Below are 284,354 nucleotides of genomic sequence, written 5' to 3'. Positions count from 1 at the left end.
GGAATTTCTACCTCCTCCTATATCCTGTTGTTTGAATTAAAATCACAGGTTGTCAAAATATTCTATAGACCCCACAATGAGTGCACCAAATATAACCATCAAATTTCTTCTCCTACTGCTTTTCCTTGCTTCTCCTTTTACAAACAACCCAGGCAATTTTGCACTCCATATCTAATAGAAATATCTTCCATGACTATGCTATTGGGGTCTGCAGTTTTGTCCATTCTCTATGGTGTTGAATTCCCCTCAGGGATCCAATTACCATTTCTGGGCTAGCACTTGCCCATTTTTTACTTTCTGATTATTAAGCATACAGAGCTTCCACTTTTCTATTTGATGACACTATATGATTGTGTAAGCTAATGTGTCGCTGACTCTTCAGTGGGCAGATAGTGTCCTATCATAGGACATTCTCTCATGGGAATACTATTTGCTTGTTCTGCCTTGGATACTCACTAAGTCCACATTACTGGTCTTCTCAGACTCAGACCTGTATCTTTGCTGTTTGCAAACTGGGTTCCTTAGATAACCTGGCGTGTTCCAACTTAGCCATACTTTCTACACTTAGTTATGGATCTGCCCATCTCCACTGACATTTGGGGGAACTAGGTGGCTTGAGTCACGCTTTTGTGACATTTTTCCCACATCTCTGAGAGCACTTGTCAGGCTCTCTATTGCATTCAAATTAACCTGTCCCTCTACTCTACCTTCCATGGACAGATTAGAACAATAGTATCCACCAATATCCATCTCATCCTCCATTCACCCTTTTTCCATTTAAAGTGAAATTGCTGCAAGTCTCTTCTGCCATGCTCTGTCAGTGCTTGTCCCTGGTGACAGTGAGGTATGGCAGTTTTTCCCCATCCCATAGCAGTATGCCATGGATTCAGTGTTTATCTGAAATTCTTGTTGCTATTTTTTTCCTCTGTGGAGGTAATTAGTAACTACAGACTGATGCAATCTCCCTAATCTCTCTCCTCGTAAGTATTTATTTATAGAGTATCTATTCTGCTCTTGGCCTGTACTAGCTCTGAAGCTGTTCCATCTTGAGACAAGGGCACTGACATCTGTGTTCTAATATCAGTTAATGATTAGCTATGGGTTGCCCAGAGTTGGCGGTACAAGTGTAATCTCCTAGACAAGTTGCTCCTGTTTCTCCAGAAGAGAAGTTTGCAGCTGTGAGTTCTTAGCAACCCAGAAGGAGATTATGACTAGGTGAAGGTGAAGGTTCCTAAAATACTGTCTTGCTTCTATATGAGATTTGAATTAATAACTTTGGAGAGATAGTAAGCAAATAATAGGTAGTGTCAATCTCAACATGTGAAAATAAAATAGGAAATCCACATGAAAGTGTTCCTTACTGATGAATCATCTATGATAATTCTCTTTTTGAGCAGGGAATGAACATGTATAAAATTTCAAACTAACACTGATGAATATTCAAATAATTTAGTAAAGATAATATTAACTATTTAAAAAAAAGAATTTTCACAGTCTTTCTAATAAAATTCTGTTCAGGTTTACTTCTCTGTGTAGCAAAATTGTAATCTTTAATGCTTGGAGAAAAGATATTTATTTTTTCTTAGGTTCATTATTTTTTCTTATTATTACAAAGCTTTAGTTTTGATGCTTATCTCTTCAGTGGTAACAAATAGCTTATCATGAACACTTAGAATTGTTTTATCAGGTAATAAATTCGCTAGCTTAAAATCCAAAATCTGCAACATGGTAGACACTGAAAGGCAGTGCTGTGCTGAAGAAAACTCACACTTGCCCACAGCAGTCATTGCACACATCCCCAACTCACTGTTGACTGGCATTACATTGGTACATTGAAAGTGGACTGGTAAGAATATACACACCTTAGGAATTGTCAGATACCATAATTCAAGGACCTTATCTATCCCATTTAGTTGTTAAATATTTAACAAAACATCCCTGATAAAAGATATCTCCCTCCTTCAAACTTCTGTTCAACCTCCTAATTTTACTACTCACTTTCTATGAATATCATTTAGGATTATTAAGACATTCTCCTCAGACATTTTGGAAGCATATCCCAGAAATATATGAATGCAATATGTGTAAATATATATATTATATAAATATAAGTATATATAAATAAATATAAAATATATATGCATATATTTATTTCCAATTTTATAGCATGTGTAATAACATTTTATCTCATGCAATCCTGCTTCTTGAATTTTTAAATACAAAATACCTTGGAGATCATTTTGTGGTGGTGCTTAAAACATTTTTATCATTCATATTTTATGCTTTCAATGTAATCCATTCTATGGGGTACCATAATTTTTATTTAACTCAACATGAGCGTGGAGGTTGTTTTCCCACTTGGCAGGAGGTGGTGCCCAGTGACAAACCTGTACATTAGTGGCTTTAGACAAGGTTACATACATCTTCAAAACAAAATTTTAGAAGTAAAACTTATATTTAAAGGCATGTGTATTTTAATTTTGATGAAGAATGGCAAATCATCTTCTAAAAATTTTCCAGTTTGCATTCATGTCAGTGTTATATGAGGTAAAAATGTATAAATAAATGTGTGACCATCTTATCATGTAGTCAGTATACAGTTGTTCTGTATTAAAGCAAAATACTCTTTGTGATTATTTGCCAAATAATAAGCACAGGATATATACAGGATGCTTCTGTTTCAAGTGAAAATCTGTCTTCAATGCAATTTCTTGTCTGCAGCATCCTTATTCGCACTTGCAATGTTTTGTGCAAAATGGCTTCACTTAAAAACCTTAGAAAAAAAATTTATAAGATTTGACACAAGAGAAACGTATTTTGTATTCACTTCTCCAAATTCCTTTTCTATCTCATTATTGCCACTCACCAAAAAAACTATGAAATGATGTAGAGAACTTAAGTTAGACAGTGATTTATCAGATAGAGCAAGGGCATGCATTTAAAGTGCTCATCTTTAAAGAAAAGGAAGGAACAAGTTTAAAAATGGCTTCACTGTACATCTAACAAAAGAATCAATATCTGGCTTTCCTGCAGCAATCCCATAATGAAAATAAAATCACTCACCCTTATAGTTTTAAACAATGAGCTTCTAGTTCTAAGGAGAAAATGTCGTTTTTGAAAGAATTTTAAAATATAGGAAGAAGTGAAAAATATTCATGATTTATTTTTTAAAGACTTGTTTCTTGAAAATGAAAATGAAAAAAATAGTTCACCATTACTGATACCCAAAAGAATCAAACAATTTTGACAAAATTTAGTAAATAGTTAAGATTGAATTGCATTAGTCAAAAAATTAAAGGAGAAAGAAAGATGTTAATAGATTGCATTCAAAGTATTATTTAATTCAAAGACCTCAAGCAGGCAAACATGTCAATAGACTTGCTAGGATAACTTCTCAAAAGCTACAGACAGGAACCAAAGAAAAGATACACAATTTTTTTTTAAAGGAAGTAAAGTTAAATGCAAAGAGGGAAAAGTTCACATTTCACTGCCACCAGCAGTCTTTTATTTGTGTCCAATTCAACCAATTTGTGCTTTGAAAGTCCGATATCTAATAAAAAGAGAAAGAAGACAGAGTCTCAGCATCAGCATAAAGTGGCACTTCTTGGATCTGAATGTTCTTCCATATATATTATTAAAATCCTCTGTTGATTCTCGTAGTCATGCTTTTTGGCACATTAACTCTGGAAATCTATGGTTCAAACTTTATGGCAAATATCTCCTTTACACATTTATTCCCCTAACAAAATTTATTTTGCTGCAGTAAATGTTCACTTCCTGCCTCCAATTCTGAAGCAACTGAACCACCAAAAGAAGATCATAAACAGGAAGTTGATAATGCAGATGTAAGGCAGATGTAATGCAGATAAATGTGCACTTTTGGAATTCTTCAATGTAAAGTTTATAGTTTAAGTGTATGGTAAAGGAAGGAGAAAAATGAAATAAAAATTACAGAGAGTATTACCTTGAGGAAAGTGAAAACGAAGCATCTGAGGAGGTTGCTTGTTTAGCTCCCAGAAGGATCATATAAAAGTTCACTAAGACACAGTGTCCCATGGCCTGGCATAAAACTGGAACATATATTGGATACTTGAATCCACCTCAGACAACGTGAAGGGACACAAAGAAGATTCATGATTCACTGAAATAAGAAATGGGTGGAGAGAAATGCCAAAAGCTGTATTCTGGGGTTAAGAGGCTGTCATAGAAATTGTCAAGATTGGGGCCTCTCTGGTAGTGCAAGGGGTTAAGACGCAGCACTATGAAGCTATCTATTTGCAGCCACTGCAGCACAAGTTGATCCCTGGCCAGGGAGGTGACCCACATGGTGCAGCAGACCTCTCCTGTCTCACCCACTGCTCCCTTCAGCAGTGTATTTCAGCTGATCTGCCTGTTCTGTTCCCCAATCTGCATCTGGTGGATCCTCTCACTCCTGCCCCCCGTACCTCTGGCCTGTGCCCCGGTTCTTGTATGCATGAATAAATGAATCTTTAAAAAAGAAGAAGAATTTGTCAAGATTGGTTAACAATTTTTTTTTTTAAGATTTATTTATTTAGGGCCTCCGTAGTGACTCCAGGGGTTAAGCACAGCACTGTGAAGCTATCTGCAGCCTCTGCAGCACGAGTTTGATCCTGGCCAGCCAGGTTGGTGAACCCCAAGGTGCAGCAGACCTCTCCTGTGTCTCCCGCTGCTCCCCTCAGCACTGTATCTCAGTCAGTCTCCCTGTTCTGCTCCCCACTCTGTCTCTGGTGAATCCTCTCTCTCTCTCTCACACACACACACATCTGGCCTACACCCCAGATCTTGTATGCATTTATATAAGAACTGTGGTACAGGCCAGAGGCGTGGGGGGGAGGAGTGAGAGGATTCACCAGAGACAGAGTGGGGAGCAGAACAGGTGGATCTACTGAAATTCACCACTGAGGTCAACAGCGGGAGAGACAGGAGAGGTCTGCTGCGCCATGTGGGTCAGTTCCTTGGGCAGGGATGGAACTCATGCTGCAGTGTCTGTTGATAGCTTCACAGTGCTGAGACTTAATCCCTTGCGCCACAGGGAGGCTCCTGGTTAAAAATTGCTTAACAATTGTTAACCAATTTCTATTTTCTGTTCTCTATTTTAGTCTCAGTTCATTCATTTGGTTTTCTGGAATTTATTTTTATCTCTTTGATTAACTTTCTGACTTTATATATCATTTTTGTTGCTCAGTGAACAGACCAGGAAGGTGAGAGCTGAGTGATTTGGAGACACATACCACTGACTAAGAGGAAACACATGTGGAGGATCTGGGATACAAACATCAGGCTGGGTCCCCAGTTAAAAAAAAAAGGAGAGTATGTAGGATTGTGCTTCACTCCCATATCCCTCACGACTAGTGCTAACCTTGTGAAGTGCACTGGCAGCTTGCTGACTACAAACTTGGGTCTGGAACTCTAAAGAGTAGGTTGTTTATCAGTGGTGCCACAGACAATATTCAACCTGCATCTTAATATAGTCACAATAGTGACCGTTGATCTCCAGGAACCTCTCCACCCAGTGACTCAGCAGATGCAAGATAAACTGTCTGGAAAAATACAAAATCTGGCAACAACTAAAATACTAAAAATAACAAAAAACCATGGGCTCAAATGAGGAGCAGTTCAAATCTCTAAATACTGATACAGATACTATTTAAAAACAGGGAAATATAGTGCAACACACAATGACAACACATGTCACCTTGAGACCTCAAGGGAATATGACATTATAAGCTGAGAACAATTCTCTAATATCCAACCACAGAGACATGGAATAATTTATCTTCTTAGCAGATAGAGAATTTGGAAGTGCCATAACAAAGAAATTCAAATAAATGGAAGAAAATACAGAAAAGCAAGTGAAAGTGTTACATTGTCAGAAAACAAATCAGAGATTCAACAAATTCCAGAAAACCAACTGAATGAATTGAGAAATAAATTGGGGAACAGAAAATAGAAATTGAAGTTTTAAATAAGAAAATGGCAGTTAGTCAGAATGTAGAGCTTGGAAGAGGTGATTTTAAAATTCTGGAAAAGCTAAATGGAGAATGTAATCAGTGACCTTGAAGCTAATAATGCTCATGAGACCCAGTTGGTAGAAGAAATAATAAGCAAACTAAAGACATTGAACAAACACTTCAAGAACTATCTGACTCAACAAGGAAAGGCAAAATTAAGATAGTTTTCAAAAGGAAAAGAGAGAACAGAACACTTATTAAAAGATAATAGATATGTGCATCCCAAATATGGGGAAGGAATTAAATATACAAGCTCATGAAGCTTAAAGAACACCTGGCAATCTAAATGCAATGAGACCTACAACAAAACACATGGTAGTGAAAATACCAGGGTTAAAGACAAGGAAAAACATATTGAAGGTGTATAGGGGAGAAAAAGCAGGTAACATATAAAATTACTTCCACATCCTTACAAATACATCTCTAAGGAAAACCAATACGCAAGGAGAGAGTGTAATGACATATTCAAAATATTTAAAGACAAACCTGCCAATGAAAAATACATATCCTATCAGACTCCGGGTATGAAAAGAAATAAATGTCTTCTCAGACAAAGAGAAGCAGAAGTAGTTTTGCAAACACTTGCTCCTCTACATCAAAGAAATGTTGGGGGAAGAAACTCTCCTATCTAACTCTAGAAGAAGAAAATCCATAAAAAAAGTAACAAAAGAAACAAGAAAATAAATAGAACCAAAGGGTAATAACAATATGTAGAAATCTTCATTTATCAATAATCTCCCTAAATGCAGAAGGACTGTGACTTTTTGTCAATCAAAAGTCACAGATTAGCTACTTGGATCAGAAAACAAAATCTAATGTTCGGTTAATTCTAGATCATTTGAGCTCAATAAAACAAATATAAGCTCAAAGTAAATAGTTGGGAAAAATCTTAGATCAGTCAATCAGAAAATGAACAAGGAAACAATCAACTTAAACAAGGGACTAGAACACATAGGCATAATAAACATTCAAAAAGCACAGCACCGTGCACCTCCCTGGTGGTGCAGCAGGTTGAGCGCAGTGCTGTGAAGATGTCCACAGCCTCTGCAATGCAGGTTCGATTCCCAGCCAGCCAGGGAGATTCCTACATGGTGCGGCAGATCTCACCTATCTCGCCCGCTGCTCCCCTCAGGAGTGTTTTCCAGTCCTTCTGCCTGTTCTGCTCCCTGCTGTGTCTCTGGTGAATTCTCTCACACTCCCGAACCTCTGGCTTGTACCCCAGTGTTTGTATAAATAAATAAATCTTAAAAAAAAAAGGCACAGCACCCAACAAAAATTTGAAAATACATTATCAAGAATATATGGACCGTTTTCCAGCATTGACTACATGTTGGGTCACAAAACAAGTTTCCATTAATTCATGACAAATAAATAAATTCTCTGAACACAATGGTATAAAATTAGCAATCAGCCACAATTTAAAAAGCAGGAAAAATCTCTAATGTGAGGAGACTGAACAACACACAATTGAATGAATATGGATTAATGAGTAAATCAGAAAGAAATTTAAAATGTCTGAGGACACACAACAGTGAAGAAATGAGGTACTATACCCGATGGGACATAGTAAAACATCGCTAAAAGGGAAATACCTAGCAATGCAAGTCTCCATTAGGAAGAAAGAAATACCTCACTTGGTTCCTCAGGCTACTAAAAATGGAGCAACCATATAACCCAGCAATTCCATTGCTAGGAATCTACCCAAAGGACACAAAAACATTGATTCAAAAGAACACTTGCACCTCTATGCTTATTGCAGCACTATTTATAATAAGTAAAACCTGAAAACAACCCAAATGTCCAAAATTAGATGACTGAATCAAAAAGATATGGTATAGATACACAACAGAATATTACTCAGCACTCAAAAAAAATGAACTCATGCCATTCACAGCAATGTGGATGGAGCTAAAAGGAAATATGTTCAATAAAATATGTCAGAAGAAAAAAGAAAAATATTGGATGGTTTCACTTATAGGAAGAATAGAGGGAAACCAAATAAGACATCAATGTAAAAAAATAATAACAATACAAAACACAACAAAACAAATACAGACAATTATAAACTTGAGACATTCTGCAGGGGAAGAGGAGGGATAGGGATCAAAGGGAGGGAGGGAGGGGGGAGCACAGGGAACAGTGATGATGTGCACAGGTGCATAGGTGAAGGAAAGAAATTCTGTGGGTACTACAACTCGGGGTGGTGGGGGAGAAGCAAATATTGTTTAAAAATGAACAATATGTAAAAAATAATTAATTAAAAAAAGAAAAAGAAATACTTCACTTAAATAATATAACCTTTCACCTTTCACCATAATTAGAGCAAAAAAAAAATTAGAAATCAGAAAGACAGTCCAAAAGATCAATGAAACCAAAACCTGGGACTTTGAAAAAAATCAACTACATAGAAAAAAGTTCCTAGTCTAACCAAAAAAAAAAAAAAAAAAAAAGAAAATTCTAATAAATAGAATCAGAAATGAAGGAGTAGAATTTATAACCTGTATCAGAGCCATACAGATGATCATAAGAGACTACTATGGATGCTGGTATGGTCATAAATTGAATAACCTAGGGGAAAATGAACAGATTCTTAGAAGCATGTATCCTTCAGAGACTGGTCAGGCCCTGGTGGTGCAAGAGGTTAAGACACCACCTATGAAGCTTGGCACAGCCACTGCAGCACAAGTTAGATCCCTGGCCAGGGAGCTACCCACATGGCACAGCAGATCTCTCCTGACTTGCCTGCTGCTCCCCTTAGCAGTGTATTTCAGTCGATCTTCCTGTTCTGTTCCCCACTCTGTCTCTGTTGAATCCTGTCACCCCCCACAACTCTGGCCTGTGCCCCAGTTCTTGTATTATAAATAAATAAATCTTTTAAAAGTAAATAAATAAATAAAAGAACAGACCAATTACAAACAAGATAATTGAAACAGTAAACAAAATGCTTCCAAAATAACAAAAGTCCAGGACAAATAGTTTTACTAATGATTTCTACCAAACCTTCAGGGAAAAGCTAATATCTATACTTCCCAATTTGCCAAAGAATTGAGGAAGAGGGAATGATTCTAAACATATTTTATGAAACCAAAATTTATCTGATACCAAAAGCAGACTTTGTGTCTTTCCACAAAAAAATAAAAACTACAGACCAATTTCCCTGATGAACATAAATGCAAAATTCCTCAACGACATCTTAGCAAATCAAATTAAAAGGATACATTAAATTTAATGTATACATTAAAAGGGTCAAATGTAATGACCAAATTGAATTTGGAAACAAGGATCACAGGGACATAAGAATGGCTCAACACTTGCAAATCAATCAATATAATTCCCCACATCAACGAAAGAAAAATGCAGAGAAAGCATTTAGTAAAATTCAACATCCATTTATGATACAAATTCCCAAAAATATGGTAGAAGTGGCATATGTCAACAAAATAAAAGTTGCATATGATAAACTCTCCATTAACATCATAGACAATGGTGAAAACAGAAGTTTTCCTTTAGAGGAACATGACAATTACATGGCAAAGATGTTCATTTTCACTACTACTATAACATTGATGGTACGATCAAGAAAATTAAGCAAGAGAAAAATATAAAAAAATTTGAATTGTAAAGAACATGTAAAACTATCACTAATTAAAAATGACATGATAAAATTTCAAGCTACAGTATATATTTATAAAAATCAGTTACAATCCTATATGCAAATATCAAACTAGAAGTAAATAAATCAAGAAGGCAAATAAATTTGCTATCACAACAAAAAGAATTAAATAACTAGGAATAAATATAACTATTTAGGTGAAAGATCAGTTCAATTAAAAGATATATGACACTGTAAAAAGTGATAGAAGAAACAAAGAAATGGAAAGAGATTCCCTGCTTATTGATTGGAAGACTGATATTGTTAAAGTGGCCATTTTACTCAGATCAATATACAAATTCAATGCAATTCCTTTCTAAGTTTCAATGGAATTATGCAAACAAACATTACTGAAAATGATGTGGAATCCCAAAAAAACCTGGAATCGCACAAAAGAGAGAAAGAACAGAATCATCACACTCCCTAAATTTAAACACTACCTCAAAAATAGACACACAGACCAATGAGGTAAACTCAAGAGTCTCAAAATTAACCCACACTTATATGTATAGCTAATCTACAACCAGAGAAGCCAAGAGTATACATTGGAAAGAGGAAAGTGTCATCAACAAATAGTTTTGGGAAATTCATCAAAGAAAACAGGCAAAACACTACATGACATCAGCTCCACGGATATCTTTGGAGATTCAACTCCAACAGCAAGGGAAACAAAGGCAAAAAAAAACCCCAAAAAAACAAAAAAAAACAAATGGGACTGTATCAACATAAAAAGCATCTACATATAAATTATCAAAAAAAAAAAGACACCCCTACTGAATGGCAGAAAATATTTGTAAATTTTACATCTGACAAGGGACTAATAGTAATATCCAAGATCTAAAAATAAATCATACATCTCAACAACAACAAAAACAAAGAAGAAAATGTGGGATAAGAGCATATTTTTCCAAAGATGACACACAGATAGTCAACAGACATATGAAAATATTCTCATCATCACTTATATTCTTATCATCAGGAAAACACAAATTAAAACCTAAATGAGATATTATCTCACACCTGTGATAATAGGCCATATCAAAAAATATGAGAAACAAGTGTTGGTAAGAATGTTAAGAAATCAGAAATCTTGTTGATGGGAATGTAGGACTATCCAGCCCTTATGGAAAACAATATGGATATCTCTCAAAATATTAAAAATAGATATATCATGATTCAGCTATTCCATTCCTAGCTATCTACCTGAAGAATGCAAAAACACCAATTTGAAGAGGCATATGCACTCTTATACTCACTGTTGTATTGTTGACAGTAGTTGAGTTATGGGAATAACAAAAGTGCCCAACAATAGATGAGTGGATTAAGAAAATGTGGTGTGTGTGTCTATATATATAGTTATGTATATATATAGACATGTATAGTTATATATCTATAGACATACACACATATGTATAGATACATATGTGTGTATATATATGTGTGTATACACATATGTGTATATATGTATGTACGTGTACATGTATGTGCATATACATATATACGTGTGTGCATGACATACATATATACACATACACACATGAATATACACATACATACACACATGTTCATGGTGGAACACTACACTACACACATATGAAAAGATGAACTCTTGCCATTTGCAATGTCATGGATGGAGCTGGATGGGATGTACATGTACACATACATATATGTGTATATACACATGTATATATACACACATATGTGTGTATGTATGACATAGATATACATACACCCATACACACATGAATATACGCACACACATATATGTTCATGGTGGAACACTACACACCTATAAAAAGATGAACTCTTGCCATTTGCTGCAGTGTCATGGATGGAGCTGGATGGGATTATCCTAAGTGAATAGGTCAGAAAGACAAAGAAAAATACCAGATAATTTTACTCATATGTGGACAAAAGGGGTAGGCAAAACTGAACCAAAACAAGCCTTAGAAATCTGAATGTAGAATTGAAGCTACTAGAAGCAAATATGGAGATGGGAAGCAAAATGTGCAAGACCTGAGGGACTGTCCTGGAGGACTATGGATGCATTGGCATTGGTTAGGATGTAGTAACATACATCTGAAAATGTGGGAACTTATACCTCTAAATCACATGCAGTTTCTAAACTGGTATTACCTCATTAAAGAAAATACAAAATAAGGATAAAGATTTAAGTATCTATTTTTAAAAATTACAAGGTAGAAAGAGACAACGAACAAACAAGAAGATACAAGGTGAAAGGCACTAGAAGGCCACTGCCCTATTGGTAAGCATCTGGCAGAGCCGGTCTTGTAACAAGGGGTTGCCAGTGATCACAAATCCTCTCATCTCAGTTTCTCCATCTGTAATTTGAGGGGCTATTTATAGTCAATACTCTTTGGGTCTCTAATTCAAAGCTCCTGATAGTTGGTGAAATTATAAAGAGTAGCACTAAAAGGCATTATCAGTAATACTAATTTCCTACTTCCCCTCCAACATGATCTGAAATAAAAGTGGCGTTGCTCCCAAAACATTTCCCCTAAGCCCCAAATGTCTTGCCCTAAGGTGGAGGTAGGTGGTTAGATCTAGTTAATGAACTGTGAACAAGTCCTCTGTTATTTTTATGCTGCAGTATAGAAGAGCCAATAAAGGGCCCTCCAACTGTCTTCCTGACACAACAAATGCCAAAATGTAACTTTCATCACCAATGAGTGATGAATTGGAGCAGAGGCTTCCACCAACCCATTAATGTGAATGAAGAGAAAGAAGTGAGAAGAGAACAGGAAAAGGGGCAAAGTTACATGGTAAATCAGGAAATGACTGGTAAAAAGGACTGTGAAGAGGATATTCTAAAAAAATGATCAGACCCAGTAGAAACCACAGCTGTGTGTGTTATCAATGGACTTCCAGGGTATAAATCCTATGTAGAAAAACCACAATAAATAAGTGTGGGTAGAGTGAGGAAGTAGAACGTTAAATGGTTAACCATGTTGTGTTTGGTGTCTTGGTTCAGAACCAAAAAGTCTTTCAAAAACAATTTTTTTTCCAGCTAAGGCATGGTAGTTGTGCCCTTGGTATCTAGCAGAAAAAATGCACCTCAAGGAGACTTGTTCTAAACAAAAACCCAGAAATGGGGTAGCAAGAATATATCTTCACAGGCTACATCCAAAAATGCTAAATATAAGACAAGGCTAGGTTTAAAAGAATCACTTAAAAAATTGGTGTTATTTCAATAGAGGTGTTGCTTCCACACTCTAAGCAAGCTATTTTCTCTGTCTAGCAGGAAGTTTGAGAAGCAAATCTAAGACATATATCTATCACACATGTTACTATCACATATATATCTGGAACTCTTTAACTTAAAGGTCACTGCTGAACTACGGAAGAGGCAGATGCTCTGGTTTAGTTTATTCAACAGCAATTTCTGACACATATCTTGTTTGTCTTCATTTTTTTTAAAGATTTATTATATTTATACAAGAACCAGGGTACAGGCCAGATGTGCAGGAGGGTGAGAGGATTCACCAAAGACAGAGCGGGAAACAGAACAGGCAGATTGACCAAAGTACACTGCTGAGGGGGCAGCGGGCAAGACAGGAGAGGTCTGCTGGGCCATGTGGGTTGCTCTGTAGCCAGCAGGGATCGAACTCGTGCTGCAGAGGCTGCAGACAGCTTCACAGTGCTGCACTCAACCCCCTGCGTCACCAGGGAGGCCCCTTGTTTGTCTTCTTTTTATGGCATCCAGGAACCCTAAAGAAGTTGTTTCCCGAGGACTCTTCCAGGTAGAACTCCAAATATATCCTGGTCGAACAAGTCCAAGTGCATTTTTGATGTAATAGAGAACAACCAGAGGCAGCAGCCACTCAGTAGAAGAAGTAACTTTCAAACAGGTGGACATGGTGGTGATGGTCCATGGGTCTTCTGAGATAACAGCTGCTGAATTTTTAACATTTCTTCCTCAGTGTCATGGAATGTATTGATGAGCAGTGATGACTGTGGTTTCGATCAGGCTTTTCTGCTAGTTGCATTGCCTCTGGTTTTACACCTCAGCCATGTTCCCAGTAACTATAGAGCTCCTGTGAGTTTCCCAGTAACATTTTACAAAGCTCTTTATGCTTAAATTACTTGGAATAAATTCTGCATCTAGGAGTAAATAACCCAAGGAAATGGAAATAAGAGATCCAAGGTAAATATTCAAGCAATTTGGGCTTGAATATTTACCAATTTGCCCAATCTGTCTCTGCTGAATCCGCAAATTGGTAAATATTCAAGAAGAGGAGGTGAAGGGGAAAAGGGGATTCTTATTTATCCTCAGGTAGGATTCAAGTTTGCACACTACTATGTTCTAAGGGAGGGTATGAGTGTCTAGTCATATTTCGTCTCTGGCCAGATGTCTCATTCTGCTGTGTCTTCTGATCCCTTGCTTGACCCAGAAGACATTCTCCATGGTTATGTGTGAGGTCCCAGTTTGTCTTCTTTGTGTCACTTGCTGATGATAATAGTTATCACTGACAATTATGAGATCTGCACCCTCAAGCTTCCTGGTCCTAAACACTGTTATTTTATCATCCTTTTCTCTTATCAGCATTTTCTTATTTTTTTTTAAGATTTATTTTTTGTTTCTACAATAGCTGGGGTACAGGCCAGAGGCACGGGAGGGTGAGTGGATTCAGCAGAGACAGAGCAGGGAACAGAAAAGGCAGACAGACCAAAAGCACTGCTGAGGGGAGCAGTGGGTGAGGTAGGAGAGGTCTGCCGCACCATGTGGGAATCTCCCTGGCTGGCCGGGAATCGAGCAGGCACTGCAGAGGCTGTGGGCAGCTTCACAGCACTGTGCTCAACCCACTGCACAATGGGGGAGGCCCTGTCTTATCAGTATTTTCAAGCCTTGGTGGGGGCCCCAGAAACTCTCAGGTGCTTTTTTCCATGTCCTGGTGCTATGAGGAGAGCCTTCAAAGCTGCTCTCAGAACCAGAGCTCTGTAACCTCTCCAAAATTTTTCAAAGCTACTACAGCCATGTCACGTGGAATGCAAAACTTGTCAAACTGGGAACTATCTGGAGCTACTCACTCTTGCAAACATGGCTAAGCAGGTGAACACCAAGCTGGAATTTTGTTCGAGTGATAATTCCAATAATACCCCACCCCTTCCATTCCAGACTTTCAACTTAGTTGAGAGACCCCCCCCAAAAAAGTGATGTATCATGTAGAGTTTAAGAAGTCTATTTTCATTTAGCATGATCCCTTCCAACTCCATTCATGTTACTGTAAATGGTGTATGTTTATCTTTTATGATTGCTGAGTACTATTCCATTATATATACACACACCAAATCTTCTTGTTCCACTCATGCTAAGTGGATTAATTCAGAGAGAGAAAGACAAATACCAATGGCGTCACTTGTAATTGAAACATAGAAAAACCAAACAAAGTGTCAGACAAACTTTAAAAGCACTCCTTGAAAGCGTCCCATAAATCTGTGGCTTTCAGAGGAAGGAGGGAGAGGGGTAAAGATGTGGGGGGAGAAGAGAGCATAGTGGACTTTGGTAGAGGACTCTGGGTGCTTCAGTTGGGAGAATGCTACACTGACTTCCTCTGAGGGAGGAAATCCTGTACTGTCAAAACACTGGCAAGGATTTAGAACAATAATAATTAATAACAATAAATAAAAAGAGAGTTATGACATTTTTGTAACAAACCTCACAAATTCTCAAAAAACAAAGTCTAGTTTGAATGATACTCCTACATATTCAGTTGGTTTGCAAATTAGTTAGTCATATATTACTATCTCTCTGGAGGATATTTAGTAACATTTAAATACATGTGGTATTTTGACCTTTAGAAATTTATACTACAGATCTAAATGACCTCTCACAAAATGGCCTTTTAATGAAGAATTCATTGTGGGGTTGTCTATAATAATGAACAACTGGAAAAACCTAAATGTCCATCAATATGAGGCTAAGCATATAAAAATGATGGCAAATTTGGGCCTCCTTGGTGGCTCAAGGGGTTAAACACAGCACTGTGAAACTATCTGCAGCCTCTGCAGCATGAGTTTGATCCCCGGCCAGGGAGTTACCCACATGGTGCAGCAGACCTGACTCACCCGCTGCTCCCCTCAGTGGTGTATTTCAGTCTGCCTATTCTGTTCCCCACTCTGTCTCTGGTGAATCCTCTCACCCCACCACACCTCTGACCTGTACCCTAGTTCTTGTATACATAAATAAATAAATCTAAAATAAATAAAATGATGGCAAATTCATAACATGAATTATGATAGCATAAAAAAAATGAATGGCTACTGGATATGCAATATTTCTAAGAGAAATGTGGAGGGTTATACCAAAACCCACATTGATTGTGCGGAGAGGAAGTAGATGAAGAGGAAGAAATTTCAACATACATTATTTTATTCTAGAATGTTGAAACTTGGCTACTGCAAAATCTGTAAATACCTACACATTTTTCTCTTTAAAATGTTTAATTTTAAAATATATGCCTTTTTCTAAAGGTATATATACATATTACATAGTTGTTATTTTAGTAATTGCTCCAAGCTGAACAATTACTTCTCTTTCCTTTAGACCATCTACCTCTCACTGAAGCTTCAGTTGCTTCTGCTTTAATGAGAGATGAGCTTCAGGGCAAAGAGAAGCAGTTATTAGTTCTGCAGAATAAGTAAGAATTTCATATCAATTTAATGTTTTTAAAAATGCCATATCTCCACTCTACTGAATGGGAGAAAATGTTTACACAACATACATCTGACAAGGGACAATATCAAAGACCTCCAAAAAGCACAAACAACTCAAAAGAAACAAAACAAACAACCTAATCAAAAATGGGAAGAAGAAGTAATTAGGCACTTCTCCAAAGAAGAAACAGAGATGGCCAACAGGAATATGAAAAATATTCATCACCATTTATCATAAGGTAAATGCAAATGAAAACTACAATGAAATACCACCTCACATCAGTGAGAATGAACCACATCAAAAAATAACAATAATAATAAAGAAGGAAAGAGAGCAGAAAAAGTGCTGCTAAGGGTGTGGTGAAAAACACACTTGGTGGTAATAAAGCCTGGTCTAACCTCTATGGAAGAAGAATGGAGTGAGTGCAGTGCTGTGAAGCTGTCCACAGCCTCTGCAGCGCACGTTTGATTCCTGGCTGGCCAGGGAGATGCCCACATGGCGCAGCACACCTTTTCTGTCTCGCCCACTGCTGCCCTCAGCAGTGCTTTCAGTCCATCTGCCTGTTCTGCTCCCTGCTCTGTCTCTGGTGAATCCTCTCAGCCTCCCTCGCCTCTGGCCTGTACACCATCTATTGTATAAATAAAATAAATCTTTAAAAAATAATAATAAATAAATAAATTTACAAATAAAGAAAAGTGGATCTGCCATATGACCCAGCAATCCCGCTTCTAGGTATTTACCCAAGAACACAAAAACAGTAATTCTGAGGGAAACCTGCACTCCTATGTTTATAGTAGCAATATTTACAGTATCCAAAATATGGAAACAAGCTGAATGCCCTAAAACAGATGAGTGACTCAAGAAGATGTGTGTGCTTATCTGTGTTTGAATTTGTATATTTATACATATGTACATATGTATGTATATTTATACACATACTGACATACATACGTTTGTGTGTATTCCTCTTATATCCACAATGGGATACTCCTGATCAAACAAAATAAACTCAAGCTATTTGTAGCAACATGGAAGTGAAATGAGTCAGAAGGAGAAAGATAAATACAGCATGGTTTCACTTATATGCAGATTATAGTGTGACAAAAACAGAGGATCAGAAAAGGATTAATTTTAAAAATGACTCTCGAAAGCTGACCATAGATCTGAGGCATCCAGGAGAGAAAGGGGAGGGAGGTGGAGAGGAGAGGGAGAACACAGATGGCAGAGGAGGAGAGCTCAGAGACTATGGGAGGACTATATGTGCCTGCTGGCGGGGAAATTATGGTAACTACACCTGAAGTGAGAAATCCCATATTGTGAAAAAATAAACAAAGATGTAAAATAATGGCATACTAGAGGGGAAAAAAAAGTCCAACACTCAATTGTTGGGATTTGCATCATTCTCTACTCAGAAATTTTTCTGTTAAATATTTCTCCTTAGTTCATTTCAATATATACCTTAAAATTTATTCAAAACCTGTCAATCTATAGTTTTTGTAGATTCCATAAAATTATATCACTTTGATATGAAATAACAGCCACATTTCAAGCTATCGGTTGTTCTGAGACAAATAAAGGCAGCTAGCAGTTTTAGAGTACTCAATAGTTACCAAACTTGCTCTTTCATTACCCCTTTAGAGATGAGGAAACTGAGACACAGCGTAGTTTACCAAGGCCATATATTGAATAGATAAGAAGTAATGAAAAGAATATGCATAGTCTAAATCCTGTTTCAGTAATGATGATGATCTATTTAGCAGTTACTGTGTGTCAGGCATTGTCCTAAACTCTCCCATGATTTAACAAGTATTTGAAGTATTTATCAATTTAATTCTTACAATAATCCTAAAAGTAGGTACTGTTATCCTCCCATTGGATATGAGGGAGGACTAGCTATGATTACTATAATAGATACCACCATCTGAGTGGCTTAAAAGAAACATTTATTCTCATAGTTCTGGAACCCAGACAGTTCAAGACCAAGTTGCAGACAGATTTCCTGGTGAGGACCTTCTTCCTGATTTACACTTGACAATCTGCTAACTGTAATGGGCTCACTACCCAACATCCACATGACAGATACTATGATATCAGATGTTGAAAAAAGAAAAGTTTTATTGCAAATTGACTGATGATGTTGTAGGAGATAGGCTCAAATCTACCTTCCCCATTGAGAAAGAGAATGAGATAAATAGGTGTTTTGGAGCCAGGTTTGAGAAGCCAGACACTAAATCTTATTAGCTAAGGAGTGGGCTAAGGACAAAAGTGGACTTTGCTAAAGTTTATTGGCTATTTACAGTACAGTTCTGAAACTGGAATCCCACCTCAGTAGCAGCAGTGGTCAGTGGTCTGCCTCTCCAAAGCTCTGGCTGTGTCTCCTCAGAGCTCAAGAGCCTATTGGCCTGTCTTGAGATCAGGGCAGGTTGGGTCTGTACATGCACCAACTTCCCTCGAATCATAGAATGCACCTATCAGGTGTGAGCTATGAGCTATTGGTGCTAAAGTGTTGCCTCACAGGGCAGCAACATTGGGAGTGGCGCAGAACAGAGGAAAGAGAACTCAAAGTCCAAGAAGAGAGAGGGGAAGATAGAGCGAGGCCTAGAGGGGTTTACTCCTCAGGGAGTACAGCCCTGTTCCAAGGGCAGTCTCACATTTATTTGGCATCAGGTTCAGGGAAGATGGGCAAGAACCCTGAGGAATGTGTGAAGGAATGTGCTGTGGTGGGGTTGTGTATTGGGGATGCCTAATTGTCTTTTGTGGAGGAGGGGGTGCCGAATAGGGACTGTTGCCTGGGGGACGCCATTGTTCCTGATGATCAAAACATCCTATCTCTATTCCTGTTTACACTTAACTTTCTGTTAACTTTCTATCCAGGTAGTGCAGCTGGTTATGCTAATCTGGCCATGATGTCTCCCTGCTGTTTTTAGCAGACACTAGTTTTTCAGTATGTCCTCATACCAAGAGTTTTGTCCTGGTATGGCTGACTCTACATTTTAGCTTGACCAGCAGGAACTCTGGGCACAAAGACAATATCCTGAGAACAAGAAATCTAGGGAATATACACTAAAGTCCCAGTGTATCATAGGATTGAAAACGGTCCAATCAGGCTTATATCATGAATGAGGATATAAGGCAAGGCCAGAAGGAAATGAAAGAGATTCTGTTCCTGGCTTCTGAAGAAAGAAGGACCAACAGGTGACCTCCAAAGTAGAAGACACATCCAGCAGCCAATCTCCAAGGAAGGAAGAGAAACTGAAGACCTTCACAGAGATGGGGCTGCCGTACCTGCCTCCAGTACTGTCTCTGACATCACCTGAAAGGAGCATGAAAGGCCCCGGGCCTGGTGTCTCAAAGAGCTGTTTGTTGTTGGTACAGTACAACAACTCACAAAGAGCTGTTAACACTTGGTGTCTCTGGCATCTTCTGGTTTCCAGTGGTCACTACTGGCCAGTGCTATCCAGCACTGTTGACAGGTGACCAGCACTGTTTATTTCTGAACACTATGGACACTACCTGGGGTGAGATAGCCGGCCATTTGTGGCTATAGTAAGTTCTGTTCCCTTGTTTGTAAAATAAACCCCATTGTTCCTTGAGCCTGAGGTGTCTTGCAATTGTGAGCACAGTTGAGGACACAGACCTGTGCTCTATTGGGCACTGTCCTATTTTTTTTTAAAGATTTATTTATTTGTTTGTTTGTTTGTTTATTTATACAAGCACTGGGTACAGTCAGAAGCACGGGAGGGTGAGAGAATTCACCATAGCCAGAGAGGGGAACAGAACAAGCAGAGTGATGAAATACTCTGCTGAGGGGAGCAGCGGGTGCGGCAGGAGAGGTCTGTGAGGCATGTGGGACCCTCACTTTGCGGCCGGGAATCGAACCGGCACTGCAGAGGCTGCGGGCAGCTTTACAGCCCAGCGCTCAACCGCTGCGCCACCAGGGGAGGCCCTGGGCACTGTCCTTTGACCCACTACAGCCCTCTATTATATAGCTATAGCTATAGCCCTTGTTATAAGTTCTGTTCCAGTTCATACACGAAGAAGTATGAAAGTGTTACCAGAACCTAGTCACCTCAATGGTGGGAGCCAGCAGTAGCAGTGGTGGCCTCTCACCCTGCTGCTCCACCACAAGTCAGTTGTGGCAGTTGCTCCTCCAAGCCCTTTTGTCGGTTTTGGCAGTTGCTCCTTAGAGACTGTTTATGAACAATGTACTTCCTGGAATGGAAGAATCAGGTATGAGCTATGAGCTGATTGGTGCTATATGGTCCAATCAGCCACAGGATTGAAAAATGGTCCAATCAGACTTGTGGGTGGGGCACCCTGAAAGAGTATAGAAGCCAGGGTCAAAGGAGCTGATAGAAATAGTGCTAGCCCCTCAAGAGGAGAAAATGGTTCTAGCCTCTGAAGGAAGAAGAAAGAAGGGAAGTCTCCATTCTTGGCCTCTGAAGAAAGAGGAAAAGAAGTATCAAGCAGCCAACCTCCAAGGCAGGAAGAGCAGCCGAAGATCTCTGTCAGAGACTGACAGGGACATTGCCTGAAAGGAGCACCAAAGGCCCTGGGCCTGGTGTCTCAAAGAGCTGTTTGTTGTTGGTATAACCCAACAACTCACAAAGAGCTGTTAACACTGGGTGTCTCTGACACCACTTCTGAGGAATCAGTAGTGACCATCACTACTGGCCAGTGCTGTCCAGAACTTCTGGTGACCAGTGGCAACCATCACTGATGCTATCTGGGTGAACTAGCCAGCCACTTGTGGATACAGTAAGCTCTTTGTATCCCATTTGTAAAATAAATACCATGGTGGTTGTTCCTGGAGGCTGAGGTCTCTTGCAATTGTGCGTGTGCAACCTGTCCTCTTATCGAGGCACTGTCATTTGTTAGGCTATAGCCAGCCCATAGGCCCCTATTGCGTGGGTGTTGTATTGCTGTAGCCCTTGGTTTTGGTTTTTGGCCTTCTGGAGCTTTTTGGTGGCTCTCTGGTCTTGTCACTGGAACCCAGCCATCTTAGTGGTGGGAGCTGGCAGAACAGTGAAGAAGGAGATGATGACCAGGGCCCCCAAAGAAGAAGGAGAGACGACGCCAGACCCCTGAAGAGAAGAGGACGGTTCCAGCCTCTGAAGAAAGAAGAAAAGAAGAATCCAGTAGCTGCCCTCCGAGGAGGGAAGAGAAGCCGAAGGACTTAATCACGGGCTGGGCCTTGGTCCCATCTCTGATGTTGCCTGAAATGAGCACCAAAGACCCATCCTCTTATTGGGCACTGTCCTTTAGCTTTTCATTTTTGGCCTTTTTGGCCTTTTGGGGCTCTTTGGAGGCTCTCTGGTCTCAGAGACCCTGTTGCCTCTTTTGTGGCCTTTTCTGCCCCTGTTTCAGTTGGCGACCACGAAGGGACTCCAACTCTCAAAAGAGGCCGCTCTGCCCCTGTTTCAGTCTCAGAGCCTGGGCAGGTGGGTGGCCCTTCTATCCTTCCATTTGTCCTCCTGCCTTGTAGCCCTGTTTGCCCCTGTATCAAAAGGACTTTTCTTCAGAGAACTGGAGTTTTGAATTTCTGTTGTACCTCTAGGTCTTGCCTCTAGGTAGCTCCATGGCATGGGATTTCAACCAGAGGATAGTATATAAGCCTCTGAGCTCTGTTGTATCTGCAAAAGCAAGTCTCAGAAAAATGTTTAGATAAGTTGTATTTGTATGCATGTGCTCTTAAGGTCTAATATCAATTTAAGCATTTAGCCCTGGTTACACTCATGTAGTATGGGAGAGAATTCTAGCTAGCTCACCGGCCTCTTACATTCATGACATAATTATTTCTCAAAGATACAAATTCCAAGTCACCCTAGGGATTAGGGTTTAACACATAAATTTCAAGGGAAGACAAATTGTCTTCATTTGTTCAGACTGCTTTAACAGACAACAGATGGTTGACTTATAAAGAACATAAACTTAGTTCCTAGACTTCTGGAAGTTGGAAGTCCAAGATCAAATTATAGGCATATTTGGTGTTCTAAGAGGATTCATTTCCTAGTTCATATTTGGCCATCTTTTTCTCATAGGGTGTGTGTGTGTTGGGGGGGGTGATAAATAAACATTCAGTCTATGGAACAAACATTCCATACATTGCAGGTATTGAGGCACAGAACGTTTAAGAATTTTACCATGTTCTTAAATACTATAACACAGTGTTCCATCACCAAAACAAACTATTGGAGCAAGTTTATCCCTAACACTAAAGAACTGATAACAGCTTCATGAAATTCCCCAGTTCACAGAGCAGTGAATAACAGAGCTTGAATCTAAGCTGGGCTTTTTCCAGGACACTGCTCTGCCTCTCTCTAAAGAATGCCGACGAGTCTGGGCTTAGCTCTGGCACTAACCAGTTGTTTGCTTTGTCCAACTCATCAAATCTCTCTAAGGTTTAATGGGGACACTTTTGAAAGAGAAAGTTTATCTTTATGGTCTCTGAAAATATTTATAACCCTGAGAGTATGCAAACCCCAACCTTCCCACTCTATCCTCTTTCAATTTAGAAATTCCGTACAGAGAAATTTCCATTCACTCCTTATATACTGACATTGTAAGAAAAAAGAAAACAGAGAAGTTCTGAGCATTTAAGGACAAGTTCCTGAAGAGAATTAACATTGGTCTAACAGACCTGGGTTCAAATCCTGAATCTCCTCGTATCAGCTGTTCCTATTCAACATCCCTCCACCACTACCACAGTCCTATGCCTTTGCTCCTATTGACACTTCTGCCTTCAGTGTTAGCTCCTTACCCCTCTACTTTGGGAGCCCAAATCTTGATTATTTAAGCCCCACTTTATTGCTTTCTTTTCTATGAATCTCCCCTTATCCACTACTCTCCTGGAAATAGTCTTTTTTGTACCTGGTTTAATTTTTTCCCCTAAAGCCTAATGGCCTGTAAAGCATAGCTCTCACTGTCATTTTATATCTTTTGTGCTATCATTCTGCTCCCGGAACCCAGGCATCTTAGTGGCGGGTGCAGGGACAGTGATGTCCTTTTGACCTACTGCCCCCACATAAGGCAGGCATGGCCGTTGCTCCTCAGAGCCCAGTAACTGGCGTCTGTAACGGACCAATCAGGAGCAGCTGTGAGCTGACTGGTGCTAAATAGTCCCATCAGACTTGTGGGTGAAAGAAGATATAAGGCAGGGTTGGAGGGAGTTAGGGGAGGACCCAGATAAAGGAGGTAACGACCCCAGCCCTGAGAAGAGAGGACAAGGAGACAACGACCAGGGCCCCCTGGGAAGGACAGACGACGCCAGCCCCTGAAGAGAAGAGGACAGTTCCAGCTTCCGAAGAAAGAAGAAAAGCAGCGTCCAGCAGCCACCCCCCAGGGAGGAAGAGGAGCCGAAGGACTCGGTTGGTCACGGGCTGGGCCTCAGGCTGTCTCTGATGCTGCCTGGGAGGAGCCCCAAGGCCCTGGGCCTGGCGTCTCAAAGAGCTGTTCGCTGTTGGTACCTGGGAGAGCAGCCACCCCTGCAGGTACAGTGAGCGCTTTGCTCCCTTGTTTGTGAATAAGCCCCGTGGCTGTTGGTCCTGGAGCCTGAGGTTTTTTGCAGTTGTGCGGCAGGTGAGACCCACAGACCATGACTGTCCTCTTACCCCGCCCTGTTTTGCCTTTTGGGGCTTTTTGGTGGCTCTCGGGTCTCAGAGCCCCTGTGGCCTAACTTGAAGCTCTCTCCACCCCTGCTTCTGTTGGCGACCACGAAGGGTCTCCAACCCCCAAAAGAGGCCTCACTGCCCCTATTTCAATTCTAGCAACTTTTCTTATCAAGAAATTCTTCTTCTAAAATTATTTTTGTCTAGTGCATTACCAGTCCATCTTCATTTCTTCACATGCGAAGCTCATAAAAAGGTTCTCTCTCTTCAACAAGCAAAATAATCACAGTTCCTTTGACCGTTTCTGAAATGGCATTTTCCCCCTATTAAAATATATTGTTGCTTTTCTCTGCCTATTTCCAGTTTTTCTCACTCCCTTTCTAGAGTTTTCACCTTCAATCTTCCTCTTCCTCCTCCTCTTTATCTAAATAGATACATCCAATCAACCTAATCCAATACTTGTGGAAGTTCAAATATATACAGGACTCTATCACTGTAATATAGAAGTTTAAAAATTCAGGGAAAAAAAAACTGTTCTAGAGGAATCTGCATCTACTATGAAAGAAATATGCATAAGCTAATTATGGCACAATGCGATCTAAGAAATGTTTGGGGAACTGGAGATTAATTTTATTTCAGAACAAATAATGTAAAACATACAAGTCATTTAAAAACTAATTAAAGAAGCTTATATCACATTTAAAAAACATTATTAGTTTTACTTAAAAGGAACCCAAGATACAAATTAATTATAATTGGAAAGTTCTTCCAATTTTAATAAAAGAGAAAACAAAGTCCATTGTCACTATCAGTTTAAAACCTATTCAGATACATTTATATCTTTATAAAAGATAAAATTACTTTCTTCTAGTTATTTAGCAAAAATTTGCCTAACATTTGTATGTTTTTATACTTTTTTCTTATTAAGGTTTGCATTTTTAGGTTGGAAATGTATTTTGCATCACTTCAAAGGACCACAATGTTCTATGATAATATTTTTAAGGTAACATTTGTTTTATAGAAAAAAAGCTTAAAAAGAAGACAATACAGGCGCCTTCCTGGTGGTGCAGGGGTTAAAGTCTCAGCTCTATCAAGCTATCACCAGCCACTAGTGGCCTGAGTTGATCGCTGGTCAGGGAGCTAGCCCACTTGGTACAGCAGACCTCTTCAGTCTCACCCACTACTCCCCTTAGTGTATTTCAGTAGATCCAGCCCCCACACTGTTTCTGGTGAATCTTCTCACTCCCTGCACCTCTGGCCTGCACCCCAATCCTTGTATGCATAAGTAAATAAATCTTTTTTTAAAAAAAGTAAACAATACAGTGAAATGGTGAGCAATTATTTAGAATCTTTGACAGTTGAGTAGATTTGTTTTAGTCTAACTAGCCAAAGACTGCTTTTCTCTTGGCTTATGTGTCTATATTCTGTAACAGTTGGCTTTAAAATCTTTGGAATCTGGGCTATGGTGGAAACCAGTGTCCCATCTTGGCCAAAGTTGTGTTTTCATCAGTCAGTTGAAACACCACTGAAGACACAGTCTCTTTCCCCAGCAGTGCTAAAAGCCAATTTTATTAACCTATTTTCAAGTGAGCTGTTCTATGTTTTATAGCCACAACCACTATCAAAATATAAGATTTTCATATGTATTAATTTACTTTGGTATTAAAGAATTAGATGTAATTTAGATGACATTGATTAGGTGACATAATACAATTCTAGCAAATGAAATTATAACAATATTTTTGTTACCAAGATAAGAAAATGTCTCAGACTCCCAAACTTTAGACAGGATGCTTACTGAAAATATATCAAAATAATACAAAAATATGATTCAAACACATATGTAAACATTAATGATTCTGCACATGTATAAATAGAGAGAACAGATACACAGAGGTTTCATTCCACCACGCCCACCACCCCTGCTTACTTTACAAACAAAATTCTATTATCACATTGGTTTATCATTTTTTTCTTAGCATAACCAAAAGCCTACATTTTAAAGTACCTCACACATTGAAAAGCAATTTAATACAGAATTCAATGAGCAATGTCTCTACTGAAAACATTTTTAGATAATGATTGTCACTATACTGGAGTTATTCATCCATAGTATCATTCATGTTCATATTTATAATGTTCAATTCATCAGCTTAAAAAATCCAACCAGAATATATATGCAACATACCAAGTTCTCCCATTATTAACAACAGGAAACCCAGATATAACCTCCTCAATCATCCATGGTATCCTTATCAAGATTTGTAATGCACTTTACAATATTATTATAGTCTCATAAACTATGCAAAAAGAAATTTAAAGTAGAACATAGAGATATCATTTATTTCTACTCTTTTTCACTTTTTTTCTTAGTCAAAATGAAATTTTTCCAATATTTCTTAGTCAAAACAAATATTCTATTTTTAAGAAATGGATGATTAAAAATATTAAAATACTCTTATAATAGGTAAAATAATACATTGGCTAGGATTCTTTATATTTCAAAATTTCTGTCAGCAGCATAGATATATTTTAGGACTATGACATAAGAATAACTATTTGGCTTATGAGTGTATTTTTATCTATACATATTCTATTTTGAGAAGATTGATAGAACAGTTTGATTCTGCCAAAGATATTTTTGAAGGAATCAAACAGTTTAGCATTTTTTTCTCTTTACAAATGTAAACATGCTGGTTGTATAAATTTTGCATAAAATGGAAAAATATAAATAAAAATAATTATTCCTCAACCAAGTGACTATCAGTGATTAGTATTTTATATAGTTACTTTTAGGATTTTTAGTGAATAATTTTTTGGTTCAGAGTTGTTTTTCTCTCATGATTAGAATAATACAATTTGATATCCTCTTTCTTCCCCACTGGTTTTAACTGCAAGGAAAGGGATATTAGGGTAATATTCAAATTCCCAGGGTAATATTCAAATTCCCATCCCAACTCTGTTCCTGATTAATTTTTGTCACCTTAATAAATCATTTATTTCTCTAAGCCTTTAGTTCCTCACCTATAAAAGGGGGAGATATGACTGATATTTCTGCCATGACCTGACCTAAGCTATATGCGTCCCCACAATTGTCAAGTGCTTTTTGGTGAATATTGGAGGGCAATGATAACCAGGATGCTTCTGTTACCCTGCTGCCAGGGGATCTGTAGCATGAAAACAAACTTTCTTCTATCAAACATACAACATTCCATGGCAATAAGGAAAGCCAAGTCCCTGTCTTTTTAGGCAACCTCACCTTTTCTTTGTATTTTATTTTTTCTAATGAAAATGATAATGCAAGAAGCACAATAGATTAACTGACTATATATATATATATACACACTCAGACATATATACATACTGACTATATATATGCATATATACATACATACACACATATACGTCATGAAAAGAAAAAAAAACTATAAAACTACTTGACTCTTCTTATTTAAACTCAGTTATATTTAAGTTGGTCATGCTATTTATTTCTGAGTGTCAAGCAGCTCACCTCTCTGGAAATGTTTTCACATGTTTGTTTTAGTTAAATACTGCAAATTTTACTTTGTGAATGGATAATATTTGCAAAACCATGCTGTATCTAAGTCAAGTGTTTAGATACTTATAGTGAAATAAAATATTGTGAAAAACATGCAAGATTCCCTTCTGTTGTTCCCCCTCCCTCTCTTTGTCCTCTTACATATTCTTTTTTTTTTTTTTAAGTAATCTATCTTAGAGATTGCCAGAAACTCATTTATCTTTTCCCACAGATGATACCACTAAATTCAAAGAGGCTTCTGGATCTTGTAGTCCAAATCGAAAAAGTCCTTGAGCCTCAGCGTGGGTCTGCTGTAGCCGTTTTCCTATGAGACACTTCACTCTGCTCTCAGCCTTTTGTCTAACTCAGTAAATGAGGTAGAATTTTCCAAACCTATGCTGCCTCCAAAAGCTAAAGGGGCACATCAGGCATTACGGTTCTTTCTAAATGGTAATGTGTAACAATGTGCTCTTTATTTCTGAGAGGATATCCTGATATTCCCCAGAAACTGGAATCCTATGATTTACATTGATGAGAACAAGAAACTGAACCCACATAGCATATATTTCCTCTATTTCTGGACTTAATTAATTTGTCAACTCTTACTTATCAGAATCAATTACCATGAAATGGATAACCCGTGCTTTAGACGATGAGTAAATGTTCATATAATACATTCTAGAAATTTACTCTATGCATGTGACAAAAAAGGATTTCTTTTTTTAAATATAATTTTATTGAGGCAATTTGGCTTACATAGTAATTTGTATGTTAGAATCCACCACCTTAGTCCATTGTGCTCCCTCCCCACGTTGTTCACATCCCTCCCCCCAAGAGTTATATAGTCAGCTTTCAAGGTTAGATTTTTAGTTTGGCTTTAACTTTGTTTAGTTACTCTATATTACACATGTAAATGACAGTATCCAGCATTTTTCTTTCTGATTTATTTCTCTTAAATAAACCCTTCTAGCTCCATCTATGTTGCCCACATGGCAAGAGGTTGTGTGTGTGTGTGTGTGTGTGTGTGTGTGATAGCCGAGTAATTTTCCATTGTGTGTACATACCACATCTTCTTGACCCACTCATCTGTTTTTGGGCTGTTTCCTCAGCTTGGTTATTTTAGTAGTGAACTATAGAAATGATCCTGAAAATATAGTCTTAGCTTGGCTATTTTCAATAGTGCTACAATGAACATGGGAGTGCAAGTTTCCTTTCAAATGACTGTTTTTCATTCTGTATGTAGATTCCTAGTGGAATCACTAGACCATATTGCAGATCCATTTTTAATATTTTACTTCTTCTTTTCCAATTATATTAATTTTATATCACTCTCTGCCCAACTGCTGTAGCAATATGTTGAATAGTAGTGGTAAAATTGGACATTCTTGTCTTGTACCCATTCTTAAGGAAAAACTTATAGAGTCTCACCATTGAGTATGATGTTGATTGTGGGTTTGGTATATATAGCCTTTAGTATATTCCATCTATCCCCAGTTATTTGAGGACTTCTTGTCATAAGTGGACATTGAATCTTATGAAATGCTTTCTTTGCATCTATTGATACAATCATATGTTTTTGTCTTTATTTGAATTGGTGAGTTGCATTGATTGATTTCCAGATGTTGAATCTTCCCTGTGTTCTGGTTTAAATCCCACTTATTAGGATGAATGATTTTTGTATGTGTGTGTTGTAGAATTTGGTTTGATAAGATTTTGTTGAGGATTGTCATATCTATATTTGTTAGGGAAATTTTCCTGTAATTCTATTTTTTTAAAGATTTATTTATTTATGCATACAAGGACTGGGGTACATATCAGACGCATGGGAGGGTAAGAGGATTCACCTGACACAGAGTGGGGAACACAACAGGCAGATTGAAATACACTGCTGAGGGGAGCAGCAGGCGAGTCAAGGAGGCCTGCAGCTCCATGTGGATAGGTCCCTGGCCGGGGATTGAACTCATGCTGCAGTACCTGCGGATAGCTTCATAGGTTGCATCTTAACCCCTTGCACCATGAAGGAGGCCCTAATTCTATTTTTCTATGATGTCTTGTGAGGTTATGGTATCAGAGTGATGATGGTCTCATAAAATGTGTTTGAAAACTTTCCTTCCATCTCTATTTTTGGGAGCGTTTGAGAGGAGCAAATATTAGTTCATCTTTGAAGATTCTGTAGAACTCACTAGTGAAACTGCCTGGGCTTTTGTTTTTTGTTTTACATTGCCACCAACAATGTAATAGTTTTCCTTTTTCTCCACACCTTCTCCAGCACTTGTTTCTGATAATTTTGATGTTGGCCCTTTTGACTGGTAAGAGGTGGTCTCTAATTGTGCTTTTGATTTGCATTTCCCTGCCAAGTAATGACTGACATTTCATTATGTGCCAGTAGGCTATTTGTATATCTTCTTGGAAAAGTGCCTTTATAGCTCCTCTGTGCTAAACAGGGTTTGTTTGTTTGTTTGTTTGTTTGTTTTTGGGGGGTAATCAGTTTTTTGTAGATATTTGGTATTAGTCCCTTATCAGATGTATGTCATGCAAACATTTTCTCCGGTTCAGTGGGGTGTCTATTGTTTTAGCTACATTCTCTTTCATTACTTCTACCTTTTTTTTCTCATTGGATTATTTGCTTTCATTTTCTGACTTGTATGAGTTCTTTATAGATCTTAGATATTGGCCCCTTAGCAGATATATGATATGAAAATATTTTCTTCCTTTTAGTAGAGTGGCTTTTTGTATTAATGATAGATACTTTCACTGTGAAGAAGCTTTTTAGTTTGATGTAGTCCCATTTGTTTAAATTCATTTTTGTTCCTTTTGCTGCTGAAGATGAATCAACAAGCACTTTACTGAAGCTAATGTTAATTGATTGTTTTTCATTTGCTTTCATCAGTGTATTTTATGAGGTCTGTCTTACACCCATGTCTAATTCATTTTGAGTTAAATTCTGTGTAATTTGTGAGGTGGTGATCTAGTTTCATCATTTTTTATGTGGCTGTCCTGTTCTCCCAACACCTTATTAAAGAGAACTTCCTTTCTCTAATGCAAATTCTTGACTACCTTGTCATGGATTAACTGTCCCTACAAGTGTGGCTTGTAATTCTTGGCTCCTCAATTCCACTCAATTTGTCTGTGTCCATTTTTTTGATGACCACAGCTTTGCAGTATAGCTTGAAGTTAGGGATTAGGATACCTCTACTTTTCTGTTTTGAAGGACTGCTTTGGCTATTCAGGGGTAATTGTGTTTCCATATGAATTTCAGTAATGTTTGTTCTTTTTTTTTAAGAATTCAATTGAAATTTTGATTAGGATTTCATTGCATATGTATATTGTTTAGAATAAAATGGCCTTTTAACAATGCTAATTCTTCTAATCCATGAGTATGGAATATATTTCCATTTCTTGGTGTCCTCTTCTATTTCTTTAAACAATGTGTTATAATTTTCCTTGTATAGTTTCCTTACCACCTTCAGCAGATTTACTCCTAGGCATTTAATCATTTTTGATATGATTGTAAATTGGTTGTTTTCTTGATTTCTTTTGATCCTATTTTATTATTTGCATATAGAAACACAACTGATTTTTGCAAATTGCTTTGAAACTTGCTACTTTACAATGTTCATTATTTTAATTAGTATTTTGGTGGAGGCTTAAGGATTTTCTATCTACATTATCTTGTCATCTGCAAAGCATGATAGTTTCACCTCTTCTTTTGCAATTATATTCCTTTTAATCCTTCTCTACCTGATTGCTCTAGCTAGAACTTCCAAAATTATTTTGACTGGTAGTGGCAAAATTGTCCATCCTTATTTTGTACCAGATTTTAGAAGAAAAATTTACAGAGTCTTACCATTGAGTATGATGTTGACTATGGGTTTGTAATATATGGCCTTTATTATATGTTGAGGATCTGCGTTTAGTATCAATGTAATGTTGGACTCATGATGAATTTGGAAGCATACCTTTTTTTTCTAAATCTTTGAAGAGTTGGACAGGGATAGTTACTTGTCTTCAAAGTTTTCATAGAAGTCACAATGTATACCTGACTATTTCTCAGTCTCTCTTACCATTCCTGATGATTTCTTTCTTCATCCCTGCTGAAACACCAAGCCTCATGTCCCCAGTTCCATTCCAGATATGGCTACTATTTCCAGTTACCTAAGTACACATTTAAAACCTACTATTCACACAAACTGTTCCACTAGACCTTCCACAATTTCCAAACAATTTTTTGGAAATGTTATTATTCTATTTCATTTCTAGGCAATTGTTTATTACCAATCTAAAAGGTCCTAAATGATATATAATATGCTGAGTGACCAAACATTCATGTTTACATGAAATAATCCGTGTATATTCCTTTATTCTAGCATAATAATCAATAGCATTTTCTTTCTCTTTCAAAAGTATTCTAGTTTGTATAGTAAATTATATAGTTAGGCTTATAATTTTAATTGAACATAACCTAATATTTTTAACTTAATATTTTATCATGGGAGTCATTTTTCCTTTAACATTTTTTTCAGTCTCCTAGAGAAAATGCTATTTTACTAAGATAATGCTCATAATTAGTTTTATTTTATGAGAATTTATTCTTGTCATTTTCTTTATTGCACCATAAAATTCACTTCCAGGAAGTATGTATGGCAGAAGAAAATGAAGACACATTTAGAAACAGTGGGAAAATGATGCAATTTTTTGATGTTTAAGATATTGTTAAATTGTAGCTATAAAAGATCTGGTCCATCATCTTCCAGTGAATGTGGAATCATGCTTATGGCAGGTCAACTTGCAAGGTATCCTGCAAGTTAACACAGCATAGATTATGCTTCATTCTATATAGCAGCAGGATTTGCATGTGCCTTAATTCACTTCCTCCCAACACCTATTAACCTAAGTTGCTGGTATGCAAAAAAAATAAAATGTATTGCCCAGTAGGTTGCGGTGGAATTGCACATGTCGACCTTTGTAGTCACCTAGACTCAATGCAATTCCCATATTAGCCTTAGTTGGATAGGAGATTTAGTTGTTCTAATATTTTAACAACAACACAGGATGTCCCTTTGGAGACAGGAAACCATGGCCAGGGTATGCTCAAGGTAACTGTCTACATTTGCTCAGGTCAGTGCCTTTTTAGGCATAAAAGAGGAACATGGATTTCTATCCTGATTATTGTCACAGAACAAACAATCAAATTCACATATATCAAAAATCACACCAATACAATTCAAATTCTTTTAATGTTTTGTTTTTATATTTGATTTACTTTTCACAGAATATTCACCCTAAATAAATCATAATACCCTCCAAGGGAAAAAAAAAACACATTAGTTTGATATCATTGTGATCAGAAAAGAAACTTTTAATTTCAATTTTCATGAATTTATTAACATTTGCTTTGTGACCCTTGAGACTGTCCCATGTGCACTTGAGAAAAATGTGCACTCAGATTTTTTGGGGGGGGATGCAATGCCATATCAATGACTATTAAAGATTACATGGTCTAATTCCTCATTTAAGGCTATGACATTTGTGTTGATTTTCTGTCTGTTTGATCCATGCATGTAAGTGAACTGTTGAAGTCCCCTACTAACATTTTGTTGCTGTAATGTCTGTTGTTAGATATGTTAATAGTTGCTTTATATGTTTTGATGTTGCTTCATTTGGTGCATACATATAAAGAGTGTTATGTTTTTCTGGTGTGTTGATCCCTTAATAATTATATAAAGTCTATCCCTGTCTTTTGTTATATTTTTCAGCTGGAAGTCCATTTTATCAGTATAAGGATTACTATACCTGCCTTTTTTTGAGTGTCATTTTCAGAATTGTCTTTCAATATCCTTTTACTTTGAGCCTGTATTTATCTTTGTAGCTCTGTTGTGTCTCCTTAAGATATAAGAAATTTGGGCTTTGTTTTCTGATCCATCTGTGACTTTTGACTGGTGTGTTCAGTCCATTCACATTAAATATGATTATTGATATATGGGGTTTACAACTGCCTTTTTCTATAGTTTTCCAATTCTATCTAGTTGCTTTTACAATTTTCATATGTTTGATTTAGATAGAAGAGCTACTTTCAACCTTTATTGTAAGAAAGGTTTGTTGGCAAACTTTTTGCAGCTTTTGTTTATCTAGGGAGAATTTTATTTCTCCCTTAGATCTGAAAGAGAGTCAAGACAGGATAATTACTCTTGGTTGACAGTTTTATCTTTGAGTATTTTAAAATATCATTTCATTTTCTCCTTACGTATAACATGTTTGCTGAAGAATCAGATAAAATATTGATATGAGGATCCTTATAAATTACTTCTTATTTTTTCCCTACCTGCCTTCAATATTATTTTTTTTCTTGAATTTTTAGTAGTTATACTACTATTGTTTTGGTATAGGTCTCATTGCATTTAAGTAATCAGGTGTTCCTTTAGCTTCATATGTTTATACAATTTAGTTCATTTCCTGGGTTTGGAAAGTCTGGGATACTCATTATATTTATGCTGTCCTACTTAAAGGAGCGAGATAGCTCTCGAAGTTCTTCTTCATTTTTTTCAGTTAATTTTTTTCTCTCAAACTTAAAAGTGTCTACACAGCAAAATAAATTATCATTAAAATGAAAAGACATCTTACAAAATTGGAGAAAATATTTTCACATTGCACATCAAACATTTAACAAGAGGCCAATACACAAAATAGACAAAGAACTCACACAATTCAGTAATAACAAATAACCCTATCAAATAATGTGCAGAAAATCTAAGTAGACATTTCTCTAAAGAAGACATACAGATGGACAATCAGTACATGAAAATACCTTATTATTACTTCTTCACTTATCACCAGGGTTGTAGGTTCCTATCAGCTGGCCACTCACGGGCAATTGTGACCTATTTGCTATCTGCAAATCACAATAGAGCTTTCCTTGACTACCTATGGAGAATAGCCGGTATCACGAGGCAGTCCCAGGGAGCTTAGGCCACATAGACCTGATTGCGTGACTTACTCCATGGTGGTCTCAGATAACTCTGCCTGTGATAACATCAGCGCATATACTTTGCTGATGCAAATATCTCTTGATGTACTGTCACAGTGTCGCCTTCTGTGTTTCTTGTAAAAGTTTGAACCCCCATTCCATTCCCACCCTCCAAACATTGTTCCTCATATCATTGTTGTATGCTCAGCTTTTACTAGCCTGTATGCTTTCAATAAATGCCACAAGAACTGCTTGAGAAGCAGAGTCTTGCCTTGCAAAACTACTCAACAACTGCTGTGTCCCTCATCAGGTTTCCCACATGCAAAGTGGCAACATAGCTCCTGCTGCAACACAGGGTAACTGAAATCAAAACCACAATGAGATACCAACTCACACACATGAATATGGTCCATATGCACAGTGTGCCCCAGCCAACAGGGTGTGCCAACCTGGAATATTATAAGGCAAAAACATGTTGGCAAAGGTGTGGAGAAAAAGTAACCCTCATACACTCTTGGCAGGAATATTTATTGGACTACCCCATGCGTAAAACAGCATCTAGCATATAATTGAGCAATTCCACTCCCTATGTATCTCCTCAAAGAATGCACAAACACTAATCTGACGGGATATATGCACTGCTATGATCATTGCAGCACTATTTACAATAGCTAAGTTAGGGAATCACCCTATGTGCTTAACAACAGGTATAGTGAATTATGGTAGAAGATTATGGCTTATTTCATGGTGGTATGTTGTAACAACATACATCTGAACAAGTCCCAACATTACTTCAATTAAAATTAATACAATCAACAAAATAAACAATAATAGCTTTAAAAAACTTAATAGATTGAAATAGGCAAATGATTGCTGTCAGTTTGAAAATCAATTATTATATCGATTTTTTAAATAATTTTCATGCTATTAGGTTTTCTCTGAAAATATTTTCTGGAGAATATTTGGGGCCCCAAAATATCCTTCCATATCATCCTTAAATATATATGTGTGTACCAATTTTTCTCATAAAAATAGCTAGCACTGGGCCTCCCCAGTGGCACAGTGAGTAGAGCGCCATGCTGTGAGCTATCTGCAGCCTCTGCAGCATGAGTTTGATTCCCGGCCGGCCAGGGAGATTCCCACATGGTGCAGCAGACCTCTCCTGTGGCGCCCGCTGCTTCCCTCAGCAGTGCCTTCAGTCTGTCTGTCTGTTCTGCTTCCCGCTCTGGCTCTGGTAAATTCTCTCACTTTCCCATTCCTCTGATCTATACCCCAGCTCTTGTACAAAAATAAATAAATCATGCAAACTGCATGTGTTTATCTTTTTTGATTGCTGAGTAATATTCCATTGTGTGTATGCACCACGTCTTCTTGATCCAATTATCTGTTTTGGGGCATTTGGGTCGTTTCCATAGCTTAGCTATTGTAAATAGTGCTGCTATAAATATATGGGTGCAGGTGCCCTTTGGAATTAATGTCTCTGTGTCATTTGGGTAAATACCTAGGAGTGGAATTGCTGGATCATATGGAAGCTCTATCTTCAGCTCTATCTTGACCTACAAGAATCTCCACACAGCTCTCTATAGTGATTGGACCAGTTTGCACTCCCACCAGCAATGCAGGAGAGTTTTTTTTTCTCCACAATCTCGCAGCAACATGGATGGAGCTAGAAGGGATCATGCTCAGCGAAATAAGTCAGAAAGAAAAAGAAAAATACCGGAGGGCCTCACTTATAGCAGGAATTTAGAAAACCTAAAGGACCAGGAAAAAGACTAATTAATACAAAGTAAAAATCAAAATCAACAAGCAACTATAAACCAGAGACACATTACAGGGTGGGGGGAGAGATGGGGAGAGGAAGGACTAGGGTCAAAATAAGGGGGGGTGCAATTTTATGGGGAATAAAACCAAAATGAAAATGCATACATTGTGCAAAAATGAAAAATGATGTAAGAATTATATAAAATAAAATAGAAAATAAATAAATCTTAAAAAAAAAAAAAAACAGCTAGCACTACACAAAGCTTTTTGTATCCAGACATGGTTCTAAACTCTCTTCATGCATCTACTCATTTAATCCTCTTAACAATCTTCAATATATATTCATATATCAGTATCACCATTTATAGATAAGGAAATTGAAACACAGAGACATATGCTTCCCTTCCCATGATTATCTGGTTAGCCTGTCATGACCTAACTTACCAAACTGCCCTTTCCACTTCATAATATAACTTGATTGAAATTTCTGAAAAAAGTACCAAGTTTTTCAGAAAAAGTAGTTCCTTTTTCCAGCTTCTCATGCTCTTCCTTATGTACTGGAAGCCACCAAGAATGGATGTGAAAAATATTTAACCCGTGGTGGTTGTGAATAAAATCATGAGACCAGTGTTACACAAAGATGTGCCTTGGACATTAAAAACGTTTTATGAATATTTGTTGATTCTTTCTGGTAAAGTGTATGGAGGCTATGCCAATAATACATATTATTTTGCTAAAAATAATATGTATTAGTAAGTTACTTTTGATCTTCAATCTAATAATATATAATAAAAATAATGCATTTTGCTTCCCAAATAAAAGGATTTAATTCCCAGTTCAAGCACATTAATATCAAGAATATTCTGAGCAAAATACTTAAACTATCAATTTTTTTCTTTACAGTGGTTAATTCACTGTAGTGGGTTAACTGTGTATCCCTCAAATTCACGTCCGCTAAGAATTTTAGAAAGTGGATTTATTTGAAAATATACTATTTGCAGATGCAATTAGTAACATTATCATGAAGTCCTATTGGTCTACATTGTGTCTTAACACAATGACTGTTGGCTTGATAAGAAGGTCCCAGATACAGAAATATACAGTGGTGACAGAGAGATAGATATACAGTGGTGACACAGGCAGAAATTAGAGTGTAACGTCTACAAGACAAGGAATTCCAGGACTGCTGGCAGCCACCAGTAGCCAGAAGAGAGATAACAGATTCCCCTTCACAATCTCCAGAAGAAATTTACCATGAAGACACCCTGATTTTGGATTTCCAGTCCTAGAACTGTGAAAGAATAAATTTCCATTGTTTTAAGCCCCTTTGCTCATGGTAATTTGTTATGGCAGCCCTAGAAAACTAATATAGACACACCCATGTTAAATATTACTATTTGTTCATTGTTAAATAGAAATTTGTGGATGTCTCAATTGTTTATAAATTAGCAAGAAAAATTTATGAGTATCAGCCTTTTTATTTCTACAGCAAAGTACATGGTCTTAATTTATCTAAAATGATCACATTTTACAATAATATTTTTATCTTATTTAAGCTTTCAAAAGAGCTTAATTTCTGCCAGTTAATTTTAGTCATTGCTATAGGGTGAAAAGAAACTTTTATTATATTTTCTCCATTAACATTAACAATGGATTATTTCATTCCTCCTCCACAGATATTGCTTTAGGCATCTCACATTCTACAATTAATTTAATACATCCTTTAGTAAAAGCAGGTTACTACTATTGTAATTTCAAAATGATGACCTTTCCTTCTTAATTGTTCATAAAGGTATTACAATACCTTTGGATATGATGTTCTAAATTATATTTACCCAGTCATTTCCTTAAATTATTAAATAATTATTATTAAATAATTATTATTATTTCCTTAAATTATTAAATAATTATTATTAAATAATTAATAATATGTTGACAAAAACAGTAAATAATGCTAATATCAGTTCTGACTATGTAAAAATACTTGTTCTTTTGTTTTACTTTCTCACACAATTTCCTCCATTTTTACCCCACATATATTTTCATTTAAAATAAAAATAATACAGAAAAATTTTTTGTATTGAGATTTTACTTTGGTACCATTTCAGTTACAGTGAAAATATAACTCAAATAAACTAAAAAGTAGTAGTGATGTTAATTGGAACCTAGAAATGCTAATTTTTTTATTTTACTACTTTCTTAGCTTTCTAGGAAATACCAGTTTAGAGGAGATGTGCATTTCCAAGTAATGGAGAGTTGTACATGTTTTTCAATTGATAAAAAAGTAGTATTTGCAGTTGGATTTTTTTATCAAAATTTACATTTAAGGCTTAACTATGTTTGAATCACTGGGAAAAACTGACTTGCTTCTGGCACCACAAATAGATTTAAAGATATTATGGAAATATATTTCTGTGGAAATATGAGAAAAGAATGTGACATGAAGGTGCTGACTAGTTCTCTAATCTAGCCATTAAGTATTTAAATAACTATTATTATTTTTTCACTTCTACAATAAAGGGGAAGTTATAGTTCCTATGCAGTATAACAATGGAATGATTTTCCCTCAATTTGTGGAATAGAGAATATAAGGAAATGTTTTACTCCCAAATTCATTAATTATATATATATATGGGAGAAACTGCTGAATTATCTCTGACTTAAATAGTATATTTATATCAGGTTTTCAGATAGAAAAATCAATTTTGTATTATACAGTTTTCATGGGAATATTTACAAATATCTACCACCTTCTTTAATTGCTGTTGAGAATTCTATGTTTTTCTAAAGATTATTTATGCACACAAGAACTGAGATACAGAACAGAAGTGCAGGGGGTGAGAGGATTCACCAGAGGCAGAGTGGGGAACAGAACAGGCAGATTGACCGAAATACACTGCTGAGGGGAACAGCGGAGGAGTCAGGAGAGGTCTGCTGCACCATCTCCCTGCTGCAGGTATCTCCCTGGCCAGGGATCGATCTTGTGCTGCAGTGACTGTAGATAGCTTCATAGGTTGTGTCTTTACCCCTTGTGCCACCAGGAAGGCCCTGAGAGTTTTATATTAAATATGAAAATTCTCTAGATCATAGACATCATATAAAAATTTCTTAGGTGGTCCCTGGATTAAAATGGTTGGAGTTAACAATTTTTTTTTATTTTATTACTACACTGTTTTATAAAATAACTTTATCAGATGATTTTTCTAATTGTAGTACAAGTGCTATGAGCACATTTAAGGTAGGCTAGGCCGAAGGTATGGTGTTCAATAGGTTAGGTATACAAAATGCATTTTCAACTTACCATATTTTCAATTTACATGGGTTTATTGGGACATAACCCCATAGTAAGTCAAGGAAAATCTATGTGAATATCTACTCATCAACTGCTTCCTTTTAAATTATTTAAAATTAAAAAAAAAAAAGCATAACTGTAGGGTAAGGGAAAAATATCAGGCTTTTCTGCCCTCCCGCCATCAGGATAGATGAGGGAACCTGTGATTCTGAATGCATGCCTGATGGCGGGCACCTAAAGTGGGTACACCTGGGCTAAGACTGTGCTTTTAAGGGCGGCGTCATGGGGACACCAGGAGAAGCCGAAGCAGGAGTCAAAAGAGAAGCCGAGAAGCAGCAGAACGAACGCCAGAGAGCCCAGATAGAGTGAAGACTTGCTGGGGGCTGGGAGGCCTGCCAGCCTCCCAGCCCCCCAGCCAGCACCCCTGCCTACCATATGCCTGGTAAACCCCAATAAAAGACCTGCAAAAACCACTGAGGACTCTGACTCCTCCTTTACCCGGTCTGCTGGATCTTAGAAAACCTGCACTGTGTCATGTCCTGCCCTCTACAATAACATTAAGTTTCCTTCTAAAAGCCAGTTCCTGGGGATTAGTGTAAACTTTGTGTTATTTGTTACTTTTATGATATCAAAGTGATTGAGTTTTGTTTTTGAATCAGCAGGAAATCAGCTGGTCTTTCACACTGAATCTTGACTTGTAAACCTTGACTTTACCAGGCTCTAGTATAAGGACAGTTGCCGATTGAGGAAAAAGGGTCAAAGCCAAGGTAGCCTATAATAAGGATCACCTGTTAATTCAAGAGCTCATAAACACAGGCTTACAATACACACATACCCTGATGTGCTGGGTACATGTAGAGGCAGGAATGGACACAGTGCAGGTTTTCTGATCCAGCAGACCGGGTAAAGAAGGAGTCAGAGCCCTCAGTAGTTTTTGCAGGTCTTTATTGGGATTTACCCGGTACACAGCAGGCAGGGGTGCTGGGGGGTCGGGAGGCTGGCAGGCCTCCCAACCCCCAGCAAGTCCTCACTCTATCTGGGCTCTCCGGTGATCTCTGCTTCTGCTTTTTTGCTTCTCTCTCGCCTTCTCTTTTGGCTTCTGCTGCCATCCCCGTGACGCCACCCTTAAAAGCCCAGTCTCAGCCCAGGTGAATCCCATCTACCTATGCCCACACCCTATTCCAGGTGCCCGCCATCAGGCATGCATTCAGGACCGCAAGGATCCATCATCTATCCTGATGGCGGGAGGGTAGAAAAGCCTGACATTTTTCCTTACCCTACAGTACATAACCACAGGTATTTATTAAGTTGACTGTTCTCAAAATATTTATAGATATGGAACAGAAGGAGAAAAGCAGAGGAAGGGAATTGGAGTCACGCTCTTCACTCCATTGGCCTTGACTCTGCTTGTGTGCCTCCCTATAGCTCAGATGCAATGGAAGTCAAGGTGCTAAAAAGAGGGAGGATGGCAAAATCTCCCAGGGCTGTCAAAATCCACTCCATGGTAGAGATATAGAATAAAGCTTCTAAACCACTTAAGAAATGGGGTCAACAATCTATTTGGCATAGAAGTAACGATTCCCAGAGCTTGCAAAGAGTCATAATCTTTGAACTATAAAGCAAAAATTGTTATTACCTTACTGGACAGATTTTAGGCAAATCATTCTGCAGTCCTTCCTCATTCCACAGGCCCCAGATGGCCAGCATCCTCTGGGTCTTCACCCAGCAGCACCCCAAGCCCATGCCACGGGCTGGGTGATGCAGATTTTAGTTACCAGAGAGTCTACAGATAGTTAACCTACTCCATCCAAACAGGAGCCTGGGTCAGTGTTTCATCTGTGATTCAGTACTTAAGTCTTCAAGTCCTAGTGTTCAGTTAAGAAGTTTTAAATAGTAAGTTAGTTAGCAAAAACAAAACAAAAAGTGGTGTGGGGAGATGAGAAAAAAGAATAACAGAAACACCTTCTATCACTCATCAACATTACAATGAATCATTTCAATGCAAGAAAGCCACAGAATGATTTTTTTTTTTCCCTAAAAGAAAAGTAAGAGAGTGCAGAGGTAAGGCAACAGCTCGTTTGGGCCAAGAAATGTTTCCTGGGCCATTCAGATATTGATGTTCCTGACTCCGACTGTGGTATAAACAACTGGTAGTATGAAAAAATCAAAACTTTAATCTATGTGCACACATTAAATTCAAATGCATTTCTAAAGTGATAAGTCAAAATTTCATTCTGCAATCCCCTCCTTCAGGGCCTCAAATAGGTTACATTTATCATTTTCTGGTTCAATGCTGACATTTCTTCTCTTTTAAATGCAGTTTACAGCTACTTTTCCTCCCAATCCAGTTTCATTCTACTTAAACATGTGCTACTTAGACACAGTAGCAATTTTGTTGGCACTTCATGCAGCATATTTCTCCTGTTTTTCTCACAGGACTAGCTGTCTCTTCCATAACTTTTGTACTCAAAATACCAGCTGGAAGTTTTCCACCTATTGAACGACTCCAATTTAGCTTCAAACTTTACATCAGGGTCACTATGTTTTCCTTCCTATTTTGGAAAATTTTCTGGTCTGGACTAGAATACTGTTTATGAATTTAAAAAGCTACGCATACTGTGAATAAATAGCAGAAATAGTTGCCGTGAAGCAATACCCCTGCCTGCCCCTGCACAAAATATCAGAAATAAGAGCTAAATGAACTAGCCAATTTGTCTATTTATTTCTTTGTGTTCACTTGCAATTGGCACGATTAATATGTCTCTCTGTGTGTGTGTGTGTGTGTGTATATATATATATATATATGCATGTATATCATACTTTCCATATCCCTATGTTTTAAGAAGAGCCTTGTGGGTATCTGAATAAAGAGTTCAGTCTACAAGGTCACCAGTTGCCCAGGGGCACCTTAGAGATGGGGGAATGGGCAGGACTTCAAACAGGACTAACTGACTGTGGAGTTGTACCCCTCCTTGAGACTATCTACACTTTTCCCTTAGCCAGGATAATCATCTCGGTTTTTTTCACACACTATTATTTTTCCAAAAGGCAAATCCATAAAAGTGATTCCTTCATGATTATTTTAAAGTAAGGATCAGCTTGTATTATCTCAATCCACTTTGGCAAGAAAAATTGCTTAATTTATTTTTCTACCTCTGCTTAGAATTTCCCAACTTTAAAATGAAAGAATTTTTTTCTGTTTTTAAGATCTTTAAATATTTTATACATTGAAAGCTGTGATAAGGCCTTGCTACCACAAAACATCATTCAAAGGATAAAGAAAATAAATCCAAGTTTAGACTCCTGCCTCCAGGTTAAAAAACAGTTTTGAGTTTTTGTGTCTGCTTCCTGCAATGGTGGTTCATGTGCTCATCTCACAACAGAAAATCAAATACTGAGCAAATATTTGAAGCAGAGAAAGAATGTAATATCTAGAAGGTATAATCAGGATGGTGGGAGATAATCCTCAAATCTACCACCCCAATTGAGGGGTCATGGGTTTTTATAAGGAGGTATACAAAGAAAAGCAGGGAAGTGATAAAAATCATTTGGGGACGGGGTTGTTGACAGTTTGGGTTTCGGGGAGAAGGGATCATCCTTGTGGTTTATTGTGAATTTGCAGTCACACAAGAGACATGGCCAAGGACTAAGGGGCCTGGGCTTTATCATCTGTGTAAAACCTTCTTGAATTGGCATGCTAGTTTTCCTGAAGAACAAATTAGTCCTTATCTCACAGCTGTACATTCTTTGGTGTGTGAATAGGGTGGTGGGTTCAAGTATGTCCAGAGGCTGGATAGTCGGAGGATTAGTTGAGCTGTAGAGATTAACCCAGTATGTGCTGAATTAGTGTTGGGCCTGGTTTCATACCCAGTCCCTTTCTCAGTGAATCTTAAATGTTGAGGAATGGAAACGAAAATTAGGAGTTGAATACATCAAATGGGGATTCATTGATCCCAACCACAACCCGATGGCTACTGAGATTATTCCCACTTTACAAGATGAAGGCATGCACGCATCAAGAAACTTGTCTAACTTCAAAAAGCTAGAAATGGTGCAGCCAGGAGTCAGGTTCCTTTCTGTCTCCTTTTCTTATGGTCATAAAAATATAAACACCTGGTTGTAGTCTCCCAGAGTATTGTAGCTGTGATTTTCTCAACTTTAATGTTCATAACATCAATATACTGCCATGGCCACTTGTAGGGGAAATGGAAGTGATCGGGTATTTTTCTGCCCTCCGCCATTAGCATCAGCAATCGACTCTGTGGTCTTACACGTGTGCCTGATGGCGGCACCTGGAGTGTGGTGTGCGCGTGTGTGAACGGGTCCACCTGAACCCAGACAGGATCTATAAGTGGTGGTGGCAGAGGACTGTACGAGTACAGTAGAGACCAGCGGAGAGATCTTGAGAGAACCCCAGAGAACCCCAGAGGGGTTCAAGTTGCTGTCTCCCTGCTGGCTTATTTTCTCTAACCCGAGGGAATAATGCCAGGACTCCAAGTTTCTCTTTCAAGTTGACTGAACCGACAAAGAAACTAGCCTGTCTGGGATGGTTGCAGAACCAATGATTCCATGAAATAGAACAAACTAAGAAGGGCATTAATATTGTTTCTTAGTGTTTATTTTGTTTATATAATACATACACACATTGTAATGCAAATAAGTTTAAAATGAGGCTTTTCTCTGCCTCCCCACTGCTAGCATGGGCTGAGGGCTGTGGGCATGGGGCACTCACACCTTCAGTTGTGGACACCCGGGCCCAGGGAGAAGAGGGTGCGCATGTGTAAGGGCTGGCACCTGTGCCCAGAAGACAGGGCTAAAAGGGCAGCATCACTCAGAGATGGACTATGGCTACAGGAGGGCCATTTTAAGTATAGAGCACAAGAGACCTGAGAAAGCCAGACTGAGGGCAGAGAAACAGCACAAAAATTTGTAGGGGGCTGAGAGGCCCTGTTGGCTGCCTTCCTCCCAGCCCCCTGCCTAGCCCATGCCTGCCTCCTTGCATGCCAGCCTCCCTGCCTGGTGTGTCTGTGTACCTGGTTCCATGAGAGAGCATTAAAACCTGTAAGGTCTATCAAAGGCTCCAGGACTCTGTCTGCCTACATCAACAGTGAGCCTGCACTGTGCATGCTTGCACTAGACACATATTCATGCACAGTTTTGTGAAATAAAATGTATTTCTTTTATGATCCTACATAGAAATTAATTAAACCACCAAACTGCCTTCTTTTCGGGATTCCTGGTTATTGTATAAAAACACTATGTGTTTAAGAACATTGTTTTGAAGCAAAGCAATTGTGGGGTTTGTCTCTAAGAATGGAGATTAACAGAACTTTGATGCATGCAATTCCCCATTACAGTATTCCAAAATTCCACAGTGTGAAATACCACTATATCTCACAACTACAGTATTTCTAATTTTCTTTAAAATTCATCAGTGTAATGTGTTGCGCTTATACACATGGATGTATGCCTATATGTGACTAGAGGAGGTTTGTTACCATAGAAGGTCAATGTTAGTGATATCTTATTTATGAATGCATGTCTCAGAGACTGTGTGGCAGCCCTTGAAAAACTAATCCAGCTACTCCCAACCCTGGTTCTACATTACAATCATTGGGGGGCTTTTAAGAAGAAGTTAATGAAAAAAATGTTCAACATCACTTGTATCAGGGAAATGCAAATCAAAACTACAATGAGATACCATCTTACACCAGTGAGAATGGCACATATTAAAAAAAAAAAAAAACCTAGCAACAACAAATGCGGCTAGGATGTGGAGAAAAAGGAACTCTCCTGCACTGCTGGTGGGAGTGCAAAATGGTCCAACCACTATGGAGAGCTGTGTGGAGATTCCTCAACCTACTAAAGATAGAACTTCCATATGATCCAGCAATTCCACTCTTAGATATTTACCCAAAGGTCATAGAATCATTAATTCAAAAGGGCACCTGCACCCCTATGTTTATAGCAGCACAGTTTACAATAGCTAAGCAATGGAAACAACACAAATGCCCAAAAATAGATGACTGGATCAAGAAGATGTGGTGCATATACACCATGGAATGTTACTCAGCAATCAAAAAAGATAAAATCATGCAATTTGCAGCAACATGGATGGAGCTGGAAGGGATCATGCTCAGTGAAATAAGCCAGAAAGAAAAAGAAAAATATCAGGTGGTCTCACTCATAGCAGGAATTTAGAAAACCTAAATAAGGGTCCAGGAAAAAAGGCTAATTATAATAAAGAAAAAATCAAAATCAACAAGCAACTATAAACCAGGGACACACTACAGGGTTGGAGGAGAGGGGGGATTAGGGTCAAAATAAGGGGGGTGGGAATTGTATGGGGAATATAACCAAGATGAAAATGCATGCATTGTGCAAAAATGAAAAATGATGTAACAATTATATAAAAAAATTAAAATTAAAATTAAAAAAAGAATTTAATAATTTTTGGTATTTTTAAGTTTTCACACAGTAAGATTTAACTTTTTTCTTGCTCAACAATTCTGATTTCTAACATATATAAAGATTTGTATAATACCATCAGAAAATAGAAGAGTATTGGGCCTCCCCTTGTGGCACAGCGGTTGAGCGCTGGGCTGCAAAGCTGCCCGCAGCCTCTGCAGCACTGGTTCGATTCCCGGGCACCCACGAGGGTCCCACATGGTGCAACAGACCTCTCCTGCTGTGCCTGCTGCTCCCCTCAGCACTGTATTTCGTCAGTCTGCCTGTCTGTTCCCCGCTCTGGCTCTGGTGAATCCTCTCACCCTCCCACGCTTCTGACTGTACCCAGTGCTTGTATAAATAAATAAATAAATCTTTAAAAAAAAAAAAAAAGAACATAGAAGAGCGTCACCGCCCATAAACTTCCATCTGCATTCTACCCCTTTAGGGTCACAACACCCCACACACCTAACTCCTAGCAAGCATGACTCATTGAGAGGCTTTTAAAAAAACACCACCATACACACTCTGCCTATAAAATTTCTGATTTAATTCAACTGGGGTGTGGACTAGGACCTTTTTAAAAATTTCCTAGGTGACTGTAATAATGAGCATCCACGCCTAAGAAATGTGTGTTCTCATCAGAGTCCGCACTTCAAGGATTGTTATCATAAGTTCTTTTCCCTTCAGCGTAGATTAACACTACACACTTTGTTGGATAACACTATGGTATTAAAAACTTTTCCTTTCCACTGTAGATATGTTCAATATATGTTCAATATATAGTATATGTTCAATATATTGTATATTGTGTTCAATATATTGTAGGCAAGCTTGCACAGATAATTCTCCCTCTCACCAAGAGCTCTGAGGAGCAGGTAAACCAGTCCCCATTACAGGACATGGGCTTCTTAGGGAAGACAGTCAAGCACACAGTCTGACCAGAAATTTGCCTGAATTTTGTTCCTAGAATAATATAGGATTTGTTCTGAGAGCCTATATTATGTTTTTCATGCTTCACGTCTATCCAGAATACCTAAAAAGATAGGAATCTGTGATTTCCTTGAGATTTCCAGAGTTTTATGTCTTTTTGTTTGCTTATATTTGCTTTGCAAATTTGATTTGAGACCCATTTCAATGTAATTTACCATGTAGTAGAGAGATGTTGGGGAGGGAATATTACACTTTCCAACTTCTAACTTACATAGCGCACATTCTCCATCTATATAGCACATAAGCAACATGAGGTTGCAATCAAGTTGTAGTCTGAAGTCTGGAATGGGGCTCGAGAATCAGCTCCACACTCATTAATGTCACTGGCAAGATGTTTTAGGTTCTCACTGGCTATTGGCCAGAGGCCTCAATTTGTGGCCAAATGGATATAGGTCTCTATAGAAGGCTGCTTGAATATCCTTGTGACATGGTAGCTGACTTCCATGAGATAGCAGAGAACAAGATGCATTACTTTTATTTTTTTTCACATTTTATTTAAATTTTATTTTTTATATTCCCATACAATTACAATGCCCTTATTTTGACCCCAAGCCCTCCTTTCCCCACCCACCACCCCCTATAGAGTGTCTCTGGTTCATAGTTGTTTGTTGTTTTTGATATTTTCTTTCTTATAGTTATTCTTTTTCCTGGTCCCTTATTTAAGTTTTCTAGATTCCTGCCATGAGTGAGACCATCCGGTACTTTTCTTTTTCTTTCTGGATTATTTCGCTGAGCATGATCCCTTCCAGCTCCATCCATGTTGCTGCAAATTGCATGTGTTTATCTTTTTTGAATCCTGAGTAATATTCCATGGTATATATGGACCACATCTTCTTGATCCAGCCATCTATTTTTGGGCATTTGGGTTGTTTCCAAAGCTTAGCTATTGTAAACTGTGCTGCTATAAACATAGGGGTGCAGGTGCTCTTTGGAATTGATGTTTCTGTGTCCTTTGGGTAAATACCTAGGAGTGGAATTGCTGGATCATATGGAAACTCTATGTTTGTTTAGTAGGTCCAGAAATCTCCACACAGCTCTCCATAGTGGTTGGACCAGTTTGCACTCCCACCAGCAGTGCAGGAGAAAATATCAAAATCAACAAACAACTATGAACCAGAGACACTCTATAGGGGGTGGTGGGTGGGGAAAGGAGGGCTTGGGGTCAAAATAATGGCGGTGTAATTGTATGGGGAATATAAAAATAAAATTTAAATTGAAAAAAAAAGAAAAAATAATAATGATTAGGAAATTAAAAAAATCACAGATTTGATTACCATTAGAGAATTAATGAAAAACCATTGTATTGGTTCTCATACTTAAAGTATTATAGACAAAAGAAACACAGTAAACCAAAGAAATCATCTCATCTTGCTCAACTCCATGTTTTCCAATGAACCAATTTTTTTAAAAGTCCTGTCCTTTATGGGCAGTGCTATGTATGTGTTAACAGATAAACAGAAATGACATTTAATTTCAAGCTCCATTAGCAACATACAGGGAACAGTGAGAACAAGGTCAGCCAAGATGGTAAAGGACAAAAGTATTCATTTCCAATTACTTAAAATATTGTACAAATACAGCAGCTAAGATAATGTTGAGGGCTTGCTAACTTAAAATAGAAATTATTATAGGAAAAAAATCTGGAAATCCTTGATACCCAAAGATCTCAAAATGCTCAATATTTTGTGCTAAAGTTTTAGTTTTTACAGCAAGCATTTGAATCATATAGCCTACAAGGTCCATCTCTTGTTTTCTGTTTATGTAAATAAAGTTTTATTGGAACACAGCCATGCTCATTTCTGTACATATTGTCACTGGCTGCTTTCACAGCATAATGGCATGGTAGAATAATTTTAGAAGAGGCTCTGTGGCCCACAAGTACTGAAAGATTTAATACCTGGCACTTTTCAAAAATGTTTGTCAGTCCTGGATGTAAACTAAAGAATGGTGATAAGTGATTTTTCTTAATATCTTTACAATAATCTCTAAGCTTTTATCACAGAGTCCCCTGGCCTCAAATACACATTCAAGAGAAAAAAAATAACATATTCAGAGATCGCCAAAATGTCATCCTAATATTTTCTACCCCATTAAAAAAATGTTGCTGAAGAGACAGAGAAGATGACCTCAGAGGAGTTTCCTTGCTTCATTTCCAGGAGTATAATCTGGAAGCAGTCCAGACAGGCACTGCTCCCAGAGGATTCCTTGACTTGGGAAGAAACTATAGCACCTCTTGGACATCAGAGATAAGCTCTGAACACACCAACAGACACTGAGGAAATTCAACTCCATACAACAAAAGTTGAGTGGGGAGACATGCCTAGAGAGTGAGCCTAGAGCAGAAAACTACCATGCCTATAAGCCTGGGAGTTGTGTGCAAATATTAGTATTTAGTTGGTGGTACTGGGGAGGTGAGAGCTGATAAGTGTGGAGGAGAACCCTTAACTGAGTGGAGATTCATGTTATAAAGGTAGGGATTCCGAGTGGGCTGGTCCTCCTGTGAAGGGGTCAGAATTCAGACTGCTCTCTGCCTCCCCACCTTCACAGGACTGGTGCTGATACAGTGAAATAAGCTAACAGAGTGAAGACTGCAAAGGCATGGGTCAAGAATCCCAGAGAGGAGAGCTATCAGTCCCACAAACATGGCCAATACCTCTCTCCACACAAACACACATTTAACAGACACTTGACACCTTCAGCCCCATCACTCACCAACTGACTCAGCAGCTGCAGATCAGTTTTCCCCAAAATACTAGATAATGAAACACAAAACCAGGAAAAAATTAAAAAAACAGGAAAAACCCACAGTGCCATCTACTGGAAAAGTGGAAAATTTGCACTCTTAGAACATATACACACACACACACACACACACACACACAATAAATCACAAACTGAAAGCTACAAAATGAGCAGATGATAAAATACAACACATAGTACCTTGCATACTCAAGGTAATATTTCACCACAAGGAGAGAACAGAGCTCTAGAATCCAACCACAAAGACATGGAAGATATTTTATCAAATACAGATTTGAAAATTGCCATGATGTAGAAATTCAAAGAAGTGGAATAAAAAATGAAAAGCTGTTCAAAGATATACAAGAAAACCAAAAGAAAAAATTCAAAATATTTAATATCTTGAAAAATAAAATGAGCAGAGAAAAAATTAAACTTTAAAAGAAACTAAAGGAGATGCAGCATGTAAAAGGATCAATAGAGGAGATGAAAGTATTCTGGAGAAAGCAATGGAAGGAGACTAGACCAAGTGGAAGACTGAATTGATGACCTTGATGATAGCAATGCACAAAGAATCCAGGTGGAAGAAGAGAAATGCAAAAAAAATGAAATACTTTAAGAATGATCTGAGGAAATACAATTTAAGAATAATTACTATTTCAGGAGGGGAAGAGAAAAAGAAGGAAACAGAAAACTTACTAAAGTAAATAATAGAGGAAAACTTACCGACCTGGGAAGGAAATAAACATAGAAGTCTATGAAGCTAAAAGAACACCAAGTTACCTAAATGTAATGGAAACTACACCAAGACACATAATTGTGAAATCTCTAAGATTTTAAGACAAACAAAGAATACTGAAGCTGTCTAGGGGGAAGGAGCAGATAACCTATTAAGGTACCCCATTAACAAATATGAATTCTCTGAGGAAACACTATAAGTAGGATAGAATGGAATCATATACTAAAAATTATTTAAAGATGAAATTGCCAACTAAGAATACATATAATGCAAGAATATCCTTCAGATATGAAAGGGAAATAAAAGCCTTCATAGAGAAACAGAAGTTGAAGGAGTTTGCAACTATTTGACCTTCTCTAAAGACATACTGAAAGTCACTGACATATCAAAATCAAAAGTATCCACAAAAATTTAGTTAGAAACAGAAAATATAGTTGGTACTCATAGATATTCACCCTAAATGTAAATGAACTGAACTCCCTAATCAAGAGGCAAAGAATAGATGTTTGGATCAAAAACAAAAACAACTTTCTGCTGTCTGCAAGAAACATACCTGAGCTGCAAAGATAAACAGACTAAAACAAACAAACAAACAAATAAAAAAAAACAATTTGGAAACAACCCTACAAATGGGACTCAAGTAAAAAAGGGGACAGCCCCATATTTATATCAGGTAAAATAGAATTTCAACTAAAAAAGGTAAGAAGGGCCTCCCCTGGTGGCGCAGGTGGTTGAGAGCAGTGCTGTGAAGCTGTCCGCAGCCTCTGCAGCGCCGGTTTGATCCTGGCTGACAGGCGAAGGTCCCAAATGGCGCAGCAGACCTCTCCTGTCTTGCCCGCTGCTCGCCTCAGCAGTGTATTTTGTCAGTCTGCCTGTTCTGCTCCCTGCTCTGTCTCTGGTGAATCCTCTCATTCTCTCGCACATCTGGCCTGTACCCCGGTTCTTGTATAAATAAATAAATAAATCTTTAAAAAATAAAATATTTAAAATAAAATAAAAAAGGTAAGAAGAGGCAAAGATAGACATTTTCTAATGATTAGGGAAAAATACACCAGGAAGAAAACTCATTAATATATATTCACCAAATGGGGCCTCCCTGGTGGTGGAGGGGTTAAAGTCTAAGCTCTATCAAGCTATTATCAGCCACTGAAGCCTGAGTTGAATCCTCAGCCAGGGAGCTAACACACATGGTGCAGCACCTGCTACTCCCCTCAGCAGTGTATTTCAGTGCTCCCCACTCTGTCTCTGGTGAATCTTCTCGCCCCCTGCACCTCTGGCCTGCACCCCAGCTCTTGTATGCATAAATGAATAAAATAAATCTTTGAATATATATATTCACCAAATGAAGGAACATCAAAATATATAAGGCAATAACATAAAATCTGAAAACAGATATTGGCAGGAACACAATAGTGGGCAACTTTAACACTCTACTTTCGCAATGAACAGATCAACCAGACAGAAAATAAGCAAAGAAACAATAGCCTTACACAAATAACTAGACCACATGGGTTTAAAAGACATTTGTAGGTCACAGCACCACCAAAGAACTGAAAACACATTCTTTTCAAGGGCACGTGGGACATTCTCCAGTACAGACCACATATTGAGTCACAAAAGAAGTATTAATGAATTCATGATGATTAAATCATGCAACTTCTTAGATCACAATAGTATCAAACTAGAAATCACCCACAAAAGGATAGCAGGAACAACATATTAGTGCAGATTTATCAACACACTACTGAATGATTATTGGGCTAATGAGGAAAGCAAAGAAGTTAAAAAATTGCTCAAGACAAATGAAATTGAGATCAGAAAGTATGAGCTATATAAAAAAAAGGAGGAGGAGGAAAAGAAGAGAAACAACATACCTTTAGCTAGACTCTCAAAGAAACAAGGGAGAAAACGCAAACATATAGAATCAGAAACAAAAGAGGAGTTACAAAAAGCATCTCAGAAATTCAGAGATTCATAAGAGATTACAATGACATGTGCATGCCAGTAAGTTGAATAACCTAGAAGAGATGCACAAATTCTTAGAAATATACAACCATCTGAGACTAAATCAGGAAGAAATAAAAAACCAAAACAGACAATTACAAGCAAGAAAATTGAAACAGTCATCAAAAGAGCCCCCATAACCCCCCCCTCAAAAAAAAAAAAGCCCAGGACCAGATGGTTTCACTACCAAGCCTTCTCAAAACCTTCAAAATTTTCAGACACAGAGAATAGTTCTAAACACGTTTTAAGTCCAAAATTACCCTGATACTAAAACCTGGCAAAGACACCACAACAAAGAAAACATAAAAATCTTAGCAAACAGAATTCAACAATAAATTCAACCAAGTGGGATTTATTCCAGGGGCACAAATATATTTCAACATTCAACAATCAATCAGCATAAATCACCTAATCAAGAGAAGGAAAAATAAAAATCATACGATCCTATCCTTAGATGTAGAACAGCGTTTGATTAGATTCAACTTCCATATATGATAAAAACTCATCAAAAAATGGGGATAGATGGAATTTATCTCAACATAGTAATGGCTATTTATGACAAACACACAGCTCTTACACATTCTCAATGATGCAAAGCTGAAATTTTTTTGCTAAGATCTGGAAAAAGACATGACATCAACTTTCAACACCATCACACAGTATATTATTGTAAGCCCTTACTAGAGCAATTAGGTAATAAAGATATAATTGGAATTCAAGAAGGAGTAAGTTGACACTGTCTGCAGATAACATAATACACATGGAAATCACTAAGGACTTCATTTAAAAAAACTAATTGAAACAATAAATAGTATAGCAAGAGCAGTTACAAAATCAATTTACAAAATCACATGTTTCCATATGCAAGCAAGTTAGAAGGGGAAGAAGTCAAGAAAGCAATCTCTTTTATAACTGCATCAAATTGCATAAATACTTAGGAGTAAACTTAATAAAAGAGACCAAAGTCTTGTACAAGGAAAACTATGAGACAATGTTAACAGAAACAGAAGACTCAAAGAAATGAAAATATGTTCCCTGCTTGTGTACTTAATTCCCAGAAGTAAACCCACATGTATATGGATAATTATTAATCTAAGACAAAGAAACCAAGAGTATACTTTGGAGAAATGAATTTTTTTTCAATAAATGGTGTTGGGATAACTGGGCAATCACATACAAAAGATTGAAACTAGACTTCTGTCTCCTACCATTCACAAAAATTAATTCAAAATGGATAAAACTTTGATGTAAGACCTAACACCATAAGGTACATAGAAGAAAACAGAAAGGTAAATAAAATCGCTCCACAACATAGACTTCAGCAATGTCTGAGTATTCATCTCCGAAAGCAAGAGAAACAAGAGAGTGTAAATATGGACTACATTGAGATAAAAAGCTGCACAGTGAAAAATGCTACCACTAAAACAACAATACACCCCATTCGAGGGGAGGACAGATTTGTACACCATACATCTGACAAGGAGATGATATCTGTGATCCCAAAAGAATGCACACAACTCAACAAAAATAGAACAAATCACCCAATCAAAAATGGACAGATGATCCTAGTAGCCACTTCTCCAAGGAAGACATACAAATGGCCAAAAGGTTATGTAAAAAATTGATCATCATCATTTATCATCAGGAAATGCAAATCAAAACCACAGATACGACCTCACACCTATGAGCATGGCCCATAATAAAAAGACAAGAAACAGAAGTGTTGAAGGCGAGAAAAAGGAACCCACTTAGGCTGTTGGTGTGAACGTAGACTGTTACAGCCCCTACAGAATCGTATGGATATCTCTCAAAGAATTAAAAATACATCTGCCATATGATCCAACAATTCCACTACTAGGTATCTATCTGAATAATGTAAAAACACTAATTCAAAGGTATATGCACTCTTATGTTCATTGCAGCACTATTTGTAATAACCAAGTTATGGAAACAACCTAAGTGCCCAACTACAGACGAGTGAATTAGGAAGATGTGGTATATATACAAAATGGAATATAACGTAGCAATTAAAAAAAAGGTAAATTCTTGCCTTTTGCCATACATGAACAGAACTGAACAGGATTATGCTAAGCAAAATAAGTCAAAAGGAGAAAGACAAACACTATGTGGCTTCACATATCGAGAAACGAAACAATGGATTAGATAAAACCAAACCTGTAACAAACCCTACAAATGTCACTGTGAAATTGAAGTTATCACATGGGGAGGTGGAAGAGCAAAATGTATAGGGGAAACAATGGACCTATGGTAGAGGACTTTTCACGCCTGGTGGTTGGTATTGTGTAGAAACATACACCTAAATTGTGTGATGCAAACAAAAATACCCTTACCTCTTGTTTGCAGGCAAGTATATTTGTGAAGATAGTGCAGGATAAAAGCCATCACAAAATAAGTAAATGCCATGGAGATTTGACCTGCAACACAGAATACCAGGGAAGGAATTTAACTGACGTGCCTTGGGTCAAGTGCCTATCTTGGATCAAGCACTCTGCCAATAGATAAAGGGTAATAGTATTGGCTTTGCTTAAATCAGGTTTCCACACAAAAGAAAGGGGTGGAAGTTGGTGACTAAGATATTGGGAGAGATATATGCAAAGAGGAGTCCCATTTAGTATGAATTATATGAATTGTAAAGCTGAAGAGGTAATGTGGGCCAGATGATAATTATGGAGGTCCTGTTGAGTTTCAAATTTTTCCCATGTGCAATCATTTATTAATTAAGTTTATTATGTGCTAATGTTAGTGTGATCTTTACAAGATCATACTGACAGCGTTTATGCATTGTTCGGAGAGAGTAAATGAGAAGTTAAGGGACTTATAACAGTTTTCCAGGGAATGTGTAACAGGTGCCAAACCAGGATAGCAAGGATGGAAAGAAATGGGCAAATTTAAAGCTATTTTGGCATATGGATAGGACAAGAAGATAGAACCAAGGACGCACTGCTTCTGTTTTGGGAAACTTACTGAATTAAGATACAGTACCTAGGCAGAGATAAAGATTTTAGGTGAGAGAAATGGCTAACTCAGTTTTGGAAAATTATAAATCTGAAGTAGGATGAGGCAGAGAAAGTTAGGGTAGCAATACATTAAAAAATGTGTCTAAGATATGGATGGGAAGAGGGGTAAACAAGGAAAAGTTTTCCAGGACAAAAATTGAAGACATTAATATTAAAGGTGCAGCCTAAGAAAGCTTTCAAAAAGACTGAGAAAGTAGCCAGGATCCTAAGGAAAATTAGGATCAATGTGGCTTCAAAAGTCAACTGAAAATGATTTAGGAATAGAAACTGTTTTCATTTTTCAAATGACTGCGCAACATGTCCAGCCCCCCAAATTAACAAGAGAAAGAAAAACAAAACAAATAGAACTCAAAACAGTTAAACAATGCCAAATCCTCCAGGAGGACAAAATTCTTCCACTGTGGGAGAGGGAGTCCATTAATCTTAAGTAAGCACCAGAAGCAAAAAGTGGATTCTAGTCACATACTCCTTCCTGTTCATTCTTGCAAATCCCTAATCATTACATTTGTGCTAATGTACAATTTGCACAATTTCTGTGCCTATTATACTTAATAAATATGCCTTTTTCTGTGGATTGTGTCACTGGTACCAAATCCTTTATCGGTTGCACCAAGAGCCACAGAATAACTTACAAGACAAATATATGTAACATTTGTGCTCATGTCATTAATGTAGATTAGCTCAGATTGATTAGTTCTCTAAACAGTTAAAATGGCCTTATGACTTGGTGCCATACAAAGTGACATGGTTTGAGATGTTGCTTTTATAGGGGGGAATTTGGATTTTTTTGTTTATATTTAGTGTGTATACATGGCACTCTCTTACATTTTCTGTACCTATTTCTTTTTTCTTCCTCAGAACTAGCTCAAACAAAAATAAGTAGAGAAAGAGATAAGGAAATTATAGAAAGGAAAATAGGAATAAGTTGGGAAGGGCACTTTATAATTCATTCATATATACTGATAACTCCTACAATTTTTCCTTTTTTTAAAAAAACAACAGAAGAATGTTACAAGATCAGAAAGTAATAAGAAATAACATACTTGGAAAGATTTTCCATTTGCTTTTATAGCTTTATTGACTATTATCAAGTTTCAATGTGTTTCAAATAATTAAATACTGCAACTGGAACATTAAAAATACAAACTAATTCACCAAAATAATTGTAATCTGAACATTATGTACAATATTATACATTTTACATTACATAAAGGATTTTTATACATAAAAGTTAAGATTTGATTTGTGATTGAAAATCCAAAATACATTTGAACAAAACATTCATATGCATACATACACAATTATGCAACTAGGATAATTAAAACCATACACTAGTGTGGTTATTTAAAAATTAAAATTACATTCATACAACAATGATAGAAATTGAAGTTTGTTTTTCTGAATTGAGAGAATTATTATAAAACTATGGAATATGAATTATATAACCTAATTCTATATATTTAAATATCATTATGCTTGAGACTGAACTGTCTCTTTCCCAAGACAAGTTTTTAATTATAAATTCCTTTAAGGGATTTAAAAAATTTTGTGATCATCAATATCCCTTATACACAGGCATTATGCAAACCCAATCAAGTGAAAAAGAAAGTGATGGGTTTATCACACCACTAAGTATATCTGACCATGTAGTTTTCAAAAAATCATTCCAATCAATTATACAGTTTGGTAAGATTTTATATTTGTCATCAAAATATGATTACATATTGAGGCACAGAGCTAACAGAGAAAACATTACTGTGGAGAACTGAAACAAAGATATGACTCTAGAACAAGTACTCAGAATGGATACTGAATAGAAACATCATCCACACACATGGAATTATTAAACAAGGTGTCAATCCTTTAGAAAAGTTAATGCACTGATGTGTCATATCTTATTTGAATACTGAAATATCTAAGTCCAGAACACTGTCACATGAGGTTTAGTACTCTTAACTTTAAACTTTATTCCTTTCAAAAATAGCTGACTTTAAGTAAAGCCAGACCTCTCCCTACCTGACTTAAAAAGTTTGAAAATGTTTTTATTACACAAATGCCTTTTCAATCATGTTATTCTGCACACAGATCTTCCAAAGATACAGTGACTGGTGAAAATTCCATTAGAACTTTATACAAGAACCTCAGAAAGGCAGGAATTAGTAAACCAGCCATTCTCCTTAAAGTTTACACATCATTTAACGACATTCTGTTTTAAAATCCTGTACTTTTTCAAAGGCAAACAACAGAATACCTGGAAACAAGATGAAAAATAACAAGTTGAAACATATAAAAATCAATGTCCTTTTCAGTATCATATAAACTACGAAAAATGAGATTCTGAGTCTAAGGTTTCCCTTATTGTTTTCCTTCTTGTTCGTGTTAAATTGAATATAAAAGAAGCGCTAAACCTAGGTTATCAAAAAATATTCATATAAATGTATGAGAATTTCTAATAAAAAAGTTTAAAAAGTCTACATTATTAATTTTTGTAATTAAATATCCTAGAGTTCAGTAGGCAGATTGATTTTGAGCAGCTTGAAAAGAATCCATTGGCTGAGTATTGTCCAAAAGTGGTCACGGCTACATTTCAGCTCTTCGTTGTGACTTCTCAGCAACAGCAGCCCCATCTTCCTCCTCCTCCTCCTCTTCCTCATAGTGTGGCTCTCGGCCTTTAGGGTGGTTGTCATCTCGAACTTCTTGTTCTTCATCATTGTTTTTATCATCAGCCTTCAGGTTAAAAGAAAAAAAGAAAAATTAAGAGATAGGGCATAGAGTTAGTGGGACGAATAATTTCCTTAAAAAAAAAAAAAAAAAACAAAAACAGTGCAAAGTTAATCACTTTTGGAGAAAGGAAAGCAATGAAGTAAAATGATCCTTTAGACAACAGTTTATTTACTCTTTCCTAATCTTCTCTTGCCCCAGATTCTCTAACTCTCGGTGGCCCCACTAAACTCAGTTGCACCTCAGATATATATGCTCCACATGCAAATCTCCACATGCATGTGTATGAGCATGCAAGATAGAAACCTAGACCCTTCACATACATTGTCACCATAGGTCTCCTCAGCATTGTGCTCTAATTCCCTTTTTTTCTCTTCAGTCAAATCTTCCTGCACCTGTAACAAACCAGCAATAACAGGTGACACTTTAATCATTTAAACACAGCAAAGTTGATTTGCAAAAAGTTCAAAGTAGCAGAAACAAAATTAAACAAGAAATAAATTTGTAAAAAGATGAAAGTCAAAGATTTGTCTTATTATATAGGTATGAAGAAATGCACAGCAGACCAACTACAAAAATACAATGTGATTGAGGCACTGATGTTTGAATTTCAGATTCCTTTGAATAAGGGTTTATGTTAGGTGTAACATCTGAAGAAATTCAGCTTGTAACATTTAATAGAAGATCTATAGAAGTCTAAAGACTCTGAGAGAGGGCTTCCTTGGTGACGCAGGTTGTTGAGCGCAACGCTGTGAAGCTGTCCGTAGCCTCTGCAGTGCAGGTTTGATCCCGGCCGGCCAGGGAGATACCCACATGGTGCAGCAGACCTCTCCTGTCTCGCCCACTGCTCCCCTCAGCAGTGTATTTCAGTCAGTCTGCCTGTTCTGTTCCCCGCTCTGTCTCTGGTGAATCCTCTCACCCTCCCACACATATGGCCTGTACCCCGGTTCTTGTATAAAAATAAATAAATCTTAAAAAAAAAAAAAGACTGACAGAGTGTAAGTTCTACAAAGACAAGAAACATCTGTCTTCCTGAACACACTGTCTTCAGCACAGATTCCTATCTGGCACACTGCAACTGCTTAATAAATACTGCAAAATGAATGAACCCTGAATCAAAGCAAAAAACATCTGCTCTGTGAAGGCAGAGAAAAAATACTACCACGTATATACAATGTAGTAAAAAATTAAAAAGGTGTACATTTCTATAATTATGAATAAACTCTTCTGACTAAAATATAGAGAACAATGAATACAACTATCTCAATTGCTTCATAAAAGTCTATGAAAGTGCATGGAATTGCTGTATCTCTTTAGTGTTTTAAAATTACATTTTTTAAGTAGTTTTATGTATGCTGCTACTTTTATGTAGCATTGATCCCAATCATTATTTTCAAAACAAAAACCAAAGAAATTATCCAGATATTTTTAATAGTTTCTATTTAGGGATCACATTTCACAAAAAACTAGGGTGAAGTTGTTTTCTAATTTAACTATTTTGAAAACCAGGTATATGCCAAATATTTATTTATGTCACTTCATTACACTTCAAAAACTATTGAATAATTAAGCATAATGTGGTATCCTGGTTTCAAAAGAATAACTGATCTCCCCTAGGCCCATGGTAAGTTCTCTTGAATAACACATCAAATTACTTAAATTTCTTCTGGAAGGAGAAATGGGTATTAAAAATGCACGAAATGGGCAAGTAAAGGTGCTATAATTAAGGAACAGCAACATAAGGACAGCTTCAAGGTGTCCAGCTTGCGTGCAGAACAAATAACCACAAGCAACTGGACAAGCTTTGGGGAAACCTGGCCTGTTAGGGCCCTACAGAGAATACCCTTCAAAAATGCCCTGGACAGAGCCCAGCCTTCACGAAACTCTTCCAGCCAGCTCAACGCCAGCTGCACCCACAGCCTCTAACCTACACCCACATGAAGTAAATCCGTCCTGGGGCAGAAACACAGAACATCCTTTGCATTCACATTTCCTGATGCAAGGAGCTAAAAAGAAGACACCATTGTCTTACCACCCACAGGCTTTATCAGTGACCATGACATCTCTTCTGTCCTTAGTCACAGAATCTCAAAGCAACCTGAAAACTATGAAGTTCTAATTACACATGATAGTGAAGTCTAACTAAATATTATTAAATTGCTAAAGTGTCCCTATCAAGTACAATGAACAAAGATATGTCTTTTATAACCTTAATAATGACAATGTGTTGGTGAACACTAAGCATGGATTAGTTGGAAGGAAACTGCCTTGAAACTGCAGTATAATGGAAAGAACATATGTAAATTTACATAATCAGGGTCAGCAAACTTTCTGTAAAGGGCCACATCGTAAATATTTAGTCTTTCTTAGCCAATAAAGACTTTGGAGCAGCTACTCAACTTTACCATTGTAGAACAGAAGCAGCCTTAGACAATACGTACATACACAGGCATGGCTGTGTTCCAAAAAGACAGTGTACAAAATAGGCTAAGGCCATTGTTTTCAGACCACTAGCATAGACTATGGAGTCAGAGAGACTGGGATTAAAACCTTGGTTTGGCAACTCTTTTGGCTACATAAACAATAAGGTCATTTGTTTTAATTATGAAAATTTTTCAAGCACACATGAAGAAAAGTTGATGAACTCCTAACAGCCATCACCAAGGTTCAAAAGCTATCTGTATATTTTCATGGTTGCATCACCTGTTTCTTTTCTATTTATTTTTTAAAAAATTGTAGAGATCATGTCATTTCACCCTAGCATATCTCAGTATACATTTCTAAAAACAACAGACTTTTCTTATATAACCACATTACCATTATCACACCTAATAAATAATCCCAGGGTGTCATCTAATGTCTGGTCCATACTTATATTTTCCTGATTCTTTAAAATGTCCGTTAGTTGTTCTAATCATGATGCAAACAAAGGCCTCATTTAACATCTGTTCTATTCCCCAATAGCACTCATTAATGTTATTGATTTGTCCTATAAAATGACCCACATTATGGATTAACTTGCTTCTATAAAGTATCACTTAATTCATTCTTTTAACCCCACAGTTCTTATAAAAGGAAGTTACCTTGAACACTTAAATTAATTCAGTTTCAATTTGCAAAGCCAGAGTTTCTCAGAGGTGATGCTATAGATTTCCTATTTTTATCACATCAGAAGACACATTTAAGTCCCCTACTTTCAGTGAAGCTAAGTTGGTTCATAAGTGACAGTCTGATCTCTTTAATGCAAAAACTCCCTGCCCTCTACCTAGTGTTATCATGCACTAATGATTGCTCTTAAATACCTTTACTTATGGGTTGCAAAAAAAATATTGATTTTACAATTCCATCATTCTTTGTGCATTCACTAAGTTCAATGAAAAATTTGCCTTTATCAACTATTTAGTTACTATGCTTGGAAAACTTAAATATAGTGGCCTTTAAAATGAGAACAGTGTGGGTTCTAATCATGGTTTTAACAATAACAAAGTGTGTGATTTTCAAAAATTTAGCTAACCTCTCTGAAGTTCAAATTTCTTATATGAAAAAGAAAAGAGTTGACTTAGAATCAGTGATTTTTAATTTTCTATGTGCATATAGTAGGGTGAATCATGGAGACCAAAAAGTTTGTAAGAAAGTCTTTGGCAAATGGGCATAGATACACAGCATTTAGTACAGAAATTTCAGAAAGTTCAAACCTTGCTATATTCACCCACAGCCATGTATCCTAAAACAATTTCTCTAAGCAGTGTTTTCTGAACATCACAGCTGCAGGTAGTGAGAATGTTTGTGTGTGTAGAACAATAACACCAGAGATAAGATCAAAATTTCCAAATGTAAGGTCTGTCCCTAGCATTGTATTTTTCATGTATATTACAAGATGATTTCTAGCCACAAGGCCTGCGAGCCACTTTTCTGAGTGATGATGAATACCAAGTAAACAATGTCTCTAGATAGAGACCTTCGTAGGACTTTATGCTTCTCTACTCTTGTGATATGTGGATTTAAAAAAACAAACAAACAAAACAAATCAGAAAATAAAACAAAGCAGGGCCTCCCCTGGTGGCACAGGCGGTTGAGAGCAGTGCTGTGAAGCCATCCGCAGCCTCTGCAGCGCCGTTTGAACCTGGCAGGCCAGCGAGGGTCCCACATGGCCCAACAGACCTCTCCTGTTGCATGCGCTGCTCCCCTCAGCAGTGTATTTCAGTCAGTCTGCCTGTTCTGTTTCCCGCTCTGTCTCTGGTGAATCCTCTCACCCTCCCTCGCATCTGGCCTGTACCCCATTTCTTGCATAAATAAATAAACAAATCTTTAAAAAAAAAACAAACAACTTAAGTTGTTTACCAGGTGTTGATTCAGACTATGTAGAAAGACCAATTTAAATTACTCTTTAAGAGACCCACAAATGAAATTTTATAAGAATTCTATTAATTTTCTCTTCATGTTTGGGTAAAAGTAATTCAAACTCATCTTAGAGGTATTACTGAAATGGAAAAAAAAATGATATGGAGAATCTAATTTTAAAGCATGCTTACTTAGGCTTATAACTAGAAGCCAAATATTGCTCTTTTATAAATTCACCCATTAGGTTTTCCACACTCTACTAAAGCTGATGCAAACATTTTGCCAAAGATTTCTCAACATTGCTTCTCATTACTCATTTTAATTTTTTTATTGATAAAAATACAAAATTTTTTTTAAAGATTTATTTATTTATACAAGCACTGGGTACAGTCAGAAGTGCAGGAGGGTGAGAGAATTCACCAGAGTCAGAGCAGGAAACAGAATAGGTAGACTGAGGAAATACACTGCTGAGGAGAGCAGCGGGCGCAGCAGGAGAGGTCTGCGCGCCATGTGGGACCCTCGCCAGCGGCCAGGGATCAAACCGGCACTACAGAGACTGCGGGCAGCTTCGTAGCCCAGCGCTCAACTGCTGTGCCACCGGGGAGGCCCATACAAATTTTTTAAAATAAAATATTTACCATAAATAAGGAATGCTTTCTAATAACCAATTATTTTTGTGTTTTAGAAAAGTAACACTGCTGCTCTAGAGTTAAAGAAAGCAGGGGTGGGCCTCCCTGGTGGTGCAAGGGGTTAAGCACAGCACCTTGAAGCTCTCCGCAGTCTCTTCAGCACAAGTTCGATCCCACGCTAGCCAGGGAGCTACCCACATGGCACAGCAGACCTCTCCTGTTTCGCCAGCTGCTCCCCTCAGCAGTGTATTTCGTCAGTCTGCCTGTTCTATTCCCCGCACAGTCTCTGATGAATCCTCTCATACTCCCGCGCATCTGGCCTGTACCCTGGTTCTTGTATGCATAAATAAATAAATCTTAAAAAAAAATAAAGAAAGCAGGAATAATGCACATTTTCTAATCACATTGTTTAGGTCCTCTACTCTCACAATTCAAGTCTATAAAGTGCCACACACTAGCCCTGGCAAGATTCAATTTCTCCCTAAGAGCAAATGCTGATGTAAGTCAGTGTCGCTGTGGGTATCAAGGTTGCAGAACCCACAGCAGCAATGGTCTTACACCTGAGAAATCAGTGGGAAGCTGGAAACTCTGAGACCTATTAGAGGTAAGAACACTGCACCTTATAGGGCACTGCATGGCCTTCAGAAGGCCTCCATCAATGCCTTAAATATACACATCATATAAGCAACATGTATGGTTCACATACTCTATATCCCCATTTCTTTTATTGAGATAGAATTGATATACAGTACTGTGTTAACTTTAAGGTATACAATAAGTTTAACATGCATAATAAATTGGCTGTCATATATTGTACAATATCATCTTCTATTGTACAATATCATCTTCTATTCTATTTGGTATCTTCTACAGATACCAAAAAAAAGGTTTAGTTCTTGTATAGAGAACTCTAAGGTTCTTTTTTTTTAATTTCTGAATTCTTTATTAAACTATGACCATGTCAGAGTAATTAATTCAGTTCATAATCATTTCACTGTTCTCTAGAATTAGAAATTCAATTTGCTTCAACAATTATTGATGGATGAATTGTTGAGTTAAACATAGACGGAAACATAGAAATTAATACAACACAAATCCTAACTTAAAGCTCAATATTTTTCTGGTTTTCCTATAAATCAGGGAGAGCCAAGAAAGGATTAAATTGCAAGCTGGCTTTGGATGCTATCTCTAATGTACCTTAAAAATTTATTTTCTATTATCAGTAATAAATTATATACAATAGTGTCACTTAACAAATTATTTTAGAATCAAAGTATCATGGAGTTGGCTTCGCTCTTCTTCCCAGTCCCACTCAAAGTATACTCAGTCTATTTATCCCTTTCTCATTAATTTGGTAAATTATCAAAGGATGTGGTCGGTAAGTAAGAATGGACTGGAAATAACATCTACTGCTCCTGATATCACTCCATCCCAAGGGTGGTCAACCCCTTGTACAATGGTCCGGAAGGTCAGGGAGAGAAAATAGTCCCTTCTGATGCCATAATCTGCTATGATCTTCCCATGTTCTAGTCTCTTTTAACTTTATGTAAGCCATTCTGAACTAATCTTTTTGCTTGTTTGTTTGTTTGTTTTAAAGATTTATTTATTTATTTATACAAGCACTGGGTATAGTCAGAAGCGCAGGAGGGTGAGAGAATTCACCAGAGCGAGGAGCAGAACAGGCAGACTGATGAAGTACACTGCTGAGGGGAGCAGCAGGCGTCAAGAGAGGTCTGCGCACCGTGTGGGACCCTCGCCTGCCAGCCAGGGATCGATCCAACCAGCGCTGCAGAGGCTGCGGGCAGCTTCGTAGCCCAGGGCTCAACCACTGGGCCACCAGGGAGGCCCTGAACTAATCTTTTTTATATTAATATTATTGAGGCAATGATGGTTTATGACACTAGATAAGATTTACAGAGATAGGATCTCCCCCTTCAGGTATTTCTACCACACCACACCCACCACCAAGACACCCATTGTCCTCCATCATAGGCCATTATGTTCCTGCCCCATTTTCTTCTCTCTCCGTAGCCTCAGTTCTACAGTTAGATTTCTAGGGGTCGTTATTTTTGGCTTTATCTGACTGTTTTGTATCTCTATAGTCCACATATAAGTGGCACAATATGTTATTTGTCTTTCTCCTTCTGATTTACTTCACTTAGCATAATCCTCTCCAGCTCCAATCATGCCTGACAAATGGCAAGAGTTTATCTTTTTTGATAATTGAGTAGTATTCCATTGCTTATATACACTACATTTTCCTTATCTATTCATCTGTCTTTGGGAACTAAAGTTATATCCATAACATGGCTGTTGTAAATAATGCTGCAGTGAACATAAGAGTGCATACCCCTCTTCAAATTAGTATTTTTGTGTTCTTCAGGTTGATACCTAGGAGTCGAATTGCTAGGTCATATGGAATCTCCATTTTTAATATTTTGAGAAACTGCCATATTGTTTTCTCTTAGGATCTAGTCTCGTAGCAACTTCTATACATACCATTCAAAAGTGTTTTAACTCTACTCATCATGTTGTATATTATCTCCTTATAAACTACTTATTCATCTTACAACTGGAAATCTGTATATTTTTTATTTCTGCCATTTTTTAAAAAAACTGATAGCTAATGGTCAGAAGTTTGATCAGATTCAGGTGAGTTTTTTACATTTGGGCAAGACAGAGATATATACTTCTGCCAGGGGGTCCCTGCTGTCTGGTCATTTCTTCTAGGTGAGTATCTCACTGTGTTCCCTTTTATTTTTCTCCACTTTGCTGCAGCATGCTGAGACCTCCACCTCTTTCTCTAGCCTTTGAATAGTATTGGTAACTACTCCCCTTCTCCTGCCTCAGGGGAAGATTTGGGAAAAATATTAGGAGGTTGGAATATCCAATAATAACCATCTCAGGAACTACCAGCAGAGAAGACAACCTGAACAAAGGGTACTCAGGGGCTCAAGTGAAAATTATACAGGGACAGGAATTCTGGGCTTCCCCTGAGAGCTCACGTGGCAAACTATAGCCTAGGCAAGAGCGGGGCAGAAAGCCCTGGCACGATGTTGCCCATAGGAAAGCTAGGCAGGAACAAGGAAAAGAGAAATAGAAACTGTGTTAAGTGTGTGCAAAGTAAGGACTCTGAGGGAGGAGGCACGGTGGCCTGACAACGCAGTTGCCAAGGTGCAGGCGCTCACGGGGTCACTCCATTGCCTCTCCCTAGTCACCAATTCTCCTTCCCTTGCTGCTCTCTGCATTTATTTTCTTTCTATCCTTGATTTCTCCTTTATCACAGGATTTTTCTCTCTAGCAAATGACATAAAAGTAAAAACTAATCAGTAAATATTAATTAAAATTTTATGTTGAACCTTCTGAATTTTTTAAAAAGAAGCCAAGGTGAACTATTCTTTTAATCCCTCAAAGCTTTCTGGCTGCTGACATAATAAAACAAAGTAATATTAGTCTAGACATCTTGTTACAAGGTAACTCTGCAAGAACATATTTTTCTTGCCAATGTCTTAATATTCAAAACAGCTAGTTTCCCTAATGTTCCTTCTAATAAGGCAGCTCAGAATCTGGATTAGGATGAACAGCAGGTTGAGGAAGAGGGAGAATAAAGAGATCAAGCTAGTTGGAGTACCTGTGACTAGAGATGCATGTTGCCAATGGCTGTAAAGTGATACCCTTTTCTACTTTCCTGATATAAGCACAGATTGCAGTGCTAGATCTGTAAAGATGACTATGCAATAAAAATGCTGGGAAGCAGACCAAGTGAAGGGAGCAGTGTATATGAGTGCAGCAGCACATGTACTCTGAGCAGGAGCTCAAGGGATGCAGGTGTGTTTATTGTCATTTGTTGTCATTTGTTCATCCTTTCATGTGGTTCCCTTAGGACCAAAGTCACACATTTACAAGACACCTGGATAAGAAGTGGCCATGAAGCAAGCTTTAATTTACTGGCCCACAGAGAAACTAAACATGGAGACTTCACATCATCCACATCATAGTTCCAAGCATTGAGTGGGCTTCAGTGGTTCACATGGTGGAGTCTTTTGATTAACTGCTTCTAGAAATCTACCAGAGGAGAAAGTTGGGGAGGGACCAGGACACAGTGGGGAGGGAGCACAATGGAGTATGGTAGTGGATGCTAGGGTGCTTTGGTGGTGGATGTGGTATGGTGAAACACATCTGAAACTGTGGTCATAAACCACTCTATCATATACAACACAGTAAAATCAAAGTTACCTTAATAAAAATAATATGAAAAAAAAAATTACACATACGTGATCAACAATAATATGCCAGAAATGTGTAATAAAAAGCAAATTAAAATGAAATGTTCAGACATTTCACCTAAATACAGTTTATTCAACTGAGCTCCTCACATAATTTTCTTTTTCTTTATTATTAAATTTAAGTAAGACACTAAGTTCTCAAGATGGGGAATGTCGAATTTAGAGACCAAAAATTTTTTTTTAATGTTTAGAGGATGGTAAGTGTAGTTCAAAATCACTATACTACAGGGCCCTGTAGCAATGTCTACAGAAATAGTAACAGGTCCCCTCAAAGTGCAAAGCTTTGTTCTTCTCGGTTTTTTTTTTTTTATGAAGAAAAGTGATAGGAGATGATATTCTTGGATCACAAAAACTTAAGTCCTGCAAAGCCAAATGTGTTATCAATTCAAAATCTCCAGTGAAGAAGGGAAGGGAGGGTAAGAGTGGGAACAAAGTGGGGGGATCCAATGGTCTGCAGTTCTTTGATGGTGAGCGGTGTGGCAACATACATCTGAGGAGGTGTGAACCTACTCCCCCTAGAGCACACAGTGTTGTAAACTGATGTTACCTCAATTAAATTTTTTTCTAGTGAGAAATAAAAAGGACTGTTACCCCATTTTGTTATCTTCTAACCAAATGTTTCCACTGCCATAGTCCATTTCCACTTTGAACCCTTTCTGATCCTGCCTAAGTCTTTCTGAACATTTCTACAGAGGACATAAGATGCTACTGAAGTTTGTTAAGGCTAGTGTGATGCAACCAGGCAGTTTGATTGGTCTCCTGCATTCCACCTTCCTACCTCTTCTTCTCCCTCTTCCTGGTATTGCTCATCAACATTATCTTCCTGCTGGTCTGGATTTCCTGCCATCTGTTGAAACAAAAGGGGGAAGTTCAGGTTACTGGACATTGGAGATGCCTTTTATAGTACCCTGGAAGGAGCACTATAAAAAAAAATGCACTTTCATAAATATGCCAGTTATCTCAAATTGATTTATCAATAAAATGCCAGTCTGATTAAAATTCTAAAAAAAAAAAAAAAATGCACTTTCAATGCATCAGAGGCCAGGAAATGATGAATAATCATTCCCAACACAAAGCCCTGGATATCTGTTATGCTCTCTTTCTCTGAGTGTGGCCATTTAATTGCATACAACAGCCTGAAAAATCAACCAAAGACACACATGTTCTGTCAAAGTTATTACTGACCTTTGCATAAACCAGGCACCTGGGGTAAAACACCCTCTGCAATGTCATCTGCTTACCACCAAATGCTCCTCCATGTCTGCGTTATCTTGCTTTTGATTACTTTGCTTTTGCTCTTCATTTTCATCAGGTAAATTTTCTTCTCTCACTTGCTCAGCTTCCTCAAATTCATCTTCGCCTTGATTATTAGGGTCATCTGCTGGGTTTATATCCTCAACAGCTGCTCTCTGTAAAATTTTAATAAAATGCAATCACCACTTCAAAACACAGAATCAAGTTTAATTTCATTTGAAAGGCCACACACAGGTAGAAAATGAAATTGTCCTTCAGCAGATTGTTCCTATCCATCCTTTCCAAGACTCACAAGTACATATCATCCCACTGTCAAAAATAAAGCTCTTGCTTTATTTCTACAAAGCTGATGAATCAAATAGCACTTCTTTATTGAAAATGATTTTCCAAGAGTCCTCAAAATTCTACTACAACAAAGTAATATGACGTAACTAAAAAGACAGTAAGAAAAATATTTAATAAAAGCCAAATACCAAGTAGGAGAACTAGTGAAAATGGGAGATTCGGATAGGCAAATAGTAACTTCTTTTACTGGTATGTTGATTCTTATACAGACAAGCTTTCCTTTGCAAGTGATTTTTCACACATAAGTGGATAACATGCAGTTGAAAAGAGAAGGCCGACACTAGAAGAGGGCTAAATCATCAATTTCTAGTACTGATGAAATTTCTTTATAACAAACACAACCATGGAAGCTGAGAGATACTGCACTGGCAAGAACTGGGGGAAAATGACTTCAGCTAACAAGCCAATCTTGGCAATGCAGTTTGAAAAATCTGTCACCCAATGCAGGCCACCTCCCAAGGAGTTTCCAGTTATGGTGTTCAACAAATGTTCTTCAGGATCTATTTATTCCTATGTTCACTGCAGCACTATTTACAGTAGCCAAGTTATGGAAACAACCTATATGCCTAGGAGAGATAAGTGGTAAAGAAGATGTATGTATACACAATGGACTACTGCTCAGCTATAAAAATCAGAAAAAATCTTGCCATTTGTGACAACATAGATGGAACTGAAGGGGATTATTATAAGTGAAATAACTGAGAGGAGAAATTGGATGATTTCACACATATATGGAATATAAAGAAACAAAACAAAGAGGGACAGATAAAGTTAAACCAAAACAAACACTAGATATCTGACTACAGAATTGAGGCTACCAGTGGACAGCGAAGGGTGGAAGGGGCTCTAGGACTCTAGTGGAGGATTATTGGTGCCTTTGTGGTGGAGAGGGGTGGTAACATACATTTAAAGAGGTGTGAATCCATACTTCTTAATCATCTACAATGTGGTAAACCAATGTTATTTCGATGAAAAAAAAAATGCCCTTCATTTTATGGACTTTAGAATTATCTCAAATTTCCACTGAAGTTCCCAGAACAGTTTTCAAAATGATAGCTGTCCTTCTCAAGACTCGGATTTTAGAGCCAGAGCTGGGCAGAAATGGTGACACTTGTGTGACTTCCCTGACACTCCAGGGTCTCAACAGGACACTTCACAAAAGTAGCAACTGCTTCCCGGTGATGATGAAGCCTCAGAGTAAGATTTTGTCTCTATATCAGCATTCTCCAGAAAACAAGATTCTACTTCAATTCACTTTAGAGCCTTAAACACTTTCAAGAGCGCACTGCAGGCTCAGCTGGTCTATTACCCGGACATTGCTGGTCATTTACTTTATTCAAGTGCAAATGACACTTTTCTGGGGAATACAGATCATCACCTCCATGCTAAACTCCAATTATTCTATAATCTCTTGTCATATGGATTTCTTTCTGTGCATTATCAATAATTTGTATGAAAATATAGAAAAACCATAACACATTCTCTTTAAAAAGTACCAAAAATTCTTGCAAAAGTTCATAAAAATACACTCACTAGCTTCAACTCTAATCAAAGTATACGTAAACTTTAACAGGCACTTTTACTATATTCAAATAAAATCAATTACCATTCATACCTCAATAATGTTGGACAAAAATAGTTCTATCTAAATTAATAAATAAATGAATTAGATGAAATAAAGAAAAGAAGTGAGTTAAAATTTTCTAATTAAAAGAAGGCATGGTAGACAAATAAATGTTTGCAGTGTGCTCTCCAGAACAAGTAAATAGATAGTAGAAATGTAAAGGATTATATAGCCAAGTAATTGAAGTGCACAGAATTTTCCAAACATCAGCAATGGAAATAACTCATCCCTTTCCTGACCCACCTCATTCCTCTCATGTGCATTCTTCGACTTTGGTACATTTGCTCTCTTGTCCTCTCACAGACCCACACTTTCTTGTTCTCACATCTCTCATTATCTTTCCCCTGCTCTGTGCAGCTCTTGCTTTTTCCTGAAAATGTTTCACGGCTATGTTTCTCTAGAGCACGATTTCAGAAATGCATTTCAGGAGCTGGCAAGCCTATTGTTCTGCCATATCTCCCCACAAGTTAAGCCGAAAAGTCATTTACATCAATGAAGATTTCTTCAATGATGAAGACTATCAAAGAAGGATAGGAGTTCCTCTTTCATGACACTGAATTATTAGAAACAGGGACCATGGGATATCACAGACTGAATTTTATAAATATGCTATTTACTAGCAAACAATGACAGGGGAGTTAAAGTTGTAAATGTAATGTACACGTCAGCACAAGAACACACTCACTTGGCATTTGCTCACCTCACCTGTAGGCAAAACCAAGGCCCCAGACCACATGGCTGAACTTGGGGTTTAGTCCTTTTTAGGTAAACACAAAGAACATTCCTGGTTATTAAGTCTCTACCTCATTCAATTTTTTTGTTTTTCCCCAGCATAATGGTACGTGTACAGTTATTGTTTTTTTTCCCCACTTCTCAAATCACACAGCCTATCGACATGTTTCTTAAAATGGTTGCTGGACTGCTGGGCCATCACAGAGTCACAGGACACACACACACACGCCCACACTGCTCGACATACTTGATGATGGCTCATTTCCTCTCTTTGGCTTTCCCTTCAACTCCCACAAGTGCTTTTCCTTCCATGCACACCCCCCATCTTTTAGAATTAGTACACATTTTAATGCCTCTCTATTTTGCTTTCCTTGGATTTAATTTTATAACCTATGACTGGCCAGAGGGACAAGCCTTTATGTTTTTCCAGAGCCACCTTTAACACAGTCTCATCACACATACCCCGTGGTGCACAGTTAGCAACACTGCTCATGTCATATAATCACACAAGCCACCTTCCTCCATGCCAATGCAGTAACAGACATACCTGGAGCCGAGGCAGGGAGCCCGCCACACCTCCAGGTTTCCTTTCTGCCTGTGGGGTTAGAACTGTGATGAGCAAGAGAGAAGACACTTACGTCTGCCTCCGATTCAGGGTCAGTTTCCTGGGGTCCTTGCTCTTGAGGTTCACGAGCATTCTCTGCATCCTCTTCTACCTCATCTTGGCGCCGGCTGTCCCGCTCGTAGGCTGACAAAGCAAAACAACTAACATCAGCCCTGGCGAACCAGATAGGACCCTTTCCTTTCAACTCCATGAAAATTCCATTTCACCTAGTCTCTCCTCTAGCGAGGCTAACTCAACCTAGGGCGCAGATCTCAGCTTTTCTGAATAAAGCTATTTCCTTTCCCTTTGGCTGTAGTCGTTACGTCTGAGATAAGTGGGTGACACCGTTCAAGCTCTCTGAAACAAATCTTTTTGAAAGAAACTGTGACCTGCCTCCATACACAAAACAGTAGCGACAATCAAAACTTTCTCAGTAAAATAAAGCCCTGTCAACTGGACATTGCTAAAATTATTAACTATTTTTTTGGTACTATCAAAAAGAATAGCAAGGGATTGACAATGTTTCAGGAAATGGATGAAATAATAACCCAGCTGTAAGATCAAAACCAAACACAGCCAAGTCCGTTTCTCTGGTGTAGTGAGGATGATGACTGCTGCACACAGGCGCTCTTGGCTGCTCTTATACACACATGGGTGCTTTGTAAAAATAGGAAAAAAAAAAAAGAGAATTTAGATAAGAGCAAACAAAGAGAAGAACAAGTGATTTTTATAAAAAGAGGAAAGAAGAAAACCTAAGTATATGGTGAATGCCTATAAAAAGCAAAAACATGGGCAAGTTAACTTGCCATTAAGTTTCCAGTGCACTCAGGGATTCATTAAACAAAAAAGGGATTTTACTGATAACAGAACAAAAATGTTGAAGATGCAGCAACCAGGGACACGAGGAAAAAATTCCTTTACTATAAGGGCTAAAGGATATCAGAATAGGGTGTGAATAAGGGATCTTTGTCTAAGTGTTTGTCTTGCCAGAGAGATGGTTACTTTCTACTTCTATTATCACAGTAAACATGATATGCTAGATGTTCACTATAAATGAAAACTACTATTGACTTAATTTGGAAAACTCTCAAGCCATGATCCAAGGATCCCTAAGGTGAGCAGAAAATCTAGAAATTTCCCACAGCAGAACAGTGTTATGATGATGCCTCATAAATTATGAGTTAGTACACAAAAAGGGTTAATCTATGGGAAAAATGTGAAAGGAAAAAACAGACTTTTGGCAACTGTGGCTACAAATGTGCATGATTTGGGAGGATTAGGGAAAATACAATAACAACAACAAAAGACAAACAGTATACAGATTGTTTTGTGTGTATTCAGATGTGCATAACTCTGAGTTGGCATCATACATTACCAAGCAATTTGTCTTAAAAAATTCATCATCTAAGAAATCTCACCCTCGCCTTCCTCTTCTTGGATGCCCTGGTCCTCTGCTCCCTGAACAATATCATTGTCCATCGCATCATAATGGGCTTGCTGCCTGCAAGGTACGCAAATGCTACAATTCAGTGACTCAAATAAATGGCACAATTGGCATGTCAATGGTCAATTGGCATGTTTATTATGATCTTCAAAGATCATAATAAACAAATTTTTCAAAATTCTTGAAATGACATAAAAATGTTTTTTTAAATGTATGCGATTTTTAAATGTATGCGAACCTTTATTTATAATAAAGATTCCAGACATGATTTCAAAAGATATCTTTAAAAAGATAGCCCAGCTTTCAAATAATAAAGGCAGCACCAAAACCTGGTAGGTTATTTTGAGATCAGAAAAAAAAATGTTTATTATTTTATAAAGAAATTACTTGAAATTTAATTCTCAAGAAGTTATTCTTTTTCAGGTGCAAAAGCAGTATGAACCCCTGAAGTTCATGAATAATAAATACAAGAAGCTGTTTTTAATATGTTCATAAAAATCAGAGAAAGGGCTGCCCACGCCGGCAGGAGAAGGTTACCGTAGCTTCTCAGGACGCTGGGGCTGCCCTGCCTCGTGTCCCGCCTGCCTCTGATGGAACATGTCTCTGGCGAGAAGCTGCTGCTGCTGCTGCTGCTGCTGCCTCTGTCTCAGCAAGTGTCCCTGCAGTCTCTGCTGGTGCAGAGCCTCCTGCTGCTCTCTCAGCCGCTGGGCCTCCTCAGCCCGCCTCACCGCCAGCCTTTGCTGTTCCAACTGCTCCTCATATGGTGATAGGCGTTTGGTGACGGGCTTGGCTGAAGGATAAACCTGGGGAAAAAGGAGTTGGGTCAACAAAAAAAGTCAGGACCTCTGGATTGTTCCTTGTCATGATAAACTCAGGAGGCAGGGTTTATTAATACCTGTCTGATAGGTAAGTTGTGATTATACATTATGTCCAAGGTCACCCAGCTCAGAATTCCTATTTCTCAACTCATTCTGAATCATCCTGGGGTTCTTTAAACAACTGATCCTGCTAAATTGCTGGCATTAAGGCAGATATTCAATGTGCTCCCTTGAAAATGGAAGCGAGTACAACAAAAAAAACCAGTTTCAAATTTTAATTGAATGTATGTTAAAAATTTAAGGGCCTCCGGGTGGCGCAGCGGTTGAGCGCTGGGTTGTGAGGCTGCAGCGCCGATTCCATGCCCGGCTGCTCCCCAGCCACGGGAAGAGGGTGCCACATGGCACGCAGACCTCTCCTGCCGCCCACTGCTCCCCTCAGCAGTGTACTTCAATCCTTCTGCCTGCTCTGCTCCCCGTTCTGGCTCTGGTGAATTCTCTCACCCTCCTGCACTTCTGACTGTACTTCTTGTATAAATAAAAATAAATCTTTAAAAAAAAAAATTAAGTGGGTACCTGGTATCCTCACACTAATTGTTGTGTTTGTGAGCTAAAGGTGAGCCTAAGGCTTTCCCAGGTAGAGTTAAAGACCTAGGAATACCAGTTAACTCTAGCAGTGTATTCACCAAGCTCAGGCTAGGTAAAACAGAAAAATATAAGTGGGGAAAAAAGTCACATTCAGATTAGGATGGAAAAACAGAGAACCAGTTTCTTCAAGAGATAAAAGAATGGGTAAGAAGAAAGTATCTCCTGATTAAAGAAACATTTGATACAGGAACTCTTAAACCCTGCTTCTCATTGAGCACTCACCCCTTCTCTCCTTCACCCAAAACAAATATACAAAATTCTCTCCAGAAGAAAAGAGGTAGCATAGTGGAGGGGACTTAAACCTAGTGGGGAATTACTAATGAAGAGAACCATGACAGCTACAAGATTGAGAGTGGTTTCTCAAAGCTAAGCGTGCAACCACGTAAGAGTGTAACCTTTACCCTTACCCAGCCTAGAGCCTCAAACAACCTGAAGCCTTGCAAATTTTGAAGCAAAACAAAAATTTAGATTTTTTTTCAAGATTTATTTATACAAGAACTGGGGTACAGGCCAGATGCGCGGGAGGGTGAGAGGATTCACCAGAAACAGCGGGGAACAGAACAGGCAGACTGCCAAAATACAATGCTGAGGGGAGCAGCGGGCAAGACAGGAGAGGTATGTTTGCCATGTGGGTTGCTCCGAGGCTGGCGGGTATCGAACCGGCACTGCAGAGGCTGTGGACAGCTTCACAGCGCTGCGCCCAACCGCCTATGCCACCAAGGACGTCCCAAAAATTCAAATTTATAAATAAACTTTATATCTATCTAGTTTACATTTGTAAACTTTACAAATAAACTTTACATTATTTGGTGTCATCTTAGAGACAATGGAAGAAAAATGCCTGGTTGCATACAGTGTTGCTTAAAGTTCTTTTAAAGTTTCATTTATAGTAATAATAATAGATTTTTTTTTTTAATAGAGGCATGTTTATTTATTTATTTATTTGTTTGTTTATACAAGCACTGGGTACAGTCAGAAGCGTGGGAGGGTGAGAGAATTCACCAGAGCCAGAGCGGGGAGCAGAGCAGGCAGAAGGACCGAAGTACACTGCTGAGGGGAGCAGCAGGCAGCAGGAGAGGTCTGCGCGCCATGTGGGACCCTCCTCCGGTGGCCTGGGAGCAGCCGGGGATCAAACCGGCGCCGCAGAGGCCGCTGGCAGCTTCGCAACCCAGCGCTCAACCGCTGCGCCACCGGGGAAGCCCAATAATAGATATTTATGTATGTGAGAAAGGAGTGCTCAGTGAGAAGAGGCTGAACAGGAGACTAGTTAAACTCACCTAGTAGAGTAGCCATAAGTGGTAAGATTAGCTTTCTGATAATGTACTATCCACCTTGAAGGTAAATTCGCAAAAGCCAATAAATGATTTAATGGTACAGCTGACCCTTGAACAACAGGGGATTGACCCTCCCTCATCCACTTCTACAGTTTGTTTGCTTTTTTAATCCTGGCTTCCGAATTCATGGGATCAGCCACTTGGGGATGTCTCTCAGTGTAATTCACAGATTTGGAGTTGTGGATATGGAGGGGGGACTATAGGTTATATACAGATTTTCCGATTTTTGAACATGTTAAGGGTCAGTGCCCCTAACCCCTGCACTGCTCTAGGGTCAAATGAAAATGAACAAGAAGGAACTTCTGATAGCAGAAAAGGTACTTTTCTCAGCCTCAGAATGCCCATAAGGGCTTGAGCATATTCCAGGAAGGTGATCAAGGATACAGTGCTGATCTGTGCTTTTCTGTTACAGGGATGTGAGAATAATCCCCTCACAACCCACACACAAACTAGCAGCTCTTTTTCTTTTCCCCAATCATCTTTCTGAGGCATGCAAGTAGCTCCATTAATAACAGAAAATTTAATTATGTGAATGTAAAATTTAGTGAAGCCTCTAGAATTTTTTGTTTTAGAGATCATCGTATATGGAGAAGCTTCTTTAATATTTAGAAACAAAGCTTCACTCCTTATCTCAGCCTACAAAACAATCCCAGGAGACCTGAAGGTGACCTCGTACCTTAGCGTGAGCATGAGCTTCCAGAAGGATGTTGGCCTCTTTGGGTTCATGCTGTTCCCTCCACTCCCGTTCTTGCTCCTCTGGTGAGGGGTCATGTTCCTCCTCCAAGTGCTCTGCTTGGCCAACCTGCTCCATGGCCTCCTCTTCCAGGGCCTTTCTATGCTCCTCTTCCACCTGGTGCTCCTCAGGCTCTCTGGCGTCTGCTTCATGCTGGTGCAGCTCTGCTGGAGCCTGAAATTCTGCCTCCTTCGGGGTGGGAGGATAAGGTTTTCTTTCTTCCGTTCTTTCAGGAACTGCTTCATGCTTCTCCCACACATCACTATTTCGAGACACCTAGGTCAAGCACATCACTGAAAATGACACTCTTCTATATTGAAAGTAGTGATACAACTTCTTTATTACCATGTCTATGGGGTTACAACACAAGCAAAATCCTGGAATCTAGACATACAGAGTCCTGACTGAAAAGTCTGGCTGCAATGGAGTCACTTAACTCTTCTCACTGTGTAATCTCACCTATAAAATAGAGATAACATAAGCACAATTTCATCTGGTAAATAATACAGTAAATAACCTAAAAGAGAGTATAAATGATTACATCTCAGTAGAGTCTTCCCTTAAAAGCAATCCAACTTCATTTTCCCTTAGAATAAAAAGGGAAAACCTGTAACAACTTCAAGTGATGAAATGTCTACATAATTTTCTTCAGTGTAGATTTTGAAAAGAGAAGGATGAGATCAAATTGAGGAGAACTTGGGTTTAATATTTTTAATTATTCATTTATTTCTTACACCATTGCTCATTTTAGATGGTATTTGATATCTCTCCTTAGGTGTAGTCCCTACAGTTCTCCCACCACCACAGCCCCTTGTGTTCTTCCTTCTTCCGTCTTGTCTCCTCCCCTGCTCTATGCCTTAGATCCATGGTCAGCTTGCTAGTTTTGACTTTTTCCTGACCCTTTGATCAATTTCTCTATATTACACATATAAATGAAGCCAAGAGTTGGACTTATTTTTTATTAGATAATATTAAAAAAAAAGAATCTTGATAGTCATGGGCCTCCATATTTGCTAAAACAGTCCACCAAAGCAGATACAATAAAACATTCTTAACATTTTATTAATGTACTATTGATTATTTATTAGTAAATTAGAGGAAACCCTTTGTAGATTTTTTTTTTGCATTGATGGAAAAAAGGCATGTATTTGCATAGAGAAATTTTCTAATCCTGGTTGATTTAAATCGATTATCCCTACTAGTTTCAATGATTTCTATATGATTATTTGGGGAGGGGACAGAGCAAATGAGATTGGGTCATAAGAGCCTCAGACTGCAGTGCCACTCTTAGAAACTTGAAGCCAGTCCACTGGGGAGCTCTGGTGAAAGATTCCCATGCAGGAGACCTGCACTGTGCAGAAAGGGCATGGTTGAGGGCCTAGAATCCACTGTGCTAAGTCACTTCCTGGAGTCTGCGTGGAAAGCTCTAACTCAATGAACACACCTTTGACTCCAAAGCTGAGAAAGATTCTGCAGGTGCTACAAGTGAAGCTGCAAGCTAAACACATTCCTCAACAAGTGCCTTCTTGCAGGATGACCCAAGATGTGTGCCTCCATAATTGCCACTTGGGGTGAGCAGAGTAAAGGAGTTTTTGAGAAGAAAAAAATTTTAAAATTTCTCTCTGGAATTTCAACCTTCAGGTACCCACAGTCTTGAAAGCTCTGAGGCCTAACACATGCTTTATCTGTCCAGCATTGTTGCCTCTTCCTGTGCCCTATTTCTTCACATAACAAATTTAAAAAATGCTCAAACAGCTGTGATGACCTCATCTCCTTTGTTTCCCTTCTCTTAATGAATTAGCTAAGTCCTGTCAGAGGTGGTTACAATCACATGCCTTCAAATCACTGTACATACCTTTCATTCAGGTTATACATATTTCAGAGTTGCTTTTTTGTTATTATTGGTCTTACTACAGTTTTTCTTTTTTTAATTACCTCACCAAACCACCTGTGCCCATATCCCATCTGCCTCCATGTCCCATATCCTTCACTCTTTCCCCTTTTTCCTCTGGTAACTATTATCTTCTCTTTTTTTGCTGAGTTCAAATTTTTATTTCTTCTATTGTTTGCATGTAATTGTTCTTTGGTTATTTATATTCTGTAGATAAGTGAAACCATCTGCAATCTGTCTTTTATTGTTTGGGTGATTTCACTCAATATAATCACCCCAAGATGCATCCATTTTGTGCTAAATGCCACCGCTTCATCTTTCTGCACAGCTGTGTAGTATGTAATTGAATAGATACGCTTCCCACTTTCTCCGTTCATCTGGTGAAGGGTACGCAGGTTGGTCCCATCATCTGGCAATTGTAAAGAGTGCTGCTATGTACATAGGTATAGCTAGATCTTTTCACGTTAAATTTTTCAGTTATTTGTATGACTACCTACTAGCAGTACTGCTGGGTCAAAAGGGATTTCCATTTCTATTAAGACAGCTCCATACCATTTTCCACAAGGGCTGTAACAATTTGCATTTCCACATATAGTAGACGAGAGTTCCTTTTACACCACAACCTTGCCAACATTCGTTAATTCCGTTCACTTTTATATGGGCCATTCTCTTAGGGTAAGGGTGGCATCTCAGCATTGTTTTAATTTGTATTCATCTTATAATAAATGACATTGAATGTTTTTTCATATGTTTATAGGCCATCTGAATGTTCTTTAGAGAACTGTCTACTGAAGTCCTTTGTCCATTTTTTTAATTGGGTCATTTGTTTCTTTGTTGTTGGAATGTATAAGTAACTTTGTATTTTCTCTGATGAACCCCTCATCAGATATATGGTATACAAATATGCTTTTTTCCCATTCTGTAGGTTGCCTGTTTGTTTTTTTAAGGACTTCTTTTGAGGTACAAAAGCTTTTAAGTTTGATATAGTTCTATTTGTTTATTTTTGTTTTTGTTTCCCTTGCTACTGGGGTTGTATTCCCAAATACATCTTTGTAGTAGATGTCCTATAGTGTAACCCCTATATTTTCTTTTAAATGCTTTTGGCTTTGGTTCTTTTGTGCACATCTTTAATCAATTTTGAGTGAGTTTTTCCTGTAAGGTGTTAATATGAATCTTTCTTTTTTCATTTTTTTTTTTTTTTGCATGTGGCTATCCATGATTCACAGCACCGTTTATTAAAAAGGCTGTCTTTTCTCCACAGTGAGGTCTTAATTTCTTTGTTAAAAATCTGCTGTCCAGGGGGGCCTCCCTGGTGGCATAAGGGGTTAAGATGCAACCTATGAAGCTGTCCGCAGCCTCTGCAGCATGAGTTCGATCCCCAGCTAGCCAGGGGGCTACCCACATGGCACAGCAGACCTCTCCTGACTCACCCACTGCTCCCCTCAGCAGTGTACTTCGGTCAGTCTGCCTGTTCTGTTCCCCACTCTGTCTCTGGTGAATCCTCTTACCCCCCTCACCTCTGGCCTGTGCCCCAGCTCTTGTTTGCATAAATAAATAAATCTTTAAAAAAAAAGTTTAAAATTTTTTTTTTAAAAATCAGCTGTCCATATCTACATGGACTTATCTCTGGGCTTTCAATTGTGTCCATTGGTCTAAGCTGCTGTTTTTCTTCCAGTACCATAATGTTTTCATTACTGTTGCTGTGTAATATAGTTTCAAGTCAGAAGATGTGATGTCTCCATTTTTCTTTTTTTAAGATTCTGTTAGCTATTTGGGCCTTCTGTGCTTGCAAATAAATTTGATAATTTTTGTTCTATTTCTTTTTTAAAAAAAGTCATTGGTATTGTGACAGGCACTGCATTAAATCTGTAAATTGATTTTGATAAGATGGCCATTATATATGATCTTCACTTATCATAAAAGAGGGAAAAAGAGATGATATAATATCAATAGGAAAATTTGCCACCCCCTTTTCCCCTCACTCCCAATCCTCTATATCAGAAAAAAAATAACTTCTTTGCTCAGATTGTCCCCCCATAACTGAAATTAATGTGAATAGATAAATGTGAAAAAAAAAATAACACAAACATAACTGAAAACTGGAGTTGTATAAATAAGTAAACTAGGATGGTTAAGTCCTTTATCAGACATCATAACATTTGGATGGGCACATTTTAGCAATGTTGTTGCATAGCTGGCAAGTTTGACTGCTCTGACTTTGTATGAAATCAATATTTCATTGAAGAGCCCTGAGAATTTTCAAACACCTGTCATTTATATCCACAGCATCCCTCTATAAAAGTTTAGAGCAGTTAACTGTTATCTCTACTTCACAGGTGGAAAACCTGCCATGCTGAGTCATCAAAAGATTAATCCAAAGAACAGGCAGCCAAACTAGGAGAGAGAACAGGACCAATTACCAGGCCATGAATCTGGTCTGGTTGTGTGTTCTTAGTGATATTGCAGGACCCAGAGTCTATGATGACACAAAATCTGTCAATGAAGGAATGTTATGCACTGAAGGAGGACTCATTAGAAGTCCACTCAGGCCAACTTAATTATTCCCCTAAAATGGAAACTCAGGGCAAGTTTAAATATCACTATTTGAAACAATTTTGTCAGAGAGTAAGATAACCATACTTGCAATTTCTATTACACATGATTGCAAAAACAGTCTTGTAAGAATTAATGATATGGGTGACACTAGTTTTAATGTTCCACTAAGGAGATATCTTAAGCATGTTTAATTTTCAGGAAGGAGAGAATACAAAAAAAGTACATTATAATATGGTACTCATAACCTCGGTAATTTCATTAAGGCCTTTTAAAGCACTGTATCAAGTTCAAATATATTATCAACTTTATTCCTTGAGTGGGCTGGTTTCACAAAATATCCTCCTGATTATCAACCTTCTCACTGTACCCCCAAAAGAAAAACAAAACAACCCTTTAAAATTCAGACATAATTGGGCCTCCCCTGGTGGCACAGGCGGTTGAGTGCAGCGCTGTGAAGCTGTCCGCAGCCTCTACAGCGTTGGTTCCATCCCGGCCGGCCAGCAAGGGTCCCACGTGGTGCGGTGGACCTCTCCTGTCTCGCCCGCTGCTCTCCTCAGCCGTGTGTTTTTCATCAGTCTGCCTGTTCTGTTCCCCTATCTGTCTCTTGTGAATCCTCTCACCCTCCCACGAATCTGGCCTGTACCCCAGTTCTTGTATAAATAAATAAATAAAATCTTTTTTTTTTTTTTTAAGATTTATTTATTTATTTATACAAGCACTGGGTACAGTCAGAAGCACAGGAGGGTGAGAGAATTCACCAGAGCCAGAGCGGGGAGCAGAGCAGGCAGAAGGACAGAAGTACACTGCTGAGGGGAGCAGCGGGCGGCAGGAGAGGTCTGCGCGCCATGTGGGACCCTCGCCCGGTGGCCAGGGATCGAACCGGCACTGCAGAGGCTGTGGGCAGCCTCGCAACCCAGCGCTCAACCACTGCGCCACCAGGGGAGGCCCTAAATAAAATCTTTAAAAAAAAAAAGGTTTAAAAAAATTAAAAAAAAAAAAAACCCTGACGTAATAGGTCCTTTCTGACTGTAGCCTCTTTAAACAAATAAATCCACATGAATGAAGATAGCCTTTCACAGAAAATACTATAGCAGTTCTTAAAGTGTGCTCCCCAGACTAGCTGATTCAGTTTAAAATGCAAAATCTCAGGTCTCACTCCAAATTAACTGAATAGAAATCTCAAGACTGGGGCCCAATAATCTGTATTTACGGCCCTGCTGGAGACTTTGATATACACTTAAATTTAAGAACCATTGTTCTACAGGGCGAGTTGGCAACATTTAGAGCAGTTCACCTAATGACAGCTTGACAGGCATAGTGACCTGACCACAGACCGTTGGTTCATGCTGCTTACCTCTTGTGGCTCTCGGGGTGGCTTCTCCTGGACTGCGCTGTCACCTTGTGGAGAATGTGCCAGCTGGGTAACATTCTGCTGCTCTGCTTGATCTGGTCTCCGAAAGCTTGGAATCTTATTCAGAGTATCTTTCAGTTGTTTATATTCTGCAACTTGAGTCTGCATATTAATCGTACCACCAGATGCAAATTGCACAATTTGAAGAAGGAAAAAGATATCATTCATAAATGGGCATTAGGGATTACTAGAACAGTAGACAAAAATATAACACTTAAATACAAGTTAGTGAAAATATGCAGATTGTTACCATGCTATAGTTTGTTGTTTTTTTTTTTTAACTTGGACATGCTTAGCCATTTTAAGCTCATGCAAAGTAGAATTAAAAGGAACAGATGTTAGTTTCTCATGCTACATTAAACAAAGTCAGAATTTCCATAAATAACTTTCTACTATAAATGTCAATATTAAAATTTTAAGAAAGCTATGCAATCAAGTTAATAGCATCAAAAATCTATTAAAAATACACACAATAATACAAATAGAAGTACAAATATCTTTTTGCCAACATGGTCCAAGTAACATTTTTCAATTGAAAGGAATCATAAGTTTAAAATAACACATATTGATAGATACTGTGTATACTATATATATATATATATATATATATATATATGTATGTATTATATAACTCAGGCCACTCCCTTTTCCCAGTAAACTTGTGCTCAAGGAGGGACCTTTACTTTCTAGAGTGCCCCAGGTATTGATATATTATGCTCTGCAGATTTGGAAAGCAACAGTAGATGATGAAATGAGACTAGATTTTTATTTCCGAATTTGGAATGTTCCTTTCTTCTAATGTGATAAAGGTGCTAACATAGTTACAGGTCTCAAATATACTCACATAGGGGTATTTGTGTATAGCGGAGTGTGTGTCTCTGTGTATGTGTTTGTGCACGTGATATTTTTAATTAAGGAACTTGAAAGCGGAAAGAAATTCAAATATGTTAACTAAGAATCAATAGACACAGTATGTGCTTAGTTCATTATCATGTTATCATTGAACAGAAATGCTGTGTGTAAGCACACACTTACATAAACACATACAAAGAATACATCATCTTACATAAACACATACAAAGAATACAACATCTTTTCTGAACATGTTTTCCACATAAGCCCACCTTCCTCAGTCACATGGCAGAGAGGGCAGGAGAGGGTAGACCTCAGCAGGCGCTCCCATCACAACAGCCACACACCCTGCATGGTGACTTACACCCCCAAGGAAGAGGCGTCTTTTTTGCCTTTTTCTAATTCACACAAAGTTGAAGAAGTCTGCTTGCTGAATCTGTTTGAGCAGAGTGCTTATTTGTAATTTGTACAAAGGTGTATCATGGTGGCTAATAGTGATCCTTATCCCAGAAATTGACCAAAACATTTTGCAAACCAAATTTGGAGGTTAAAAAGAAAATTACATCCACATATTAATGACTTTAATATTTTAAAACATGGAGGATACACAATGTCAATTCTAGACTTTCTTTTTCAGCCTCCTAACTATATCATCTTTAAAGGTAGCAATGCTATGGTTTGTGGTTTTCAAATATTAGTGTGCATAGAGACATGAGCAGATCACGTTAAAAATGTGGCACCCACACTCTAGAAATTCTGACTCAGTAGGCATGAAGCAAGAATCAGGTAACTGTAATTCAGGGAAGTCTCAAAAAAAAACACAGGCTTAAAAGTTAAGTGTGACTTTGATGTGAGGAAGAACTAAACTTCAAGCTCAGTTCTGGTCACAGATCTTGGGTCAGCTGCTTTATTTTCCTTTGACCTCTCACTTTTTAGTTCTAAAAGGGTGCAATGCCATATGGCTCAGAAGGTTGTAAACACCAAAAAATAAAAGTTCTTTACATAAAGTCCTTAAAATGACCCCTGGGAAACTATAAATACTCAGATTCTATTCTAGTTTTGCCCCCCCCCCAAAACAGTTCAAAATCAGGTTGTGAACACTGAATTTCATCAGATGATTTGTATGCGAAAGCTGGATGCTTGAAATAACAAGGAGATTCAGGACATTTTTAACATGGGGGTCAGCAGTGAGCTATCATTAAATTATCACATCTACTTCTGGTAACTATCAAAAAAGGGGAAAACAGGTAGGACAAACAGGAAGCCAAAAGGGTATTTCAGACACAGAAATTATACATAGGTTAAATAAAAATGTTTCCTATGCTATATTCTACCAGTAGGCCTAGTATGGAATTTTATTTGGATCATTAAGTGAACTATTTTACTTATACTTCTCTGGATTCTTGGATTGTTGCTTAGTTTAATATTTATGAACATTGTACTACATACATATAACTACATGTACTGCATATACTACATGTATTACATATAACAATCAGTTTATATTTCAGTATGAAAAACACCATATAAAATAATATATGTAAGCAAAATACTTGAAAAATATTTTATAAAAAGGTTTATAATGAAATAATCTCCTCTAAAGTAAATTTAATTCATACTCATATAAAAATAACCATGCAGCTAACGTTTCATAGGGAGATACCAAACCGATGACTACTTAAAAAGGGATCCCACAGACATAGATGCCAAAGTTTCTGGAATGCAACAAGGCCTATCATATTGTACTTTTAATAATTTTAGAAAGACAAAAAATAGTTCATAGTCTCCTGATAAGTACAGGTAGTTTTTTTATTCCTAATTCTGCCAAGAGGAGTGAAAATCTAGTGACAAAAACACATGGTGAATAAGTTAGCCATCCCAATGTTTTTCCTTTTATAAAAATTGCAAAATGTAGAGTATAGTATTACTTCAATAAGGTCTCCCACACTTGCATCTGCTTGTTTCTTCATTCAGTAAATATTCACTAAGGCCCGCCATATGCCCGGGACTATTCCAGACTTTGAACAGATAGAGCTTATGATTCCTCTTTATACTTCTCCAGTGGTATGAGAGCTCGCTTCTTATTTTCTTTAATTTGACCAACAACACTTAAGTCTAGTTCTCAGAAGAGTGTATGCATACTAGAATTCGGGGAGCAAGTGAGGGAATGACAGAAGTAAAAACCTGACAATAACTTATTTTGTAGCTCGCATCATAAAATCCTGTATTTCCTGTCACAAGAATCAACACAAACGCTATAGCAGCAAAAGCCCATGTAGGTGAGATTTCTGTGATTTAAAACAAGTATTAGACTTCTGCACATAGGGACTAGTGCAGGGTAGAAAGAGTCATGTGCATCATACTACCAGTGCAAAATAATCAATGGTCTATTTAAAGTTCTCTTGATTGAATTTTGAAAGCATGCACAGTTCTCAGAATGAGGATAGCTCTGTCCTAAGACGCTCACTGAAGATTGACTTGTAAGAGACTACATGCATAAAGGAATTCAGAAATGTTAAGCAGACTAAAAAGAACCAGCAGAGGCTGCTACCCTTCTAACCTGTGCAGCAGCTAGTGCACTCTTGTGGTCTTCCAAAGTCACTACAAGTTGTTCATGCTCCGAGAGTAAATTCTTATGCTGTTGCTACACAAAAAAGAATTTTACATGTTGAGTTTTAACATTCTAACATAAAATCTTCTTTGGCTGACAGTGGTATAACCATCCAACACTCTGTTTGCTTGTTTGTTGCTGCAGCATTTGTTAAGATTAAAAATCATTGTAGCAAGAAGGCTATGATTAATGTAGTATTCTAAAATCTAAAATGTGCTACCCACATACTATCATTACAGTGAAATCAAAGTTAAAGGAACAAATACTTCAATAATAAGTCTTTTAAAATAAAAAGCTTATTAAAATGCAACTATCTGGTAAATGAATCATTTCAATACTAATAAAAATATTTGGATTTTCAGACCATCTTTGGTCTTGGTAAAAATCTTATATACACTCTAGTTTAAGCATCTAATTTACTCATCTTGGTAAAAATATTATGTACACTCTAATTTAAGCAAAGCCAAAAATGATGGCCAATCAGGGAATGATTTTTAGTCATTCTATAAGATAAAGCAGACAATAATAGAAAGGAAAATGTTTGGTTTTATTTTACCTTGACATCTTGAAGCTGTGTATGTATGTCTTGATGTGCTTTCCTTAGTTGTCTATTCTCTTCCCTCAAATTGTACACAGTTTCTATTAAAAAAAAAAATTCCACATAAAAACGTTAGATTTTCAGGTTTTATTTTATTATTCTCACATCTAAAGTCTCAAATTGTTTTAGGATTTGTTTTAAACTTTGACAGGATACCAACTCACGAAAAATTACAAAGTTTGGGTATGTGGCATGGATTCATCTGGACAGCCCAAAAAATTTGGTTCATCAGTTTGTTGTCTTTATCAAAGATCACTCAAACTAAAGTGTTGACATGAAAATTACTTAGCAAAGTATCAAAGGCATTGTCACACTCTGCTAATTAAGGTCTCTTAAGAAATTTCTTCCAAAAACTAATTTGTAACACCAATACTATATATAGGTTATTTTTATAATAGAGTCTCTCCCTCTCTCTCACTCTTCTCTCTTTTATTATTTCTTTCTTATTCTTTTGTATTTGTTGCCTCTTCCTGCACCCCAAGGTATCAGTATATTCTCTTTCTGATGACAAGCACTCTATACTAAACTATATTTCTCCTTTTATCCAGGATACCAAGAATTTCATTTTTTTATTTTTTAAAGATTTATTTTATTCATTTATGCACACAAGAACTGGGGTATAGGCCAGAGGTGTGGGGGCTGAGAGGATTCACCAGAGTCAGAGTGGGGAGCAGAACAGGCAGACTGACTGAAATACACTGCTGGGAGGAGCAGCAGGCAAGACAGAAAGGTCTGCTGCGCCTTGTGGGTCAGCAACCTGGCCAGGGATCCAACAATCCAACTCGGTGCTGCAGTGGCTGGCGATAGCTTGATAGCACTAAGAATTTAACCCTGTGCCACCAGGAAGGCCCAGTGCCAAGAAGTTTAGACCAGATTATGAGGCTTGAATTTCCTCAGAACACAGAACTTACATACATGTGTCCTATATTCCATCGTTCTTTTTTCTCACTTTTCTGCATAATTTGTTAAAAATTGCTATCTATTGACTTCAAAGAAAATATAGAGTAGACATAAGAATACCTGCCATCTAAGGCTATTGCTAAAACCAAATGATCTGTATTATGTAAAACATGCCAAGCACAGAAAATGTTATTTATAGAAAATGTTATTTCTCATTCGTTAATGAATTTACTAATTGGTATGATTTAGTATATTTACTCATCCCAGCTCAAGGGGCCCCATGTCTCTTCCTTCACCAAACAAAGGTATCACTACTGCAAGCTCGGCAATGCCATGACACTGGAGTCCCTGGTTCTTTCCTCACTGAAATGACCTTTGTGAGGACTTTTTTCCTTTTGCTGGTTTGTCATCTTCAATGACCCTCACCACCTGCCACGTCACTAGCACACCAAGGCCCCTACATGTCTGCATGCCTTGGGCATCATCTGTTCCTATCTGGCCCACCTCTACCAAGACCATCTGCATCCTTTGTAAACTGCCTTGGTAGTTACTTAATTCCCATGTGCCTTTTTTGCTGCAATTATTTTGAAACACTAATTTGAAAAAAAAATTGCAAAAAATGTACAGAGAAATCTAAAGTCCCCATAACCCACCTGCCCTTGGGGAAGAACTACATGACATCTTACATACATGCAATGCACTGCATCCTAACCAGGAAATTGTTTAGTATAATACAATTGACTACAGATTTTTCAGATTTCATAACTGTTTTTACAAACACTGTATGTCTTTTAAAACTAATTTTCATTTTCAAATGTACTTAGCACCTGAAAAGTTGATTGTAAAATGCCTATTTCCCTTTTCCAGAAGTAACATATACTCAGAGCATGACAGGTTTCTGTTCACATTTACTATGAAAACATCTGGTGCTGGTGTAGATGGCAGTTACTTTTCATTAAAGATTTACCACATACCACTAAATATTCTAGGTGCTTTACATGAATTATTTAATCCTCATACTGAGACAGGGCAAGCTAGGGTTATTAGGCAGTTTTAAGGATAGTGCAGGAGGGGACCTCTGAAAAATTTAGGGAGGCTTTAGAGATAAGGACAAGCAAGGGAAAGTAACCCATTCCATTAGGAAAAACAAACATGCCAGGACCAAGGACAACATTGTTAATGCTGGTACTGGTTTCCTTCAGGTGGTAAAGGGAGGCGGAGATTGGAGAAATGGAGAGTGGTTTAATTTATGGTCACATTAGAAGGGCAGCTGTTTAACTTCAATGCAGGGATGCCCATCCAGAGGACTGGGCCATAAATTTAAAGATGCAACAAATGGGGAAAGAGAAAGCTGTTAGATAAGGAACGTGAAGATCCCCCTACTCAGTAGCAAATTAAGTGAGACAGCCGAGAACTAACCAATCACAAAGAGACTGGGGCAGCTTTAGAATAATGAGGGAAAAAAGGTATATATTCCCTAAGACACGACTCCACTTTGGCTTCCTTGCCCCTCCCAGGCTTGGTTCCCTGGCCTGGGAGTCCCACTTTATTTCTGCTCTTTTTCTCCTCAATAAACTTTTTCTTCTAAACAAACCTGCCTCTTCTCGCTTGCTTGCCTGAGCGTCTGCGAAGTTCCTGCTGTGGCTTCGTGAGACACCAACCCATGGGGGTCTAGCGGCTGGGGCTCAGCGCTGCCCTGCAGCATGAAATCCTATCCCGGCTGGGAGACTAGGCCTGACAATTCCGGTATCAATACCAAGCCTGCAAGCAAGCTTGATAATTTGTAAGATTATCTCAGTTTTATAGATGGAGTCTGCAGTAATTACATTATTTATCAATTTCTGCAGGGTCACAAAACTAGTAATTGAAGAACAGCCAACGTTCACCAGGACAGTGACTATAGAGCAGGAGCTTTCTGAAGCTACTATTAATCAGTAGCATGGAGTCTTTCTGCCCCCTTGGAGATTTTTAGAAATGTCTGGAGAAAATGCCCAAATGACAGGGGACAGTAATGGCATTTTAAGTAAGAGGTCAGCGATACTAAATGTCTCCCAACACACCTTAAAAATGAAGTGTCTTGCCCAACATGGCTGATGCAGCCCATGGAAAAACACTTAAGTATTCCATTCTGATTCACTGTACAAACCCAAAGAAATAAAAATTAATGTTCAGCGTTACAGAGAAATAAGTGGCTGATAACAGACCACATGATAAATGTAGATCAATCACTATGCAAAAAATAAAAAGCCTACTGTTCCATTAAAACATAGTTATGGGTCATATTCCCATTTAAACTGGCTAATAAGATTTCCAAATACCTTTTAACTTAGAAAGTTCTTGTTCTTTCTCTTGCTGCAGCTGCAGGTATTTCTGCTTATGGTCATTAAATGTCCTACTGAAGTCTTCTCCTTGTTTACGATGTTCTTCTTCCAAATCACTGTGCTGTTTCTTCAGCTCCTCGTGTTGACTCTACAAAGATGAAAACTTGAGTGGTGATTTACAGTTTCCAAATGTTATCATTTGGAGCCTGTCTCTTGAAAGAAAGCAGGAACAAGTGAAGAAGTAGCTTCCTTTTTCTCAAGTTGCTTGTAATTCATGCAGTTCCTCTCCGTTTCACTTACATTCAATGAATAGCTTGGGATCATAGCCAAAAATAACATTCTCCTTAGATTCTAACATCAATGTGAACAATAAGAAATTACAACTTAGCATGAAAGATGGAAAAGGGAGCTATTTGGGAAAATTCCCAAGGAAATTTCCATTACTGTGGAAACTAGGTAAAGCTACTGGAAAAATTTATGCCTTCCTGGGCATTCTAGACTTCCTCTTTCAATGTAATGTTTTCCCAGGAACAATTCAATTTCCCTTCTTTGGTTTTTATTCTTCCTGATAATCAAGTTTAATGAAGAAGAAGGAGTGGAAAAGATTCTTCTCTCTTTTGGGGAATTAATAAATCAATGGGTTAGAAAATGATTCTATTTATCTTGACCCTATTTATAATATTATGTTGTACTCACCATCTAGACAAAATCTACAGCCTCCAACTTCTCCAATAACTAAGGATGTCTAAGGACAGTTAATTCACTTTCTTGATAATAGGAAAGATTCTGTTTTCAATGAAAAGCAATGCCTGAGTGATATAGAAGACAGACACTATCAAATAAACAACTGGAGGTCAGGGGTAGAGATCTCAGGAGTTGAGATCACAGGAGTTGAGATCACAGGAGTTTTCTACTGTGCACAATGACACACCACTTATCTCTGAACTTGACGGACCAGTGAATCTCCCTTCCTCCTTCCCTCTCTCTCATCTTGAAACACAGTAATGAGTTTTACCTAATAACATAGGAAGGGAAATTTTTACATATAAATTCCTCTACAAAAGGACACAATAAATATTAGTAAAATGAAGGAAGCTTTCTAGTAGACCTACTGCCTCCAGTGAGTCTAAGCTAAAAGAAAATAACTGAGCAAAAACACTGAGAGAAATTAAATAAACAAATAAAAAGCCTTAGAGAATAAAGTGAAGAACAAAATTAGTAATTAGCTGACCGGAGAGCATGATTTATAGAAAATGTGCAATGTGCTAAAATATGTGTTTTAAATTGGGTGATAAATATGATGAGACATTACAATTACACATCATTTCTATTCAAGTATGACTTTAATATAACATAGCACAATACAAATCAGTTTTCTGTAAACCTTCCTTAATCACTTATGATACTTAATACTCTAATTCATTCATGAAGAAAAAGCTTAAGTTACTCACTTTCAGCATCTGATGTTGAACATTCAATGCACTGTATCTACTATTGGAATCTTGCTGTAAATTGAAAAGAAAATAGTTAACACAAAAATAACCTATCTGACTCTTACGTTAAACTCAGCTTAAAGTTCTTAATAAATGCATTCAATCCATTTCACTTATGTAAGCCAAAATGAATTCTATCCTTGAAGCAGGATATCACTTGAGCCATCTCTTTATTTAATATCAGATATGAAGTTTGAACATTCCCATATATTTGCTAGATTTTGGTAATTAAAAGCAAGATATAGAATCCTAAAACAGAAGTCTAGCAGAGTTGATTTACTTCCACTCTCCTATCCAGGGAAGAGCTGAATTTAGAGAGGAATTTGTCCCTGACACACACTGACCACACTTGGATAATACATTGTGTTGGGTGCTCTCAGGGGGCAGAGAGGATAAACCAACAGGAAGCAGGTCCTCCATGCTTAGCATGGCTTAAGGGAGGGAAGAGTAAAGACAATACCCTTCACCAAATTTCAAGGGGAAAGAAATTCTACACACATTACTTTACCTCAGGAGATTCCATTTTACAAAGTGAAAAACTGATAAAGAACTAGGAACAGGCCAAGGGCAAACACTGGCTTCAGTAGCAGAGTCAGGACTGAAGCTTGAATCTAATCTATAGCTGAACTTCATAACTGAAGTATATCTTTGAGTGGAATAGTTTCACATATGAACCTCACACATTTCCATAATCCTGGGTCCACCACAATCAGTCAGAAGCTTTCTAGTAGTCCTACTGCCTCCAGTCTAAGATGAAAGAAAATATCTAGGGAGAAACACTAAGAGATATTAAATTAAAAAGCCATCTGACATGTTTCTCTCCTTGCATTGTATGGGTCTGTCCCTAAGCCACACATCTTACTCTGCCCCATAGCCAGGACACATACACTTGTGGTCATTTCTTGTTTCACATTTTTACATCTTATAAAATGAAATATAATTTTGTGTTATTACTTCATTTTATTGCTTTACAATTTTGTTTAACTTATAAGGAAATTATATGGTAAAATACACAGTAGTGTGCATACAAGCTTGGTTGGGGGTGGGGTGGGCTTTAAAATCATGTAAGCGTTGAAGGCTGATAGTCTCCTAGCCATTCAAGGAACTGACTCTTCTCATTCTTAATACTCCCAAATGTCAATGTTTTATTCAACTAATACTCATATTTTTCTTAGAATAAGAGAAAGACTTGTTTTTCTCCAGTTAATTTAAACATTAAAAAAATGATTTAAATGTCAGTATCATTCATTCACTCATTCATTCCACAAATGCTTTTAAAAGCCAGCTACTATTAGACTCTACACAGTATTGTCTGTGCAAGTAACAGTAAAGTTGTGCAAAGACAAACCAAAATAAATATTACAGTCTACAGAGAGAATAACAAATAAAAGAGTAAAGTGTTTTATTGGAAAATTTTTTTTGATTTTTAAGACTGATTTATTTATTTATTTATACAAGCACTGGGTACAGTCAGAAGCACAGGAGGGTGAGAGAATTCACCAGAGTCAGAGCGGAGAGCAGAGCAGGCCGACTGACAAAGTACACTGCTGAGGGGAGCAGGGGGCAGCAGGAGAGGTCTGCGCGCCACATGGGACCCTCACCCAGTGGCCGGGGATCGAACCGGCGGCGCTGTAGAGGCTGCAGGCAGCTTCGCAACCAAGCACTCAACCGCTCTGCCACCAGGGAGGCCCCTTTTATTGGAAATTTTTCGTGGCAAAAATATGTATTTCAGCCCTACAATTCTAATGATCGACAGAATAGAAGATCTTGTAGCTGTATTTTCCTCTACTTCAAGTTTCATGAAACAAAAATTAAGAAAAAAAACTTACCCTTCCTTTATTTAATGTTTCTTGTGCTTCTAACTTGTAAACAAGAAAATCTAGGGAATACAAAATGGAGAAAAGAAAATTTAAATCAGTTTATTGTGGAATAATTTAACATCTTTATGAATAAATACAAACTTTATTCAGACTTGCAAAAAAGTGTTTTAGGTTTATAACAACCTTCTTGGTTACTCGTATACTTTATTTTCTCTCTTAATGCTTTAAAAAAGTTGAAAAGTATTGTAAATCTCCTTTTTACCTTAAAGTTATATATCTTGCATCAACAAAATCACATTATAGCCAAATGATTAAAAGCACATGTAGAATGTCACTATGATTAACTCTCCCCAAAATTAAGGAGAAAACATGAGGCACATCCAAATACAGAGATGATTTATTGCAATCCACTAGATGGCGTACTAAAGTCATCCAGCACCTGAATGCGCCTAAAGCTTTATTATCCACTAGATGGCCCTATAAAATCACTCTACATTTGAAGATAAGGAAATCGAAGTCCCATCAAAGCAGCTTAATGATGTCAAACCTCTATTCTTCCACAGTCTTAATCCAGGGGTAGGCAAAACTTCCTTAAGCCAAACTGTTCTCCCTCCTTTATACACCACTCCATGGTAATCAGGCAGAACAACTAATTTAAATGTCAAAATTTAGCACAAAACATGAATAAATAAAAATAAGAAGGCAGATAACATAAAATCTATGCTTTATGGAAAAATTCTGATAAAAATCAAATGCATTGCCTAATACCCGGGCTAAATATCAAATCTTTCAAATTGAACCAACTGGCTGTGGCAATAAAAGCCTTAAAAAATAAGTCAGTACATAACCTAAAAGACACCATATATAATGAGATCAATTTATTATAAGGGTATATATGTGCACATGAATATATATATAATAGTTGGCTATTCAGGGCACCGCATACTGTTAATTCCTGCATATCTGCACACAAAAGTTTCGGGAATTAGTAACATATGTGTGTAATATCCAAATGAAAAGCTATTTCAAAATATATTGAAATAATATATGTGGCACAAACTATGTGGAAGATTCTATATCCAATCTTGAGCAGGAGTTATTTTATTACAAAATGCAGAACACATTGTTTGCTCTCTCTTTCTCTGCCCACCTATAAAACTGACTTTGGGTAAATCTGCAAAATTTCTTTGCAAACAAATAGTAAAGCAAGTATATGACTCATCAAAGAATACAATAAAAACATCAACACAAATTACATTATTTACTAACCTTCCTTTGCTTTCTTATGTTCAAGTCTTTCCTTTTGCAATGATTTCTCTAATCTTGATCGGTGTTCATACACAACTGGGGGGGAAAAAAAGAGTTAAAATTTGACTACAAAGAAAGTTTAAAGTGCAATTAACATCGATTTTCACAACATAAGGTAAAAAGTTTAGAGCACTTTCACAATTAAAAACGTTTGTATTGTAAGCTCCCTATTCTGGGTAAAATAGAGACACAATGTAGACGAGATGTTTTGCTGACTCCTCTATTGTCACCCCCTTTTTTAAAATTTATATAAGAACTGGGGTACAGGCCAGAGGCGTGGCAGAGTGAGAGGATTCACCAGAGACAAAGCAGGGAGCAGAACAGGTAGACTGACTGAAAGCACTGCTGAGGGAAGCAGCGGGTGAGACAGGAGAGGTCTGCCGTGCCATGTGGGTATCTCCCTGGCTGGTCAGGAATCGAATCCACACTGCAGAGGTTGTGGACAGCTCCACAGCACTGCATTCAACCAGCTGTGCCACCAGGGAGGCCCCTATGGTCTACCCTTTATGGAACCTTGCTTTGCAGTTCCTTTTCCTCATTTCCTCCATTTCCTCTGCCTCTTCAGTGTGAATCTCCCTGAGGTTTTATGTCTCTTCCTGGGCAACCGTGTCCACTCTCATGACTTCAGGCACCATCTGTGCAATGTTTACCCCACATGCATATTTCTAGCTCCCACCTCTCAGAACTCGAAAGTACTTCCTAGAGTCTGCAGGGTGTTTCTACGTCAACAACCCCATACGGACTGCTGAGTCAACATGAGCTGAAACTGAATTAAGGCTGCCCAGTCAGGTAAGCAAATCTCAGCAGGCTGCCACTGGGGTGAAAGCAGAAGAAGTGTTTTCTTTTCTTTCTTTTTTTTTTTTTTAAAGATTTATTTATTTATTTATACAAGCACTGGGTACAGTCAGAAACACGGGAGGGTGAGAGAATTCACCAGAGCCAGAGCGGGGAGCAGAGCAGGCAGAACACTGCTGAGGGGAGCAGCGGGCAGCAGGAGAGGTCTGTGCTCCATGTGGGACCCTCGCCCGGCAGCCAGGGATCGAACCAGCACTGCAGAGGCTGTGGGCAGCTTCCCAACCCAGCACTCAACTGCTGAGCCACCTGGGAGGCCCGGAGGAAGTGTTTTCTGATGGCAAGGAAAACACAGGTGAGAGTCAAAGAAATGAGGGAGGGAAGTAAACTCCTAAAAAAAATCCCATGTGAGTGCTCACAAAAGAGTAAATCAGGATTTTATTAACATGACAAGAGACCAGGGCCTCCCCTGGTGGCACAGCTGTTGAGCACTGAGTTGCAAAGCTGCCCACAGCCTCTGCAGTGCCAGTTCAATCCCCACCTCAAGAGGGTCCCACATGGCACACGCATACCTCTCCTGCCACGCCCACTGCTCCCCTCAGCAGTGCATTTGTCAGTCTGCCTGTTCTGTTCCCAGCTCTGGCTCTTGTGAATTCTCTCACCCTCCTGCGCTTCTGACTGTACTAGTGTTTGTATGTATGTATGTATGTATGAATAAATAAATAAATAAACAACCAAACAAACAAATAAATAAATCTTTAAAAAAAAAAAAAACAAAAAACATGGCAAGAGACCAGTACAGCCTGGTATCCCAGTGTAAGACCTTCCTGCGCTTGATCACCCAGGTTACTCTGAAGAAGTCAGAGCTGCCTGGTGAGTCAGGGAGGAAGCAGCAATGTTTTAGGAGGAAAACAGGAAAAAGAAGCCTGTCATAACTCTCTTCCCCACTACAACTTCATATATAGTAAGCAGGAGCTGCAAGAGAGGGAGAAGCTTTATCTCTACAAATAAAATATGTATTATTATACTGGCCTAGATCAGATATGATACTTACTAAACCAAGACCATGTTTATTGATAAAAGTTGTTGAAAGATATGTATTTTTTTTAATTTTTATCTGAGCGGAGCCAAGAAGCAAGCAAGTCTGTCTCAGATTTCATCCAGGGACAGAAAGCCAAGTCCCACAAAGTGGTTTGAACAGGCAATGAGGGGAGAGAAGAGAATAAAGTAAATTTCTGATGCGCTCTTCGAATCTGTTCACCATGACAGTCACACACGATCTCACTCTCTGGCGAGCTAAGCCAAACCCACCATTCGGTTCTCTCAGCAGTCCCAAATCCCAATGATTATCTGACACAGAATTTCATCATCAATCACAGAAGGACCAACAACTAGTCTCATATGCCAGCTGTCCAAAGAGCCCTGCCTCGTGCCTGATAGGGCCACTTGCTGCCAAAGGGCTTCCTAGTCCCTCCCCCTGCCCTTTCCCCATTGTCACAGCTCTCAGTTCCCAGCTAATGCTGTCCTCTTTCCAACATGGCCATCATCTCCTGGGTCCTCCACCTTCTCCTGAAATGGCACCTTTCATTTTGTCTTCCCCACGGCTGCACCTATGACAACCATGACCCTTCCACCTCCACGCACACTGCTGCCAATATCTCTGGCCACAACTCCTAGAATGCCTGCCCCGTCCGAACTGGTGTGGGGTCGTCCTCCAATGGGATGTTGTCCCCAAGCTCATCTATTCCCTCATCCTCAGTCCCCACTTGTCACTGCGATGACTCTGATCATATTCCTTTTCTCTTGGGCTCTCATTCTTCCCACCAAATGACACTTTCCCCCAAGTACTATTACTATAAAGTAACCCCACACAACCCTGTTTTTATTAGCACCTGGCGCCATATTATGAGTAGAAACACCAAATGAATAGACATTGCCGTTGGCCTCAAGAAACTCAAGTCAGGCCTCCCTGGTGGCGCAGCGGTTGAGCGCTAGGCTGAGAAGCTGCCCGCAGCCTCTGCAGCACCGGTTTGATCCCAGGCCGCTGGTGAGGGTCCCACATGGCTCGGCAGACATCCCTTGCCACGCCCGCTGCTCCCCTCAACAGTGTATTTCGTCAGTCTGCCTGTTCTGTTCCCCACTCTGGCTCTGGTGAATTCTCTCACCCTCCTGCGCATCTGACTATACCCAGTGCTTGTATAAATAAATAAATAAATAAATAAATCTTTGAAAAAAAAGAAAAGAAACTCAAGTCTAGCAGGGAAGAGGAATTAGGTAGTTTGTAAATAAAAGGTAAATAAAGGTAGCATCATAAAGTAAAGTTAAGGCCAGAGACAGACAAGGATGTGAGAGAAGTGAAGAAAGAGTGATCTCTTGCGATTCTGTGAGTAAAAAGTAGTTTGGCAAGTGGGGGCACCACAGGAAGAAGGCATGTCAGGAAGCTATCACAGGGACAAAGGAGACGGAGGTGTAGAATTGGACAAAAGGCAGTTGTGCCACAGAATCCTTGATTCTGAGTCCATCACTAGAAATCACATTTTGTTCAAGCATGTATTTGCACTTTACACAAGTCTCTCAGCCAATTTCTAAAAATCTATTAAAACCATTAAGTTCCTTAAATTGTTATTGTTTCATCTTTTCTAAAAAATATTATTTATATACTGCTCCCCTCCCCCGCCCACAGAGGCGGCACTCTCCGACCCGCAGAGAGGAGGAAACAACAAACCAAAACAGCCCACAAGAACAAACGACGCAGCAAGCGGGACTGTGAGTGGAAAGGGACTATTGCAGCCACCACACCCCGTGAACGGGAGCTGAGGCGAACCCTGCAGGATCCGCCGCGGCGGTGAGCGAACGGCTCCGGGCGCCATTAGAGAAGAACAAAGACCCCGGGAGACACGCACACAGCCCGGGCTGCCGGTAAGCTGGCGCGGGAACGCGGCTCGCTCCGCACTTGAAAAGCAAGTGCAGACCTGGATCGCGGCTGCCCAGGTCCCCGCGCCTGCGACCTAGGCTTGCGGGGAGACGACCTAGGCTTGTGGGGAGACGCGCGGAGGTCCTCAAGGAGGTGAAGGTCCCTCCCTGAGTGAGCAGGAACCAGGCGCCCAGGCACGGGAGCGGTGCAAAAGGCGCCATTCCCGCGCCACTGAACTGGGCTACAGCCCGCGTCCTGGACCTGAGGGCTTTGAACTGAGACCCAGGGCACGAAAATTCGGGGCGTGGTTTCTCCACGACGGTGGGGCACAAGGCAGACACAGCACCCCAAAGCTGTTGAGGTGTACCCTACCATTCCCGCTCTGTTCTCTGTCCCACGGGGTGGGGGGAGGCGAAAAACAGCCCCCCAAGGACAATAGGAGAGATCTCTGGCGCCACCTAGCGACCAGGAAAAAAAAAGTCACTAACACCCTATAAAACAGGACATTTCTTAAGACTGCTTGAAAAGGGCAGAAGGTTTCTGGAGGACCCAGTGGCCAGCCGGGAAGTTATTCCACGCCAGGCCCCTTCCGACCAGCAGTCTGAGCCCACAGAGGGAGCAGGCACCCACGTCCGGGGCAGACCGGGTGCGCAGAAGAGTGTGCCTGAAACCGGAGGCGCAGGGACTGCATCCCGCTTCGCCATTTGAGAACAGGGACATTTCTTCAGTAAAAACTGCCTAAAACCAGCAGAAAGCTCCCCCAGAAGACAGAGATGGCTCCTGGAAGAGCCAGAGGGGAGCGGAGAAGTTCACCCAAGATGTCAGTCAGTCCGAGCAACACAGTGTCCCAACGCATACGACAAATTAGAAAACAGACAGTAGGGAGTAGAAGAACCACACGCAACCTAAAAACTCCTCAGGAAAGAAGCACACCACAAAAAGAAAACCACTCCCCAGATTGCAACGACAGCAACTTGGAAGAACTTCTGAGCCTTCCAGAAAGAGAATTTAAAATTGCCATGATTAAAAAAGTGATAGATCAGAAGAAGGAAATTGAGTCCCTAAAGAGGGAAGTAAGAGAAATGCAGGAGATCAAAGAATTAATGGAGGAACTAAAGAACTCTGGGAAAAGCAATGAAAGCAGAATAGATGAAATGGAAGAACGAATAAGTAATCTTGAAGACACAGAAATAAAAAGAACCAAAACAGAAAAGGAAAGAGAAGTACGAAGGAAAAAGAATGAAGAAAGACTTCGGGAACTATCTGACTCCATGAGGAAAGGAAATATAAGAGTTATAGGAATTCCAGAAGGAGAGGAGAGAGATGTAGGAACAGAGAAAATATTCATGGATATAATTGAAGAGAACTTCCCAAATGCGAAGAAGGAGCTGAAAATTGATATACAAGAAGCAAGAAGAACACTAAACTTCCACGACGAAAGGAAAAACACAGCAAGACACATAATAGTAAAGCTCCCAAGAATCCAGGACAAGGAAAAAATAATGAAGCTGACAAGAGGGAAGAAACAGATAACATTCAAAGGAAAACCAATCAGGCTGACATCAGACTTCTCTGAAGAAACACTACGGGCAAGGAGAGAGTGGAGGGACATAGTCAACAGACTCCAAGAAAACAGATGCCAACAAGAATACTCTATCCCGCAAAGCTCTCTTTCCTCCATGAAGAAAGAATATGGACCTTCCCAGACAAAGAGAAACTCCGGAATTTCATTGCGACTAAACCCCCACTCCAAAAAATACTACGAGGAATCCTAAAGCCAGAACCTCAGAGGGACGAATAACAACGAAAGAAGACCAAAAAAAAAAAAAAAGTTATTAAAAGAATAAATAAATAAAATCAAAGGAAAGACAAACATAATGGCAAATACAGATGCTAACATATCAATATTAACTCTAAATGTAAATGGACTAAACTCTTCAATAAAAAGACACAGAGTTGCAGCCTGGATTAAGAAACAAAACCCAACCTTTTGCTGTCTCCAGGAAACACATTTAGCTACAAAAGATAAAAATAGGCTCAAAGTCAAAGGATGGAAAACAATCCTACAAGCAAATGGGCCAAAAAAGAAAGCAGGAACAGCTATACTTATATCAGATAAAACAGACTTCAAACTCAAAAAAATAAAAAGAGACCCCAATGGTCACTACATTATGATTAAGGGGACAATACTTCAAGAAGAAATAACACTCATTAACATATACTCACCAAACGAAAGAGCACCAAAATATATCAGACAACTGTTGTCCTCTCTGAAAACAGACATCAGAGAAAACACATATGTAGTGGGAGACTTCAACACACCACTATCAACAATGGATAGATCAACAAGACAAAAAATAAGTAAAGAAACTAAAGCTCTAAATAAGGACCTAGAGCATTTGGGCTTAACAGACATCTATAGAACACTAAACCCAAAAAAAACGGAGTACACATTTTTCTCAAGCGCACATGGATCATTCTCCAGGATCGATCACATACTGGGGCACAAGACAAACATCAACAGATACACCAAGATTGAAATCATACCAACCATCTTTTCTGACCACGAAGGCATCAAACTAGAAATAAATCATAAAAAGAAGGCAAGGAACTATCCTACCTCATGGAGATTAAAAGCCACACTACTGGAAGACCACTGGACTAACGAGGAGATCAAAGAAGAAATTAAAAAATTCTTTGAATTGAATGACAAGGAGGACACCAATATCCTAAATGTATGGGATGCAGCAAAAGCAGTAATAAGAGGAAAATATATAGCAATAGAAGCTCACATCAAAAAACAAGAAAGAACTCAAAGAAACAACCTAATCTCGAAGCTCAAAGATCTAGAAAAAGAACAACAAAAAACCCCAGAACCAGTAGAAGAAAAGAAATAATAAAAACCAAAGCAGAAATAAATGAAATTGAAACTAAAAAAACAATCCAAAAGATCAATGAAACCAAGAGCTGGTTCTTTGAAAAAATAAATAAAATAGACAAACCCCTAGCCAGGCTCACAAAGGAAAAAAGGGAGAAAGCACAAATACACAGAATCATAAATGAAAGAGGAGAAATCACAACGGACACAGCAGAAATCAAAAGAATAATCAGTAACTACTATGAACAGTTATATGGAAACAAGTTCAACAATCTAGAGGAGATGGACAAATTCCTACAACTCTACAATCACCCAAAGCTAGATAAAGAAGAAATAGAACACCTAAACAGACCAATTACAAGCAGCGAAATTGAAATGGTAATTAAAAACCTCCCCAAAAACAAAAGCCCAGGACCTGATGGATTTACAAATGAATTCTACCAAACATTCAGAGACGAATTAGTGCCTATCCTTCACAAACTCTTCCAAAAAATTGAGAAGGAAGGGACAATACCAAACACGTTCTATGAAGCCAATATTACACTAATACCAAAACCAAATAAGGACAACACAAAAAAGGAAAACTATAGGCCAATCTCCCTAATGAACACTGATGCAAAAATCCTCAATAAAATTTTAGCTATCGGAATCCAACAATGTATCCATAAGATAATTCACCACGACCAAGTTGGATTCATTCCAGGGGCACAAGGATGGTTTAACATCCGAAAATCAATCAACGTTATCCAACACATCAACAAAAAGAAATATAAAAACCATATGATAATATCAATAGATGCTGAGAAAGCTTTCGACAAAGTGCAACACCCTTTCATGATAAAAGCCCTTGAAATTCTTGGGATACAAGGAACATACCTCAACATCATAAAGGCCATCTATGACAAGCCAACAGCCAGTATCATTCTCAATGGTGAAAAGCTGAAAGCAATTCCATTAAGATCTGGAACAAGACAAGGATGTCCACTCTCACCACTGCTTTTCAATATAATACTGGAAGTCCTAGCCAGAGCAATAAGACAAGAGAAAGACATCCAAGGAATCCAAATAGGAAAAGAAGAAGTCAAACTATCACTATTTGCAGATGATATGATAATATACATAGAGAACCCCAAAATCTCCACAGAAAAACTAATTCAACTCATCAATCAATTCAGTAAAGTGGCAGGATACAAAATCAACACGCAAAAGTCAGTAGCCTTCCTATACACAAACAATAAATCTGAAGAAGAAGAAATCAAAAAAACCACCCCTTTTATTATCGAAACAAAAAAAATCAAATATTTGGGAATAAATCTAACAAAAGAGGTAAAGGACCTATACAAAGAAAACTATAAAACACTGTTAAAAGAAATAGAAGAAGACACAAAGAAATGGAAAGACATCCCCTGCTCATGGATTGGAAGAATAAACATTATTAAAATGGCCATCCTACCAAAAGCAATATACAGATTCAATGCTATTCCAATCAAAATCTCAATGGCATTCTTCAAAGAAATAGAACAATTATTGATGAAATTCATATGGAATCACCAAAAACCCCGAATAGCCAAAGCTCTACTGAAAAAAAAAGAAGGAAATGGAGGCATCACACTCCCAGACTTCAAACTATACTACAAAGCCATAATCATCAAAACTGCATGGTATTGGAACAAGAACAGACATACCGACCAATGGAATCGAATAGAAAATCCAGAAATAAACCCACAGATTTATGGTCAACTAATCTTTGACAAAGGAGCAAAGACTATGCATTGGAGCAAAGAAAGTTTGTTCAATAAATGGTGCTGGGAAAACTGGGTCGCTACATGCAAAAGAATGAAGCTTGACCACTACCTCACACCATACACAAAAATCAACTCAAAATGGATTAAAGAACTAGACATAAGACCTGAAACCATAAAATACATAGAAGGAAATATAGGCGAAACACTACGGGATTTGCACATCAAAGACATCTTTACAGACACATCACCCAAAGCAGTGATAGTGAAGAGAAAGATAAACAGCTGGGACTACATCAAATTAAAGAGCTTCTGCACAGCAAAAGAGACAATAACAAAAACAAAGAGAAACCCCACCAACTGGGAGAACATTTTTGCACCCAACACTAATGATAAAGGACTGATCACAAAAATCTGCAAAGAGCTGATGAGACTCAGCAACAACAAAGAAAATAATCCAGTCAAAAAATGGGCAGAAAAGCTAAAAAGAAACTTCTCTGAAGAGGAAATGCAAATGGCCAACAGACATATGAAAAAATGTTCAACATCACTTGTCATCAGGGAAATGCAAATCAAAACTACCATGAGATACCATCTCACACCAGTGAGAATGGCACATATTAAAAAAACTAGCAACAACAAATGTTGGCGAGGATGTGGAGAAAAAGGAACTCTTGTGCACTGTTGGTGGGAGTGCAAACTGGTCCAACCACTATGGAGAGCTGTGTGGAGATTTCTGGACCTACTAAACATAGAGCTTCCATATGATCCAGCAATTCCACTCCTAGGTATTTACCCAAAGGACACAGAAACATCAATTCCAAAGAGCACCTGCACTCCTATGTTTATAGCAGCACTGTTTACAATAGCTAAGCTTTGGAAACAACCCAAATGCCCAAAAATAGATGACTGGATCAAGAAGATGTGGTACATATATACCATGGAATATTACTCAGCATTCAAAAAAGATAAACACATGCAATTTGCAGCAACATGGATGGCACTGGAAGGGATCATGCTCAGCGAAATAAGCCAAAAAGAAAAAGAAAAATACCGGATGGTCTCACTCATAGCAGGAATCTAGAAAACTTAAATAAGGGACCAGGAAAATGAATATAAGAAAGTGAAAATCAAAATCAACAAAAAACTATGAACCAGAGACACTTGTTGGGGGGTGGGGGGCGGGAGGGGAAGGATTGGGGTCAGAATGGGGCGTTTGCAATTGTATGGGGGAATATAAAAATAAAATTTAATATTTTAAAAAAAAATATATTATTTATTTATTTAATTTATTTATTTTGTGTAGAAGAATAGGGGTGTAGGTGGGGGGTGTGTGAAAGGATTCACTAGAGACAAGGTAGGGAGCAGAACAGGCAGATGTACTGAAATACACTGCTGAGGGGAGTAGCAGGTGAGACAGGAGAGGTCTGCTGTACTATGTGGGTTAGCTTCCTGGCTGGGGATCAAACTCAGGCTGTGGTAGTGGTGATAGCTCTGAGACTTAATTCCTAGACCACCAGGGAGGACAATAACAGTTTCATTTTCAATGATATTTGGGACAAGGTAGAGGAAACAAAGAATAGCACTGACCTTACTAAACCAAGTTCACAGTCTCTGAGAATCTCAGTCAGGTGAGTCAAAGTTAAAGGGAAACAGGAAAACTACACTGCTATCATGACAAAACAGGCATGAGAACAAAATGCAATAGGAACACTTAAGCTCCCTAGCTGGAAGGAAAGACACGCCCTCACTTCCAAATTGTGGTGAAAGTCCCACAGTTTGCATAGAGGATCACAGGAACATAAACATGCCCATTAAAAGGGAATTCTGGTATAGTAATTGGACATATAATAGACAATTTTAGCATGAAATTCATTTTCAAAGAAAGGAACAGGCAAAGGAGTCTAGATCTTGGCATAATGGGACTGAGGTGGCAGCAGAAAGTCCCAAGTCTAGGGACACTTGAATGAAGTTCAGGATATATGAGGGGGAAACACCGAGAGTCTAAGAACACCCATGATTGAAATCAACCAACCTCCCCCAACCCCCCAAAAAAAGTAACACTCAAGCACAAAGAAGATATACAAAGAGACTGTCCCCCACCCATTCCCAACCACCTCAGGTTCTACATATGAAACAATTATGTGGAAGGGTAAGGACAGAGGAGGTAAAGATGTATTTACAAATTACAACCTTGTGAAATTCTTCTTTACTTTTTAAAATATAGTGGCATTCACTGCTGCAAACTCAATGTGGTGTGATACTCAGTAATGATTATGTTTGGCTTATGAAGCAGGATCTCATCTTCAGTAAGAGTGGAGATCCACCAGGTTACACACGAAGGAGAGATGGAGTGTGAGGGATGGTGTGAAGAGTGCCGAGAGTGGGAAGTGGGAGATGGTGTCCCATTCTTTATTCTCTTCCTCACTATTTAGTCAGGAAAATAATGTGGCAGCCAGCTAGTTCAAAGTATGCATTTATCAAACTGAATCACAAAAATGTCCCTGACAGTTTTACACTCAATGGGAGTTTACTCATTCAAAATATGAATAGCTGCGTGTCCCAAGAGCCAGGACATCCTAGAATATTCAAACTACAAGCTTTCATGGATAACCTGAAACCTATTTTTCTATTTATACATCAGTCAAGATGAACTAATACTGCTATCTATACACTGTCTGGAAAAAGGCAAACACATTTGTGGATTAAAGTCCAAATCCAAAGGTCTTGGGAAACATAAGACAATTCACTAGTATTTGTGAATACTAGAAATAGCACCACAAATAGTAAGAGCTAAGGCAAGAAAAATGTGTTTTCGCTAATGCAGTATATAAAGATGTGGTAAGCAGGGACAGAGGACACACAGAGAAACCATGAGATAAATGTGCTGTCATCTTACTTAAAATTGGTCAAACTATTATTACAGAGTCAATTTCTAGTTCTGATGAAGGTAACTTAAGAATGCAGAAATTGATTGAGAATCAGAGAATAGTACCGGGAAGGAAAGAAAAAGCAACACAGTGACGGATGGAAAGTGGAGAAGTGCTGTTCTTCTTTCACCTCAAAAAAGGAAAACAACCCAAAAATAAGCCTTAAACTGTAAGCTGATGAAACCTCATTAGGTAAAGGAAAGTGAGAGTAAAAAACCCTTGGAACTGGAAATTCCAGAAAGAATGGGAGAGGGAAAGAAGTGCCCAGAATCTGCACTCAAATTTATGTTGCCCCAATCGCAGATCCATTCTTTATGGGGCAAGATGCAGAACTTCTTTGAATTTCAGTTTCCTTATATGATATGTGGGGATAAGAATGCCCCCTATCCCTTTGGGTGGCTGTCAGGGTTAAATGAATGAATATATGTCAAGTGCTTAGAATACCTCCTAACAGAGAGTTAATGCTGGAAAATAATGTTTTTTCACCTTTCTATGATGGGTTAAAAGTACCCCTTTCAACTCTGTAACTAAAGTCAAATAACAACAACATGGTAATTACATATAAAGTTATATACAGGCACAATATATTAAACTATATAATATGCTATGTCTATATTATATAGTACGCATATAATTATACACACACCCACACACAGACTTAAAAAGGTCATAAAGTATTGATTTTAGTTACTTTTACTAATTATTTTTACCAAAAAAAAGGGAAAGCAAAGAATCATTCCAATAGTTTAAAACCAATAAGCCTATTTTCTAATAAAAATTGAAGGGCAGTAAAAATAACCAGTTAGAATCTGTGTCCTTATAACTCTTCTAGGAAATTTCCCTATCAATTTAAACTCGCATACATACACTCATACTACCCTTAATTCTTTTAACATCTTTTCTCCAGCCTTTTGAGCTAGTGATTTATCTAGATAGGTTTATGTTTTGCTTAGAAGGAGGACTGTTAATCAATCCCTGTCACCTATTTCTATTTTTCTATTTATACTCTGAAGTCAAGGGCATCAGTCAAGATGAACTAATACTGATAGAACCAACAGAAATGGTATATAATGAGCATTCTCACAGCACTGAAAAGTTTAAGAATAAACAAGTATAAAAATAATGCTTCAATCTTGGTATTCAGGATACTTAATGCAGAATAACACTGCAGTAGGATAGGATTTGAATCACAAGAACTTATGAGAGAAAGATGAAAATCCACAATACTCATCATCTCCCCTGCTTACCGAGACGGAGTTTAATAATTTTCATGCAGTCAAGAATGGAAAAAGATTTTATTTGCCCTTAAAAGCACTCAAGAATTTAATACCCTGCCAGACTCCCACAGCAATTTCCCATTTTAACTCTGACTTCCATCTGAAAGTCACATGAGAAATTAGCTGTATACATTCATTTCTGGGCAAAATAAGCAACTATGACATTTCAGGGCAAACTGCTCCAATTCAGATTCAGAAAGCAACACTCTAAAATTAGACAGAAAACACTGCTAAGTGTTTTAACACCTTAAGTCAAGAGAGGGCAATGTTTCCTTGGCAGGAGCAACAGTCCATGAAATTTTGCTTTCAGTTCTGATAACAAAATGTTTTAACTTTATTGTGAAAAACAAACAACTGAGGCTCCGCATAAAAGTCACATAATTCAACATGTGAAAACATTAACAATTGCAAATACCTTTATCTTTTTATATATGATAAAAAGTGAAATGAACAAATATGTGCTTTTCATAAACTGAAATCAATCTAGTTTTCAGAATGTCACCATTCTGAAACTTTGTGGGTTGTTTAGACCTAAAATCATAACTATTACTGTAGCCTTTAAAAACAGTTTTTGGTGGTGGCTGTAATTCTCCAGAAGTGGTGAAGAGGCCCACCTGCCTCACTGAAGAACGATGAGTTGCTTATTAACATGAAGACAACATCATAGTTTCCCAATTATCTTTCCTTCTTTTATAATCTTACCTCATGAGAAGCCTGGGAAAGCATACAGAGATCTCCTTAGAAACCAACTTGTCCACAAATAAATACAAGAAGCAAAAAAGAAAAATGAGAAGGCGGAGAAAGCAGTACCATTGTGAGGCTCTCACTGGATCCCTCTCCAGGGCACCCCCCTCCCCCACCGTGAGGGGGCCTGGACAGCCCTTCATCCCTGTGGCTGCACCTCAGGGTCTCCACACTCTTTGAAGAAAATCTCCTGGAGTTCTGCATTCACTTTCGCAAGCTCACTAGGACCTCTCACAGCTAACTCCTAAAGCTCTAAGATTTTATTTCTCACTCAATCCCAGTTTCACATCTACCAGGGCAATTCAACCTTTCCAGTCTGCTTGACAATTTATAGCTGAATTTAATTATTAATTACCCTTTGCCTAAGGTTCGTTCCCTTTGCGAACTTACATATTTATGTGTCAGGCCTCGGGGCAAGACCTTCCAATGGTTTCCCATCACACTGAGTGAAACCCAAGTGTACGGATGATCCCACTGCTCATCCTGCTCTATCCACAGCAGCCTCCTGGCTATTCTCTGAACATACCAGGCACACTTTCATCTCAGGACCTCATGCAGTCTTTTCCCTGAGCTTCGATGGCTCCTTCTCCAGAAACCTGCATGGCTAGCTCTATCAGTTCTTTAAGATCTTTGCTAAAATGATAGCTTCTCACCAAATCCTGCCTGAACAAGCTATCTAAAATAACAACCTGCTCCCCACCCTCAACAATTCCCCGTCTCCTTTCCTATTTCATTTTTCTCCTTAGCTCTTACACTCTGTACTACACATTGTATTTATTTGTCATCTTCTTCTATGTAACTAAAATAAGCTAAGTCAGGACAAGAATTCCTCATTTACTTTATTTCACAATTGCACCCCGGTATACTGAAAGGTAGGCAGCTCAACAGATGTTCAGTGAGTGAATGAACAAACTGTAAGTGTGTTAAAAGCTCAGACTGGCTCTCTCCTTTTTCCTTCTCTTCTGTATCCTAAACCCTTATTACTGCTTCAGTCCTAATCCCCTCAGTTTCTAATACCTTAATGGTATTCAATAAAACTTGTTCAATGAATGCATGCTTTCAGATGATATTTTATTCTTTTTGCACTTGCCTGCCATTCTTTATGTCCCAGTATTTTATAACTGAATTTATATATTTGTTGGCTCATTCATACTCATATATCCCAGAGAAAAGGTAGATAACAAAATAAGGATCAAATATAAATTTATCTATTGATGTATAGGCTTGTAAGATTAGTATTAGTTGGGCCTCCCCGGTGGCGCAGCGGTTGAGCGCTGGGTTGCGAAGCTGCCCGCGGCCTCTGCGGCGCCGGTTCGATCCCCGGCTGCTCCCCGGTCACCGGAGGAGGGTCCCACATGGCACGCAGACCTCTCCTGCCGCCCGCTGCTCCCCTCAGCAGTGTACTTCGGTCCTTCTGCCTGCTCTGCTCCCCGCTCTGGCTCTGGTGAATTCTCTCACCCTCCCGCGCTTCTGACTGTACCCAGTGCATGTACAAACAAAACAAACAAACAAATAAATAAATAAAACATGCCTCTATTTAAAAAAAAAAAAAAAAAAAGATTAGTATTAGTTAAATCAAAGCCCTGAAATACAGAAACTTTGAGAATGCTGAGAAAAAAAAGAACAACCTGATTATGTATTTTTCTGCTGCAGGGAAATTGCTATATATATTTTTAACTGCACCATAAAGTCCCTAAAATAGTTCACATAGGTGTCTATTTTTAAATTTGTCAATGTAGTTTATTAAGTCATTTAAATGAAAATTTTAACCATGGTTTGAACTGGTGCTTAACTGTTTTTTCTATTTTAGATAAAACTATACACAGGCTTTCCCTCATGATACCATCTAATTAAAATTTGGCTTTTTCAAACAAGTATTATATTAGCTGACTTAAGATAAGTTTCTTCTTAGAAGTATTTTATTTTGGCAGTCTTTCAAGTTGCAGGACCTAGTCATCCCTCATGAATTTTTTTCTTAGCTATTCAGGATACACATAACCACATACCAATGTTCCAGCCACCTTGGGAGACAGCACAGAATTTACTCTTATAAAAAGGTTATGATCAATAAAATCAGATTATGATAAGAAGATGAAATAGGTAAAATGGTAGGAAGGTAATTAGAGATCACCAAAGGTTAGGTGAGGTGGGATGACATAATGACCTGCTGACCCAGCAGATTTGTAAACATGACCTCTTTATAAATTTGAAAACTATCCCCTGTTTCATGAAAAAGCTATATACTACAAAGTAAAAGTTATATTCTCAGAGGCCTGTTTAAGTATATATTCATATACATACAAATATATAAGTGTGTCTATATACATATATGTGAAATGAAAGGGCTCACAGTAAAAGCAAAAATTACTCTAAAAATGTACTGCACATAAATATATCCTGCATAGTAATACTCTTCTTACCTAGCTGTTAGATTTCAGCAGAATGGTATCATAGTATTTCAGGAAATACTTCAAGAAAAAGAGAGACCAGAAGAGGGACAGGTTTCTGTTCATCCAAAATTTACACAAGAATGCATAAGGATGGCCTTCAGATGGACTAAAATATGCAAAAGCACTAAGTTTTATAACAGGGCTATGAAATTATGCATATGCATCTCAAAGCTGATGTGCTTGAACCAAACATAAAAATACTTTCAATTTTCATACGTTGTCTGATTTCCTCATGAGAATCTACCACTATAAACACTTTAAGTTATGCCAACAGAGCAGGAACAACCTAAAATTCCAGTATTCAAGTATCAACCCCTAAAATTCTGTTATGTAAAAATCTATGTGCCAACTAATACCCACAATTAGGATAGGATAAACTGGTCAATAACTGACTTCTCTTTCAAGTCAGTACAGCAATACATAAGCAACCCCATTCTTATCCAAACTCCCAATGCCAAGATTTCACTTCAAAATTTGAAAATATGCAAAATATCTTCCAAAAAATTTCATTGAAATCTGGCTTATAAAGATATACTATTTAAGGTCTCTTTTCAATTGCACCCTTAATATATCATCTAACAAATCAAACAAAATTCTTTCAGCACTTATTATTGCCAAGCACTGCTCTGACATTTGGGACTATATCATGAGAACAACAGTTAAAAAAATAAATAAATAAAACCTGCTCAAGATAAGGTGGTCAAGGCAGGACTCACTGGGATGACATTTAAGCCAAGACCTGAAAAAAGCGTGCTAGTACTACAGACATCTGCGGGGGAATGTTCCAGATAAAAGGAACCGGAATTTTAAAAGCCCTACAGTACAAGCATGTATGGCATTTTCTGAAAAAATCAAAGAGGCCAGTGTAGCTGAAGGGTGAAGGTGGGGAAGACGCAGACTGTGATGGGCTCAGGACCACCTAGTGAAGACTGACTTTCACACTGAGAAATGGGGAGCCACTGGAGGATTCACAGCAGGAAAATGTGATGTTACTTTAATTTTGAAATAATGATCTGACTGTATGTACACTTCTACAAGTAGTCCAGGCATGAAGCAATGGGAGAATAAGATCAGAGTGCCAGCTGTGGCAGAGTCTGCATTTATACAAAAAAAGAAAAGCAAGGCATGTTTTGAGCTGCAATGAGGAAGGACTCTGATGAAATATGTTTGTAAAGATGAGAAATAAGCATTCATTGACTGCAAATGATTTACTAAGCCTAGAGAAGTCAAGATGGACTATGAGAGGTAACATTTGTATGGATGTTAAAAGATGACAGCGAAGGAAGGACAGGGAAAACTCTGAACAGTAGAGAATGTTCAAGAGCACTGAAGCAAAAACAAAAACACTTATGTGTATATCCCTCCAGCTCCCCCAAAAGAGCCATATTCTGAAGTGTCTGTTAACAGCATACATCCCTGGGACTCAATCTCAGTCTACTGAATCAGAGTTTTGATGGAAGAGGCCTCATAATCTGAATATTTACCAAGTGTGCTTAAGCTGTTCCACGTGAACATTTATTAGAGGGTTCTGGAAACACTATATTTTGCATAGGGTTGACAGGACAGTGAGTAATCAGGGCAGGGAGCTGATGAATGAGAGAGGCTACAATTGACTTGTTTGTAAAAAATAACTGTATGGGTAATGTCAAAGATAGAGAATCCAAGAGAGAACAGATGTTGATGGATCAGTTAGGCGTTCACTACACTAGCCAAAAATAAAGTTTAAACTGGGCCTCCCTTGTGGTGCAGGGGTTAAAGTCTCAGCACAATCAAGATATCACCAGCCACTGTTGCATGAGTTCAATTCCCAGCCAGGGAGCTAACCCACATGGCACAGTAGACCTCTCCTGTCTCTCCAACTGCTCCCCTCAGCAGTGTATTTCAGTCTGTCTACCTGTTCTGCTCCCCTGTCTGTCTCTGGTGAATCTTCTCAGCCCCCCAGCCCCTGCCCCACAAACACCTCTGGCCTATATCCCAGTTCTTGTATGCATAAATAAATTAAAAACAAATCTTTAAAATAAATAAAAATAAAAGTTAAACTTCCACATTGTCCCAGGATGGGATGATCTCCAGCTCTTTAAATAAGATAATCCAAAAAAAAAGTTGATTTCTTTTTTTTTGCCAACTAGGATATGCAAAATTTTAGGGGAATGAAAAGAGTGGGAAGTGACAAAAATATGACAGACACTGAAAGATATTCTAATAGTGTATTCAAATAGTCATCAGGAAAATCACAATTATAATGCAAGACCACTATTCTCCCATCAAAATAACTAAAATAGTGACACTCCTAGGAAAATATACCCAACCAAATATTGGACATTTATTCACCAGAAGTCACACAGGAGAGTCCTAATAATAGCATTGTTCATAGCAGTCCCGAACTAGAAACTAAACCAGCATTTCTCCTCGTAGTAAGGATATGGCTGCTCAAAACATGAAATGTCATTCAACAATGTGAACAAACTAAATGTGATGACATCAATGTATTTCAAATACCTTCTAATGTACAGAAGCCAGGCCGCAAAGTAGTACTTACTGAATGATTCTATTTATAAAAAGTCAAAACCAGGCAAAATCAATCTGAGTAGGATACTACTCACACTATACATGTGGCCGTGGGAGGCAGCAATGACTGGAAGAGAGCAAGAGGGAGCATTTCAGAATGCTGGTAGTGTTCTAATTCTTGATCTGAGAGTTGGCTATACTGTCTGCTTTGTGAAAACTAGTCCATTTATATACTTATGATTCATGTACTTATCTGAATGTATAATTGTATAAGATTATAAGATCATATTTCCAGTTATATAAGTGAAATAGTGAAATATAAGGTATATTTAGATATGTCACTTTTCACATTTCACATGCCCATTTCAGATCTGTGCCTGCAACACCTCAGGTCAGTTTTTAGTTCTCTGACAATTTTCTGAAGCATACCCCATTTTTGTCATAGTATTTGAGAACCTGCCTGATGACATCACTGGAAAAGGCCTAAACCTAAATTTTTATAGCTACTTAGTAAAAATTAGGACAGATGATGGTTTCATTTGTCCTGCAGGTGCATATTCATGCTCTCCATAGCCCCAAATCCTAAATGTATTGAGTATATTTTGTTTTTGTTATTTTTTGGGGGGCAGTTTGGTGAAAAGGCTCTTGATAAAGATGCTTTGCATTTACAACAGGGAGGGCACATTCTTGAATAAATAGCCACTACCTTAAATGCTACTGTATCTTTTCAAAAAAGAAATACTGTATCAGGTGCTTCCCCTAAATATCTGCTTTAAACAAGGTCATTTAAGGTTAATGTGTCTTCCTCACAGAGTGCTCCACTGTTATAAATAAGGCAGTTAGAAAAGCACCCAATAATAGCAGGGCTTTGTACTGATTCCAGTACAACCACATATCCTCTTCTGAGGGGCGATTTTGCAAGATGAAGGCAATATCCAAGCATGTGCAGCAATAATTGACAGAAGGAAATACAGCAAATGCAATATATTTAGAAAATAAAATAAAGCTACCTAAATGACTGCTTCAAATTACACAGTGAACATGAATACAAAGATAGTACAAGTATTTTAAATACTCAAGTTATTAGTAGCTAGTAACTAGTAGGTCACTGCTGGGTAAAAAGAACCCTCTGACATAAATTACTCCAGCCTACCCTCCATAGCCACTTCTTACTCTTCCTGGTATTTTTGTCTCATCACCACTGAACGGCTTAACCACTTCTGGTTACTACTGAGGGAACATAAAAAGACAGGCTACTGTGCATACCAAGTCCCCAGGATGTCAAAAATCTAAAGCACCAGTCTGATTGGAATTCATAGTGATATTTTAACAGGGGACTGAAGCCAAAGACTGTTACAGGTGGTGCTTCCTGGAAGGGGTTGCTGGTGAGGACAGCCAGCCACAGGGGTAATACAAACAGGGTATCAGTGGGGGTGGACACTAATAAGAAATATAAGGGACTGCAGAAGCAGGACCCAGGATTCAGTGCTCAGGATTCAGCATTAGGGATTTCAGCATTTTTGAATCTTCAGCAATTTCAGGGTCAGCCATTTCTGCCCCCACCATGCAGATCTTCCAGAAGGCTGTTGCAGGCCTCAGTGAGGCTTTCAGCAGCCAACCTCAGAAAAGTTTGCAGCCTTTGCAGGTAGCCAAGCAACTGAATCTGTTCCCAGCTTTCCTGCTGTTAGAACCTGGAAGGAAAGGCGAAGATCCGTTTGGCTGCTACAGTAGCTGTTGTGAGTGTCGCTTGTCTGGTGCTTTGCTGGGGCATCATGGCAGCTCTGGTGAGCATCTCCTCTTGTATCATCTGCTACCTGAGTGAGTTGTATCCTGGCCTATAGACAGACTGCCACGTGCTCCGTGCCTTCAGTGGCAGGAAGATGCCATCTTCCTGGGTGAGGTAAACCACCATTTTTGGCCTCAGTAACTCTGCTTTTCTCTCGTTTGTTAAATAAATCCCACTATTGTTTTTCTTTGAACCTGAGTATTCTTGCAATTGTGCACAGGTGAAGAACTTAGACAGTGAGTGGTAAACTATTTGGGCACTGTTCTGAGTCACTTTTAGTGCCCCTTTCTGCACTGAATCAATATCTTGCACTTTCTTTGAATTTTTTTTTGAATATTTTAAACTTTTGCTTTTGGGATAAAATTATAGTTAGGTCATTTTCCTTCCTCATAGTTGCTGCAGAAAATGAAAATAATTCAAAAGGAAACCTGCACTCCCATGTTTATTGCAGCACTATTTACACTAGCAAAGATATGGAAACAATCTCAATGCCCCAAAACAGCTGAGTGGATTAAGATGATGTGATATATCTCACATTGCAATACTACTCAGCAATCAAAAAAGGATAAACTCATGCCATCGCAGCAACATAGATGGAGCTGGAAGGGATTATGCTCAGTGAAATAAGTCAGAAAGAATAAGAAAAATACTGAATGGTTTCACTTATAGGAATATAGGGACACTGGACAAGAGGTCAGAAAAAAAGGGCCTTCCTGGTGGCCTAGGGGTTAAGGCTCTGCGCTATGATCACAACATCTTGATTGCCTTAGTTTGATCCCCAGCAAGGGAGCTAACTAACCCTCATGGCACAGCAGACATCCCATCTCATCCGCTGCTCCCCTCAGCAGTGTATTTAAGTGGATATGCCTGTTCTGCTCCCCACTCCATTTAATCCTTTCATCACCTTCACCTCTGACTTACACCCCAGTTCTATGCAAAAATAAATAAAATTTAAAAAAAAGAAGCCAGAAAGTAAAAAGACAAAACTAGCAGGCAAACTATTAATCAGAGACTTACAGCAGGGGAGGAGCAGGGAGAGAGGTCAAAACAGGGAAGGGAAGAGCACAAGAGAATATGGTGATGGTTCATGGGTGTTTGGTGGTGGGAATTTCACAAGGATTCCACCTGAGGGGAGAAATCAAACAATATACAAAAATGAACAATGATGTAAAAATAAATAAATCCTCTGGACAAATGACAATGAGGACACAACTTTCTAGAACTTATGGAACACAGAAAAAGCAGTACTAAGATGAAAGTACCTATTAGCAATAAGGCCCGTATCAAGAAACAAGAAGGAGCTCAAATAAACAACCTTGTTTCTCATCTGAAAGACTAGAAAAAGAAAACAAACAAACAAACAATTCTACAGCTGGAAGAAGGAAATAATAAAAGAGAATACATAAATGAAATTAAAATCAAAATGACATTCCAAAATATCAATGAAACCAAAAGCTGTTTCTATGAAAAAAAGAATGAACAAAATAGACAAACCTAGCTTCTACCTAGTTTCATGAAAAAAAAAAAAAAAAAAAAAAAAAACAGGGAGAAAATTCAAATAGGACTAAAAATGAAAGAGGAGAAGTTACAACAATACTGCAAATTCAGAGAATACTGAGAGATTACTATGGATATGTGTATTCAAGCAAGTTTAACAAGGTAGATGAGATGGAGAGATTTTTAGAATTATATATTTACCTAAGAGTGAATAGGGAAGAAATAGGAAACTGTTAACAAACCAATCACAAGCAAGGAAACTGAAATTCTAATCCAAATTCTTCCACAAAACAAAGTCCAGTAACAGATGGCTTCACAAATGAGTTCTACCAAACTTTCAAAGATTTACTAAATCCTATCATGCTCAGACTTTTTCAAAAAATTCAAAAGAAGGAATACTTCCAAATACATTTTCTGAATCCAACATGGTAATTGCAAAAGCAAACAAAGACAACACAGAGAAAGAAAACTAAAGACAAATCTCCCTAATGGACACAGATGCAACAATCCTCAATAAAACCTTAGCAAACCAAATCTAACAATGCCTGAAAAGGATTATACATCATGACCAAGTGGGGTTTATACCAGGAACACAACATCCAAAAATCAATAAATGTAACTCACCATATGAACTAAAGAAAAGAAAAACTATATTATCATATCAATGTATCTTATAAAGCATTTGATAAGATTCAACATCCTTATGATGAAAACCCTTGAAATAGTGGGGATAAATGGAACATACATTAACATAATAAAAGCTATATGTGATAATCCCACAACTACTATCATTCTCAATGGTGAAAAACTGGAAACATTTTCACTAAGGTCTGGTATAAGACACGGATGTCCACTCCCATCACTGCTACTCAACATAGTATTAGAAGTCCTTGCTAGAGCAACTAGGCAAGAAAAAGCTATAAAATGAATCCAAATTGGGAAAGATGTAAAGTTACTGTTATTTGCAAGTGATATGATAATATATAGAGCGAGAACTCTAGAGATGTCATGGAATAACTTATTAAAACAACAAACCACTACAGAAAAGTGGCAGTATACAAAATCAACACACAAAAATTAGTTGCCTTCTTATGCAAATAATGACCGAGAAGAAGAAATTAAGCAAGTCATCCTTTTATAATCACACACACACACACACACACACACACACGCACACACACATATACAAGTTAATACCTGGGAATAAACCTAACAAAGGAGATGAAAGACCTATACAAAGAAAACAGAAAACATTGTGAAAAGAAAAAGAGACAAAGAAATGGAATGCTACCCCCCAACCCTCCAGGCTTGGAAGAATTAACATTCTCAAAACAACAGTTACCTACACCCTACCCAAAGCAATTTACAGATACACAAAAGACCTTGAATAGCCAAACTCTTCTGACTAAAAAGTGGGCAAATGAGGGAATCATACTTCCAGATTTCAAACTACATTATAAAGCTGTAACAGTGCAATCTAAAAAGAGAAGGTATCATGTTCCGTGCCCCCAGCTAATGAAGGATGGTGCAAAGCCACAAGGGGAAGTAAAAAGCACTTGGGGGGATGACTCGGAGGAGGCATGTGGAACAGAGAAACGTGAAGAAGTCACACTTGCTTCTCGGTCTTGGACTTGAACCAAGGACTTAGGGAACATGGAAGAAGGCCTTTGGAAGAGATACGGGTGAGAGAACCATGGAGAGGCTGACAATGGCAGCCCTCATCTAGACTTGGACTTTGAAGTTGCTCTTTCCTTCCAGACTTGTCTGGCAGCTTCTGCCCTTTCCTATGGTTACCTGCCAGAAGGTGCCTTAGACTTATGGCAAGCTTTTGGGACTCAGTGGCCCCACTTGGTACAACCTAGTTTGGTGGAACATTTATCCATGAAGGGATGGAGTGTTTTACTGGAAATTATTATTATTCTTTCTTCTATCTTGGGGTGTTTTACTGGAAATTATTATCCTTTCTTCTATCTATTGCATACAGATACTATTTTTAATTCATATATATATATATCAATCATTGTTCATTTTTGTACGATGTTTGCTTTCTCCTCTCAGGTGTAGTCTTCATAGAATTCCCACCACCAGTTCACTCAGGCACCACTGCCATAGTCCTTTGTGCTTTTCCCTCCCGTTTTCATCTTTCTCCCCCCTCCCCTGCAGAATGTCTGATTTATAGTTGCTTGTAATTGCTTTTTATTGTTTTCCCCCCCTGATCCTTTATGTGGTTCCCCTGTATTCCTTCTATAAGTTAAACTGTAACAGGGTGGTCCCCAGGAGAGGGGGAGGTTCCAGGTTTCCTGCCCCACCCAAGGGAGGGTGGAGCTGAGAGAGAGAAGCTGCTGCAGAGGAGACTGAGGAAGGAAGGAAACAGGATGGAGAGCCAGAAGGAGACCTGGAGGAGGCACATGGGGCTGAGAGACATGTGAAGAAACTGCACTTGCCTTTATGGTCGTGGACTGGTTAAGACAGATGTGGGTGAGACCCGAGGGGAGGTGACAATGGCGGTTTTTGTCTTGATTTTGATTTTGCTCTTTCCCTCCCAGACTTGTCTGGTTGTTTCTGATCCTTTTCTGTGGGTCCCCACTGGAAGGTGCTTTAGACTTGTGGCAGGCTTTGGGGCCTTGCTCTGGGCCAATTCTACTTGGGTGGACTTTTACCCACAAGGGGACGGGTAACTTTGGGTGCTTGACTTAGAAACTATATTGTTTGGGGTGCTCTATATATATAGAAACTATATATATAGGGGTGCAGGTATCCTTTTGAATTAGTGTTTTTATGTCCTTTGTGTAGATTCCTATGAATGGCATTGTTAGGTCATATGGAAGCTCCATTTTTAGTAACTCGAGGAACCTCCACACAACTTTCCATAGTTGCTGGACCAGGTTGCACTCCCACCAGCAGTGTAGAAGAGTTCCTTTTTCCCGATATCCTTGCCAACATCTGTTGATTTCTCCTTTTTTAATGATTCTGCTTTAGAATTTTGCTCTTTTAATTCCTGATTATTAGGAACGTTGAACATTTTTTCATATACCTGTTGGCCATTTGCATATCCTTTTTGGAGTAGTGTCTTTTTAGCTCTTCTGCTCATTTTTTGACTGGATTGTTTACTTTGTTTTTGTTGAGTCATGCACAATAATTCTATTAAAGTTCTTTTTTATTGAAGGTCTTATGCACTAAGAGTAAGTTTTGTATTTTTGTGGTTGATGGCAGAACCTATTTAGAGCATAGAAGATTTGAGGGTCCAAGGGTTTCCCTGAGTCTGTCTGCTAACAAAGCCATAATAATTAAAACAGCATGGTACTGGCACAAAACAGACACAAAGACCAACGACATAGAACTGAGAGTCCAGAAACAAAATCATATATTTATGCACAAGCAATCTACAATAAAAGAGCAAAGAATATGCATACTGGGACAAGAAAACCTCTTCAACACGTGATACTGGGAAAACTGGACTTCCACATGACAAAGAATGAAATTAGACTACTCTTTCACACCATACATGAAAATAAATTCTAAATGGGTAAAATACTTGCACATAAGTGATCAAACATTAAAAAAAAAAAAAGCATATAAGAAAACATGGGCAAAACACACCATGCCATAAACTTCAGAAATATCTTTGTGGATTCATTCCCTGCTGCAAGGAAAACAAAGGAGAAAATAAAAACTGGGGTACATGAAGCTAAAATGTTTCTGTACAGTGAAAGACAGTATCCAAAATGAAGGATACCCTAGTGAATGTGAGAAAATATTTGCATATCTGAATCTGACAAGGGACTGATATTGAAGATCTAAAAAGGACTCATACAACTCTACAAAAAGATAATAACCCAATCAAAAAACAGGTGGATGAGATAATCAGGCACTTCTCCAAAGAGGACATACACGGATAGGTCAACAGGTATATGAAAAATTGTTCATCACTTATTAGAGAAATGTAAATCAAAACCACAATGAGATACCACGTGACACCTGTGAAAATGGCCCATTTTTTTTTTAAAGATTTATTTATTTATACAAGAACCGGGGTATAGGCCAGATGCGCAGAAGGGTGAGAGGATTCACCAGAGACAGAGTGGGAACAGAACAGGCAGACTGGCAAAATACACTGCTGAGGGGAGCAGCAGGCGAGACAGGAGAGACCTGCAGCATCATGTGGGATTCTCACCAGCCAGCCGGGATTGAACCCACACTGCAGAGGCTGTGGACAGCTTCACAGTGCAGAGCTCAACCGCCTGTGCCATAAGGGAGGCCCAGAATGCCCTATATTTAACAAACCAGAAACAACAAGTGCTGGTGATAGTGTACCCACTTACACTTTTGGTGGAAATGTAGACTGGTCTGATCCAGTCCTTATGGAAAGCAGTGTGGAAGGTCTTCAAGAGACTGAAAAGTGATCAGTTATTGCTGGAATCTGCCAGTAATTCTACTCCTACGAACCTACCCAAAGAATACCTGCACTCCTATTTTACTGCATTGTTCTTAATAGCTAATACATGGAAACGATGTAAATGCCCTAAAACAAATAAGTAGATTAAGATGATGTGATACATTTCACATTGCAATACCACTCCGCAATCAAAAAAGGATAAACTCATGCCATTTGCAACATCATGGCTGGAGCTGGAAGGGGTCACACAAAGTTTAATAAGCAAGAGAGAGAAAGATAAATATAAATATAGGATGGTTTCACTTATACATGGAATACAGAGAAACCAAACAAACAAAAGGGTCAGACAAAGGCATTAACATCAATCACTGAAAACTGATCATGGGCCTCCCCTGGTGGTACAGGTGCTTGAGTGCCACACTGTGAAACTGTCCACAGCATCTGCAGCACCGGTTTGATCCCGGCCGGCCAGCGAGGGTCCTACATAGCTCAACAGACCTCTCCTGTCACACCCGCTGCTCCCCTCAGCAGTGTATTTCGTCAGTCTGCCTGTTCTGTTCCCCGCTCTGTCTCTGGTGAATCTTCTCACCCTCTCATGGATCTGGCCTGTACCCTGGTTCTTATATAATAAATCTTAAAAAAAAAAAAAAAACAACTGATCATAGATCTGAGGCATCCAGAAGGAGAGGAGTGAAGAAGAGCGGTATACTGGATGGTAGGGGGAGAAAACATTGAACTATGGTGGAGGACTAAAGGTGCTTTGGTTGTAGGAGAGCTATGGTGACCACACGTGAGAGGAGAAATTTTATATTGTCAAAAAATTAACAAGGATGTAAACCATGGTACTTCATTTAAAAATAAAACAATCAACTATTTCATCAAACGTACATAGGAAAAATTTAAATGGTCAAGATAAATTTTCAAGAGTCCAATTTTAACTTTAATGACTTTCATCAGCAACATCTAAATTTTCTCTATAAATGGCAGATACAATACATTCATAATGTTTAAATTAACAAAGTATATGAGGAACTTTGAAAACACAGTCAAATCAATAAGCATTCTAGATCTGTAGAACAGTGCATAACTAGTGCTTAAAGGATAATAGTCTTTGATGATATCTGAATTCTAATTAGAGTTTGACTCCCAACTTTTCAGCCCATTTCATAGTTAGAATCCATTGAAAATAACTTAAAGAGGACTGAGATGGATTAGCTTGTAAGAAAAAGAGACAGAAAAAAGTAACAGGCAGCAGAAAAATAGGCAGAAACATATGGGGTCAAAAGATAATTTAATGAGGATCTCTCAAGTAATTTGGAGAAAATAACACTGGCCTGGTCAAGACTCCTGAACTCCACATTGCCCGACACTAACCAGTTCTGTGTTCCCAATTAAGAAATTTCACCTTTCTGTTTCTTCAGCACTGAAGTAAAACAGTTGGACAGTTGAGTCACCACAGTCCTTCCAAAGCTAAGGTTTTAAATGTCTGTATTAACAGAGAAGAAAAGTGGTAACAGCAATCTACCAATCATTTCAAATTGGTTTTGAGTATTCTCATTATCTTTGAGTAAGACAAGAAAGATTCAGCTTAGTAGAATGCTGGGAAGGTCTATGACAGCCCCAGCTTTTGACAAAAGAATGACATTTTGTATTTATTCATCACCTATGATTTTCAGTAACTTCAAAACTATTATATGAAAACTAAGACCATATATCACACTTTAGGTGTCCCATAGTGGCGCTCTCCATTTCTATAGTTATATCTGTGAAAAATATATATATTATTGGTACTTTATGATACTGCACCAATAATAAAAGGGGTAAAGTACGCATAAATACAACTGTAACTCTAATCACACATGGGTCTAAGGAGCATGTTTGCTTGTATTTTCCCCACTGTCTAAATCTGTTTCAAGCTGCTCTCCTAGTAACGCTCTTACAAGAGTCTGGTAAACAGCCCAGACACAGAGGTACAAGAATGCAAGCATTGGGTGTTCCCTGGCAGGAATTTCTGCATATGTCTACTTACACATATCTGTAGGCAACATGCTAAGGTGGAAAGGGTCAAAGACTAGAAATCCAGATATTTAATTTTAATGTTCAATCTGAAAACTGTTTATATAATGTCCTATGCTCATCACTGGCGAAATATGAAGGTTTACCTGATTTCTAAGACCCCTTTTGACTCTGAAATTCTCTGATTCTGTAATGTGGCTCAGCAGAATCATAATTGTGGAATGATCTGGCAAAAGGCTTAAGATCCTAGAGTGTATTAGTGATGCTTACTGGTGGTATTTACAAAGAATGCTGGTCTGACTAGAACAGAGGGATCAGACAGGGTTATAAAGGAAGAAAAAAGGAGGAGAGACAACATCTTTTTAGTTGAAGCGCTTAAGCACTTTTCTTCTATGAAACATCTGAAAATAAGTAAAATTATTTTGACAGCTGCAAGTAATTGGGAGGTTGGTAAAAACAGGAAGTTCAGGCACAGAATAATCTCACTAGTTCCAGATTAAACCAATTCATTATTTATAGCAATTTGGACACAGGTAGCTGACATTTATTTTTATACCACAGATTGATTTTCAAGCTATAAATAAAAAACTAACTATAACTATTGTTCTTTAAAAGATTCATTAGCATACTAGACATGTCACCTCTGATTTCTGTTATTTCCCAGTTGACAAAGTGAAAATTAGAATTTCTCAAGAAGAACAGCTGTTTCACTAAAGAACTCAGTTCTATTTTTTATCACCTTGCATATAATCCTGTCAGTAAGAGGTTAAACTTGCAGACAAGTGGTCACATATCCTGCGGGGAGGGGAAATCCTTTAAAAATCTACTCCAGTAGCAATTATAATAAACTAATCTTTTAAAGTTTTTTTTTTACAATTTATATAGAGTTTTTACATCCAATTCACATATAATTTGTGGCAAACCAGGCACTAATTAGAAATTACTCCTATCTATTTGTGAGATGATGTAGAGACCTCTCTTTAGTCATTAGCTTGTCCTATTTGTTCTATATTTTAAAATATGTTTGCTTGAGAAGCATCAAACTTTTTGGTGATGTACTATGGTCTTGTTCCTTCTGAATTTCAAGAGAGTTTCTTCCTAAGAAAAAGGAATCCACGTTTTTTGTTTTTTTTTTTAAGATTTATTTATTTATACAAGTACTGGGTACAGTCAGAAGCATGGGAGGGTGAGAGAATTCACCAGAGCGGGGAACAGAATAGGCAGACTAAAATACACTGCAGAGGGGAGCAATGGGCACGGCAGGAGAGATCTGTTGCACCATGTGGGACCCTCGCCTGCAGCAGGGATCAAACTGGCGCTGCAGTGGCTGCAGGCAGCTTCCCAGCCCAGCGCTCAACCACTGCGCCACCAGGGGAGGCCCAAGGAATCCACATTTTAAGACAATTTTGTCATTCAAGTGATTGCGAGAAAGGAAGTATTTTTATTTTATTTTTTATTTTTTTAATTTTAACATTTATCATTTTTTACATTTTCAGACATTTGCTTCCCCCCACCCCCTCAGATTGATTCCCCCTAGATTTTCCTCCCCAAGGCACCCATGCACCATCACCACAGTCCCCTGTGCTCCTCCCTCCCTCCCCCCCTCTCACCCCTCTCCCTCCTCTTCCCCTGCAGTATGTCTCTGGTTTATAATTGTCTGTTTTTTGCTTTGTTGTGTTTTGTGCTGTTATTATTTTTTTACACTGATGTCTTATTTGGTTCCCCTATATTCCTGCTATAAGTGAAACCATCCGATATTTTTCTTTTTCCTTCTGGCTTATTTCACTGAGCATAATTCCTTCTAGCTCCATCCATGTTGCTGCGAATGGCATGAGTTTATCTTTTTTGATTGCTGAATAATATTCCATTGTGTACATATACCATATCTTCTTGACCCAGTCATCTATTTTTGGGCATTTGGGTTGTTCTCAGGTTTTACCTATTGTAAATAGTGCTCCAATAAACATAGGTGTACAGGTGCTCTTTTGAATCACTGTTTTTGTGTCCTTTGGGTAGATTCCTAGTAGTGGAATTGCCGGATCATATGGTAGCTCCATTTTTAGTAGACTGAGGAACCTCCAGACAGCTTTCCACAATGGTTGGACCAGTTTGCACTTCCACCAGCAATGTAGGAGAGTTCTTTTTCACAGCATCCTCACCAACATTTGTTGTTGCTAGTTTTTTTTTTTTTTGATATGTGCCATTCTTACTGGTGTAAGGTGGTATCTCAGTGTGGTTTTGATTTGCATTTTCCTAATTATAAGAGATGTTGAACATTTTTTCATATGCCTGTTGGCCATTTGCATTTCCTCTTTGGAGAAATGTCTTTTGAGTTCTTCTGCCCATTTCTTGACTGGATTGTTCATTTTGTTTTTGTTGAGCCATGTAAGTTCTTTGTATATCATTGTGATCAGTCCCTTATCAGTTGGATGGAGTGCAAAGTTTTTTTCCCAATCACTGGGGTGTCTCTCTGTTTTGGTTAATGTCTCTTTTGACATGCAGAAGCTTTTCAGTTTGATGTAATCCCAGATGTTTATCTTTGCCTTCACTCTTGCTGCTTTGGGTGATGAGTCTTTAAAGATGTTTTTGAGATGTATGTCTTGTAGTGTTTTACCTAATTTTCTTCTATTTTATGGTTTCAGGTCTTATGTTCAGTTCTTTTATCCATTTTGAGTTGATTTATGTGCACGATGAGAGGTAGTGGTCTAGTTTCATTTTTTTTGCAGGTGGAAGACAGTTTTCCCAGCATCATTTATTGAACAAACTGTCCGTGTTCCATTGCAAATTCTTTGCTCCTTTGTCAAAGATTAGTGGTTCATGTAAGTCTGGCTTTATTTCTGGGCTCTCTATTCGGTTCCATTTGTCTATGTGTCTGTTTTTGTTCCCATACCAAACTGTTTTAATTATTATGGCTTTGTAGTATAGCTTGAAGTTTGGAAGTGTGATACCTCCTTTCTCCTTCGTTTTCATCATAGGGCTTTGACTATCCGTGGTTTTTTGTGGTTCCATATGAATTTCATCAGTATTTGTTCTATTTCTTTGAACAATGTCATTGGGATTTTTATTGGATTAGCATTGAATCTGCATATTGCTTTTGAGAGGATGGCCATTTTAATAATGTTGATTCTTCCAATCCATGAGCAGGGGATGTCTTTCCATTTTTTGTCTCTTCTTCAATTTCTTTTAACAGTGTTTTATAATTTTCTTTGTATAGGTCTTTCACCTCTTTTGTTAGGTTTATTCCCAAGCATTTGATTTTTTTGATTTCAATTTTAAAAGGGATGGTTTTTTGATTTCCTCTTCTTCCGAATGACTGTTTGTATATAGGAAGGCTACTGATTTTTGTGTGTTGATTTTGTATCCTGCTACTTTACTGAACTGGTTGATTATTTTGAGTAGTTTTTCTGTGGAGTTTTTAGGGTTCTCTATGTATATTACCATACGGTATGCAAATAGTGAGAGTTTTACTTCCTTTTTCCCTATCAGGATTCCTTGTATGTCTTTCTCTTGTCTTATTGCCCTGGCGAGGACCTCCAGTATTATATTGAAGGGCAGTGGTGAGAGAGGACATCCTTGTCTTGTTCCTTACTTAAAGGCCTTCAGCTTTTCGCCATTGAGAATAATGTTGGCAGTGGGATTGTCGTATATGGCTTTTATCATGATAAGGTATGTTCCTTCTATCCGAGAATGTCAAGGGCCTTCATCATAAATGGATGTTGGATTTTGTCAAATGCTTTCTCAGCATCTATTGATATGATAGTATGTTTTTTTTTTCTTTTTGTTGATGTGTTGGGTTACATTGATCGATTTTTGTATGCTGAAGCATCCTTGTACCCCTGGGATAAATCCCACTAGATCGTGGTGTACTATCCCTTTGATGCATTGTTGGATTCTGTTGGCAAGGATTTTGTTGAGGATTTCTGCATTAGTGTTCATTAGGGAGACTGACCTGTAATTTTCTTTTTTTTGTGCTGTCTGTTTGGTTTTGGTATTAGTGCAATGTTGGCTTCATAGAACGTATTTGATAGTATTCCTCTTTTTCAATTTTCTGAAAGAGTTTGTGTAGGATAGGCACTAATTCACTACTAAATGTTTGGTAGAAGTCACTTGTGAAGCCGTCTGGGCCTGGGCTTTTGCTTTTGGTGAGTGTTTTGATTACTGCCTCAATTTCGCTGCTTGTAATTGGTCTGTTTAGTTGTTCTATTTCTTCTTTGTGCAGCTTTGGATGATTGTATCATTCAAGGAATTTGTCCATCTCTTCTAGGTTGTTGAATTTGTTTGCATATAAGTGTTCATAGTAATCTCTGATTATTCTTTTGATTTCTACTTAAGTCTGTTGTGATTTCTCCTCTTTCATTTGTAATCCTATTTATATGTTTTCTCCCATTTTTTCTTTGTGAGCCTGGCTAGAGGTTTGTCTATTTTGTTTATTTGTTTCAAAGAACCAACTTTTGGTTTCATTGATCTTTTGGATTTTTTTTTTTTAATTTTCAATTCATTTATTTCTGTTTTGACTTTTATTATTGCCTTTCTTCTACTGGCTTTAGGGTTTTTTTGTTGTTGTTCTTTTTCCAGCTCTTTGAGATGTTAGATTAGGTTGTTTGTTTGAGTTCTTTCTTGTTTGTTGATGGGAGCCTGTATTGCTATATATTTTCCTCTCATTACTACTTTTGCTGCATCCCATACATTCTGGAAAGTGGTGTCCTCCTTGTTGTTCAACTCAAAGTATTTTTCAATTTCTTCTTTGATCTCCTCATCAGTCCAGAGGTCTTCCAGTAGTGTGGATTTCAATCTCCATGAAGTGGGAGAGTTCCTTGTTTTCTTTTCATGATTTATTTCTAGCTTGATGCCTTTATGATCGGAGAAGATAGTAGGAATGATTTTGATCTTCATGCATCTGTTGATGTTAGTCTTGTGGCCCATTATGTGATCGATTCTGGAGAATGAGTCATGCACACTTGAGAAAAAATGTATACTTGGATTTTTTTGGGTGCAGTGTCCTACAGATGTCTGTTAAGTTCATGAGTTCTATGTCTTTATTTAGGGCTCTCGTGTCTTTGTTTATTTCTTGTCTCGCTGATCTGCCTATTGGTGAGAGTGGGGTGTTGAAGTCTCCCACTATATATGTATTTTATTTAATGTCTGTTTTCAGAGCTGATAATTGTCTAATATATTTTGGTGCCCCTTCATTTGGTGAGTTACGTGTTGATGAGTGTTACATCTTCCTGATGTATTGTCCCCTTGATCATAAAGTAATGTCCATGTCTTTTTCTACTTATTTTTTTATTTTTTAAAGATTTATTTATTTATACAAGCACTGGGTACAGTCAGAAGTGCAGGAGGGTGAGAAAATTCACCAGAGACAGAGCGGAGAGCAGAACATGCAGACTGACGAGGTACACTGCTGAGGGGAGCAGCGGGCAGCAGGAGAGGTCTGCGCCATGTGGGATCCTTGCCCGGCAGGCGGGGATCGAACTGGCACTGCAGAGGCTGCGGGCAACTTTGCAACCCAGCGTTCAACCACTGCGCCACAAGGGAGGCCCTTTTTTTAACCTTTTTTAATTTGAAGTCTCTGTCATCTGATATAAGTATGGCTGTTCCTGCCTTCTCTTTTGGTCCATTTGCTTGTAGGATTGTCTTCCAACCTTTTACTTTCAATCTATGTTTATCTTTTGTGGTTAAATGTGTTTCCTGGAGACAGCAGAAGATTGGATTTTGTTTTTTTTAATCCAGTCTGCTACTCTGTGTCTTTTTACTGATGAGTTTAATCCATTTACATATAGAGTTAATATTGATATGTTGGCATCTGTATTTGCCTTTTAGTTTGTCTTTTTTGTGATTTTATTCCTTGCTTTATTCTGCTCTTCTTGTTCATTCCTCTGTTGGTTTTGGGTTTAGGACTTCTTATAGAATTTTTTGGAGTGCGGGTTTAGTTGTAATGAATTTCTGGAGTTTCTGTTTGTCTGAGAAGATCCATATATTTTCTTCATAGAGGAAGGAGAGCTTTGCAGGGTAAAGTTTCTTGGGTGGCACTTGCTGTCTTGAAGTTTGCTGAATATGTTACTCCATTCTCTTCTTCCTGTAATGTTTCTTTGGAGAAGTCTGAAGTTAACCTTATTGGTTTCCCTGATAGTTTATCTGTTTCTTCCCACTTGCCAGTTTCATTATTTTTTCCTTGTCTTGGACTCTTGCAAGCTTTAGTATTAGGTGTCTTGCTGTAGTTTTTTTTTTTTTTTTTTTTTTCATTGTGCTAACTGGGAGTTCTTCTTGCTTCTTGTATGTCTATATTCATCTCCTTTTTCATGCTTGGGAAGTTTTCTTCAATTATCTCCTTGAATAATTTCTCAGTTCCTTTGTCTCTCTCCTCACCTTCTGGAATGCCTATAACTCTTACATTTCCTCTCTACATGGAGTCTGATAATTGTGTAAGAGTATTCTCATACAGCTTCATTTGCACTTCTCTTTCCTTTTCTCTTTTGGCTCTTTTTATTTCTGTATCTTTGATAATACTGATCCGTTCTTCTATTTCATCAATTCTGCTTTCATTGCTTTTTCCAGAGTTCTTTATCTGCTCTAGTAATCTTTCAATCTCATTTCTTTTCTTTCCTTTCTTAAGGGCTCAGTTTCATTCTTCAGTTCAGTAATTATCTGTTGCAAATCATTTTTTTCCATTTCGTTTTCTTTCTGCTTTTTAATCATGATGATCATTAATTCTCTATCTGATAGGCCAAGAAGTTCTTCCATGTCATTATCCAAAATGCTGGCTATCACCCTATGCAGTGCCCGCTGCTATGGCGCATCCCATGCCCCAGATCCTGCGCCTGGCTCTCATTTCCAGGATGGGGTCTTGCTCCATGCCTTATTTCCCTCCTTACCCCTATTTGAGCAGCTCACCCTCTCTCAGAGCCTGAGGGTGTTTTTGGGATCCCTGGTTTCCAACTATCAGGATGTTGGTGATTTTTTTCTGGTCACTATGTGGCGCCAGAGATCTTTCCTAGTGTCCTTCCAGAACTGTTTTTTTCCCATGGGTCCAGGGGAACAGAGTGGGAGTGGAAAGCCTCAATGGTGTGGGGGTGCTGTGTCTGCCCTGTGCCCCCCCCCATCATGAGGATCCTGCACTCCGAATTTCTTGCCCCAGGTCTCAGTTCTGAAGCCCTCAGATTCAGGATGCGGGCTGTAGCCCAGTTCAGTGTTCACAGAAATGGAGCCTTTTGCATCCTGCTCCCATGTCCGGGCGCCTGGTTTCTGATTACTCAGTGAGGGACATTCACCTCATTGAGGGCTCCCGTGCTTCACCCTGCAAGCCTACATTGCAGGTGTGGAGACCAGCACAGCCACGATCCGCAATCTGGATATGCTTTTCCAGCACGTGCTGCTTTTCTGCACAAGCTTACTGGCTGGCCCTGGGCTATTTGTAGGTCTCCCCTGAGTCCTAATCTTCCTATAATGGTTCCCGGAGTCCTTTGCTCACCTCCGCAGCAATAAGGAGGTATTTTTAAATTTACCTTAAAATTATTTATATAACATAGCCCTTCATGAAATGGTACAAATGTAAGCATATAGAAAAAGGATTTTCTGTAATTCTTGATGAATAAGAATTATTTCAGAATTAAGAATATTTTAGTCATGTTCATATGAATATGAAAATATGAACTAATATCCACATTTAGTTCTTTCATCTGTGCTTTAGAATCTTGTGACACACAGGTCATTTTTTCAACAATGCCATGCACTACAGTCTTTGACACACAGGTCATTTTTTTTTTCAACATTTTAAAAAACCCACTTGAGTGTTATTTACAGTGAAGATAATTTTGTGGTTACTTTATCATTTATTCAATGACTGAATAAAAACTTTGAGTACAAGAAATCTATCCCTTCAATAGCATAAATTTATGAATTAACAATTTTATCCACTGCTCCAAGGCAACAAACCTAGGAATAATCTGCTAAATAAAAATATAATTAGCAGTATATATATGCAACAAAAATCAGAACTAAATAATTACTAGTTTTTCTTCTGAAACTATTTCTCTCTCACACACACACATTCAAAAAAAAATATTCTGAGTTAAAAGTAGTAGCCTGTGGTCTGAGGTAACTCAGTAATCGTCCCTATACTAAATGGGTCAGAGAACATAACACTACCATTTGAGAAATTTTAAAGAAAGGGGGCCTCATAAATTTCTGTAAGACATAAAGGACAATTCTGCATAATCAATTCGTACAATAAATGCAATATTTATCTGAGGTGCAGGAGGTAAATATTTCTATCTCTTTTTTCAGAGTTTGATGACTCTGAAAAGAACTAAAGATAAAATCAAACAAGAACATATTAATTTTTTCTGGCCTGATGTTTCAAGAAGAATATATTAAAGTAATTTTATAGTTCCTTAATGTTTGAACTATGAAATAAAGGATGGTATGAGTTTAAGTTCTAATTCTGAATTTAAATAAGTTTATAAACTGATGAGACTCAACAACAACAAAGAAAATAATCCAGTCAAAAAATGGGCAGAAGAGCTAAAAAGAAACTTCTCTGAAGAGGAAATGCAAATGGCCAACAGGCATATGAAAAAATGTTCAACATCACTTGCCATCAGGGAAATGCAAATCAAAACTACCATGAGATACCATCTTACACCAGTGAGAATGGCACATATTAAAAAAACTAGCAACAACAAATGCTGGCGAGGGTGTGGAGAAAAAGGAACTCTTCTGCACTGTTAGTGGGAGTGCAAACTGGTCCAACCACTGTGGAAAGCTGTGTGGAGATTTCTGGACCTACTAAACATAGAGCTTCCATATGATCCAGCAATTCCACTCCTAGGTATTTACCCAAAGGACACAGAAACATCAATTCCAAAGAACACCTGCACCCCTATGTTTATAGCAGCACTGTTTACAATAGCTAAACTTTGGAAACAACCCAAATGCCCAAAAATAGATGACTGGATCAAGAAGATGTGGTACATATATACCATGGAATATTACTCAGCATTCAAAAAAGATAAACACATGCAATTTGCAGCAACATGGATGGCACTGGAAGGGATCATGCTCAGCGAAATAAGCCAAAAAGAAAAAGAAAAATACCGGATGGTCTCACTCATAGCAGGAATCTAGAAAACTTAAATAAGGGACCAGGAAAATGAATAACTATAAGAAAGTGAAAATCAAAATCAACAAAAAACTATGAACCAGAGACACTTTTTTGGGGGGCGGGGCGGGAGGGGAGGGATTGGGGTCAGAATGGGGGGGCTGCAATTGTATGGGGAATATAACAATAAAATTTATTATTAAAAAAAAATAAAAAAATAAAAAAAGTCAGTAAGGTTGACTATGAAAAAAAAAAATAAAAATAAATAAGTTTATAAAGTATCACTATAGAGATGATACATATCTTGTGAAAAATATATACTATATAGTACTACATTACAGAATTAAAAGAGCTTTCACAAAATTTTCCATTGAAGTCAATGATCAGGTATTAAAGTACATGAGAGCAAATAGGGGCCTCCCTGGTGGCGCAGTGGTTGAGCGCTGGGTTGCAAAGCTGCCCGCAGCCTCTGCAGTGCCAGTTCGATCCCCAGCCACTGGCGAGGGTCCCACATGGCGCACAGACCTCTCCTGTTGCCCACTGCTCCCCTCAGCAACGTACTTCGTCAGTCTCCCTGTTCTACTCTCCACTCTGGCTCTGGTGAATTCTCCCACCCTCCCGCACTTCTAACTGTAACCCAGTGCTTGTTTAAATAAATAATAATAATAAAAAAAAGAGAGAGCGCAAATATTGGTAACTCATGGATGCATACTTCTGTTAGGCTTGCATTTCTTACTGTGATTTAACAAAAAGGAAGAAAAGAAAATCTCTTAACCCTTTGCACTCCGCTGCCCCTCTCAGGGGACATCGGAATTCTAGCATATCACTTGCATGTCCCCTTTCAGGGGACATTGCAATTTATTAGCGATTACGGGGAATTGAGTTATTTCAACGCAACTTTTTGAGACATGCATGTTTCCCTGAAGTTTTATCTTGAAATGGCACAAGAAATTAAATCAAAATATCGTAAAATTACTAACATATATACAAGAAATATCAGCAGGTTTTGTGTCGGACGAGAACATGAGATGCGTGCTCACGATGGTCCGAGCACTTCGCAATGCCACTTGAAAAGAGCGATAAGGGGAGTTTGTAGAAGAAAGGTCGGTTTTAGAACATAGCGTGCACTGTATAGTGAGATATATAATTACAAATAAACAAGTCTACATCTGGAGGAAAAGATTTTCAAAGCTGAGCTCATTTTGGTTTGAAGCTTCGAGCAGTGCACATAGATCTAATGAGGAGAAAATCAGAAAAGTGATTCTTTTCTTAGTGAATAAATTGTTTGGTGAAAGCTATTTTGGTAAATATCATCTTGTCAGTTAGTAATAACAATTAGAAATTTTCAACCCATGCATTTATTCATAATTTTTATTAGAACAATGGCAAAGCATCCAATCACGAATGAGTCTCATGACACAAGTAGTAGTGAAGATGAGCTCCAGATAGACCTCTATACAGACATGTCAAACATGCACTAATCAGCCTGCAATGCATATTGGGGAGTGTTACAAAACTTATCATACTGTACGAAATTATAAACAATAAAATATTGGGTTTTTTTGCAAATATACATTCCTCGATGTCACCCAATTCATATAAGCCCAATATCATTATAATACGTTACTTGGTTCCAAAATTATACTAAATAATACGAGGGTCTGTAAATGCACGTTTCCGCCGCAAAGTAGCGTCGAGTACCTGGTAGCCAATGTCCAGAATGGTTAGGAGTGCAAAGGGTTAAAATTTCTTTTCTAAATGGTTTTTAGTTTTCAGAGAATTTTCCCTCAGTATCATGAAAACATGTATATATTATTTACGTATCAATTTTTCTTGAGAATCGAAAATTTTAAAAAAATCTTTTCTTTCCTATTTATTCAACAGATATGTTGATTAAGCAAAAGACAGGTTTGTTTTTTAAAACCATAAAGCTTCCTTTCTATTCCTTTCATCCATTTACTTAAAATGGCAATAAGAATACAAAAAACAAATTACTAACTTTAACAGGTTTAAGAAAATTTAAACAGGTTAAAAATAAAAAAGAATTACACCTCAATTTGTCTTTGAGTCTGTGAATAAAGACTAGATTCAATACTAAAATTTTACAGTCACTGGTTGTTAAGAATGACATTTTTTCTTTTGCCTCAAAACTTTCCTGTACTTTTAAAATTCCTACACAAACATAAGCGTCATTTCTAAGTTTACACTATATCAATTCATTATGCTGATGCTCATTTCTCATTTCACACAAGTTCCAGAATAAAGGGAAAAAATGAAAATCAATTGATAAAGCCAGTTCATTGCTATAACCAAGGGACAATATCCATTTGGTTGAACTTTCGTCATATCTGACCTAACATATGCCCAGTCTTAAAAAAGAAGTGATGTTTCCAATAATGACTGTCTTTCCTATGAAATAAAGCAACTAAATGCCAGTTTTATATGTTTTTCAGTAATATAACCTGAAACAAAATGATTATCTTTGATCTCCCTTCCTTCTTTCAGAAAAAAGAACTGGCATGGAGCTTCCAATACAAACTCAAATTCCATCAAATAATTTAAAATAGAGCCCAGAAACACTGCAGGTAGAGAAGGCAATAAATTTTCCATGTAACAATGACAACCAAATTCATCAAAATATCCCATTTCCTGACTATTTCACTTCAGTTTTACTGCTTTAATATTGTGAGTCTCTGAGTAAAATGAATTAATGATTAAAACAGCACCTTTTCAAAGATTATTCAAATATGCCTTGTGAGAGAGATAAAAATGCCTGCTAAAAAATGTCTTATTATAAGTTAAACTTACTTTTCTTTATTTATTTATTTATTTATTTATTTATTTTAAATAATAAATTTTATTTTTATATTCCCCATACAATTGCAGCCCCCCCATTCTGACCCCAATCCCTCCACTCCCACCCCCGCCCCCCTAAAAGTGTCTCTGGTTCGTAGTTTTTTGTTGATTTTGATTTTCACTTTCTTATAGTTATTCGTTTTCCTGGTCCCTTATTTAAGTTTTCTAGATTCCTGCTATGAGTGAGACCATCCGGTATTTTTCTTTTTCTTTTTGGCTTATTTCGCTGAGCATGATCCCTTCCAGTGCCATCCATGTTGCTGCAAATTGCATGTGTTTATCTTTTTTGAATGCTGAGTAATATTCCATGGTATATATGGAAACTTACTTTTCTTTAAGGAGATCTTGGAAAGGCATCATTAGAGCATTATGCAATCTCTTTATTTTCTGTTAGTATTACACAAAATCTTTGGTGTAATACAGCTGGTTTTCAACTGCAAAACCCTTGTGTAGAAAGATGAAGTTACTAGCTTATTATTTACTGTTAATAAGGTAAATAATTTGTTTTTTAAGATTTATATATCTATACAAGCACCGGGTACAGTCAGAAGCGCGGGAGGGTTAGAGAATTCACCAGAGCCAGAGCAGGGAGCAGAACAGGCAGAACCGAAGTGCACTGCTGAGGGGAGCAGCGGGCAGCAGAAGAGGTGTGCACACCATGTGGGACCCTCGCCCAGTGGCCGGGGATCGAACCAGCGCTGCAGAGGCTGCGGGCAGCTTCACAACCCAGCGCTCAACTGCTGTGCCACCAGGGAGGCCCAATAATTTGTTTTTCTTAAGGCTGTCATTTATCGCTAATTAAAATGGTAGAGGTTGACTAACTTTTTTCTAGCTGTCTGCAGTCTACTAGGCACAGTACAAAAACATTCACTACGCTCACAACTCCCAAAAGCACATACAATCCCATCTGAATAGGCCTTGAAACGGGAAGTGGCTGAGTAACTTGCCAAAGGTTATGCAAGAATTTAATTACAGAGTCCAAAGTTGAACCCAAGTCAATATGCATTCCAAATTTTAGGAAAGTCCATAGTTTCCTCATTGTCCTGAGTCAGGAGTTCAAACTGTTGCTTCATGCAAGTCTTTAAAGTAATCTTCTACTTCATCAGATATAGATTCATTGGGAAACTCAGAAAAAAATTTACAAAACCAAACTCATTCTTAATATTCTCTTGCAAAAATATAATCAATAATTGCATGTTTTTCAACTTACGGAAACCACCTTCACTGCACTTAAGCTTATTAGAGAAGTTTTTAATAATATAAAGAAAAAATTACTGAGACCTTCCTTTCTAGAGTCACATGGCTTTGTATGATTTAAAAGGGAAAGCTTATTCAGTGTATGCCTTTTTGATTAAAGATTATACCCACAATTCTTAAAACGTAATGTTTCAACTTCTTTACATTCTTAGTGAGTGGAGGCTTTCATCCTAAATTGCTAGGATAGTTACGAAACTATCCTAAATTGCTAAGGACCATTCTGCTTCTATGAAATTTGTAAATCAACAGAACATGATAGGAGCTACCCTGGTGGTGCAAGGGGTTAAGACACAGCACTATGAAGCTATCCACAGTCACTGCATCACAAGTTCAATCCCCAGCCAGGGAGGTGACCCACATGGCGCAGTAGACCTCTCCTGACTCGACCGCTGCTCCCCTCAGCAGTGTATTTCAGTGGATCTGCCTGTTCTGCCCTCCACTCTATCTCTGGTGAATCCTCTCACCACCCCCTAGCCCCACATCTCTTGTCTGCACCCCAGCTCTTGTATGAATAAATCTTTATTACAAAAAACAATGAGTGAAGATGATAGCACTCTCTCCCTCCTACACAATACCAGGGGCTGGCATTACAGAATCAAAATGGACACAGAGACTTGTACCTGGGGCACATCTGCCACTCATTGCTTATAGCAGGCACCTGAGCTAGAAGAGGGGTGATGTCCAGTGGCACAGACTCAACATGACCTAATGTAACCTTTTAGCTCACATCATCAGTGTTTCTCAACATCTGAGCACACCTGGAGGAAACAGGAATTGTCCTGAATTAGAAAGAATATTGAACTTAGTATCAATAATGTGCACTTAAATTTCTTCTCTCGTCTGTGTCCTTTGTCATTCTGGACACAAAGCCTTTTTGAGCCTCATTCTTCTAATCCATAGTGTGTATCAGGGCCTAATTGTGTGGCACATAACAGATACTGAATGAATTTAAGTTTAAATTAAAACAAGGAAAAATGTCAAATCTTAGCATTTCAAGGCATGGATGTAGACTGAACACAAGAAACACAACATTCATGGCCTCTCCTGGTGGCGCAGTGGTTGAGCGCTGGGCTGCAAAGCTGCTCGCAGCCTCTGCAGCACCAGTTCGATCCCCGGTCGCCGGCGAGGGTCCCACATGGTGCGCAGACCTCTCCTGCTGCGCACATTGCTCCCCTCAACAGTGTATTTCGTCAGTCTGCCTGTTCTGATCACCGCTCTGGCTCTGGTGAATTCTCTCACCCTCCCGTGCTTCTAACTGTACCCAGTGCTTGTATAAATAAATAAATCTTAAAAAAAAAAAGAATAAATTTAGAGAAAAAAAAAAAAAAAGAGAGAAAGAAACACAACATTCAGAAGAGAATAACCTAAGATGGAGGAACTGGCTATGGGAAGATGTTCTTGGTGAGTGAAAATGGGCTCAAGGGAAAAACAAGGAAATATAACAGCAGAAGATAAGCACACTGAGATAAGACTCTCTGGGACATACCACAAAATCCATTAGACAGGCAGATAACCATTTTTGCTTAATGTCTAGAAAAAAATGCTGATTTCACTGATTTTGCTAATGAATAACAAGAGTGGGTGAGTTGGAAAAATAAGTGAGGGAGCTGGAAATGTAAATAATTCCATGGTCACTCTAGCATTTACTTTAATTAAAAAAAAATTCCTTACCCTGAATGTTTCATTAATGTTGAGTATCTATAGTGACTAACACATTCCCCTGCAAAACCCCCATGACCTTAGTCTTCTCTAAGGTTGAAGTGCATCTGACTGAGTTTCTCGATTGAAAACCCCAGGCAAGGAGTGACATACCATGTAGCAGTTAAACCTGCTGTCAGTATCATCTCTGAAGGTTTCCTAGATTTCAAGTTTAACATCATGGCCAGCATTAGACTCTGGATTTTCCACAGGCCAAATCACTGGTAGCTGTCTGCCATGAAACTCAACTTGGGTAAGTTGTGCTGATCAACTTAGGAAAGAAAGGTGGTTACAGGACTGCCAACCTGTCAATGTAACATGCATTATGGATGCTGCTTAAAACAAGCATTTTTCTCCAGGTACTAGGTGACAGGCCAGGGAATATGGTGGCTTACTACTAGGGTATTGGTTGGAAGCATGGGGATAAAAGAGTTTACCAGAGACAGAATTAGGAAAAGAAAAGGGGAGAGATGGGAGAGGTCATCTGCTTCGTCTATTTTAGGGCTCTCATCTATACTCTGTTTTTACTGTCTTCTTCATGACTCGGGAAGTCAGACTCTGCTGGTTGTAATCTGCTGGGAAATCAGTTTTGGGCCAGGCTTCTCCATTTAGCCTTCCTCTGCATAGAAGGTATCCTGCCTAACTTTATTCTTTTTCTGCATTCTAGAATTCTGATTGTAGATGGTCCCCTATTGGGCATGTGGCTGCAGCTCTGGTTCCTATCGCGACTCAAATGGTTTCCCTTTCTTAACTGTTTTCTGTCTCCCAGCATTGGTCAGCTGAACAAAGTGCAGAGATAAAGTTTTAAGCCTATTAAATGACACTGGTACAGGAACAGAGCCGGCACTGAGGTGGGAGCCATGGCAGGAGTGGTGGTGGTCTCTCACCCTACTGCTCAACCACAAGCCATTTGTGGCTGTGGCTCCTCAGAACCCAGCAACCACCCTTTATGCCTACTTTTGGGATCATGGAATGGACCAATCAGGTGTGAGCTATGAGCGGATTGGTGCTAAATGGTACAATAAGCCACAGGATTAAAAAATGGTCCAATCAGAATTGTGGGTGTGGTACCTTAAAAGAGACTATAAGCCTGGGTTGGAGGGAGCTGAAAAACAGACTGTAGCAGCCTGTGAAGAATGGAAAGATTCCATTCCTGGCCCCCAAAAAAAGAAGGACCAGAAGCTAACAGAAGAAAAAAAAAAAAGAAGTATCCAATAGCCGGCCTCCCAGGGAGAGAAGTGAAGCTGAAGACCTCTGTCAAAGTCTGGGCCTCTGGTCCTGTCTCTGACATTGCCTAAAAGGAGGACCAAAGGCTCCAGGCTTGGTGTCTTAAAGAGCTGTTTGCTGTCGGTATATCTAACAACTCGCAAAGAGCAGTTTACACTCGGTGTCTCTGATACCACTTCTGGGGGACCAGTGGTGACCATCTCTACTGGCCAGTGCTGTCCAGCACTCCTGGTGACCAGTGGTAACCATCATTACTGGCCAGTGTGGTCTACCTCTTTTGACAAGTGGCCATACACTGCTTGTACTTTTGGTGGACGCTATCCTGGGGAGATGTCAGCCACTTGTAGCTACAGTAAGCTCTTTGCTTCCCCTGTTTGTAAAATAAACCCCATGGTTGTTGTTCCTGGATCCTGAGATCTCTTGCAATTGTGTGTGCAGGTGAGAACCCACAGACAGTGACCTGTGCTCTTATCAGGCACTGTCCTTTGATTAGCTATATCTCACAGGTCCGTATTACATGGTATTGTATTGCTATAGTCTTTGGTTTTGCCTTTTTTTTTTACTTTTGACCTTTTGGGGTGCTTTTTAGAGCCTCTCTTGTCTTAAGAACCCAGACAGATGGATGGCCATCACGGCCATCCCATCCTCCCGTCCTGAACACCCCTGCTTCAATGCCACAAGAGAAAAGAAACAGACTGCCAAGGAACATTCTAGCACCCTCACATATTTATTCATTCCCTCTTTATAGCAACACTATAAGGAAGATAGGATTCTTTTTTTAATTAGGTTGACAGGGATTCAACAACTTATTTAAGGACATAAAACTAAAATTTGGCAGATGTATGATCAATCTAATTTCAAAACTGGTATGACATATTGAACAGAGATATAAAGTTCAACAGAAAACCTAAGTAAAATAATATATTAAATTTGTTAAAAACATTGGTAAGACTCTGAAAGATGTAAAAATAGACCACAAATAGTTAAACTAAAAATAATAAGCCCTTAGAACTTAACTACTTGAAAGAAAACTTTTTTTCAGTGTCTTACTTATTTCTTTTATATATAATTCTACCAAGTTTGTTTGCTGGGCTTTCAAAAATAGATGAAGTGACTTTAAAGAAAGGGAGACAGAGTAAGCACAGTGAGATGCTAACCAGAGCACAGTAAAAAAAAAAAAAAAAAAAAAAAAAAAGTTACAAAAATAAACACCATTTAGAGAACTAGTTCCCAAAAAATACATAGATCTAGAGTAATTTAATGTATGGATAAAATGCTCTATATATGATGACCACGTATAATGAAATATAAATGTGTTTAATCATTACAGCAATGTCATTTTTTTAAAAAATTATAACTAACTTACCATTTCTACTTAGGTAGAACAACTTTTGTGATTTTCTTCAAAAAGATTTCTTTCCTTCTTAGATTCTGGGGATGCTTTAAAACACAGTATTAGAAAACAAAGTAACTGACAGTAAGCCATGAACAGGCAATTTTATAAAGTGTTGCCTCCTCTAATTCTCACATTTTCCTTGGCCCTGCAATTCCCTCTTCATTATTTTTTTTAAAGATTTATTTATTTATGCATACAAGAGCTCAGGCACAGGCCAGAGGCGCAGGGGGTTTGGGGTGGGGGAGTGTAGGATTCACCAGTGACAGAGCCCAGAGCAGAACAGGCAGACCAACGAAACACACTGCTGAGGGGAGCAGCTGGCACGACAGGAGAGGTCCACCGTGCCACATGGGTTACTCCCTGGCTGGCCAGGGGATCGAACCCATGCTGCAGAGGCTGTGGACCGCCTCACAGTGCTGTGCTTAACCCCTTTCGCCAGCAGGGAGGTCCCCTCTTCATTATTTTATTTGTATTCATGTGGCCTACACCACATTGCCCTCCTTGCTGAAAGGATTGTTTGTGGGTAGGAACCATGCTTTGTGTTTGTAACTTCAGAGTGTCTAGCACAGCGTCTTCTATGTATGTCAAAATCAGCACATATTACTTAAACTAGTAAAAGTTAAAATTAGTATGCTCAAGTTTAGAACACAGTGATGCATACAGAAACATTTCTATGTTAAATGGTTAAATTAAAATTTCTAGGTAAACCTACTTACTCATTTGTCAAATAATTTTGACTACTCTATTTAGGTATTGTTCTAAACGCAAAAATGAAATTAGTAAACAAGAAATACAAGTTTTCTGAATTCAAAGTTTTATGACAGACACAAAGACAGAAATAAACAAGGAATCACAACATGAAATTTCAGTTAGTCATCAGTATAAATAAGAAAATAATATAGAATGGGATAAAGGATGCTTGGGTAGATAAAATTATTTTTCTGCTCTTATATGGTCTGTTATAACAAAGAAAGATGTAATCATGACTTCTATAGATTGTTCAGAGTACAAAATACAAAAGAACAAAAATATAATTTAAAATAACAAACAAAAACAAAAAATATGAATGAGACAGGCTTCTTGAAGGTACCAGTGAAATCCCCATGGGAGGCCAGACTGCTGTAGTGGCCAGACTTCCAGATTGGTCCCTATGATCTCCACCTCTTGGTACTCACACCCTTGGTATTCTCCTCCCACACTCTACCGGAGTTGGTCTGTGTGATTTACATCACACAGAACAAATGACATTATCTCACGTCCAAGACTAGGCTATAAAAGAGTGGAGTTCTTAGGAGCACCTATGTGGAGTTCTTCCTTTGTCAGCTCCCTCACTCTGTGGGAAGTCTGTTGTCAGGTCCTGAGGACACTCAGTCAATGTATGGAGGGGCATTCCACAGTGAGAAACTGAGTTATCTGTCCAAAAATAAGGAACTATTCCTGCCAACAAGCCTATGAATGAGTTCCAGAGTGGCTCTTCTCCCAGCTGACTCTTAAACAACTGCAGCAGGGCCAACAGCTCTGTCACAGCCTCAGTAGAAACCCTGAGCCACAACCGCCCTGCTAAGTATTCACAACCCTCAGCAGACTGTGTGCATGTTTGTTGTCTGAAGGTGCTAAAGTTGGAGGTAATTTGTAAGGTAGCAATAAACAACAAATATGGCTACCATTCTAGGAGTTGATATCTGAATTGAGATCTGCATAAAGAGGAACACATGACAAACATGTGTCAGGGAACAAAAGGCCTGAGTTGGGGAGAGCAGGTTTATGTCTGAGAAGGCTGTGAGTCACTGAAATAGCTAAAAGTTCCACATGGCTGAAATGTTGTGAGTAAAGAACAACTAAGTGGTAAGAGAAACTTCCCCCCAAAGACGTATGGGAGGGCCTCCCCGGTGGCGCAGCGGTTGAGCGATGGGTTGCAAAGCTGTCCGCGGCCTCTGCGGTGCTGGTTTGATCCCCGGCTGCTCCCTGGCCACAGGAGGAGGGTCCCACATGGCGCTCAGACCTCTCCTGCTCCCCGCTGCTCCCCTCAGCAGTGTACTTCGGTCCTTCTGCCTGTTCTGCTCCCTGCTCTGGCTCTGGTGAATTCTCTCACCCTCCCACGCTTCCAACTGGACCCAGTGCATGTATAAACAAAACAAACGAACAAACAAATAAATAAATAAAACATACCTCTAAAAAAAAAAAAAAAAGAAAAATCAAAGACGTATGGGAAATAACATGACTTAATTTAAACATTATAAAGAATAATCATTGTAAATTTCTGGGCTAAATATGTGGGAGGTAAGAGTAAAAGCAAGAAAACTAGGTGCAAGCTTCCTGCAATTAGTCCAGTAAAGAGATGATAAGTCAGACTAGAAAGTTAAAAATAGAAATATTACAGATTAATGAGATTTAGGATATTTATTTTGAAAGTTAGTAAACACAACTATATGAAAATCTTATCGATATAGCCTACGTCATGTCAACAGTTTGCAGTTTTTTCAAGAGCTGACTACTATTTAATAAAGTGTTATATGAAATATATGTATATATCAATATTTTTATGAATAACATATGCAATATATATTTATGTTTATAAAACACATATAGAGAGAAAAGAGATGAAAAATACTGAAAATAAAGCCAGATTTTCTTTACATATCAACATATAGCAAAAGAAACTAAGTTAATGACAAGAAGCATTTCTTTAAATTGGAGAACAAATACTTACACTGGAAACTGGCAAACTATTCGCTGGTTTCATAGAGCATTAGAGCTTCACTTACTAGAATTTAACAAGAATCTACATGTTCCTACTCTGAAAGTTTTCTGAGTAGGCACTGTTCACAAAGGTACAGAAAAGAACATGTCCTAAAATAACCTGCCTTTTCTATTTGCTTTTTCTACTATATACACAAAAAGCATGTCAAGATGACTCATAGGAAATATCCACCTCTAAATCAAGGCCATATTTGGGTACTTATGGACCAGTCTTTAGCTTTTCTTTTTTTAGTAGAGAATTCTTAAAATGAGACATCAAGAATCAAGTTTTAGAAAGTAAAAATGCAAACAAATTGGCATTAGGGTATTCTTACTAAAAAAGTCAATAAAAGAACTGACTAGTCACATACATACACAATCTCACATTAAATGGAAAGAATTAATAAGTGTGCAACTTGAAATGTAAAGGTGTTTTAAAGAAATGATTAAAATGAAGTAAGTTATCTTACACCGTTGGTAGGACTATAAACTGGTACACCCTCTTTAGAAAACAATATGGAGTTCTTAAAAAAAAACTGAAAATGAGAATATCATACGATCCTGCAATACTTCTAATTCAAAATGAGATATGTACTTTATTCCTATCTCCCTGTTCATAATAGCATTATTAACAATATGTGAGACATGGAAACAACCTAATTGTCCACAGACAGATATTGAATAAAGAAGATGTGGCATATACACTTAATGGAATATTACTCAGCTATAAAAAGATGAAATCTTTCCTTTAGCAACAATTTGGATGGAACTTGAGGTGATTATGTTAAGGGGAAGTAATTCAGAAAGTAAATGACAATTACTGAATGATTTCTCTCATAAGTGAAATAGAAATAAGCAAGTAAACTAACAAATCACAATAAAAGCAACTCAGACTCTGTGAAACACATGGTGGTAACCAGAGGAGAAGGGGAAGAAGATAGAAAGAGTAAGTGGGGACAGTGAGCTTTGGTGGTGGGTTCAGAGTTATATGCATATATTAAGGTATAAAGCTACACTCCCAAAATGTATTTCATATTATAAAGCAAAGGTAAATTTAAAAAATGAAAATATATATATATACAAATAAATCATTTTAAAAAACAGTAAGAAAAGATTCACAAAAAGATAAGACAGGGCATCTGCCTCTATGAATTTTCCATATTTTTTCAAGTTCTTAAGTGTAAACATATATACTTGCCATAGTAGGTGATAAAACCTTCAAGTAAATACTGATATAATTTTTTAAATTTTTTTATAAAATAAGCAAAATGAATAGGCAACATTTTTTTAAAAGCAAAGCATAACACATGTTTTCAAGAAGCTGCAAAAAATTTCAAAATGCCCAAGTTTACCCATGGGTCTGTGATCTAACTGTTCTAAGTTCTTTTTATCCATATAAGTTACTATATAAAAATAAATTATATGTTTCATCCTATTTGCTCTTTCTAGTAAAATCCATATATTAAGTGCTGAAATACTTTGGTAGAGAAGTTCTACCTATTCTACCACAGAGACCAGAGTCATAAAAATCCAATAGAAATTTCATTTATATTATATCTCTTGATGGCAAAACATGTATAATTAATATTATATCTCCCAAGAAAGCCTGTGGACAGTAGGTACTTCATGAAAGGAAGCTTTTTCAATAAAGAACATATAATTTATTGTTTTTTGTTCATTATAGGCCCATACCCTTTGCTAAGAAATATACAGATAGGACTAAAATTATGTGCATTAATGCTAATCTCTTTTGAAAGTCTGTATCAAGTTACTATAAAATTATTTTTTATATAAAAGGAGTTTTCTTCCTTGACCTCAGGCTGTACGAATTTTGAATTTGATTGGTAGATCCAATCATAGTTCCAAATTCTTCAACCCTCAATGTTGTAATTATACATCCATACAGGTCATCTTCCTGGTAATCTTTACTGTTGTGGGTAGAAAATTCTTCCCAAACACAGTCCATTAAAGTTGGGATTGATCATGTAATTTGTTTGGAAAATGGAATGTGGCCAGAAATGACAACAAGCCGGTTCCAAGCCAAGGCTTCACAAGACACCGCGTGTTAACACTCGTCCTTGATGCTGTGTGATCCACCCTCAGCAGAACAACCTCAGGTAGACAGAAATCCTTGTGGCACAGGGCGTAGAAAGGAGGCATTCACAGGCTGCCTGAAACTGACCAAAATCTTATTGTCCAAGCAAGTCATGGCCAGCCAAGCCCAGTCAATAATAACCAAACCACAGCCAAACAGCTGACCTATGAACATAGATGTTACTGACAGTCACTGAGATTTTGAAATTGTTACAAAACAAAAACTAACATAGATTCTGATGTAACTTTGGTCATATCAAACCATAACTTTTTGATTGAACTATCCTAAACTAATAATAATTTTCTTTGGCTAACTTCTGTTTCAGAAAACAGAAACAAAAAATTTTTAAATAAAGAATTTTACAGTTTAAGTCCAATTTTCAGAAATTAGCTGCTAAATATAATAAATGATATATAATATACTATGTTGTATAATATATATAATGAATTATATTTTAAGAAACTCAAGTTATAATTTTATAACTTCAGGTATTTATACAATTTACCAAGCAGTTCTCCAAGTGAGCTGAAAGTAAAGCGTCTCCCTAAATATCTGGTATAGTCTTGAAGCACTTGTCTGGGTTTTGTAGTTGTTTTTGTTGTTAGCTATTTGAGTAATTTCTCATCAAAATCTTACAGGTGTGACTTAATTAGTGTTGTAGGGGGGAGCCATTATGAATTAGTAAAAATCTTGAATTAAAGAAGATTTCAAGAAATGCAATTCTACTGCTTCTGAATATTAATACTTTCTGGGCCTGCCTGAATCACCAATAGAAATCCTCTGCTAATTCCATGAGTTTTATTTTTATGTTCCTAAGTGATAAAGAAATCTATTTTTTTAAAGTGGTGCCTATTTGGTATATCCAAATATTTTATTAGCCAACTTTTTTCTATCATAATTTTTATGAAGACAAAGCTAACCTAAAACAAGTTCGACTATAACATTTCAAAAGTAATGAGATTTTTGGGGGCCTCTCTGGTGGTGCAAGGGGTTGAGTGTCAGCACTATGAAGCTATCCACAGACACTGCAGCATGAGTTTGAACCCTGGCCAGGGAGGTGACCCTCATGGCACAGCAGACCTCTCCTCTCTCGCCTGATGCTCCCCTCAGCAGTGTATTTCAGTGGATCTGCCTGTTCTGTCCCCACTCAGTCTCTGGTAAATCCTCTCACTACCTCCCCACACCTCTGGCCTGCACCCCAGCTCTTGTATGCATAAATAAATCTTTTTAAACAGTAACGAGATTTTCGGGACCTCCCTGGTGGCACAAGGGGTTAAGCATAGCACTGTGAAGCTATCCGCAGCCTCTGCAACATGAGCTCAATCCCCAGCCAGGGAACTACCCACATGGTGCAGCAGACCTCTCCTGTCTCTCCCACTGCTCCCCTCAACAGTGTATTTCAGTAGATCTGCCTGTTCTTTTCCCCACTCTGTCTCTGGTGAATCCTCTCATCCACCCACATCCTGCACTTCTGGCCTGTACCCCCGTTCTTGTATGCATAAATAAATCTTTAAAAAAAAGAAATTAAAAAAAAATAGAGACTTTCACAGACAATTCCAAGAACATCACTGCCTTTCTACCACTCCTATACAATAAAGCAAACTCTTACTGTGAAATTTTATTGTGTTAACAAACTGTTGCGCATTAGTTCACTACAGCTAACTCATTATTGTTGACCTAATCTAGCACCTCAGACTTTAAAAATCACAAAATGTTAATTGACAAAGAATTTTAAGGCTAGTTTAACCACTCACCATTTTATTTTACTTCCTAACAATCCTCCTGAATGCTCAGTTACACTTTGGAGACTTCCAATAAAAGGGAGTATTTCCAAACCAGGGGAATTATAAATGTGTTTCAGGAAATTAATTTAGCAAAAGGCAGTAAGTAGGCCTGTTGTAATTCTGCTGTTTAAATAAATTAAGAATTTTCAAAATGACTCCTCTACACAATACAAGTGGAAAAAAAGAAAAACCAAATGAGCACAAATGATAATTAATTGAGAATAAATAAGCCACCTCATATCCAGACAGTCCCTGAGGCTTATCTTTGGTTGAACCAACGGTACCAGTGCTTGTGTTCTGAACATTTTGAGTTGTTTTCACTTTTGAACATATTTTTAAATTTGTATTGGTAGTAAAACAGTACTAACATACAATACTTGTAAGGGTAATATTAGAGCTAATAAAGGAGCAATAATAAAATAACAATTTTGCGGGGACTCAGTCATTAAGTTGCATTCTCTCACTCAGAATAGTCACCAAGCACATCATGAAACTGCTAGTTCTTTAAAAAAAAAAAGTCAAAGAACTAGAACATTCATAGCAGGAACTGATACTGCCCAAATGTCCAGCCACAGTAGAAAAATAAGTTGTGACAGGTTTACAGAGTGGCATACTAATAGAAATGAATAATATATATGTTATAGTTTTGATGAATCTGTCACAATGGTTAAGCAGAAAATTCGGACACAAAACATATATTATTATTTGATTCATTTATAAAAAGTGGCTCAATTAATCCATGAAACCCCTAATACTTAGGGGTTAGGGAATGCTGGTGACTGAAAGGGGCTCAAGGAAATTTCTGGTATGCTAATATTGTGTTGGGTTATTGTTATGGTTACAAGTCATAGAGATGTGCTTGTGAAATTAATCATGTTGTATTTTTACAATTTGTGTACTCTTATGTGTATATGTTACAATTCAAAGTTCAATAACTCATAGCAGGAATCTAGAAAACTTAAATAAGGGACCAGGAAAATGAATAACTATAAGAAAGTGAAAATCAGAATCAACAAAAAACTATGAAACAGAGACACTTTTTGGGGGGTGGGGGTGGGGGGCGGGAGGGGAGGGATTGGGATCAGAAAGGGGGGGTTGCAATTGTATGGGGAATATAAAAATAAAATTTATTATTAAAAAAAAAAACAAAGTTCAATAACTAAAACAAAAAATAGTTAATGCTAGAATTGATTGGGCTATTCATATGCCCAATGTTTTATTTGTGAAGTGTTTAATTTCTTGTCATATAAATAATAAAATCTTTAAAAATGAAAACAGTTGTTTTTTTGAATATAAAAGCTCAATATATTGGGTACAAAGTGATTTTGTCTAGTTTTAAAGATACAATATGTAGTTAAAACTATGTTTTATTAATATATTTGTACCAAAATCAATCACAATGTTATTTTGTTATTTTAATAATGTTAGAAATTGTTTTCATGCCAAAAATAATTCAAAGAAAAGTAAATAATTGGTGCCACTTAAAATGAGAAAAAAATTAAAAAGTAAGCATCACAAATATTAATTTCATTGTTTTCCAAATTACCTTTTGCTTGTAATTTCTCATAATGCACAGAACTAAATTTTCTTATAAAGTCTTTTCTGTATCATGTATTTTAAAAATTGGGGAAAACAAATTCTTATTGGAGTTTTTAAGAATATGTTATAACAAAAACGCTTTGCAAATTAGAAAAAAGGTGGGCAATACTTTAGTAATAAAGAGGGAATATGACTGGAACTGTGGATATCTGCAAGACCTGCCTCCAAGCTGTGATCTGTTGAGCTCTTGACAGAGGTCACACCCCTGTCCAAGAGAAACACAGTGAACCACAGTTTGAATTTTAAGATTTGCAATAGCCATACTTTAAAAAGTGTATCTGCACTCTGATACACCAATGGTATGTAACATGACACAACAGTTCACTGGAATGTTGTACCAGGAAAACAATAAAGTTGTGTTTAATTATATACACATGTTGATTTTCAATAATGGATATCTAAAACCTATACCATGCAATATATAATGTAATACTGCTTCAATTTAACCAAAAAAATAAGAAAAATATTTCATAATGCTTTAGTTTTAACCTTTAGATGTAAATTAAGTTAAAATTTGAAATTCAGTTTTTCATTGACATTAGCTGCATTTTAAGTGCTTTTGACCCCACATGACTAATGGCAACCAAACTGGACAGTACAGATGTCAAGTCATTCAGTGTCTCTGAGGCTCACTTTCTTAAAAAAGTAATTAGAGATAAAGGATTCTCAAATGGTAATTTTGATCAACTGAAGTCCACAACATCTCCCACTACCCCATTCAAACCTGGGTCATTCATCACACAGAAATGTAGCCCAGTGTAGAGAGAATTTCTGACTCTTCAAAATTGGAAATTCAGATGTTTACATAAAATATCCTTCTTCTTCCAAGCAGACAACTACCTTGAAGTTTTCAGAGCACTGTGTGGGCCACACCTAAACATATCCACACATTGATCTTTGCAACCTGAGTTCCATAGTCTTTCCTGTTCCACTAATATATGATTTGTTAAGGAGTGACTCCATTTCCACATCCAGAAATTACAAAGTGCAGCTAGAAAATCAGCCCAGTAGTGAACTTCAAAGCCCTCTGTGATGTTCAGGTGAAGTTACAGATGCTATCAGGAGGTGATAAATGCCTGTGGTAAATGTAAGTAGAATCTCATCATGAGCTTAAGCCATGTCTAGATGCCAGGATGATTAGAAGCCTGAAAAATAATCACCTGGAGGTAAGAGACAGTTTAAGCCCCTAATTTTTGCCAAAGTTGGGGGCAAGACTGGTGAAGCCAAGTTCATCACAGTGACTATCACCATATTGCCCTTGGACCCCATCCTTATGGAGTCTTGGTCCTCCAGGACAAGGGAGATCCAACAAAGAGCAAGATAAACACGCCAATGACAATGGAGGCTTATAAAGATGACGCAGGGACTAGTATTTGGAGCAGCCATCAGTAAGTACCTTCCATGGACAGAGATGGGAAGAGATGGGGGTAGTAGATGGATGCTAAGACCTGTTTTCAAAGTCCAGGTTAGTCACTATCTAGGCATAGTCTTCACTGTTTGACAAGATCTGAAAAACAAGTGTTTCATGTACTCCCTAATCTCCATTCCCTCACAGGCAAGGTCAGAAACTCCATTTTGTGAATATTATTAAAAGCTCATTTTAGTTCCAGATGAGGGAACCTAACTGAGTAAAAGTCCCAAGTTAGGATTCAAGCAACCAAAGCATCAGTCCCAGGTATGTCACTATCTTGCTTTGTGACTTCTTCTTCCCCAAATTTAAAATGATTATAATTTAACATGCTGCTTTACTCTACATCATAGGGTTGTTTCCAGGACCAAATGATACGAATGTAAAGCAATTTGGAAAGTATAAATTTATTATGATTGCAAGGTTTTTTTTTATTTATTTACTAAGCACTACTAATGGATTCTAGGAATGCAATTTGCCAAAATGCCATTTAAGACCTCAATCAAGAGTCTTTTTAAATTTCAGAATGATGGCGTGTGCTAGGGCTTTAGGGGAATAACAGTGAACACTGACTATGACTACACCCTTACAACCATAATTACTTTCTTTTTTTAAAAAAGCTTGAATAATTATGTGTATGTGTGTGTGCGTGTGTTAACATTGGTTGGTTGTGTACTGAAGTACAGGATCTCTAAAGGGTTTACGAAGTGGGACCAGGGGAGGCTGAATTCCAAGACTGTCTTGGAAAGACCTCCAGAGGAAGAATTTGCCCTAAGTTGTGGTTCCTAACCTTTTTTATGTCACTGATGTTTTGCAGATCTGGTAAAAGCTATGGCTTCTGCTTGGAAAAAATACATAAATAAAGTTGACATATATTTTCATAAAGTTCAAGGACCCCCTGTAAAGCCCAAATTGAAAATGCCACCCTTAAGAATAGAGGGTCACAGACAATATACCAAATGTGATCTTAGAAATGAGTTGTTGCTGGAGGCAATTTTGGGAACAGCCAGAGGCCAGCAATAAAAACAAAGCAGTTTTTCTTTAAAGGCTCAGCCTGCCTTGGAAACCCTAGATAAAGATATCTTGGGATCTAAATAAGGGTTTCACACTCACAAACACCAGTAGCTATTGCTGGACAGTTATAACAGCATCCTTTAGCTCAGTACACACTAACGAACTCAGGGAGCAAATGGTGAATGAAGGGGAAAAAAAAAACAACCAGACAACCTGTAATTGTCCTAAAGAATCACACTGCTCATACTTGCACTATATTGTAGAACAAGATTATTGCATTTTGATTTTTGGAACAGAAAACACAGATAAGACGTGTCATAAATGAATATTACCAAAAGAAGTCCACAACAACCCGTAATGATAGTGAACATCAGGGCAGCAACTTGGCACCCACACAGAGAGCAGTTAAGGCAGAAAGAAAATCACCAGCTTTACAGAAACTCAAAAGCAACTTCTCATGGACAACAGCAAAATGCTTCTTGAATCTTGAACGGCCTCAAACATATTTTGGCAAAATATCTCTATCCACTACCCAACCCAGTTTCTCACAGATACATGTTTAGGAAAATACAATGGTAGTCAAATGGAAATTAAAATACTTATCTCATGTATTTCAAATGACTTAAATATGTTTAGAAGAATGAGATCATACTATGAATTTGGAATTATAATTCTTTGGAAAATATGACTTTCACAATACTCTCTCATGTACTGTTTTTAATTATTGTATTGGTATCACAAAAGCATATTCAAAATTTAAAATACTTTAAACAAGAAACAGCAAATTTAAATTACCATGCCAAATTTAAACTACCATGTTCTTCCTTTAAATAAAAGATATTTTTCTTTCTAACATCAGCAAAACCACAAAGTAATCATCTTTTGACTATCAGATAACAAAGTATTTACCATGGACTGTAGTCTATAAATTAAGAAGGGATATTAGGAATCAAGTGAAAATACTATGTGAACAAATACACTGCACTGCATTCCTATATACTTACTGAAAAATTTGTGGGAGTAGGAAATTTTCACATACTGTCAACAGATTTTGAAATGCCTCAAGATATAATGGTATCCATTTGTTATTTCCCTTTATAGTCTACTAGCTGGATTTATATGTCAGTTTCCTGGAACTCTCTTTTAATTTTAATTCTTCCAGGCAGATAATTTAAACAACTATATAATTTCCCTCTGAAGTGCCATGATTTCATACAACACTTCTTAATATACTTCCTATTATATGAAAAATTACATTTTAATAATATAGTAAAGCAATTTTACAAAAGTATTATGTTGAATGATCCAAGAAAATAATGTAGAATAGTGCCTGGTACTAAAGAGTGCTCATTAAATATTAATTTATGATGACTTTGGTGATGATATTGCCAACAATGACAATAACAATATTCTCATCTTGTGACAGGCAGCTAAGATGGCCCATGATATCCCTGCCTTCTGTTCCTTCCATTATTCAAGCCCTTATAAACGCCTCCCCTGAGTGTTGCCTGAATTTAGTGCTTCAATCTTAAAGAAAAGTACATGGCAGGAGTGATAGGCTATCACTCTCAAGATTAGGTCACTAAAATACTTTCACTTTCACCTTGGCCTCCTGCACATGCTCGCTCTAGGATCTCTTACACTAAAGGAAGTCAGCTATTATCTATAAGTTCCATGTTGAAACTACAGCTAGAAATGCCTAGTGAGACTGACCTGCCAACACTGCACCGGGAATTTTGCAGGAGATTCTTCCCCTTCAAATGTTGAGATAACTGAAAACCTCAGTCAGCTGCTTGACTATAATCTCATGAGAAATCTTGAGAAAATCACCCAGCTCGGTACAGAGTCTCTTCCCACGGAAACTATAAGATGTTTGTTGTTTTAAGCCAATTAAGTCTGGAGATAATTTACTAAGCATTAAGATAACTAATACAGATTTTGGAAGGGGGGAGCAGCTTTGTAACTGTGTAGTGGGTCTTAAAAGTAGTGTGAGTGAGCATATAAAGTGCCTTGAACACATTGTTCACAAAATTTTGAACTTCGAAGAGATGTACTTGAAGGGCACAAATTAAGCAAAAATTTTATTGACAACTAGAAATTATGTAGTGGCAGAAGTTTTTAAAATACCCACATTTATATATAGTACACACCTGTAAATTTTAACTTGCAGTTAAAATAAGCTGAAAAATGTGCCCACTGGGGAGTCAGCTAAGGATATTTCCCAGCAAAGTATTGAAGACACTACCTGCCTTTTTCTTGCTGCTCATAGCATATTGTGAAAAGAAAGGTAAATTGAGGGGAAAGACTACTAAACAAAAAGTAGGAATGATTTTGGAAAATCTCAATCTCTCTAGACAGCAAAAATTGCTAAAAATTAAAAAAAAAAAAAAAAAACCCTTCCAGGCAAAGGTCATTTCCAGTGAACTGTAAGAAAAAACATGATCTAAAGATAAGACAGAGTTTGACTTCTGAAATCCCTCTGGTAATAAGACCTGGGAAATGTAGTGTTTTAAAGTATTAATCAACTAGAACTTAGGATCTCCTAAAGTTTAAGGGTATGACTTACAGATCCTCTCAACAGGCCTTTGGGAAGTTTAAGGGCCTTGTCTCCCCTCTTGTCTCAACAGAAGGCCAGGAAGAGAAGAATTTATCTACACCAAAAAAATGTGAACTTGATTTTTATCTAATAGAGTAGACCCCAACAACTTCACAAGAGACCCACAAAAATTTGAAGAGGATTTTAACAAGGGAAGCACAGCTAGTTTGAATTGAAATGATACAGTACTAAATGAGGAAAAGTCAGCCAGCCACAGATTCCCAAAATTCTACTGGCAGGAAGCAGACTGAGAAAATTCCTTTGAAAGACATCTTAACTTTCATGAAAAAGGAAGGATGACTCAGAAAGTGAAAACAATAACCCACAGGGAAGAGAAAAGAGACATGAATAAATACTCCCAGGCCTGGAAAAGTACACAAGGAACATTTGCCTAACTGAATTTCAGAATTACTATGGATCAGTAAATCCTACATCCTTATTATTTTCTACTTTTTGGACAAGAACCTGTAAGTAACTTATGCCGGCCTCACTGTTATATGCTGGCTGTGTTAAACTCAGATATCCTTACTCTTGTTTCACAGTGCTACAGAAGCAGGTATTCTTGAAATGTTGTACTTAAGGAACTGTAACCAAGGAGCCTAAACCCACACCCACATCCAATTTAGATAACTGGATTTTGAACTGATGATCCCTTATACAATAAAAAGAAATTACTTTTCTCCTTCTTATACAAGTGATGTTTAACATCAGTAAAGTTTTCCTTTTTTTTTTCTTTTTTTTTCTATTCCCCATACAATTACAACCCCCTTATTTTGACCCCAAGCCCTCCTTTCCCTGCCCCCCATCCCCATAGAGTGTCTCTGATTCATAGTTGTTTGTTGATTTTGATATTTTCTTTCTTATAGTTATTCTTTTTCCTAGTCCCTTATTCAAGTTTTCTAGATTCCTGCTATGAGTGAGACCATCTGGTATTTTTCTTTTTCTTTCTGGCGTATTTCACGGAGCATGATCCCTTCCAGCTCCATCCATGTTGCTGAAAATTGCATGTGTTTATCTTTTTTGAATGCTGAGTAATATTCCATGGTGTATATGTACCACATCTTCTTGATCCAGCCATCTATTTTTGGGCATTTGGGTTGTTTCCAAAGCTTAGCTATTGTAAGCAGTGCTGCTATAAACATAGGGGTGCAGGTGCTCTTTGGAATTGAACATCAGTAAAGTTTTAATGCTTTACAGCACCAAATAAAACAATCAGAAAATGGGCAGACAAGCTAAAATCAACATTTCTCCAAAGAAGACCTACTCATCATTTGTCATCAGAGAAATACAGTGCAAACCACAACGCGATCCGATCCCATCTCACAACTGTGAAAATGGCCATATCTAAGAGCAAAGGTACAGAGAATGTTGGCAAAGGTACAGAGAAAAGGAATACTTGTACCCTCATGGTGGCAATGTTGACTGGTCCACCCTTATGGAAAACTGTCTGTAGGTTTCTCAAAATGGAAAAAATAGATTTACCATATGACCTAGTAATTTCACTCCTAAGTATCTACCTGAAGAAGGCAAAGGCAATAATTTGCAAGAATATGTGTAATCTTACATTCATTGCTACAATATGTACAATAACCAAGTTATGAAAACAACCTAAGTGCCCAAGGACAGATGAGTTCATAAAAAGATGATATATATACATAATGGAATACTAGTCATCTATATAAGTAAATGAAATCTTGCTGTTTGAAACAACATGAATGAAACTGGAGGGGATTATGCTAAGAAAAATCCATTATGATTTCACTCATATGTGGAATATAAAGAAATAAAACAGAGGAACAGACAAAACCAAATCAAACCCCACATATCTGATTGCAGAACTGATGCTACCAGAGGGGATATGATGGTGAGTGGCCAGCAAAGGGGCGACAGGACCCAAAGGACTATGGTCAAAAGCTATGTGTGATCTGGTGGTGGGAGTGGTATCTGAAGAGGTGTGACCCTTTACTTCCAACTTATGTACAGTGTTGTAAACCAACATTTCTGCAATTTAAAAAATAATCAAAAAAATTAAACTTCCTTCTAAGTATTAATAGGTTGAGATATTGATTCAATGGCAATTATAGATTTATAATAGTGAACCTAAAAAATGTAAAACTTTATAAACTGTTCTACATAACCAAATTAAATAATCTAAATCTCTATTTTTAGTATTTATTTTATAGCACTATAGTGGTTGTCAAAAGCATGCAAGCCATGTTAAAGCTCTCTTAAATTCTGATTTGCAGGGTTTTTTTTTTCTGTTTGTATCAAAAATTCTACTTAAGGAAGGGGTTTCAAATGAGATGGGACATAGAATGTTGACTCTCCTCAAATTATATTTATTTTATTTGTTAAGTTCACTTATTCTCAAGGAAAGAAAGTAGTGTCATTCAAATGTTCTACAATGCTTTATCCTTCAGAATGATGGTGCATCTGCTACTTTCTATTCACTATCAGATTGTGCATTTTATATATGGAAAATAGTTAAAGCAGTATTTCTGAATATGTCATCCTGCTACAAAGAGCAATTTATTTCATGCTCAAGTCCCTTTAGGCTATGAGCATTTTAGTGAGGCTTATTAGTGAGGGACAATGACTGGCATGTCCTTCAGATAAACAGTAACAGGCCAATAAAAACAAAGAACACAAAATATCATTCAGAAATATGCAGCACTGTTTAAAAATAGCAACACCCATTTCTGCAGAAACAGAGAAGAGGGTGTTGCTGGTCTCCAGAGGCAGCAGATGTAGAGGAGGAATGCTGCACCTTATGGTGAAGTCAGGCTCTATGGCTCTGTGCTGAGCTGGAGATACAAGGTTAAGTGATTCATTTGCTCGGAATTGTTTGCTTAAGTGTAAAATTTGGGGTGTGTATCAGATTTGATCATATAACACCTCCTTAGACTTCAGACATGTATGTACTCCACACAAGTTCTTATTATACACATGCAAAATTTGTAACAGTACTATGGAATGCCATATAATCACTTTTTCCTCTAAAGTAAGCTCCTAGAAAGGAAACTTTAGCTGATAAATGAAAAAACAGACATAGGGCAATAATGGATGGTAACTCTAAAAATTAAATACAATAAAATAACAAAACAATAATTAAATCCTAACTATCAGGTTGATAGCTACCTGAAGTCTGTTAACTTTGAGAAAGACAAATGAACAACTATACCTAACCTAGGAAAGAAATTCTAGCATCAAACTGAGAGTTTCTCTTTGACTTGTCAAGAAAACACTGAAAGAGAATTTAAAATGCACATATTTGTATTACATAATATAATGTGCTTTCATGAAATGTCTGCATACCACCTAAAATCAACTCCAGTATCAACCAAAGTTACTTTTCCTAATAATGCCCTACAATGGAATTGTATGGGGAATATAACCAATGAAAATGAACACATTGTGCAAAAATGAAAAATGATGTTAAAAATATATGAAATTAAATTTAAAAAAAATAGTCTTACCGATTACTTACGATCCAAATTTTACCCTGAATCCTCATACAATTCACCTAACCTACTTTCCCAAAACCATTAAGACTGTCATGGGGGACACTAAAATAACTTTGAGGGCAATGACATACTGTGGAAATAACACAGGCTAGGAAGTCATATTAGTCTTCAATGTCATTTGATTTGATCTTGACGCTGACAAGCAAATTAACCTCTCTGAGCCTCAGAATTCACATTAAAGTTCTGTCCCTGTTAAATAAGAAAATACATGTACCATGCTCAGTCCGGCACCTGAACAGTCAACACTCAATAAATGTTACATATTTTATATAATTTAATTTCTTCAATTAATTTTTAAAGTTCAAGCTAAATAAACTGACTTCAAAAACAGTGTCTTGAAAAGAAATTAAAGTTTGTAGGTTTTTTATAAAGTTATATATATATTCATGTATATATTCATGTATATAACTTCCATTTTCTAATAAATTACATAAAACGCCCCACAAATCTCCCTAGCAAATGTAGCAAAAACATTTTGTCCTCAATGATAAAAGAATACTTAGCTGTCAAAATGAAAAATGGCAACTCATAGTTGCTACCATGTAAAGAGTTTTCAATTCTTTTTTTTAAGCAAAAAGAAAAAAAAAGGAGGGGGGTCAATATGGTAGAAAAGACAGTATGTCTTAAATCAGTAAAAGTTTTGGCCAAGTTGAACAGACAGATATGAAAAGAATCATATTTAGACTACAGATAATAACACTATTACTAACTAGATGCAGCAAATGCTGGGCAAATAAAAAGGAGCCCAACACTAGTCCTGCAACAGCAGTCGTCTCCCCTAGTAAACCCAGTGATAATGAGTTCCAGCACTGTGCTAGTCACCTGAAATACAATATTTCCAATCCATACAAGAACAAAAGATAGGCACTGTTACCCCCAAATAAAAATTGAAGAAACTGAAGTTCAGAGAGGTTACTTGCCTGTTCAAGGTCACTTTACTGGTAAACACCAGAGTTGTGTTTGAACTGTATCTGATGCCAAATGCACTCTCCCTTCACTAGCCCTGTTTCTTTTTTTTTTTCTTTCTTTCTTTTTTTAGGACATAAAGATGTGAACAAGAATCTTTCTCAAAGCTTGAAAATTTACTAACTAGAAATAGTTATTTTTGGTCCTTCCAGCTATATTTTTCACCATCCCAACTTCAATCCACTAATTACTTGAGACACTGAAACCTGATTCATTGTCCCAACTTTATAAAAACTTTCCCTGACAAGGCAGGAGAGGATAAAAAAAATAATTAAAGTAAGTATCTACTAAGGACTTAAAATAAAGACTCACAGATAGCAAGCAATTCTCTTACATGGTCAAATATTGACATGTCCCAATTTACAAGAGAGAATAAAGGCAATGTGTGGAATCATACATATTTGTGTAAATCATAAACCTTAACTGAGTTACGTTTTCAAAAGGTATCTGGAAATTGTTATCTTTAATTCAGGGAATGGATTTTAAGACAGCTTTTGAAACTACTGAATTTAAAGAATATACCTACCCCATTTTTTAAAAGAAACAATTGAACAAACAGTCTTGGAAAATATCACCTTTAGGGGCCTCCTTGGTGGCGCAAGGGGTTAAGCACAGCACTATGAAGTGATCCACAGCCTCGGCCTGCCAGAGAGCAACCTACATGGCTCAGAAGACCTCTCCTGTTTCACCCGCTGCTCCAATCAGCAGTGTATCTCAGTCTGTCTGTTCTGCTCCCCACTCTGTCTCTGGTGAATCCTCTCACCCCCTGCATCTCTGGACTGTATCCCAGCTCTTATATGCATAAATAAATGAATCTTTAAAAAAAAGAAAAAAGAAAAGAAAATATCACCTTTAGACTGCAAGATTTACTATTAAATGTCTATTTAATAGACAATATCTAACTGATAGCTGTAACTCCTAACTTTACCTTAAAGATTGAGTATAGCTGCTCATCTTGCATTGCTCATGGGCCTTGGGTTGAAATCACCAAGCTGTATGAACCACTCTGTTGTAGATTCCCCACTAGTCAAAAATACAAGCTATCTGTCTCTTGACAACTTATTTAAAAGTACAAATAACCTGATTATTATATATAAGGAAAAACAGTGAAAGAGAAGTTAAATAACTTGCACAAGGTCACATAGCAGGTAACAAAGATAGCAAGCAATCAAATCCAAGTGCTCTGACTTCTCAGTCCTCACATCCACTACATTTCATTAGCCACCATATTACATGAGCACATTCATAAAGAAAGAAAACACCATTTAGAGGTATAAATCTATTACTTATTAAGTCTCTACTCTATGCCAGGCACCAGACACTGGAGATCAATGAATTTAAAAAGTGTTGCCCTGAAAAAATTTTTCAAGAAAACAATTTTCCCAAAGCAGATTTAGGGTAGGTTGAAAACAAAGAAGCAAGCAATTAGGACACAGGATGTGTCAATGCTCAAGCTTGCTGGCTGTCCTTTGCTTTAGAACACAATACAAAGAACAACTCACTTAAATAACAATGTAACTCTCAGAAGCACCAAACTTACTTTTTAAAGTTGAATAGTTGTAAAAAAAAAAAAAAACTTATCTGGACAGGAGCATTGAAAACATTATATAAACCTCTCCTTAGCTGCCTGGAAGACCAAGAGCACTACAATAATCTGACACAATGCTTCAAGAATGAGGGGCTTCTTGCCCTACTTAAAAAAAAAAATTGAATTGTTACACTATCCCCCCAAGCTTACTGCACAAGGTTATTGCCTACCTCTAGCAGTTAGTTACACCCTCTCTTAATCTGATATGATACAGAATCAAGTTAATCAATAACCACACTGTGATTTTAGATTTAAATTATTAAGGAAGATTCCTTCTCCAGAGAAAGGTTCCTCAGATTTATGCCATTTTACCTATTCTCTTTGGGGCCCATTTAGGTATTATGAAAGTCAGTAGCTACCCATAAAAACAAACTACTTCAAAATTTTACTATGAAAAACCTGAGAAGAGAAAGAGATAAAATATCTTACCTCAAATAGGGACTATGATGATAAATTAATCTTTAGTGAGCAGTACCTACTATGTGCCAGGTATGTAGTGGGAGCTTAATAGGTATTATTTTATCTTCACAATACCCCTAATGAAATAGGTCATTCTAACTAATCTCCATTACATAAATAAGAAAAGCGAGGCCCAGGTCATACAAAATCTACAGAGCAAGAATTTAAATTTATGCTTAGGGTAAAATAAATAAATAATTAATCCAAATGTCTTTATAGCCCAGGAAGAAGTAAATGGGTGAAATGGCTCAGTTTTAAGATTTTTCGGGCAGTAGTTTGCAACTTCAGCTGCACATTGGAATCACCTGGGGAAAATGCCAGGTGGGTTCCACCCTAAAGACTGTGATTTAATTGGCCTGTGATTCTAATGGGCAGTCAAAGCTGAGAATCACTGTGTAGACACTGAGATTGGTGCATGGCCCACAGGAAAACAGGTAATTTTTTTTTAATTGAAATAATGTTGCCTTACATGGTTTTTGATCTTTTAGAATTACGAAATCCCACCTTCAGGTGTAGTTACCATCATGCATCTAGTACCAAAGCACCCACAGTCTGCCACCATAGTCCCTTTACACCCCCTTCCCTTCTCCCTCTGGATGCCTCACTTCTACAGTTTTCAAGGGTTAGGTTTGTTTTTTAATTTGGCTTTCTCTGACCCTTTGGCTTCTCTATATTCTGCATATAGGTGACACCATTAAGTATGTTTTTCTCCTTCTACCTTACTTCCTTTAGTAGTCTCTCCCAGGTCCATCCACATTGCTACAAATTTATCTTTTTGATCACTGAGTAATATTTTATTGTGGTATATACCACATCTTCTTGATCCACTCATCTGGTTTGGGGCACTTAGTTTTCTCAAAAGCTTAAAAAAGGATTTACCAAAAAAAAATGTTTTTAGGGCCTCCCCAGCGGTGCAACGGTTGACCACTGGGTTGCAAAGCTGCCCGCAGCCTCTGCAGTGCCAGTTCGATCCCCAGCCACCAGCGAGGGTCCTACATGGCGCACAGATCTCTCCTGCCGCGCCCACTGCTCCCCTCAGCAGTGTGCTTCGTCAGTCTGCCTGTTCCGTTCCCCGCTCTGGTGAATTCTCTCACCCTCCCGTGCTTCTGACTGTACCCAGTGCTTGTATAAATAAATAAATTCTTTAAAAAAAATGTTTTTAAAGTAATATAAACACTGTGCTGGTCAAAGGTTGTTACTATTGCCTCTGCCACCAGTATGTGACCTGTGTCCCATTTCTCAGAATAAGGTACAGTGTTTGGGAGACAGGTTGGCAGAGAGACATTTCTTTTAGTGGACAGTGGTTCCCATGTCATCCCATTCCATCTCCTGTTTTGTTTTTTTAATAATTTTTGGGGTTTTTTTTTAAGATTTATTTTTTATTTATACAATAGCTGGGGTACAGGCCATAGGCACAGGAGGGTGAGAGGATTCACCAGAGACAGAGTGGGGAGCAGAACAGGAAGACAGACCAAAAGCACTACTGAGGGGAGCAGCTGGTGCAACAGGAGAGGTCTGCCGCATCATGTGGGAATCTCCCTGGCTGGATGGGAATCGAACTCGTGCTACAGAGGCTGCAGACAGCTTCATAGCACTGTGCTCAAACTGCTGCGCCACCGGGGAAGCCCTCCATCTCCTGTTTATGGGACTTTTATACCTCAAAATGCACTTAGGGTTAACATAACCTACTTTCTTTTAAAAAAAAATTATTTATGCATACAAGAACTGGGGTACAGGCCAGAGGTGTGGGGGATGAGAGAATTCCCCAGAAACTGAGAGGGAAACAGAACAGGCAGATCAACTGAAATGCACTGCTGAAGGGAGCAGCGGGTGAGTCAGGAGAGGTCTGCTGTGCCATGTGGGTAGCTCCCAGGCCCGGGATCGAATTTGTGCTGCAGTGGCTCCAGATAGCTTCATAGGTTGTGTCTAAACCCCTTGTGCCACAGGGAAGCACAACATAACCTACTTTCCAAATTATCTTGGGAACGCCACCCATTCTAAAACTGAAGAATACCTAAATATGCTCACTTAAATTAACAGATTATAGAATCTTAACTACTTAAACTTTTTCAATAGTCTTTAAAAAAGGGGGACACTTATAAGTAACTGTTTCCTTAATCCAAATCTGGTCACTAGATCTCATGCATCTGAACAAGTTTTAGGAATGGAGATGCAAATGCTCACCTATGCAGATATATGGCACTACTGAGTAAAATGTCATCTACAGGCCTCCCCTGGTCGCGCAGGCGGTTGAGCACCGTGTTGTGAAGTTGTCTGCAGCCTCTGCTGCACGGGTTCAATCCCCGCCGTCCAGGGAGGGTCCCACGTGGCGCGGCAGACCTCTCCTGTCTGGCCGGCTGCTCCCCTCAGCAGTATATTTCGTCAGTCTGCCTGTTCTGTTTCTCGCTCAGTCTCTGGTGAATCCTATCACCCTCCGGCGCATCTAACCTGTACCCAGGTTCTTGTATAAATAAATAATAAAAAAAAAAAACTTTAAAAAAAATAAATGTTATTTGCCTTTGAAAAGGGGAGGAAAAAGCTGCATATCATTAGAAAATCTTCATTAAATGGCCTGCAGATGTGAAATCCAAACTAAATGCAACAGAAGTCAATTGTGAATCCATTCCAAAAAAGAAGAGCCTGTAGCCTTCTTGAGAAATAGTGTCTCATGCACAATCGTACTGCAACTGTTGCAGCAGCACAATTCAAGAGGAAATGGCAAAAAAGTAAATTAAGAAACAGACTTAGGCCACTCAAACTAGATAAAAAGTTTTATCTCCTACTACAAAGCAAATGTAGATTTTAACAGTCTGTATAACACTGCTTACCACCCCTCACCTCCGCTTCTGCCACCAAAAGAAGGCAAATGAAAGAAGAAACAGAACGATTTCCACAACTTAATACTGCAAATAAAAAGCCATGATTCAGAAATTAGCCTCTTAGTGAACTCATTTTACGGACAGTTGAGGCAAATGATCTAATGAACAAAAGAGTATGCACTTTGTTTGGTTTTCAAAAAGAGAAACAAGTGAAGCCTGAGAAAGCTAACAGAAGTGAGTGGAATTCATTTTCTCACCACAATTAGGATGACTTGCTTTTGTTGATTGAACAAATGTGTACTGCTCTCTCCTGAGTGTCAGTAACTGCGCAGTGCTGAGGATGCACTGGTGGACATGACAGCACCTGCTCTCAGGGTCTCCTGAACTATAAGACAAGGCACCAACTTCATTTAATCCACCGTGCACAACCCTTTTAACCCTGTGTGTGAAAGTCCAGTTCTGCTGTTGTACTACTGGAGGCAGTTTTCCCCCTTGGTCTAGCAACACTGCAGTGGTTACAGGAAAGCTGCTGATATTTTCTTAATAAATGAGTAAATAAACAACCAAACTCATATACCAACAAAAATCCATGGGTAATTTCAGCAAGTTTAAGGAAAAATAACTTGAACCTAAGCTTATCCAAACAATTTTTCCTTTTGAACCAAGCACAGCTCATGTATTTTCACTCCTGTAACTCTGTAGCTTCAGTAAGCTAAGAATACTTCCTTTTCTTCTAAATTGGGAAGAGTAAATAAGACCAAGCAATCAGCTGTGGATCATTTTCCTTCATCGTAAATTTTTCTTTTTACTATGAAACACTCAAAATAGCTGAAGTGACAGAAAGGCATCTGTTTTATATTTGTATGCACAAACACTGACACAAATATTCACCCAGCATGCCGCTTCTTAGTAAATATAAAATAGCTATATTTGCATTATCAGCAAAGGCTGTCAACATTTTACTACTCAACAGTTCTTTATCATTATTTTTTTTTTTTTTTGGTTGGGGGAGAACTGCGTAAGTATTGAAAACTAACCACAATTACAAGTAAAAGCTGTCAAAAATATGTATAGGTTGGCCAGCGATGCACTCAACAAGACCACATGGTGCTTACTTTGCAGTTATACATCATTTATGTTTCTGAAATTTACATTAAATGAGATTCTAAAACAGTATACAGGCTTTAAGTGTTCCTGTAGTTCTTGCTCAAGCAGTGTTTGTTGTGTCTGGCAAAGTGAAAAACTGTCTCCCTTCTCTGACTCCTCAAGGCTAACTGTAAATTACACACACACCCACCTCATCCCACACTCCCTCCCCCCAGCTCTGAGATGGGGGGGGGGGGGGAGATATTCAGGAAGGCAAACAATCTTTTCTTAAAAAAAAAAAAAATTCCTGCAGGAGGGTGAACAGCATTAGTGTAGACGTGGCCAGCACATCACCGCCTCCAGCCCCCCTATTCAGTTAACCGAAATAAGCACTAAGAACTAGCCGGTCTAGGTTCAACTGCACTGGGCCATTTGTGGGGGCTGCTAGATCACGACTTGGGGGTGGGTGAAACAAACCCAGGAGTCTGAAAAATCTCTGCTAACCTCCCTCTTTCTGAGGCAACTGACAAAGCCAACTAACTGTAAAGCAAAACCCTAGAACTGAGGGAAGCAGGACTCCGGCCGGGCGGCAGGGCGCTGGGGGGTCTCCCCGCGGGCGTGCGGGGCGGCTGCGGCGCCCGGACCAGCGCCCGGCTCGAGGCTCCGCACCCGCCCGCGCAGCGCCCCGCGGGGCCGCCGGCTGACGCCGATTTCAAAAGTAACCGCCGCGGAAGGAAGCGGGACCGCGAGGGAGTCGCGCCCCCCGACACCCCGGGCCCCGGGCGCCCCGCGGGGCTCGCCTCCGCCGTCCCCGAAGGTCCGGGGTGCCCACGGCTCCCCCGAGCCACTTTCCCCGCGGGCGGGGCCGCGCGTCCCGTTAACGAACCTTGTAACTGCGCGGAGAGGGACTCCTGGTGCTGCTGGTACTTGAGCGCCACCGCCTCGGCTTTCCGCAGCTGCGTCTGCAGCTCGTAGTAGAGCATCGCCCCGTAGAGGAAGCCGAACACCACCGTCAGCAGCAGCAGCGTCTGGAAAATTCGCTTCTGCTTTCGCGAGCACATCCCGTTGCCCATCGTCGCGCCGGGCCGCTGCGCCGGGGCCGCCCGGGCCGCCGCCGCGCCTTCTCCCCGCCCGGAGCGCGCGCTCAGCAGCGGCCGCCGCGGGAGGCGGCCGGACGCCGCATGAGCCGCCGACGCGAGACACAAAGCCGGGCCGGAGGGGAAGTGGCGCCTCAGCCCCCGCGCGCCGCGGGGCGCGCAGCCATCGACGCCGTCCCGGCCGCCGCCGCCAAACTTTTGCTCGGCGTGCTCCCCGCGAGTGCCCGGGCCGGAGGGGGGGCCCTCCGCATACTTGTGCGCCCGCGGTCCTCGCGCCGGTCCCCCGACTCCGCCTGCCGCTCCCGCCTGCTCCCCACTTTTTGGCCCGGCGGTCCCAGGCGGCGCTCCGAGTCCCGCCCCGGACGCTCCCCGCCCGCCCCTCGCGGCTGCTCCCACTGCCTGACTTAGTTGCCACCAAAAGGAGGGGGGGCGCGGGGGGGGCGCGCCCAACAAAGAGACCCCGGTTCCAAGCGGCGCCCCGCGCGCGGCCGGCCGGGGGGGGGGCTGGGGGCGGGGGCGGCTGTCTCCGCCGGGCAGGGGGACACCGAGCGTGTCACTGAAGGGGCTGCCCCAGCCCCAGCGCCGCCGCCTCCCACCCACCCTACGTGTCCCACGGCCCCGCCCTCTGGCCAACGGGACTGCGAGAGGAAGTCCCACTCGGGGTCCCCGCTCATTGGGCGCGGCAGAGGCCGCTCCCGCCCTTCGGGGCGGTTGTGCCGGGCTCCATTGGACGCCCGCTTTGTCCGTCCGACCCCAGCGCCGCGTCTTCCCGCCCACTGCTGTGGCTGGCGGGGGGCTGTGGCCGGCGCGGGGCTGCACCCACGTGGAGCGCGGTTGGGTGGGGAACCCGGGACGGAGAGGTTGGGGTACGCGGGAGACAGTCGCTTCTTGCGGCGTGAAGTGCGGCGCACACGTGTGTGTGCGCGTGTGTGTGTCCCAGAACTCGGGGTGCACGTGGGGAGAGTAGTACTGTGCATGCATGTGAAAAAGAGTGGATGGCAGCAACTGCGTACTCTGTCGAGCTCCCTTTCTCTTCCCTATCCAGTGGGCAGCTGCGGCAGGCACAGGGATAACTACATCGTCAACAAAATCTCATTAGTGGAACCGGAGATGCCTTGCCAGCCGTGTCTTTCCCCATCTAGTTTACTAGCCCGGCCGCGTGTGTGCCCACAGATGGCAGGACACGAGTCTGGAGACTCAGGCACGCTAGATTTGCTTTTCAAGTGTCCGCGTGGGTTGGGGAAATCAGCCTGCCTTTGGCAGACAGGAAAGAAGTGATCTCATCTTACCCCCGCCCAACCACAACCTCCCCCCACCAAGCCACTGCAAATAGAAAAATTTGAAAAGCAAATCCTACAAGCTGAAATGAGTATGTGTTTATTTTGTCTTGTGCATTTGTTTTATTGGTGGCAACAATACATCATTTATATTTTTCATTTACATTTGAAAGGCTAGTTAAGGTTCCCTATGTAAAAGCAAGTTAAACCTAATAACCACAGACCTCTTCAAAGAAAATCCATGGTGCATTTGTTCTTATGTACGTAAGAGGCTAAATTGAGGTTAAGCACACTTGATAATTTTGTGCCTGCACTTGACCTAAATACAAAGAAAATAAATCATTTTTCAAATGCCTCTGTAGTATGATGGAATATATGCATATTGAATTTTTTTATGATATTCAAACCCAAATTTAGTCATCGTCAATAATGGCCAGTGAGTGCTCAAAATGAGGGTAAATCTGTTTAGTCAAATACAACATAAAGAGAGCCCTGGTGTAGATGTATTTAGGTGAACCCTGAAGCTAGAGGATGCTAAAAATCATAAAATAAACCAAATGTACAACCTAGTTAGCTTGTAATATTTATACCCATGAATATTAAATGTGCTTTTAATAAATGCTTATATAATATTTTTCAAAATGCTCTAACAAATACAATTATCATAGACAGGTTTAGTCTTAAGCTTCATTTTGGTAAATGAAGAAAGTAAAGTTTATTAAGTAACTGATAGCTCTAAGTCCAAGGTGAAGCAAAAAAAAGTTAGGAGGAGTTCAGCAGGATTACAATTCAGATCAGAATCAGAATACTCTTCCATCTTTTTCACCAGTAGAACTAAGTTTTCATTATATTTAAACAAGTAATAACATATTGATTATGGCCCATTAAAATTTAAAAAGAAAGATCTAAAGCAGTTTTGGAGTTTTGCTCTGTTGTATATTAAATGGTCTTGTTAAGTTCACCACTGTTTAAATTTCATTCTTTTATTTAGTCTCTTAGAAATTAAAACTGAATAATTACTGTGACCTTATAAGAATTCTTCATAACTAAAAATTCCTTACCTTTGTAAGTGTACAATTTGCTAAGCAAGCTCTTCCTGCAAAATGAACTACCAAAACTGCTCTGAAGGAAATGAAATATTATAGCAACAAGTCTGGCCCACACTAGAACAGAAAATTACCCTAACCACAAAGCAAAAAGAAACTGTACAGAGGGTTGGAAAATTATTGTTGTATGCCATATTTAGTTGTATTTAGGAATCTTTGGAAAATTCTTACGCTTCTGCAATATATGATTATTCATTTTGAACCTCTGATTTCTTTGCAACTGATTCCAGACTCCAAAGATTTTCTTTGCCTAAAGCTGCTGGCTGACTCTACAGAATATAATAAATGTAGGCCATAAAACACAACTCAATATTTTAGTCATAAAATTTGAAAGAGAACAAAAATTACTACCTGGACTTATCCATTATTTCAAATTCAAGAATGGTATATAGAAGTACATAAAATTACTAATGGCAGTATCTTTATAATATTACTTTTCCAAGGTGAAGTATGCTGGTAGTTTCTTGAAAATATCAATATACAGCTTTTGAGAGGCCAATATTGAGAAAGTTATCCAGGGCCTTGAAACTGAATTTGCATAACATTGCCTTCAGGTAGTGATTGTAATAGATGAGCTGTTTATATTGGTCTTGCTAGGTGTATTATTAGTTCTATTTTATTTGTGTTTCTTTATCATTTTTTTTGTGTTTTTTTTTTTTTTTATAGAGCCATGTTATTTATTTATTTATTTGTTTGTTCTGTTTATACAAGCACTGGGTACAGTCAGAAGCGCCGGAGGGTGAGAGAATTCACCAGAGGCAGAGTGGGGAGCAGAGCAGGCAGAAGGACCGAAGTACACTGCTGAGGGGAGCAGCGGGCGGCAGGAGAGGTCTGCGTGCCTTGTGGGACCCTCCTCCGGGGGCCGGGGAGCAGCCGGGGATCGAACTGGTGCTGCAGAGGCCGCGGGCAGCTTCGCAACCCAGCGCTCAACCACTGCGCCACCAGGGAGGCCCTGTTTCTTTATCATTTTAAAAAGTATTATATAATCACATTTCCATAGAGCATGTATTTAACAATATATTATTTAAAAGTTACAAATCCTGGCCTTCCCTGGTGGTACAGGGGCTAAAGACAGCACTATCAAACTATCACCAGCTACTACAGCAGGAGTTAGATCCCAGGCCAGGGAGGTGACCCACATGGTGCAGCAGACCTCTTCTGTCTTACCCACTGCTCCCCTCAACAGTGTATTTCAGTGGATCTGTTTGTTCTGTTCCCCACTTTGTCTCTGGTGAACCTCTCACCTCTCCTGCACCTCTGGCCTGCACCCCAGTTCTGTATGCACAAATAAATAAATCTTTAAAATAAAAGTTACAAGTCCTGAGTCATTTCACCAATTTAATGTTTAATTTCTAAGATAAGAAAGAGATTCAGGGCCTCCCCTGGTGGCGCAGCAGTTGAGCGCTAGGCTGCAAAGCTGCGTGCATCCTCTGCAGTGCCGGTTCGATCCCCGGCCACTAGCAAGGGTCTCACATGGCTCGACAGACCTCTTCTGCCTGGCCCGCTGCTCCCCTCAGCAGTGTATCTCATCAGTCTGCCTGTTCTGTTCCCTGCTCTGGCTATGGTGAATTCTCTCACCCTCCCTCACTTCTGACAGTACCCAGTGCTTGTGTAAATAAATAAATAAATCTAGAAAACTTAAATAAGGGACCAGGAAAATGAATAACTATAAGAAAGTGAAAATCAAAATCAACAAAAAACTATGAACCAGAGACACTCTATGGGGGTGGGGGGGCGGGGAGGGGAGGGATTGGGGTCAAAATAAGGGGGGTTGCAATTGTATGGGGAATATAAAAATAAAATTTATTTAAATAAATAAATAAATAAATCAATCTTAAAAAAAAGAAAGAGATTCAAAGTCTTATAGCTGAGGAGGGCTAAAGTAAAATTGGGAAACTTAAAATTCTCTCCAGTTTTAGTGAATTTTAATACAATTTATTGTTTTCGAAACAGAAGAAGGCAAGAAAATCAATGCTGAGGATTATAGCTGGTGGCTAATTTGAAAGATAGATGACTTTAAATTTATAATGTTCTGAATTCTAGAATGTATGGTAAATGATTGTCAGGCTTTTCTGCCCTCTGGCCATTAGGATTGATGATGGATGCCTGCGGTCCTGACTGCATACCTGATGGCAGGCACCTGGAGTAGGATGTGGGCATAATTCGGCAGGATTCCTCTGGGCTGAGACTGGGCATATAAGGGTGACGGCACGGAACAGAACCAGCAGAAAAAGAACAAGAAAGAGAGCGGAACGGAACCACCAGAACGAAAACTAACAAAGAGGGCAGAAGGAAAGAGAAGCAGAAGAGAGAGAATGAGACCACGAGAGAACGCCAGAGAGCACAGAAAGAATGAAGATTTGCGGGGGCCGGAGGCCCACTAGCCTCCTACCTCCCCCCACACCTGCCGTGTGTACCTGGTAAAATCTCAATAAAAGCCTGAAAAAGTCACCAAGGGCTCCAGGACTCTCTTTTACCCGTCTACTTGAAACATAGAGATCCTGCTTTGTGCCCTTTCTGCCCCTACATAGAATGATTTCCATTGTCTGTAAAATTTTCATTAAATCTCTTTATTACAAATAGAATTCAATGTTGTTTTTAATTTATAAGAGAAATAAACACCAAAGAAATAGTGAATTAATATTTCTTTTATTTTGTGATTATAATTGGTGATGGGTGCAGACCAGACTTATTGTGGTGATCATTTCTCAATAAATATATATATATTGAATAACTATGTTGTTTACCTGGCTTGTGTTGATTATATCTAGATAAAAAAAAAACATTTTAAATGGTTTTTCAGTATTAACAAAACAGACTTAATCTTTTCTTTTTTTTTTTTTTAATTTTATAGAGGCATGTTTATTTATTTATTTGTTTGTTTGTTTGTTTTGTTTATACAAGCACTGGGTACAGTCAGAAGCGCGGGAGGGTGAGAGAATTCACCAGAGCCAGAGCGGGGAGCAGAGCAGGCAGAAGGACCGAAGTACACTGCTGAGGGGAGCAGCGGGCGGCAGGAGAGGTCTGCGCGCCCTGTGGGACCCTCCTCCGGTGGCCAGGGAGCAGCCGGGGATCGAACCGGCGACGCAGAGGCCGCCCAGCGCTCAACTGCTGCGCCACCGGGGAGGCCCCACACTTAATCTTTTCATGTGAACTGCTGAAATTAACTCTTCCTCTCGGGAACCTTTATTCCTAATCTCTGCCTTTTTGCCACTTCACCCATTTGCTGTCACCTAATTAGTCTTCACTGCTTGCCATCTTTACCTGACCTGCTTTGAGGGGTAAAGGAAGCTACATTAAGCTCCTGTTCTGTCATTTTGAGGGTTCTTTAAGACATGTTTTGAAACTCCTTTTTCACCAGATTTCGCTAATGACCTGATGGTAATTGTTAGCAGATTAGCAAAGTGAGGCCTGTGGCTAAGTGCATGACAAAGAAACCGACAAAGAAACCGACAAAGAAACCGACAAAGAAACCTAAGCTTGCTCAGTGTGTATTGGTGCTTTTGCTTTGGTCTGTCTCTAAGCTACCACTTTTATAACTTTGAACTATTTAAGGAGTTAGAGGAAAAGGAAAAGTAAATTTGTAGCCTTTATTTGTTAAATGCTTTTCAGAAAGTAAAACCTCACCTTCAATATCAATAATAAATGCCTTTTGAAAATAGACTACTTTGAAAATGGATGAAATGATTTAGAAGGTCCAACTTGCCACAAAATATGTAGCTGGAATAATGTAAGAGAACTTTAACATATGGAACTTCTTTAGCAACCTTCCACAGCAGGCCCATCTAGCATACCCTCACCATCCTATTTTGATAGGATGGCCATTTTGATAATGTTAATTCTTCTGATCCACGAGCAGGGGATGTTGTTTCATTTCTTTGTGTCTTCTATTTCTTTTAACAATGTTTTATAATTTTCTTTGTATAGCTCCTTCATCTCCTTAGTTAGGTGTATTCCCAGGTATTTGATTTTTTTGTTTGTTTGTTTCAATTATAAGAGATAGTTTTCTTGATTTCTTCTTCAGATTGATTGTTTGCATATAGGCAGGCTACTGATTTTTGTCTGTTGATTTTGTGTCCTACAACTTTACTAAACTAGAAAGCAATTTATAGATGCAATGCTATTCCAATAAAAATTTCAATGACATTCTTCAAAGAGATAGAACAAATATTGATGAAATTCATATGGAACCACAAAAACCCTTGTATAGCCAAAGTTCTCCTGACCAAACAGAAAAAGAATGGAGGTGTCATACTCCCAGACTTCAAACTATACTACAAAGCAATAATAATTAAAATTGTATGGTACTACAACAAAACTGACACACAGACAAATGGAACTAAATAGAAAACCCAGAAATAAACCCACATATTTATGGACAACTAATCTTTGACAAAAGTGCAAAGAATATGTATAGGGAAAATGATTGTCAGGCTTTTCTGCCCTCTGGTCATTAGGATTGATGATGGATCCCTGTGGTCCTTAATGCATGCCTGATGGCGGGCACATGCCTGATGGTGTGGGCATTCGTGGGTGGGATTCACCTGGGCTGAGACAAGGCTTATAAGGGGAGCACTGTAGAACGGAACAAGTGAAAGACTGGAAGAGAACCAGCAGAGAAGCAGAGGCCACGAGAAAACGCCAGAGAACTCAGAAAGAGTGAAAACTTGCTGGGGGCTGGGAGGCCTGCCAGCCTCCCGACTCCCTAGCACCCTTACCTGTGGTGTACCTGGTAAACTCAATAAAAACCTGAAAAAGCCACTGAGGGCTCCAAAACTCCTCCTTCACCTGTCTGCTCAGGTCAAAGATCTGCACTGTGCTCTTCATGCCGCTACAATCTGTAAATGAAACAAGGGCAGTTTGTTCAATAAATGGTGATTGGAAAACTACAAAAAAAAAAAAAAAATGAAGGTAGACTACTATCTCACACCATGAAAACCAACTCAAAATAGATAAAAGACTTGGACATAAGACCTGAAACCATAAAATATATAGAAGAAAATATAGGCAAAACACTACATGGCATACATCTCAGTAACATCTTTAAAGACACATCCCCCAAACCAAAGAAAGTGAAGGAAAAGATGAACAACTGGGACTACATGAGATTAAAAAGCTTTTGTACAGCATATGAGACATTAACCAAAACAAAGAGATACCCTACTGAGTGGAAAAAATTTTTGCGCACAATACTACTCATAAGGGACTGATTATGAAAATCTACAAAGAGCTGACTAGACTCAACAAAAACAAAGTCAAAAAGTGGGCAGGAGAGGGCCTCCCTGTGGCACAGCGAGTTGAGCACAGTGCTATGTGGCTGTCCACAGCCTCTGCAGCGTGAGTTCGATTCCCAGCCAGCCAGGGAAATACCCACATGGTGCAGCAGAACTCTCCTGCCTTGCCCGCTGCTCCCCTCAGCAGTGTCTTTGGGCCGTCTGCCTGTTCTGTGCCCTGCTCTGTCTCTGGTGAATCCTCTCACCCTCCCACGCCTCTGGCCTCTACCCCAGTTCTTATATAAATAAAAAAATAAATCTTTCTTTAAAAAAAGGGCAGGAGAGCTAAAAAGATACTTCTCGAAAGAGGAAATGCAAATGGCCAACAGGTATATGAAAAAAAAATGTTCAACATCACTTGTAATCAGAGAAATGCAAATCAAAACAACAATGAGATACCACCTTACACCAGTAAGAATGGCACATATTAAAAAAAAAAAAACAGGAAACAACAAATGTTGGCATGGATGTGGACAAAAAGGAACCCTCCTGCACTGCTGGTAGGAGTGCAAACTGTTTCAACCACTGTGGAAAGCTGCGTGGAGATTCTTCAAACTACTAAAAATGGAGCTATCATATGATCCAGTAATTCCTTTCCTAGGAACCTACCCAAAGTACACAAAAACATTAATTCAAAAAGATACCTGCACCCCTATGCTTATTGCAGCACTATTCACAAAGGTAAGATATGGAAACAACCCAAATGCCAAAAAATAGATGACTGGGTCAAGAAGATGTGGTACATATACACAATAGAATACTATTCAGAAATCAAAAAAGATACTCATGCTATTCACAGCAAAATGGATGGAGCTGTCAGGGATTATGCTCAGTGAAATAAGTCAGAAAAAAAAAAGAAAAATATTGGATTGTTTCACTTATAGGAGGAATGTAGGGGAACCAAATAAGGGATTAAGAAAATAATTATAATAAATTAAAAAACAAAATTAATAGGCAACTATTACTCAGACACTCTACAAGGGAGGGGAAAGAGGAATCAAAACAGGGGAGGGAAGAGCACAAGGAACTAGGGTGACGGTGCACAGCTGAATTGGTGGTGGGAAATTATGGGGACTACACTGGAGAGGAGAAAGCACATTGTACAAAAAGGAAGAATGATGTAAAATAAATATTAATATATATGATAAAAGAAATTGTTTTGAATGTGTTACATATGTAACTAACATGTAATGAAATAACTAGCATATTCATTTTAGAAAATAGTTTAGTTTCTTAGAATGTTAGAATGAATGGAAAAGAGCCAGTAGCTCCTAGTTTTTCCACTAGCTGATTGCCTTCAGTAACTCAGTAACAGAGACTCCAGAAAAGCAGAGAGGCCACGGAATAGATCAGCAGCCAATGAAACATGACATTTTAAAAGTCAACACCCCCAAAATGTATCATTTATTGGATTATTTTGTATAAAAGATGTGTTTGGTTTATCCATTAATTTTTTATAGAATTGACATTAACTTTTAATGTGTTACATGATACGTATTTGTAGTAATTTCTTAATTGTCTCCAGACATGGCTGGTCATATTTATGATATGTCAAATGTTAAGTCCCAGGTCAGAAATTCAACATTCAATTTCAGAACTATTCCTAAAGGAAATCAGAACCCGCTTCATAAACATGCTCTAGTATCCTCCATGCTCTAGTTTCCATGAACACTTTGAATCAAAACAAAGGAACTACCAATGTTTTTACTTAAAAATAAAGTAGAATAAACTTTCAAATTAAGAAAGAATTGAGTTACCTAATAAGTTCAACTCAAATTAAAATTGTGAAGTGGAAATATTTGTCTTAACTTAATGTACTCCTCATTTTGTTCTTTAGTTTTAGTCTTCAACCAACATCCTAGCTAACATCCTAGCAATCCCCTTTGGCTTCCCAGAATTCTTGTCTTTGATTATTCCTTTCACTTCCCACTGCTCACATACATACATAAATACTGGACTTTCCTTCTTGAAGATCAAGTAGACTAATCTAAACCAATCTTCCTTAAAACACCCATTTCTGTTCTTTCTATTTCTTCAAGTAATCACTAATTAAAGGAAAGCAAATTGGGCAAATTAATTAATAGGAATATATTAAAGATTGAGTCAAAGAACTGAACATTTATTGCATATTATCTCAAAACCCTGTTGTAAAGATAAATAATAATTGTGGACAGAGGGGTGTGACTTTTCACTATTTAGTTTCTGATTCTCCTGCCCTATTGTAAATTGACTTAGGAGCAATTAAAAGGAAACTTAATATGCCAATGCAAGGGTACAAGGCCATATATGTCACTGTCATGCAGGCAGGCAGTAGGGCAGAGTGGGCAAGCTGGTGGGTGGGCCAGGAGGTCTTCCCTCCTAGCCTATGGCGAATATTCAATCTTTCTGGGCTCTCTGGTGTTTTCTTGTGGCCCCCCTGCTGGTCTCTACTGCGCACCACCCTAGGGTCCCCTGCTGCACTTATATGCTCAGCCTCCAGGCTCAGATGTCCACCATCAGGCACGCATACCTGGAGCCCATGCCCCAAGTGTCTCCTGTATTCAGAGCCACAGGTGACAGCCCCAGAGACCAGAGGTGCAAAAGCCTGAGCAATCTTCATTTACCCTACAATCACAAACTATGTGTGAGGTTGTAGGGTAAGGTAAAAAATCAGGCTTTTCTGCCCTCCTGCCATCAGGATAGATGATGGATCCTTGCGGTCCTGAATGCATGCCTGATGGCAGACACCTGGAATAGGGTGTGGGCATAGGTAAATGGGATTCACCTGGGCTAAGACTGTGCTTTTTAAGGGCAGCATCACAGGGATGCCAGTGGAAGCAGCAGCAGCAGAAGCCGAAAGAGAAGCCCGAAGCAGAAGCAGAGAACGCCAGAGAGCCCAGATAGAGTGAGGATTTGCTGGGGGCTGGGAGGACTGCCAGCCTCCCAGCCCCCCTGCACCCCTGCCTGCCATATGCCTGGTGAACCCCAATAAAAGACCTGCAAAAACCCACTGACGACTCTGACTCCTCCTTTACACGGTCTGCTGGATCAGAAAACCTGCCCCGTGTTCATTCCTGACCCCTTACAATTGGCGTAAGTCGGCAAGATGCTCCATGCAGACGGGTATTGGAGCCCTCCAAAGACCTGGAGGGACTAAGGAGTAAAAGACTGCCTGTGACGATGCCAGAGGCATCATGGCGACCCAGGAGATGGACAATGTCCAGGATCTACGGGATAAGTCCTCGCCCGGAGGAGGAGACGCTTGAGAGAACCAGCCAACGACACCTGAAAGGACCAGCCAATGACCCCTGAGGCAGCAGAATCATCGGCGAAAAGAGGACCATGATTTGGAGCTCGCCAGTGCTGATTCAGGGAGAGGCCAAGAGCCTTGGACTGATGGACTGACAATTGAACTTGGACTGACAACCCTGCCAGAAGGCGGAGGACCTTGCAGGTTGATATGTTTTGGGACCCTGGGGGTGGAACAGTTTTGTTTGTAAACCCCAGGAGATGGGAATCTGGGGGTGGCCAGTGGGCCTTGATGGCCAAAAGCAGCCTGTGCATGCCCAGCAGCCAGGTGGAGGAGAAAAGCCAACTGAGAAGGCAAAAGCTGGTACTGATGCTAAGTTGAGAAGCCCTGAGCGGCTGTTAAGCAGCCTGAGTATGCTGAAGCCCTGTGAGTCTCGTAAAATCACCTGTGGGTGATGCCCTGCTCATTCTTGAGTGAGGGTGAGGAGCTGAGGAACCTGTCCTTGGGGGACGGGTGGGGAACGTGGCTTGGGGTGGAGCCTAAGCCAAATGTAGAGTTTGGATCCCCGACCCATGTGCTTGTGCAGTGGGTTGGCCGAGTGTTGGAGCAACTGCAGACAGAAACCCTGAGGGTTGGCGATTACCCCCAACAGAATAGAATCGCCAATCCCAGAGCGAGTGCATCCTGGGGGTGGATGCTATGTGTGGCTTGTAGCCGAAACTACAGCCAGAGAAGGCCAGGAAGCCTGATGGCTCCTGGTGTGTTACAGTAGATGCGGTGAATGGTTCCTCTCCCTCATATGAGCAGTGCCTTCGGCAGCAGATGTGGTGGCTCATCTGCTGGTACCAATAATTGTCTTTTGCACTAGGTTGGGGCCCTGCCTGGACTTATTTGTGTTCTGTTGTATTTTGTTATATTGTGATGTATTTGCTTTTGTGGACCATGGCTGCATTGTATGTGTTTGCTAAGAAACAAAGTTGTGTATGTGTGGATTATATCGCAGAAAACCCTGAGGGGGTGGACTGTAGGGTAAGGTAAAAAATCAGGCTTTTCTGCCCTCCCGCCATCAGGATAGATGATGGATCCTTGAGGTCCTGAATGCATGCCTGATGCAGACACCTGGAATAGGGTGGGCATGCATATGTGGGCATACCTGGGATGAGAGACAGGGTCTATAAGGGTGGCGTCACAGAGACGCCAATAGAAACAGCAACAGCAGCAGTGGTAGAGCAAAGAAGCAGCAAAGAAGGAGAGCAGAATCAGAGAGAGGAACTGCAGAAACAGTGACCATGAGAGAATGCAGAGAGCCCAGAATGAGTGAGGATTCCTAGGGGGCAGGGAGGCTGGTAAGGGACCCCTACCTGCTGTGTACCTGGGTGCTGCACTACGAATGGTGTAAAAAGCTCAATAAAATCCTGAAAAGCCACAGAGGACTCCAGAACTCTCCTTTACCCATCTGCTCGGGTCATAGAGATTCTGCTCTGTGCCTTGCTGCCACTACAGTGACCCTCTCTGAAAAAACCGTTTGTATCTGCTACCTAATTAGCAGCTAAATTGAAGTTCTAGTTGGAGGTTATATCATTCATGGATAGGGCAGGGTAAGCAAAGGCAGGTCTCATGATACAATCAAGATATTTCTGCAAGAGTCCTCCTAGACAAGGCAAATGGGACAGATTAATCAGTGAATCACTTAAGGTTGGAGGAAAAAGTGACACAGACACCTTAGGACATGCAAATGTACTTTCCTTGAATTCTCTTTTGATGTGGGGCCAAGGCCTTTGCTTTGTGTATGGATCTGTTGTTTATCAGAGCTCAGCTATGTCTTCTGTGCCACAGAACTGCATTTAGATTCAGCTTCAGCTTCACTGAGTGGTGCAAGAACTTGAAGACATTTGCACGGTAAGGCCACTCAATGTAAAATACTTCTAGATTTGAAAGGTTTTTCTTTTTTCTTTCTCTTCTTTCATTTAATTTGACTGCAACTAGCCATGATAGAACTTTTCCAAAGTATTCATCTTAATTTTCATGGAAACAACCTTTTTTTCCCACATACTGTTGCATTTGTTTAGAAAAAGTTGCATGATTTAAACAGCAAATGTAATTGCACATAGTTTTTAGAAAACTCCACTTGTCTCCACTAAGCATATAGATCAGTAAGTAAGTTTGCACAGGTCAGCTAGAGACTAGTCCATGTGGCAGGAATCTTCCTCCCTGAAGTGTGGTGAAGGAGGGAAGGCTTCAGACAGCCAATGGGAAGAGACTTCTCTGATCCTAGGAGTTGCTTGAGTGGAATGACTAGCCTCTACTATACATTCAAATGACTAGTGAGATAAAAGAAGGAATTGTAATCAAGAAAATGTATGTGAGACAAGTAATGAGGAAAACAACATTCGAGGAAAGAGAGTGTTTTGAAGAGAAAGTGAATAGTTACTTATAGAACTGTAAAAAGCGCTACAACAGGGGCCTCCCTGGTGGTGCACTGCAGCATGAATTCCATCCCCAGCCAGGGAGGTGACCCACATGGCACAGCAGACCTCTTCTGACTTGCCCACTGCTCCCCTCAGCAGTGTATTTCAAGTCATCTGCCTGTTCTGCTCCCCACTCTGTCTCTGGTGAATCCTCTTATCCCCTCACATCTGACCTGTGCCCCAGTTCTTGTATCATAAATAAATTTAAAAAATCTTAAAAGAAAGTCCTAAAACAAGGCTGTAGAGTTGACAGATTGGAAGTAGAAAATTGCACTAGATTGGGGAATAAACAGGCAAAAGATACATAAGGAAGAAGAGTGGTAATAGACTCTGCATTTGATAATTTTGAGAATGAAGATAGATTGGCTGAAACTTGAGGAAGAAACTAGTATGAAAAAATGTTTTGTAGGTTTTAGATTTGTTTTCTTTGTGGTTTTTTTTTTGTTGTTTGTTTTTGTTTTTTGATTAACATATGCTTGAAAGTTTTTGGAAAGGAGTTAGACAAGGATAGGTTATAGAAGTGACACATTTGGATTCCAAAATTTATCACTTGGCATGAAACATAGGCAATTTCCTTTCCTAAACATCAGCTATTTATTTCTTTATTCATTCATGCAAGCATTCATTCATTCATTCATTGGTTTACAACTTTGTTTGTATTTTAGAGATACAGGATCTCCCCCTTCAGGTGTTGTCATTATATCACACCTACCATTAAAGTGCCCATAGCCCACCATTGTGTTCCCTTCCGATTTTGTTCTCATGTCTACACCTCCCCTTCACCCTCTGATAGCCTCAGTTCTACCTTCAGATTCTTGGGGTTTGTTATTACTTGGGCTATACCTGACCCTTTGTTTTGTTTCTCTATATTTCACATGTAAGTGACACCATCCGTTATTTTTCTTTCTCCTTCTGACTTATTTGTAAAGTGATATATTTAAACATAAATTTTAAGAAGCAAGGAAGCCTCAATCAGAATTAGAGAGCATGAAACATTATTTCTTTTCTTTTTTTTTTTTTATTAATCTACCTTCAAGTCTCAGGGAAACATCCAAAAGAAAGAAGGAGAAAGTGTAGGAGAATTTATTTTAGTGCTGCTCATATATTTATTTTGAAGGCTGGCAAAATCTTTTTTTTTTTTTTTTTTTTTTTTTTTTTTAACCATTTTGTTTGTTGTTGTTTATAAACATGCACTGGGTACAGTCAGAAGCACAGGAAGGTGAGAGTAAATAAAGAGCCAGAGGGGAGGCAGAGTAGGCATAAAGGATCTCTAAGTACACTGCTGATTTTTTTATTTTATATATTTTTCTCATTTGCCATTGTTGGACCCTCCTCCGGTGGCCGGAGCAGCCAGGGATCGAACCACGCCTTGTTTTGATCCGCTCCAGCCTTGCAACCCAGCGCTCCACCGCTGTGCCACTGGTTTATTGGCTTGTTGCTGGTTTTTTTAAATAGGGCATGTTATTTAATATTTATTTATTTGCTTGTTTTGTTTATACATGCACTGGGACAGTCAGAAGCTGGGAGGGTGAGAGAATTCACCAGAGCCAGAGCAGGGAGCAGAGCAGGCAGAAGGACCGAAGTACACTGCTGAGGGGAGCAGCGGGCCGCAGGAGATCTGCGCGCCAAGTCCTCTGGTGGCCGGGGAGTGCGGGCAGGTTCGCAAACCAGCGCTCAACCGCTGCGCCACCGGGATTTTTTACTTTATTATATTAGTCTTTTTCCTGGTCCAGTACATATACACAATGGAATATTACTCAGCAATCAAAAAGATAAACTCATGCAATTTGCAGCAACATGGATGGATGGAAGGGATCATGCTCAGTGAAATAAGCCAGAAAGAAAAATAAAATACCAGATGGTCTCGTGTATAGCAGGAATTTAGAACATTATTTCTTATAATACCCTTTTTTTCATGTTCCATTTTAGAAATCAATACAATGGAATGAATTTTTAAGAGTTACAAAAAAAAAAAGGGCCTCCCCGGTGGCACAGCGGTTGAGCGCTGGGTTGCGAAGCTGCCCGCGACCTCTACGGCGTCGGTTCGATCCCGGCTGCTCCCGGCCACCAGAGGAGGGTCCCACATGGCGCGCAGACCTCTCCTGCCCGCTGCTCCCTCAGCAGTGTACTTCGGTCCTTCTGCCTGTTCTGCTCCCCGCTCTGGCTCTGGTGAATTCTCTCACCCTCCGCGCTTCTGACTGTACCCAGTGCATGTATAAACAAAACAAACAACAAACAAATAAAAAAAAAAAAAAGAGTTTTAAAAAAAAAAAAAAAAAAAAAAAGAGTTACAAAAAAGAAGAAAAAAATTTTTTAAAAGATTTATTTATTTATACAAGCATTGGGTACAGTCAGAAGCACAGGAGGGTGAGAGAATTCACCAGAGCCAGAGCAGGAAACAGAACAGGCAGACTGATGAAATACACTGCCGAGGGGAGCAGTGGGCGCAGCAGGAGAGGTCTGTCGTGCCATGTGGGACCCTCACCTGCGGTCAGGGATGGAACCGGCGCTGCAGAGGCTGCAGGCGGCTTTGCAGTCCAGCACTCAACCGCTGCGCCACCAGGGGAGGCCTCAAAAAAGAAGAAAATTGAAAAAAATTCCTGGTTAATTGAAAAAGAAATTAGAGTGCATAAGAAGTATTGTGCTCGTATTAATTGACTTTGAGTAAATATGTATACTTGATGAATGGGTGTCATTGTATAATAATTTCCCCAAATAAACTATAAAATCTGTTTATTAAAGAAGAGAAACTAACTTCACTTTTAAAAGGGTAGCTGATCCATTAAAAACCTCTCATGTATAAACATGATATCTACTTAGTAGTTTATGACATATGCAAATGCTTCATACTGTTAAATGGAAAAAAATGGAATGTAAAATTAGGGTTGTTATTCATGGAAATCCATTTATTCTTTTCATAATAATGATGCTTCTACTCACTTGAAATTTCTAACTTTTTTTTTAAATTGAGGCAGCACTGGTTTAGATTATTGTTTGTGTTTTAGAAGTATAGGATCCCCCTTTCAGGTATTCTTACCACAGGGCATCTACCATCAAAGAACCCATAGTTCATCATTCATAATCCATTGTGCTCCCTCCCACTTTATTCTAGCTCCTCTTTCTTTTTCCCCTTCTCAGGTCTATGTGCACATTCAAGGGTTGGTTTTTCAGTTTGGTTTTATCTGATCCTTTGTTTGGTTTCTCTGTATTTCACATATAAAGACACTGTCCTCTGTTTGTCTTTCACTTTCTGACTTATTTCACTTAATGCAATACCTTTAAGTTTCATCCATGTTGCCACAAATGCCAAGAGTTTATATATTTGATACCTGAGTATTGTTCCATTGTGTATGTATATACCACATCTTCCTGATTGACTCATCTGTTTTGGGGCACTGGGTTGTTTTGATAGCTTGTCTATTGTAAATAATGTTGCAGTTAGCATGGGAGTTCAAGTTTCACTTCAAACAAGTGTGTTTTGTGTTTTGGGGGTAGACAGGGGTGGAATTGCTCGATAACATGGCAGATCCACTTTAACTCTTTTTAAAAATGACATACTGTGTTCCACAGTGTAAGAGGGTTCCTTTTTCTCCAGTACTTGTTTCTGGTCCTTGTGATATGGACCAATCTCATAAGAGTGAGGTGGTATCTCATTGTGGTTTTGATTTGCATTTTCCTGATGATAAGTGATGATGAGGATTTTTTCATGTGCCTGGTGGCCATCTGTATGTCTTTGGAGAAGTGTCTACTTCACTCTTCTGCCCACTTTAACTGAATTTTTTTATTTTATTTTATTGAGTTGTATGAGTTTTTTTTTGACCTTGGATGTAAGCCCTTTGTCAGATGTTTGGTGTGCAAATACTTTGTTCGTTCAGTAGGGTGCCTTTCAATTTTCTTTCACTGTGCAGAAGCCTATTACTTTGAAGTGGTTCCAATTGCTTATATTCTCTTTTGTTTTCCTGTTAGATACAAATCTGCAAACACATCTCTGAAAGCTATGTTGTGGTGAATTGTTTTCCCTATGTTTTCAACTATGTATTTTTTGGTTTCAGATCTGCCATCCATTTTGAGTTGAGTTTTGTGTATTGTGGGAGGTAGTGGTCCAGTTTTCCCATTACAATTTATTGAAGAGGTTCTCTTCATTCCAGTATATATTCTTGGTTCCTTTGTTGCATATTAACTGTCCGTATAGATGTGGGTTTATTTCTTGATTTTCAATTCTATTCCATTGATATCTGTATCTGTTTGTTCCAGTTCCATGTAGTTATAATTCTTTACAGTATAATTTGACATCTAGAAATGTGATACCACCATTCTTTTATTGTCAGGATTGCTTTAGCTGTTTGGGATCTTTTGTAGTTCCTTGTGAATTTCAGTAATATTTCTTTTCTTTCTTTGAGGAATACCATTGCAATTTTGATAGGAAGTGCATGAAATCTATATATTGCTTTGGTTAGGATGACTATTTTGACAATGTTGATTGACAATATTGATTCGTCCAAATCTTGAGCAAGGAATTTTTCTTTTTCAATTTCTTTGTGTGTTCTCGTCTCTTAAAAACAAACCCCCTTTGTTAGGTTAACTCCTAATTATCTGTGTGTGTGTGTGTGTGTGTTGTAAATGGGATCATTTTCTTAATTTCTTCCTCTTTTAGAGCACTGTTTGCTTATAGAAAGAGAAATGATTTTTGTGTATTGATTTTATAAACTGCCACTTTGCTGAAATAATTTAATTTTTGTTATTTTTTTAAAGATTTATTTATTTATTTTTGAATAGAATAACTGAGGTGTAGGCCAGAGCTGTGCGTGGGGATGAGAGGATTCACCAGAGACAGAGTAGGAAGCAGAACAGGTGGACTTACTGAAATACCCTGCTAAGGGGAGCAGTGGGCGAGACAGGAGAGGTCTGCTGTGCCATATGTGGGTTAGCTCCCTGCCAGGGATCAAACTCAGGCTATAGCAGTGACAGCACTGAGACTTAACCCCTATGCCACCAGGGAGGCCCCGGCCAAACTAATTTATCACTTCAATTAGTATATCAATGCACTCTTTAGGTTTTTCTATGTATATTATCATGTAACCTGCAATTAATGGTAGCTTTATCTCTTTTTTCCCAATGTGGATTCTTTTTATATCTTTTCTTGGCTAATTGCTCTAGCTAGACTTCTAATACTATATTGAATAGTAGTGTTGGGAGAACATTCTTGCCTTGTACCAGATCTTGGTGGAAAAAGTCTTCAGCTTTTCACCACTGAGAATGATGTTGACTGTGGGTTTGTCATACATGGCCTTTATTATGTTAAGATAAATCACCCCTTTATTCCCAGTTAGCAGAGGGCATTCATCAAAAATGGATATTGAATCTTATCAAATGCTTTCTCAGTTTGTATCAATGTGATCATTAGCTTTATCTTTCCTTTTATTGATGTGGTAAATTACATTGATTGATTTTGAGATGTTGAACCAACCTGTGTTCCCAGTACAAATTCCACTTAGCTGTGGGGTATATTCCTTTTAATGCATTGTTGGATTTTGTTTGTTAAGATTTTGTTGACAATTTTTGCAATTACAGTCATTAAGGGTATAAGTTTGTAGCTTTTTTGTGTTGTCTTTTTGATTTTGGTATTAGAGTAATTTCTACCTCATAAAATGTGTTTGGAAGTTTCTTTCTTAGATTTTTGAAAGGGTCTGAAAAAGATCAGTGTTAGTTTTTTTTGAAGGTTTGGTAGAATTCACTTTTGAAGACACCTGGTCCTGTGCTTTTATTTTGTTTGGGGGAGAGTTTTGATTACTATTTCAATTTCCTTACTTGTTATTAGTCTATTTTATTTTTCTATTTCTTCTCTATAAAGTCTTGAATGATTATATAATTCTAAGAATTTGTCTATCTCTTCTAGATTAACTTGTTAGTGAATAAATGTTCTCAGTAGTCTCCTATTAACCTCTGCATTTCTTTTTTTTTAAGATTTATTTATGCATACAAGAATGGGGGTACAGACCAGAGATGCGGGGAGGTAAGAGGATTCACCAGAGACAGAGCGGGGAACAGAACACAGAACAGGCAGATCTACTGAAATTCACTGTTGAGAGGAGCAGCGGGCGAGACAGGAGAGGTCTGCTGCGCCATATGGGTTGCTCCCTGGCCGGGGATCGAACTTGTGCTGCAGTGGCTGAGTTAGCTTTATAGGTTGCGTCTTAAACCCCTGGCGTCACCAGGGAGAAATCCTCTGGATTTCTACAGTGTTTGTTTTAACTTCCCTTTCATTTCTGATCCCATTTATTTGCGCTTTCTCCCTTATTTTGTTAGTGTATCTAGCTAGAGATTTGTTTACTTTTGCATAGAAACATATTTTGGTATCATTAATCCTTTGGAGACAATCTTTCTTATTTTTACTTGATTTATTTCTGTCCTAATTTTTATTATGTACTTTCTTCTGCTGGCTTTTCATTGTGTTTGTTTTTCTTTTTCTAGTTCCTCAGGGTGAGTAATAGGTAATTTATTTGAACTCTTTCTTGTTTCTTGATGTAAGCCTATATTGCTAAACATTTCCGTGTTAGTACTGCTTTTTCTGTGTCTATAAGTTCTGAAAGGTTATGTCCTCATTGCCATTTGTCTTGAGGTATTTTTTAAAGTTTTGTTTCTTGATTGTCTTACTAACCCAGAATTTTTTGGTAGTGTATTTTTCTTTTCCATGTATGTGAAATATTCCTGCGTGTGTGTGTGTGTGTGTGTGTGTGTGTGTGTGTGTGTGTGTGGTTGGTTTCCAGTTTGAACCTTTAAGGTCTGAGAAGATAGGTGATATGATTTCATTGTTGTTTATTTTTTTTCAAGATTTATTTTTTATTTATTTATGCATACAAGAACTGGGGTATAAGCCAGAGGTACAGGGGTGAGAGGATTCACCAGAGATAGAGTGGGGAGAAGAACAGGTAGATTTGCTGAAATATACAGCTGAGAGTCACAGTGGGCAGCAAAAGAGAGGTCTGCTGTACTATGTGGATTAGCTCACTGGCTGGAGATCAAACCCACAGTGGCAGGAGATAGCTTGATAGCACTGAGACTAACTCCTGCACCACCAAGGAGACCCTGATATGATTTCAATTTTCATAAATTTACTTATTCTTGTCATCCAATATGTGATTAATTCTAGAGAATGTCCCATATGCATGAAAAAAAAAAACTATTCAGATTTTGGGGGAATCCAGTGCTCTATAAATGTCTATTAGATCTACGTGATCTAATTCTTTGTTGAAGGTTATTGTGTTCTTATTTATTTTCTGTCCAATTAATCTGTCCTTTGGTGAGAGTGAAGTGTCGAAGTCCCCTGCTATGAGTGTTGTTTTTTTTTCCCCAATGCCTGTTTTCAAAGTTTATAGAAATTGTTTAAAATATTTTGGTGGTTCTTTGTGTGGTGAGTATATATTAATGAGTATTATGCTCCCTGCAGTATTGTTCCTTTGATCATTATATAGTTGTTCATCCCTGTATCTTGTTAGTGTTTTTTTAACTGGTGATCTATTTTTTTCTGATATAAGTATCGTTGTCCCTGCCTTTCCTTGTGCCCCATTCACTTGCAGGATTGTTTTCCAACCCTTTAGTCTGAGTCTATGTTTGTCTTTGGACCTCAGGTGTGTATTCCAGAGATAGGAGAGATTTGGATTCTATTCCCTAATCCAAGATTCCCTGTGTCTTTTAGCTGGTGAGTTCGTAATTTACATTTAGAGCAATTATTGATATATGAAAGCCTGTTGCTGTTATTTTGTCTTTAATTTTGTGGTTCTATTTTCTTGTTCAGACATTTATGTGTCCCTTTCTTCGGGTTAGATAAGAAAGATCCTTTCAATATTTTGGAGGGGAGCGGGGTCTAGTGTTTAAAATCTCCTTAGTTTATCTTTGCCTGAGAAGGCTTTTAGTTCTCCTTCGTATTTGAAGGAGAGCCTTGCAAAATAGAGTATTCTTGGCTGGAATATTTTAATCTTTAAGTATTTTGATCATGTCACTCCATTATCTCCTTGCCTATAGTGTTTCTTCAGAGAAGTTTGATGTTAGCTTTATTGGCATTCCTTTATAGGTTATTTGCTTCTCCCCCTGGACAGCTTCTGTTTTCTTTCTTTGTTTTGAACTCATGGAAGTTTCACTACTATTTTCTTGGTATATTTCTCATTTTGTTTAGTATGTACCCTGGTGTTCTTTAGCTTCATGGATTTGCATATTAACTCCTTCAGGTTTGCTCTTTCCCTATATTATTTCTTTAAAAAAATGTGTTTTCCTTTTTCTCCACATCCTCGCCAACATTTGTTGTTGCTAGTTTTTTTAATATGTGCCATTCTCACTGGTGTAAGATGGTATCTCATGGTAGTTTTGATTTGCATTTCCCTGATGACAAGTGATGTTGAACATTTTTTCATATGCCTGTTGGCCATTTGCATTTCCTCTTCAGAGAAGTTTCTTTTTAGCTCTTCTGCCCATTTTTTGACAGGATTATTTCCTTTTTGTTGTTGAGTCTCATCAGCTCTTTGCAGATTTTTGTGATCAGTCCTTTATCATTAGTGTTGTGTGCAAAAACGTTCTCCCAGTGGGTGGGGTTTCTCTTTGTTTTTGTTATTGTCTCTTTTGCTGTGCAGAAGCTCTTTAATTTGATGTAGTCCCAGCTGTTTATCTTTGCCTTCACTATCACTGCTTTTGGTGGGAGTGCAAACTGGTCCAACCACTATGGAGAGCTGTGTGGAGATTTCTGGACCTACTAAACATAGAGCTTCCATATGACCCAGCAATTCCATTCCTAGGTATTTACCCAAAGGACACAGAAACATCAATTCCAAAGAGCACCTGCACCCCTATGTTTATAGCAGCACTGTTTACAATAGCTAAGTTTTGGAAACAACCCAAATGCCCAAAAATAGATGACTGGATCAAGAAGATGTGGTACATATACACCATGGAATATTACTCAGCATTCAAAAAAGATAAACACATGCAATATGCAGCAACATGGATGGCGCTGGAAGAGATCATGCTCAGCAAAATAAGCCAGAAAGAAAAAGAAAAATACTGGATGGTCTCACCCATAGCAGGAACCTAGAAAACCTAAATAAGGGACCAGGAAAATGAATAACTATAAGAAAGTGAAAATCAAAATCAACAAAAAACTATGAACCAAAGACACTCTATGGGCGGTGGGGGTTGGGGAGGGGAGGGATTGGCTTCAAAATAAGGGATTGCAATTGTATGGGGAATATAAAAATAAAATTTATTTTAAAAAATGTGTTTTCCCTTCTCTGTTTCTTCACTTTCTGGATATCCATTATTCTTATATTTCTCTTCTGGATGTAGTCAAGTAATTCTTGAACTGTTCTGTTTTTTTGTTGTTGTTGTTGTTTTCCATTTTTCTTACTTCTTCTTTCTTCTTCCACCTGTTTTGTGTGTGTATGTGTGCTTGTGTGTGCATTTTCATATCCAAGGTCAGGATCAATCTTCCATTTGATTTACTCTACTTCCATAGCTTAGTCTAGATTTTTTTTCATCTCCTCTACTTATCTTTTTCATCCTTCTTCATTATTCTCTTATTTAAAGCTTCAATTTCAACCTTTTGATTTGCTTTTATTTCCCAGAACATTAATTTGTTTTCTGAATTTTCTTGTATATCCCTGATCCATTTTTCTGTGTTGTCTCTGTATTCTTCCATTTTTGACAATTTTGAATTCTGTATCTGATAGAAAGAACAGTTCTTTCATGTCTTTGTAAATGGGTTCTGGAGGTATGTTTTCTTTCTGTGTTGTATTACCCTGTGGACTCAGGTTGCCATTTGTTATGCATTTTCTTCTCCCCATTATTTGCTTTCTGGGCTGGTGCTGATATCAGAGGTAGTAGGTCATAAAGCCTCTGTTCAATGTAGTGTGTAACTCTTCAGTGTCCAACCTGCTGAAATTTGTGCTGGTCTCTGCTGTACAAAGGGCTACCCTGCTTCTGTCTTTATGGCTCTCTTTCAGACATACATCCCTCTGGTTCTCTGCTCCATGTGCCACAACCAGTGGGATCTAAACCCTGTCATTGGCTTTACAACTAGCTTTCTCTTCCCACAAACATTGGCTAGATATTGTGAGGATCCCAGTTCCAGCTCATGAAGGTGATGGTTGGCAGCTGGTTGATGGTGGCTGGGCTCTCCCTGCTGACAATTATGAGCCAGAAGCAGCCCAGTTCTCATTCATGAAGCTGGCAACAGGAGGCTGTGATCCAGAGACTGGTAATTAGAGGTCAGGGGGGCTATGGGTCTCATCACCTGTGGCTGGAGGCCAGCAGCTGCTTTGCTCTCCCTCATGCTCCCAGAGATGAAAGCAGGGCTCCTGTATTGGCAATAGCCACTGAGGTGGGCAGTGTGGCTCTCAAGGCCAGTGCCTGGGCTGGATCTGGCTCCTGTTGCTGGTAGTTGATAGTGGAAGGCAGAAGTTGTCTGTCCCTGTTGCTGTTGTCTGAGGACCAGAGACTCTTGATTGGCAACCTAAGGCTTTCCTCCTGTGGCTGGAAACCAGATGCTTGAAGAGGCCTGGACCTCATTCTTGAAATTGCAAGCTGGCTAGCAGACTCCCATGACTGGAATTGTGTGGTGGCCAACTTCTGGGCTATGTCTCCCTTTCTATGTATGATTCTTCTAGTGCAATCTACAGCCCTCTATCCTACAATTAGTAGTCACTGACTTCTGTCTGCCATACTGTAGTGGAAAGTACATAGAGAAGGTGAGCCCATGTTCTTAATCCACCACCATTTTCCCCTGAGAGCTGAAATTTTTAACATTTTTAAGCATATCCATGACCAAAAAATGTATTTTCTTTAAGGAGTGAGTTGATATTATACAATACAAAAATGGGAAAATCCTAATGGCAGCACCAGGCTGCCATCCCGCCTCCCCTTTCTCTCCCACCATGAGTAATCAACTAAGTGCACCCCTCTACTAATCTCAGAAGGTACTTCAATACCCCTTTCAATATATGCCTCTACCGGTTATGTCTAGCACTGTGCCTGAACAAATTTTGTATTGAGAACATGAATAAACTAGGCACAAATGTTGGAATCTATTTTCAATTCCTGCCATTTATCAAAATAGATAATGAGGGATAAATGTTAAAAGTGAAATATGTAAAAGAAAGAAAAATTTCTGGAGTAAAATGTAGGATAAAATTTATCTGACTTTAAATATAATCAACTTTCTATGCAAGGAAGCATTAGAAATTACAAAGACAAACAGATAAATTGATTAGACTCCTTGAAAATAAATACTGTCGCATATAAAATAACACTAAAATTTTAAAAATAAGCACTTACATAAAATCTTGTGGAGATTAAATAGATTGTATAAATTACATAGATTTAACAGCTTATTACATATTTGCATGTATATTTTTAACAACTTTAACTTACATAATTTTATGTATATTGTTAAAAAGCAATAAGATGATAATACAATATTGCAAAGTTCATAAACAGATAGTATAAAAATATAAAAGAGTCAGCAAATATCTGAGAAAATATTTAGTCTTAGTTATCAAATAAATGAAATAATACTTCTTTAAAGTTAGAGAAATTTTTTAGAAGTTTGCATTAAGATCACTCAATGTGATAAAAAAAATTTCAAAGATATGCTGCAAAGGCTATGTATTGATATATATTTTCTGGAAAACAAATTGTCAATAAAGATCAAGCACCATAAAATATTCATGTCCTTTGATTAAGTAATTTCCTTCTAGGAGTTTATCCATAGACACTAATCTTAAAAATAAGAAAATGTACCTGAAAGCAAAGATAATCACTGCAAACCTAGTTATTGCAGAAAAAAAAAATAGAGACAACCTTCATGTTGAACTCCTGGGGAATAAATAAATTATGGTATAAATGGGAAAAAAGAGCAAAATAATTAACTAGACAAATAAAACCAGCTATTCTAGCTTGGGATCTTCAGAAATAAACTCAGATAAAATTATTTGTGTGAAAGAATTATTAGGAGAAATTCCTATGAAAAATCAGAACAGCAGCAAGAAGAATGGCAAGCAAGTAGTCCCATAGGAAGTAGCTTTTGTTTAATCTCTTGTAAGTGCTCTGGAGAAAGTGCAGATCATAGATCAGAGTTGTTCCCATCAAAAGTATATTTATATTCTTCCATGAAGTTGCTCATTAATGGTTAGGATTATTGGAATAAATTCAAAGAATGTTTCTTCCTTATGTGGAAACAGCAGAGATCTTAGTGTCCTGAGTCACAGATATAGACAATGGGGGTGAAAGCAGCCTGGAAGTCTATGTGCAGGAAAATGATACCCAAGCAAATATGAGTGGAACACTGACATATCTGCTAAACTGTTGTTTTCAGAGAATACTATTACTATGATGAATGCTAAGTGATAAGAAAAAATGGTTCAAAATACTATAAAAAGGGACCAGATTTACACTGCAGCCAGCACTAATGAAAAACCTAAGTGATGTGTATAAAACAATGGTTTTCATTCATGTCACCTGACAAAAGTAATCCTAGAGAGAAAGGAAAGAGCTAAACCTATTGGCCCAAACTATTGCCTGTGGGAAGATTTGTAGCTCCAAGAAGGAAGTATCAAAGTGGAGCAGGACTATCTCCCTAACACAGGAGACAAAGTCAGGATGCAAAAATGATATTATACACTAGGCAAAGTTGGGTTGAGACTACCCAAGAGCTATTTTTGCAATTTTTCTGTAAGTCTAAATTATTTCAAGATAAACAGTTTTTAAAATCCAGAAAAAGGAACATTATAAAATGATATAGAACTAATAAAAAGAAACATGGGATGACTATATTAATGTCATACAAAATAAATTTTAGAGAAAAGAGTACTACCAGGAAAAAAGAGGATCATTTCAGATGATAAAGAGGCTAGTTTCTAATTACAATAATTCTAAATGTTTATGCAGCTACTAGCAGTGTTTTAAATACATGAAGTGAAATAATAGAGGAAGGAGAAATAGACAAATCTACAATTATAATCGGAGCCTCTAACATCTACTTTTAGTACTTAATAAAATAGATAGTAGCCAGAAAAATTTATAATTATATAAAAATTCTGAACAATACTATCATATTACCTAATTGACATTTATTGAACATTGCACACAGTAATAGCAGAATACCATTCTTTTTAAGTGTGCATGGACTATTTACCCAGATGAACCATATTCTGAGACATAAATGAGTCTCAGTGAATTTAAACCATTCCATGTAAATGCCACTTCTCATTGATGATGGAGTGTTGCTATATTTGCCACCTTTATGGTTTGATAGGTCAGATAACCTAGTCCTAATGTATAACTCAGGTTGTGTGGTTACTTGGTGGCATATTATTAAGCACTCACAAAGAGGTACACTAATTAATTGTCCTGTATGATTAGAGAGGTTAGGAAGGCCAACATCTACTGTCTGTAAGTGGGAAATCCAGAAGAGCTGATGGTGTAAGTTTCAATTAGAGTTTGAGTCTGATTGATCTGTCAGCTTACAGACAATAAGGCAGAGAGAAATAATTTTATTGCTTAGCGCTCTATGTATTTAGCCTCTATATATTGGATGAGGCCCAACCCCATAGGGAAAGTAATCTTCTTTACTCAGTCTACCAATTTAAATGTTACAAAACACCATTATAGACACTGAGAAATAGTGTTTAAGCAAATATCCGAGCACTCCATGGTCCAGTTGAATTGAAACAAAATAATCCATCCAATGAAGGAAGGAGGAAGAAGTAATCAGGTGATAACTCTTTGCTTTCTGTCTTAAATCAGTGAATGAGTGGAGGGTCCTGGGATTCTGAAAAGAATATGGAATGTAGACTTAAAAACACGTTAAAAGTCAAGTACTAGACATGATTTGTAGAACCTGTGAGAGATCTAATTATAAACACCTGGTTTTGGATCAGGATTGGAGCTAAATAATTAGTATACAGGATTTGGTAGAAGAAATTCACCAGAGAGTATCTCTTAAGAAAGAGTTAGAGGGTGAAGGATATAACTTTGGAGCATTATTAACAAGAAAGTGTTATAGAGCAACCCCGATATTAAACGGGTTCCTGGCTGTGGGTCCTCACCCGCGCGCTTTAAAGGGACTTATGAATACTCTACTACAGACACTCGCAAAAGGGTTAATAAAAGGTTTATTTACAAGAGAAAAAGAAATAAGGAAAATGTACAACTCAGGGAGAAAATAGGGAAATAAAGTCTTTAATGCGTCCTACCCGATCCGACGACCTGGAAACCCAAAGTCACTCTCAGAGCTAGACGGACGCCGCGAGCTGGCCGAGGGCCCCAAAATGGAGAGAGCCCCAAAGCCCACATGTCTGCCTTTTGTATCCACCTGGCTGCTTAACCCCACCCTCAGGTCCCAGCCACCTTCCCTTTAGTCGTGATGGGATTTGGAGTTCCCAGTGTCTTTGGCTTTGACCTGGGATGGGGGTGGAGTCCACAAAGCCTGTATGGAATTTGCTTTGGGGCAGCCTTTTCCCCCTAACACTGGGGTGGGGGTGGAGTCCACAAAGCCTGTATGGAATTAGCTTTGGGACAGCCTTTTTCCCCTAACAAAAGGACAATAGAAAGACAAAGACAAAGATTCCAAATAATAAGATGAATGCGAAAAAGTTAAAGCAGGAGTTTTAAGAATGACAAAAAGGAAAGCTGTATCATCCACTGAAGAGAGATAAATATGGTAAATACTAAAAAGTATAGACAGATATAGCAAGTAAGAGGTTTGTGCTACCCTCAGGGAAAACAATTGCAGAGGTGGAATGGATTGAGAAGTAAAAGTGCAAAGGAAATAGATTGATGAAACATGGACTTTCTCTATTAGTTGAAATTGATGGAAAGTGAGGAAGATGCAGGATGGAAATAGTGTAAAAAATGCTCTTCTAAAATACTGAAGGGAAAAAAAAAAACGACGGTGATACAGGGCAGTAGGGGGGCACCAAAATAGGTCAAGGACACTGCCCAATAGTTTACCAGTCACTGTCTGAGTTTTTCACTTGCGTGCACAATCACAAGACTACTCAGGCTCAGGGAACAACAACAAAGGGATTTATTTAACAAACCAGGGAAAAACAAAGATTTACTGAGCCAAAAATGGCCGTTTACCTCACCCGAAGCAGTGTTCAGTGTTTTCAAGTTGTAGGGTAAGGTAAAAGGTATCAGGCTTTTCTGCCCTCCCGCCATCAGGATAGATGATGGATCCTTGCGGTCCTGAATGCATGCCTGATAGCGGGCACCTGGAATAGGGTGTGGGCATAGATAGATGGGATTCACCTGGGCTGAGACTGTGCTTTTAAGGGCGGCGTCACGGGGACGCCAATAGAAGCCAAGAAGCCGAGAAAGAAGTAGCAGAAGCCGAGAGAGAAGCCGAGAATGCCGGAGAGCCCAGATAGAGTGAATACTTGCTGGGGGCTGGGAGGCTGGCAGGCCCCCCAGCGCCCCTGCCTGCCACATACCTGGTAATCCCAATAAAAGACCTGCAAAAAAAACCACTGAGGACTCTGACTCCTCCTTTACCCAGTCTGCTGGATTAGAAAACCTGCACTGTGGTCCATTCCTGACCTTACACCAGTCCTAATCAAAAGCAGTTAAAATTGTGCCTTCCTATCACTGAAGACAGGGAGTTCCTCTCCCGAACAATAGGCCACGTATCTAAGATGGCATCTTCCTGCCACTGCAGACAGGTAGCAGCCAGCCTATAGGCCAGGTTCCGACAGAGGAAGACATCAGAAGATACAACAGGAGATGTACCATGAGCTGCCGAGGTGCCCCAGCACAGCACCAGACCAGTGGCTCTCAAAACAGCAGCTGCAGTGGTCAAATGACCCAACAAACGGCCACACTCATGCATCTTAGTAAGATGCCTGGCTCACAGGTCTTGGCCTTCTCTGCCAGGCAGCAACAGCCTTCTGAAAGATCGGTGCAGTGGGGGCCCAAATCCACTGACTCCAAAATACTAAAGATCCAAAAACTGAATCCTAAAGCATTAAATCACAAAGACTGCTCTAGCGCCCCCTTCTGCAGTCGCTTATATGACTTATCCATTGTTCCACCCCACTTTTCAGTATTTTCCTTGGGGCTATCCATCCTCACCAGCAACCCCCTCCAGGGGCACCACCTGTAACAGTCTATGGCTTCAGCCACTGGTTACAGTGGGAAGAAAGTTAGGGAACAAGGTCTTTGAAGAGTCATGAAAGAATGGAATCCAGAATATATGAAATTACTGGTTTTGGAAATGCTTGATAAACATAGGAACATGCATCACATTATAAAATTGCATTATATTACAGATAATGAATGACAATTCTAATTTTGGTTATGTCCTTTTTATATAGCTTAAAGTATTGCTTAATTTCATGATTTCAAAAAGAATCTATATCCAAATGGATGTATAGCCATATGTATATGTACTGTGTGGGTACAGAACTATAGAACTGTCATCAGCAAAGTTTTTGGGAGTGATTTTAAATAAACATAATTTTTTTCCTTTGTTCTCTACCTAAATTATGATAATGGGCCCCAGGGCATATCTTTCTTTTGTAAGAGATTCACAAAATCCATCTTTCTTGCTTATTTTTCTCTCTTTTTTCCTTCAAAATGCTACCCATATATCTTCTTCACTTTTTATTTTAGGATCCACTTTTTTCTGCACTACTCTAATATCTTTCCCTAGCTCTCTATTTTGCCAATTTCTTCCCATTAAATCTATTCTGAACCTATAGCTTAAATTTAATATTCCTAAAATAGTGATTGCAGTTTCAATAGTCTATAAAAAATCCTTCAATGGCTTCACTAACCTCTTTGCTAAATAGCAAACTAAAACTCATATTTCATAGCCTAGAATTCAAGGCACTCCAAAATCTAGTCTCTACTTTTCTCTTCAACCTTTTCTGTAATTTCTTCCTAGCACTTACCTAGCTTACCTATCTTTCACCCAAGTGAAATTGATGTGTTCTTTGTTTCTTAAAATTATTTACATGGTGGGCCTCCCTGGTGGCGCAGGCAGTTGAGCACAGTGCTGCGAAGCTGTCTGCAGCCTCTAGTGCAGGTTCTATCCCGGCAGGCCGCAGAGAAACCCACATGGTGCAGCAGACCTCTCCTGCCTCACCCACTGCTCTCCTCAGCAGTGTATTTCAGTCAGTCTGCCTGTTCTGTTCCCCACTCTGTCTCTGGTGAATCCTTTCACCATCCTGCGCATCTGACCAGTACCTTGGTTCTTGTATATATAAATAAATAAATCTTTAAAAAATAATAAAAACAGGGGGGCGGAGCAACAGGGGGGCGGAGCAACATGGCGGCGAGGAGACGCTGCGAGTAAGATCTCCCATTAAAAAAAGTGAATAGGGAGGAAAAGCGGCAGGTCCCAGTGAGAACTGGGACACGGAAGATAAACGGGTGACGCCAGCGAACTGCCCGAAGAAGAAAGTGGCCATAAAAGAGGACTAGAAGGGAGGGAAGCACAGAACCCTGCTCCCCTCCCCCGCCCACAGAGGCGGCACTCTCCGACCCGCAGAGAGGAGGAAACAACAAACCAAAACAGCCAATAAGAACAAACTACGCAGCAAGCGGGACTGTGAGTGGAAAGGAACTATTGCAGCCACCACAGCCCGTGAACGGGAGCTGAGGCGAACCCTGCAGGATCCGCCGCGGCGGTGAGCGAAAGGCTCCTGGCGCCATTAGAGAAGAACAAAGACCCCGGGAGACGTGCACACAGCCCGGGCTGCCGGTAAGCTGGCGCGGGAAAGCGGCGTGCTGGGCGCGCTTGAAAAGCAAGTGCAGACCTGGATCGCGGCTGCCCAGGTCCCGCGCCTGCGACCTAGGCTTGCGGGGAGACGACCTAGGCTTGTGGGGAGACGCGCGGAGGTCCTCACTGAGGTGAAGGTCCCTCCCTGAGTGAGCAGGAACCAGGCGTCCAGGCACGGGAGCGGTGCAAAAGGCGCCATTCCCGCGCCACTGAACTGGGCTACAGCCCGCGTCCTGGACCTGAGGGCTTTGAACTGAGACCCTGGGCACGAAAATTCGGGGCGTGGTTTCTCCACGACGGTGGGGCACAAGGCAGACACAGCACCCCAAAGCTGTTGAGGTGTACCCTACCATTCCCGCTCTGTTCTCTGTCCCACGGGGTGGGGGGAGGCGAAAAACAGCCCCCCCAAGGACAATAGGAGAGATCTCTGGCGCCACCTAGCGACCAGGAAAAAAAAAGTCACTAACACCCTATAAAACAGGACATTTCTTAAGACTGCTTGAAAAGGGCAGAAGGTTTCTGGAGGACCCAGTGGCCAGCCGGGAAGTTATTCCACGCCAGGCCCCTTCCGACCAGCAGTCTGAGCCCACAGAGGGAGCAGGCACCCACGTCCGGGGCAGACCGGGTGCGCAGAAGAGTGTGCCTGAAACCGGAGGCGCAGGGACTGCATCCCGCTTCGCCATTTGAGAACAGGGACATTTCTTCAGTAAAAACTGCCTAAAACCAGCAGAAAGCTCCCCCAGAAGACAGAGATGGCTCCTGGAAGAGCCAGAGGGGAGCGGAGAAGTTCACCCAAGATGTCAGTCAGTCCGAGCAACACAGTGTCCCAACGCATACGACAAATTAGAAAACAGACAGTAGGGAGTAGAAGAACCACACGCAACCTAAAAACTCCTCAGGAAAGAAGCACGCCACAAAAAGAAAACCACTCCCCAGATTGCAACGACAGCAACTTGGAAGAACTTCTGAGCCTTCCAGAAAGAGAATTTAAAATTGCCATGATTAAAAAAGTGATAGATCAGAAGAAGGAAATTGAGTCCCTAAAGAGGGAAGTAAGAGAAATGCAGGAGATCAAAGAATTAATGGAGGAACTAAAGAACTCTGGGAAAAGCAATGAAAGCAGAATAGATGAAATGGAAGAACGAATAAGTAATCTTGAAGACACAGAAATAAAAAGAACCAAAACAGAAAAGGAAAGAGAAGTACGAAGGAAAAAGAATGAAGAAAGACTTCGGGAACTATCTGACTCCATGAGGAAAGGAAATATAAGAGTTATAGGAATTCCAGAAGGAGAGGAGAGAGATGTAGGAACAGAGAAAATATTCATGGATATAATTGAAGAGAACTTCCCAAATGAGAAGAAGGAGCTGAAAATTGATATACAAGAAGCAAGAAGAACACCAAACTTCCACGACGAAAGGAAAAACACAGCAAGACACATAATAGTAAAGCTCCCAAGAATCCAGGACAAGGAAAAAATAATGAAGCTGACAAGAGGGAAGAAACAGATAACATTCAAAGGAAAACCAATCAGGCTGACATCAGACTTCTCTGAAGAAACACTACGGGCAAGGAGAGAGTGGAGGGACATAGTCAACAGACTCCAAGAAAACAGATGCCAACCAAGAATACTCTATCCCGCAAAGCTCTCTTTCCTCCATGAAGAAAGAATATGGACCTTCCCAGACAAAGAGAAACTCCGGAATTTCATTGCGACTAAACCCCCACTCCAAAAAATACTACAAGGAATCCTAAAGCCAGAACCTCAGAGGGACGAATAACAACGAAAGAAGACCAAAAAAAAAAAAAAGTTATTAAAAGAATAAATAAAATCAAAGGAAAGACAAACATAATGGCAAATACAGATGCTAACATATCAATATTAACTCTAAATGTAAATGGACTAAACTCTTCAATAAAAAGACACAGAGTTGCAGCCTGGATTAAGAAACAAAACCCAACCTTTTGCTGTCTCCAGGAAACACATTTAGCTACAAAAGATAAAAATAGGCTCAAAGTCAAAGGATGAAAAACAATCCTACAAGCAAATGGGCCAAAAAAGAAAGCAGGAACAGCTATACTTATATCAGATAAAACAGACTTCAAACTCAAAAAAATAAAAAGAGACCCCAATGGTCACTACATTATGATTAAGGGGACAATACTTCAAGAAGAAATAACACTCATTAACATATACTCACCAAACGAAAGAGCACCAAAATATATCAGACAACTGTTGTCCTCTCTGAAAACAGACATCAGAGAAAACACATATGTAGTGGGAGACTTCAACACACCACTATCAACAATGGATAGATCAACAAGACAAAAAATAAGTAAAGAAACTAAAGCTCTAAATAAGGACCTAGAGCATTTGGGCTTAACAGACATCTATAGAACACTAAACCCAAAAAAAACGGAGTACACATTTTTCTCAAGCGCACACGGATCATTCTCCAGGATCGATCACATACTGGGGCACAAGACAAACATCAACAGATACACCAAGATTGAAATCATACCAACCATCTTTTCTGACCACGAAGGCATCAAACTAGAAATAAATCATAAAAAGAAGGCAAGGAACTATCCTACCTCATGGAGATTAAAAGCCACACTACTGGAAGACCACTGGACTAACGAGGAGATCAAAGAAGAAATTAAAAAATTCTTTGAATTGAATGACAAGGAGGACACCAATATCCTAAATGTATGGGATGCAGCAAAAGCAGTAATAAGAGGAAAATATATAGCAATAGAAGCTCACATCAAAAAACAAGAAAGAACTCAAAGAAACAACCTAATCTCGAAGCTCAAAGATCTAGAAAAAGAACAACAAAAAAACCCCAGAACCAGTAGAAGAAAAGAAATAATAAAAACCAAAGCAGAAATAAATGAAATTGAAACTAAAAAAACAATCCAAAAGATCAATGAAACCAAGAGCTGGTTCTTTGAAAAAATAAATAAAATAGACAAACCCCTAGCCAGGCTCACAAAGGAAAAAAGGGAGAAAGCACAAATACACAGAATCATAAATGAAAGAGGAGAAATCACAACGGACACAGCAGAAATCAAAAGAATAATCAGTAACTACTATGAACAGTTATATGGAAACAAGTTCAACAATCTAGAGGAGATGGACAAATTCCTACAACTCTACAATCACCCAAAGCTAGATAAAGAAGAAATAGAACACCTAAACAGACCAATTACAAGCAGCGAAATTGAAATGGTAATTAAAAACCTCCCCAAAAACAAAAGCCCAGGACCTGATGGATTTACAAATGAATTCTACCAAACATTCAGAGACGAATTAGTGCCTATCCTTCACAAACTCTTCCAAAAAATTGAGAAGGAAGGGACAATACCAAACACGTTCTATGAAGCCAATATTACACTAATACCAAAACCGAATAAGGACAACACAAAAAAGGAAAACTATAGGCCAATCTCCCTAATGAACACTGATGCAAAAATCCTCAATAAAATTTTAGCTATCAGAATCCAACAATGTATCCATAAGATAATTCACCACGACCAAGTTGGATTCATTCCAGGGGCACAAGGATGGTTTAACATCCGAAAATCAATCAACGTTATCCAACACATCAACAAAAAGAAATATAAAAACCATATGATAATATCAATAGATGCTGAGAAAGCTTTCGACAAAGTGCAACACCCTTTCATGATAAAAGCCCTTGAAATTCTTGGGATACAAGGAACATACCTCAACATCATAAAGGCCATCTATGACAAGCCAACAGCCAGTATCATTCTCAATGGTGAAAAGCTGAAAGCAATTCCATTAAGATCTGGAACAAGACAAGGATGTCCACTCTCACCACTGCTTTTCAATATAATACTGGAAGTCCTAGCCAGAGCAATAAGACAAGAGAAAGACATCCAAGGAATCCAAATAGGAAAAGAAGAAGTCAAACTATCACTATTTGCAGATGATATGATAATATACATAGAGAACCCCAAAATCTCCACAGAAAAACTAATTCAACTCATCAATCAATTCAGTAAAGTGGCAGGATACAAAATCAACACGCAAAAGTCAGTAGCCTTCCTATACACAAACAATAAATCTGAAGAAGAAGAAATCAAAAAAACCACCCCTTTTATTATCGAAACAAAAAAAATCAAATATTTGGGAATAAATCTAACAAAAGAGGTAAAGGACCTATACAAAGAAAACTATAAAACACTGTTAAAAGAAATAGAAGAAGACACAAAGAAATGGAAAGACATCCCCTGCTCATGGATTGGAAGAATAAACATTATTAAAATGGCCATCCTACCAAAAGCAATATACAGATTCAATGCTATTCCAATCAAAATCTCAATGGCATTCTTCAAAGAAATAGAACAATTATTGATGAAATTCATATGGAATCACCAAAAACCCCGAATAGCCAAAGCTCTACTGAAAAAAAAAGAAGGAAATGGAGGCATCACACTCCCAGACTTCAAACTATACTACAAAGCCATAATCATCAAAACTGCATGGTATTGGAACAAGAACAGACATACAGACCAATGGAATCGAATAGAAAATCCAGAAATAAACCCACAGATTTATGGTCAACTAATCTTTGACAAAGGAGCAAAGACTATGCATTGGAGCAAAGAAAGTTTGTTCAATAAATGGTGCTGGGAAAACTGGGTCGCTACATGCAAAAGAATGAAGCTTGACCACTACCTCACACCATACACAAAAATCAACTCAAAATGGATTAAAGAACAAGACATAAGACCTGAAACCATAAAATACATAGAAGGAAATATAGGCGAAACACTACGGGATTTGCGCATCAAAGAAATCTTTACAGACACATCACCCAAAGCAGTGATAGTGAAGACAAAGATAAACAGCTGGGACTACATCAAATTAAAGAGCTTCTGCACAGCAAAAGAGACAATAACAAAAACAAAGAGAAACCCCACCAACTGGGAGAACATTTTTGCACCCAACACTAATGATAAAGGACTGATCACAAAAATCTGCAAAGAGCTGATGAGACTCAGCAACAACAAAGAAAATAATCCAGTCAAAAAATGGGCAGAAGAGCTAAAAAGAAACTTCTCTGAAGAGGAAATGCAAATGGCCAACAGACATATGAAAAAATGTTCAACATCACTTGTAATCAGGGAAATGCAAATCAAAACTACCATGAGATACCATCTCACACCGGTGAGAATGGCACATATTAAAAAAACTAGCAACAACAAATGTTGGCGAGGATGTGGAGAAAAAGGAACTCTTGTGCACTGTTGGTGGGAGTGCAAACTGGTCCAACCACTATGGAGAGCTGTGTGGAGATTTCTGGACCTACTAAACATAGAGCTTCCATATGATCCAGCAATTCCACTCCTAGGTCTTTACCCAAAGGACACAGAAACATCAATTCCAAAGAGCACCTGCACTCCTATGTTTATAGCAGCACTGTTTACAATAGCTAAGCTTTGGAAACAACCCAAATGCCCAAAAATAGATGACTGGATCAAGAAGATGTGGTACATATATACCATGGAATATTACTCAGCATTCAAAAAAGATAAACACATGCAATTTGCAGCAACATGGATGGCACTGGAAGGGATCATGCTCAGCGAAATAAGCCAAAAAGAAAAAGAAAAATACCGGATGGTCTCACTCATAGCAGGAATCTAGAAAACTTAAATAAGGGACCAGGAAAATGAATATAAGAAAGTGAAAATCAAAATCAACAAAAAACTATGAACCAGAGACACTTTTTGGGGGGTGGGGGGCGGGAGGGGAAGGATTGGGGTCAGAATGGGGCGTTTGCAATTGTATGGGGGAATATAAAAATAAAATTTAATATTTAAAAAAAAAAAATAATAAAAATAAATAAAAAATTGAAGTTAGTATGTAATGCAAGAACATGGGCATGGAAGGTCTGATGTAATGATTTATAACTTGTAAATTCTTTTTGATTATATTTTCTTAAACATCATTACCAATGTCTGCCAACAAAATGTATTTCTAGCAAACTATATTCTAGTACATGAAGGAGCTTTATTTATGATCTATCTTGCAGATATTTTAATTATTTATAGTATCTCTATTCTGCAAAGATTAACCCTGTGTTCATATAATAGAAGAATCATCACTATCCCTGAATTTGATTTATATTTTAGTACATTAAAACACATTTTATAATCCTTAAGTATCCATTTAGCTCGAGTGGTGGTGATTTTATTTTCCTGAAATTGCTACAGGATCTAAGGTAGAATGCATTCTTTGGGTTCTATTATTCAAGGTATTTTTAGAGAGTATATAATCTTATTCCTTTGTCCTTTATCTAATGTACTTGGCACCCAGAAGCCTTGATTTTACACTGCATGCACATGCTTAGAGAGGAGCTCAGAGTTCTCTTTCAACAAGTTGTGAGCAGAAAATGACGTTCTGTGCAGCATAAGCCAAGTTAAGAAGGAAACTTCCCACAGAATCACGAGACAGCCCCATCTGTAATTTTGGGTGTAGCTGTGGTCGCATGCCAAGTTTTTGCTCTGGGGGACTTAAATAGGACTTTTTCCCAGAAGTTCTGAGAACAGTTATGTCAGGATCCCAGTGGAGGATCCCAGTTGAGGGTCCCGACGCTGTGCCCAATGACCACAGAACCAGACTCAGAGGAGTCCTTCCTATCTATTGGCAACCTGGCTTGTCCCATTTTTCTCAAAAAAGGCCATGCTGCTCTGTGACAAAAACATGTGTTAACCTGGAAGACCAGGACTCACTTAGATAACCCTAAGATTTAAAAACAAAATAGCTCGCCATGTTGGTAGTGTTGTGAAAGCCTGTTCTGCATTTTAAAAGATTTCTATTTAAAATGTGTTAAAATTTTTAAAAACAAAGCGTCAAAAGGGCAATTGATGGGTATGTGAGAAAAAAAAAAATAGCTGGGTTAATTTTCTTTCCTTGGTGATTGACCAAATACAAATCACCAGGCAGGCATTTTTACATTGAATTTGTATTGCAAGACTGTAAAGCTAAACTTTCAAATTTGATAATCTTGGGCCTCGGTGGCGCAAGGGGTTGAGATGCAACCTATGAAGCTGACCGCAGCCACTGCAGCACGAGTTGGATCCCTGGCCAGGGAGCAACCCACCTGGCGCAGCAGACCTCTTTTGACTCTCCCGCTGCTCCCCTCAGCAGTGTGTTTCAGTCAATCCGCCTCTTCTGTTCCCCCCTCTGTCTCTAGTGAATCCTCTCACCCCGCCCCCGCACCTCTGGCCTGTACCCCAGCTCTTGTATGCATAAAAATAAAATAAATCTTTAAAAAAAATTGATAATCTTCAGGGAGCCATTGTATCTGATGAAAGCTCAGCAAGTAACATATCTTATTTACTTCTGATTGGAATCTTCTGTTGTGACTGACTAGAAACAGGGCAGTTTATTTGGGAATCGACAGGGGCTGAAGGTGTGAGAATTTAGAGATCAGGAGTAGGAGAGTTGGCTCTTTTCTGAGGGTGGCCCTTAGGAAATAGTGGCTTTATTGTTTCCAACATGCCTAAAGGGCTTCTTCCTTCTGTTTATTTCTTTCAGTGCCTATGTACTCATCGTGTTAGTATTAATAAATTACTCTTTGCTTAAGCTCTACATGTAAGAGGCTGTTTTTTGCATAACCTGGAATAGCGCCACCACCGCCACAAGATGAAACAGGCTTGAAAGGCTGAGAAGAACCGCAGTGAAGCAACAGTCTGCTTTATTTTCTTTGCTCTTCAGATAATAATGACTCTGGGGAAAGAAGAGAAACTCCAGTGCGCCTTTGTTCTCTTCAAAGCCCAAGTCTTGGGAGAAAACAGTAAAAATACTAGACACCTCTCAGGCAAGGGACCATGAAACCCACCAGCCATGTGCCTGCATCACATTTTATTGATGATTCTGAGTTTAAAAATCATTTAGTTAAAAAAAATGCAGGAGTAGTAGATAGAAAAATTATTGTGGCATTTACATCATACATTAGTTTGTTCATATACATTTTCAGTTATATTTCCCCTCGAAGTATGTGGAATTTTAGTGCACAAGAGGCAAAATACAATGAAAATGAAAAACTCTGGATCCTGATCATGCAAACAAATGGATAAAATGAGCATGTCTTTGTTATTGTTGGAGATGTACAGATCAGTGACGAATTCTAGGATATACAGTTAGCTGATATGCTAGTTTCTAGTAAAAACACAAAGGTGAACCCTTGTGGAGTGAGTCTAAGTGACTGGTGACTTAAAGGATGATGAGCACCTGGGCCTCAGGGAGGGGAAAAGGAAGGCGAGGGGGTGGTTTTCTCCAGGAGCAAGTGTCTAGGTTGGGTTCCTCTTTCCCATGCTCACCCACATTCTGGCTCCTTCCCTAATCATGGGCTTTTCAGGTTCTGACTTGTCCAACTCAACAACCTTTGTATATTCTGTGACCTTGAATAAGCAACCTTGCCTCTCTGGCATTTGGTTACACACCTTTTGTTTTTGTGTCCACAAAAACTCATATGTTAAAGCTCTAACCCCATTATGAATATATTTGGAGACAGAGCCTTTGAGGAAGTTCATTGAGGTTATAAATGCAGGGCCCTACTCAGGACTAGTGCTTTTACCATATAGAAGAAGAAGAAACATCAGAACCTTCTTTCTCTGTCACCTGAGGAAACACTTAGAAAGTGTTTGTCTGCAAACCAGATGTGGGCTCTCTCCAGAAACCACTGCCTGCACCTTGGTCTTGTACTATCCAACCTCCACAAGTGTGAGGAATGTTTGTTGTTTGAACCCCCCAGGCTGTGGTAGTTGGTTATAGCAGCCTGAAATGACTAAGATGACTGTAAAATGAGAAAAATTAGTTAGGTGATCTCATGTGGTTTTCAACCCTAACATTTTATCATTGTAGTTAGAGGCTTGAAGCAAATCACGGGATATCATATTACATCTCTTTTTAGCATGTCAATGTATATATGTGTATACACAGACATCTCTAGATCCTTTTAGATTCTGTTATGATTCCTTACGATTGCTCCAAATGTCTATATTCTTTTACATACACTTACCATTTCTGAGTAGAATATACTGGCCCTCAAATTATCTCTAATTTTTCAAACATATCTTTCCCATACTCAAACCACATTAACCAATTTCAATTTCAGCTGGACCAGCCACTCTTTAAGAACTGCCACAAGGGTGTTAAGAAAAAAGTTCTAGCGATCAGGATATCACTGTAGAAAAACATCAAGAAGGGCGGATAATTTTAGGATGATTAATGACTATCATTTAGTTAGTTCAAGGTAGATATAATTAAAATTCAAATACTATTCATGCCACTTTATTTTTTTTCACAATTTTTGATGCTTGTTAAACTGAAGAGCCTTGAGTCAGAATTCCCTGAATCCATGAGGTAAATCTCCTCCTGCTGGTTAGGTAGTTTATTTTGAATAACGCTTGCAAGGCGTGGGGCTATGATTACCTTTCTTTGAATCTTGAATGTGCAAAAGAAATCCAATGTGATTTTTTTAAAACATGAAAAACTGTTAATTCTGGTTATTAAAATCTTAATATGTGATATGAAAAACTTAATATACTTAATCAAAACTAACATATCATGTCTTAGTGTAAATCTTAATATAGCAAAGTATATGTCTTTAATAATAAGCAATATATTAAAAAGCAGCCTCAAAGTCTTTTTTGTCAGGAACAACACATTATCGTTATCATTTCATAAATTATTCTTGAGTCATTCTTAAATATTTTTGTGTTGGGTAAAAGTGGTGGAGTAAGTCATTGATATATGAGATTCAATAGTTTGGACAGTAGATCGAGTTGCATAATGCCCATATCAATATCTCTATTTCTGCACTCCAAAGTAATCCTTATTTGGAGGATGAAACGTTGTGCTGAAAATTTTAATGTAGTGTAGCTTCATAAATGATTTCTTTTTTTTTTTAAGATTTATTTATTTATACAAGCACTGGGTACAATCAGAAGAGCAGGAGGGTGAGAGAATTCACCAGAGCCAAGGCGGAGAGCAGAACAGGCAGACTGAGGAAGTACACTGCTGAGGGGAGCAGCAGGCGGCAGGAGAGGTCTGCATGCCATATGGGACCCTCGCCCAGAGGCCAGGGATCTAACCAGAGCTGCAGAGGCTGCGGGCAGCTTTGCAACCCAGCGCTCAACTGCTGCGTCACCGGGGAGGCCCCATGAATGATTTCTGAAAGAAGAGGACTCTATGTCACTTCATAAATGTTTTTAAAATTTGTTTTTCAAGATTTATTTTTATTTATACAAGTGCTGGGCTACAGGCCAGATGCACAGGAGGGTGAGAGGATTCACCAGAGACAGAGTAGGGAGCAGAACAGGCAGACTGATGAAACACTCTGCTGAGGGGAGTAGCAGGTGAGACAGGAAAGGTCTGTCTCGCCATGTGGGATTCTCACTGGCCGGCCGGGATCGAACCCGCGCTGCATAGGCTGCAAACAGATTCGCAGCACTGCGCTCAACAGCCTGTGCCACTAGGGAGGCCCACTTCTTAAATTTTTAATAGGTCAGATTTATCCTTGCAAGGGAACACTTAGCACTGAGAATTGGGAACCCAGGTCTTCTAAATGACAAGGCAGGGGTCTTTTAAATGAGTGGGTGGTTCCAGAGAAATCAGATGATGACCCCTGATAGGTTTACTGAGAGGTTTTGCACCTTCATCTGTGCACATGCAGGAATCAGTGATAAGATCTTTAGCATATTCAGCTGCATGACTTCAGAGATATTTGATATGAGACAATTTTATTCTCTTATTTCTATTATACATTTTCCCAATGTAACACCAATAGCTTATTTGCATTCCTCTTATGAGTATATAGATGTTATTGCTATATGTTGACTTAACGAGTCAACATTACTGTCTGTTTTATCTGCTTTTGGAGGAAAAAGGAACAATTATCAAACATCTCGCTTAATTTGAATCATCATAGATGGGCTTTGGTTAAACGATGTAAGTGGCAACACGGGGCCTACTTTGTTGAGCGATGAATAAATTCATGAGTCTCCCATATGCAATTGATTCCTCCTCTCAATCCTCCAGTGGTTCCTCCTGCAAGTCCTTTGAAAGCCAATCCAACAACAACAAATATTTTTAACCAAATATTTATCGGTTTGATCAGAGGCAATAGGCACAAATGTGATAATTTCCTTCTTAATCCAGCAACCCTATTTTTATAATAAGACTTCCGTTTGTATTCTGAGTTACAGATTAAGAAGCACATATATATATATTTCTCATTTAATCCTCATAGTTATCTCCCATATTAATTTACTGGTGAGGTTATACCCTTTCTTAGCACCTGCTTTTCCTTTGTAGGATATAGTAATTTTCTATTTCATATCTTTCTTCACTTTTCCTTACACATTGCTTAGAGTATTATTGTTCAGTTAATACTTACCAAAGGATAGAATAAATCAATGGATGAATGCAAGTTTCTATTATTATTTTATAGTTGAGTAAACTGAGATGCAGAACAACTAGTAACTGCTTACTTTTAGAGCTAAAGACTGGCTGGTTAGGACCTATACTCTTATGGGCTTGAAATTCTTCCTTTCCACAGTGGCTAGACTGTAGAGAAATGACCAAGTTTCAAGAATGGATATAATTCATAAAAACTAAGTATTATGGTATATTAGTTTCCCAGGTCTGAGGTTAAAAATGTATCATTAGCCAGGTAGTTAAAACAACAGAAATTTGTTCTCTCATTGTTTTGATGGAGATCAGTCCAAAATCAATGTTTCAGCAGAGTTAGCCCTTTCTTTTGGCCTCAGGAAGAGAATCTACCTGATAGTTCTCTCCTGGCTTCTGGTGGTTTTCAGCAATCCTGGGCATTCCTTGTCAGCCACTGCATCATCCCATACTCTGCCTCTGTCTTTATATCTCATTTGCTCTGTGTGTCTATATATCCTCTGTTCTTTTTTATGAAGACCCCTAATCCAGTATGACCTCATCTTAATTTATATCTCAATTATATGTGCAAAGACCATGTTTCCAAATGAGGCTACAAAGTCAGGTACCAGAGAACAGGACTTTAAGATTCCTTTGGAGAGAAACAATTCAACCTATGATTAATGATAAAAAGGGAGATTTCACACGTGAATAATTTAAGTATCTTTGCATTTCTACCATAGGCAACACTTGCTGTTATAACTTTATTAAATCATAGCATTTCTTTAAGTGTGGCTTTTAGAAACTATTCTGTAGGATATTAATATGTACTCCCTAGGAAGGGAAAGAGATTTATAATTAAATAGTTTGAAGAAAGAGTAGGCCAAAGATAGTGAAGTCTTCTTACCTGAAGACTCCTTGGGGTCTTCATTATGCCAGAGAATCATGGAGATTATAGTAAGTTTCCCATACTTGTATAATGATAGACCATTTTATCACTTAAGTTCCTGTTCCAGGAAACACTATTTATGAAACCCTGACTTCATATCGGTTTAGAAATTTATCTCCTCTCATTAGGTTGTAGCACCTGAAAGGAGAATCTATTTTGAATCCCCAGAACATGCCTAGCATCTGGCAGCTTCAGGGTACAGTAGTTGTACTGAATGTAAGTAAATGAGGATCCTGGACTTGTGTGGCACAAATGCACTTTATAGCCAGAGTAGGTATTTATCAGTTAGGATTCCTTTCAGCCAAATGTCACAAATTGTGATTGCTCTTCTTTAAACACAAACACATTACTTTTTCTTAGATAATTTGACATCTGAGGGGAGGCTGTCCCGAACCTATGCTCAGTGGCTCAAAAAGAATCATCAAGGAGGGCCTCTCTGGTGGCGCCAGGGATTAAGACGCAGCCTATGAAGCTGTCTGCAGTTACTGCAGCATGAGTTCACTCCCCAGCAAGGGAGCTGCCCACATGGCGCAGCTGACCTCTCCTGATTCACCCACTGCTTCCCTCAGCAGTATATTTCAGTCAATCCACTAGTTCTGTTTACCACTCTGTCTCTGGTGAATCCTCTCACCCCCTCACACCTCTGGCCTGTACCCCAGTTCTTATATGCATAAATAAATAAATCTTAAAAAAAAAAGAATTGTCAAGGCTACAGATCATCTTGTTTCCTGGTCCACCTTCTGTAACAGATTTTCATATAGTTAGGGGAGATACCGGTACCATTTTCCCTACTCCCTCTTACATGTAGCCCTTCGGACTAACTACTGGGAATTAGGGGTAGACCTGAGCAACTACATTATGCTATATATGTCTGAAGTCCAGTGGGTTTTTGGGCTCTTGTTTCTAAAGTTTTAACTTATACACAGGGAACTGGGGAGACTTGGAGAAGATGCATGGAGGAGAAACTTGTGTAGACATTTGAAAGAGATGTAGGTGACAGACACATGGGAAGGTTGTCTTCTGCAGAGACAATGCTAGTCCTTATCTTGATTTGTACTTTTATTTTGCTAATTTTGCCCAGCTTTCTGAGACCTGCCTAAATTCCTTCTTGCTCTTCCCCACCAGATGGTACCTTAGACTTGTGGCCATTTTTCAGGCCTCAGCGGCCCTGCTTCCAGACAACCCAATTTGTTTTGGCATTTCCCCACAAGGGGATGGACAATTTTGTGTGTTTCACTTGGAACCTATTATTAGAAATATTCTCTCTTCTCTTTCACATTAAGAATCTGTGTCCTTTGACTTCACATAGCAGATGGCAGGGCTCTGTTTTAGAGCATGCACCCCTTAATTGTTTGGTGTCCTTGGGTGCCCCTCAGTTGTGCTAACAATCTCAGTGTTACAGAATATTTGCCTCACAGCCTGCCACCACTTCTGAGTTCCAGGCAAATAGAGACTTCTCTCTGTCTCTATCTCTGTCTGTCTTTGTCTCTGTCTCTCTTTCTTACTCAGGAAAACAAAAGTTTCCCTAGAAGCTGTATCAAGAATATCAGCCTTTATTTTATCGTCTGGAATTGGGCCATGAGATCTTCCCCAGAGACAAGAGAGTCTAAGAAGTTTCAGGCTCATTTTCAACATTTCCCCCCACCCAGACTTGAACAGAATGAAAGGTCTCCTATAATTTGCAGTAGATGTGTGTTTTTCACTATTGTTTTTATTAACTGTATTGGAGACTGTCGTTAGTGTTGATCTGTTATCTTTACAGAATAAAAACAGGAGTTGATTTTTCTTAATTTACATTTTGGTAGATTCCAAGTTCCATGCTGAAAAAGTTGTTTCAATAAATACTTAGACTGTTAAGTTATATAACCTACTACTATAAACGATCTTGACTGGAGAGAAATATGTGTTGGAGAGTGTCCCAGGAGTTCTGGACTCAGAATAATAGGCTAATTGAGTGATTATGCAATTGTTGGAGAAACTCTCAATACAACTAATCAAGGATTAAATATATGAATTCAAAATATTCCATTGATTCATTGCACTGGGAAATCAGTATCAATTAATTGCATTGTATTGATTCATCATGATAAATAGGGCTTTTTAGTGGGAACTTTGATTTCATAATGAGTCCGTTTCCAACATTTGTAGAAATCTTAAATCAGCTAGAAAAACAAGTAGCCACCCTTGAGCCATGCTAGTAAGATGTTTGCTTTACAAATTTGTGCCCTCTCCCTCCTTTCCCGCCTAAATACAGCCACACTCAATTAAAATCATGCAATGTTGGCTAAGCAACAGGGCATCAACCACCATTTAAATTGTAGAGAAAAAATTCCTAAGTGTGCCTGAATAATAGGCAGCAGGAACTCAAAAATAGAAGCTTCCTTTTTGCTGTGATCACACCAGTGCAGCTGTTAGAGATTTTTCCATTGATTTGGGGAGTGTAGAAGATGCAAATTAAAAATAAATAACTGCAGCAGCATTGCCATGACTTCCACTGCCACATTTAATTAATTGGAAGTTGGGAAAAGTTAGGACTTTAATGTAGCTACTTTATTTGTCTCTCATTCTATTCTTAGGCTTCCCTACATATTTAGTAGGTAGATTTCTCAGATAATTGGACCAGTTCTCTTTCAGTTTTCCCTTCCCTTAATATCAAGAACCAAGGGGATGCTCATGATTAAACAGGATGCTCTAGCACCTCTGACTTCTCAAACATGAATCAAGTGGAACTGACCTCAGTCTCCCTCAGATGTCAGCTTATAAAACAGTATTTTAAGGGAAAGAATAAAGAAATTTTAATTCAGTCACATTTCTCAAATGTATAGCATTGAAAAAAGCATAACATTTCCAGAAAATTCATCAAAACAGGACCCAGATGCTTTGTTAAACTTCAGCCCTAGCTCTGTGATATAGCCGTTCTCAGGGATTCTCAGAGGGCACAGATACATTTCACTTCCTCTGGGTTCTAAACATGGCCCTGTGTATTGTGCTGGGGACTTGCTCCAGTCTAAGACTCCCTGGAGCTTCCTTTCTTGATTTCTTCCTGCCTCAGGACCTTTGCCAGGCTGTTCTTTTTGCCTACTACATTCATCTCATCCCTATTTCTTTTTGTTCAACATTCCCTTCAGATCTCATTTTTAATTAAATTCACATACTAGGTGAGTTTTTCCAGTTATGAGCAGACTAAACCCTTTCCATTTTTTTTTAAACCACATTTAGAGTTGGTCCTCCCTGGTGGCGCAGCGGTTGAGTGCTGAGCTGCGAAGCTGCCCGCAGTCTCTGCAGTGCCAGTTCGATATCTGGCGGCCAGCAAGGGTCCCAGATGATTTGCAGACCTCTCCTGCCATGCCCACTGCTCCCCTCAGCAGTGTACTTCGTCAGTCTGCCTGCTCTGCTCTCCCCTCTGGCTCTGGTGAATTCTCTCACCCTCCCTCACTTCTGACTGTACTCAGTGCTTGTATAAATAAATAAATAAATTCTGAAAAAAAAAATAAAAAAACACGTTTAGAGTTATTACTATTTTAAAAATTATTTGGCTAGTAAATTACTTTCTTGCTTGGCTACAACTTAATGGGGGCAGGTCTAAGAGATATAGGCAAGTGTGGGGTCACCCCAACATGGTAGTTTTACTTCTATTTTAACTGCTAGAACAATGAACTGTAATAACCCCGCCATATGATGCTTCTTTTCTATCAGTTTTTTGTGTCCTAGTACTGAGTACTTATTATCCTATTCACATCCCTCTGACACTGACTATTCCCCACACTCTTGGAGCTGACTAGAGTCTAGACTTCTATCCATGAAAAGTAACTAACTTTTCAAATGAGCATATATCAAATACCAAACAGAACACAAAAAAGATAAATCTGTCCACCACAGTGTCCTCTAGGCACATGATGCTAGTGAACATTTGAAATGTAGTTTGTCTAGATTGAGATGCTGTGATTATAAAATAAACACTGGTTTCCAGAAATTTAGAGTAGAAAAAAAATATTTTAGCCATAATTTTAATGTCAATTTTCTATATGATGGTATTTTGGATGTGCTGAATGAAATAGAATGCAAAATTAATTTCACATTTTTCTTTTCATAACATAGCTACTAAAATTTTAAAATTAGGTATGTGACTTTCTTTCTGGTACACATTATATTGCCATTTGACCAAGAATGTATAGATTTACAGAGGATTCATTCTTTTTGGGCAGCATTAAGGTCGTTTTGCTGGGCACCAAAGTGAGGAAAAATGTGATCTATGAGGAGAGATTAGAAAGACATTCTAGGGCTGTGTTAATTAAAACCAAATAAATAAATGCTTGAGCCTACATTGTAGATACATCCAGGAATTAAGGGCTCATGGTCAGAAGTAGCCGTCTATAAAGTTTTGGAGTAGACAGGGCAAATCTTAGCGCGGCTGGGAAAGAAAGAGAGTGGAAGTGCTAGGGCAAGGTTTAATGTTCCAGAATAAAGACATGATTTTGTGTGGCTGAAGGTATCAGTCTAGGTGAGAGGCTTGTAGAGAAGTGCTTGAAGAGCTGAATGGTGGAGAAATGCAAAGAGTACCAGACCTAGGGAAGTTTAATTGCCAGAGCAAATGCTGAAATGACTACAAGCAAGGTAGAGTGAATCAATTGATGGATGAAAAAAAGTGATTTAGGGCTAAGTGCCTTGTATTTTTATTTCTATTTGGTATAACCTGTGCTGTGTGGACCAGGCCTTCAAACTCAAAAGCTACAAGAAAGATTGACAATATATGGAATATTGAACTGTGTATGGCTTTTAATGGCATATTAAATACTTTAGATATAGAATGAAGGACTATGAAAGGACAATGTCAGGTGATTTTAACCCTTTATAAAGAGTCATCTGGAAGTAATGTGCGTAGATCTACCAATCAATGTGGGAAGTGGAGGACAAGAGACAACAAAGATTTCAAATTTTAGATAATTAGATGATAATAGGGAAATTTGAGTAAATAAAAACGATGGCTTAAACAAGGCAGTGTCACAGGAGGCAGGCAGTAAAGCTAGTCATCCTTAAAGCACAGTTCACCTGAGATGGGGCGGCCATCCCTCCAGAGTTCGTTTTTTTATTTTATTTATTTATTTATTTAAATGTTCCCCATGGCTGGGGAACAAACCAGCGCTGCACATGCTGCAGGCAGTCTCACAGCCCAGCGCTCAACCGCTGCGCCACCAGGGGAGGCCCCAGAGTTCGGTTTTAACAGAGAAAACATAGCTGAGAGAAAAAAAAAAAGTAATGTAGCTTTCAAACATCTCTTTTTTAAAAATCTTAAGTTATTATAAGTATCATCCATGGATTTATCTTGTTCTTTCATAAACCTATTTATTTATTTTTCTGCAAATACCCAAGGAAGATCTCCCATTTGTAATTTGAGAATATACCATCTCTGCAGGATATTCAAAGGCAGTGTGCGTTACTGGAAATAATTCTGGAAGCAAAATGAGAGCAGGATTAGGAGTCCAGAGACTAGATTTAGTCTCAGATGTGTTATTAATTAGTGGGTGACCTTCACCAAATTGCTAAATATCTTTGGGTCTCAATCTCATCTATGACAAGGTAGGTTTGAACTACATGGTGGTTTTGGTATTCTCTAAATTTATCTTTAATTCCTAATGGCATGCTTTTTGCTTATAAAAATGTTAAAGGCAAACTTTTTTTTCATAAAATTTTAAAACAGCATATTTGTCAATATTATCACAACTTTCTCAATAAATTCCTATCTGCCATATTCATATTACACTTCTTATCCATATTTCCCACACAAGGTGGAGAAGCAATTGAACTTAATAGTCATTTTGATGTGTAGAAGGGGTACCATATTAGAATAACAAGCATAAATTCATAAGTAGAAATATAACTGCACACAGTTTATAAAGCTTGTCATAATGATAATGCTATAGGGAAAGTCATGCCTCCGGATACTAGGGATCCATGGACAGTTAAAACTACAGAGCTGAAAAATTTATAAAAGGATACAGATGGGGAGTAAGGCATGATATTCATGGAAGTTTACTATTTTTAGGACTTGCTTGGGGCATAGTCATAGCTCTCAAAAAAATATAGAAATTTGTAAAATATTATTAGCTTTCAAATGTTCTACTGTGTCAATGAATTAACCTATTCAAAAACAAGATGCAGAACAGGAAAAAAAGACAAATGGTATTATTAATATGATTTATTTTTAACTTTTGTTCAATTGAGTTATCTTTCAAGCTGATTAAATAAATATTATTATACTCTCAGAAGATGATTTTTGTAATTATAGGTACACCTTGATAAAAAGTTTCCAAGATGAACTTCAGGAAACCAAAAGGGATGATAGAACTAAAATACTTCACATAGCAATTATGAAGACTTTGCTGAGAATACAGTTATAGAAGTTTGTCTCAGATAACTGGTTTAATGAATTTCTTCCAGGATGGATGATTCTGTGACAATTCTGATTTTTGATGTGCATTCTATGTGCAAAATGGACTTTTTATACTCCACCCTTAAATTAGCTAGTCATCCAATTTTTTTATTACAAAGTAATTTAACATTATAAATATCTATGACTGAAATGTTAAGAATATATGTGTATTTATTATGAACATAATAGATGCGCATGTTCCTGTCAATATTTCTGTTTTAAAGCTTGGTTGGTTTAATGTATTCATTGATTGCTACCGATTGCATTAGTGCAATCCATTTACAAAAATAACAGCATTTTACAGTCAATATATCAAGATTAGCTAACAGAAAAGTCCCCGAATGAGAAACTTAAAATTATTTTTGTAAAATTGCAGACTTGCATTTCTCTCAAGACAAAAAATGACTTTTGAAAACAAACCTTTGTTTTCAGTTTACATTGAAGTTATTTTAGTTGAAAAGGAAGTTTCTTCTGCTTAAACAGGTTGAAAATTGATTTATGAGGAAAAATTAAATCTTTTAGATTTGCTTTTGTGACTTTTAACTTGTTTGGGTCTTAAGTCACTAAATGGGATTTCAGTGGGGAGTATGTTTGTTATGCCAAATCCCACTTTTGTAATGACAGAATGCAGGAAACAAGACATCACATGCAACTGTGTTTTGACTAGCTGTAATGAGGAGGTTCATGTCTACTAAAATAGTTATTTCTCAATAATACACTTTTTTAATTTTTTAATGTTATGTATTTATTTATTTATTTGTTTGTTTGTTTGTTTATACATGCACTGGGTACAGTCAGAAGCACGGGAGGGTGAGAGAATTCACCAGAGCCAGAGCGGGGAGCAGAGCAGGCAGAGGGACCGAAGTACACTGCTGAGGGGAGCGGCGGGTGGCAGGAGGGGTCTGCGCGCCATGTGGGACCCTCCGCCAGTGGCCGGGGAGCAGCCGGGGATCGAACCGGCGCCGCAGAGGCCGCGGGCAGCTTCTCAACCCAGCGCTCAACCGCTGCGCCACCGGGGAGGCCCCTCAATAATACACTTTAAATTAAAATACGAAGAGGGGAATCTTCCCAAATACTATGTATTACAGTGAAATAGATTTATTGGTCCCTCTATTAACTGGCATTTCTCTTAATAATGATATGTGTACTTTGGCAGTAACAACTTCAATTGTGTTAACTAGCATTTGCTATGGTAACCCTGACAATGTATAAGACTTTAAAATAACTTCTGATTTGTCAAATAAAATTTAAATTGTATTTTCCAAGTCATTTTAGTGTCCAGAAAATTCAAATATAGAAAAATAATCTATGTACTATATGAAGAGTAATTTTCTATTTATTAGGATACCTTGCTCCTAGGCTATGTTTTTAAAAACCTGGAATTTATAATCATTTTCCTTTCAATTACTTCTTCACAGTATATTAAACATTCCTGACATAATAAGACTATTATATATGTGAACTTTTGTTTTCTTTTTATTCATTCATACTGTGGTGTGGAAAACAAAGTTTAAAAATTTGGATAGCTTCTGTTTAAGAAAAAACAAAATGATAAAATATTGCTAAGATATTTGATTTCTTACAAGTTTCATTATAAGTTATTTTTATTAAATTTCTTCAATTGAATTTCATTCAAGATAAATAATAGGACTTTTCTATGTTTGAAAAATAGACTGGAAAATTTTAAATAGAGGTAAATTGTTTTATGTTTTCCATTATAGTCAAAGAGGAACATGTTAGGTTTAGCATGAAAAGTAGCTAATGTAATCAGTGAATATGTATAGATCAGGACATGAAAAGGATCTTGTGGCAAAATGAAATTTAGATTAAACCAATAGGCCAGGTTTTCTATTCTGTTTTTTCCTTGGAATGAATAAGTAATTAGGTTGACAAAACTCTATGTCAAATCAAACATCATTCAAGGCCCCAAATTCATTTTTCCTACTGGGCTAACCTCCTTCACTTACCAAGGGCTCAGAGGCCAGATGGAATTTATGCTAATCACAGCAATGCTGGCAACCCAAGCAGCTGCAGTTTCAATACAAGAAGAAGCCAGGAGCAGAATTAAGCTACTGCTGGGCTTTGCACTTTGTGCTGCTCAGCAGGGCAGACATTCTTCTCTAAATATACCTTAAAGCAAAGGAAGGGATGGCACTTTTACCATAGTCTGTCTGGCTGGAGTCCAGGAGAAATGTAAACCAAGCCGACCAGATTGGTAATGAGCCTGACTAACTTGTTTGGGTCCCAGGATTTACTCTTTCAATGAAAACTAGTAAAAGGTGGAATGTTAGTCTGGCACAATTTCAACTGTTTTATGTTTTCCTATATACTTCATTTTGTCCTGGCTTGTTATGTATTATATGATCTTGAACTTGTTTTAAACTTGAGAAAGTTCTTTCAAAGTTTCAGGAGATGGGACTAATTTAAGCTATAGAACATTCACTGGTAGTGGATTGAAATGTCAATCTTGCCAGATCCAGGTCTGGTAAGTAAAGCCCTCTGACTCTTAGATTCTTCATCTATAAATCGAAGTTCATCGTTACTTCCAAAGTGTGTGCTTATGGATATTAAAAACTCAGATATTCTTGAGACACTTGATAATAGGGACTCAATGTTAATGCTGAACTTCTTTTTTCCCCTTTTTCGCTTTCTCCTCCTTCTTCTGTCCAGGGAGAGAAGAAGCTGCAGATGAGACTGAGGAAGAAAGGGAGCAGGATGGAGAGCCAGATGGAGACCTGAAGGAGGCACATGGTGCTGAGAGACATGTGAAGAAACTATGCTTGCCTTTTGGTCGTGGACTGGTTGAAACAGATGTGGGTGAGAGACCCATGGGGAGGTGACAATGGTGGTTTTTGTCTTGATTTTGATTTTGCTCTTTTCCTTCCAGACTTGTCTGGTTGTTTCTGATCCTTTTCTGTGGGTCCCCACTGGAAGGTGCTTTAGACTTGTGACAGGCTTTGGGGCCTTGTTCTGGGCCAATCCTGCTTGGGTGGACTTTTACCCATGAGGGGACAAGTAACTTTGGGTGCTTGATTTAGAAGCTATATTCTTTGCCTTTCCTATATTGTTTCCTATTTGTGTTAAAGTTCCTTCCCATTAAAGTCTCATATGTTTTGTGTTGATGCGGTGGATGGCAGAACCCATTTAGAGCAGGCAGGTTTGGGGGTTCTGGGCTGCCCCTCTCCCTGCCCTGTAACAATAAGACTCCTAATAAGGTCAGCTTCTCTATTTGTTGTTGTTGTTTACATGCCATGCTCTGATCCTTATCGCTTCCTTCTCTGAAGTTGACTCCCACGATTGGCATAAAATTATTTTAGGTTGGGGTGATCCTTCTTTCATTTTGACAACTCACTGTGAGTTAAATACCTAGAGTTAGATACCTCTCATTAAAAATCAATTTACTTGCCAAAGAGCTGATATCTTAGGTTCAGGAAGTGATCGACCCATATTATTAAAAGTGTTTATTTGTGCTGATATGTATGTGTACCAGGTGTCAACTCGTATATTCTGACCAGAGTTTCCTTTTATTATAGATCTTAACCCCTGACAATTTGCTTTTTCTGAAATGGTGTGCATATTTTATATTTTCAATGTTGTGGTGGGGCAATTGTGTGATGTAAAAGGAAGGATTGAAGTTGCTGAAAAATGCCAAGTTCAACTTTCTTTTCTCTCTTCAGGTTCTTCTTGGTCCTTGGATGAGAATTTCTATTATCAATCTAAAGAAGGGAAAATATATTATTTCTCTGGTTTTCAAGACTTAACAAAATATCAAGACACCTAAACTAATCATTACCAAAATAAGCAGATTCTCTGAAAAGGGATAAATCTGTGAAAGTTCACATGTATTGTGTTTTATTAAGTGAAGCATCATTATAAGGATTGCACCTAAATTCACGCATTAATTTCACACACAAAAAACTATTTCTCATTGCAGCTTGTGGATGAGGAAGTTGAAACACAAGTACGTTAAGATGACTTACAAAATGAATATGCTCAGAAGACTCCAATTCCATAGGAGTTTCAGAAACAGAATTTGAACCCAGGCAGACTGGTGCTAAGATTGACCTTATCTTCCTAGTAAAGTGTGACATGAACTCAATGAGGCTAGAATGAGTACCCAGCTCCTAAAATTATGCTTCTGAAAGTATTGTCCTTGACCAGATGCTCCAGGTGACCTGAAGCTAATTAAAAATGCAGACTTTTTATAATTCCAATTTTAACAAGATCCTCAGGTAAGTGACATGCATATTAATGTTTGGGAAGTAGCAGTCTAAAGCACTATTTATGGGAATATTTATACTTTTCATGTAACACAGGGAGAACAAAGTCACAGGCTTTTATTTCTCAAAGGAATTAAATTTAGAGCCAATATAGTTCAATTTCTTCCTTTAATAAATGTTGAAAATGTGTTGTTAGATGATTAAATATATATTTAAGAATAAATACACATGTATTTAATTCTTAAGAATTTCATACACTTTTATTGAGAGTGTCACTTCAATTGAGGGTCTGTCAGACTATATGCCAAATGGCATGAGATTATAAAAACATAAAAATGATGCCGTTTGGGAGTCCAATGAAGAAGACAAATAACAAGTGCATAGAATTTACAGGTGCTCTGACAAAATCATATGCATTCCGAGAATGCTGGAAGAAAGACTGGGAAGGGGGATAAGAAAGCTATTATTCTATTATAATATTGAAGCAAGACTTGAAATATCAATAGGTATTTAACAAAGGCACTGGATTTGAGCCTTCTCATTTGCAGTTGGACCAATGAATGATATCAATCAGTATAACAAACTATTCAGCAAAAGGAGATGTTTGGAGGAGTGGATCTCTACCTTGGATTCACATGGAAATCACCTGGAGAATGTTTAGAATACCAGTTGGGTCCACTTCCTGAGTTATTGATTCACTTAATCTGGGATGAGACCTGGACATTGGTATATTTTTTTCATGTTCTGAATGTGATTCCAAGATCCAACCAAAGCTGTTATACCTCTTTTTTGGCCTGGTATCCCTCTTAGTTATCTGTGTCTTCTAGACATTTCATCTGGTCCTGACCAACTTTCTAGCCCAGACTTGATAGCCACTGTTGTCATGAATCGAAATTTGTTACGTCTTGGATCCTGATCTAAGTCTGACAGTAAATGTCACACTGTAGTTACGTCCAGAAGCAGGAACACAGAGTATCCATAATGCGATTCCCCAGATGCTAGAACCAAATCAGTTCACAGTCAAGGAAGTTAGCACTAGAGTAACTGCCAGAAGAGTGCTGATCTCTACTAGTCTGCTGCCTTACCCACAGTAAAAGTGGTCATACATTTCTTCTCCAAAGTACACAAAATGTCAAAAGATTTTCCCTTACAGTTTTGATTTCTAGAATAGTTATGATCCTCTTATTCAGTAAGTGAGGAGTCAAATATCCTTGTGGATGAGGCAAACATTGGACATATTTTACTAATACAAATGAACAAATGCAGAGTGCATGTTTCCCAAAGTATGCCGTGGACCACCCATAACAGAATTATCCAGGAAAATAAATACAACCCCGATTCTGACTCTTTCTTTAATCTCACTGAATAAGGATCTTCAAAGAGAGACCCTCGAAGGTGAATGTTTAACACTCAGGAGATGTAATTCTGCTTGACATTAGGTGGAAGAACAAATGGACAAATATATTATTTTATCTGAAATCATGTTTTCAAATCTGGCAAGTTCATGTTTTTCATTATTCTTCACTGATTCTTATTTTAATTATATCTTAAAATAAAATGTATTGTGAACAACCAGTGGAATACCAGCAGTAACCATAATACCTGAAATACATTTTAAATATTTCAACACACAAATAAATATGTTGCTTGTTTTTGTCTTGGGACAATTTTGAAATGTGTGGTGAAGACTGAGAAGAGTTAAGACATGTTCTTCTTTTTAATATATGTCTGGACCATGTATTTACTGAGTGATTTCATTTAAAGCAATGGTTTAGTTGACCAAGAGACACCCAACAGGATTGGCAACGAGGAGAGTCTGGTGCAGTACCAAGGAATCACTAATATTAATGGGCTTTATGAATTCTGCTAATGGGCCATGCTAGTGAGAATTTCTGCTTTAACTGTTCATATTTGTAGAGAACCTAAAAGGTCTTCTATGTTGTGTGACTGTTAGGTCAGGGAGCGGCTAGTGAAATTAGAAAACGTGACTGGAGTCAAGCGAGCTAGTGAAAAAGACCTACTACCATTACCCATTTCTCTCTCTTAGTTTCTCATTTTCTCTCATCAATCTTTTCAGTTCTACTCTTTATTTCTTTTCCATAAATTTGGACTCCATAGTATCTACTCTGGATTATTGGCAAAACTTCCCAACTGGTCTCCTTATCTTCATTCTCTCTCTTCTACCTGTTGCCAGATTCCCTTGCTAAAACCACACCTGTTTCAGTTTTGAGCTTAAAACCTTTCTGTGAATGAGTTCTTATTGCCTGCAGAATCAAGTCCAAAATACCATGCTAGTGAAGACTTCCGGCTCCAGCCAATCTTTCTCCTCCTTGATTTCAATCACTCATTCTCTTACATGCAGTTTGTTACCATGATTGCAATTCACTTAGCCATTTTTGACTTTTCATCTCCAAATTTCTTCCTCAGAGACCACAATAAGTAATCTAATAAATCAAACTTCTTTAAAATATACATTTCTCACTAAATCAATTAAAGGTCAGCTGTGAAATATTTCCCCTCCCAATATTTCCCTCTCATGGGCCCACAAATTATATGAATGATATTGAGAGGTAGTACACATTATCTTTATCCCAAGTCTTTTCACCTTAACCCATGGGGATTTGTCCCTTTGATATATTGTGAGCAGTGGCAGCTCACAGTGACAATCCTTTCAGCACTGGGAAGTCTTCCTGGACTCTAGGATAAATCCCTTCCCCATGCCAAGCCCTCACCAAATGGGGAGACTCCAGCATGTCCTAGTTTCAACTTTTCTTGAGGGAAAGGTAAATGATGAAATATCTAAGACAAAGGAAAAGAGCTATCACCTGTTGTTGAGTTATAGAAAAGTGAACAGGAAGAAAGTAATCTAATGTTTAATTTTGTAGCTCACATTGCTCCCTCCAGGCTCCTAAATTGGAAGTCTAGGATACTTATTTAGAATATTCAACTAGAAGACAAGGGAACTTTAATATTCTCTGTCTTGTTTGCTAAAGATATACCTAGGGTTAAATATTAATGAGACACAAAGTTAATAATTCTGCTCTATGCCTAACATTTCTTCTTTTCTTCAAAAAACTGTACACTGTCTGCAGATGCTTGGAATCTTACTCTCCAACAAGCTTTTTAGATGCTTTAGGGTGAATATTCTTTCTGTCTCTCAAATAAAAATTCTTTTATTAGGTTGCTTGATTAAAAAATTATATGGCAAGCTTTAGGGGCTGCATGTATTATAAGCCAGACAGAGACAGGCCAAGAGCAGAGCATAGTTTGAAAGCCATGGTAAAATAGTGCCATGAAGAGCTGTCCTCCCTCCCTCTCTTCCACCCTCCCTTCCTCCCTCCTTTCCTTCCTTTTCCCTCCCACCTTTCAACCCCCTTCTTTTTCTTTGTTTCAGTCTCTCTTTATTCTCTGTTTTCTTTTCTCCTTTTTCCTCATGTGCTTTTTCTCCTTTTGTTTTTCTTTCATTCTTTCTTCATCTTCTTCTTTTTTATTTTTTGGTTTTACTCCATGCATTTACTGAACAATACAGTAGGTCCCACCTCATGCCAAGAATTACCAACAGAATTATAAAAAAAAAAAAAAAATCACCACTGCCTTTTAGGACCACACCATCCAGTGTTGGGAGAAATATACAGGTACATAAATAACCTTGAGTTTTGGGTTAAACAGCTGGTTTTTTTTTTTTTTTTTAAGAGAAGGAAGGTTCTATCACCTTCTACATATTCAGTTTCTGTCTTTATGCTACTACAATATTTGAGAACTGTTACTTCCTGTAAATTATTACATGAGAACTGGGTTGGAGAGTACTGATAAAAGGACAGGAAAAGGAAGCAAGAGAAGATAATAATGGCTTAGGGTTCGTGATAAGTACTTTATATATATATATATATATATATATATATATATATATTTTTTTTTTTTTACATAGAAGAACTAGGGCGTAGGCCAGAGGTGGTGGGGGGAGGTGAGAGGATTCACCAGAGACAGAGTGAAGACCAAAACAGGTGGATTTACTGAAATACACTGCTAAGGGGAGCAGTAGGAGAGATAGGAGAGGTCTGCTTCGCCATGTGTGGGTTAGCTGCCTGGCCTGGGGATGGAACTCAGGCTGCAACAGCAATAGCGTGATAGCACCGAGACTAATCCCTAGGCCACCAAGGAGGCCTCAGAACTTTGTATTTCAAGCGTCTTGAAATTTGTGAGAAGAAATTACTAAAGGACTTTATGAAAGAAATGATGCTATTATTAGAAAAAAATTTTTGTAATAGTGAGATTAGACATGGAGTGTAAGGATAACACATTAGACAGAGATAAGGAGACCATTTATTTATTTTTTTTAATAGAGGCATGTTTTTTATTTATTTATTTGTTTGTTTGTTTTGTTTTTACATGCACTGGGTACAGTCAGAAGCGCGGGAGGGTGAGAGAATTCACCAGAGCCAGAGCGGGGAGCAGAGCAGGCAGAAGGACCGAAGTACACTGCTGAGGGGAGCAGCGGGCGGCAGGAGAGGTCTACGCGCCATGTGGGACCCTCCTCCGGTGGCCGGGGAGCAGCCGGGGATCGAACTGGCACTACAGAGACCGCGGGCAGCTTCGCAACCCAGCGCTCAACCGCTGCGCCACCGGGAAGTCCCGATAAGGAGACCATTTAGGAAGTGTTGCCACCATCTGGACAATAACAAGTTCTGAACTAAATCAGTGGAAGTTGGGTGCCTGGAGAAACCTTGAGATTTTGATCCATAGAAGAGATATGGGTTAGTGGTGGAGAGGGGGAAATTCCAGATGGTGCCCAGGCCTGTGAAAAAGGTATCATTAGAAGAAGTAAAGGTCACAGGAGGAAGAAAAGAGTTAGAATGGATGGAATTTGGTTGTAGGCTCAATTTTGAACAAGCTGAATTTGAAGTCTCTTACTGGATGTATAAAATATGTTTAAGGTAAAATAGCTTAGGAACACAGAAGAAAGAGTAGTATTAAAGCTATAACTTTGGAAGTTAACAGTCTTTATAGGTGTTGGTTGAGTAGGTATAACTTATAAGGGTGTGGGGAGATTGAGAAGAGTGAAGGGAATAGAGCAGCATCTTGAGGGAACACTTATACTTAAGCAAATAAGAGATGCCAATGAAAGAGACTGAAGTTAAATGGTCTAGAAGGTGGGAAGAGGGAGACAAGAAAGAAAAATTTTAATAAAGGGTGGATTAAAAATAGCAATAAATATTGTAGATAACTCAAGTAATAAAGGGCCTAGAGAATGTTAATTGAATTAAGTAGCTAGTTGGTCTTTGGGAATTTTATTCAGAGAGGTTTCCATAGTTCAGGGTAGGGTATAGAACATGAAATTGGCTGAGGTCATGGGGGTACAGGCATTGGGAACCTGGGCAAAAATAACAACAGAACTCTGAAGAGGGAATGCAGTGAGGACCTGACACTGAAGCTGACACTGAGCCACCACAGGGACATTCAGAGAGACTGAATGACATCAATTTTACAGTCTCTTCTTTTGTATTGCAACCCCAATACTGTAGAAAGAGGCAGAGGAGGAAGAAAAGCCGCAGTGGGTCTGCTTAATTGATGCCACTTACAATCGCTCAAAGGAGAAAGACAGTAGCTCATTTTTAGGAAGGATGGTTCACATTAGATTCAATTCTAGGGCAGATTTTTCTTAGTTTATCCCAGTGGGTCAAGATTTTTTTAAAAAAAATGTGTAATATTATTTCTTAGAAGGGTTGGATAAACTTGATTGTTTGTGTATGTTTATATATGCATATGTACACACATATATGTATATGCATACACATGTGTGTGGTGTATATGTGTTTGTATACAAAGAAGCCAAAAAGAGCACAAGAAAAGTTTGAAGAGGTAAGAACTGTCAGACAACGAGCAATGGAAAACATGGGGAGACAGTCCTTTCCACTGAGTTGGAAGGGCAGGGAAGAGATGTTCAGATATATTAAGTCAGAATTTTGACTTTCTGTTCACTAGCTTCTAGTTTTCCAGATGGGGAAGTTGCACCTTGGGCTGGAGTTGTATCATCACTGGGCAGTGGGGTAAATTGGAGAAACAGACCAGTCACTTATAATAGTCAGTTGCCAGAACAGGTTTTTCTTTCGGTGAAATTAAGAAGGTTTGGGTTGCTTCAGCTGGGTGTGTAGGGGGCAGTGAAGATGGAAAAGGATAATAAAGAGTATTCAACTTTCAGCTGCCTCTGAAGGATCCCATCAGAAAAAGTGAAAGGAACTTATTTTCTTGCAATATGGAGGCAACATCTGGCACCAGGTAGCAGTCCTACATGCAACATGGCACCTCAAGGACCTCAGAACTTTGGTTCCTTGGTATTTGAGGACTTGAGGGAAACATGGAGATGTACAGAGAATGCACAATTGGGATACTTGTTCGCCTCCACAGGTCTCTGTGTCTCTCAACTTGAGGTGATCACTGCATGGGGATGTCTAGAAAATCATGGAGTGGAGATTCTGAGGAAGGAAATGAATACAAGGACTATGTTAATTAAGGTTACATTTTCATGAAGAAAGGGGGTGAGATCATTCACAGGGAGAAATGAGACTTGTGTCCAGAGAAGAGAAGTGAGAATTAGTGGGAAGGAGACTGACTTGGAATAAGGGACTGTCAGACACTGTTTGGGAATAAGGGAAGATTACTGAACAGTGAAGGCCTACCTGATGATAGTGATGCTGAGTGTGTAGTGTTATCATTTGTTTGGTTTTCCTTCAGTGTACAGCTTAAATATAAACTATATAAAGCAGACATCTACCTTATTCTACACATGACAATATATCAAAAGAAGAAAAGAAATTTTCAGAACAAGCTTACAATAAGGCTCCAAATGGTTTTCAGAAATAGTTGGTGGGGGAGGGGAGATATTGAGAATCCACACACCTGAGTAGAACACAGATGCTTGCAATAGCAGAGAAACCCTGTTTTGTGAAAGGTTATTGTGGCTGGTGTGGCCTGGAGGAAATCTTTCATATACTTCTATTAAGGCAACCTGCAATTGCATTGGCATTTTTGGCAACCACATCATACCATTGGCTTACATTGGGCTTACAGTCAACCAAAATCCCTAAATCCTCCTCACATGCTACTCTTAAGCCATATTTCTTATATCTTGTACTCATGAAATTAATTATTGTTTTGGACCTAAAAGCAGGGCTTACATTTATGACTAATTTCATCGTGTTAGATTTGGATCATTGTGTAAACTTCTAGAGAATATTTTACATATTAATTCAGATTTTCATATATTTTTTCCTTATAATGTTCAATAGAATAAAACTCAGAGGAGTTCCTTATGCAAATTCAAAAGTGACAGATTTACTCCCACTGTCCTGTGTTTGTATTCCATGTCTTCATTTTGTTTGAAGGCACTTTGTCATATTTCTTCCTAACATCTTCATTTGCCAAACTGTATTAGTTAAGATGTTATTGCCGGCAAGGGTGGAGCTACAAGTCAACCTGAAATAAATAATTATGAAACTTATTGGAGCACAGGGTGGGATGAGGGGCCACAGATATGCACAATCAGGGTTGTAACTGCTCTGCTGTTTGTAATTCAGCCCTGACTTTGTCATTGTGCTGTCCTGAGGCAGCTTCCTTTGTGGTTGTAAGATGCACGCTAACAGCAATGCAGCCGCTTGGTGTTTGGTCTTTTTGTAGCATCCAGAGGGTGGGGGGAAGGGGAGAAATATGACTGGTAAATTATTCTTTCAGTCCAACTTGAACAACCTCCTAGACCATCTTCAGTGTGAACAACAATTCTTATTTCAAATAGGGGTGTTTTGGCTTCTGAGATTTTCAGTGTTAATACCAGACGTTTTAGGCAAACAGGGACAATTGGTCATCCTAGCGCTTATACCTAGATCAGTACCTGTTATCAGAAGAAATCCTGATCCTTGTTAGCATAATCCGAGAGTCTGAGCAAAGGGAAAGACACTGATGATCGCTTTTGACACAGCTTTCTGATGTCTGGCTCTTACTTGCATCAACTTTCTCTCAGGGCAGATGTCCAGGTGCAAAGATATATCGATTCAGAGTTTGAGGCATGGAAGTAGAAAATTATTTTTTATCTTGCACAATTATACATACCAATGTTTAGAGAAACATGGATTTAGAACTAACAGTAGTGATCCATGAAGCTGGGGCCAATATCCAAAATGACATGGTGGCTACCCAAAGGGAAAGGGCTAGGAGAAATCTGGGGAGTCACACACTCACACAGACCTTCTCTTGTTCTCTGGATTTCCCATCAAATAATCCTGTCCTCCAGAAGGGAAGAAGTTGGTTTGGGAGTGCTGTTCTTAGAAACCATACCATCCCTCTTCCTGCGAATGCCCAAGAGCATGAGCACTCGCTAACCATACTTGAGAGTCACGCCTGTTTTGTTTTTGTTTTTTTTTTTTGGAGTAATCTGTGACAAATTCTCAAGAAGTTTGCAGAACCCATGATCTCTCTCTTAAAAAAAAAAAAAAGGATGTATTTCTTAATATTTAGTTTTTGTGAAAGCAGCATAGATTTAGGGTTAAGAGACTGAGTTCGGGTCAGGCTAAGTGAAGAATCCGAGAACCTTATTTGTATAGATTGATTTTGTATATATTCCTTAACTTCCAGAAACTTATATATGTAAAATAAAATAATTATAGAACTTTCCTCATTGGACTGAGAGAATTAAATGAGATAGTGTTTACATAGCTTTAGCACAATGCTTATTTTATTAAGCAGTCAGTCAATTTTGGTATTTGTTATCATACTGCATTATTCATTCATTCTTTGAGATATGAATACTGAATAGGGCAGAGCAGTGCTTATCACTGAAGAAAACAAAAATGAGAAGCAGGCCCTGCTCTCAGGAGCTACAGATACTGATATTAAAACATGATGAAACTCTAACACGCACGATACCAAAACAGGACAGGATAAGGAATGATCAATTCGAGTCACGAACTAGATCCTAAAGGATAATTGGGGTGTTCTAGATGAAACTGGGAGAAGAGGGAGAGATAAAGACTTTGCAAAAAAAAGGATGTAATGTAAGCATAATGAAAACTCAGGCTATGAAAGAGCAGGAGTCTTTGTATATGTAAGTTGTTTTGAAGGCTGAATTGCAGGACTCAGCTCAGGGGTGTGGAGGCTGATATGAGAGAAAAATGTAGGGGTTGACTTAGGGGCTTCCAAAGATTATTTTATTTTATTTTTTTGTTGAGGTAATGTTGGTTTACAACACTGTATACTATTTAGAGGTATAGGGTCACATTCTTCAGGTGTGTGTCAGAACAGATTTTTATTTGTTTTTGTTTTTTAGGTTCATGGAGTCTGGTGATGTTTTTTAATTTTTTTTTTATAATTTATATGCTTTTTACATCATTGTTTATAAATCCCCATAAAATTACCACCACTGAGATACCACAGTCTCTTGTGCTCTACCCCCTCACACCCCTGCCTATGTTCTGATCCCATTCCCTCCTCCTCCCCAACGGAATGTCTCCAATTTATAGTTTGCCTGTGGTTTTTTGTCCCTTGATCCCTTGTTTGTTTGTTTTTCTCCCGATCCCTAGGTTGTTGTTCCCCCACCCCCATAGAACAGGTTTTTTTTTTTTAAAGATTAGTTGTATGATCACATGTGTGTTTTGGAAAGACCAACATGGAGACAGTGGGTGGGGAAGTGTAGACTGATGAGGCAGGGACAGTTGTTTAAAAGCTCCATTACTCCTGAGAGCTGGTAAGGGCTAAAACAAGAAAGGTATATTGGGAATAGATCTGGACGGAGGGAAATGAGACATTTAAAGTAAATACAAATGGGGCCTCCCCTGGTGGCGCAGCGGTTGAGCGCTGGGTTGCGAAGCTGCCTGCGGCCTCTGCGGCTGGTTCGATCCCCGGCTGCTCCCCGGCCACCGGAGGAGGGTCCCACATGGCGCGCAGACCTCTCCTGCTGCCCGCTGCTCCCCTCAGCAGTGTACTTCGGTCCTTCTGCCTGCTCTGCTCCCCGCTCTGGCTCTGGTGAATTCTCTCACCCTCCCGCGCTTCTGACTGTACCCAGTGCATGTATAAACAAATAATAAATAAATAAATCTTTAAAAAATAAATAAATAAAATAAATAAATACAAATGACAACACTGGGCGAGTGATTGGTGTGAAGTGACAGAGAAGGAAGATTTGAGAGGATCCCCAGGATCTATCTTAGGTGATGTCACAGTCCCAAGAAAGGACTAAATGGGGAGGGGGAGGGGAGGGGAGGGGAGGGGAGGGAGGGAGGGGGGGAGGGAGGGGGAGGGGAGGGGGAGGGGAGGGGGGAGGGGGAGGGGAGGGAGGGGAGGGGAGGGAGGGGAGGGAGGGGAGGGGAGGGGGAGGGGAGGGGGGGAGAGGGGGAGGGGAGGGGAGGGGGAGGGGAGGGAGGAGGGGGAGGGGAGGGGGGAGGGAGGGGAGGGGAGGGGAGGGGAGGGGGAGGGGGGGAGGGGAGGGGGAGGGGGCATGTCAAAGTTTGGCATTATTGAAATGTAGTTTTCCTGGGAGTCAGCCAGGTGGAGATGTTCAGTAGTTTGTAGCTGGAGAATTAGTTCTGGGCTGGAAAGATGGCTTAGGACTTGACTGGGACAACTTTCAGGTATTGGACTCTGGGTGACAAACTTTGTCCGGGATGATGCCTTAGCAGAGTGTTGATAGCATGAGGACAGAAAGCCCAGAAACAAAATTCTGCAAAGTTCATTGTTAACGATGCAAAAATATTATCTGTATGATTCTCCCAGGAGCCAGGTGAGAAGAATTAAACACATTTAAACTTTTATTTCTTAATATCCTCTTTCCAGGATTTTTGACTAATCTTTCTGGTCCCTCACTTAATAAACTTCAGTTAAATGAGATTTTTCTTTGCAATTTGTTTTTTCAGAGGGAAAAAATATAATACTATCCATTTTTTTAAATTATATTTTGAGAAGTTTGTTTTCTAAATAAGTAGTTGCTTTGGAATTACTCATAGCTGTTTTCTTATATTCTTGTACAAAATTCAGACAATTCTAAATAGAAAATTTTAAGCAAAATGTTTAAGTGAAAATAATGTACTTCTGTTGGAGAAAGAAGGGTACAAAGCATAAAAGTGAGACATGCCTGAGAAATATATGCAAAGGGGAGAAAAATCCTGAAAATCCATGTCCAAAGAAAGTTTTAAAGAAAGTGAAGTGAAATTGTATACTAAGGCTGCTCTGGTATTTAAACGACTTTCAATTTTTTTTTTTTCTCCCTGCAGTTGGAAAGGCAGCCTAGGAAAAATTAGGGGGAAAAAATCTCAGCAGTTCCATATATGAAGAAAACATGTAAAAATCTGGTGAAATAGTGAAAAAGACCTCCGCAGACTCCAAACAAGAAATCCTAGGTCACGAGGGAGAAAATCCTGTAGCAATCCAGGATGTAACGAATTCCTGATAATGGACGACACCTAGTGGAAAAGTGGAGGATTTCAGAGAAAATGGATGAGAACAGGATTTCAGAATTTGGAAATTGTTTTAAAGAATTAGTCTGACTTTTATTCATTTATAAACATTTATCGAGGATCTACTGCATACGAAGGAAAAGACTTAATTATACAAGGTATAATACAAGGCACAGACTTTGTTATACTTTTTATATTTTATTGTACATTTTTATACAAGCCATAGACTTTATTCAGTATTGATTTAAATCCACAAATGTAGTGTCTTAAGAATTCTACCCTTATTTTCCTATGGCATAATTAATATCTATATTAAGCCTCCATTTTATTTGGTGGTGAAAACTGAATTTGTCACTTAGTGCTCCCTCACCCCATAACATGATCAAGGTCTGGGGTTGGGGTTGAGTTGTGCTGAGGCCTCTGCACCAGGGAGTGTCCATCTAGCCATCCTCATTGCTGTCTCTATACAGTCTTCTCTTGAAATGGTTTTGTTTCTGTCTGCCCCTTGGAAGTGGACCTTTGCAGTTCCTGACAAATTTGCTCTATTTCTAAGAACTGCCTTTCTCTCAGATATTTTCAAGACTTTTTAGAAATTCTGCTGCTCCTGAAAGATATATACTGCCCTATATGCTTACATACATGGAACGTCTATTTTCATGTGGAAGTCTTTAAAAAAAGGTCTTTGACTTTATTTTTTTATATTGAAGTAACATTGCATTATAACATTATATAAGTTGCAGATGTGCATCATTATAAATCAATGTCTGTATGTACTATATTAAGTTTACCACTTAGAGTCCAATTCTATCCTTCACAATATAAATGATCATTTTAACCCAATTTATGCACACCCACTCCCTTCCTTCTGGTAACTACTAATTTGGTCAGATAGTCTAAAAGTTTATTTTTGCTTTTTTCTTTACCTGCTACATGTAATTGAAGTCACGTATTGTTTGTCTTTCACCGAGTGACTTATTTCACTAAGCATAATTCCCTGTGGGCTCATCCATATTGATGGACAGGATTTTCTCACACTGTGTAATATTCTTCTGTGTATGCCATATCTTCCTTATCCATTCATCTGTTGGTGGGCATTTCAGTTGTTTCCATAATTTGGCTATTGTAAATAGTGCTGTCATAATCCTCTGGATGCATATATTTCTTCCAATTAGTGTTTTGTAATCTCGAGGTAAATATCCTACATCAAAGTAGGATAACTGAATCATATGAAATATTAATTTTTAATATTTTGGGCAATCTATACTTTTTTCCATAATGGTTACACAAATTTACATTCCCTTCTCTCCACCCTCTCTTTAACACTTGTTTTTAATCATTTGGATCATTGCCATTCTCAGAAGTGTAAGGTATTTCTCATTGTTGTTTTGAGTCCCTAGAATAAATGGTGATGAACATCTTTCATTGTGACTGTTGGTTATCGATATGTGATCTTTAGAGAAGTGTCTAATCAGATTCGGTGACTGTTTTTTTATCAGATTTTTAAAAGTTTTTATTGTTGAGTTTTATGAGCTCTATAGATATTGGATATTAAACCCTTTTCAGATGTGAAATTTGCAAATATATTCTTCCATTCAGTAGAATGTCAGTTCATTTTGATGATATTTTATTTTAGTACGCATAAGTTTTTAAGCTTAATGTAGCTCCATCCCTGTAAATATCTCACCATCGCATCACCTATGAACTCTTACCATGGTCCCTTGTGCTCGTCCCACCCATTTTGATCCCTCTCTTTCACTGTCCGCTTCTGTTAGCCTCAGATCTAAAGTTGCTGAGAAGATATATTTTTTTGACCCTTTGTTTAGTTTCCCTATAGTACTCCTATAAGTGATATCATTTGATAATTTTCTTTTTCATTCTGACTTATTTCACTGAGCATAATCACTTTCAGCAATGTCCATGTTGCTGCAAATAGCAGGAGTTTATCTTTTTTGATTGCTTAATAGTACTCCATTGTGTATATCCCACATGTTTTTGATCCAACCATCAGTTTTTGGGCATTTAGATTGTTTCCATAACTTAGTTATTGCAAATTGTGCTGCTATAGACATAGGAGTGAAGGTTTCCTTTCAAATTAATGTTTTTATGGGTCCTTTGGGTATATTCCTAGGAGTGGAATTGCTGGGTCATATGGTAGATCCATTTTTAGTAATTCGAGTCTTCCACACAGCTTTCCATAGTGGTTGGACCAATTTGCTTTCCCCTTGTTCCAGGGTGTATTCTCTGCTCCTTTGTCATAGATTAGTTGACTGTGTACACATGCCTTTATGTCTGCGTGTCTGTTTTTGTTCTAGCACCATGCTGTTTTAGTTATTATGGCTTTATAGTGGAGTCTGAAGTCTGGGAGTAGCACATATTCTTAATCCAGTCATCTAACATTGGGCACTTATGTGTTTCCATAAGTTGGTTTTTATAAATAATGCTGCAATGAACATAGGAATGTGTACATCCCTTCAAATGAGGGTTTTTGTATTCTTCAGGAGATCCCTAGGACTTTTAACTGATGAATCATATGGTAGATACATTTTTAACATTTTGAGAAACTTCCATACTGTTTTTCAAAGGAGTTGGACAAATCTACACCCCCCTCCACTAGTATATAAGGGCATCTTTTCTTCCACATTCACAACTACATTTATTGTTCCTAGTCTCTCTTTTTTTATTTGATATGAACCATTCTTACAGGTGTGAGGTTGTATCTTGTTGTGGTTTTGACTTGCATTTCCTGATGATAAGCATTTTTTTCTTGGGCCTGTTACTCATCTTTTATGTCATCTATGGAGAAGTGTGTATTTAGTCTTCTGCCCAATTTTTTTTTTTTTTACTGGATTATGTTTTTTTAGTGTTGAGTTGTATGAGTGTCTGTTTTCTCCCATTCAGTGTGATATCTCTTGTTCTAATGATATTGCAGAAAATTTTTAGGTTGATGTAGTCCTATTTGTTTATTTTTGCTGTTGCTTCCCTTGACATTGGATTACAGATCCCACAGACATCTTTGAAGCTAGTTTGTAGGTGCTTCTCCAAAGAAGACATGCAGATGGTCAATAGACACATGAAAAAATGTTCATCATCACTTTTTATCAGGGAACTGCAAATCAAAATCACAATGAGATACAATCTTACACTTGTGAGAATGATCTATATATTAAAAAACAAAAAACAAACAAACAAAAAAAAACTAGCAGCAAGTGCTGGTGAAGGTGTGGAAAAAAGGAACCCTATTACATTATTGGTGGGAATGTAGACTGGTTCAGCCTCTATAGAAAGAATTGTAGAGATTCCTCAAATGACTAAAAATGAATTTACCATATGATCCAGGAATTCCACTCATATCCAAAAATACAAAAGTACTAGTATGTCTCTTTTTTCCCTTTTTCTCTTTTCCTTAATAACTTTATCATGTGCTGCTGAACAGGAATGTCTGCTGAATTAATTCTTAAAGGAACTTAAGAATCTCACTCATTCAACCCTAACAATAATAAACACCTGAAGAGATGTGAGTTTATATCCCTACATCATATAGCATTTGAATTCAACTTTACCTCAATAAAAATAATATAATCAATAGAAAAAATATCTTTGTACGGGTCTATTTAGAAGTTTTCTATTGTAATCCTTTTGTCTATGTGCTTATGCATCATAAATATAACATTGTCTTGATTACTCTCACTATATTGTATATTTTAATATTGAATAGAGTGATTCCTCTCACTTTTGTCATCAAAATTTCTTCAGCAGTTCTAGACCCTGTACCTTTTCATATGAGTGTGTACAGATATGAATATGTGTTTATATTAAACTTGTCCATCTCTACACAAAAATATGCTAGGTTCTTAACTGGAATTACATCATTTGTATACATAGTTTTGAGAATAAGTGACATCTATACTGTTCTATACTGAATCTTCAAATTCACGAACATGGTGTGCCATTTATTTAGGATTTTGATTTTTTTCATCAGCATTTTATAATTCGCATCATACATATTCTGTATATGTTTTACTTATATAACTATATCATTTCTTTAGATCAATTATAAATGGTGCTGCATTTTTTATTTTAATTTTTACAAGTTCATTGTTAAATGTTATTATTGTTTTGTGTTTATCTTGTATCGTATGACCTTGCTAAATTCTTGTTATTAGTTCCATACAATCAAGTTATCTGCAAATAGAGATAGAGAGCTTTATTCCTTTCCAACCTCTCTTACTTCTTTTGTTGCCTTCTTTCAGTGACTAGAATGTCTAGTAACATATTGACTAACAGTAGTAAGAGTAGATAGTTGTCTGTAGCATTAAAATATCATTGGGATGTCAATATAGAGTTTTTTGTAGATGCTTTTGATCAAGTAGAATTCATTCTTCTTTGTCCTTAACTTTAAGAGAGTTTTTATCATTATATATTGGATTTTACCAAATATTCTGTCTGAATCAATTGATTTAACATTTCTATTCATTTTCTTTTAAAATCATGGATTACACTGATGGAATTTTTAATATTGAACCAAGCTTGAATATGAAATAAATTTAATTATTTGGTGAGGCATTTTCAGCTAAATTATAGCATTGTTTTTTTTGTACTGTCTTTGTCTATATTTGATATGGGATAATACTGGTCCCCCCAAATGGGCTTGGAAGTGTTCCCTCTTCTTTCCTCTTGAAGAAATGATGTAAACTTGGTATGATTCACCTTTGTGTTTCATAGAATTCTCCAGTGAAGAAACCTGGGCCTGGAAATTTCTTCCTTTGTTATATATACTTATAAACTTAGATCTCATTGTGTGCAATTGCATCCTTATTTTTCATTCATCTTATCATGAGTATTATGCTCTTGTCAATATAAATTTTCTTTTTTTAAAGATTTATTTATTTATGCCTACAAGAACTAGGGTACAGGCCAGAGATGCAGGGGGTGAGAGGACTCACCAGAGACAGAGTGGGGAACAGAACAGGCAGATTCACTGAAATACACTGCTGAAGGGAGCACCAGGCGAGACAGGAGAGGTCTGATGTACCATGTGGGTTGCTCCCTGGCCAGCTGGGGATGGAACTAGTATTGCAGAGGCTGTGGATTGCTTCACAGTGTGGTAATTAACCCCTTGCGCCACCAGGGAGGCACTGTCAATATAAATTTTCAAAATCATTATTTAAAAGTCTATGAAATTGTTCAATATGTGATGCATTTTTAATTCTACTTTTAGAATCTTAAGTGCATTTTACCTACATTTAAAAATTATAATGACCCAGAGTCCAAGGTTTCACTCTTAGTGTTACATATCTATGGGTTTGGACAAATATATAATGACAACTATCATAATAATATTATAAGGAGCATTTTCACTGCCCTAAACATTCTCTGGACTCTACCTATTCATCCTTCCCCACAACCCTCTCATGGCAGCTACTGATCTTTTTACTCTCTCTATAGTTTTCTTTTTCCAGAATGTCATATATTTGGAATCATACATATGTAGACTTTTCAGATTGGGTTCTTTCACTTAGTAACATGCATTTAAGTTTCCTTCATGTCTTTTCATGACTTAATATCTTTTTTAAAAAAGATTTATTTATTTATGCATACAAGAACTGGGGTGTAAGCCAGAGGTGTGGGGGTGGGGGGAGGGGCGGGTAAGAGGATTCACCAGAGTCAGAGTGGGGAGCAGAACAGGCAGATCTACTGAAATACAATGCTGAAGGGAGTAGCAGGCAAGGCAGGAGAGGTCTGCTGTGCCATTGTGCCATGTGGATTGCTGCTGGCTGAGCATTGAACTCCTGCTGCAGTGGCTGGGGATATCTTGACACTGCTGTCTTTAACCCCTGTGCCACCAGGGAGGCCCAACTTAATATCTTATGATGAATAATATTCCATCCTCTGCATATACTTCAGTTATCTATTCACCTCCTGAAAGATATCTTGCTTGCTTCCACATTCTGACAACTATAAATAAAGTTGCTTATAAATATTCATGTACAGGTTTTTGTGTGGGCATAAGCTTTCATTTACTTTGTGCAGATACCAAGGCACACAATGTCTGGATTATATGGCAAGGGTATTATGTTTTGTTTTGTAAAAATCTTTCAAATTCTCTTCCAAAGTGGTTGTACCATTTTGCATTACCAGCAGCAATGAGTAAGTATCTCTGTTGCTTTACATCCTTGCCAAAATTTTTTGCTGTCAGTATTTCAAATTTTGATGATTTAAATAGGTGTGTAGTGGTTGATTGTATATCTCTGATGACATATGATATGGAGCATCTTTTCATGTACCAATTTGCCATGTGTATATTTTCTTTGATGCCTTTGTTATAGTCTGAACTATTTTCAATCCTGAAGCTTCCTTTTTCATTATTGAGTCTTAAAATTTCTTTGTATATTTTATCATATGTATCTTCTGCAAGTATTTTTTCCAGTCCATGTCTTATAATTTTCCTGACACTATCTTTTATACAGCAGGTTAATTTTTTTTTAAATAATAAATTTTATTTTTATATTCCCCCATACAATTGCAAACCCCCCATTCTGACCCCAATCCCTCCCCTCCCGCCCCCCACCCCCCAAAAAGTGTCTCTGGTTCATAGTTCTCTGTTGATTTTGATTTTCACTTTCTTATAGTTATTCATTTTCCTGGTCCCTTATTTAAGTTTTCTAGATTCCTGCTATGAGTGAGACCATCCGGTATTTTTCTTTTTCTTTTTGGCTTATTTCGCTGAGCATGATCCCTTCCAGCGCCATCCATGTTGCTGCAAATTGCATGTGTTTATCTTTTTTGAATGCTGAGTAATATTCCATGGTGTATATGTACCACATCTTCTTGATCCAGTCATCTATTTTTGGGCATTTGTACAGCAGGTTAATTTTAATGAAGTCCAGATTGTCAAATTATTTCTTTAATGGGTCCTTACTTTGGTGTCTTATTTTCTTCTTAGGTAGGACCTTCCTATTTTTCTTATCTATTTTTCTTATCTATTTACACATAGAATGAACACACACATTTTCCTTGAAGCATTTTTTCTTTATACATACTTATTTCTATGACTTATGATAAGATTACTGTTAGCTTCCATAAAGAAATTTAATTTCAATGGAAAAAGTTACGTTTCAATTGCAAAGGGAAGAAGAAAATGAAGGAAGCTGGGGATAAATAAGCACATTTCTTATAGGATTGCATGGAAAATGACATTATAAAAATTATGAAGTAGTCAACACGTTTTTTGTTTTTATTTTAAAGATTGATTGATTTATTTATACAAGCACTGGGTACAGTCAGTAGCACGGGAGGGTGAGAGAATTCACCAGAGCCAGAGTGGGGAACAGAACAGACAGATGGACCGAAATACATTGCTGAGGGCAAGGCAGGAGCATCTGGCAAGGCAGGAGAGGTTTGCGCGCCATGTGGGACCCTTGTCTGGGGGCCGGGGATTGAACAGTCGCTGCAGAGGCTGCCGGCAGCTTTGCAGCCCAGTGCTCAACCTCTGCGCCACCAGGGGAGGGGAGGCCCCTAACATGTTTTGTAGCACACAAGAACTATATAATCGTTACTAATCCAAAAATAGCTTGAATACTGAAAAAAAAAAAAGAGTCAATAGGATCAAATGTGCTAGGTAGGAACAAATATAAATTTTTACCTCTGGATTGAAATATGACAATGTAATTGTCAACTTTAATTCTAAAAACATGAGCGACTGGTATTTTGAGTTTTAAAAATCAGCCGTTTTTCTCCTTGACTAAGTGAAGTGAGTTACTTGATTTCTGGAGAGGATGTTAGAATTTTCTTATTAATGTATATGGAGGTAGACCCAAATGCCTTTTGTATTATGGAGTTGCTGTTTTAATCTCTATTACTCTTAAAAGTAGAGATAATTATTAAAAATACTCGAAAAAGTCAAATCTCAGTTTTGTCAAACCAAATGACCCTGTAGCTTCACCCTCCGCTTGGCAGAGCACCTTATGGAAAAGGCATAAAAATTTAATCTACTTAGTCTGACACAGAAGTTGTCCTTCTCAATTTGATGTCTGTCCAGTTGGCAGTTTGATATTGACAGGCTTACTTTTTCCACTAACTGCCATTTCCACAACTAAAAAGGATTACAGGGGTCACAATATCCATCTGTCGCCTTTTCCAATGGGTAAAATTATTTTATATTTAATATAAAAATCCATGACTTTCCCCCTAACGAGTGGCATAGCAGCTTTATATACTTTTGTAAACTGTACCTCTATCTTCATAACTAGGATCTACTAAGCCTTTTGAGGATATGCCTTTGTGTGATGCTCCATTGCCACCCAGATGGGAATCGAAAAACAGTCCAGCGAGTAAGTGTCATTGCTGAGACTAGTGGTTTAAACAGCTCGTTGATATCAGTTACATTATTGTAATAACTCAGAGTTAATGACTTTTTATCTTTGTTCCAGGTATATATAGATAACATCTATAATTCTAACAATAATATCTAGAATTCTAGCAACAACCTTGCATAATGGGTAATTATACTCATTTTTCTAGTGGAGAACTGAGACAGTAGTTATTGAAGCAAAACTGCTTCAAGTGGAACCCCAGTTGGTATCATTTGTAATATTTCTATTTTACCCCATAACTTTGCTTTTTTTCTCTCCATCCTTTTTAAATAAAATATTATTATTATTGAGGTAACATTGATTTACAACACTGTATATGATTTAGGGGAATAGTTTCACACCTCCTCAGATGTACAGCACCATGACACATCTCCTACCCAAGCACCTACATCCCCTTTCCTGCTTGTTCCCACCCCACTCTCTAGTAGCCTCCATTCTATAGTCTATTTCTAGAAATTGTTTTGATTTAGTTCTGTCAGCGCCTCATTAGTGCAGCAGGTAGTACATCAGTCTAATAGTTTTATCAGTGCCTTTGTTTTACTTTCTTTATGTTCCACAAATGAGTAAACTCAGCTGGTACTTATCATTTTCCTTTTGACCTATTACACTTAACAAAACCCACTCTGATTCCATCCTTATTGTCTCAAATGCTTTTCTGAGTCTGGAGTCTACTTGATTTGCAAGTTTAGAGTGCTTTGAATTTTTTCTGCTTTCTAAAACTTTTAACTTGATTTGCCTATGTAAAACATGATTTAATGGACTATCTCTAGATGTTTCTGATTCCTTGAGTGTATTTATGAATTGATGGTGGATAGTTCAATTACTTGCTCTCTTAAAGAACGTCTTTGTCATGTTCACTCCCGTTAGTTAAACTTTTAGCTGTGGTTTATTATATCACTCTTTGTATCAAGGAGGAGGTTCGTAGCTAGCAACAAGTGCGCCATTCCACCCTAACACATTTGGTTTATCTAATCCAGTCTTGTTTATTATTATGTATTACTATTATTTTTTATCTTTAGCATTTTAATAACATTTGAAATGGAGTGATTTTGAAGCCAGACACAAAAGATCACATATTATATGACTCCATTTATATGAAATATCCACAATAAGTAAATCCACAATAAGAAATATCCACATAGAAATAGAAGCAAATTGATAGTTTCCAGTGCCTGGAAGGAGTGGAGACTGGAAAGTAACAAATGAATATGGGGTTTTATATTGAACTGATGGGAATGTTTTGGAACTACATAGAGGTGGTGCTACACAACATATATATATTTAGTACCACTGAATTTTTCCCTTAAAATGGTTTTATGATATATGAATTTCACAAAAAGTAAATAATTGAATGAGTGAATAGTTATTTCAGATTTATTGACTTTCTTGAGAAGCTGCTCCTTTATTCACATCTTGTGATTGTCAGCGAGAGCCAAGTGGTCACCAGCCCTTTAGATGAGAAAATTTTTTATAGGTATCACCATCACCAACACTTTTTGTTGGTGTGATACTGAGAGTAAATGTCAGAGTCAAGTTTCAACATGCCTAACTATTGACTTTACTGCAGTAGACAATTATTTCTCTCTATACTCCATCAAAAAGTAGGAAAAGAAGACATTTGTTGAGATGTCTACACTATTTAAAAAAAAAGAATAGAGTCAGTGGAGGGGTAAGAAACAGATTCTGAAAAAAGAAAGACAGTCTTTCATGTTTATTTTATTTTTTTTAAAGATTTTATTTATTTACGCATACAAGAACTGGGGTACAGGCCAGAGGAGTGGGGGGGGGGTGGTGAGAGGATTCACCAGAGACAGAGTTGGGAAGAGAACAGGCAGGTTGACTGAAACACACTGCTGGGGGGAGCAGTGGGCGAGTGAGGAGTGGTCTGTAGCATATGGGTAACTCCCTGGCCGAGGATCAAACTCATGCCGTAGTGGCTGCAGGTTGCCTCATAGGTTGTTTCTTAACCCCTTGTGCCACCAGGGAGTCCATCTTTCATGTTTAAAATGCAAATGAAGTATAGATTTTTCTTAGATTATAGTAGAATTATTTTTGGTAAACCCATAGTAAGTTGAAAATATCGTGAGTCGAAAATACATTTAATCCACCTAACCTACCAAAATATATATGTTAACCTATTCTACCTTAATTATAGTCAGAACATACATTAGATTACAGTTGGGCAAAATCATCAAACAAAAATAAATAATAAACAATAAAGTGTTGATATCTCAGTTCATTTTTTAAATTCTGTGTAAAAGTAAAATTTAGTCTGTAAAGAATTGTTTACCTTTGTCTTCAAGTTACTGACTAGGAGCTCTGGCTCACTGCCATTGTCCAGTGTCAGGAATGTATCATAACTCATACTACTAGCTTGGGAAAAGATCAAAATTCAAAATTCAAAGTACAGCCTCTACCGAATGTGTATTGCTTTTGTGCCATTGTAAAGTTGAAAAATCATTAAGCTGAACCACTGTTAAGTTAGGGACCATCTGTATGTCAATGCTGATCTAATGTCAGATGGGAGCTTCTCTCCTATACCCACCTGTGTAGGCATTTCTGGAGATGATCCCTACATCACAGTGACATTTTAGTAATCAAATCTAAGAGTAGTGGGCTGAAGGATGATTAGCAGGAGAGAAAGAGAATTAAGTGAAGTACAGTGACTAAAGCCAATGTTAAAATGAATAGTATCCATTCCTCTCTCTTACCTATGATACTGTCTGCATGGTGGTAAGAAGATAATTACTGGTTCATTTTTCTAAGGATCATTATGTGATAATGACTGAAATCATTTGAAAATGATCATTTAAATGCTTTTACTTTTCTAATGTTTCTTCACATGAAAGCTTGTGTAGAAAAGAATTTAACCTTTCCCCAAAAGAATTAGGATATTTGACTTGGTTTCTCTAAGTTCTTGGATAACAAGCCTAATAATAATGTCTTTGACCTTGATTCACTAGATATTCTAGTAAAATGATAGATGTAAAGACTGACTGTATATAGATGGCCTTATGATGGGGACTGGCCATACCAAAAACCAAACAATGTTATTAATTAACGTCAGAAAATCTAGAGACTATGATCAGTTACATATATAATGAAGCCATCAGCCCTATCTACACACTGGAACTCTAATAAAAACTGAACACTGGAGTTTGTGTGAATTTCCTTGGTTGACAATAGTTCATGTATGTGAATTACCCATTGGCCACAGATAGTGATACTCCCTGAATTCATGAGCACAGAGTGATGGGACTACCTGTTTGATGTTTCCCTTTGATATTTCCCTTGATATTTCTGCCCTGTTCCTTCATTCCTTGACTTATATAAAATTATAGCCTTTCCAGGCCTCCCTGGTGGTGCAGCTGGTTGAGCACAGTGCTGTGAAACTGTCCTTAGCCTCTGCACCATAGGTTTGATTCCTGGCCAGCCAGGGAGATTCCCACATGGCATGGCAGAACTCTCCTGCCTCGCCCGCTGCTCCCCTCAGCAGTGCCTTTGTTTTGTCTGCCTGTTCTGCTCCCTGCTCTGTCTCTGGTGAATCCACTCATCCTCCTATGCCTCTGACCTGTACCCCAGTTCTTGTATAAAAATAAATAAATCTTTAAAAAAAATTATAGCCTTTCTATGTAATACATTGTAACTGCGAGCATAATAGCTTTAATTAAGTTCTGTGAATACTTCTAGAGAATAATCAAATCCTCAGTGTTTTTTAGGTACCCAAGAATTTGCACTTGGTGTCAGAATGAGGTTAGCTTTGTGCAGACTGTGCATTATCTAAACTTGCAGTTGTATTAAACTCTTCACAAGGTCCCATTCCAGACTTTATTTTTAATATATGCATGTTTGCATGTACATACATGTATGTGCACTCAAACATGTAACTATGATACACTGATTACTTTCTGGAAATAGAATTCATGGAACCAGAGACAAATTTCATCTACTTTTTCCACTTTCATGTGTTCTAAATTTTTGTAAGTATGCATTATTTCTATAATAAAATCATTAAAAAGATCAAACATTTCATCTTTTCAGTATTACTCCTTTATCCAGGAAGATATACTGAAGAGGAAGAAGATGGTTTACAAAGATAACAGAATTAGTGAATTTGGAAACCAATCACAGAAATACATAATTAGGTGAAATTATGCACTATGTACTATATATTATAATTTAGTTTAATCCTTGGCAATATTCAAAAGAAATACATTGAAGAGGGTTATATAATGTGCCTGATTTTGAATAACAATTAGGTCATTAAAACTAGAATTATAATTCTAAAAGAAATCATTGTAATTTCTTTAAGTATGCACACTGAGTCATAATGTTGCTGTAGGGAAACCACATCAGAGAATTATTTGAATAAAGTTTGGAAAATTTCATGAGTTTATGTCTGTGCATTCATTTGATAAATACAGGTCTTCAGAATGAAAAAGAAAACCCAAAGTTGTCCAAATGCCAAATTTGGGGTTAAAACAAAATATTTGGAAACAGTATTGGAAGAGAGTAGAGTTTAAGAAGGACAAGAAATACTCAATCCAATACTCATACCTCCTGACTTCTCCCTCTTCTCTCCATCTTAGCTGCTGGGGAAAGGTGGGAGTCTTCACTTAGACCGAAGTCTAACTGTTTCACAATACCAAAGACAAAATGTGTCAGAGACAAAATAAACAGAATTTGTTTATTCAAAAACTGGGCAATTGAACTCATCTTTCACCACTTTTATTTTTACAGATGTTCTAAGGTGATAGAAAGGAGAATAAGTTTCAGAGTAAAGAATAAACAGCCTCTGGTTGGGCAAACATTTTATTAAAGTGGGATTAAAGTAGGATTTTTGTTTTTTTGTTTTTTTTTTGTTTTTGTTTTTTTTTTTGAGTTTTTTTTTATTAATTGTTAAACATTATTTTTTTTAAATAATAAATTTTATTTTTATATTCCCCATACAATTGCAGCCCCCCCATTCTGACCCCAATCCCTCCACTCCCGCCCCCGCCCCCCTAAAAGTGTCTCTGGTTCATAGTTTTTTGTTGATTTTGATTTTCACTTTCTTATAGTTATTCATTTTCCTGGTCCCTTATTTAAGTTTTCTAGATTCCTGCTATGAGTGAGACCATCCGGTATTTTTCTTTTTCTTTCTGGCTAATTTCGCTGAGCATGATCCCTTCCAGCGCCATCCATGTTGCTGCAAATTGCATGTGTTTATCTTTTTTGAATGCTGAGTAATATTCCATGGTATATATGTACCACATCTTCTTGATCCAGTCATCTATTTTTGGGCATTTGGGTTGTTTCCAAAGCTTAGCTATTGTAAACAGTGCTGCTATAAACATAGGGGTGCAGGTGTTCTTTGGAATTGATGTTTCTGTGTCCTTTGGGTAAATACCTAGGAGTGGAATTGCTGGATCATATGGAAGCTCTATGTTTAGTAGGTCCAGAAATCTCCACACAGCTGTCCACAGTGGTTGGACCAGTTTGCACTCCCACCAACAGTGCAGAAGAGTTCCTTTTTCTCCACACCCTCGCCAACATTTGTTGTTGCTAGTTTTTTTAATATGTGCCATTCTCACTGGTGTAACATGGTATCTCATGGTAGTTTTGATTTGCATTTCCCTGATGACAAGTGATGTTGAACATTTTTTCATATGCCTGTTGGCCATTTGCATTTCCTCTTCAGAGAAGTTTCTTTTTAGCTCTTCTGCTCATTTTTTGACTGGATTCTTTTCTTTGTTGTTGTTGAGTCTCATCAGCTCTTTGCAGATTTTTGTGATCAGTCCTTTATCATTAGTGTTGGGTGCAAAAATGTTCTCCCAGTCAGTGGGGTTTCTCTTTGTTTTTATTATTGTCTCTTTTGCTGTGCAGAAGCTCTTTAATTTGATGTAGTCCCAGCTGTTTATCTTTGCCTTCACTATCACTGCTTTGGGTGATGTGTCTGTAAAGATGTCTTTGATGTGCAAGTCACGTAGTGTTTCGCCTATATTTCCTTCTATATATTTTATGGTTTCAGGTCTTATGTCTAGTTCTTTAATCCATTTTGAGTTGATTTTTGTGTATGGTGTGAGGTAGTGGTCAAGCTTCATTCTTTTGCATGTAGCGACCCAGTTTTCCCAGCACCATTTATTGAACAAACTTTCTTTGCTCCAATGCATATTCTTTGCTCCTTTGTCAAAAATTAGTTGACCATAAATCTGTGGGTTTATTTCTGGATTTTCTATTCGATTCCATTGGTCTGTGTGTCTGTTCTTGTTCCAATACCATGCAGTTTTGATGATTATGGCTTTGTAGTAGAGTTTGAAGTCTGGGAGTGTGATGCCTCCATTCCCTTCTTTTTTTTTCAGGAGAGCTTTGGCTATTTGGGGTTTTTTGTGATTCCATATGAAAGTAGGATTTTTGGAAGTGAGAGAGACTTTCTACTTGGTCTTCAACCATACTCAAAATTCCTTAGTTGTCTTCAAGGAGCCAAAAGAACCATCTTGAGATATTTCTAAAGAGAAAGGAATGTCCAGAGTTAGAAATAGGTGTTTTCTGTAGTTAACCATTTCTGGGAACAAGTATGAGTCAATGGAATCCTTTCTTGAGGTCAAATTCTTAGTTGACCCTATAAGTGGGGGGCAGAGATGTTTTCCATGGTAGAAGTTTCTAAGTAAAGAAACTTAGAACAACTAAGGGTAGAATTAAGGGTCTAAGTGTAGAACAACTGTCAATTATCATTCACATGATTCCATCTTTCTATTACTCAGATAATACCTAACCATCCCATTTGAACCAACTACTTAAAGGTAGGGGAGTAGAAAAAATAATCTATATTCAAATGTATGCATAGTAACACTCGGGAAGTTACCTGAGGATCCAACAAGTTATTAATTCTGGGAAGGTATAGTAAGAACAAACTGAAAACTTGGAGGTGAGCATTGGAGATTTACCATTTATATTTTTATTGATTTTGAACTATGTGAATGAATTATTTATATAAAATATTTTTAAAAACTGAAAATGGGGGCCTCCCTGGTGGCGCAAGGGGTTAAGCGTCAGCGCTATGAAGCAGTCCTCAGCCATCACAGCATGAGTGCGATCACCTGCCAGGGAGCTGACACACACAGCACAGCAGACCTCTCCTGTCTCTCCCACTGCTCCCCTCTGCAGTGTGTTTCAATAGATCCGCTTGTTCTACTCCCCACTCTGTCTCTGGTGAATCCTTTCACTCCCCACCCTGTACCTCTGCATCTAGATCTTGTATGCATTAATAAGTAACTCTTAAAAAAAACTGAAAATGCATTAACATAAATAATAGGCAGTTAGCCAGGGCCACCATCATTACATTGTATGTATACATGTGTGTATCTGAAAACAAATTTTCCACATTTGCAACTAGTTAATAATTCCCCTGTGTATAAAACTCTAAGGTGAAAAAAATTTAAGCGCAAGATTTTTAATACATTTTTATTCATTGTTTTCTAGAACCTAATGTTCCTAATTAGAAATAGAATGCTCTTTATCTTTTTCTTTCATATAGGTGACTTGTCTTTTTTTCTCTTCCCTTTTTGGAAGCTCTTAGGACAGTTTCTTTGTCTCTTATATTTTTCTATAACCTTTTTATTGTAGTAAAACACAAATAGCATAAAATTTACAAATTCAAACATTTTTAGTGCACAACTCAGTGATATTAATTACAATGATATTGTTTTGCAATCACTGCCATAATACATCACTAGATTATTTTTAATTTGCAAAACCAAAGCTGTATACCCACCAAACAATAACTCCCCTTACCCTCTTTGCCCCAAGATCTGGTAACTGTCATTTTCTTTTTGTTTCTATGAAATTGGCTATTCTAGGTACCTCATATAAAATAAATCATGTTTTACAGAACTCTTCTGCTTTTCATTATTGATTCATTTGTTTGTTGTTCAACTCCATTGTTTTCTAGCTCATCCCTCTATCTTCAAAACTAAAAGCAATGCCTGGTATAGCGTAGGATGTCAGTCATAGAAGTTAAATGGTACTCAACATGGCAGTGCCTGCTGTGGAAGGAACTCACCACAACAGTTCCCAGGTGGTATACATCCATTTAGCCTGGACAAGAAATGGGTTTGGTTTGATCTCAATTGCCTGAAATACTGACTGGCTGTTTGTGCAACAGTGTAATGGAATTGTCACACTAACTCCTTACTAGCATAATTAGGATCAACTACTATTGTAATACAATGCGTTATAATGAGAAATCCTCAAGTGCAGTTTCTTTGTTGGCAAACCCAGGATATCTTTTTTTCCTCTCTGGTCTTGAGTAGATTATTCTATAGTCACCAGATAAGTAGGAGCCTATCTTCCACCTAAGTGAATTAGAACCATAGTTACAATCTTGTTAGAGTACCAATCTTCCTTTCTTTTTTCCTTTCTTAGGCTAGACAGGGGGATCAGCAACATTTTCCAGCCCAGATACAAATTAGTTCAGGCTTTTGTGGGCATTATAATTTTTTCTTTTTTAAGATTTATTTATTTATTTATATAAGCACTGGGTACAGTCAGAAGCGCGGGAGGGAGAGAGAATTCACCAGAGCCAGAACAGGGAACAGAACAGGCAGACTGATGAAATACACTGCTGAGGGGAGCAGTGGGCACGGCAGGAGAGGTCTGTGCGCCATGTGGGACCCTCGCTGGTGGCCATGGATTGAACCCGCTCTGCAGAGGCTGCGGGCAGCTTCACAGCCCAGTGCTCAACCGCTGTGCCACCAGGGGAGACCCTAATTTTTTTTTTAAAGATTTATTTATTTATTTATTTATACAAGCACTGGGTACAGTCAGAAGCGCGGGAGGGTGAGAGAATTCACTAGAGCCAGAGGAGGGAGCAGAACAGACAGATTGAAGAAATACACTGCTGAGGGGAGCAGCAGGCCCAAGGTGAGGTCTGCGCACCATGTGGGACCCTCACCAGGTAGCCGGCGGTCAAACCAGCGCTGCAGCCTCCTGCGGGCAGCTTCGCAACCCAGCGCTCAACCACTGCACCACCGGGGAGGCCCTGGGTGTTATAATTTTTATCCTAATTACCCAACTCCGCTGTTGTAGCACTAAAGCAGCAATGATAATAGACAAAATGTAAAAGAATAAGCATGGCTGTGTCCAACAACACATTATTTAAAGATATTGACATTTTGTTTCATATAATGTTCATTTGTAATGAATTATTAGTCTTCAGATTTTTTTCCTACCCATTTAATCAAAACTATTCTTAGCTCATAGGCTATACAAAAACAGGTAACAAGCTGGATTAGGCCTATGGAAATAAATTTACCTGCAATAGGTTAGTTATTATCTTAAATAGATTACTTAGACATGTAAAATAATTTCCACATAGTACAGATAGATCCAGAGTGTCTGCTATTTATTCAGAAGAAAATATATAGATGTTTATATTTTATTGAGTATGGATGTTCTTGAAGTCAACAGGAAGAAAAGAATTTTGTTAATGCACTTGTGGCAACAACCACTATGTATGTAAACCCATAATTTCACTAAAATGTGCTGTCACAGGCACATAGTGAACTAGTTTCACTCCTAAAATAAATTATTCTTGGATTAAAATTAGACACCACTGCCTGTATTAAGCAAAGTTGAAGAAGCTATTGCCTTTTTACAAGAAAAGAAAAATACCATGTCAAGTTCATGGCACAATGATTTAATGTACTTACATAAATTCTGCTTTTGGGTCTCATCATTGTCCTTGGTGTTCCTTATCTTTAGTGCCTCAATTTAAAGAATATGATCTGTAACATTCCACAAGTTTGTGCATATAATGAACAAAAGCCTAAAGATGAGGGAGCTGAGGCATATATTAATTTAAAAACTTGTCTAAAGTCACATGAAGAGGGGTCTCCCTGGTGGCACAAGGGGTTAAGACACAACCCTGAAGCTGTCCACAGCCACTGCAGCATGAGTTTGATCCCCTGCCCGGAAGCTAGCCACATGGCATGGAAGCCCTCTTCTGACTCATCAGCGGCTCCCCTCAGCAGTGTATTTCAGTCAGTCTGCCTGTTCTGTTCCCACTCTATCTCTGGTGAATCCTCCCACCCTCCATCTCTGGCCTGTACCCAGCTCTTGTATGTGTAAATAAATAAATCTTAAAAAAAAAAAAAAAACAACTTGTCTAAAGTCACATGAAGAAGGGCCTCCCTGGTGGCACAAGAGGTTAAGACGCAACCTATGAAGCTGCCCACAGCCACTGCAGCATGAATTTGATTCCCCACCAGGGAGCAACCCACATGGTGCAGAAGACCTCTCCTCACTGGTCTGCTGCTTCCCTCAGCAGTATATTTCAGTCAGCTGCCTATTCTCTTCCCACTCTGTCTCTGGTGAATCCTCTCACCCCCTGCACCTATGGCCTATACCCCAGTTCTTCTATGCATAAATAAATCTTAAAAAAAATAAAGTCACATGAAGAGCCTGATTCAGACTCAGGCAGTATGGACCTAGAAATTGTTCTTTGCACCACTGTGTTGTATTTAAATCATCATACCTTTGAATTTTCATTCTAATAATATTCTTTTTCTCAAGGGTAAATTATTCCTTCCTAAAAATGAGTGAATGTAAAATGTACTTCAACAAACAATGATAGATAAAAATTAAGTGTTGGGCCTCCCTAGTGGTGCAGGCGGTTGAGCACAGCACTGTGAAGCTGTCTGCAACCTCTGCAGTGCCGGTTAGATCCCTGCTGGACTCGGAGCAACCCACATGGTGAGCGGACCTCTCCTTTCTCGCCCCCTGCTCCCCTCAGCAGTGCATTTCGTCCTCTGCCTGTTCTGTTCCCAGCTCTGTCTCTGGTGAATCCTCTCACCCTCCCGTGCATCTGGCCTGTACCCCAGCACTTGTATAAATAAAATACATCTTAAAAAATATTAAATGTTAAGTAGACTATAATAGTCTTATCAGTCTGACAAAAGGAATTCTTTCCAAGACCTACTGAGGGAAAGCACCTGGATTCTACACAGAAATTCAAACTAAACTTCTTGGAAGGAGAATTTTTTTTTCTAAGCACGTTCTTCTATTTAAGTGCTCACTTTGCTAGATTCTACTACATGTGCAAAGCATAGATAAATAAATAAAATTTTAAATTGGTACTAGTAAAATACTACTTAGAAATGTCCATCCAATACAAGAAGAATTTCAAATTATTTTGAAATACCTTTTTAAGAACATACTGCTGTTGCAATTTTCTCTTTTGGAGGAAGGATGTTGGTTAAAACTCGTTTCCAGAATGCTAAATATAGGGCCTGGCAAGGAAGCCCCTTTGGAAGCTTAGGTGATTTTCATTTTATCAAATATAACTGGGAAGCTACATTACAGAGACACGAGACCCTGTGATAACAGTTTCTTCTCTCCCTGTGGTTGATATATTTTCAATTTCATAATTTGTCATTGTCATTGAAAAGTTTAAAAATGTAGTATAGGGTGACCTTTTTGACAAGAATAAAATTAGAATGTCACTTTTTGATGAGGCAGTTATGAAATGGTCTTTATTCTCATATTGAAAACTGCTACTTCTTATATATTCAAATCACTTCTATCCCAAAGAAGTAATTAAAAATCTTACTTATACTAAAAATAATGTTTTTGAAGTATTTTTACATACTTCAATGTTTATATACACAAAACTGATAGGTGTTCTCATTCCTTTTCATGGATAAAGAAATTGAGGAAGATTAGTTGAGCTTGCTAGGATATTTTCTGCCTATTCCCTTAATAATTTGTTTGAATAAATTATTTTATTACTGAAGGTCTCAGAAGAAGACATTATAGAAAAATGAAACTCTTGTGAGTATTCCATGATTCTTTTTTTTTTAATTAATTTATTTATTTATACAAGCACCGGATACAGTCAGAAGCGCAGGAAGGTGAGAAAATTCACCAGAGCCAGAGCAGGGAACAGAACAGGCAGACCGACGAAATACACTGCTGAGGGGAGCAGCGGGCGTGGCAGGAGAGGTCTGTTGCACCATGTGGGACTCTCGCCACCGGCCGGGGATATAACTGGCGCTGCAGAGGCTGCAGCAGTTTGCAGCCCAGCGCTGAACCACTGTGCCACCAGGGGAGGCCCTATTCCATAATTTTTTTTTTTTAATAATAAATTTTATTTTTATATTCCCCTTACAATTTCAACCCCCCATTTTGACCCCAATCCCTCCCCTCCCGCCACCCCCCCCCGCAACAGTGTCTCTGGTTCATAGATTTTTGTTGATTTTGATTTTCACTTTCTTATAGTTATTCATTTTCCTGGTCCCTTATTTAAGTTTTCTAGATTCCTGCTATGAGTGAGACCATCCGGTATTTTTCTTTTTCTTTCTGGCTTATTTCGCTGAGCATGATTCCTTCCAGCGCCATCCATGTTGCTGCAAATTGCATGTGTTTATCTTTTTTGAATGCTGAGTAATATTCCATGGTATATATGTACCACATCTTCTTGATCCAGTCATCTATTTTTGGGCATTTGGGCTGTTTCCAAAGCTTAGCTATTGTAAATACTGCTGCTATAAACATAGGGGTGCAGGTGTTCTTTGGAATTAATGTTTCTGTGTCCTTTGGGTAAATACCTAGGAGTGGAATTGCTGGATCATATGGAAGCTCTATGTTTAGTAGGTCCAGAAATCTCCACACAGCTCTCCACAGTGGTTGGACCAGTTTGCACTCCCACCAACAGTGCAGAAGAGTTCCTTTTTCTCCACACCCTTGCCAACATTTGTTGTTGCTAGTGTTTAAAATATGTGCCTTTCTCACTGGTGTAAGATGGTATCTCATGGTAGTTTTGATTTGCATTTCCCTGATTACAAGTGATGTTGAATATTTTTTCATATGCCTGTTGGCCATTTGCATTTCCTCTTCAGAGAAGTTTCTTTTTAGCTCTTCTGCCCATTTTTTGACAGGATTATTTCCTTTTTGTTGTTGAGTCTCATCAGCTCTTTGCAGATTTTTGTGATCAGTCCTTTATCATTAGTGTTGTGTGCAAAAATGTTCTCCCAGTTGGTGGGGTTTCTCTTTGTTTTTGTTATTGTCTCTTTTGCTGTGCAGAAGCTCTTTAATTTGATGTAGTCCCAGCTGTTTATCTTTGCCTTCACTATCACTGCTTTGGGTGATGTGTCTGTAAAGATGTCTTTGATGTGCATATCCCGTAGTGTTTCGCCTATATTTCCTTCTATGTATTTTATGGCTTCAGGTTTTATGTCTAGTTCTTTAATCCATTTTGAGTTGGTTTTTGTGTATGGTGTGAGGTAGTAGTCAAGCTTCATTCTTTTGCATGTGGCGACCCAGTTTTCCCAGCACCATTTATTGAACAAACTTTCTTTGCTCCAATGCATATTCTTTGATCCTTTGTCAAAGATTAGTTGACCATAAATCTGTGGGTTTATTTCTGGATTTTCTATTCTATTCCTTTGGTCTGTATGTCTGTTCTTGTTCCAATACCATGCAGTTTTGATGATTATGGCTTTGTAGTATAGCCTGAAATCTGGGAGTGTGATGCCTCCATTCCCTTCTTTTTTTTTCAGGAGAGCTTTGGCTATTCGGGGTTTTTGGTGATTCTACATGAATTTCATCAATAATTGTTCTATTTCTTTGAAGAATAACATTGAAATTTTTATTGGAATAGCATTGAATCGGTATATTGCTTTTGGTAGGATGGCCATTTTAATAATGTTTATTCTTCCAATCCATGAGCAGGGATGTCTTTCCATTTCTTTGTATCTTCTTCTATTTCTTTTAACAGTGTTTTATAGTTTTCTTTGTAAAGGTCCTTTACCTCTTTTGTTAGCTTTATTCCCAAGTATTTGATTTTTTTTGTTTCGATAATAAATGGGATGTTTTTTTTCATTTCTTCTTCTTCAGATTTATTGTTAGTGTATAGTAAGGCTTCTGACTTTTGCATGTTGATTTTGTATCCTGCCACTTTGCTGAACTGATTGATGAGTTTAGTTTTTCTATAGAGTTTTTGGGGTTCTCTATGTATATTATCATATCATCTGCAAATAGTGATAGTTTGACTTCTTCTTTTCCTATTTGGATTCATTGTATGTCTTTCTCTTGTCTTATTGCTCTGGCTAGGACTTCCAGTATTATATTGAAAAGCAGTGGTGAGAGTGGACATCCTTGTCTTGTTCCAGATCTTAATGGAAATGCTTTCAGCTTTTCACCATTGAGAATGATACTGGCTGTTGGCTTGTCATAGATGGCCTTTATAATGTTGAGGTATGTTCCTTGTATCCCAAGAATTTCAAGGGCTTTTATCACGAATGGGTGTTGCACTTTGTCGAAAGCTTTCTCAGCATCTATTGATATTATCATATGGTTTTTATATTTCTTTTTGTTGATGTGTTGGATAACGTTGATTGATTTTTGGATGTTGAACCATCCTTGTGTCCCTGGAATGAATCCTACTTGGTCGTGGTGAATTATCTTATGGATACACTGTTGGATTCTGATATCTAAAATTTTATTGAGGATTTTTGCATCAGTGTTCATTAGGGAGATTAGCCTATAGTTTTCTTTTTTTGTGTTGTCCTTGTTCGGTTTTGGTATTAGTGTAATGTTGGCTTCATAGAACGTGTTAGGTATTATACCTTCCTTCTCAATTTTTTGGAAGAGTTTGTGAAGGATAGGCACCAATTCGTCTCTGAATGTTTGGTAGAATTCATTTGTAAATTCATCAGGTCCTGGGCTTTTGTTTTTGGGGAGGTTTTTGATTACCATTTCAATTTCGCTGCTTGTAATTGGTCTGTTTAGGTGTTCTATTTCTTCTTTATCTAGCTTTGGGTGATTGTAGAGTTGTAGGAATTTGTCCATCTCCCTAGATTGTTGCACTTGTTTCCATATAACTGTTCATAGTAGTTATTAATTATTCTTTTGATTTCTGCTGTGTCCGTTGTGATTTCTCCTCTTTCATTTATTATCCTATTTATTTGTGCTTTCTCCCTTTTTGCCCTTGTGAGCCTGGCTAGGGGTTTATCTATTTTATTTATTTTTTCGAAGAACCAGCTCTTGGTTTCATTGATCTTTTGGATTTTTTTTTAGTTTTGATTTCATTTATTTCTGCTTTGGTTTTTATTATTTCTTTTCTTCTACTGGTTTTGGGTTTTTTTTGTTGTTCTTTTCCATATCTTTGAGCTTCGAGATTAGGTTGTTTCTTTGAGTTCTTTCTTTTTTCTTGATTTGAGCATCTATTTCTATATATTTTCCTCTTATTACTGCTTTTGCTGCATCCCATACATTTAGCAAATTGGTGTCCTCCTTGTCATTCAATTCAAAGAATTTTTTAATTATTTCTTTGATCTCATTAGTCCAGTGGACTTTCAGTAGTGTGGGTTTCAATCTCCATGAAGTAGGAGAGTACCTTGCCTTCTTTTTATGGTTTATTTCTAGTTTGATGCCTTCATGGTCAGAAAAGATGGTTGGTATGATTTCAATCTTGGTGTATCTGTTGATGTTTGTCTTGTGCCCCAGTATATGATCGATCCTGGAGAATGATCCGTATGTGCTTGAGAAAAATGTATACTCAGATTTTTTTGGGTTTAGTGTTCTATATAAGTCTGTTAAGCCCAAGCACTCTAGATCCTTATTTAGAGCTTTAGTGTCTTTACTTATTTTTTGTCTTGTTGATCTATCCATTGTTGATAGTGGTGTGTTGAAGTCTCCCACTACGTATGTGTTTTCTCTGATGTCTGTTTTCAGAGATGCCAATAGTTGTCTGATATATTTTGGTGCTCCTTCGTTTGGTGACTATATGTTAATGAGTGTTATTTCTTCTTGAAGTATTGTCCCCTTGATCATAATGTAATGACCACTGGAGTCTCTTTTTATCTTTTTAAGTTTGAAATCTGTTTTATCTGATATGAGTATAGCTGTTCCTGCCTTCTTTTTTGGTCCATTTGCTTGTAGAATTGTTTTCCATCCTTTGAGTCTATTTTTATCTTTTGCAGCTAAATGTGTTTCCTGGAGACAGCAAAATGTTGGGTTTTGTTTCTTAATCCAGCCTGCAACTCTGTGTCTTTTTATTGAAGAGTTTAGTCCATTTACATTTAGAGTTAGTATTGATATGTTAGCATCTGTATTTGCCATTGTGTTTGTCTTTCCTTTGATTTTATTTATTTATTCTTTTAATAACTTTCTTTGGCCTTCTTTTGTTGTTATTCGTCCCTCTGAGGTTCTGGCTTTAGGACTCCTTGTCGTATTTTTTGGAGTGGGGGTTTAGTCGTAATAAAATTCCAGAGTTTCTGTTTGTCTGGGAAGGTCCTTATTCTTTCTTCATAGAGGAAGGAGAGCTTTGTGGGATAGAGTATTCTTGGTTGGCATCTGTTTTCTTGGAGTCTGTTGACTATGTCCCTCCACTCTCTCCTTGCCCGTAGTGTTTCTTCAGAGAAGTCTGATGTCAGTCTGATTGGTTTCCCTTTGAATGTTATCTGTTTCTTCCCTCTTGTCAGTTTCATTATTTTTTCCTTGTCTTGGATTCTTGGGAGCTTTACCATTATGTGTCTTGCTGTATTTTTCCTTTCGTCATGGAAGTTTGGTGTTCTTCTTGCTTCTTGTATATCAATTTTCAGCTCCTTCTTCGCGTTTGGGAAGTTCTCTTCAATTATATCCTTGAATATTTTCTCTGTTCCTACATCTCTCTCCTCTCCTTCTGGGATTCCTATAACTCTTATATTTCCTTTCCTCATGGAGTCAGATAGTTCCCGAAGTCTTTCTTTGGTCTTTTTCCTTCGTACTTCTCCTTCCTTTTCTGTTTTAGTTCTTTTTATTTCTGTGTCTTCAAGAGTACTTATTCGTTCTTCCATTTCATCTATTCTGCTTTCATTGCTTTTCCCAGAGTTCTTTAGCGTCTCCATTAATTCTTTGATCTCCTGCATTTCTTTTACTTCCCTCTTTAGGACTCAATTTCATTCTTCTGGTCATTAATTATTTTCCCCTTATCATTGTTTTCCTTTATGACTTCTGTCAGTTTTTTAATCACAGCAATTTTAAATTCTCTATCTGGAAGGCTCAGAAGTTCTTCCAAGTTACTGTCGTTGCAATCTGGTAGATGGTTTTCTTTTTGCGGTGTGCTTTTTTGCTGTGGAGTTGCTGGGTTGCATGTGGTTTTTCTACTCCCTACTGCCTGTTTTCTAATTTGCCATATTCCTTGTGACACTGTGTTGCTGGTACTGGCCGGCATCTTGGGCAACCTTCCCAGCTCACCTCAGGCTCCTCTGGGGAACTTCTGCTGAGTTCACACAGTCTCCACCAAAGAAGGGTCCCTGCTGCAAATGGCGGTGCCGGGATGCGCTCCCCTGCATGGTCTGCCCCAGCGGTGGGTGCCGCTCCCCTCTGGGATGGGACTGCAGGCTAGAAGGCGCCCGGCATGGGCAAGCCTCCCAGCTTACCTCTGGCTACTCGGTGAACCTTCTGCTTGTTTCACACAGTCTCCAGCAAGAAAGGTCCCTGCTGCAAAATGCTGGTGCCGGGGATGCGCTCCCCTCCCATAATTATTAATGGTACATAATTAATGATATTTAACTCTAAGAGGGATAGGAAAAGGAAATATTGCTGTTTGTCTTTTGACTTAGTTATGTTAATATTAGCCACTATTGCGTTCTTATTGTATAAGGCTTTATAAAAATATTTAATGTGCATATGTACAGATATATTACATACTCACATATATCGTATGTATATATAACTGACATATTTAATCATCATGATACCATAAATGGAGAATATATAATGCAGATGTGGAAACTGGCTCAAATCTGAGATTTTTTAGAATCCCCACTAATTTTTTTAAGAACAAAATTACCTGAGTTTCCTATTTCCTTTACCCTTGCAGGGAATCAAATTGCCTGTATCTTATTTAAAAACAAAAAAACAAAAACAAAAAAAAACAAAAACAAAACCATGGGAAAATTTTTGGTTTGGTTTTAAGCTGTATTTGTTCATTTTGTCTTGCTTTTGATAACATTATGTGCTGTAGATAGGAATGGGACTATGAAAGGGCAAGTGTCAAAACGGTGAACTCACTGGTGTTCATTTTGGGATGCAGGATATGATAATCCTGAGAAAGGAGAGTGAGGTTTAGGTAACTATGAGATATGATAAATATACATGCATTTGTATATATACACCCACATGTTTATAGACATACATCAATTAGAAGAGACAATAAGAGTGGGTACGTAAAATCAACTTATCAATAACATTGAAAAGCAGTATAAAAATCAATAAAATCTTTATTGAAGTTCCATTTTATGAGTTAAACTGAAGATCGGGTCAGCTTACTCCCACAGGGTTCACCTACTATGGGCCATGTGTCTTTCTGAGCCCGCTGACAATGAGAAGCATGATGACCAAGAAAGAGTTCCAGCCACAGCGACGGCCAGCTTTACCCACCTGGAATATGGCAGTGTGAAGCCTCAAAGCCAAGTTTTTTGAACACATGTTTGAAAGTAGAACATTACTTTAATGCAACCAGCACCAACTCCAGGCAAATCACAGGAGGTATATTGAAAGAACACTATTCTCACCTCTGGGCAGCTCCATTTTTCCTGAACCCCAAGCATTTAGGACACACAAAATTCCCTGAAAATTAGAGGGCTTTACTCTGTCATCTCTCCAAGTCCTGCCAGTGTGAGCTTGTCACAGTTCCCCAGTGTAGGGGCCAGGAAGACCACAGTGCAGGTTTTCTAGGATCCAGCAGACTGGATAAAGGAGGAGTCAGATTCCTCAGTGTTTTTTTTGCAGGTCTTTTGTTGGGATTACCAGGTACATGGCAGGGGATTACCAGGTACATGGCAGGCAGGGGCTCTGGGGGTCCGGGAGGCTGGCAGGCCTCCCATCCCCCAGCAAGTCTTCACTCTATCTGGGCTCTCCGGCGTTCTCTGCTTCTCTCTCGGCTTCTGTTCATTCTCAGCTTCTTGGCTTCTACTCGCATCCCCGTGACGCTGCCCTTAAAAGCACAGTCTTAGCCCAGGTGAATCCCATCTATCTATGCCCACACCCTATTCCAGGTGCCCACCATCAGGCATGCATTCAGGACCGCAAGGATCCATCATCTGTCCTGATGGCGGGAGGACAGAAAAGCCTGACATTTTTCCTTACCCTACAGTCCACCCCTTCAGGGTTTTCTGCCATATATACAATTTTGTTTCTTAGCAAACATAAATAATGCAGCCATGGCCCACAAAAGCAGATACATCACAATATAACAAAATACAACAGAACACAAATAAGTCCAGGCAGGGCACCAACCTAGTGGCAAAAGACAATTATTGGTACCAGCAGATGAGCCACCAAGTCTGCTGCCGAAGGCACTGCTCATACGAGGGAGGGGAGCCACTCACGGCATCTACTGTAACATACCAGGAGCCGTCAGGCTTCCTGGCCTTCTCTGACTGTAGTCTTGGTTACAAGCCACACACAGAATCCACCCCCAGGATGCACTCACTCTGGGATTGGCGATTCTATTCTGTTGGGGGTAATCGCCAACCCTCAGAGTTTCTGTCTGCAGTCACTCCAACACTCGGCCTCCATAGCCACCAATGCGACTCACAGACCCCAGCACTCAAGCCAACCCACTGCACAAGCACATGGGTCGGGGATCCAAACTCTACATTCGGCTTGGGCTCCACCCCAAGCCACGTTCCCCACCTGTCCCCCATGGACGGGTACCTCAGCTCCTCATCCTCACTCAAGAATGAGCAGGCATCACCCACAGGTGATTTTAAGAGACTCACTGGTCTTCAGCATACTCAGGCTGCTTAACAAGCGCTCAGGGCTTCTCAACTTAGCATCAGTACCAGCTTTTGCCTTCTTAGTTGGCTTTTCTCCTCTGCCTAGCTGCTGGGCATGCACAGGCTGCTTTTGGCCATCTAGGCCCACTGGCCACCCCCAGATTCTCAAAAAAAAAAAAAAAACAAAAAACCAAACACATAACCTGCTAAGGTCCTCTACCTTCTGGCGGGATTGTCAGTCCAAGTTCATCAGTCCAAGTCCATCAGGCCAAGTTCATTGGCCTCTCCCTGCATCAGCACTGGCGAGCTCCGAAAAACGTGGTCTTCTCTTCGCTGATGATTCTTGCTGCCTCAGGGGTCGTTGGCTGGTCCTCTCGGGCAACTCCTCCACGCGAGGTCTCATCCTGCAGCTCCTGGACCTCGTCCATCTCCTGTGCCGCCATGACGCCTCCAGTGTCATCACAGGGAAACAATCTGTTACTCCTTAGTCCCTCCAGGTCTTCGGAGGGCTCCATACTCGTCTGCATGGATCATCTTGCTGACTTACGCCAATTGTAGGGGCCAGGAAGACCACAGTGCAGGTTTTCTAGGATCCAGCAGACCGGGTAAAGGAGGAGTCAGAGTCCTCAGTGGTTTTTTTGCAGGTCTTTTATTGGGATTACCAGGTATGTGGCAGGCAGGGGTGCTGGGGGGCTGGGAGGCTGGCAGTCCTGGGCCTCCCAGCCCCCAGCAAGTCTTCACTCTATCTGGGCCCTCCGGCATTCTCTGCTTCTCTCTTGGCTTCTGTTCATTCTCGGCTTCTTGGCTTCTACTCGCATCCCTATGACGCCGCCTTAAAAGCACAATCCTAGCCCAGGTGAATCCCATCTACCTATGCCCACACCCTACTCCAGGTGCCCGCCATCAGGCATGCATTCAGGACCACAAGGATCCATTATCTGTCCTGATGGCGGGAGGGCAGAAAAGCCTGACATTTTTCCTTACCCTATACCCAGACACACATTGGTCCTCTGCTCTATCAAGGAAATTTTGTTTCATCTAGTCCAGCAAGTTGTCAAGGACCCACTGATGACTCAACAATAAAGACTGACAGCTAGCACCCCTCTCAAAAGTGTTTTACTGTAAAGGGAGAATTTTGATATTTTACTTTGCTTTATCCCCCACAAAAAGAATTCTGAATGATGGAATTTCAATAGTGATATACATCTTAGACTGAGAAATTGGATTTAGAGGAGGGAAAAAATATCTCTTGGAGGAAGTTTGGCTTTAGGCAAGAATCAGCAGAACTTAATTTGAGTCCAGGCTGTGTGATTTCTTCAACGGTGCAATCAGGTGCAAGCGCTTTCACGTCTCTACTTTATAGATAGCTGCTTTATCTATACAATGGAGCTGGTAATGAAATATACCTCAGAGTGTCGTAGAATTACACAAACTCATGTGTGCAAAACATGATATTTCTTATGTAAGAATTGCCTTCAAATATTGAATGAGTTTTGGTTTTGACAGTCAAGAGTTGATGAAGTGTAGGGTAAGGTAAAAGGTATTAGGCTTTTCTGCCCTCCCGCCATCAGGATAGATGAGGGAACCCTGTGATCCTGAATGCATGCCTGATGGCGGGCACCTGGAGTAGGGTGTGGGCATAGGTAGATGGGATTCACCTGGGCTAAGACTGTGCTTTTAAGGGTGGCCTTACAGGGACGCCAGAAGCCGAGAAAGCAGCAGCAGAAGCTGAAGAGAAGCCGAGATCACCAGAGAGCCCAGATAGAGTGAGGATTTGCCTGCCAGCCTCCCGGCCCCCCAGCATCCCTGCATGCCATATGCCTGGTGAACCCCAATAAAAGACCTGCAAAAAACCCACTAAGGACTCTGATTCCTCCTTTACCCGGTCTGCATGGGATCAGAAAACCTGCACTGTGGTCCATTTCCTACCCTTTACATGAAGGAATTATGCTGTAGTGGCAGGATGGCACAGAGCAGGATCTCTACGATCTGAGCAGACAGGGCAAAGGGGAGTCCTGGAGCCCTCGGTGGCTTTTTCAGGCTTTAATTGAGTTTACCAGGTTTGGCAGGCAGGGGTGCCAGGGGTGCCAGGGGCCAGGAGGCTGGGAGGCCTCCTAACCCCTGGCCAGTCTTCACTCTTTATGGGCTCTCCAGCATTCTCTCGTGGTCTCGCACTCTCTCTTCTGCTGGTTCTGTTCTCTGCTTGTTCTCCTCTGGTTCTCTTCTGATAGTTCATTGTTTTCTCCTGGCATCCCAGTGACATTGCCCTTATAGGCCCTGTCTCAGCCCAGGTTTACCCACCTATGTGTCCCCCCTACTCCAGGTATCCTCCATCAGACATGCATTCAGGACCGCAGAGATCCATCATCAATCCTAATGGTGGGAGGGCAGAAAAGCCTGACAATCCTTTACCCTACAAATGCATAACTGCACATAAATAGATGAAGACAATGCAATCATTGGCTAGTGTAGGGTAAGGAAAATGTATCAGGCTTTTCTGCCCTCCCACCATTAGGATAGATGAGGGAACCCTGTGGTCCTGAATGCATGCCTGATGGCGGGAACCTGCAGTGGGTACACCTGGTCTGAGAGACTGAGTTTATAAGGGTGGCATCATGGGGACACCAGCAGAAGCCAAGAAGCTAAGAGAAGAGAAGCAGAGAGAATGCCAGAGAGCCCAGCTAGAGTGCAGATTTGCTGGGGGCTGGGAGGACTGCCAGCCTCCCGGCCCCCCAGCACCCCTGCCTGTCATATGCCTGGTAAGTCTAAATAAAAGACCTGCAAAAGCCACTGAGGACTCTGACTCCTCTTTTACCCGGTCTGCTGGATCATAGAAAACCTGCTCAGTGGTCCTTCCTGCCTCTACAGCTAGCAAATAAATGGTGTCTAACCAAACATAGGGCTCCCCAGTTTTCCTCACATTAAGCTACACCTGATTTTGTTCATGAGCTTTCCTTGCATTCCTTTTTGTGGCACAGCATTTTGTCCAGGGTGATTGCCATGTAATAATGTCAAATAGCTATTCAGTATTTGTCTTATAGGTATATTTTAAAATATTTTTGTCTAAGAGTTATCACTAACTCTAATTTTTACCATCTATCAATATGGTTTGAAACAATAAATGTTTTAAATATTCTCTATTCCAGAGCCTCAGAATTCAGTGTGCAGCAGGATCACTCAGTAGATTCCAGTTGAGAACCCTGTTTCATGGCCTCCTCCCCAGAGATTTGGATGCTGAACGTTGAGAACAGAGCTCAGGTAGTTGTATTTTAATAAGCACTCTCAGGTGAGTTGATACAAGTGGTTAGAGATACTCATATTGAGAAGTTATTTTTTTTATAACTTTTTAGTCTAGGAAAAACAACTATTTATCTCGCCCAAAGTTTCTCATACTTCTCAGCTTTATACTCCTTAGATGTCCTGAGGTCTAGAAAATCTGTGGCCTGACAGATTTGCATGTGAAAGAACAATCTACCTAGCAGCTGGTCTCCAGGGCCTAAGTCCCAAACTATGAAATACTTAGAAACTTGCATATAAATTTCAACTAAAACATGTTACCCCCTATCCCCAATCTTAGAATGTCCCTACATATATATGGTTCTAAATCACTCTTCTCTGAGTGAGGCATTTTGCTATTGGTATTTTTCTAATTTGGTAAAAAACAAACAAAAAAACCCCTTAAGCCTAATTTTCTTTTCTTTATTTTTCCCAGAAAGTCATCAGTAATTCTCATTTGTGAGTTAAGATAAAACAACAGATGGGGTCCTGTATGCTCTCAGGTGTAATTAGGCAATGCTAATTAAGTCTTTTAAAATGATTAGAGGAAAGTACCTTGTGTGCACTTCCAGCCTCCACAACACAGTCTCAGCCGCTGGTATGACTGGAGGCCAATGACAGGATGGTGGAGGGTAAGGCGTTGCCTACCCTGACTCAAAGCTCTTTCTTGTATTGAGTCCTCAGGATCTTGTATTTCAGATTTCATTTCTTTCCTCCAGCAACTAAAAGAACAAAGGATCTCCCTGCGACTTAATTGAAAGTTCTAATGCCATCACCTTTCTATGGGCCTCCTTAGAGTCTTTGAAAGGCACCAGTGAAGCCTTAGATTTTGGGGTACACTGTGAATTGGACCTTTAGTTCAAAGCAGATGATATGTTTTAACTATGGGTTAACTACAGTAGGTTTTTAAATCATATTTCAGTTACAGTGTGTAGGGTAAGTAAAGTGTCAGGCTTTTCTGTCCTCCCACCGTTAGGATTAATGATGGATCCCTGCGGTCCTGAATGCATGCCTGATGGCGGGCACTTGGAGTAGGGTGTGGACATACATAAGTGGATACACCTGGGCTGAGATACTGGGTTTATATGGGTGGCATCACAGGGACGACAGGAGAAGATAGCAGAACAACAGAGCGAAAGGATCAGAGAAGCAAGAAGCAAAGGTCACAAGAGAATGCCAGGAGCCCAGAAAGAGTGAAGACTTGCTGGGAGCTGGGAGGCCTGCCAGCCTCCTGTCCCCCCGGCCCCCCTGTTTGCTGTATACCTGGTAAATCCAAATAAAGCCTGCAAAAGCCACTGAGGGCTCCAGCACTCCTTTACCACGTCTGCTGGAGTCATAGAAAACCTGCACTGTGTTCATCCTGCCGCTACACAGTGTGATTTGGAACAAGTCATTTCACCTTTTTGAGCCTTGATCACATCTTTTAATATGCAAGTTTCATGAGCTTTGATGAGATAATATTTAAAACACATTGTAGGGTAAGGAAAAATGTCAGGCTTTTCTGCCCTCCCGCCATCAGGATAGATGATGGATCCTTGCGGTCCTGAATGCATGCCTGATGGCGGGCACCTGGAATAGGGTGTGGGCATAGGTAGATGGGATTCACCTGGGTTAAGACTGTGCTTTTTAAGGGCAGCATCACAGGGACACCAGTAGAAGCCAAAAGAGAAGCCAAGAGAGAAGCAAGAGAAGCAGAAGCTGAGAGAAGGCCAGAGAGCCCAGAGTGAAGACCTGCCTGCCTTGTACCTGGTGACCTAAATAAAAAGATCTACAAAAAGCCACTAAGGACTCTGACTCCTCCTTCACCCGGTCTGCTGGATCCTAGAAAACCTGCACTGTGGTCTTCCTGCCCTTACACACATGCAAAATATTTACACTTGTGGGATAATCAGTGAAAGCTCATTGTTATTACTTACCATTTTATTTGCTGAGCCCAGCTGATAAGCCAGTATAAGCTTTCTAATGATGGATCTGGGTTTCCAAACCACAAATGGGAACTGGAAATATAGTGGTTCAAAGATTTCTCATAAGCATCTACTGATTCAGTCCTTGAAGCATTTTGTGTTATGGAAAAAGTAAAAAAAAAAAAAAAAAAAGGAAGAAGGGAGGTATTTTGGAAAGTTGGCAGGCAGTATGTTGCTTGGCTGGACTAGAACAATAGCAGAAGCCAGCATTAGAAAGTATTCTTGGAGAAACAATGAATATTTCAAACATCTTCATATTACAGAATTCTTCTTGTTTTAGGCATTTCCTTGTTATTTTCTCTTTCTTGGGGCAGATCTACATACATTGAATTACTCTGAAAATTTAACCAAAGGGCACATGCCCAGCTTTTTTTTTTTTTTTTTAAAGATTTATTTATTTTATACAAGCACTGGGTACAGTCAGAAGCGGGGGAGGGTGAGAGAATTCACCAGAGCCAGAGCGGGGAACAGAACAGGAAGACAGATGAAATACACTGCTGAGGGGAGCAACGGGCGCGGCAGGAGAGGTCTGCACGCCATGTGGGACCCTCGCTGGTGGCCAGGGATCGAACCGGCGCTGCAGAGGCTGCGGGCAGCTTCACAGCCCAGCACTCAACCGCTGCGCCACCAGGGGAGGCCCCACATGCCCAACTTTTATTGACAAGTCAGGAGCATTGTTACCCAAAGGGAATGCCAGGTTATGGAAGTAATCTAGGTAACTTCAGAATCCTTTGTTACTTTCGTGGATTTGATCTGTATAGGGGCACATCTGTGACTAAGTGACAGCTTTCTAAAGACTCCCTTTTTAATAATGTCCCGGGACCCACAGAACTAATTATTAAGCCGTCAATCAAACATGCTTTCTCACTTGTATACTTTGCAATTCCAGAGGATGAAACTTGGCAAACTTGTTAGTGCATTTGAGTCTGGATACAATTAAAATTTCTAGAATAAACTCATGTCTGCATTTTTGCATGGATACTGATCTTACGTTTTTCTTAAGCATTTTATACTCACCTACTTGGGAACAATAGAGTAACTTGATTTAGTAAATATTTATTGAAGACCTACTTTGTACACAGCAGATTACTGAGTAGTCATTTTGCAGCAATGGGAGCAGGCATGCATTTCAGACAACCAAATCCCATGTGCAAGAAGGGAAGCAAATTTTCTTTAGTGTGAGAAAGAGCAGACAGATCGAATTTTGCGGTTCCCTCCCAACTCAATATTTTTTGTCTTGTCATCCATAAAGGCAGGTAGCTTGTTCTTCTTCATTCCTTTTGGAGAGGATTATGATACTTTCCAAAGAAGAAGTCAGAGCAAACATTCCTGAATTTTGTTCCTAAAAGCTGAAGCTAAGCTTAACAAATATAAAAAGAAGAGTCTGGCAGATAAAGTAGTGAGAGGAATGTGCTTAATGTGTCTGCGCTGAGTGGAGAGGATGTGGTTAGAGTAAAGGAGCCGGCTGCTACTCTGCCGCAGCTTTTGTTCTACATAACATTAACTGAGAGTGGTCAGACTTCCAATTATTTTAAAAAGGGAAATTGGAAATACAACTTTTTAATTCTGTACCAAGAACTTCTAGCCCCGGTCTTCTTCAGCAACTAGAATTAGACAGAGATATAGCTTCCCCAAGACTAAAGAGGGATTTTCCTAGGATCAGAAAGGAGAATAACTTTGTGGGTTCCAGAGAACTCAAGAATACTATTCAGAGCCTTGAAACTCAACCATGGAACCAATGATGACCCAGGGACCTTGTTGGGTAAGGTAAAAAGTATCAGGCTTTCCTGCCCTCCCGCATGATGACGGACCCCTGTGGTCCCGAATGCATGCCTGATGGTGGGCATCTGGAGTAGGGTGTGGGCATAGGTAGATGGGATTCACCTGGGCTAAGACTGGGCTTATAAAGTCGGTATCACGGGGACACCAGAAGAAGCTGAGAAGAAGCAGAAGCAGAGAAGCAGAGCAGGAACAGATGAAGTAGAGACGACCAGAGAATGCCAGAGAGCCCAGATAGAATGAAGACTTGCCGGGGCCTGGGAGGCCTGCCAGCCTCCGGGACCCCCAGCACCCCTACCTGCCTGTACCCGGTAAATCCCAATAAAATCCTGAAAAGCCACTGAGGGCTCCAGGACTCTCTTCTCCTTTACCCTTTCTGCTGGAATCATAGAAAACCTGCTTTGGCTCTTCCTGCCATTATAGACCCCAAGCTATTAAGGGGAAAACTAGAAAGGGTTTCAGCCATTCACGTGCACAAAGGCAAAACAAGCAGGATCTGTGTGAAAGATTTTCAACTGACATGGGGAGAGAGAGATAGATCAAAGATAGATAGAAGATAGATAGATAGATAGATAGACAGAGATTTCAAATAAAAGATTCCCAAGCAATCTCCAAAAACCACCTATCTACTCTTGAAAAAATGCCCTTCCCAAACAGGTTCTGCCAAATAGTGGGCATCTAAGACCCAAAAACTTGCCACAAGTTTTAGGCGCCTTATGGTGGGGGACCACAAGAAAGGGGTTAAGGAGGTCCCAGAAAGGCAGGACAGAAGAGGAGAACTGAAATTCAACATGTACCATGTGGTGAAGAATGGCTAACATTGTCCCTGCCAAGGATAGGAGCAGCCGCCCCACGTGTCTCTCACCCACGTGTCTCTTCTTCAGGTGTCTCTCCTCCTGTCTCTCCTGACATGCTTCCCCTCCAAATGTCTCCGCCTCCTCCTTTGTTCCATCTCAATTTATATATCTACCTCACTCCTCCTAGTCGCTGTCCATTCTGGAAGTCTGGCTCACGGCAGCTGGGAGTTGTGATCCAAGCCGGCTGCCAATATGTGGGGGTGGGGAAAATGGTGCCCCTCATTGTGCTGCGGTGAGCCTCCCCCTTTTACTGAGAACAGTGGCAGCCATTCTATTTGCAGAGAAGGAGAAAGTGTTTTTTAGTGTTCTAGGAAGGAAGGACCCCAGGCACTAGGACATCTAGGGGCACCTCCAAAAATTTCAGTGAGCCAATAAATTTAGCTTTGGTGTACAACCTCATTTTTAGGGAAGAGAAGAAAAGTCTGGGTATAAAGAACTTAAAATGGCTAATGTGCTTGCATGAAATAATATAATATTGAGCTCCCCATAGCAGAGTAGTTAAACATTACCTGGCTTGAATTACACAGTTCAAATCATGAATCTCAAATTTACTTGCTTTGTGTTATGAGGAGAATCATGTACATCAGTTTCTTCATCTCAAAAATGGGAGCATTATCTAAAAATAGTAGACCTACCTCAGTATTGTGATAATTAAATAATCTGTTTATATCTATTATTGTTAAACAAATAAGATCATTAGATATATCAGAAATACTTTTTATTTTAGTCTCCCACTGTCCTTTAAAATTTACTTTGTAGGGCCTCCCTGGTGGTACAAGGGGTTAAGTCACAGCACTATGGAGCTGTCCGCAGCCACTGCAGCACGAGTTCCATCCCTGGCCAGGGAGGTGACCCACATGGCGCAGCAGACCTCTCCCGACTCGCCCACTGCTCCCCTTAGTGTATTTCAGTCAATCCACCTGCTCTGTTCCCCACTCTGTCTCTGGCGAATCCTCTTACCACCCGCACCTCTGGCCTCTACCTCAGTTTTTGTATGCACAAATAAATAAATCTTTAAAAAAATAAAGTTTACTTTGTAGAAAAGTACTTTCTCTGCTGTTGTTTGAAGTCACAGGAGGAACAATGAATTTTCTGCTTTTTATTCTTTTAAAAGATTTATTTGTTTATACAAGAACTGGGGTACAGGCCAGATGTGTGGGAGGGTGAGAAGACTCACCAGAGACAGAGCAGGGAACAGAACGGGCAGATTGACTGAAATACACTGCTGAGGGAAGCAGCGGGAGAAACAGGAGAGGTCTGCTGCGCCATGTGTGTATCTCCCTGTCCAGCTGGAATTGAACCCATGCTGCAGAGGTTGTGGACAGCTTCACAGCACTGTGCTCAACTGCCTGTGCCAGCAGGGAGGCCCTCTGCTTTATTTTTAAATATTAAGTTTTCTCTGATATTCAAAGTGGTAAACACTACCTCATTCTGACAATAATCTGATGCCATACGAAAATAAAAATTTGACGTAAAAGTTCAATCTTGTCCTCTCTTGTCTGGAGGGTGGGGAGAGAGCACAGGAAAGGTCTTATCCATTTGATGCTGAAGTAAGACCATTTTGCCACCGGACCTGGCAGGCGGTTCTAGATGCCTCTTTTTGGTCATTTGTGTGTATGCTTTAGAGGACTTCACTGGGAATCTCCTGCCAGTATAGCTGGCTGCTTCCTCCCTAAGTTCCTGTTTTCTTTTTCTCTTCTTTTGGTGGATGACAGCACACAGACTCCATTGCTTGCTGGATTATTACTTCCCTGAACAGTACTCTGGGCTAGATGCTAAAGCAGTTCCATGTTGGCACAAGACAACTGTTAAATAAATGTCAGTATTATTATAGATGGAGGTAGCAGGTTTAAGATTGCACAAAAAAATTATCAGGTTCCAAATGAGGCACCTTGTAACATAGATAAATATATATTTTAAAGATTTATTTATTTATTTATTTACTTAGAAGAACTGGGGTGTAGGCCAGAGGTATGGTGGAGGTGTGTGAGAGGATTCACCAGAGACAGAGTGGGGAGCAGAGCAATCAGATTGATTGAAATACATTGCTGAGGGGAGCAGCAGGTGAGACAGTAGAGGTCTGCTGTGCCATATGTGGGTCAGCTCTCTAGCTGGGGATTAAACTCAGGCCATAGAGGTAATAGCGCTGACACTTAACCCTTAGGCCACCAGGGAGGCCCATAGATAAATATATTATTTATTTTTTATTTTTAAAAATCTTTTAAAGATTTATTTATTTATACAATAACCAGGGTATAGGCCAGATGTGTGGGAGGGTGAGAGGATTCACCAGAGACAGAGCAGGGAACAGAACAGGCAGACTGACTGAAATAAACTGCTGAGGGGAGCAGCAGGCAAGACAGGAGAGGTCTGCTGAGCCATGTGAGTTGCTCCTGGCCGTCCGGATGGAACTTGTGCTACAGAGGCTGCGGACAGCTTCACAGCACTGCGCTCATCCACCTGCACCACAAGGGAGGCCCAATAAATATTTTTTGTTGTTGTTTACAGAGGCATGTTTTTATTTATTTATTTGTTTGTTTGTTTGTTTATACATGCACTGGGTAAGTCAGAAGCTTGGGAGGGTGAGAGAATTCACCAGAGCCAGAGCGGGGAGCAGAGCAGGCAGAAGGACCGAAGTACACTGCTGAGGGGAGCAGCAGGCGGCAGGAGAGGTCTGCGCGCCATGTGGGACCCTCCTCCAGTGGCCGGGGAGCAGCCGGGGATCGAACCTGCGCTGCAGAGGCCGCTGGCAGCTTCGCAACCCAGAGCTCAACTGCTGCGCCACCGGGGAGGCCCACCCAATAAATATTTTAAAGTGGGTTTTTTTAAATAAAAATTTGACGATTTGGCATTTGTCCTCTGTTCTTATTGCAAGTGTTTCTATGAGTTTATAAGATATGGAGGGGTCAACATGGGCTACATGACTGAATATATATGTGGATTTTAATGGAGGGGGGTCATGCACGATTTCCTCAAGGAAGCAATGTTTAATTCAGGTCTTTGAAAGTGAGGAAGGTTTTGCCATTCCAGGCCCAGATAGGAGGGAGGGGGAAGTGGTAGAGAAAAAGAGGCAAAGGAAACATGTCTGGCACTGACACCCATGGGTGACAGTGCATATCAGCGAGTTGGATCATGGGTAATGATAAATGCTAGTATTGATTGAGGATCTACTCAGTATTTTATTTGGACTACCTTGTTTATTCTTCCCAAGTCAGTGAGGCAGACACAATTACTCTCTCCCTCTTAAGCATAAGAGTAGTTGAATCTTAGAGGTGAAGGTAGTTGTATGAACGCTCCTGGTGGCCTGGTGAGAACAGAAGCTGGAACTGAATTTCTGGCCTTAGGACCTGAGTGGCATGCCTATCTACTATTATTAGGGATTATAGGCGGGCATTCATAGTACATTGTATCATAAAAAAGGTTCAGGATGGTCTGTTAAATTTTTTTTTAGCCATATATTGAAAGATTAGAAAAAATTAACTCTTACTATAGTAATTATTTCTATGATTTATTGCCATTTCCTTCCTCTGTCCCTATCTCCTTCCCTTCATTCTTCTTTTATTGGATATTTGTTAATCCAGGATTTCTGTTAGCCCTGGGATATGCAATGGTGAATAAAAATACAGGCATTCTTTGCCTGTATGGGAATTATATTTTAGTGGGGAAGACAGATATTCAAATATATTTTTTTAAGATTTATTTTTATTTATTTATGCATCCAAGAACTCGGGTATAGGTGAGAGGTATGGGGGAAAGAGGATTCACCAGAGACAGAGTGGGGAGCAGAACAGGCGGATCTACTGAAATACACTGCTAAGGGGAGCAGCAGGCAAGACAGGAGGGTTCTGTTGCACTATGTGGGTTAGCTCCCTGACCAGGAATCAAAGTCATGCTGTAGTGGCTAGCAATAGTGCTGAGACTTTTACCCCTGTACCATCAGGGAGGCCCCTATTCAAATAATTTTTAAAAGCAAAATTGCAAGTGTGAGTTTCACCCAAATGAGAGGAATTTGGACCTACTAGAACTTAAGGTGCTTGGCTTTGGCTTAGAAAGGCCAGGGAAGTGTCAATGATTTAGAACTGATTTCTGAAAGGTGGTTGAGAGTTAACTAGATGAAGAGGGAAGACAGTGGAATGCCTAGGGACACTGAACACAAGTCCAGTGGTAGAAAGAGCCATGTACTGTCAAGAAAGTCAGGGTGATTTGAGCTGAGCCCTCAGAAAGGGTAGGAATAAGTGTATAGAGTCTTGTAATACCTGTTAAAGTTTGAACATTATGATAAAAATGAGGGCTTCTAACAGAAACATTGAGAAAAGGGTGGGGCCATGACACGATATACTTTAAAATACTGAAAATATAGCCATTTCTGTGCTGGAGAGCAGACTGAAAGTGAGAAGGGAAAGGAAGTGGATGACTAGGAGGCTGGTCAGTCAACCAGGTCAGAAAGCAGCTGCTTGAACCAGGCGGTAGCTGTAATGAAGAGAGATGGACTGAGTAAAGAGATATTTATGTGATGAAATCAGTAAGATTGGGATTGACTAGACATGAGAGGTGAGAAGTGGGAGTAATATCAAGGAGACTGTATTCCTGGCTCAAAAACGGGATGGTTTGCCATTACTGAGAAATGAAAACTAGAAATAGTATTTTAAGTATTGGGTTGATGATGGCAGAGAAACCATGTATCCAGGGTTAAGTTACATTTGAGAACTCAAAGATTTTTAGTAATGGAATTTAAGTGCTGACCTTTCAACTCAGTTCCTGCCAACACTTACCTTGAATTTTTCTACTCATAGCTAATCTCTTATCTTATGGGGAAAACTTGACCTTCAAAGACTCTGACCACAGAGTTGTTACCTAGAGCCATTCACTAAACATGCCTTTTAATCCCTTAGGATTAACCTCTCCCACCTGCACATCCCACAACATGTCCAACTGTCTAGAGTAGACTTTAGTTGGTACAGGTGCTGTAGTTCTGTGACCTTGACATATACTACATGCGTGATCCCTCTTTTTCGACAGTGATTAAGGCTGTCCACAATTCTGTCTTTGCTTCAGCTCTTGCTAGTTTGGCTTCATCACCACTCGCCCCCGACCAATGCATCAGCCCCTCACGCCCATCTTAGCTGCTGCCTCCCTTCAGCCTCACCAGTAATTCCAAACCTGTCCTATGGCAGGTTCCACATTATTTATGATTTGGGAAAATTAATACTTCCTTCCTTCCTGTGACCCTTCTTTGTGTTCTTCCTCAGAAACATTTCTTTAGATCCCTAAATTAAGCCCCTAATCTACAAGCTATCCACCAGATGGCGCCAAATCGTTACATTCAAAGTACTGAGCCGCACGAAGCCTTCAGGGAAAGGAACTCAAACCCTTCACTACTTTGCGATGACAAAGCGTAGCCCCAGGTACAAATTCAACAGAAATTAAAATTCCCACTTTAACCTCCCAGAATATGTGGTGTTGAATTTTATCAGGAGAGAGAGAAAGAGAGGAGATTAAGAAGACCTGTCTTTCTCAAGAAAAGATCTTCATTTAAAATTTTTTTCCTCTTTACAGGAAATCAAACCAAAGACTATGATGGACATTTTAAAATGAAGGACATGATCATTCTTCGGGACCCTGTCATTTTCTCTACTGTTTGCTTCACTGTCTTTCTTTTTTTGCAAACTCTACTTGTTACGGAACTGCATGTGGTGGAGAATAGAAATACAATAGATCCTTCTTATTAAAATAATAAAGTGAAAACAAATCTGTGTGTCTAGTTTCTAGCTCACTTTCTATTTATTTATTTATTTATTTATTTATTTATTCTTTTTTTTTTTTTTTTGTGGGACCCTCGCTGGTGGCCAGGGATCAAGCTGGCGCTGCAGAGGCTGTGGGCTGCCTCGCAACCCAGCACTCAACCACTGTGCCACCAGGGGAGGCCCCATATTTCTCACTTTAAAATGTAATTATTATTTTTCCTCATTTTTAAAATTTAATTATCACAGATAAAGCGAAAATAATGAGGGTGATCATTTAAATTATTAAAACAGCTAATAAAAGTAACTGAAATGTTTCTTCTTTTTACTATATTCTAACTGCAGAGTAGTTTATCCTTAAGTCAGCATTGTTAACAATTTTGTTGCTGATGACACAATTAAACGTTGAGGTTTTTTAGAAGTAATATTTCAATGCATTAAAATACTAGACACCTTATAAATTAACACTTTACTGGGTGATCAGGCATCCATTGGGCAAAGTTGAGTTAAAATTTTGCATGAGGAAAAATCTACAAAGAGTTGTTCTTTCAAATTTGGGGATAGATACTAAGTTATATTTTTTTATACTTAAAGGACAGGTTTATTAGGGAAGGGGTTAAACAGTTAAAGACACTTGCATAGACACAAGGTGGCAGGAAGATCAGCCCCAGAAGGGACAGGTTTGCTAAGAGAGGCCTGCATGGTCACAGGTGGGCGGCCTTGACATGTCATGGGCAGGCAGGAAGGCTGCTGCCCTGCAGAGGGAGAGAGTGGTGAAAAGGGACACTGCATAGTCGCAGGTGGGCAATGGGAGTGCTGCCAATACTAAGTTATTAATGACTTTGCCTAGTTGACAGAAAAAGGGGCAGTGTATGTTGAGTTTTATTATTTTTCTTTTTCTTTGGGGGAGGAAGAAATTATTAGTAAATGCAAGCATGAAGTGAATTAAAAATAATGTAGTTAAGAAAGAATTTGAAGCTGTTGATTTTCTATAAAATTTTTATTATACTTTGCTTGTATACACGCTTGTAAAATGTTGCTGGCGATTATAACATGCACATCTGTACACATACAACACATGCTTCTTGTCTGACTGAGGTCTTTGTACTTAAACATTGGGTCCCAGGTTTTTTCACTGCACACAATAGAATATATTTTGCTCTAGATCTTGAGTGAATGCCTGACTGCTTTCCTGCTCCAGAGAGTCATCTGAATGTCCACAGTTCCCAAAGTGCTTTGGGATCACTTAGGCTAAAAGGTACTATTTATTGTGAAGCTATCTTGTTTTATTCCCAAGGGAATTTCATCATTTTTGTATTGTGAAATCTGTCATTGTGTTCTTTCTCAAAATGCAATTATCTGAAAGAAGCAAACCAACACATAGTAGACCCCTTCTCTTCAAAGTCATTTTATTAAGAGTAAATTAGCCTGGAAAAATGATAGTCTAAAATGCATTTTCAATAGATTGCTGTCTAAAATGCATTTTCAATAGATTGCTGTCAGGCTTGCTACCTGTCAAACAGAAAGGCCTGAAGTTTCATAGTGACATATGGATTAGCCCAGTCTTCCCTGCAGCGTGGAAACAAAAGACAATTGGTGATGCATGGGGCAAACTCATCTTAAAACAGAGATATCAACAAAGGAATATGACAGCATGAAAAGACAGAGTGCAGTCTGCTGTCCACATTTGCGAAGGGATTCTGTCTGAATCCATAACTTCAATACATATGAGTTAAGAAAAGAGAAAATATACATTAAATGTAATTGTTCACAGGTACTTCATTTTAGAAAATGCTGAATTTCATTCTTTAAAGTAAGGAACAAGTGGGGAAAATGGATAAAATAGATGCAGTCATAAAGAGTCATTAAGAAGAACTATATGGAATTAGAATTATTTGATTTTTAAAAGCCATCTATCATAGGGGCTTTAAAAATTTGTTCACATTTTTCATCCACTAATCCCTTGGAAAAAAAAAGGCTGGAATCACAAAAGAGCAAAAACTTCCTCTGTTAGAGTTTTAAACTAGATTCATGAGGTCAGTTAGTTCAAGGCTTGTTTGGAAAAGAAGTGCATATCAAAATGAAAGAAAATTGTACAGTTCTGCTTAGGTGTGAGAAAATAAATTATGGATTTTTTTTTAACATCCCATGTGAACAATTACATGAAACACTTGTCTGATCAGTAACTTTCAATTAAATAGAAATGAAAGTTCATCTAATAGTCATTTTAACCCTTTTATCCTCGGGGACTTAAAACAACAAGTATAAAAACACGATGCAAAAGTAAGTTTAGGCAAATGGTGCAATGAATTATAGAAACTGCTGGCTTTCTAAACATGGGGAATCAGATGCTATGAAACCAAAGTAAGATAATATTGGAGTCATGCAGTGCCCACTGAAGAACATGTAGAGTTCAGAGTGTGAACATGCTAAGTGAAGGAAAGACACCATGAGGGAACCCACAGAGTTTGTCTATAGGACAGGGGTCAGTGATGACTAATAGTCTGCCAAAACATGACCTGTGTAGTGGCAATAGGGCAAGCTCCACAAATAGGAATAAGCAGCTCCTTACAGAAGATTATTTAAGGGAAGCTTGAAGGCCCATTGGGGCGCCATGGTGCCTGAAACTCTTGCGATTATTTGTGCCTTAAAGGCACACTCAAAATCTGAGTTACTTATTCATGGATATTTTATATAAGGGTGGGCCATTTTTCTTATTAACATGTTAGTGTGCATATTTATATCTTTCCTAGGAAAGTGTATGGTCCTAAAGATTTGATAAACAATGTATAATCATAAATTGTGATGGTTTGTAGGAACTGACGATGTTGGAAATCAGTAGGCAAGAAGCCAAAAATAAAAGATACCAGTGAAAGCATTTTCCAAAATCAGTTTTGCCTTTATGTAGAGCTATTCCCAGAGAATTTAGCTTATTGATATTTGCTTTATATTAAACATGCATAGAAAAATTACATATGCATACAATAAATTAGTACATTTATATCACTTTCACACTTGTGTTTTCATGTAAAGTCTCTTTATTTTCTGGATTGATTATATTTCTTGTCAACAAATGTCTCTTTATTCACCCAAGTCTGTAGGAATCTTCTTTGATTTCTCATATTTGGAGTAGAAATTCAGATCCCTGAAACCTATGTGTATTTTTCTGATATACTTGCTGTTGATCTTATTGCTATTAGATTTGCTCTTCTTGTTGTTTAGCTCCACATTAACAAATTGTGTCAGATACAATTGCTTTGAACTGCATCAAACAATTACTGAAATAAGGTTCATTTTACCCTAATAGAAAATAGACCAGGGATCTACCATTCAAGACTGTTACAGGGACTCTTGGTGTCTTCAGAATCGAGAAGCACTCTTTTTGCTCCTCCATTTTTAGCATATGACTTTTATCCACATGGTCACGTCATGGATCCCAGATGTTTGATCTCTAGGACTCTGTGAACATTATAGATGGAAAAGAAGAGGCCCACAGGGAGTAAGTACAGCTATCTTCTCAAGATAGTAAGAGCCCCTCAGTTATCCTTAGTCATCCTAAGCTTACATTCTGTTAGGCAGAACTGTGCCTAATGATTATCCCTACCTTGAGAATGCTCAGAGATAGAGATTGTCCATAGCGTACTCTATCCCATGCACATCTCAGGAAATGTAGGTAGAGTGGAATAAGAAAATGTTTTTTCTCTTTTTAATCCAATATTTAATCGCTAAGACTATAAAGAAAATGTATTAGAGGGAAATGTTGACCAATGGAAGAATGTTTGAAAATTCTAGTTGAAATGTAAAGAGATTGGTGTTTGGCCCATGTAACCCAAGGAGGTTTTAAAATTTATTTTAAGAGGAATTGAGGTTGACTTGTGTGGAATGAAGAGAAACAGGAAAGAATACTAAAGCAAAAATAGAAAACTATGACTTGCTTCTTCATAATGTTTGAAAATCAAAGATGGGCAAGCGAACTTCACCTGTGGTTACCACCTTTATCTGTAATGATGGCAGCTTCTTGACTCTTTCCTACCAGGATGACTCTGTGAAGTTTCTTAGCCTCTAGCCCCTTGTCTGTGAAATCTAGACCATGATAAATCATACAACATTGACTTTCAAAATCAAATGTTATAATGCCCAACATATAACAACCCATCAAATATGTTAAAAATCATTGCTAGCAGTATCATTATAGTCACTAATCTTATAGACGAAGGGATTGCTTAATTTTAATAATTAATTCTAGAAATGAGGCTTTTTTTTTTTACTCTAGTACAATTATCACATAGCTATTCTGTGTGATGTGGGACAAGTCATTTATCAAGTCAATATCTGGGCGCAGATATTTTTCTTTAGTACAAGGAAAGCAGTAATATCAAACTCATGGGCTGGTTGTAATGAGCAATGACAAAATTATGTAAAAACTCTGGAATTAAGAAAATAATCTATTCTCGCGTGAGATATGATTAATGTTACGATATTGTCTCTACTTTTTTCTCCTTTCCTATTTGCCACTGTGTTTTTTTTCCCCTACTCTCTACTTACTCTTTCAGATGAAACTGAAGAAGGGTGGAATAGGTATTATTGGGATCCTTCTAAAAATCAAGAGTAGACAAATATGCATGGTATCCTTCAATCTATAGCAAACTATATAATGCTAAAATGTTTATCTACAAGAAACTGAGTAATTCTGTTAAATATTTCTTGTAATTTTTATTTTAATTAGGAAAACTGTGTTTTCAAGCTATGTGTTCTTGACACCAACATACTATTCTGACATGTTATGAGTTCTAAGTGCTTCATTTCAGCTTTAAAAAGCATTAAAATTGTCTACCTTTGGAATAAACAATTCCCATTAAAAAACAAGCTTAGCGTGGAGAGTCTCCAGAGGAGAATAGTGCAGGTGATATGTCTGTCTCTGATGGTGGGGGTTGTCACTGATCTCCATTACCACCTGCAGCAGGCAATTCCACGTGCAGTTGGCCTTGACGGCACCAGAGTTTCCACACACTTTGTCAGCTTTAGTCACTTTAAGTGGTCTCTGGTAAGTAGTAAAGACATGGTTTCAGTAGGATATTCCTAATTTTTTAAAGCTAAGGTAGATTCCAACACATTGCTTTTATGCCTCCCACATAATTTTCTATTTGTGCAATATATTGAATTTCTATCCAATTTTCCATAATTTTACTTAAGGGACACTTAGTACTTGATAACAGCTTTTTTTCCAAATTAATGTATCAGAAATTTTTGCTTTTTTCCCATTTATTCTAAATCTTTACAATGAAGTTGAGTAATGACTGGCATTTTTCTTTTTTATATGATAGAAGAGCTTTTTATAACTGGTTTCATTTATTCATCTTTCATGCTTTTTCTTACCCTTATTACAGACATGGTCAGTGTCATCGAACATCCAGCCAGCATTTAGAGAAAAAATATGGGTGCCATTGCCTTCATACGGTCCTTATGGTTTGAATCCAGTTCTCAAGAACACAGGACGAGAGAGCTGCATTGATTGGGTATTGCAGACATGCTTTACACTTAGGAAAACCACTAGAAATATATTTTGGAATAAGAAGGTCAATAGAAATATAAATATACAATAGGAAATATTTCTTATAATGTCCAGAATATTTATGACTAAACATCCCGAGCATTAGCAGACCCACCCTTAACTTTTCTGGGGCCTGGGGCAATCCAAGAGTACAAATTGAGGTCACATGCCACCTGTGTGTTTGCAAGTAGGAAATCAGTATATGACTAGTTAAAATCAGTGTTGTTTCTGACCTTGGCAAATATACTTCATCATATTCTAGAAGACCATGTTGGAATTAGAAATCTCTACTTTGCTTTGGGGAGGGTTCAGGTTCATGGCTCCCACCTTCCATGCCTGTACTGTTCAGCCTCTGGCCCATCTCTTTTTTTTTCTAGTTCTTTCCCTGCCCTGCAAAGCTTTTCACCTTCATATTGTGAACAATTCATTCTCTGCAAGCAAAGGTTCAATTTATACAACCATCAAATAGCCACATTTGCCACTCCGGTGCCTACCTTTGGGAGAATGGACCCAGGGAAGAGGAAATTCAAATGTGGAGCCATCTAGGCAAGAGATTCTATAAAAGGTTCTTTAAATTCAGAACATGATGCTAGAGAGTGCCCAGTTACCCAAAGTAGAATTCGGTTGGCTCAACAAGTATTTTGGGCTTGTGACCTTGACTCAGGCCACAGTGTGTGACCTCTCCTGACACTGATTAAGACTGCCCTTCTGCTCTGTTCTTGCCTCATCTCTTGCTGGTTTGGTTTCATCACCAATCACTCCTTTATACACACACTCCCTCTTGACTGTTGCCTTCCACCTCCTTTTCTGTAGTTTCCACCCTCCCACAATCACCATGTTCTTCCAGGTTTTTATATATACTGACAAATTCATATTACCAGAAAAGGCAAGGTTGGCTAATCAAACAAATTTTATTATATATATATATATATATAACATTATTATTCATTTTTGTACCATGTTTGCTTTCTGTCTTGGGTGTAGTCCCCATAAAATTCCCGCCACCAAGTCACCTGTAAACCATCACCATAGTTTCTTGTGCTCTTTCTGCCCCTGTTTTAATCCCTCTGCCTCCCCCTCCCCTGCTGAATGTCTCCAATTTATAGTTGCCTGCTAGTTTTGTCTTATTTTTTCCTGATCCTTATTTGGTTCCCCTATATTCCTCTTATAAGTGAGACCATGCAAAATTTTTCTTTTTCCTCTGGCTTATTTCACTATCTATAGACCCCTCAGCTCAATCCATATTGCTGCAAATGGCATGAGTTTATCTTTTTTGATTGCTGAATATTATTCCACTGTGTATATATACCACATCTTCTTGATCCAGTCGTCTGTTTTTGGGCATCTGGGTTGTTTTAATATCTCAGCTATTGTAAAAAGAGCTGCAATAAACATTGGAGTGCAGGTTTCCTTTCCAATTAATGTTTTTGTGTCCTTTGGGTAGATTTCTAGCAAATTTTAAACTGTGCAATCTTGAAATTCTCTAGAGACACCCTAGATGGTGGGATGAGTCTCTCAACTCCTTAGTTTTCTAATTTTTAATTTCCAAGGTTTAGACCTTTGACTTATTTTATCTATTGGATGAGTTTCTAAAATTAAATTCATAACCACATATCACTAAGAAATGGTTACCACGGTGCTTATTTATTTATTTATTTATTTATTTATTTATTTTCTTATGTCACTGTTAATTTGTGAATAGTATTTGATTTCTCCCATCAGGTGCAGTTCCCATGGTTCTCCTACCATGACAGCACCCATGATCCATCACTGTAGTCCCTTGTGCTCTTCCCTCTATGATTTGAACCCTCTCCTTCAGCTGATATTTGCCTCAGAGCTATGGTCAGCTTGCAAGTCTTTCTTGTCTCTTTGGTTTCTCTAGATTCCACATAAAAGTGAAACCATCTGATATCTCTCTTTTTCCTTCTGGCTCACTTCACTTAGAGTAATTCCTTCCAGGGCCATCCATGTTGCCACAAGTGGTATGAGTTTATCTTTTTTTGATTGCTGAGTAATATACCACAATTTCTTGATCCAAGCATCTGTTTGGAGGCATTCAGTTTGTTTCCATATCTTGGCTATTGTAAATAGTCCTGCAATAAATATTGGAATGTGGGTTTCCTTCCAAATTAGTGTTTTTGTGTCTTTTAGGTAGATTTCTAAGAGTAGAATCACTGGGTCATGTGGTAGACACAGTTTAGTGTTTTGAGGAAATTCCATACAGCTTTCCACAGTGCCTGGACCAGTTTGCATTCCAACCAGCAGTGTAAGAGGGTTGCTTTTTCACCACATGTTTGCTAGCATTTGTTATTTCTAGTTGTATATGTGTGTATATATATTTATTATTATTATTATTTTTTAATATAAGCCTCTCACAGGTTTGAGGTGGTATCTCATTGTAGTTTTGGTTTTTGGTTTTCATTTCCCTGCTGATGATGTTGAACATTTTTTCATATGCTTGTTGGCCATTTACACTTCTTTGGAGAAGTATCTTTTTAACTTTTCAGTCTATTTTTTTTTTAAAAGATTTACTTATTAATTTACACAAGAAACAGGGTACAGGCCAGATGTGCGGGAGGGTAAGGGGATTCACCAGAGACAGAGCAGGGAACAAAACAGGCAGATCTACTGAAATACACTTCTGCGGGGAGCAGTAGGAGAGACAGGAGAGGTCTGCCGTGCCATGTGGGACCCTCGCCGGCCGAATGGAATGGAACCGGCACTGCAGAGGCTGCAGACAGCTTCACAGCGCGGCGTTCAACCGCCTGCGCCACCAGGGGAGGCCCATCAGTCTATTTTTTGATTGGATTGTTTGCTTGGTTTTTGTTGAGTTGTGTGAACTCTTTATAGATATTTGATCTTTGTAGATCTTTTGATCTTTGATCTTTGTAGATCTTTCGTCCCTTATCAGGTATATAGTATGCAAATTTTTTTTACCATTCAGTAGGGTGTCTTTTCATTTTGGTTGCTGTCTCTTTTGCTGTGCAGAAGCTTTTAATTTGATATAGTTCCAGCTGTTTATCTTCTCCTTCATTTTCCTTTCCTTGCTTCGGGAGATGAGTCCTCAAAGATGTTTCTGATATTTATGTCATGGAATGTTTTGCCTGTATTTTCTCTATATATGTTATGGTTTCAGGCACTATATCCAAGTCTTTTATCCATTTTGAGTTGATTTTTATGTATGGTATGAGATAGTATTCTAGTTTCAATTTATTTATTTTTGTGTATGGCAGTTCACTTTTTCCATAACCATTTACGGAAGAAGAGACTTTCCTTCTTCCAGTACATATTCTTCACAACTTTGTCATAGATTATCAGTTGACCCTATATATGCATTGTTATTTCTGGGCTTTCAACTTGACTCCATTGCTCTGTGTGTTTATTTTTCTTCAAAATATCATGCTATTTTGATTATTATGGCTTTGTAGTATAGTTTGAAGTCTGGGAGTGTAATACCTCTGTTCTTCCCCTTTTCAGTCAGAAGAGCTTTGGCTGTTAGAGGTTTTGTTGTGATTCCATTTGAATTTCAGCAATATTTGTTCCATTTCTTTGAAGAATGTCATTGAGATTTTTATTGGAATAGAATTGAATCTGTATATTGCTTTTGGTAGGATGGCCATTTTGATATTGTTGATTCTTCTGATCCATGAGATGGGAATGTCTTTCCATTTTTTGTGTGTCTTTTTCTATTTTCTTTAACAATGTTTTATAATTTTCCTAGTATAGATCATTTGACTTCTTTCTTAAGTTTATTCTCACATATTTGATTTTTTTTGGTGCAATTAAAAATGGGATGGTTTTCTTAATTTCTTCCTCTTCAGACTGATCGCTTATAGGAACCATCTGATTTTTGTTTAATGATTTTGTACCCTGCTACTTTACTGAACTGGTTTATTGTTTTCTCTTTCTGCTTTAACTTTTATTATCTTCTCTCTACTCCCTTTTGCATTCATTGGTTTTCATAATTCTTGTTTGTAAGATGTAATGTTAGATTAATTTGAGCTCTTTCTTTTTTCTTGACGTGGATCCATATTGATATATACTTCCTTCTTAGCACTGCTTTTGCTGAATCCCTTAAGTCCCTGTATGTTGTGCATTCATTTTAATTTGTCCCCAGGGATCTAAAAAAAAAAAGTTTTTAATTCCTTAAGAACCCAACAGTCATTCAGTATTACGTTGTTCAGCCTCTATATATTAGAGATTTTTCCTGCTCTCACTTTGTAATTGTTTTCTAGTTTGTTACCATAGAAATCACAGAAGATAGCAGATATGGTTCCAATATTCATCAATTTATTGATGCTTGTTTTGTGTCCCAAAATGTGGTCTATCCTTGATAATGTTCCATCTGCATTTGAGAAGAAAGTATACTCAACTTTTGGGGAGGAAAGTGCCCTATACATATCTAGTAGAGCCATCAAGTTTAATTCTTCATTTAAGGCTACTATTTTCTTGTTGAATTTTGTCTGGTTGATCTGTCCATTAACATAAGTGAGGTGTCTCAGACTTCTACTACTTGTGTTGTGGCCAATGACTATTTTTAGGTTTGCTAATAGTTGTATTTAAAATTTTTGTGCTTGGGCCTCCCCGGTGGCGCAGCGGTTGAGCGCTGGGTTGCGAAGCTGCCCGAGGCCTCCGCGGCACCGGTTCTATCCCCGGCTGCTCCCCGGCCACCGGAGGAGGGTCCCACATGGCGCACAGACCTCTCCTGCCGCCCGCTGCTCCCCTCAGCAGTGTGTTTGGGTCCTTCTGCCTGCTCTGCTCCCCGCTCTGGCTCTGGTGAATTCTCTCACCCTCCCACGCTTCTGACTGTACCCAGTGCTTGTATAAATAAATAAATAAATAAATAAAATAAATCTTTAAAAAAAATATTTTGTGCTCTTCATTTTATGCATATATGATGATAACTGTTACATCTTCTGGATGTAATGATCCCTTAATCACTATATAATGTCCATCAACCCACAGCTTCCTATCTCTACTCACCTCCTGTTCAACGTAGAATGAATATCCTCAGCGTAGATCCTATTGAAGTCTGCACTGGTTTCTACTGACCAATGCATAATAAATTCAACTCCTACCTGAGAGACTATCTTTTTGCACAATATCACTCTGGCTTGTTACTCTAAGAGACACTTTGTCAGTCCACATTGCCATTTTCAGAGCCAGAAAGGTCACAAATGTCACCTCCCCAACCTGGGCAGACTATGCTAGCTTTTCCGCTGCTTATAGGAGTTCCCCTCTGTAGGGTAAATGATTTTAGTGCTTTTCTGCCTTTCCTCCATTAGCACTTCATGCCTGATGGTGGGCACCTGCATTTTGTTACGTTGTTATATTTAGTTGTAGTGTTTACTTCTGTGCAACATGGCTGCAATATTAACATATTAGTCAAGAGAAGCATAGGCAGGAGAGAGAACAAGAGAGAGAAGGGGGAGAGTGAAACGCCAGAGAGCCCAGAGAGGAGTGAAGATTCATGGGGCTGAGAGGTCTACTGGCCTCTTGGCCTCCCAGCATCCCTTCCTGCCATGTACCTGGTTGCTGCACTGCATAGAAAAGCTCAATAAAGCCTGAGAAAGCCACTGAGGGTTCCAGGACTCTCCTTTACCTGTCTGCTCTGATCAGAGGGAAACAGCTCTGTGTCCTTCCAATAGATGTTACTCCTAACAGCCACAGTAATCACATTTTGCATTCAGGAGTTATTGACCTTGTTCTGTGGAAATTTAGCTTTAAGTATGCTCAAGAGCTGAGCACAACATCGTTATTCTGCCACCATCTTGCCCCAGCCCTTCAAGAAGGAGAATTTTTTTTTTCTTTCAGGAAAGGTTTTATCAAATTTAGCTGTTCACTCTGTCCTCGTGATTTAAATAATTGGAATCAAAGTCAGCAAAGAAGGAAAACTTTCATTTTCCATGCTTTTTCTCCCAGTTTTGTCAGTCTGCTGGCAACTACATCCATTACATACTGCACTCATCTCTGTAGGATGAGAATCATGAGGATGAGAAGTACTTTGTCTGCAAATATATATATGTGTGTGTGTGTGTGTGTGTGTGTTGTGTGTTTGTGTGTGTGCGTGTGTGTGTGTGTGTTGGTTGTTATGCCCAAACATTGACTGTGAGTCAACTAATCATGCTATTTGCTGACTTGACGATAACCACTCTTAGGCCAGGAACTCTGTGTTACTCGTATTTGTAGCTAGTAGGCCTGCCACATCCTTCATGCTTGTGTTTACTAAAAGATCAGGAGGCATCATCATTTAACACAAAATTATAACATATTGCCACCACCTTTAGGTGAATTTCAAAAAAGCTGGCCATTAAATCCTACCAATAACATATGATTGGATCAATATCTATCTTAGTAGGTCTAGAAAGAGCCTCTTGAAAAATCCCTTCCCCTCCTCTAAAGTCCATGTCTTCATTTAATCCATTGTCAGTAGCAACAGAAATTATCCCAGCAGCAACCGCACATGTGTAAGTCAAGTTTTTTCCATCTGTTTCTT

At 38.7% G+C, this 284,354-nt stretch overlaps 1 protein-coding gene across 2 annotated transcripts; it reads right to left on the bottom strand.

The window, feature by feature from the left end:
- Positions 1–56,739: 56,739 nt before the first annotated feature.
- Positions 56,740–165,001, bottom strand: GOLIM4 (golgi integral membrane protein 4). 2 transcript variants are annotated; one of them, XM_037525744.2, is made up of 16 exons: positions 164,781–165,001; positions 94,715–94,789; positions 93,455–93,504; positions 91,584–91,637; positions 90,130–90,280; positions 86,870–86,952; positions 86,263–86,346; positions 82,794–82,952; positions 76,936–77,268; positions 74,000–74,265; positions 73,437–73,519; positions 72,053–72,162; positions 68,701–68,868; positions 68,238–68,306; positions 58,527–58,598; positions 56,741–58,209 (listed from the first exon to the last, which is right to left on the bottom strand). In XM_037525744.2, the coding sequence occupies exons 1-16, from the start codon at positions 164,965–164,967 to the stop codon at positions 58,063–58,065; spliced, it is 2,091 nt and encodes a 696-aa protein (XP_037381641.1). In that variant the 5' UTR covers positions 164,968–165,001; the 3' UTR covers positions 56,741–58,062. The 2 variants fall into 2 exon arrangements, with proteins under 2 accessions (XP_054556698.1, XP_037381641.1); XM_054700723.1 differs by lacking the exon at positions 86,263–86,346 and having other exon boundaries at positions 56,740–58,209.
- Positions 165,002–284,354: the final 119,353 nt, after the last annotated feature.

The sequence above is a fragment of the Talpa occidentalis genome, unplaced genomic scaffold, assembly GCF_014898055.3.
Source record: "Talpa occidentalis isolate TD23 unplaced genomic scaffold, MPIMG_talOcc4v2.1 talOcc4.4, whole genome shotgun sequence".
In the NCBI taxonomy this organism is placed as follows: domain Eukaryota; kingdom Metazoa; phylum Chordata; class Mammalia; order Eulipotyphla; family Talpidae; genus Talpa; species Talpa occidentalis.
This window is presented reverse-complemented; position numbering and strand designations above follow the sequence as displayed.

Coding starts and splice junctions, on each gene's coding strand:
- GOLIM4 (XM_037525744.2), bottom strand. CDS start 164,967: ATGGGCAACGGGATGTGCTCGCGAAAGCAGAAGCGAATTTTCCAGACG. Junction 82,953..86,262: donor GTGCACTAGCTGCTGCACAG/GTTAGAAGGGTA, acceptor ATTAATATGCAG/ACTCAAGTTGCAGAATATAA. Junction 72,163..73,436: donor CCAAGAAGAGGAAGGCGAGG/GTGAGATTTCTT, acceptor TTGCTTTGTCAG/CCTACGAGCGGGACAGCCGG.